General features: G+C 44.5%; 1 protein-coding gene across 1 annotated transcript; it reads right to left on the reverse strand.

The window, feature by feature from the left end:
• Nucleotides 1-41,509: 41,509 nt before the first annotated feature.
• On the reverse strand, nt 41,510-228,259 carry PRICKLE2 (prickle planar cell polarity protein 2). Its single transcript, XM_077822077.1, has 9 exons — nt 228,218-228,259; nt 227,624-227,709; nt 95,177-95,360; nt 78,528-78,641; nt 76,396-76,533; nt 74,834-75,037; nt 68,763-68,949; nt 64,567-65,430; nt 41,510-42,378 (listed from the first exon to the last, which is right to left on the reverse strand). The coding sequence occupies exons 1-9, from the start codon at nt 228,257-228,259 to the stop codon at nt 41,510-41,512; spliced, it is 2,688 nt and encodes an 895-aa protein (XP_077678203.1).
• Between the last annotated feature and the right edge of the window lie 20,941 nt (nt 228,260-249,200).

Below are 249,200 nucleotides of genomic sequence, written 5' to 3' on the forward strand. Positions count from 1 at the left end.
AAAGGATGCCTTTTAAAAGGATGCCTCTAACCAACTCTTTTACTCTGTTTTTTAGCAATGGTAGTCTTACTGTGTTTTTTTTTTTTTCCAATTTGGGCTATACATTTAATTTGAGCCTCTATTATTGTGTTTTTAGATGGTTGAAACTGCTGCAAGGAAACTGTGTTAATGTTCCTTTTAATTTTCATGTAACTACATTTCATTTTTTTTGCAGTTCCCTTTTTTGAAGTGATGCTATTGCGGTGGGTTTCTTTGGTATTTCTCCCCCTACAAGGAATTCAGCTGTAGCTCACGAAAGCTCATGCTCAAATAAATTGGTTAGTCTCTAAGGTGCCACAAGTACTCCTTTTCTTTTTGCGAATACAGACTAACACGGCTGTTACTCTGAAACCAGTTATATTATGGTTGCTATTACTGAGTGGTTCAGCTATATTCACCTCTTGGACCAAATCTGGTGGGCCATTTAGGACTAAATCAAGAATTGCCTCTCCCCTTGTGAATTCCAGGACTTGCTGCTCCAAGAAGCAGTCATTAATGGTGTCTAGAAATTTTATCTGTGCATCCCATCCTGAGGTGACATGTTCCCAGTCAATATGGGGATAGTTGAAACCTCCCATTATTATTGAGTTTTCTGGTTTTTTAGCCTCTCTAATCTCCTTGAGCATTTCACAGTCACTGTCACCATCCTGATTAGGTGGTTGGTAGTATATTGTTACTGCTATACTCTTATTATTCAAGCATAGCCTTTCTATCCATAAAAATTTTGTCATACAGTTTGATTCATTTAAGATTTTTACTATATTTGACTCTTTTTCTTTCACATATCGCACCACTCCTCCACCAGCATGACCTGTTATTACCATGTCCCATTGATTATCATCGTTCTACCAAGTCTGCGTGATGCCTATTATATCAATATCCTCATTCAATACCAGCTACTCAAGTTCACCCTGATTATTAAAAACCATCTCTAGAGTATGTGAAGAGGCAATACTGGTCATTGGATGACCCTCACATTATACCCCCATCCCGATTCCCTAGAGAAAGGAGAGTGGCATCAGCCTAGGCAGTGGAGCAGCAGTGCTCCAGTGGAAGCTAGAATGCAGGCAAAGTCCTCTTTCACCAGAAGGATGTTGAGAGAGGACAAATGGATCCTCCCAGATCTTGACTCGTGAAGGGAGTTTCACAGATACTAAATGATCAAATAGGGAGGTGAGGGTATCTTTTAAGTAGAGGGAAATAGATCAGACCAGGGAGTGGTTAAAAAAGCTAGAGATGGCACCTGCAAAGACAGCGATGCCCCCCACAAATAAAAGCTTTGACTGTTGTGGCTTTGGAGGTTTCTACAGGTTGGACGTGCTGGTTTCTCATTCTCCCCACTTCTGTCAATGTAGCTGTAATGGAATGAGTATTTCATCAAGTTGTCTGAACTACACAACTGGCTTATTTAATTCTTTCCATGTGGCTTTCAGGGACAATACAATATATCGCTGTTGTTTTCAAGAAGCAACATTTCTGAACTTTTTTTTTTTTGTATGCACAACGCTTTTTTCCTAGGCTGTGCATTGATTTCAACTTGTGTTACACAGGGTATTGCTAAGCCCTTGTGGGCAGTCTTGACATTTAAGAGGACCACTTCACATTCCAACACTGAGGCAGGTTTTACATCCTTGTATTTAATCATCAGGAACAGCAGCTTAGCTCTTTAGATTTAGGTGCCTCACTTTAGACATTTATGTCTGAAAACACTGGCTATTATCTATCTCCCTGTAGGAGACAGTGGATTTGAATTTCATTTTCACTTTGTTCCCATGTCATGCTGGCCTTGGAGCACAGCGAAGAGTGTGAAGTGACAGCAGTGATTCTATTTGCAGATCATTTGAAGTTTCTTCTTGCCTAGATTTTACTTGTTGCTCATTCCTGGCAGGGTGTTTTACACTTTAAAAAACAGCAACTGATCCCTACTTTTGGGCGAGGGGCCAAAATAGGGCACTCCCGTCTCCTGTCTTTTAACTCACAAAGGATCCCTCTCTTCCATCTACATCCCTCTTTTTAAGAGCTTTGTCTGTTGATCTGGTAGGTCTGATCCTGCACCACTGGAGTCATCGACTTCAAAACAAACAGGATCAAATCCTTTGTGTAAGTAGAGCTGGGCCAGGTCTCTTTCTATTCTCTCTCTGAGCTCGCTTCTTTTCCACTGATACATGTAAAATCAGCTGGAGTAACATCAGGACTGTGACAAAGGCAGGAAAGGGTCACAGAGCGGCAGAACATGGAAAATGTGTGGAAATTTGGTGTCGGAGCATGTGATCTAAAGGAATATTTGTGTGGTGCGTCTGCGTGCATGCGAATGAGTGGTATGGCAAATTCATCAAGAGAAATATAAACATACTTCACAGTGGCCCATGTAGCAAAAGCCAGTTTTAATAAAGTGCAGATTATTATTTCAAAAACAATGAGGAGTCCTTATGGCACCTTAGAGACTAACAAATTTATTTGGGCATAAACTTCGTGGGCTAGAACCCACTTCATCAGATGCATGGAGTGAAAATATAGGAGCAGGTATAAATACATGAATGGATGGGGGTTGCTTTACCAAGTGTGAGGTCAGTCTAACGAGATAAATCAATTAACAGCAGGATACCAAGGAAGGAAAAATAACTTTTGAAGTTGTAAGAGAGTGGCTTATTACAGACAGTTGACAAGAAGGTGTGAGTAACAGTAGGGAGAAATTAGCGTTGGGGAAATTACGTTTAGGTTTCGTTTTCTGTAGAGTCCTGAGTTTTATTTCTCCCATGGTTGGGACCCATGTGCACTACTTCAATTAAATGTTAAACAATTATAACAGCATATTAGACTCCACAGCCCAGCTTGCTGAGGAGTTCTTAGACCTTACATGAACTTATCTTTCCCACTCCTTTCCCTGCTCCATCCATTTGTGTGAAAGTGGCCTCCTTTAGTCCCATTGCTTAGCACTGCCACAGCTGGTGCAAGAACCATTTTTTACATCTTCCACCATCTGGAACAGCCTTCTTTTGCTTCTCATCTTGTGACAGTGCATCTCTTTTCAAACCCCATTGCCTTGCCTGTACCTCTTAATTTGGGTCTCACTCTATGGTGGTTTAACTCTGTGAAGTTATGTGGGAAACAATTTGTCATGAAACCGTTGTTCAAAATTGAATTGCATTGTAAACACATGTTTAAAATCATGGCTGGTGTGGAGAAAGTAAATAAGGAAGTGTTATTTACTCCTTCTCATAACGCACGAACTAGAGGTCACCAAATGAAATTAATAGGCAGCAAATTTAAAACAAACAAAGACAACGTACAGTCAACCTGGGGACCTCTTTGCCAGAGGACGTTGTGAAGGCCAAGACTATAACGGGGTTCAAAAAAGAACTAGATAAAATCATGGAGGATAGGTCCATCGATGGCTATTAGCTAGGATGGGCAGGGATGGTGTCCCTAGCCTCTGTTTGCCAAAAGCTGGGAATGGGCAACAGAGCATGGATCACTTGATGATTACCTGTTCTGTTTATTCCCTCTGAAGCACCTGGCAATGGCCACTGCTGGAAGACAGGATACTGGACTAGCTGGATATTTGCTCTGACCCAGTGTGGCCATTCTTATGTTCTTTTAAACATTGTGAGTTGTCTGTGCACCGCAGCTAGTTAAATGAAGCTATGTTCACTTGCATGTACAAAGTAAAGCTAAAAAGAATGAATTGCCACTGATCTGTTTTCTCTCTTATAGGAAGCATGATGGAGAATAAAATATATGATCATGCAAGGTATTTTCACCCCCTCCAGTGGCATCAGTAAATATCACACACATCAGATTTTTTAATATTTCTTTGGCATTTTTCTAACAGTGTGAAATTTGCTTGAAGATGTCAGAGATGCGAAAACAGGGCTCAGAATTGGAATGCAAATATGGTAACCCTAAGCCTGTAATAAGAATAGTTCACTGTTCATGATTATAGAAACAGCAGCTGACTATGAGGTGCCCCATAAAACATAAGCATCTTACGTCCCACAGGCTCTTGAAAAATTATGAAGTACCCGGATCCTCTTGAGTGCAACTGTGTGCTCATATAAAGCCCCATTGACTAAAGTGGGCCATCATGTGGTGTAAGGGTTTCCTTGTGCTTCCAGGATCAGGGCCTGAACTTCTCAGCTAGGACTGCTTTGTTATCTAAACAAAGCAGCTCAGTACCTTGTATATGAAAAATAGAATTTCAGGTGGATGTAATATATGACCTGGAAAATCCTCAGGGATTACAAAGAATGTGATCACTGATCCTCAAAAGAAAGCCAGAAGTGGAGAAGCTCCATCTCAAGAAATTGTTCACTAGGCAGCTTTTAGCCACTGTGTGAGCACAATGTTGAATCTTTGACCTAACAGTTTTTAAATCAGGTTTCTGAAACGTTTCTCTGAAATAAAGGTGAATCTTTATCCTTTTGAAAACTGCTTATCAAATTCCATCCAAATACATTTCTTGATTCGAGCTGAGCAAATGCCATGGGAAACTGTTTGAAACACCCACTTGAATAAAAATGTCAAGTTTGCCTTTTTGTGTTCACCTTGGTTGAAATCCATCCCTTGCAGTGGGCCCGCACAAAACCAGTGAATCAACCTCTCAGAAATAATCTTTGCAAATAATCAACATGTACGTGAACAGAAATGCTTGTAGAAACAGATAATTTCAGTGAATGTGAAATCTGAGCATTCGCACCAGAAACCTGAGTTGAAGAGTTATACAACCAAAAAAACAGAAGCGATATCATATAACCTATCTGTCCACTCAAAACTAACTAACTTCTCTTGAATGCTGAAGACTGAGCATGCTTGGTGGATAGCTCATAAACTATTAGCAGAACCATGGCTATTCACTAGAGCAGGATTTTAAAAAGAAGTTTTAAAGGTCAATTCTTCCCCCACACCTTTTTCCCCCCCCTTCCAAAATTTCAATAAAAATTTGGTCAGATTGTTGAAAATCAAAACATTTCAGCTAGTTCCATTAGTCACCAATGCTATCTGGTGAATAATTTTGAATAACAAATGTATTTGCCCAAATCTTGAACTAGGCAAAAAGAATAATCTATTAAATTACTTTCTAATTATTACAGGTTTCAGAGTAGCAGCCGTGTTAGTCTGTATTCACAAAAAGAAAAGGAGTACTTGTGGCACCTCAGAATAAATGTGTTAGTCTCTAAGGTGCCACAAGTACACCTTTTCTTTTTTCTAATAATTATTTGCTTGGCTCCCTAAGTTACGAAGAAGCAGATGACACTACATGCATGTATTTGAAAATATGGGGCCCGATCCAAAGCCCATTGAAGTAAATTGAAATACCCCCATTGACTTTAGTGGGCTTTGGATCAGACCTACGGTTCTGAAGTCAACTGGAGTCAAGGGCAATTGCAGGTCCCTTGCTTGTGCAATAGAGAAATGCTACTTGGAACCTTCAGTAGAAACCTTCTGATGCGATTATTTAGGTCGCTTTTGCATGAACGTCCCTTTTATTAGGCAGAACAAGTGAACTCATCTCATTTCCCACAGATACGCTTTGATAAATATACTTGATATAGCTGGGGATTGAGGAATAGGGTATGAAATGTTGTGACCTTTTGTAAGCGCCGGGTGATTTAGATTCATAGCAATAATGGCAAAAATTGTAGTGTCTGAGACAGTTCTTCTGCCTCTTGTTAATTTCCCATGCATTATACCGTCACCTATTTGGAGATGACCAAGGCAGAAACTCTATTATAACAGCTACTTGTGGATGTGCACTGGGAAACTGCAGTTTCTTATGAGTGATTATAAGTGTTGCATCTGTTCAAGTTGCTATGGTGATGCCAAGGCTGATTATAAGCTAGGTTAACCACTTCAGTGCTTTTCAATGTGCAGCCTCGTCCTGTGGATCAGTGCTCATCCATCCTCGGGAATGCATGCTGCACAGCCCATCCCTTCGGCAGGGAAAAAGTGGCCTCAAAATAGACAAATATTGCAGTTTGGCCAGGTGATGAGTGAAATCAGAGCACATATGAGTTACTGGGAACCACTGAAGAGTGTCTTAGATACCCGAGTAATAAAGCCGTTACAAGTCACAATAACAAGCCATAACACTCAGTGTTTGCAAATGGAGATGACTAAAAGAGGGGAAATCAGATACACCAAACACCTCCCCAATGCCAAATATACTGATAGATCCTTGTCTATTGAAAGTCTGCTTAGTTCCATTTGAATTGTTTGACATTCTTTATCAGTGAATGCTCCGAATTGCTGTGCATTTACAATCAAAAGGTGGTAGACGCTTCTGGGGATCTTATTGCAGCACTGAACAATCAATTGTTTCAAAATGTGGCATGTACAGTGTCACCTTAAATACAGCATTCTCATAGATTAGCTAAGAAATTTATTCTGGTGTGCAGTAAAGGTTACTGTTTGGCAGCAGGTGGTTTTCTTTTATGTAACAGCTATTCTGTCATTACTAAATAAACATATATGTGATAAAAAGGCAACAGGGTTGACACACAGCTAATCTATTCTTAGATTTGGCATTTGCTTAGGTGGGTTTCACCACATTGTATCTGACTCTCCGCATGTGCCATTTCCCAGACAAGCAGATTTTCACTGCTAATAAATTCTGATTCTCATTTAAAATTCAGAACCACTGTGCAGCCTTCCTGCATGGCACGCTGATGTAAAGCTTCCTCTCTTACCCCGCCGCTGCTGCACCGTACACTATCAGCAGCCTGTCTATGGAATGGACCCTTCTATAATTTGTACATTTAGGGGTTCCACAAAATAGTCTTTCAGGGCCCATTTTTCCCCTAGCTTTGGCCAACTTTGGCTCCAGAGATGAGGATGCTCAGCACTAGTCAGAATTAGACCTTTGGTGAGTTCTTGGAGTAGTATTAAGTCCCACTGGGCTCTTCAGTGGCTGCTACCAAACAGGCCGCATGGGTCCAGCTATTTGGAAACACTTAATCTGAAACAAAGGCTCTCTCTCTTGGATTACAAATTTAGTGCAGCTCTTCCAGATTTCAGTCATTTGACTGAAGGTCAAGAACACTCTTCTTTTTTGAGGACTGTAATGGAAACAGTGTTACTGCATATGAAAATGGGGTCAGGTGAGCTGCAGAGAGATGGGACAGAGATTCAAATGAAATTAGACAAGCTCTAATTATGGAACTGAAAATATGGACAGAAGTAGGTGAAAATCCCACAGGAGCTTGTGTCCTCTTTGAATTTCTTCAGGAAGTTTAAGCACTCTTTGTTGTTCTTGCCTGGACTATTTTTTTAAATTACACAGTTGTATCTGAAAGTGTGAGGTTGGGGGGCAAACTGCTCTAGGAAATCCATAGGTAGGAAGAGAAAAATGTAGGGGGAAAATAAGCAAATTAAGGATGCTTATGTCTAAAAACAGCTAGAAATGAATCAGCATTTCACCTCTCACCATGTCTTTAAACCCCACTCTTCAAAAGGTTAGGTGGGTGACGTTGGCAACTTAGGCCAAGGGAAAAAAGAGACTCAAAGAAACCGTAGAGGTTTCTTTTTCCCCATTTTTGCAAGATGTAGTCTGTCATTGCCATCCCAGGCTGCTCAACATGAGCTTACTTCCTGCTGTCCACCCTCCTCCTGTCCTTAGTTTAGAATTGAAATACAATACCACTGCTGCAACAGTAAATTCATCTTCAACTATTTTCTTTCCGAATGCATAACATGGGCCAGATTTTCAAAAGTAGCCTTTATATTTGCACACCTGAACTTGTGCATCCACATTTCTGCTTACGTTTTTGCCCTCCCAAACCTTAGAATTTAGGGCCAGAAGGGACTACCGGTAGTCTGACCTCCTGTCTATCACAAGCTAGCAACACCACTCAGCACCCATATACTGACTTCAGCATTGCTTGTGCCATTGGCACTCTTTTGCACAAATTGAAAACTAACCAATCAACAAACATAAATGCCATTTGCAAGGCCAAGTCAATGGTTTTGAAAGAGTGGAAAATGCGGGGTAGGAGGTCAGAATTCGGGTGAGCAAATTAGGAAACAGATTGTGGCTGCTTTGAAAAATGGTCTAATGTATTATACCCCACACTGTGGAGAAGGAACAAGAAACCAGGGGAAGGAGAGGCTATCCGTGAGGAAGGGGAATCCAAGTCTCAGTTCTCTGTCCCAGATCACTTCCGTTAAGCATCACTAATCAACTGCCTATGTCTTTATCAATCCTTCATTTTTTAAATGATTCTTTCAGGTATCTGTTCTACAAGGATATGCAAATAAAGGACCTCTACAAATGCTCCTTATAATGTTGTATGTGTGTCTGGCTGAGATGCTCCTGTTTCTTCCTAGTACACCTGTCTTACTGGCTCTTCTAGGTGCAGTGATTAACAGAAAGAGCCAGTTAGGTGTAGTATGTCAGTGGGACAGGCAGATTGGTAGCTGCCTGGGTAAGAGCCTGAAAGGAAAGTGAGGCACCCATTCTGTACCTGTATATGTCAGGGCAAAATGGGACCCCATTGTTTCATAGACTCCAAGGCCAGAAGGGAGCATTGCGGTCATCTAGTCTGGCTTCCTACGTAACACAGGCCAGAGACCTACCCCAAAATAATTCCTTTTGAACTAGAGCATATCATACTCTCTCCCCGACACCGACCCCCAAATTAAACAAAAAACATCTTGTTTCAAGAGCAGCCATTGATGGAGAATCCACCACAACCCTTGATAAATAAGATCTAGCTTTCTGGACCATGTGTTGGGTTTAGGGAAGAGGCCTGAAACCACTGACCCACCTGCTGTGCATCACTTGTAGTGTGTCTTTTCCTGCCTGTGCTCTGCAGGTAGGTGGACAGGCTTTGGATGTAATCTTCCTAGCCGTACACTGCTGCATGCCGAAAATTGGCTTCCCTTGGGCCTTAACTGAAGAAGTGGTGCTGAAGACCTTGTGAGAGCAATAGAGTCTATTCATGAGTGAATAAGCATCATAGTATGGCAATGGATCCAGTGTGGTGATCAGGGCTATTTGAAGAAGCACATCAGGTGTGGAATTAGATCCTGAGCTTTGCACTTTAGGTTAAGAAAATGGAGCTTGGGGAAGTACTTGAAGAGGAAGAACATGATTGCAAAAGCAGAGGCGATGTCACACAGTACTAGAGACTTTGCTTTTTCTAGGGCTAATTTAACCAAACCATGTTGTGGTGTATTACTTTACATTGGTCTAGGTATTACTGTGATGTCTCTCTGGGGATTAATGGGTATAGTCTTTCTAATTAAAAATATGAATTTCTTGACAATTCTTCACTTAAGATGTGGCTTGTTTTGAACGACCACTGGTGTGTGTGTACGTTTGTTAATTTGTTTAATTATTCCCCCTTCTCAGAATAATAGAGGGGGTGCTAATCCCTCCATATTTAGGGCTGGAGCTAGCTTCCTGTTTGAAACTGATTTTCATTTTGTTCTCCCTTTACGTATAAATTACAGACCATGCAAATGCCGAAAGTAAAAAGCCAATAGAGAAAAGAGAACTACAGTAGTGCCATTCAGGTCCTTAGTGTTGTTCCTCTGGCAGTAAAGGTAAAGAAAAGGCTCTCTGTTCTTCTTTGACTCAAGGCCAGTCCCCACTGGAGATGCTTGATGCTGTATCAGGCTCCCTGAGGATTTTCCCTGGTCCTACATCACCACCCGTTTCTGGCTTCCAGCATGGTGGCCAGGGAAGAGGAACCATTGGATCACTTGATGATTACCTGTTCTGTTCATTCCCTCTGAAGCACCTGACATTGGCCACTGTTGGAACACAGGATACTGGGCTAGATGGACCTTTAGTCTGACCCAGTCTGGCTGTTCTTATGGCCGTGACATTCCTATGCCCTGGCAATCTGTGTCTGATGGAATGGCCCATTGGAGCCCTGGATAAGCTGCGGGTAAATTAGAGCATCCCCAAGCCTGCACCAGTCAGTCCCAGAATCGGGGGGCATAAGGGTGGCTTAAACATACCTTCCCCACACCACCCATCCTCCAGTTGTGCGCAAGCTCAGCTCAGGTGGTCTGGGAATCAGTCTCTGCACCAGTTTGCAATACTGGTGAAAGAAATAAACCTTAATCCAAATGGGCAGCATATATACTTTTATGCCTGCAACTTCAAATACTTTCAAATCTCTGCAGTTCTTGACTGAATGCAAAACAGAAGCCCATGGTGAAGCATGTTTTCTGCTGTACATTCTGCTGAAGGAATTCAGTCTTTAACTACTTCTTCAGCTGGACAATCAATTACCAAGGCATTTCTTTAGCAAACTTTTTGGCTTCTCTGGCAATAGCAGAATGACGAATCTCCTCACTGAGAATTCTAGATGCTTTGCAAGTTATTCAACAGGGTGTTTGAATTACTAGTATTATTAAATGGAAATCCTGCTGATGACAAGGATTGCTTGATATAAGCCACACAATCAGATCTGGGATTGCTAATGAGTGCTCTCCAGCTCATGTCATACCAGGGTTGTTCTGATTGTGTAATCTTTCATGAAGATGGATCCAGGTCACACAGAAGAAAAATTGTTTCTATGGGCAACGGACCTTTTAATTTTACCATGAACAAAACCTCAGTCCTGAAGAGATTTCATGCACACAGTGACCACAGCATGGTATTCTCCATGGGTCTGGCAAATTTCCAGACAGAGGTCATAGAATCATAGAATATCAGGGTGGGACGGGACCTCAGGAGGTCATCTCGTCCAACCCCCTGCTCAAAGCAGGACTGATCCCCGACTAAATCATCCCGGCCAGGGCTTTGTCAAGCCTGACCTTAAAAACTTCTAGGGCGATTCCACCACCTACCTAGGTAACGCATTCCAGTGTTTCACCACCCTCCTAGTGAAAAAGTTTTTCCTAATATCCAACCTAAATCTCCCCCACTGCAACTTGAGACCATTACTCCTTGTTCTGTCATCTGCTACCACTTAGAACAGTCTAGAGCCATCCTCTTTGGAACCCCCTTTCAGGTAGTTGAAAGCAGCTATCAAATCCCCCCTCATTCTTCTCTTCTGAAGACTAAACATCCCCAGTTCCCTCAGCCTCTCCTCATAAATCATGTGTTCCAGACCCCTAATCATTTTTGTTGCCCTCCACTGGACTCTTTACAATTTTTCCACATCCTTCTTATAGCGTGGGGACCAAAACTGGACACAGTACTCCAGATGAGACCTCACCAATGTTGAATAGAGGGGAACGATCACGTCCCTCGATCTGCTGGCAATGCCCCTACTTATACATCCGAAAATGCCATTGGCCTTCTTGGCAACAAGGGCACACTGTTGACTCATATCCAACTTCTCGTCCACTATAACCCCTAGGTCCTTTTCTGCAGAACTGCTGCCGAGCCATTTGGTCCCTAGTCTGTAGCGGTGCATTGGATTCTTCCATCCTAAGTGCAGGACTCTGCACTTCTCCTTGTTGAATCTCATCAGATTTCTTTTGGCCCAATCCTCCAATTTGTCTAGGTCCCTCTGTATCCTATCCCTACCCTCCAGTGTATTTACCACTCCTCCCAGTGCAATCCACACCATCCTCCAGATCATTTATGAAGATATTGAACAAAACCGGCCCCAGGACCGACCGTTGGGGCACTCCGCTAGATACTGGGTGCCAACTAGACATGGAGCCATTGATTGCTACCCATTGAGCCCGACAATCTAGCCAGCTTTCTATCCACCTCATAGTGCATTCATCCAGCCCATACTTCTTTAACTTGCTGGCAAGAATACTGTGGGAGACAGTGCCAAAAGCTTTGCTAAAGTCAAGGAACAACACGTCCACTGCTTTCCCTTCATCCACAGAGCCAGTTATCTCATCATAGAAGGCAATTAGATTAGTCAGGCATGACTTGCCCTTGGTGAATCCATGCTGACTGTTCCTGATCACTTTCCTCTCCTCTAAGTGCTTCAGAATTGATTCCTTGAGGACCTGCTCCATGATTTTTCCAGGGACTGAGGTGAGGCTGACTGGCCTGTAGTTCCCCGAATCCTCCTTCTTCCCTTTTTTAAAGATGGGCACTACATTAGCCTTTTTCCAGTCATCTGGGACCTCCCCCGATCGCCATGAGTTTTCAAAGATAATGGCCAATGGCTCTGCAATCACATCCGCCAACTCCTTTAGCACTCTCGGATGCAACGCATCTGGCCCCATGGACTTGTGCTCGTCCAGCTTTTCTAAATAGTCCCAAACCACTTCTTTCTCCACAGAGGGCTGGTCACCTCCTCCCCATGCTGTGCTGCCCAGTGCAGTAGTCTGGGAGCTGACCTTGTTCGTGAAGACAGAGGCAAAAAAAGCATTGAGTACATTAGCTTTTTCCACATCCTCTGTCACGAGGTTGCCTCCCTCATTCAGTGAGGGGCCCACACTTTCCTTGACTTTCTTCTTGTTGCTGACAACCCCTTCTTGTTACTCTTAACATCTCTTGCTAGCTGAAACTCCAGGTGTGATTTGGCATTCCTGATTTCACTCCTGCAAGCCCGAGCAATATTTTTATACTCATCCCTGGTCATTTGTCCAATCTTCCACTTCTTGTAAGCTTCTTTTTTGTTTTTAAGAGCAGCAAGGATTTCACTGTTAAGCCAAGCTGGTCGCCTGCCATATTTACTATTCTTTCTACACATCAGGATGGTTTGTCCCTGTAACCTCAATAAGGATTCTTTAAAATACAGCCAGCTCTCCTGGACTCCTTTCCCCCTCATGTTATTCTCCCAGGGGATCTTGCCCATCAGTTCCCTGAGGGAGTCAAAGTCTGCTTTTCTGAAATCCAGGGTCTGTATGCTGCAGGTCTTTACAACTGGAAAGTTATCCATGGTTTATCAATTTGGCACTCACAAGAACCCTCCGTATTTCATCTCTCTGGGTTTCACTCGTTGCTTCAGAGCCTTGGCATAGGCTCCTACTTAGCTCTCTATTGTCTTTGCCTGTTCTTTAGTTAATTTCATTCTTCGTCTTAGTTTCTTGAAACTCATGTGGTTTAATCTAACAGTGCTCACCAGTGTCCATATGGCGAGTGGTATGTTGCCTTTTTCATGATGAGCGGGCAGCCATTTTCATCAGGTTGGGATTTATCATGTCATGATTTCTAAAGAATTAATTCTCTTGAGTAGTTTTACAATATTGACTCATCCAGAAATGGGAGGCAGAAGTTGGTGAGTTCAGCGATGTATTTCCCCCCCGCCCCCATTTATCATGCACCTTATGGCCAAGACCTGCCATATGTGCAGTTTGTCTGAGGACTGAATGAAACCTGAGGGGATCTCAGGAATTGGGCCCCATTGTGTTTATTACTCATTATTCAAAGTGGCAGTTATCTGACTTTGAAAAGGGGCTATTGTGTCTGTCTGCTGGATGCTTTCTTCTTTTGCACAATGTTGAAAGCATGGTATGATTATACAGAGGATCAACAACCGCATTTCTTATCCACAGTGTCAATGGAAATGTGTTCTGTACAACACACAAAATCATGCAACGCTGCTCTGTGGTGAGTTTTTCCTGAGTGAGAAGGACCTGCAGACCGTGCAAGATGTTGGAGGAAGTTTAAAAGGAAGTTTGGTTTAGAGTTATGGGGCCAGATCCTCAGCTGCTGTGAACTGGTGTAGTTTCATTGACTTCAGTGGAGCTATACTAGCTGACACCAACTGGGCATCTGGCCCATGTTCTGGAGCTGTTGTAATGACAATGATAATACCTAGCTTGTAAGTAGCCCTTTTCAGGCTTAGATTTCAAAGCACTTTACAAAAGGGGGAAAGGGTTAGGATCATTATTTCCATTTTAGACATGGGGAAACTGAGGCATGGAGTAGGGAAATGACTTGCCCAAGGTCATGAGAAGGCCAGTGGCAGAGCCAGGATTTGGAGACTGGTCTGAGTCCCAGTCCAGTGCCCTGCACACTAGGTGTAATGGTGGTGCAGTCCTCATTACAGTATAATTAGGTCATTTTTAAACGTGCTTTCCTTTTTCTTTTATTTCTTTGTACTCATTAGTTTTAAAGAATGAAATAAAGAAAAAATATCTCAAACAATGTTAACTAGACAGTGTCGCCTTTACTAAACTGAAAGCAAGCTCCCCGTACAAGTAGTTTGTTGTTATGACTCCCATCAGGTTAGTTACCTGTGATTCTGTAATTAAGCCAACATGGCAAGTGATGCTGAATGCTTCCCCTTGTTTGCTAGGCCCTCACATGCTGTATATCCAGATTCATCTCCTGTCGTACCTTTTGCAATAAATCACTACATTCATAAATATCCAGTGAATTCTTTGCTCCAAGCAAAACCCTGAGCTCTGACAAAGGGGACCGTTAGAGAGACAAGGTGGGTGAGGTCATATCTTTTATTGGACCCACTTCTGCTGAGCTCTGCTGAGCTTCCACAGAGCTCTGCTTCAGGTCTGGGACAATTAACAGGTGGTCAAGTCAGGCATAGAAATAAACTCAAGGAGGCGAAGTTATTCAAATAATTCCAATTGTGAAACAAACTACTGGGAAAATAACTTTAAGAAAAATGCAGGCTTTATATGAAGCAGCTGAACCATGCCACTGCGTTCTAAAATACTCCAGCTAGACAGTATTTCCAGAGGTGCTCAAGCAATGTGCCTTGAACCACAACCCATCAGTTCATAGCTCCGCAGCCAAGTGTGCTTCTTATTGGCCTGTCACTTGTGCTCAGGGCCTTGCACTCAGTGTTGCAGAAGGAGCAAAGGAATCTCTCAGCCACTGGGGAATGATACATTTGACTTCAGATCAAGAAAAATGAAATCACTGGTTTGAGCACAAAATATTCAGCGTTAACAGTCAGAAAAATAAGCCATTGCCGGGGCCAGATCATGTTGGGTTTTGACCACACTAGCTCTGCTCAGCTTCGTGGAAATGCAAAAGCAGTTGATTTTTTTCCCAACACACTTTTTCGCAATATTAATTTGTCTGCTGTTGGGACATATCTGGGTCAGGTGTGTGAGGTTTTACTGTCTTGCAGCTATCCAAGTGCAAGGTCCTCTTCTTGCAGGGTTTGAGGGAACCTTAGTCCAGTTTGGACTCTGAGGACATACATGTGAATACCTTTTTACCCCTCAGGAAACCTCTTTATTTACATGGCTGAGTTACAGCCATTCTCCTCTACTCCCTTCCAAAGGGGAGTGCTGGCTGCCTCTCTGGTGGACAGCAGTGCTGGCTGGCAGCAGGCACTTTTGAAGAGCTAGGTTTAATCTAACAGTGCTCACCAGTGTCTAGCTTGTTCATGTGTAAGTATAAGGCACCTTTCATTCTTCCCCACTTATGCTCCTCATGACAAGAACAGGTACATTTGCAGCACCTGTGTCCCGGGGGAGCACCAGGACTGCTTCTTCCTTGTACCTCCAGAAGCACAACCTACCCCAACGAGGGCAAGGAGCAATGTAGAGCGCTCATCAGATCCCAAGAGGGTAGCACAATGGGATCCCAGAGGGATGTAACAGCATGGCCACACTCCCTGCCTGCACACCTAGGATATCCTCTGAAGGCACCATTCCTCCCAGAACTTTCCCATGAGGCAATGCTGTACTGCACCTCCTCTTCCCTGGGGCTAGCTATCAATGAGACACTCTGGTTTTCAGGGAAGAGCTGTTCTCCTTTCCTCCGAGCGCACAGGACTGGGCCTGGAATGGCATGTCTGAGGAGTTTCCTAGGTTACACTACAATCCCCAAAATAGACCAGCTTAACTGAAAAGTTTGCAGAGATGTAAGCATAGCTTACAGCAGAGTTGGGCCCGCTGAAGATTTTGATTCAAAAGAGGATGAACCTGGGGTTTTGACTGAGCTTTGGGCTGGTTTGGTTGTAGAAACCTTGAATGCCAAGCAAACGCCGGGTAAACCAAAACTGAAGAAAATGTTCACACAAACTCTTACAAGCTGACACTACCATGTTTCACCCAGCTCTTCTCATAGCTGAGTAGTGTAATTTAACACCTGTATATGGAAAAAGCTCTCAGAGATGTCAAGTAGGTCTAGTGTTTGGGAAAATCAAAGGTGGAGTTCAGGTTCCAGTCTGATGACAATGAAATCTTGCAAGGCTTTGGCTCCAAATGATGGAAGTCTTGCAGTATCAGCAGTTCTTGCTGACTTTTGACCATTAGAGCTGGGTGAATAATGAAACATAATTTGCAAGTATTTCACTCAACATTTTCAAAACATTTTTTTTAAAAAAGGTTGTGAATTTTGTATAACTGCTTGAATATATAAAATACTCAACCAGCTGCATAAATTGGATAAATAATGAGCGGGGGGGGGAGGGAGCGGGAGGGAGGGGAAAACTTGCTGAATCCACACAAATTATGACATACATTATTTGATGGCTGTAATTTGACCAGGTGTATTTACCATCTTGGGCTAAAATCTCAAAAGGCTTCTGCCTCCGAACTAGAACTAGAAATTTTACCCCTTCAGATTTTGACTCTGAGCCAGAATGAAATTGACAGTGCATGGATGGAATCAAATTGGGGGATTTTGGATTGCTTGGGTTAGCTGCCCTCTCCCAGTGTGACACATGCTACTCCAGATGGCTTTGCTTGAAGAAAATGCTACTTCTTGGTGTTAAAATTCATAAAAGAAAAACAATTCTATGAAAAAGAGATGGTAAAAATCCATTCACCTGTGTTCAGATGACTGGTGGTTTCATAAGAAGTTGGAGCTAAATCAACCAAATGTAAGTATTTCTGAAAATGTGCATCAGTTCTTGCTCCCCCTGTGAGTTTTGTGACTGAATTAAATGAGAACAAGGGTCAGCCTTTATTTACCATGGTAGTTTGCTAATGTGTGTGCCAGAGTGTGAAGATACAGAGTTCCCTGTTAGAAATTAACAAGACATAATAAATAAACATAATAGGGCAGTATTTTAATATTCTTGCAAACAAGCTAATGAGTTCTGTTAACCGCTATGCAGCACTTTCTGGAACTCTTGTGCATTACAGATGATAAATAGTAATCAGCATTCCCAGATGTTTGGTATATGTTCCAGGCTTCATTTTTTTGCTTTGTTTTGCGTGTTGAGTTACTTGGGTACTGAAAATGTAAACACAGCAGAACCTCAGAGTTTCGAACACCAGAGTTACGAACTGACCAATCAACCACACCCCTCATTTGGAACCGGAAGTACGCAATCAGGCAGCAGCAGAGACAAAAAAAGCCAATGCAGTACAGTACTGTGTTCAACATAAACTACTAAAAAAGTAAAGGGAAAGTTTAAAAAAAAAAGATTTGTCAAGATAAGGAAACTGTTTCTGTGCTTGTTTCCTTTAAATTAAGATGGTTAAAAGCAGCATTTTTCTTCTGCATAGTAAAGTTTCAGAACTGTATTAATTCAATGTTCAGTTGTAAACATTTGAAAGAACAACCACAACGTTTTGTTCAGAGTTACGAACAACCTCCATTCCTGAGGCGTTCGTAAGTCTCAGGCTCTACTGTGATGAGCTGCAAAAATGAGTACAAAACAAAAGACAGCTAATTAAACCAAGCACCAAATAAAACAGTTTGTCCAATCCAGTGTCAGCTGCCCACAAAAGAATATTTGTGAGCTAATAACGGGAGATTAAAGGCGCTGACTTCAACGGAAAAAACCCTTTATACAGATGAACCGAGTTCTTTACGATTCTGCAGCTCCAAGTGAAGTGTATACATAAATAAATGAATGGAGCTTGAACACAAGTGTGCAATCACTGAAGTGGAAACAATAGGTGGCTCAGAGCTCAGTGCTTGCAACTGTTCTTCAACGTGCAATTCAGTGTGATGTGGATGTAGCTGAAGCCGGCTGATCCTTTCAATGGAGTGGAGAGTTGCACTGGGCTGACAGCGACCAGCTACAACAAATAAAATCCATGGGCACGGAGGAAGAGACAGACCCATGGTTCTCAGGGTACCCCCTGCATCTAGCGTGAGGGGTCTTGCCTGTGGTAACTGGGGTGTCATTTCCTTAATATCAGCCTTTCAGCATTCAAGCCCTCTCCTCTGGGCTTTGCTAGCCCCCTCTTCATCTTGTAGGTTAAAAATAGGTGCATCCCAGTTCCCCAATCCCTTTGAATCATTCCCCTGTGATATCCTGCCCCTGACTCTAGCTACTCACAGAAATCCCAGATCCTTTGTCCCCCAAAAAACAGCATACCCCAATTTATCAGTTTCACCTTAAACCTCACTCCTGTATACACACAGCACTTGTAGTGAAACCAAAGAAGGTTTATTTAAGAAAGGATAGAGATTCTACTAGAAACAAGAGGGAGTGGTGGAAACAAATGGTTGCAATACAAAACAAAACCATGAAATGTGAATCTGGGCCCACACTTATTAATAGTTACCTTTCCTATCTAACAAAGCAGTCTTTTGTCTTTAGTCATAGACAGGGTGAATCTTCATCGCCTGGAATATTCCTTTTTCACCTCCAAGTGGTTTCGATTGTTTGCAGTTGTTTCTGGTGATTTTTCCATTGATAGTCATGGGATGGAGCGTGGCTAGACCAGTGAGCTTGGCATTGCATCACCAGCTAACTAGGGAGGGTGACAGCTCCTTCGCATGTGAATGGGCCATCACCTAGCATGTGAATGGGCCCATTATTCCCTGGGGACTTTTACATCAAGACTATAAACCATACTTTCAGTATTTTTCCTTAAATATTACCTGTATATGTACCTCACAATGATGATGAGTCCCAGGAAGTTAAAAGCTTTCTGTAGATACCTTAAATGTTACCCTTCTCGGATAAATATGCTGCAAGACATGTTCAGTGTAAGGGTTGTCAGGTCTGAGATGAGAATTGTTTGCAAAGAACAGGAGACCCTTTGTAAGGCAGCCTCTATGTCATACCAATACGGCCACAGCTAGCCACACATTTGCTTCCTCTCAGCTCTCTCTCTAACACACACAGCTCATCTAGACCAGGATTTAAGCTGTGATGTTAACACAGACTAGCTAACCTGTTTTAAAAGCCTAGTCTAAACAACAGGCACTGCCTTTAATTACATGCTTTCATTGTGCTTTCAGTCACGCAGGTCTGTCTTCACTGCAGAATTAACCCAGGTTCTTACCCTGGTGCTGGCCCTAACACCCGCCTGTCCACATACAAAGTCCTCTCACATGCGTTCGATGGTGCTTTCAGTCCAGGCTAGCTGGCCACCCCCAGGGTATAGGCTAAAGCCTTCATGAGGCTTTCAATAAGGCTGTTAACCCACCCACTTCACTGTGCAGCTGCAGGCTAAATCACTCCAGTGCTGATAGGCCTCCAATATCTTCCCACAATTCCTGCCATGTGCCCAGAAAGACACAGCCATTCTCCCACAATTCCCTGGGGAAGAATCAGAGAGCAGCTAAACTTGTTACAGTGCAAAGACCCATGGGTTGTGACCCCAGAAGTCCTAGCGACGGGCACAGGGGAGCGTGGCACCAATGAGGATGCAGTCATTTGCGTGTGGCTACTCATGCCCAGGCTAGGCTAGTCCAGGTAGTCAGACATGACGGCCGCAGTGAAGAAATGGCCTGAGCCCATTCAAAGCCACATCCCCTCCCAAAGGAAGCTATTGAAGAGGAGATTTATTCAGAGGGAAGGTCTGAAGTATTGTGAGACTGCACCAAACCATGGTTGTAGGGACCAGTCACATCGTCAATGTGGCGTCAACAAAGGCATTTCCCAGTGAAGTACAGCGAGAAAACATTGGCTTGTTCCTGATCAGTCGTAACATGCTGTACAATACAGTCACTACTAGCTTTCCTGTGAAGTGACGTTTCCTTCTCAAATCTCTCTTTTTGTGTTTAACCCCACATAACCTAAGGAGCGCATTGGGGTTACATTAATTACTGGCTTGGTCAGCACTGGTACTAAGCTCTGCACTGCCATGTGACAGGTCAAGTCATTTTTGGGCAAGCACTTTTCAAATATGGGCTAGACCTTCAAGTCTGGCCAAGCTCTGCTTGGTGTAGGACCTGGGCAGCACCCTCTTTCTTTCCACCCTCTTAACTCGCTCCCTCTGCCCCTGGGGGACACCCAGGTGCCATTTCCTCTCTAGGCCAAGTTACAACAGCCCCAGGGCTTTCTCTGATTGCTACCTATAATCACCTCCAAGAAAGGCTGTTCTACCAGAAAAAGCTTGCTGGAGTACAGCATGTTCTGCCCACACCCCCTCCAAGCTCCAGTACAACTGCTATGCTAGTGAGATAGAACCACTATTCCTACTTTGAGGGTGGTGGGGGGATCGCCAGGAGCTGGAGCCACTGAAGGCTAAGGATCAGGCCCTGTTTATATAGCAAACAAAGGCTTTAGCAGTGTGGGTTTATTTATTATTTGTTCTGTGATGACGCTGTGCTGGGCGCTGTACAGAACACAGATGCAGTCAGTCTCTGTGCTGAAGAGTTAGCAGTCTCCCGGTCCCTTTACCACTGCAGAGCAAAATGCACTCTTTATTCTGGCTCTGCAGGACTCCCGGCGTCCTCAAGAGAGTTGTTAGATTGAACTTTCAGCTTTTATGCAAACGAGGGTATCCGTGTACAAGTCACCAGGCAGGTATGTGAATGCTAAACAGAACACGTGCAAGCAATAACAGTGTTCCAGAGGTGGAAAACTCCCGAATAAAAACTACAGGCCACGTAACAAGTCTGAAATATCCTGGCTATAGCCATATGACTGTAAGTAGACCTAGAGGCTCCTTCAGTTACAGTAAGGAAAAAACAGACCAGTCAGCCTTAAAGTGAGTGTGTGTGTGTGTGTGTGTGGGGGGAACGGTGATTGTCAAGAGAAAGTTAAGGCCTTAAAATACTTTTATAGCACCTATCACCCAAGAAGCTCTAAGCACCTTACAAACAGTAATTAAGCCTCATTACACCCCCGTAGGATAGAACAGTTATAAATGGGTAAACTGAGGCACAGAAAAGTTGTGTCATTCTGCCAATCAGTGGCAGAACTGGAATGCTAAGTGGTAATTATTATGTTTGATTGTTAAGCACCATCGGTGCACTCAGCTTTGTATGAGACACAGTCCCTGCCCCCCAAGGAATTTACACTGTGACTAGATTAGGACCTAGGAGTCTTGACTCCCTGTCTGCTGTCCTGACAACTGGACCATAGTCTTACATTTAAAGGATCTAGTCTTATTTCTAAGGTATCCATGATTTTTTCATAGAGGAATATTGTAATTCAAGATCACATTCAATACTTAATGCATATTTTATTTTATGAATGATGTATATGTACTGTGATACAATGCACATTCTTTCGCGTTTATTTAGATTTAATTAACTTGTTACATTTGACCTTGTTTGCTTATCAGTTTCATTTAGTCAGATGTTGCTTATGAAACTGACCGTATCCGCAGATTTAAAAAAAAAAAAGTACAGCAGATATTCTTGAAACGTTTGCCTCCACAACTTAATAACATGCCTGGGAATTCTTCAGCAATTGATTACACGGTTTTGTTTAAAGTAGGAAAGCAGGTACCCCGTCACCATTTCATTAGCAAGAAGCAATGCAACAGGCAGGCAAAGTTGTGGGAAAGATCTTTAAGTAAATTATGCTGAGTGGCCAGTGTTACATGACGGGAGCTCTAAAGTTTGAGTGGCAGCAGTCTAGACTCAAAAGCCTCCATTCCTGAGCCCCCGTGATGCGATACTGAAGTAGGTCCCTCCTGAAATCTCACCTCTTGCTCCAGTTCCACTCATCATACTGCACCGTACATTGAGGGGTGGTGCTACCTCCATTTTTAGCTGCATCTCAATTCCTCTGTCTGTAGACACAAACGTCAGAAGTGCTTTGAGCTTTGTAAAAAACATGGTATTGAGAAAGAGAATACGGCGGGCACATAGTAAATTATCGCAGTTTGAACCATGATGGAAGTGCACAGAAGTCAGCTTTCTCCTAAGGAAGACAGAGTAACGAGAGCTTGAGGCTTATGTCTTAACCAGCTGTGTTTGCTGCTTGCAGTGAAGGATGAAGAGACAATGAAGAGTGCCTCAACCCAGGAGCAGGTTTCAGTGGAAGGGACGGTTGAGTCAAGCAAGTTAAAGTTTATGGCTTCCTCTTGTGCCTGAGAGAATTCAGGCGATCTAGACCAGTTTCCTTGCATTAAACGCTAATAAGAGGATGGCCAGGTGCTGAACAAATATGTGAGCATCTGGGAATAACTGTCTGGGTTAAGGAGAAGAGAATTATTTTTTTCCACAGTGCAGAGGTAGAAAATCATTCTGTGAAAGACTAAAGCTCTTTCTTAAAAGACAATGGATCAGATTTTCAAAGGTATTTCAGTGCCTATATTTTCAGATAGCTGTCTAGTGGGATTTTCAAACCACCTAACCAGGTTGGGTGTTTACCTCCTATTGAAGTCAAGAATTAGTAAATCTTTACTAATAAACCTGCCAAGAGATTCAAATAGACAAGCTAAAGAAAGTGCCTAGAGACAAAAAAAGGGAATTTGTAAGGCACCTGGCCAATTGAACTCATGATGGTGCAAGAAACACCAACCTATCACTATAAGCCACGCTAGAGTTTGAGGGCATCTCCATTTCTTTAAAGCCAAGGCCACAAAACTCAATGGGTAAGTGGCAAGACAAGCTTTCCAACAGCAGGAACCAGTTTTCTGTTACAGTCCTCTCCATTGTCTCAGCATGATTAGACAGATACTGAAACTAAATGTTTGCAAGACAATCATCCTGTGACCCTTGGAAAAGAGTCAAAACTTCCAGCTTACTGAATTTGTTCAGGTTTTGGCACTAGCAGAGGACAGCATGCTCAGAGACAACTTCCAAAGAAAGAAGGGAAAACATGGAGCAGAGAGCCAAGCCCTTGGTAATCGTTACTGGCATCACAGGACTGAGTTGCTACTTTGGTGGCTAGATTAGTGAAGTGCCCTACAAATTCTTTATTGATTAAAAACCTCTGGAAACTAGTCGTACCGGGAGAACGTTATCATTGGGTAAGGTTTTCAAACATACCTAAGTCCCATTTTTAAAGTCATTAGGGCTTAGGCTGCTAAAGGATTTAGGTGCTTTGAAAATGGGACTTAGGGTCCTAAGTCACTAAGGTCTAGATCAGCAGGTCTCAAGCTAAGGGGCAGGCCTCTTAGGGAGGTGCAGGAATGTATCAAGGGAGGCACAAGCTGTGTGCTTGATTTTTTTTTTTTTTTTTTTGGAAGTGCTTTGGCTGTCAGCCTCGAGTGACGGCTGGGGCTTGTGCACAAGGGCCGTGCACACCTGAATGGCGGGGGTAAAGGGGACAGCTGCAGCCCTGCCACCCTTTCTGAGGCCCTCCTTCCCCTCTGCCCCCATCCCTCACTGGACGGAAGCCCAGGCTCAAGCTCTCCTTCCCTCCCGCCTCCCCCAATCCCTTGCAGCAGGGCGCCGGCTCTCAGCCACGGGGCACCAGCAGCAGCACAGAAGTTAAGGGTGGCAATCGGGCACTAAGGCTGCTGTGAAAAGTGATATTGGGGAATATCGCTCTTCACGTTTCCTCCCTTCCTTCTGCACAGCTGCTGGCATGGCGCTGCCTTCAGAGCTGGGTGCCCAGCCAGCAGTCACTGCACTGTGCTTAAATAACTACAGACACAAAGAAGGCGGCAGGGGGGCGATGAAATAAGTCTGAGAGCCATTGGTCTAGATCCTCCAAAGTCTTTAGGTGCTTAACTCTCCTTGACTTGAATGGAAGTCAGGCCCCTAAACACCTTTGAGGATCTGGCCCTTAGACACTTTGTTTCAGATGTTTAAGGAGTGGTAGTGAGTCAAATGGGAACAAAGAGGACAAATTGCCCTTCAAGCTCTATGAATCTGCTCTCAGTGACAGAATTATCCCCTGGTACTGGAGGACGTTAGTCAAACGGCTCTAACAGATATTCTCAGAGAGAATGAGGGCACCCTAGATTTCAAGAATAGCACAATTGTACAACGGCGCTGAGAAATATTTGCCTCTTCGCGACCTAAAAAAGAACAGTTTGTCAGATAATGGCAAGGTGAGCCATGGTTATCCAGGCCAGACGCAAGCTCTTCTACTAGGGGAGATAAGTGGTGTTGGATACTTTTTTTTCCTGGAGATTCAAGGAAGCATATAGCAAAAGAGTAGCCTGAACGTCTCTTTACAGTGGTCAGCATTGTACGTACAGCTGTGTTTGACAGCTGCTCCACCTGCCAGGTGCCTGACCTAGGGTAAGCTGGGAAAGAGATCCATTAGAGAGAGAGAGAGAAAATTAACTGCTCTCCTTATATTTCTCTTTTGTCATGCTGAAGCAGTGGTGCTGAATACGGATAAGGCACTATTTAGTCCAACCTCCAGGCAGTCCTTTCTGAGTATTAAATGCTGGTACCAAATGCATGACCTTTGCGAGAACTCTGTTTTCTCAGGTTTTGCAAGGACAGGGCAGGTATTTTTGTAGCCTGAGCTGGAATTTAAGAAGATTGAGTAGCTCACTTGCTGCTAGTGCCGGTGTGTTTTTGTTTTGGTTGTGATGAGTGGAGGGAAGGTGGATGGATTCTCTGGAAGGAGAGGTGCTGGAGGCTCAGGAAAAATAGGATTTGAACTAAAAGGGGGTAAATCAAAGGAGAAAACAAAAAGCAATACACAGCATCAGGCCAAACCGTGACTCAACCCCATCTCCCACGAGGTGGGTGCCAGCTGCTGGACAGGAGGGACCTGGATCCCTTGAGCAGTGTTGAATTGACTATGGCCAGGACTTGCAAGCTCAGAAGTTGAAGCACTTAAGGTGGGATTTCAGAAGTGCTCAACATTGGCCTCACTCTTCTCCCATTGAAGCCAACAGTCAGATGCCCACTGACATCCATGAGATCAAAGCTAGGTCAACCCAGAGTTCTTAAAGCCACATGGAGACACCTAAATAATTGGCTTGATTTTTCCAAGCTGCTGAGCACCTTCAACTTCCATTGAAATCGATATCTGGCCCATCGCAAGTGTGCACTGATTTATTGATTGATTTTTGGTTTGGTTTTGCTTGCTCTTGTACATTTGCTGGTGCAAGTCCACAATGCATTGCATAGGGAGACTGAAATAAACGAATTTGTTCCACTTGCAAATATGAGTTTGAGTATAACCATTTCTAGATCAATGTGCTTCTGATTATTTTAAAATAATCTTTTACTTCCTATTGCTGGCTCCTTTAACGAGTCTATGCCCATCTGATTATAATTTGTCTGGGTGAATTCACTTCTGTGTGGCTTTTGAACTCTCTGTAACTAGGACTCCAGATTTCTGGGAGTTTTCCTGGGTATTTATGGCTTCAGAGTGACAGAGAGAATTTGAAAATGTGAATCTGCCCTGGGGGTGATGTTTCTTGCTGCAAAGACCCAGAAGTACATTACAGGATTCACACATGCTTTATAGAGTAGTTTATCATTTTCAGGAAGACTGCAGCAAGTTGTTCACAACACGTGACTTTGGAGCCATCAAGCAATATCCCACAGATTCACATGGAAGAAATATTTCTGCTCACCCCCTAAAATGTTCTCTGTTCTCTTTCACTCTGCTCACAGAATTTCATCCAGGTAGCCCAGTACTGGGCCCAAGAACTTGTGTTTGACTAAAGCTCACCTTCCAGAAAGGCATCCAGTCCTGACTTGAAGACATCAAGATGGGGAATCTACGCCTTCCCTTGGTAGTTTGTTGCAATGGTTAATAAACCTCCTGCGTAAAAGGTTTTGTCTTATTTCTAATTTGTATTTGGCTGGCTTTGGTTTCCAGCCGTTGGTTCTTGTTCTGCCTTTCTCTTCTACATGAAAGAGCCCTCTAGTACCTGGTGTTTTACACTATTCTTTCAAATACGCCCATTCTTGCTTTCAAGCTGGTTAGTTACAGTGGGGCAGCACTGGAAAATAGACTGGATGGCTTTACTGGAAGCGAGATCTTTTCTAAGCCAAGTGTCGGGCTTGTTCTGAGGCCTGAGTCTACCACTCAGTTTGTTAATGACTCCAAGAAGTGGCTCAGCCAAGAAGACGGTGAGTTGTTGGGAGTCTCACAATGCACACATAGCTCTCCTGAGCCAGAACCCATCTTGAGTAGGCGATTGCTATTGCTGTTCCATAGGACAGCCGTACCAGGTTTTTGCTAGGGAATGGGACAACTATACTTTGCACACCACATTGGAGAAATTCAGGGCACTTTACACATAAATTAACTAAGACTTACAACACACCATTGAGGCAAGTTAATATTTAGTCCCATTTTACAGATGCCGAAACTGAGGTACATGCTAAAGTGACTTGTCCAAAGTCATACAGCTAGTGGAGAGTAGAACACAGCACCCTGACCTCCCCAGTGCCCCCTGCTCTAACTACTAGGAAGCACTGCTTCCCCATACAAACACTCCAGGACAGTAGGTGCATCCACTCAGTGTTGGTTTGCTGGGCAGCAGTATGCCATGAGATGAAACAATGGGCTTTAAGGGCAAGCTGCTCAAAAGAGAAAATGGTATGAGAATCCTTGGTGGACCTCAGTTTAGTCCTCGGGGACCTTGCAGGGCTGGACAAATATTGCAAAATAAATTCATGGCCATTTATAGACGGTCACACTAGATGCTCACAGTGATGGTCTCTGGCTTTGGAATTGACAAATAGCTGCAGTCGTAGCACCTCCCCATTGAGTCGCTTTGGGTAAAATGTATGCCCATACATAGGGCCAGCACATGCCCAATTCACCATGTAAGGTCCACTTATGTCCTCTAGTCAGTTGAATAGACTTTGGGGGAACAATGCAGCTGCTTGGCCAAAATGACATTGTTACCTCCAGCTGTGCCATCACCAATGTCAAGTGCCACCCCAGAAAACAGTTTTGATTTGTTTAACATAGCGGGTCTGACGACACAGGAGAGAGCCAGGGACATTAGGAGCGTGTCATGAGTTGGTTCTTCTGCCAATGATTTTACGGGCATGTGTCACTGTAATCACGCTCCTTTCAATGACACATCGTCCACATTCAAAATCAATGAGAATGCTGTGGATGCAAAAATTGTTTCCTTTGGGGATGCAACCGAAGCTTGACTTGGAAGAATAATCAGCTCATTTCAGGGCACAAACTAGTGACGAGTGGTTGTACCGTGCCTTAGAAACTATTACGTTTGATGAGGTCCCTGGGGTTTTTTCCCTCCCCCTGAACTAGTGGCTAAGTATCACTGGGAGGACTTTACATTTAATCAGGATGCTAGCTGGCTCTTGTACCCACAATTAAGCTGTGTGCTTAGTGATGGTTCTGTTCTTAGGTGCACCCCCAACCCTTTTATCTAGGAATCATGCTGACCTGGCTGCTTCTTTTCTTAACTCTACATGCCACTGGGTTCTTTCAGCTGGGCTTCCCCAGCCCCGTCCACAGCTCAGCCATGCACTTTATGGTCACTTTGGGTGGCCCTGACCAGACGAGATTCATTTTATTTATAACCAGGCCAAGAAGACAGCAGCTGAAACAACAGTTGAGACCAAAACGAAAAAATGAATCAGAACGGAAGTAATTTCCAAGCGGATGTTTAAATGAATTGTAATTAGGGCTGGAATAAAACGAAGCGGGGGAGAAGGGTGATAAAATGGGTACTAAATATGGGCTTGGACTGACTGTTTTAGCATCATATACCTGATCAGATTTTTAGCAAAAGGGACGACAGGCTAGACTAGTTCGGCTCATACAGCTGTCAACGTTTCTAAAGAACGAGATGTCTATTCTTTTGACAAAGGCAATACACTACGATTTTAATAATTTTTCATGGACATTATGGCTTTTTCGCCATAAACATTGCACCTTTTAAGGTAACCAGAGTGCTTGCATCCTTTCTTTCCTGGGGCTGTGAAATTTAGTAACTGCAAAGTGATAGCGAAGAAGATAACGCTCTAAGCGCACTGCTGTTCCCACAGAGGATCAAAGCGTCGAGCCACAGCTTGTGCAGAAGGCAAACCAGCAAGGCCTGATGGTTACAGAGCAGCAGGTTACAGGGTTGTAGCCTCATGGTCCTAGTTCAGAGGGGTTGTCAGAACCATTTAATCATGCCCCACATAGGCTAACAGAAAGCATTCATAGTTTTCTCATGTATAGTGGATGGCAGATAGCAGCCACTTCAGAGCCCATACTAACCCTGTGTTTTCACCCTGTTTTCGCGCTGAACTTTTTTATATGCTTTGTCATTTCCCAGTGGTGGATGCCTTTCAAAAACTGAAGCAAAAAATCCCTTCAGCAATGTCTGAACTCAGTGAAGGGCAAAGCGATGCGCCATGTCGCCCATTGTCATCCAGCCATCCCACGTGCTTCCTTGTGTTTGTTTGAAAACAACGCAGGCCTACCGCAAAGCTGGTTGGCATCTGAACCATGGCATGTACAGAGCCCACCCTGGGGCGAGTGTGTTTTCTTGGAGACAATGCGGCGTTTGACGTGTTGGAGCTGGGACTGCTTGAACACTGAGCAGCGAGTCGAGCCGTTCCATAAAATCGGTTCACATGTAAAGAACCCAAAGCCCATTAACCAGGGTGACCTTATGGCCTGGACAGGCCCTTTTTTAAGCCCTGTCCCGGCCATCCCAGCAAGAGCAAATGGGACAAATGCCCACATTTGCCAAAAACAGGTGCAGAGGAATGTGCGGGGGAGGCGGGGGGGGGGGGTGAGCAGCTAGGCCAACCCTGCAGGGGGGGGAGGGCAGGGTCGGGGGGGAGCAGGGCTCAGACCCTACCAGAAGTGCCATATGAAAGGAAATTGGTTTGTTGTATTCAGCACAGGAGAGGCATCCACTGGAGTACAGTGTCCAGGGGAGGTGGAGTCTTCCTAAAAGTGTGTGTGTGTGTGGGGAAACACACACACACACTTTTAGAAAGCCCCCACCCCCCCACCCCGTTGCTCACTCTGCCACCCACTGGGACTCACTGGCCACCCGCATAGTCGGGCTAGGAGGCGCTGACTCGACACCTGCTCAATGGGACACTTCCCAGAGCGAGGGGGCTGGAGAGGGGAACTCAGCCAGAGCAGGGCGGAACGGGCCCCAGAGCGAGGGGCTGGGAAAATTGGGGCACTGGGAAAGGCCCAGAGCGAGGGGGCTGGAGAGGGGAACTCAGGCAGAGCAGGGCGGAACGGGCCCCAGAGCGAGGGGCTGGGAAAATTGGGGCACTGGGAAAGGCCCAGAGCGAGGGGGCCAGGGAAATTGGGGCACAGCAGGGTGGGGGTCTGTACCTGGAGCATAGGGCTGGGAAAATCAGGGCATAGCAGGGATGGCGGGGGCAGGACCCAGAGTGAGGGGTGGGAAAATTGAGGCACGGGCAGGAATGGAGTGAGGGCCTGGGGAAATTGGGGCACAGCGGGGTGCGGATCTGTCCTGTAGCAAAGGGGGGGAACTCAGAGCAAGGGGCTGGGATAACTGGGGTACAGCAGGGTGGGGTGGGGGTGGTGTCTGTCCCTGCAGCAAAGGGCTGGGGAAATTGGGGCACAGCTGGGCAGGGGTGGGGGCATCCCGAAAGCAATTTGTGGGAAATTGGGGCACAGCAGGATGCGGGGGGGGGGCAGAGTGAGGGGCTGGGCAAATCAGGGCACAGCGGGATGGGGGTGTCTGTCCCTGGAGCAAAGGGCTGGGGAAATTGGGGCACAGCTCGGTGGGGGTGTCCCTGGAGTAATTGGCAGGGAAATCGGGGCACAGCAGGGCAGGAGGGAGGTGAGCGGAACGAGGTGCCAGGCTAATCAAGGCACAGCAGGGTGCAGGGAACCCAGAGCGAGGGGCTGGAGCACAGAGGGGTGTGTGTGGGGTGTCTGTCCCTGGAGCAAAGGCCTGGGGAAATCGGGGCACAGTGGGGTGTGGGGAGTGGTAGATAGGTTATTGCCGCTGTCCAGGAGCAGCCAGGTCTCTCCATCAGGCTGTGGGGGTGGGAAGAGCCGCAGTTGCGGCTCTTCCCTTCCTGCCAGGTGGTGGCGGTCGGTTACTGCCAGGTTCCCCTTTTCAACCGGACGTCCTGGTCGAAAACCTGGCAACCTTAGGCCCCGCCCACTTTATGGCCCTGCCCCTCCCCTTCCCCCCACGTGACCAGAGTGTAACTGAAACTGCGATGGCTGCTTGAGTCTGCAGCCAGCCTGAAACAGTGGCTTCGAGGTGTGTGAACATGCCCACGTACTTACACTCTTAAGTCTAACATCTCGTGCTACCACTGTCCGTATCATAGACTCATAGAATCGTAGAATATCAGGGTTGGAAGGTACCTGAGGAGGTCATCTAGTCCAACCCCCTGCTCAAAGCAGGACCCATCCCCAACTAAATCATCCCAGCCAGGGAATCACCATTCCCCAGTGCAGATCTTATCCGACAGGATTGGGAAGGCACTGGCTGTGACCTCCCATGGGGAGAAGGAGGAGTTCCTGGGAAGGAAATGCAGAGGGGAGAAAAGAAGAGCCACACAGAGACAGGGAAGGGGGAGAAAACCAGAGAAAGGACAGCAGGGGAAGGAAGCCAAACAAAGGGCAGAATAGCTGTGGGGCTAAAGGTGAGGTTAATTTTCTCCCTGGATGAAGGTGACTGTCACTCACCCAGCAGCCATGATGCCACGAGATCAGTGTGCAAACCTCCCTTCGGCATCTCCTCGCTCTGCTGGGAATTGACGGGGTGAAGGCCGGAGCCCCACTCTTCTGCCCCAGCCTCGGGCCCTCAATTTAAAATGGAAGTTTGACTCTCTCCCGCCACGGTTATATGGTGACTAAGCTGAGGTGGTTTTCTTTCGAAGGGCTAGTTAGCAAGCCTGGGAGATTTCACGCACCTCGGCCTGCTGCTTTCTCCCAGATGCCGGGACAGAAACTGGGCGCGGCGTCCGTGGGTTCCTCTCCGCTGCAAGTGGGAGATGTGAGTGCAGAACATGTAGCTCGCTCAGGCATTAATCGCGGGGCAGCTTGCAACCTGAGCTAGCAGCCTGCGTAGAGGCCTCCCCCGGGGGCCCTGAGTCAGTGCTCAGGTAGGTAGCCAGCCTGTGGTGCAGAACGCGCAACTGCAGCTTCACGGCTATCGGTACCAGGGCTTAGCTTGGGCAAATCCAGCTCAGGTAGGTCTACACAGGCTGCGGTCAGACCTCTGCCGCGTAGACAGACCCTGCAAATAGGCAGCTTCCTTCTACTCGACACACACAGTTGTATCAAGCCTCTGGGGGGAAGGGCCTGGTTTCTTTCACTGCAATCTTATTGAAAAGTTCCATCTGTAGGGCAGGCATCAGTAAAGCATTAGCTCCAGTTTGCAGGGCACAGAGCTCAAGCTAAAAATGTTCAAAAAGTCTCCTGGAGGCAGCCCACACAAAAGACTCCAAGCAGGGCAGGAGGAGCCAGATAGCAGCTCCGCTTCACAGCCTCGATCCCTTACAGATGGCGTTGGATGTGCTTGAAAGGAAAGCAGCTGATGGCCGGCGGGTGGGGGAAGACACAGTCCCTCAAGTTGAATTACGAATGGCCTGGTTTCTGAAAGAGCGGCTCACCCCCTAGGCTTCCATTGGCCACAGAGCTTGACTTCAATGGGAGCCATGGGTGCGCAGAGCTCTGAGAATCAGGATGAAAGAGGCGCTAAAACAGAGATTAACAATGGCAATGCTGCAACATTCTTAGGAAAGATGTAGCCTAATTCACTGAAAATTAGCGGGGGAAATGCCTTCCACTGCCAGAATCCCGGGGTGAAATTCTCTGCCTTGTGTTATGCAGAAGAGCAGCCTCGAGGATCAGGACAGTCCCTTCTGGCTTTAAAATCTCTGCTGTTTACCCTGTTAGTATAAAAGGTCCAGGGTATACATGCAGTCAGGTCAGGCCTTTATGGCCTGCTCCTGGCACCATGGAACCTAGTACAACATACCACGGGTCGGGTGCTCGGTACCTAAACCAGGAACCCCCCCACTCACTGAGTGATGGGGAGGAGGGGGGGCAGGAGGCCGGGATGCCAGATACCCACTTGAATGAAAACCAGTATCCATAAAGGAGCATCTCCCTCCGGCATTGCTGCCCTGCAGCTAGTTCTTGATCAAATAAAGGTGAGAGGTGTAAACCCTGGACCAAATGCAAGGTGGGGAAAAATGTTAGACACACAGCACTGCGACTCAGCTCTGCCCTCTGGCATCTTCTGCAGCCATGCTGGCTTCTGAATGTCTTGGCCTCCAAGACTTTGGGCCCAGTTGGTGCTGCCAAGAGTGGGGGCTTTGCTGCTTATTAGTGTCTGCCAAGGCAGACATGCCAAAGGTTTGGTTATGCTGGTTGCTCTTTTTGTACATGCACAGGAATGACCAACAAACAATCTAGAGGTGGTCAGTGATCCAAGAAAGGCCTCCATCATTGACGGAGAGCTGGAGATGCTTGATGTAGACATAGCCACTTCTCTGAAACCAGCCTAGCTGCCCCAGGTTCACTACAGGAGCTTACATCTCGTTCGACTTTGGAAAAAGCAAACAAGATTGCTGCGAACCCGAGGTGAGTTTTGCAGTCAAAACCTTATTAGAACCTGTGGTTGAATGTCCCGTTGCAACATGAATATCCTTCACCGTTTGCTTTGTCATTTTCACCCTTCCATATGGCCCAACACTTTCCTCCACCTCTGAAGAAAAGGACTTGCTCTATCAGCAACTCCGTGGTGTCATCAGTAAGTTACCAATGGGTGAGGACCTCTATCTACCAGGAGACTTCAGTGCTAGAGTTGGGTCAGATCACAAGATGTGGTCGCTATGCATTGGTCACCCTGGGATAGGAAAAATGAACGACAACGGGTAAAGAATGTTGGAGCGCTGCACCCACCGACGATTTTGCATTACCCAACACGTGCTTCCAAGGTGGTCCCCTCCAGAAGGGCTGGTGAAGACACTTCGGAGCTGGACCCTGGCACCAACTGGATTGAACTGTCACTTGTAGAAAACACCGACAGGATGTTCTCCGTACTCTCCGTTTTCCCAGTGCAGACGGTGACACAGGCCAGAAGTGTGTATGTTGCCAAAAAAAGGCTTTCTCTGTGGAAATTCCATCATACCAAAACCAGCTGTTAACATCAACAACACGAAAGACCAAGGAAGGTGTTTCCAATTTACTACAAATCTCAGGGAAGCGATGTCATTGATTGCACCTCCCCTGAATGCTAATGTAGCATGAAATGCACTCAGAATAATAGCCATGTGGCTGCAATCTTAACTTCTGGTTAAAAAAAAATCTGTATGCGATAAAGACTGGTTTGCAGCATACTCTGAAGAACTGCTTCCAGTTACTGAAGTCAGCTGTACCGCACACTTCCACCACCACATGTCCTGAGACATGTGCTAAACTCAGAGTGGCCTAGAATGCATTGCAACGAACAGCAAGGCAATGTGCCCATTCACAGCGGTTGGTATGTGCAAGAAGATGCAAACAGCCTTTGAGAATGGAGATCTAAGCAGTGTATTTGATGGAATCAAGACCACAAGAGGATCTTCACCCAAGAAGTTTGCCGCACTCAAATCTCTTAATAGAGACCTCATTGACAGAAGCAAACATATGCAAGGTTGGGTGGAATTCTATCACAAACTCTATTTGATTGAAACCACTGTTTCTGAAGCAGCACTAAATGTGATGCCCAAGGCTCCAGCCTATTAAAGCATTGCTATAGAACCATTGATGAATGAGCTTAAAATGGCAACCACCTCCCTGGCCACAGGAAATCCTACAGGAAAAAAACCTCAAATTCCAGTTGAAGTACTGAAACAAGGAGGACCGATTGTACTTAAACATCTGGCCAATGTCTTGCCTGCCTGCTGGAGGGAAGAAGGGGTACCACACGATACAAAGGATGCCAACATTATAACATATAAAAAACAAAGGAGATCATAGTGTTTGTAACAACTAAAGAGGAAGCTATCATTTTAGTGTTGCAGGCAAGGCATTCGCATGGGTCATTCTCAAAAGACTAAGGTATTGATGAATGGGTATATCCCAGCAGTCAGTGCAGCTTTTGTGTGGACAGATCAACGATCGACACAGTCGTCACACTAAGGCAATTGCAAGACAAGTATCAAGACCAAGGAAGACCTCGCTACATGGTCTTCATCGATCTTACAAAGGCTTTTGAGCTGGTCAGCACAAAGGGCCTTTTCCAATTGTAAGAGAGAATTGGTTCCCTTTTCCCCCTCCCCCCCCGCCTCCCCCACACCAAAAATCTCAATCTGATTTGATCCTTCCATGGTAGCACGAAGACTACAGTCCAAGTTCAGTATAATGATGATGAAGTAGACAGCTTTGAAATCCATAGTGCTGTCAAACCAGGAGGCGCTTTGCCACCAGTATTCTTCCCTCACTGCTTTGGCACGCTGTCTCATCTAGCCCCAAGGATGTACAGCTCCATGCAAGATCAGGTGGAAAATGCTTCACCAGTGCATGTCTAAGAGATAAAGGCAATGTCAAACACCTGCTGATACCAGAACTTTTCACTGATGCTGCAGTGTTCATTGTGCACAGTGAAGAGGAGCTCCAGCAACTTTGCTTATGATGGATTTGGACTAACCATCAGTCTAAAGAAGACCATGATGATGGCACAAGGTGGGTTGACTGCACCAGAAGTTAGAATAGCTAGTGTGCTCTGCTGGACATTGCCAACACAGTAGCTCATAGATAGCAAAACTTGTGCACAAACTTAACTCCAGATGCATAGCTTAATTCTCACATTGGCAAGATACCACATTTGACCAACTGACCAATGCATGTGTGAAAACAGGAAACTAACACTGAACAACTAGCTACAGGTCTACCAGATGTGCGTTCTAAGCCTGCTGCTGCATGGTGGCAAGACCTGGCCCACCTACAGCAGGCATGAGAGAAGGCTAAACATCTTCCACACCCATTGTCCTCACCATATTCTAAATATCAAGTCCCTGACACTGAAGTACTTGAGAAAGCAAAATTGCCAAGTCTAATCACTAGCCTCAGCTCCATTGGCTTAGTCATTTGCATGGAATGGCCAATAGGCGCATTCCAAAGGCTCTCCTGCAGGGGACCTCATGGCTGCGCCAAGGCCACTGGGCCGATGTCGGCGCAGGTTCCAGGTTCAGAGGGACTTGAACACTTTCAATATTGACATAACACGTGGGAAGAGGGAGTTAGGAACAGGCAACGCTGGAGGGCTGCACTACATCAGGGAGTCACAGAGGCTGAAGGGAGGTGGCTGAGAGAAAAGAAAGCACAGCAGGCCTCAAGACGAGTAGGCCACCATCCTGTGCCTTACACACGATTAGCTGGGGTAAGGACTGTCAGTTGAGAACTGGACGTTTTAACCATGCGTGGTGCTGTAGCGTGACACACAGTAGCTGAACTATGCTTACGCAGTCATCTTTCAAGGTGGACAGTGGCTACTCTAGTATAAAGGAGAAGCAGGTCCCAAGTATCTAGACTGCCCTAAAATACACCCAAAGCAGTGTGGCCTAACAGCAAGGTCACATCTGGTTCTACACGCTGTATGTGAAATGACCTTTGGGGCTCTCTAGCGGGAAAGCCATGTGTATGCAAGGTCTTCCCTGTGGTAGCATATCTCACAAAACTATCAATACTCCAGGTCAGAAAGATGTAACCCAGCCAGATGACAGACAAAAACATGATTAAAAATGGAGTTCCCCCCACCCCTGAAACCATGCTTATCGTTCCTGGGGCTCAAGACAGAACACCCTTTCAGCTCCTTAAAACTCTCCTCTGCCACATGCCTAAAATAATTCAACAGTGGTCAGGCAGTCCTAAGATCACCATTTCCCTCACGCTGACCCGTACTGTCTCATCGCGGCCTTGTACTTCCCACCTAGCTACGCCGTTGTCACATGCCTGATCCTTAGACTGTAAGCTCTCTGGTGCAGGGACTCTCTGTTCCTTGTGACCAGCACCAGGCAGCACTGATTCATGGCTGGAGTTGCTAGACACAAATAATTGATAAAAGCGTTATTGGTACTTTCTTTTTTTCCTGCTTTTCTTCGTCTGAAACACGGCTCTAATAGACATAACTCCACCGACGAAAAGGAATTATTTGTGTTATTATAGTGCTTAGGAGCCGCAGGCATGGCCCAGAACCCCACTGTACTAGGTGCTGTAAAATCAGATCACTTGCATAGGTCACTTGCCTAGCTATAATTTTAGGTGCCTACCATTAGCAGGCATGTTTGAAAATTTTGGCCTAGATTTCTGTGCGGTGTGCAGCAATAAGTCTGCCCAAAAGGGTCTCTCTGCCCCAAAATGTTACTTGCCTAGGTTGAGTGGGACAACAGTCCTGCATGCCTTTGCTCTTGGGTTCCCCCTTCTAGTACAGCTGTATTCTTGGAGTCATAAAATTGCATTGAGAGAGGAGGTACCTTTGGGTGTGATACAGTGCACGTGGCACCCGTGTATAGCGGAGAATGCTACAGAATCAGGCCATAAATAGGAATTAGCCTAAATATCACTGAGGATCTGGAACCCGGGGTTTGGAGTTTTAGGTGGTAATCCATGCTGTCGGGTAAATATCTTATCCTCTAAACTTTCAGCGGGTCGACCACATGGCCATAGGAACCTTCGCTGTGCTGTTGCTACACCAAAGGTTGGGCTTACTTCTCCCCCAGACTGATGGGTTCTGTCACTCTTGCTCCTTTGATTGCTAACTGCTAAACTTTTATTGCTTCCTATTTCCTATGGGGGGCCTATAATCTCAAACGTATTGTGAGAACTCATAGGCACTTTAAAGAGCTGGCATCCTCCCTTCTCCTACCTTATTGTGGGCCTTCCAAATATTCCCAAGATAGTAAACCAGCTCGCTGGCTTTCAACCGTGGCAAAGCTTACACATCCCTCAGGCAGGGAGCAGGGACTATGGCAAAGGACTTCTCTCTCTCTCTCTCTCTCTTTGTCACAGGAGAGAAGCAGGTTTCAATTGTCTATATGATGTGACTGGCCTTTATTTAATTTCGTTGCCATGGAAAATATTGGAGAGAGGGATTTAAGCAAGGGGTAGATTGTACATGGAACTTCTGAGAGATTGCTTTTTCCAAGTAGCCCTGGATGAACACATTTGCTGTTTAATGAAGACTGGAGACATCAATATAAGGAATAGTCTGGAGCCTGGAGAGGCTCATTGCTTAGCTTCTTAGCAGAAAATGAGTATTTTGTATCCACAAGCGATGTCAACAATTTTTAAAATTTCATAAATACGGAAAACAGGGAAAAACTGACACATTTTCCCGCAAATAACTACTCGCATTATTCAGCCACTTAAGAAGGGAGGGGCCACACTTTTTTTTTTTTTGAATTTTGAAATTTCAAAGAAGTTGTTTCAGTAACATGTCTGTGAAAATATTCCCCCATTTTTTGGAATTGGTGCCAGTGTCCATCTTGTGTGTTTTATACAATTGCAATTGGCCTTATTTGCCGACTGAACCTCAGTGTTAGGTGACAGAAAGACAGCTATAAGTGAACTTTGTCTGTTGGTAAGTAAGGAGTTTCTATGGCGAAATGACAATGTTGGGGAAACAGAAAAGAACAATGCAAGGATGATGGGAAATAAATTAACAGCGACCCACGGCATCTCTCGCTTATCTGCATGAAACAGCAATCCACTCCTCCTCCTGCTAAAAACCCCAAGCTTTTCTCTTTGTCCTGCGAAGGGATCGAGGAGCTCCTTGACAGGAATTAGCAAAACAAATCCTAGGGCAGTGGTCCTCGAATTGCCTCTCTTCACCTATGACACTCTCATTGATAGGGCTGCTCAGATTTTAATATATTCACTTTTACTTTACTCCATCCTTGTAGTTTTTCTTTTAAGGCAAGTGTCAACTTCAGGCTACAGCTAACCTTTCCCAAAGTGCATGGGTCCCAGATCCTCAAAATTATGGAGGTGCCTAACTCCCACTGAGCTGGGCCCTAGTCCTGACTGATGGCCTAGGTGGAGGCATCTCCCTCTGCTCAGGATTCTCAGCCATGAAGCTTCTCTTGGCGTTAAGTCCTATGGCAGCCCATGCTCTAGTAGCTGAAACCCAGACCTTGCTTGCAAAAAAAGAGAGGCCTGTCCATACAGCCAATAGTCCAAGGGTTAAGGGTTAGGGGATGACCATGTTTCAAGTCCTTGCTCTACCTGATTTGGGGCAGAGACTTGAACCAATATCTCCTACACGAGTGCCTTTACACAGTGTTTCCCAAGCAGTGGCTTCCAACGCACCAGTGGGTTGTGGGAAGGATCTAGGTTGGCCACGCATGCCCTGGAGGTGCTTCTGTGCTCACTTCCCCGGGCAGCAGCACAAAGAAAGCGCCTCTGGGACATGGGAACTGGCAGGGTGGGAACTGGCTGTGGCCTGGCATGCTTGGTAGCGCTGGCTGCTTCCTCTGCAGGGCTGCTGCTGTCTGGATCCCGTTCTTACTTCCCCAGGCAGCAGGCAGCAATAGTGTGGAGGAGGAAGAGGCCAACAGCAGCCTGGTAGGGATTGTGGCCTGGCAGCAGGAAGAGAGGGGCTGGCTTGAATGAACATGCCCAGGCACAACAATCCTTTCTTTTTAGCATGGCATTGCAACGTGGGCCATATTTTCAGCACCTATGGAATGGCCCTAGTTCTTTTCTGACTTCATTCATTAAGATTCTTATCTTCTGCAAAGCCATTCCATGTCAGTGGCCCATACCTAGAACAGCCTGGGGAACTGGGGCCTTAGAGAGGGATTATATTGTAACAAACATCTCTGATTGGTGATAAGCCTTGACCTCCTGTTTAGGTAACCGGCAAATGTAACATTATAGCCACTGATTTTATCAGAAGACTTTTCTTCCCATTTTAATGTTGGTAATGCGAAGCCACAGAGGGCAGTAACCTTGTAAATGTTGGCCAAGAAATTTATGAATTGACTATACAAGTGACAGTTAATTCTCAGGAGGTTCAGTTATGTGAAGCACTTAGATCTGAAAGACAGTGTGCGGACCTAAGAGATTAATTGTGTTTTTTAATCAGTGACAATGAGTGAAATTGTATTTTTGAGACGCAAAATTATATAAAGTACCCTGCGATTAATGTCATATTTGTCATTGAGAGAAGTAAACTGACCCTACTTACCAGAACTCTTTTGGATACCATCTAAAAAGCTGGGATTCTTAGTAAGAAAAATGATTTATAAATTACAGGTCAGAGCCTCACCTGATGAAAACTGGTGTCACTCTAGATTCCAAGAGAGCTATGCCAATTTTCATCAGTTGAGGAAATGGCCATACATGTGTAAAATGTGAATCAGAGTCACATTAACACAGCCGATTGCCAAGGAGCTCCTATATGTGGACTATGCTGATTTCTCAATAAACCATCAAAATCAAATCATATAGGGCAGTGTTTCTCAATGACCGGTCTGTGGACCGGAGCCGGTTCCTGAGATCTCCCTGACAGAGTTTAGGAAGGCAGCAAGCAGGTCCCTGGTATCAAAAAAGTTGAGAAACACTGATCTAGGGGATTTAGTTAGTTTTTGTGCTTTAATAATAGAACAGACTGAAAATAAATGAAAACGATGACTCATAACTTCACAAGTAATAGACATTCTTTAAAAAAAACCACACACACACACACATTGGTCTTTTTCCCCTTTGGATCAATATTTCCATTTATTCCAACTGGAAAAACATTTGTTGTTTTAATACTTAGTCGTGTCTCTCTCTTTTTTTTAAAAAATAATCATCATCACATTCTCCTTACAAACAACAAAAATTTCCTAGCAATAGTCTGTGGTACGGAGACCTCCATCTTCAAGATTTCCCGCATTCGCTGCTTTTGACAGGCAATAGTTTGTTCCCAGTTACAAAACACGTTACGTTTGGTCCCAATCCTGCAATGGAATCTGCCTTTGTGGCTCTAACTGCAGGAATGGGTCAGGAGCATAGAGGTCTTTCGGTGCCTAACTATGCAGACACGTGCTTTTGTAAACCCCACTAGGTGCCTAACTCCCATTGACTTTCAGTGGTGTCTGACCTGCTTAGGATCATTTGAAAATCCCACGAGCCACTTTGCTGCATCTTTAGGCACCTAAATGCCTTTGTACCTTGGCTCCTTCTGCCACTGACATCAATGGGAATTTTACCATCAACCCCAATGGGCGACTGGTTGAGCCCCCAAACCCTCCACAGTATAGTACAAAAGCTGTCGTGACCTGGCAACACCCTGGCTGGGAACATGTGAAAGAAACTGCACCCATATCACAACCCTACAGAAAATCTGCCCTCTGCACTGTCCCATGGGGGCACAGGAGGGGACACACCTTGATGTCAGGACCCAAATGGTTTAAAGCATACAGAGAAAAACTCACATCCACCACAGCACAATACATTTGAGTCCTATTTATATAACACTCTACCATGTTGATGCTTTTGTAGATTGATTCTAGCTCCAAATAATGGGCTCAATCCCACCCTTGGACTACGCATGCCAAACTCCTATTGACCTCCAAGGGAACTTGGCAGGGCATAGCTCCAAGATGGAATGAAGCCCAAAGTGATTAGTTTGTATTCATTTTATAATGATCTATGTAGTAGGCAGTGTTGAAGATTCCTTTTGGTAATGAACAGCAGTTAACATAATCCAGGAAACTAGAGCACCATAAGACAATTCTATACTCAAAACGACGTCATGCTGACATCACACAATTGCACCATTTACACTTTTATTTACTCCAAATAATAGTTCAAAATTTAGTAACATCAGCATTCTCTACAGAGATGGAAAATTCCTTCCCCAACTTTGGTTGTTAAAACTTTGCAGACATTTGGTAGTTGGTTCTATTCTATTTGACAAAAAAGTCACTTTTGCAATTGTAAAGACTCCTGTATGTCACTGATAAGAGTAACTGAAAATCGAAGGTGTGAGCAGACTCCAAAACGCCATCTAGACCTCTTTAAGATTGAACAAAGCATAAAATGTTCTTTTGATTTCCCAGGAATGAAAAGACTTAATCCTGCCCCACCCCCAAGATTTCACTGATATACTTAATACATTTGATGGCAAAATGAGAAGGAATTCTGAAGTACCATTTGTTTAGCTCTGGCTGAAAACAATTATGAATGTGCATGCCGTTTCCCAGTGACTCCTAAGATATAGAAATTCCTCTGATATTACAAAATACAAAAATATTTTCTCCAAACTCTCATTTACATTGCATTTACAACAATCATGGAAATAACTTAGACTCCAGCACTGACTGAGAGACAAATTACTTACCAAAATGGGTAATGAAAACCAAAGCGCATTAGGAGAACACGAGCTATTGATTACAGTGAACAGGGGTAACTAAACCATACGGACAAACTGGACTTAAAGGAGTAGAAGTATTTAGGAAAAAGAGGGACAATACTAGGTAAATACTCCAGGCTAAAGTGAATTGTTTTTTTCCAAAGTAAAATGTGCAAAATATATTCACCGTGCCAATGATTTATGACTACTTATAGAAGCCAATCTACAACCTTCTTACAAATCCCCAGTCTTCAGGGCTTTTTGTTACAATAAAAAGCGCATATAAGATCTAAAACAGTGCAAGGTTATGAGTTAATTTACATTCTCAGAAAGTGCCCAGGCAGTGACACTGTTACGATATGATACAGTTTTTGCTCTTTTGTCTTTTTCGGCTGTGCAACTGTCCTCTGCCACCCAATGTGGAAGACTTGGGCATGCCATACGATCCATATTTGTGCAGGAGCTCCTCGCTGGTGACGTATCGGAGATGGGCCGGTTGCGGAATTGGCTCCCCAAGGAAATAGCCTTCGTTGTCAGACTCTGAAGAGGAGGAGCAGGTAGAACACCAGTCATATTCGGCAAAATAGGGGCCCCATCTCTCCCCCAGATGGTTCTGCAAAGCAAGATCCGACACAGTCCTTGGACACTGACCATACAAGTCTCTGCGGGGGCCCTGTTCCATCGTCTCTCTGCAGCTTCTCTGATGCATGAATTGGTCATAGTCCTCTCTGGCTCGCAGCGAGGGCCTCTCTTTCAATCGACAGCACTGTTCGCTGGCCAGATGGAGGGCGTTATCTGAGCGGGAGCGTCTGGACCGCCGGGGTCTGTGCGGGCGGTAACGCCGATCGTCATCCCGGAGATTAGTTCGTCTGCGGGTGCGCTCGCTCATAGGGGGAAGCCTAGCACTATCCTGTCCAGGAATTTTGTTCCCTGGAATCCCGCTGTCATACTCAAAACTCTGATGCATCCTTCCATGCGATGGCATCTCTCTGTAACTGACGGGATTGGCAAGGTCGCGCAAGTTCGGCTCCATATCTTGGTACTGTTGCACAGACAAGAGGCTACGGACTGACTCGGCACTTCTAAACTGCACAGAGGAATTCAGCGTCCCCATGTTACTCAGCTTCTCTGAGACATTCATTCCAGAATCTTTGCTCAGATCAGGCATTGAGAATCTAGAGAGATGCTCCTGGCGCTTGGCGCCACAGTCCACAGAGAGTCCTGGTGGGGAGGAGGAGAAAAAAGGCCGTTAACATGAGAATCTTCCATTGCAACTGCACAATGCGAGGAGCTGCACTTTGCTTGGCGAAACCGATCCCAATTGTCAAAAGCAACCAAGGCCCAGAGCCTTAGAAGGTATTTAGGCACCTAACTCCCATTGGAATCACATCTGAGGATCTGGATGGAAGTGATTTTGGGTGCCTCACTTGAGACACCTGAAAGAGGCATGATTTTCACAAAGCGCTGAGCACCCCTGCTTTGGTAATCAAGGCTGCTTCAAGGTGGCGCAAGTTGCCCACCCTAACTCCCCCCACCACCAAAAAATTGGGGGTTTCCAAAATCAGTCACTTTTCAAAACCTGGACCCCGTCTCCCCTCACATTTCTATTAGGACATGACTGAAACTTTGTGAGAACAACCAGTGTTACCCCGGCAACGTTCACGCTTCTGTAGCAGTATTAGGCCTTCTGACCTATGATGGCCCATTGTCATAACCAGCGACACGATCAGACATCGTTCAGAGATGTCAGGGCTGTACCTTGTGTAATACTATTTAGCCACTAGGCGGAGACATGGCCACGAACGGTTGAGCAGACCCAAATGCCATCCAGTAGAGGACACTGGTGGCAGAGGTATTCTGGAAGGACAGAGCAATGTACTGTCACAAAGCCAAGGCCACCAGAATGTCACAGCGATCGCAGTGATAGAAGTCTGACCCTGGCTCCAGAAGCACAGGCCTCTGCCACTTGAGCTCCAAAAGACTCTCCCTTAGCTGTTAGCAATATAGGGTCTATGTGACAGCACTGTATGGTCTATGTGACCTAAAGAGGAGCAATTCTGTCATCCAGGAGAGGGCACTGGTGCAAACAGACACGAGCCAGTTCACTACAGTGGTGCACAGTGTCCCTCACACATGGGATGGGAAAGAGGGAACAGTTGCTTCCATGGCACCGTATACCTGCCCACTTTGGAGGCCTGGGGCCTGGCCAGGCTCTGGTGGAGAGGTATAGAGAGCCAGGCTAATGGCAGGCCTAGGGCCTGGCCAGGCTGTGGTGGAGAGGTATAGGGAGCCAGGCAGACACATCACCTTTCCTCCAGGGCCATGGAGCTCCCCGAGACAGTGCTGGGATTCTGCAAAGCTGCCCCAGAAGGACCACAAGGGGAGTCGGACTGCTATACAGGAGCGGGGTTTACCAGTGCAGACTGGCCCTAGCCTCCCTGGGGAACTGCCTCATTTGGGGGGAATGATCAGGGATCCTTGTGCTGATTCTCTGTCCCAGAGCCTCCTCTTGCAGGATGGGGGAGCAAGCTAATATTAGCAGCGAGACGTACAGAATGGCAACTGGGTGGGAAGTCAGTGGCTCTTAGCAGCAGTAGAGGGCTTGTTACAAGAGCACAGGTTAGCTCAACATCCCCTTGGGAACGGGAACTAGAATACAACCCACGCCCTTCACTGTTCCTCCCAGCTCTGCTCTCCCAGCCTGAGAGGCTCAGACTATCCGCCCACTGGCCTGGCAACTGGTTGTGCCCAAGGCTCATGTTGCATTCTCTAGATGCCACGTTTCAAAAGTGATTTCAGTTGCAGTCTAGTTTAGCCCAAATCCCAGGGCGAAGGGTGACTTTGGCATTTTTTGATAACCTTTCTGCGCAAACTAATTGGTAAGATCTCTGCACCATTAGCATGATGCATGCCCCTTATGCCATCGCTGAAACATTCTGACTCTGTAAATTGGTTGAAAAAAATCACAAATAAATTGCTCTGTTTTACTTAATAAAACTTTCCATTGATTAATCCACAGCCTGACTTCTTTGGCATAAGCCATTTTCTGGCAAACTTCATTTTATTAAGGCCAAATTCTGCTCTCAGTAACCATGGTTTAAATCTAGAGCACTTTGGTCAAAATCAGGATGTTACTCTGGACTTTCTGCATAATTTAGTCCCTGAAAAGCAGCTGTTACTTGACAGAAAACTTCAAAGATTGACCAGGATTATCAAATGCGCTCAGTTTTGGCTTATCCTATCCCACTGAAGCCAATGGGAGTGTTACCATTGCAACGTTGCCAACTCTTATCATGAGTCTGACGATCTCTGGTGTTTTTCGTCCAGCCCCAACTCTTGGAGTCATGTTATTATGTGAGAATCTCAGCTTTCATTTTAAACAAAGTATATTTCTAGACCTAATGGTTATAGAGAAAAGCTAAAAAATGTGACTCCTAAAGACTCAAACCCCAGAAGTCAAATAAACCAATGGTGCATTTTTATTTTTTAAGCCAATCTCATGATTGGGGGGTATGAGATTCATGATTTTGGAACATTTGGGGTTGGCCACACTGACTTTAATGGGGGCAGATTGAGGGCAACCCTGCACACTTTTGAAAATCCCGCCCATAATGTCTGTTTAGAAACAGTCCTGCCTTATGCTCGATGCCACTTTCATTTTTCCTTTCCTCATCTCCCCCCACCTCTGTCATCACTATTGATATTTTCCTGGCAAATGGATCTTTGCTGCTTGAGCAGTTATCTTCCCCTCCTCCTTGTTCCCCACTCTGTCACAGCAGTCCCTTCTCAAGCAATCAGTTTGGGGATGTCACAGACGTGAAGCTTCAAATGAGGAATAACTGGCTTTTACTAATAAGGAACAGCAGCACCACTTTGCATTTATAGTTTCAAATACCTCTGTGTATTTCCACAGCAGCAATGGATTGAGCCTCAATATCCTGTGAACCAGATACAGGGAAAGAGAGCAAATAATTTTCCTTACATACACAGCAAACCTTCCCGGATCAGACATTAGAACCCACATCTCTTGCCTCGCAGTCCCATGCTCCAACCATGAGGTTCTGTAAACACTCCGTTTCCTTTAATTCATCATCAGTAATAATAAAAATTACTGTCCAGGGAGAGTTACATACAATATGGAAGTAGATCTACAGCTGAACAATGGTTTTAAATTATCCAGGAGATAATTTAGGATCCTTAATCCCACCAAACAAGACGTGCAAAGGAAATGCATGTCACACTGGGCTCTTCTCATGTTCAAGATATGAAATTCTAAAGAGATGATCATTTATTTCAGGTAGTGCCCATGATGCGCTAGACCAGGGGTTCTCACAAGAAATTTTTTGGTGGCCTCAGAGTGCGGCCACCAACTCTTGCTGGTGGCCGCTCTGATAATTTTTCCTAAAATACTTAACCTTAGGAAAAACAAATATGCACATATCCACGTTCAAATCACTGTCATTTATTTAAGTAGGGGTTTGTGCTGACTCAATAAAAAAAAATAATGTACAATTGTCCCTTTTCTTTGCTGGACCTAAACAGAATGGAAACAAAATAAGGTGCTTTGCAAGGTCATGTCTTTTTTGTTATTTCCTTTGCTTTTTAGATTCCTTTTTTTAAAGAGTTGCTAGCTAGTAAGTCTGCTGCTGTGAAAACTGATATTTGTATGTTTGTTAATCTTCACTTTTCACAGCAGATTTACTAGCTAGCTGGGAGGCAGTGAAAAGTGATATTAACAAACACAGAAATATCGCTTTTCTACGGCAGACTTACGCAGCCCCAGCACAAACTGGGTGACAAATTAAGCCCTGGATAGAGTGGGTGGGAAGGCACCGGAGGCCGGGGCGATGTAGGGCTGAGGGAATTGGCGGGGTCCAGAGGCAATGGGGGATTGGTGAGCCTGTAGCCGGAGCTTGAAGCCCTGCAGCTGCGGGATGGAGCCCCACAGCCGGGGGATGGAGCCCCACAGCCAGAGCCTGCCGCCCGCCACCCTAGGGAGGAAGCCGGAAGCCCAAGCCCCATGGCCGCCCCTGGGAAGGTGGGGAACTCACATCGGCTGCCTGCTCCTCTGGCATTTGTGGCTCCAGACAAGGGTGGTGAGTTGTATGGGCCCATGTTTCAGCAAATTTAGGGCCCCGGGCACCTGGCTCCACTAATGTTCCCCACCTGCTGCCCCCGCACGCCTCCCCCATACCCTGGGGACCGGGCGGCTGCTCCCTGAGAAGGGAACAGTGCTGGAGGCAGGGAGGAGGTGCAGTGGCATGTCAGCCTCCCCTGCCCCGGCAGGCAACTCCTAGGGGGCTTATCCTGTCTGGACCTCCTGAGGGGTAGCCTGTGGCGTGGGTGAGTGTCGTGCCGGGGGGGAGGGGGAAGAGACGAGCTCCCGCAGATCTCACTCCTGCTGGCAGTGAGAGGGCTGTGGGGAGTCCTCTCTGGCCCCAGCCCTGGGGAGCCAGCCTTCTGCACCCAAAAGTTTGAACTCCTCATCCCCGGCCCAGCCCCACCCCAGAGTCTGCACCCCCAGCCATTGTCCTCACCACCCCCCCCCCGACCCCAACTCTCTGCTCCAGCCCTGAGCCCCCTCCTGCACTGTGAACTCCTCATCTCCAGCCTCAGTCTTTGCTTAGGAGTTGGCATTTCTTTCCTTTGTCCTTTATAAGTGGTTCTTAGGGGTGCATTGCTGTGGGTACTAGACTGTCTGGTTTGCAGGCCTTGTCTGCACTGGGTGATTTTACACCAACGTAGCTGCAATTGTACAAGCCCCTAGTGTAGACAATCCATGCCCAGTTAACCATGACTTGTGCAGGTACAGTTTATCTCAGTGTGAATCCCCAGTGTGGACAAGCCCTTAGTAAGGGGACAGCTCCACTTTATCTAAAAAAAGACCTTTATAAAAACAAACCCTTAAGATCCACAGAAAAACGTTCCCCCTGTTATGCTTTTAAATTCCATTGAAAACACTGGTTTTACAGCAAGGACAAATTTCCATCAAGTGTTCACAACCCGAGTGTTACAGCACTGAGAACTTGGAAGCACCTTAATTGATTTTCATTGTCCAAGATAAGAGATGCGCAGACCGTGAAGAGTCATAAATAGGTAGAGAAATACCTGTTTACAATATCTGGCTTTCCGGATGGCCATGTCCCCAATAATAACGTTCCGCCTTTACCTCCCTATGCACATTAATGAAGATTTACCCTTTTAGATTCCTTTCATCTTGGTTACTAGGCTGAAATATTTGTATAAGAGTTAAAACAACAAATCCAGTTAAATCAGTGTACATCCCCAGTCGTAATGCTCTGCACAGCCATGCCAGTAATCCAGTTCTGCCTGCTCTCCAGCCTGGGAGAGAAAAGGAATCTTACCCCTCACCCCCACCCCCACCCTAGAGCCCACACCCCCAGCCAGAGCCCTCACCCCAACCCTCTGCCGCAGCCCTGAGCCCCCTCCTGCACCGTGAACCTCTCAACCCCAGCCCCAACCTGCAGCCCTCACCCCCAACCCTCTGCCCTCACCCCTCCCACACCCCAAACTCCATATCCCTGGCCCCACCCCGCAGCCCTCACCCCTGCCCCCCAACCCTCTGCCCTACCCTGCGCCTCCTCCCACACTCCAAACCCCTCATCCCCAGCCCCACGCCAGAGCCCTCACGCCCAGCCAGAGCCCTCATCCCCCCCGCACCCCAACCCTCTGCCCGAGCCCCTCCTATGCCCCAACCCCCTCATCCCCAGCCTCACCCCAGAGCCCGCACCCCCCAGCAAGAGCCTCCCCCCCGCACCCCAACCGGCTGCCCCAGCCCTGAGCCCCCTCCTGCACTGTGAATGCCTCATTCCCGGCCCCACCCCACAGCCCTGACCCCTGCACCCCAACCGTCTGCCCTACCCTGAGCCTCCTCCCACACTTCAAACCCCTCGGTCCCACCCCACTGATTTTGTGTAATATCATCAACAATGGATAAATTCTTAATAAAGTTACCCAGAGGAAAAAGAACAAAAGGATAATTCATCAAGTGACGGCCTGAGTCCGACACCCAGCCTGTAACCTTAGACAGAAGAAAGATGTGGAAAATCTAAAAGATCAGAAAAGGAGCTTTCATCAGTCCTGGCTGTCAAGATTTACGTGCTTGGAGTCCAATAGCGAATTACACAGAGCTTTTTGCTTTTGGGGTGATTGATCCAAGAGTGCTTGGTTGTTTCCATATTCAAAAGAGTATTAATAAAGTTGATATTCTTAGTTAAATATATTTTTCTTACAACAGTGATATTGTGCAATATAGGGAAACTGTTAAATGCTTACTCTTTCCAGTCCATTTTTACATTATTTTAAAAAACATATATCAGTTTACAAGGCAGGTATGGGGGAGGGGGGGGGGACTTGGACCCCTTCTGGGCACCACCAAAAATTATGCAAACCTGCCCCCACTGGCTCCAGACAGGGACAGGGCCCAATCCCTGCTGGCAGCCCCAGGAGAGGGGGCCACTGCTTTGGCCCCCAGTCACTGCCCAGGAGGCTGTGACTGCAAGAAGAGCCCCTGGAGGCCACATGCGGCCATGGTGGCCACATTTGAGAAACATTGTGCTAGGCACTTTCCAAACAGAAGAGGCACAATCCCATCCCCAGGGCGTTCACAACCTGAAGACAGTCAGACAGACAGGTTTGTGGAAGGGAGTACAACATATAGACAGTTACGTTATGCTATGTGCCCTTAGCGCTGTTACCCTTTTCAAAGATGTCCAAAGGAGGAGAGGGCGGGTCATTAGGGCATTGATGATTAGGTTGAAATTTGTATTTGATGATCACGGAGTCGCCACAAGCATCAGAGGTGTGATAAGATTGCCAGTGACTGACATAAATTGAATGTCCACACAGACCTCCTTTAAAAACTTGGCTAGAGATTGAGCTGGGTGGGGCTACATCTTCAAGGAGGCCATGTCTTGAGGATGGCAACATGTTTCCACATTGTACAATTGGGTCAGAAGGAAAATAAATGGCATGTGGCTTTCTGGTTGGCTGCCACGTGGTCCTACTCTTGTATACTGGCAACCCATCAATCCATGGAACTTCAAGCCAAGAATGTCACTGCAGGTAACAACAGCTGTACTAGTGAAAAGAAACAGAACTGCAGAGGGTAAACATGGCCAAAGGTTACCTGAGAACAGAACACGCGATGACCACGCAATGCTTGCCTGTTGATGGAAAGGGACAAGAGGCACGTCGCCATAGGAACTGCAGAAAGGGGCAGACGGAGCACCAGGAGGAGGAAGAAAAGTTCTTAAGCAAAAGCTAAACGTCTGCCAAAGAGAAAGGCCCTCTCCTCTCTGATGGACTCACCAATACACTGGGCCTATATAAGACTTTCTATATAAATTACACAGTTAAAAATAGGACCAATTTTCAAAAGCTAAAGACCCCCAGAACTCCTGCAACCAAATTTCTCCCATGCTTTCTCCCTCCCATCTCCTCACAGGAAAAGTTTGGGACAAGTGACATGTCTTGTACACACTATGCATCTGCTTCATGATCTTTGCTCCGGAACAGCACTGCTACCGTAGGAATCTCTATGACCGAGGAAGGCGGGGGGCGCGGAAGGGGCAGGTTGGAGTTGGCCTTTAAGGTGCTTTGAGGTTCTCCAATAAAGGCTCTAGAGAAATGCGAAAGGAAACTCAATGGGATGTTAAGCAGATAAGCTATTTAGGCATCTAATGATGCAGAAAAGTGCCTACATTGACATCTTTAGGTGCCTAATCCCTATGGAAATCTGGCCCTGAGACAATGTGTGTGTGTATATATGTGTGTGTGTGTGTGTGACACAGTCACAAATGGTTAACCACAGCTACAGTAGTAGTTAACAGCAGATCCCCTGGCTCAACCCATTGTGCAACAGAACTACTGCGTGATTTGAAGCCTTTTGACATTACCGTTGGTCATTTGTATTGCAGTCAACTCATGGTGAACAAGGTGGCTGTGGAAGCTTTTGGTTTATACGTGACGTTTATCCACATTGCCTCAACGTACCTTTGAGCTCAGTTTGAAAGTGGCAGGTTCTAACAGGGCCCAGTACTGGGATAGTTATATGCCTAGTAACCGCTACAGGCCCCAGAGGTGCAAGGTGCCACTTTAACCAGTTCCTCAGCATATAGGGAACCCTCAGCTACGGTTGAGCTGATGTAGTTCTAAGCCGTGCCCCATCGCAGCAGATGGGCACTGGGGAGATGTGGGTGTGTCAGGAGTGCCTCTGTAGTCTGGCTAATTCCAGCTGCCAGAGCAATGCCTTGGGGCCATGGGCAGCCAGGTGTAAATTAGAGCAGCCTTTGGGTTGCTCTGATTTGTACCAGGGGCCATGTTTATACCAGGGGCTCCTGCTCGCTCCAGAATTGTCTCTCTCCCAATTGGATTCCTAGTACATTTTAATATAAATTGCGTTCACTGAATAAGGTGCAGTTGAGGAAACAGGAGCCTGAGTGTCCACTCCATTACACGGGGTGTGTAACCATTATGTGAGTGTGTCCCCACTGACATCAATGGAGATATACTAACGTAAAACGGTGTGACAGAGTTGAGGTCTAGGCTGTACTGCTCAGATCCACAAAGGTATTTAGGCTCCCAACTTCCAGTAATTTCAGTGGATCTGGGCCTAGATCTTTAATTGTGCTCAGTGCCTTCCAGACTCTTCCCCACTCACAACACACACACAGCTATTTTTCTTGAGAACTGGAAGTCACACAGGAAAATGATTTCGGAATACAGGGCAAGTGATGCAGCGTTATCCAAGAGTGGGGTTTAAGCAGCACTTCTTAGGCCCGTGGGATTTTGGGGCTCTTCACCCATGGAGCCTCATTATTAAACATACATCAAGATTTAGAAGAGTGGGGGAATTGTTGGTTACAGCCTGAACCTAGTTCTGAGAACATCTACTGTAATCACTGCTGAACAACTGCAGGGTATGCTACTGCAAACACTCTGAGAAGCCCCCAGTGCTGTTCCCGGAGGGAAGACACTCCAAAGCAAACAGGAAGTAAGTCAGCTGTCCAGCAGCTGCATATCATCATAAAGCTACTCTGACCATACCCGTGGAGTGAGGTTAGGCCCGCCATAGCTAAGGGGGAAGCCAGCTTTTCATTATCTGGCTTAACTTGACTCGAAATAACTTTGCAAAAACTAAACCAAATCCACTTGAAACTTCACAAAGACGATCTCATGCCAGCATAATTTTTTTCCTACCAAGCTTGAAGCAAACTGGAGAAGGGTGTCCGTGGAATATGAGGGGGTCCAAAAAAAAAAAAAAATGAGGTGGGCTTCACTTTAGAAGATTTCCCCTAACTTTTGCCTCCTAATCTGTCAAAAAATAACTTGGCCTAGAGACTCCAAATTTGTTTTAATCTTGTTGACCTTGGCAACGAGGAGCACGTTTCACTGGTCTGAGATTGCTGGAGGAGAAAATTAGCTCATTAATCAATGGCACTGACGCAGATATCAGGAACGCTGTGGACTCTGAAAGTGAGCAAAGCAAGGACGTGTGTTCTAGGCTATTCACAACCACAGGCTGTGGAATGTCTAAAGCACCTAAAATGCAAGTGGAACTTTGAGGGTGAGCTACAGGAGATGACTTAGTGATCCAAACACCAGGGCTGTCCCCACTGACGTCAGTTTGCCATTGATTTCAATAGGGCTACGATTTCTAAAAGTCTCCAAGAAGCTAGGTTTATACCTAGGCAATAGGTTGGCTCAAATGTCCTGATTGCTCTGGCCAAACATTAGAAAATCCATCATGCATTCAGGAAGACGACGGATTTGCCCTGGTGTCCTGTACCATCCTTCTCTTGCACCCAGTCTCACGCCGCATGCTGGCTGAAGGTACCCACCTCACCAGGCACAGCTGCAGTGAAGGGCATCATATGTATATCATTTGTAAAGTGCTTTGGGCCAAAAGGTACTTTACTGGGATATCTCCTAAGATATTAGTCACAGTGCATGGAGTTGGGCCCATGCAAAAGGCTTTTTTGCAGGATAACGGCTTTACTTTAACAATAACGAATGGTAATAACGGCTCTGCTTAAGTGTCGTATCTCCTGCTTGATCGACCAAGTGCCAGTAAGTGGGTTCTAACCAGGTGTCATCCATTTTAACTCATTACTGTGCACAAGGACTGGGCTCCCTGTTGCCTTGGAGCTTTTACAACTAATGTGACTTTGCAGCTAGGCTGTCTATGCTTTGCCTTATAAACCACAATGGCCTCGGTTCAAGGTGTCAGCAGCAACAAATGTAATACACATGTCTGCAGGGTTTGAGACGTTCTCAGTTGCTGAGGTATCCAGCAGTAGTGGGGTTTCATATTAGTTGTGATTATGGTCTCAGATGTGTATTGACCCTCCATGTAGGAATGAGGAGACATGAGGGTAATATTTAAGTAGTGCTGTGTTTCCATAATATAGACGAATGTACCATTAACTTTCCATTTTCTCTTTTTTCAGGCATTTGTTTTTTAATTACGACTACAAAATCCGGGGTGATGCCCTTAAATTACTGATATTTATTTACAGCCCCCTTCACTCCAGCTTAATGATGTGTTTTGTCTGGGAACACAGTTCATAATTTGATCAAGTGAAATGTTACCCTGGAAGAAAGAGAGAGGGACCCTGCCATGCAAAGGATATTTTTCTATTAAAGAAATTTGAGAATCTGTTTCACCAGACTATCCAGGCGAGCAGAAAACTTACGCTAGCCCATGGCTTGAGGACGTTTTTATTGTACAAATATAGTTTCCCATTTCCCCTCACATCTGCAGGACCTTCTGAAATGTCCGTTTTGATTGGGATTAAATCACCATCTCCTGATGACGCTTCAAAGCCTCAATGTTAGGAGCTGGAACAACTGTATAGCCTTGCCAAGCCTACTGCCGTGTGACTTGGCTGAAGGTAGATGGCTCCCTGGTGCTACCAGAGCGTGGCACAGTGCAAAAGGCCAAGCATCTTGTTTTGCTGATTCATGTCAAATTGTTGAATGAAAGCACCTGCCTCATCAAGACACCATGACATTAAAGGCTAGAATTATGGGGGACTGCAAATATCTCAGCACACCCTCTGAGTTTCCAATTCCAAACAAACACGAAAGCCTCAAAGCACGACTGACCCCATCTACATTTGAGAAATCTACCTACCCTCCTGCTGTCTCATTGACAGCAATTGATCTTAAGCAACACTATTTCCAGTCAACAACTATACGGTTACAGGAGTACACTCCCCCTAATGTAGTTACACTGCACAAACATCAAATGAGGCTCATGCCTTGTAACAGCATCCTTGCGTAACATCAGATTAAGCTGCTTTTGTACAAACCCCGTTTGATGTCAGTGCAGTGAATCTACATTAAGGGTTTGCAGTGATGTGACTGCACTGACATAGTTACACTTGAAAGCACAGAAAGGGCGGGCAACGTAAATGCTTCAAGGAGAATCTCAGCTCATGCTGCATATTGGTAACTTCGAAGGCCCAGCCAAGGACAGACCTGAATGGAGAGCAACTAGCGATAAAAGCTGTAAACACTTGGAGAAAGACAGATGCACAAAACAATTTAAAAAGAGCCAAATGTCATGTCAAGTCTTCAAGGAGAGGCTTTAACTTCCGATGTCACATCTGTTCGTGACCTTGCTCCTCACAGATTGGCTGTACAGCCACAAGAAAACACATGAGCTGCCACGACACCATTATCGGGTACGATGGACAGCCATGCACAGTTACACGGGTTCAAATGTCTCGGACGTAGGCAGGGCTTCAGTCAAAACCAATAACAATGACCAGTGTCCATGCTGGGCCATGGAAAACCAGACTTTAGATGAATGCACACATCATCTGGAGGTCACTCTAGACCAAGCTCAAGTTCCCCTAAAAGACTTGTGAACCTTGTGATGATGCACAAGACATGAGGTAGGTTTTGCAATGGTTTTAGGGTTTCTCTGTGAACATTTTTGCCCAACTGCAACTTAAATCCCACCCTCATGCTGTCTCATTGACAGCAACTGGTCTTAAGCGCATGCTTGATGCTTTGCTGAACTGGGCAGAAAGGAGGTTTCAGTAATGCTTGATTAGTTTATTATACCACTTGTGAATACAGCAATTCACTGCCACTCCATTTCCTTACACTCACCACAGGGAATGGAAAGCAAGTCCTCTGTGTAGCATAATAACTGAGGTCTGAAGCGTATTAAATGTGTAAAGCTGAGTGTATGTTTCCAAAATCAGCGTCTCCTGAATTGGCTTTGTTTAACTGCAGCGTACGCAGGCAGAACAGAACCGAACACTTTCACTTCTAACCTTCCCTCCCCCAAGGGCCCCCGAAGCTCTTGGATTCTGGCTGCCTCTGTAGTGCTAGGTAGGCACTTTCCTAAGAACCCACAGCCCATGAAATGGGTTTGATTTTAAATTCCACCGCAGGAATTGAAAGGAACTTAAGAGAAAGAGGAGCAGTACTGTCAGGGACTTGTTTATAGCACAGCTTCACTCCACTTCGACCCTGGGATTTGCAGAAATAAAAGGGAACAGTTATATAACCACTGGAAAAAGCTAAATGTAAACAAGGCTGGGAGAGAAAGGCAAGGAACCTTGTAATTCAGAGACAAGCGAAGTGCCTGCCAAGCCATTCACGATTCTGACACTTCGCTGTGCAGCCTGGTGCACTGTAAATCATGAAGATTTTCTAACGATTTCAGGATACCTTTCTTGTCACAAACAGCTCAGACACCCAGCGCACTGAAAACAGCCACTATGCCAATATCATCTGGGTGAGAGATTTGACTGGAAATGATTACTGCAGTATGCCTGGTTTAACCACCTCATCCGCCATGCCTCATTAGTGAAGCCTCAGTCTTTGGGGTACTCAGTGAGATAATAAGGGGAGGTTTCTACACCAGTCATTCTGCAAAGAGGACTCCCCCCCCCCATTCCTCCCTCTGTTTTGCCTGCAGCCAGAAAAGACAGCCCCCTTCTTGCAGAATCCTTCTGCTGCTCCTTTTGTCTGCCTGCTTTGCAGTGGAGGAGTTTTCCATAGGAAAGAAAGCTGTCAAAACTCTTAGATTTGCATGAGGAAGGGGCTGGTATCATTTCAATGCATCATTTTGGGGACTAATTCCAGTTTTTCTCCCAACAACTGATTTGCAGGTGAGAAAGATGAACACTGTTACAGGGCAAGCAACAGCTGAGAACGTCTGAGCAAACAAGGGAGCACCACACATTAGAGAAAGCGTCAGCAGAGCCCTCCAAGTGGCTAACGTTGGATTTTACGACTCTCCACAAAACCAACAGGATTCCATCTTGTAGAACACAACGCCCTGGGTTTGGAAGGGTGGCTGATGGGTCAGGGAAGCACAGCTATTTGATGTACAATTATTTTCTTGCCACAAAATGGGTTTCCAAGGGTCCATTTCAGGTCTCGTTTTGTTTTGCAAAGCATATGCCTCCGTGCCTTTGTCTAAAATAAAAGTCCATGCCAGCAGCCTAGTGTTTACCACCGGAGATCCAGCAACAGCAAACTAGCATATACTCACGCAAGGCAGGAGCATCTCAATATATGCACAGACTGCAGGCCAAACTTCCAGGGGAACGAAGGAATGAAAAACAAAAGAGCGCACAGAGTGTACTAATCAGAGTTAATACACCTTGATATTGTCCTTGTCAGAAGGAGACTCTCAGGCTTTGCCTGTTTGCCTGGGAAATTCAAGGGTCTCTCTCTCTCTATATTTTGAAGTTGCAACAAGTCTGCTAAGTGCTGTTGCCCTAGTGACTTGAAAGAAATGTTCCATTTTCCAGGGCTGGAAGGGAAGGGGATGGCTGAAGAGCTGGGAGACGTCTCCCTGCCAGTGAAAAAGACAGCGACAGTTCAGTGGAATTGGGAGCGGTGTGCTGATTAGCTATGTATTGGATGGTACAACACTGTTTTTTCATCCACCGCCCTGTCACGAACATCCGCATCCTCAATGGGGGCGGGAGGGGAAGAGAAAAGAATACATGAGGAGTGGGATTTTCAGCAGTGCTCAGCACTGGCCACTCTGAGCTCCCCAGCTTCCAGGGACTTCAGTGGGTTTTTGGAAACCCCCACCCACAATCTTTCATCTACCTTTACAGCAACAAAGAAAAGGGAGAGGCTAGTTTGGGCCCCCAGGTATTGCAAGTATGTCTGAACTGCAAGCAGGGCTTTCCGCTTTGAATCCCCTCCTCACCTGGAGGAAGAAAGGGAAACAGATTGAAGGCAAAGAGCCCGCCAGGTCAGTCTTACTGCCACTGTCGTCCCACTCCGTACACTGACAGACTCTCTCCACCCCTTCGCTTCTGATTCTTTGTCCGATGCAGGGAGGCAGATGGGCTTGGACGCTGCCATGAAAGGCTGGGAACAGAGCTGCTCAGTTGGGGTGAGACACTATTTTCTGAGCTTCCTATCACAGTGGTCGAGTCTTGCCAAATATGGCTGACTTGGCACAGGGAGATGACCTTTTTAAAAAGGTTTTTCCGTCATAAAAGATCCTGAGCTTCAATGCCAGCATGAAACAACTTCTATTGTGATGGTCTCTCTTCCCTTTTTGCACGTGAAGCTATAGTTTGCAGAACATACTTGAGGGGAGCAGAGATGGTAATTCTCTCCCTCTCTGTTTACAGGCGGTCTGAGTTGCTATAAAGCTCAGCTGGAATTTCCACTTTAATTCCAGAACTGGGTCTTTGTTAGACACTGCAGTCTTCTTTTATGCATACCGCGTTCATTTTACGACCACCGTCTTTACTCTGCTAACGCCCATTTGTCTGTGTCTTCCACCAGCCTGCAACCTTAGACTGGAAATTCTTTTGGGCAGAGACTACCTTTTACACCTGGTTGGTCAGTTTTTAGAAGAACCTAATTGGGGTCTCTAGGTGTTTCGTGATATAAATAACTCCAGTAGATACCTGCCCTATACCTGTTAAACCCAATTCTGCCCTGATTGACACCCCATGGAATCCCACTGACTTCACAGTAGTTACTCCAGATTTCCACCTATGTCAAATGAGGGCAGGATTTGACTCTATGTTGTTAACCTACATTGAGCTGGTTTTCTGGTTAAAATTTGTTTCTCCTTTTGAGCACTCCAACAGTGTCATCATTCAATGTGGGCCTGACCTCTGATACCTCCCCAAGTTGTCTGCAAACAAAGAGACTGTTATTTGACATTGAAATTTTGCTTGCCAGTACTTCTTAAAGGGGGCTCTTAGACCGACTGGTGTTTTGCTAAAACCATTGCTCGGAATCAGCAGAGAGAAGCTTTTATTTATAATTTGGTCGCTAAGTATGCGCAACGCTTTGCATCAACTTTGACAAGGTTATGAAACACCCATTGGAATTAACATGACAATAGCAACAAGACAACTATTGGGCTCAAGATCAATTCAATAAGGGACTGAACGCCTTCCAGGTTGTGCTTAATTTCTGGCAGGATCAGCTCGTTCTCATGAGATAAGGATCACAAACGCCAGAACACCAGCATCCTGCCAGTTTAATGAATGAGACAGAGGCTTTGGTGTAAACCTTTTTACAATGGTAGAATCTACTGTTGCTAATTTTGTGATGTTGGTAACTTCCATTTAATGGAGATTCCCAAAGTTGGCTGGCCAAAGGAAACTGAATATGATAGGCAGGGGAAAAGTAGCTGCCCTTCAAAGAGTGAGCTGCAAATCTATTAACATCTCAGCTTCTAAACTGGGTGACCCATCGCAGAGCAACTCGGAATGCTGAGTTTACTGGAATTGCAGCTGTGAGAATGCTAAAATGCTGATTACTCCCCCTAGTGGCTCCATTCTTGTTGGCCAACAAATAACTGAAAATGAAGAGTTCCATGAAGTTCTCTGAAGAACTCGAAAGCACAAATGTTTTAAGATTTCAGCACCCTGTCTGTTCACAAGAGTAAAGCCAGCAAAGAGGCTAGAAAGATGGCACAGCTGGGAATTTAAGAATGTTGCGGCACTCTCTTTTGGAGGCCAAATGTTGGACCTGCCAATTAGGTTCTCTTATGAACCTCTGTTGGGAGTGGGACTTCTGTAAAGTTGCCCATCTGATCTCAGTAGGAGGATGCTCTCTGACTTTCTCATAGAGCTCCACTGAGACCAGGCTGGCTCCAGGCTGCATTGGAAAACTAATGTATTTCTTCTCCTGCCCCTACGTCCGATTCTGTTTCTCATACATTTAGACAGATTAGTCTAATCTCAATGAAGGCACCATAGCAATTCAGATTGTCTCATAGATTACGATTGATACTGAGGCCAAGGAAACGTTTAAACAAATCACAATTAAAAAATGAAAGGGAAATGAGTTGCCTAAAATTAGGAGTCTATTTTCCTTAGCTGGTGTGTGTGGTTACGTCCCATAATTGTTAATGGAGATTAGACATGCCCAGCTAGGGGAGAACAGAGCGCTAGGGACCTAATTTAAACGCACAAACAGAAAGGAAATGCAGAGTTATGGCTAGCACTGAAAATTCAGTGGTCTAGCTGAATCCCAAGATATTAGTATACACGGTGTGACGACAGAGAACGTCTAGACACTCAGGGTGAGTGGTCAGTAGGTTTTCTCTTAACATTAGTGTTACTTAACTATCCCGTTAGGAATTGGCTCTAAAGGGTTTAACTAGAATCTGCTTAGAAAGAATCCCACAGGATTTCATGTCATTCTCATGGGTGTAAAGTCCGGCTTACAAAGTCACCAGTGGGGCACACTTATCCAGTGCTTATTGTCCATCCGGTGCAACCATTTACTAGGTAGGACCATGAGGAAAGGAAGATCCGCTTGATGCCCAGGCACTGGACTGAGAGTCAGGAGATCTGTGTTCAATTCCCACCCGTGGCCTGTGTGACCTCAGGCAAGTTATTTAGAAGAGCCTTCTTGGGCAAAGCACTTACGCGTGTGTGTGTGTACCTCAAAGTTTGTCAGGACCCTGTTGACTTAAATGGGATTACTCATGTGCTTTGCTGAATCTCTCTGTGCCTGCATTTTCCATCTGTATAATGGGCACAATGCTACTTTGTTTTTCTAACCTTTGTCTGTCATTTAATTAGACAATAACTCTTGGAGGGGGGGTTCTTCCTGTGTGTTTGTACAGCACCTAGATCTCAGTTGGGGTGTCTAGGTACTATTGACAGCAATGCAGATATAACAGTCACAATAACTTTTCACAGGTGGAAGACACAGGTAGCTTTTTACCCATAGAAAATGGACTTTAGCCACACACCTGGTTTGTTATCTGCTTTCCCTGGCACCTCCAGCTAATTACTGGCTGAGCTGTAATAGAAACATCACAGCAGAATTTCCTGCCAGGATGGAGTCAGTCAGATTGTAACATGTGCTGTGCAGGTCAGAGACTGTTTGCCCTTCAGCTCTATATAAAATAAAAATGTTTTCAGTGATGTCATAAAAATATTGGACAGATTCAGAATGAATCACTCCACACAGTGTATTTTACAAGGTGGAGCAACTGTGTGGAGAGAGAATTTTAAAGGGACTTTCTCAGTGTTTTAGTACAAAGGGAAACGCTGGAGCATTTTGCAAAAAAAACGCACTCGAGCTTTCTTGGTGGGAGTCGCAAATCGCATGGATAGAGTGACCCTGTGTGTTTACTTTGCTTCATTTAGGAGACCTGCAGTTTAGCGATGTGTCAAGGAATGCTCCGGAGCAAGAGGCACCGTAGGCTGTTTCTGATTTGTGACATATTTACTGTGGCGTTTCCTTTGCAGGGGGTCTGTACTGAGTGCTTTCCAAAAGCCAGGCCGAGCCATCATGAAAAGCAAAACACCATGTCTGAGCTGCACGTTGGGTCACGGGCTGAGCAACAGCAGCGGTAAGAGTGGGTGGGAGGAAGGAGCCCTGCATCTGAGTGGAGAGGGCAGCTAAACAAGGTAGCACGTGAAGTACTTTGTTTTCTCTTCCACAACTCTACTGAACATAGCCTAGCTGGCTTCAATTCCCAGCTCTGCTACCCATCTCCTGCATGACCTTGGGCAAGTCACTTAAACTCTCTGTGCCTGAGTTGGCTATTTATTAAATGGGGATAATAATCCTTTCTTTCTTCTCCCAGGGAAAAGACAAGTCAGCCTTGTCTCTTCAGATAGTGAACAATTTGGGGCCGGGATTGCCTCTTATTCTATTTGTTCTGTGCCTAGCACAATGGAGCCCTGATCTCAGACGGGGTCTCTAGGCACCATTGTTATACAAATTACCACTGAAAACTATGATCATCATCTGGATTTCATAAGTACTTGTTTGACACCTTCAACGCAAGCCTCAGCATTCTGAGCTACTTCTCCAGTAGAGAAAACTAAGCAGGAAGGAACAGATTAATTAATATACATTAATAGAGCAAGTGTTTGGAAGGACAGTTTGATTTTAAGGGCAGATTTTCAAAGGTGCAACCGGGAGTTGAGTGCCATTGAAAACCTCCCCATAATGCTTCAAAAAGGGATGTCCTAAGATTAAATATAGAGATATTTTGCATCATAATAATTAAAACCCTTTTTTAAGCTTGCCTGTTGACCTGTGCCCAGATAACTTGTTACATGTGAGCGCCAAACTACAAAATCATTATTTAAATAGCTGTACATTGCTTGCATGCTGCAAATCCAGCAACAGACCTCAGTGCGGCTCAAGTTTATTTATGCTAACAAAGTTTCCATATCGGGAGTATGAAGGGTGTGGGTCTGAGGCTCTCTCAGATTGCTTTCACCTACACTCATGCTTACACTGATTTCTGAAAGCGATTTATTTTGCCTTCTCTGTCCCCGATTTCAGATTCCCTTTTGGAACTGTATATAGGGCGGGAAGACCGCCTTCTTCTTATGTCCTATTCTGAACTTAATTTATGGAAGTTGAGCGAGGATATGGCCGGAAACAGATTATTTCAACTCCAGGTAGGGTGCTGGCACACTTCCAAGACAAACACACCAGAACCCATAAACTTGTCCTGGGGGCACCGGAGTAACAAAAGAGTCCTGTCATTTCAGGCTGAGGAAATTCATAACCCTTCTAAAATTCACTCAGTCTCCACTAACCCCTCTCCGCTCTTAAAGCCGGATGCTACAAAGGGGCTTCAGAGACACCTACAGACTTGTCCCTATTGCATTTCCTGAGCGGGGTTGGTATGCTCTGAGCTCTCAAGGGCTGGACAGGGCCTCGCATCCGTTTGCCCAGTGCCAAGCATACTGCCAGCACCTTGCAAAGAACAACAATACCAGCCCATGCAACTGGACTCTGAACCATTTCTAGGCAGCTAGTTAGGAGGTGAAAGCATGAGAGGTAGATCAGATTTTCAGGGGGGAGGGGACTGTACATGGCTGAATCCAAACAAAGCTTGGCCGAAAAGAAAAAAGCCCTGGGGGGGGGGGGGGGAGAAGCGAAGGGGAATAGGGGGAGGGAGAGGAAAGAAAAAGCAAAGTAAATATCTGTGGCTAACAAACTACACTTGGTATTTTCTTTTCAAGGAGGTTTCATGCTTTAGGGACTCCTGAGGAAAGGCGGTTGGCTGTGCCAGATTCGCATGGTCATCTGATAACGTAAACTACTGTCGACTAAAGAAAAACTCCATTGCACTGGGGTCTGAATCAAACATAAAGCCTGTTTGCAGACTAATGTGTTATATCTCCTAAGCCCCAACAGGCTTATTCCACACACACGCTTTGCTGGGCCAAGGAATGAAAAGCAAATGTAGTCAGACCAAGCGAATACTGAATATTTCATTTGGATACATTTACAGTCATGGGAAGCCAGCATCATCTCTGTTTTTGTGACTAGTTATTACAATACAATGAAAAGACAGGAGGGGAAAGAGTGGTGTATATAAAAAGGAAAGACTAGTAAACCACTAAGCACCATAATGTTCTACTTAAAAAAAACACTACACAAAAGGGGGCTTATTGTGGGCCTGTCATGGGTTATATTTCAAAGTATTCTGAAATAATTTTTGCCCCCAGCTGTTGCTTAGGAGAGCTCCTTGGGCTCTTGAGGCTAAAATCCGTCTCTTCTCCAGCAGCTGGCATTAATGATTTTCCTTCTTTTAAAGGAAGGATTAAAGAGCAGCAATGGGTTTGTTTTGAAACACACTAAAAGCCCCCCCACCCCGCACCCCAAAATAATTATATTTAGTAAACAAATAAGAGAAATCAAAGTGAGGTGAATTCAAGGTCTTGCAATGCTCGACTGTCTTATTAAACCTGCAAATTCTGGGATTTCCACAGTTAAAGCAGACACTCCATTACTTGCATGCACCCTTGTTTTACAGACTATACGGTACTTTCTCGGTTCCAGGGAGGTTGTACTGCTGGCTGTCATATACTGTGTTCTCACTCTGATCTCTGCTCGGTATCTATGCTTCTGTAGAGCTAGACCAGAAGAGGAGCACAAGCTGTCTTCTTTCCTCTCTTTGCTATTCTGTAGACACAATAGGGCATGTACCTCACTTGTCCTCCACCATGCCCTTCTGTCCCAGTCCTGATCAACTCGCATTTACATTCTGAAGACATCTCTCAAATAGACGCATGGTGCATGAGATCAGCTAAGATGCTCTGGCCACTGGCCCCCATGGAGAGAGACATGGTGGCAGGCTGGTCTCTTGAACTTGTTTCCCCATCTAGGTCTGACAGCACTCAAGCCTACTGACCTTCAGGGCACACTGCAGAGCTTGCCATATCCTCAAGGGTTCTGCGAAGGGGCTGAGTCAAAAGGGAGGGCGGTTAACGGAGTGAGAGGGAAGAGTGATTTCTGAATGAAGCTGAACCAGTGAGGAGTATGTAACTTCTTCTCTTAAGCAAAGTAAGCTGTCATGGGATAAGAGGGAAGGTCCTCTCATGGATCAGTAACTGGTTAAAAGATAGGAAACAAAGGGTAGGAATAAATGGTCGGTTCCCAGAAGGGAGAGAGGTAAATAGTGGTGTCCCCAGGGGTGTGTTCTGGGACCAGTCCGATTCAACATATTCATAAATGATCTGGAAAAGGGGGTAAACAGTGAGGTGGCAAAATTTGCAGATGATACAAAACTATTTAATATAGTTAAGGCTCAGGCAGACTGCAAAGAGCTACAAAAGGATCTCACAAAACTGGGTGACTGGGCAACAAAATGGCAGATGAAATTCAATGTTGATAAAGCAAAGTAATGCACATTGGAAAACATAATCCCAACTATACATATACAATGTTGGGGTCTAAATTAGCTGTGACCACTCAAGAAAGAGATCTTGGAGTCATTGTGGATAGTTCTCTGAAAACATCCACTCAATGTGCAGCGGCAGTCAAAAAAGCAAACAGGATTCTGGGAATCATTAGAAAAGGGATAGATAATAAGACAGAAAATATCATATTGCCTCTATATAAATCCATGGTGCACCCACACTTTGAATACTGCGTGAAGATGTGGTCGCCTCATCTCAAAAAAAGGTATATTGGACTTGGAAAAGACTCAGAAAAGGGCAACAAAAATGATGAGGGGTATGGAACAGCTTCCATATGAGGAGAGATTAGTAAGACTTGGACTTTTCAGCTTGGAAAAGAGACGACTAAGGGGGGATATGACAGAGGTCTATAAAACCATAACTGGTGTGGAGAAAGTAAATAAGGAAGTGTTATTTACTTCTTCTCATAACACATGAACTAGGGGCCACCAAATGAAATTAATAGGCATCAGCTTTAAAACAAACAAAAGAAAGTATTTTTTTCACACAACGCACAGTCAATCTGTAGAACTTCTTGCCAAAGGATGTTGTGAAGGCCAAGACTATAACAGGGTTCAAAAAAGAACTAGATAAATTCATGGAGGATAGGTCCATCAATGGCTATTAGCCAGGAGGGGCAGGGATGGTATCCCTAGCCTCTGATTGCCAGAAGCTGGGAATGGGTGACAGGGAATGGATCACTTGATGATTAACTGTTCTGTTCATTCCCTCTGGGGCACCTGGCATTGGCCACTGTAGGAAGACAGGATGCTGGGCTGGATGGACCTTTGGTCTGACCCAATCTGGCCGTTCTTATGTTCTTATGTTTGATCCAGTTATTTAGGAATTTTATGTGTATGTATACCTAGCACAACGGACAGTCAAATCGGAAAACAAAGTAACCATGGAGGTGCCCTCTGGATTCAAAAGCAAGTCACCGGCTCTGCTGCTGCTTGGCTCCACCACACAGCCACAGGGCTTCAGACTCTGATTTTTGCATTGCAAAAATCTATTAAGATTGTCAAACCCTGGAGGCATCCCTACCTTTTCATCATCACCCACATGCATTCCCTATGCTGCTGCAGAGCTCTGCAATTCTTCCTCCACACAGCAAACCATAATTTTGTTTTAATAGGTGGATTCACCTACCTTTCTGTCTGGCTGCAGGATTAACAACAGAACATTGTGCTAGCCGGTAGTGTCTTACCTGTGGCATTTGAAAGGGCGAGGGACTCCATTGAGCCCCGTGGCGTTTGCTCGGTGGGTGTTAGGGCCTCAGTGAATTTAAGTGCATTGATTGGATGCCTTGTTCGACACTGTTGGGTAGACATCCCGCCTTCTTCCTCTTCATCATATTCTGGAACTTTGATGCTTCCTCTGGTTTCATTAAAACTCTGGTTAGACATATCGCTGTAGCTTTCTTGTGACCTAAGCCTTCCTGAGTAATAATCTTCTCTGCACTCCTGGATGAAGCTTCCACTATGCCCCTTCATTGCTATAGATGAACTTCTCTTTGGATTGCTGAAATGTTTGGCCCATAAATCTGGTTGAGTGCCTGGGACCTGTCCTGGGTTATAGGAAGTCCTTATATTACACTGGCTGAGAAGTTGCAAGGGGCTTTGGGATTGACTTTGCTCCATTTGATTTCCATAGTGATAGAGTTCATCTCTACTCCTCCATATGTGCTCTCTGTTTAGGCTAGGAGTCTGACTAGACAAACTCAGCAAATCCATCTGTAGCGACAGTGGGTCCACATCTGCAGAAAGTCTATTTGAGGTCACTTGCAGTTGACTGCACTGATTTAACATGTTTTCCTCCACTTTCCCTTTGTTCTTGCCAATTTTGGCACTGCGGCGGGACTCCTTTGCTCTTGCGTTCTGAAATGCCGAATCTGACGAATCCGAGCCGTTAGGATCATCGCCCACGCTGCATGCCCTCGAACAGAATATCTGCCCTTGTTTTGGTAGGAAAGGTCGACCAAGTAGGGATTTCTTGCACTGAGCACAGCAAAAACAGGTTTCTGTAGCATGCCAGTGTTGGCCGTCATAAGTCATCTGGCCCTGGTCAATACCTTGGGGGAGGGGGGGAGAAAAACGTATAGAAAGTGTAAGAGCTATGTCATGAATTGGAAGTTACTCCCCAGAAATTTCAGTGGTTTCATTTTCTAACAATTCATGAAAGATGAATCAAGAATGAAAACACAGAAGGCCCTGATTCTACAACCTTTCCTCATGTTGAGGAGCAAGCCCATAAAAATAATCCACATATAGGTCCCAATCCTTTGGTAACTTCAATGGGACTACTAAATTGTGTAAAGTTAAGTATAAGTCTTCACAGGTTCAAGGCCTAACCAAAGGACTTACTTAACGTTAGAAACGGTGGCACAGCTGAGTCAGGGGTTATTGAATTTTAAATACTTATTTCATATTTTAAATGGTAGGAACATGAAAGTTTCTTCACAAAGTTGTTGAAGTCAACGCAATAAAACCACTAGCTACTTAAAAAAAACCCACAAAAACCAACAACCCAGAAGAGGAATTTGTGCTGCTTTCCCAGGTTTGAGATGCAGCTAAATATAAACCCATCCCTGCCCTTGACTGCTCTATTCCCTGTAGATTTTAAGACCCAAACTTCTTTTAACTATTCTAGCCTCTTCTCTAAAGAGGAGAGGTAAAGAGACTACATGAACAATCACCTTGGATTGCTTTATACTCAAATCCATTAGGTAGCAGCCATACAGAGGATCAAGTTTGCCTTCACTCAGCCCTGCCTGGCTTACTGAGGGAATTAAATTCATTGTAGGCCTAACAATGAGAATCTGTTCTGAACAAGCAGACGCACGAGGCTTACCAGTCATAGGTTACACCAGCTGTAACTTCAATTGATCACCACCATATTTACCCAAGAATTATCCCTGCCAGGTTAGCTCTTCTTTGTACTCACAATGGGAAGCTGGCTTTAAATCATTTGTATTCCCTGAAATCCTCTTTACTAACTGGTGTTAAAGGCTTCACTGCAGACTAATGTGCTGTATCTCCACTCCCCCACACCAAAATTCAGTTTTTTAAAAATGGGGTAGCCAATGGGAGAGTGGGCAAAGGGCAGTCTATCCGTCAGCACTTAACCCACACAACCACTAAACCGAAACACAGTCATTACATTGTCACTCCAACCTCCTGGGAATCCTGTGGGGAAGATTCAAAATGCGTTTTCATTAACCCTCCCTACCCAAATGTGTACTGCAAGCAGAGAGCAGTTAGTCTGTATTTATAAACAGAAGAGCCTAACACCAAAAGAAATTACAACAGACTGGCTCAAAGAGAGGCAGACAAAGAATGTGTGTAGTACATACGTGGTAATCCTTTTTTTGGTCAAAGATATAAATATTTTCCAGGGGGGTGAAAACAGCATCTGAAGACACAATTATAATTCATATTTTTATATGTCTGGTTACATTGCAGTTCTCGGGAAAAAGTAATTACCTTAGTAACGGCTGCATGATATACAGAATGCTCAGGGCATAAAGAACATTATGAAGAACTCAACTATATGTGTGTGCAACACAAGTTTGCACATAGAGAGTACATTTGACTAATTTTATATATATAAATTTTCCCATTAACCCATTATAATATACCCATTAGCACATTCTATTCCGAGCTAGAACTGTTTTCAGTGTAACTCTTTTCTCCAGTGTAACAAGCAAACCACTTATATTGCATTTGAATGCCAAAGGGAGAGAAAGCAGTGGGTAGAACATCAGCTTTTTATTCAGCCAGATAGCATCCTCTCTCCTGAAGTTACCTCCAGGAGAAGCATGAGGTTTCTTTCTCATTTAGAGGCCCTGCTATACACCCCAGTTCTGCAAAGATCTTAAGCTCGTGCTTAGTTTTAACTGATATGGCGCTTAAGCTCATGTTTGCATTATTATTATTATTAATAATAATAATTTGTATTGTGGTAGCACCTAGAGGCCCAAGCCCTGCTGTGCCAGGCATTGCACAAACTTATGGTAAAATACATTCACTCCCTTGGAGAGCTTACAATCTCAGTAGAAGACAAGGGACAGACAGGTAGACAGCACAAAGTAACAGTGAGACAAGTGTGATAAGCATAGCAGCTGCTTCTCCAGGGTTGAGTGTTCTGAAGGCATCACAGCAGACATCAATTTTAAGGAGGGACGTGATGGAGGACAAAGTTAAGCACGTCCTTAAGTGCTTTGCTGAAATTTTTATTCCTCCGTTGACTGTTGGGCCATTTCATGTGAGAAAAAGGGTTCCCCACCCCCACCGTGCAGTACTGCATAAAAATGTGCACTTACCTATGGGTACAAATAAAAGCCTGTCTGTGCATCCATCCGTGTAAACAGATTTTTTTTTTTTTACAACGCACAGCAAAACAGCCAGGCAGATTCCAGAATGTAGTAACATTAGCTGCCAAGCTCATGTTAACCATTGTGATTGGTACTAGCTTAAGGAATGTTAATGTATCAGTGCTTAGGAATGAAATGAGCTAGCACCCAGTGTACAAATGTATTTTTAGAGCAGCAAAATATCAGCACCAGAAATCTAGATTAAGTCTGCAGTTGTTGTTAGTTTTCTTTTTCTTTTCCTCTCTCTCTCTTTCTCTCTCTCTCTCTCTCTCACTCTTTTTTTGCTGAGCATATCGCATCTATTTGTGGATTAAAAACGCAAATTGAAATGTTAATGATTTCTAATGAACACACATTTCCCCTTGGAACAGCTCATTAACCCATATGCCCCCTTTGAGAGCTGGAGTGAGGAGGATCAGCTACAACAAGTGCAAGAGTATTTAAAAGAAAATGTTAAAATGGACAGTAAATGAGTCAGTGAAATCTTTGCTTTTGGTAGTTTTATTATCTCCTGAGACTGCTTTCCAATGTTCTTCCTGTTTCAAGAAACCCTCTCTAGCACAAAAGGGGATATGATCAGCCTCTCTTTTGCCTCCCTGTAAAAGCAGTCATTTAAACAAATAAATTACCTTTCTTGATTCTCCAGGAAAAGTCAGATGTTTGCATCTATAGTGATTTCCGCAGGGCAGGGACATGGCTGGAGGCAGCTGTGCATAGATTTTCCTCGCACAGCGGAAATGCGGCGGTATTGACTGAAGTCCCATACAGACTCCTGCACTGCCAAATGGTTTCCGAAGGATTTATTGAAACAAGTAACAGTGCCAGAAATGTCCTTTCAAGTAAAAGTCATTTCAACAGGTTGCCTCAGGTGTGTTCCGCTCAAAATATTACCAAACCAATGAAATAAAAGCAACAGCACAATAAAGCACTATATCACCGTCTTAAATGAACCCACATCAAAAGGTGCATGACTTCATTCCCCCCCCTTGTGCGCTCTCCTGTTGACAGCCGGCAGGGAATTTTGCCCTTACCTATGTGTTGTGCACAGGTGTCGCAGAACTCCGCATACAAGGACTCAAAGCAGTTGCAGCAGTACGGCCTGCCTTCCTTCATGATGTACCTCTGCCCCCCCAGCACCGTTTCGCATTCAAAACAGCAGAAGTGCTTCATGTGCCAGTGTCTCCCTTCGGCCTCGGTGCATTCGTCTGCAAAAATGATCTGGGAAAAGCCAGAGAAGGAAATGAGCCAACCAGGATTGCAGACGGACAGAGAGAGGGCTTAGAACGTGGAGATTTGTGTTACGCCGGCCACGCCGCTCACCTCCACCGCCTTTGTCAGTTTCCCTCTCCTGTTGTGTACTGTCCAACATGTGGACTGGGAGCTCCCTGGAGGAAGGGAGTGTCATCTTTGTTATTTGTCTCTATGGCACCTAGCACAATGAAGCCCTGAGCCCTGATCAGGATTTGGAAGTAAAAGAGCTGCCTTGGTTTTATTTATAGCCAGGGGGATTGATTTTAATTATGATTTAAATCAGCAAGCAGGAAACCTTGATTTAAAACGTCCATTTTAACCGTGCTCTGCATTTCTACTTCTTAGTTATTTTCTTAAAGAAATGTTGATTCGCATTGATTGGTAATCTCTAAAATGCGTTGAATTGCACCTAAATCTTGGCACTAAATTTGGTGCTTCTGTTTGATATGCAAGAGGCTACGTTCTAGCTATACACCTTTATTTAAACCAGTGGTTCCCACACGTGTTCCACCGTTTGTGCAGGGAAAGCCCCTTGCGGGCCAGGCCGGTTTGTGTACCTGCCGCATCTGCAGGTTTGACCGATCGCGGCTCCTGGTGGCCACGGTTCACTGATCCAGGCCAATGGGAGCTGCTGAAAGCAGCGTGGGCCGAGGGAAGTACTGGCTGCCACTTCCAGCAGCTCCCACTGGCCTGGAGCAGCGAACCGCGGCCACTGGCAGCCGCAATTGGCCGAACCTGTGGACGCGGCAGGTAAACAAACCGGTCCGGCCCGCCAGGGGCTTTCCCTGCACAAGCAGCAGAACAAGTTTGGGAACCACTGATTTAAACAATTATTTGGTTTAACTGAGAGGTCCCCAAACATTTTACTCATGACCCACCAACTGCAATTTGTCTTTCTTGGGGACCTAACGTTGTCCCTGTTCTTCCACCTCTCCATACCTGCTCCCCTCCCCTTCTCAGCCCCGCAATCACCTGCTCCCCTCCCTTCTCAGCCCAAGCCTCCTGCTCAACTCCCTCCAGCCCTCTGGTTCTCGCTTTCCCAGCCCCGTCCCCTTCTGCAACCCTAGCCGGTCTCTGTCCCCCTGTGACCAGATTGTGATTGCTGACTGTCTGCTTGCTGGCTCCGGACACTTCCTCTGAGCCGCTGCTGCCTAGAACCCGTTCTCCATGTCACTGCCTGCTGCCCAGAGAGCGTGTCCATGTGCGGATCCCTCCCAAGACCCACTGGTGAGCTGGGACCCACCATTTGGGAAACACTGGTATAATTTACCTTTATTCAGATTCTTAACTTTTCCTTTTTTTATGTTAGAAAAAAAATGAATTATGCATTTCTGATTTAGTAGATGATGATTCATTTCGTACTTATGATTTGTGCCAAGCTCCATTTGGATGGAAAGTCAACTTCCATTAAAAATGCACAAAAACAGATTTTTTTAAAAAAAAAGAATAAAACTACCCTGGATACATAAGAAAATAAAAGTTGACCAAACTGTTGATCAAAACAGATTTTTACTTTCAAACAAACTGATTTATTTAGAAAAAGTAAAGAATATCTGTAGTTAGTGAGCTGAACTGATTGTTTCTGGCCTCCATGCCCTTCAAAGTTTTAGAACCTGTAGATCTCATCCTCTCAAACCATGGCTGTATCCAGAGATTGGAAGAGGAAAACAGGCTTTCCCGCTCTTTCAACTCCTAATTGGTTTCTTTATTTTGAAAGAACTAGTCATTGAACTGAACTAGTGGAATAAACTGAACTGAAAAAAATATTCTCTTTGCATCTTCTGAAAGCGGCTACTGCTGTCAAAAGCTGACTTAGCCTTTTGACAGATTCTGGTTCCAGGTGCTTAGCCAGTGGCTTCCACAAGTTCAGTGGTTTAACTCTTTAAAACTTGGCAGCAAACATGTATGGCTGAATATTTATTTTTGCATTCAATTTAAATGATTTTAATACATTATAAAATGTTTAGCTTTTAACATAACTTGTCAATTTCAAAATTTAATTTTAAATAGGTTTATTTTTGAAAAAACAAATCTGGATTTAATTTAAATAAAAAAATCCAATTTGAATAAAAAACTGGTTTTTCTTTTTTACTTTAAAAAATGATCACATTTTATCCACCCCGTTTATAGCACAATATTGCAGGCAGGCACAGCACTTCACAGGAAAACAAAAAGTTTAGATCCTCTAACCGGGATCTTACTGTACTAATTAGGATCACTGCACGAATTACAGTGCAAACAGAGTCACTGTTTATATTAAGGTTATATTAAGGTACCTGGTGTCTGAAGGGTTAATGAACGACTCATTGATGCTATAAACATGTTACAGACACGAGTAGTGTGAGTTATAGATGATTCTGAGCACATCAGTGGATGATGTGAAGTCAAAGTAATAAGCAACTTCTTGACCTGTGGGACTCTGGATTAATAACTGATTAACCTTTTTTAAAACCCCTATTAATCATTGATGAACCATTTATAAAGGGAACCTTAATATAAAGAGTGACTGAAACACAACAAAAACAATAACCTATCGGGGTGAGGAGCGAGACCGCAACAGTAATGCGTAGCATCCCGACAATGCTTTTCATCCACAGACGGCCAAAAACGAGAAGGAATCAGCATCCCCATTTTATTGATGAGGAAACTGAGGCCTGGAGACGTTAGCTGAGTTATTTGAGGTTACACTGAGTGAACAGCTGAGTTGCAAATAGAGTCTCGGCCTCTCAACTTCTAACAACACTCCTATGCAGTGAACTACTTGGCCTCCGTGACATAGGCTAGGACCAGCACAGTATATTCCGCCGAGCAGGTGAATAGGAAGCTTTGTTTTGCAGTTATTTCATATTATTTGTGATTATTTTTGGACGTAGAAGAAGTGTTTTAAAGAGGGAATTGAACAAGGTATTTGTATTAGAATTTGTAACAGGACTTTGCAAGGATAAAAGTACATGAAAAAAAGTTACTCCGCTTAAAAGAACCAGAAACAGGGCCATTTCAATGGTTAGGAGTTTGTTTTTTACTGGGAACATTACAAATATAATTGGATACATAAGTCAATGCTCTTTATACTTCATGTGGATATACAGTGGGATTTTTATTGGACACTTGCACAGAAGGGATTTAGGATTTTTATAATACTTATGGTTTTCCACACTTCCACACTATCCAAGCCAGAACAATTTCCTTCACCAGCCTTTAAACTGAGATTGACACTTGAGAAACATCCAGAATCAGCCTCGAAGGTTTTTTTGTATATTTGTTCTGCTTCTCATATCCCTTTAATCTCCTCTATGAAGGTCTATTTCAATACAATGTAGAGTCAAACTCCACATATCATAAGATATAGAACGCTCTCTCCTCAAATGTGCAAATGTGAGGTTTCTGCTGGTAGACCTGGGTACAGTGGAGGCACCATCATCCATGGCTGGGATGAAATTGCACCACTTGGTATGTCATTACAGGAAAGTTACTGAAAAGTTCTCCAAGGCCCTGACCCTGTGAGTAAACCTAGACCTCGGTTAGCATGACCCTGGGCTGATTTGAACCTGAAACCTCCCAGTGCGAATCTCCTGGGGTGCAAACTTGAAATCAAAGGGAAAAATATTCATGAACCCTAACAAACTGAAACCACCAAATTTTATATGGCTTTGTGTGTTTTCTCTACCACTTAGTGTAGAAGTTGAGCTATATCAGCTCTACACACACACACACCAGGTGCTGCAGGTCTATCCACAAAACTCAGAACATTGCAGTGTCAGTTTATTTTAATGTTAGTGGCTGCATGCAGAGAGTATCCAACATCAGCAATCCCACAATATGGTGATTATTTTTCTAAAGGAAGAACCTATCTACAGGCAAGATTTGACTTTCGCCAAGCCCTAGTAGCTCAGCAGGCCTGACATCATTTTTCTGTTTAGCATTTTTAGTCTGAGCATAAAAATCTTTGCCTTTTATAAGTAACCAATCACAGTCCATGTTAGAGCTGAGTTAATAATTCCTAACAAATTATTTACTTTACGAATCAGCCCATTTTGTTTGGTCTGCGAACATATTGCGATTCTCTCCAATTTATTCATTATTTAACATTAGTCACATTTTTGCACAAAGTTAGTTTTGAGCTCGGAAATCAAAGTAGCATTGCATAGTTTTCAGAGTAACAGCCGTGTTAGTCTGTATTCGCAAAAAGAAAAGGAGGACTTGTGGCACCTTAGAGATTAACCAATTTATTTGGTGAGCTGTAGCTCACGAAAGCTCATGCTCAGATAAATTGGTTAGTCTCTAAGGTGCCACAAGTCCTCCTTTTCTCATTGCATAGTTGTGCTTGTCCTATAAGCTGGACAATACTGGTTCTGCTCCACGACTGGATGAGCTTAAACGCTGACAATCAGGTTTCTGGTGCAAATTATTGTGGAAAGAGAATTTCAGCTTCACTGTGAGGATTCGAATATTTCCACAACCCTTGGTGCTACTAAAACACAGTCCCACAAATGTTCATGGAAAGTGAATGTCCTTTAAAAATTGAACAGGGAATGTTCTGCAGTATTTGCTAAGCTCATGACATTATAGAAGAGGGGAAATGGTTGGCAGTCAATGCAAATTTGCAGCTTTCAGCTACCTTGAACACAAAGGTACCATGAGGCTCTCTCCATCCAAAAGTCTCTACAACCATACTGTTCATGCAAGGCCTACCAGGAGGCAGAAGCGGACTGTTCAGTGGACAGCCTAGTCAGAGGACAGATGAGCTCCTGAGAATCCCCCACAGTACAGAGTTGCTGAACTGGTAAATTAGCTTCCCTCACCTACACAACACAGGCTCTTATCATGGGCCTGGACTCTGCTTCTCCTGTCATCCCCATGGAGTACACAGTGGTTTCTACAGCCCTCCAGCTGTGAGAATCCCCTTGCAAATGTCCCTAAGGAGAAGCCGAGACATGGGTCCGGTTTGGCCTATGGACTGTTCAAGACTAATATTACCTGCCTGAGCAGCGGCTCCATTCTCCACCTCCCAGTCCTAGGAGAGACATGGTGCTGGCTGGAGAGGGAGTTGGAACCTACCTACATTGCTAAGGAGCTGGGGGGTCTGTAGGGACCTGAAGAATTCAGTCTGATAAGCCCCTCTATAGCCCTCCCGGACCAAGTTCTGATTTAGGGCTCAGCCATCTCCAGGCTGCGTTGCCGCTTTAAAATTTCTTCCATGGCTGATGGTCACTCAGAGTAACAAGCCCATTATTCATGTCTCTCTGGTGCCCCTCATTTTATGGGGACATCACTCAGTGAAGTCCCAAAATCAACGGAGTTCCATGCAAATGTGGTGTCTTCCCGTTCCCTTTTACTGATGAAAACGACTGATGGCAGCATGAAAGCAACATGGGGCAGAGATGACCAAGAGGGACACGTGCTGCAGGAACGGAACCCCACAGCGCTACTTTCCTGCAAGAATAATTTGCTGGTCCCCCTCATTTTGACCCACATGGCTCCCCGCAGTTGGACTCTGGCGGTAGTTGGAGAGGCAGGACCCTCTCGGTTAGGATGGCGAGTCTCCCAGTGTCATGGCCAATGGGCTGAGCACAGGCCGTAATTAGGAGAATGGTAGACTTGAATGGCCACAGGATGCCCCAAATCAGTATCTCATGGCGAAACAGGCAGTGCGGCTAGAAGCTAGGCGACTCCCACGGTCCAGTAGTTTCACATATTCCATGGGCCAGTTGCCACGGCGGCAAATTTGGGATGGATGAGCTGAGTTTTTGAAGAGGTGGCTCAGTGCCAGTCACTGCGATCAGAACTGTCTATGTAGTAACCCAAAATAGCATAACACAAGCACCGAACACAAAGCGGAGCTTGTTCTTACCTCGTCACACGCGGCACATCGAGGCTTCAGGCATTCCGCATGGTGTCTGCCACAGTAAATCTTCCCCTCTTGATAAAAGTAGATCAGATCAACCAGCAGCTCATTACAGACCGTGCATATGAAGCAGGGTGGGTGCCAACAAACGCCGTGGCCTGCTCTGGAGGCAAATACAGCGATGTCGCCTCCACTGATTTGGCCCCCACACTGGCAGAAGAACAACAAACAGGAAGAGGGCTTGGTTTGACACTAGTCCGAAGGGGCACACCACGTTTCAGAAGGTGACTTATACAAGGTGATAAAGCAGGAGCTTTTTCCCCCCACCCCCTCCGGCTGACAGTGTTTGGACCCATCCAATGAAACCTGGTTTTGGTGTCACCATCTCTTTGATCCTAGACTGCGGTTTAGGGCAGCCCAAAAGGACCCTATGCGCTACAGCTGTCTCTCTCTGGATGCTAAAGGCAGCAAATCTACACAGTTTCTCCGGACAACAAACAGAGAGGATTCTTGGGACGCTAGTCGGTTACAATTACTACTGTGTCCCAAAGCTGGCTTGACTCTGGCTACCTTCTGCCGCACCCAGCTCTGTGGCACTGTCTTCGCAGGCTAGCCAGTCAGATCCTATGGGCAAGCGTGGTGCCTTCAGGGAGCATTTCCTCCATAGGCCTGTAAGGGGGGAAATGGCCTTCCTGGCATGGCTGAGTTTCTGCTGGTTGGGGAACTCTATGGAAAAGCCAAATGGAGTAACCGCCTTGGCCAGCTGGTCACTTATAACTGCACTGAAAAGCCAAATGCTTCTGAAGATGTCAGATGTAACAATACTCCCCTTTCACTTACAGCTTCCTGAACTGAACACCAGGGGCCCCATTCGTCCTTCCTCCATCATCTGGCTCCTCCCTCTTCCAGCAGTCGCCCTTCCCACAACCCACTCTCTAAATATCCCAAAACCAACCTCCCCTACCGATCTGGGCTTATTCCTCAACTCTCCCCTCTTTCCCGCACTGGGCTGCTTCCCTGTTGTTTTCCCACTCTGGCTTCCAGCCAGTTCCCTCACTGACACTCTGGGCTTGAGCTCAATCAAACTGCCTCAACCCTGTTTTGGGGTCAAGAACCAGTGTTTCAGGAGTGGTTCCTGTGGGGAGTACAGGCTGGAGATTAATCAGGACTATTTCCAGCCGTGAGGGAGGCAGGATGGGTTGGGATGCCTGCCCGGACCGAGTTGTGCATGAAATTGACACCACTGCCTGCTACCTGACCTGGGAAACCCCTAAAAACACCCAGCTTGTTCCCACTTGGGAGCTAGCCAGTTACCTAAGGGTTAATTCAGCCTTCTGGCGGTAGAACTTGGACGCAGAGGTAGAGAGATTGCAGTGCATGTGTGAGAGTATCGGATGCATGCATTCCCTCTACATAGGCACAGGGGGATCAGACTTCCCAGTGCCCGAGACAGGGACAGAATGGCTTGCTCTCATTTAAAACAACCCAAGCTAATGTATAGAAAGCCCCATGTGAATCAAAGGAAGCCACTGGGCAGAATAATAACGTGTCCCGTAATTGGCACTTACCTGTTCGCAAATGGCTCCGGTCATGGTGACGGGGAATGGTCGAACATTGCCTCTCCCTAGATTCTCCCTTTTCCTTTGATTGCTGAAGAGTTTGAGCTCCCTCTTCTCTTCCTCATCCAGTGAATTACAATAGCGGACCTAATAGGCAAGCAGTGATATTTTGCTTTACCATGAACAGAACCACAAACATACTTGTTGTAACTGTGCCTTCTATTTTCAAAGCTTGGTTGAGTTACCACCAAGTGAGAACTAATCACTTGAGACTCGGCAGGGATGATCTGGAGCAAATGCAGTTATGCTGATTCAGCTGGCTGAGGATCTGGCCCAAGTAAGGAAAGGCTGAGACCATGAATGCTCTTTATAATCCAGTAAAGGATAGTCATTTATTTCCTTCAGTCTTTTCATGCTGGAGGTATTAGAGCAGCCCTGTAATGGTTCAGCAACAAGCTCTCCTGTGACACCCACTCTTCATAAGTTTATGATGTGGTACTAATTATTTGCTATGCGATGAAGACTCTATGCCCAGCTGCAGCTAAGGATTTATTAGAAATTCCAGATTTTGGGGGGGGGGGGGGAGGGCAGGGGTGGGAAAGGGGACGATGTAAACAACAAATTCATAATCTCACCGAAAGTTCAGAGAACGAGAGGTTTCCACAGTTCAAATATTATTTTTGTGCTTACAGATTTGATCTGATTCTAATTTGAACCCAATGGAATTGGGTTATGGCATTTGGGGAGAAATGTTACTGCCATGAGCAGTAACAGGGCCAATCCCACATTCCTTACTCACATGAGCAGAGTCATCGAATTAACTGAGTTTCAATGGGAAATGGATGCCTAACTCCCTCCCTGTTTGCAGAAAAATTCCAGGATGAGGACCCGAACTTGTAATAGCCAATTACGTATTTATTTATTGTCAGGCACTGCAGATTCTCAGGGAGCTGCTGAAGCTTAAGCCCTATGGGATTGGGCCCTGAAGAATTTGACTTTGTCCTCACTGGTGTTCAGAATTCTCCTTGATTCTGATAATACTGCATTGTATTTATATGGCATCTTGCCAGGCACAGACAAGCACATTAAAATATGACCTAGATAAAACAAGTTACGGACATGTCTTTCACAGAAGAGCAATGTGAGGATCATTGTTTACGCAATGGAACTTCATGAGATATTCAAGTTCAACGTCCGCACACATAAGAAAAGAATTTAAAAGATGGGGCCCTTTTTTGCCGTCTCATAAACAACACAGGATTTAATAATTATCTGAATACACCTTCCATTGCTGTAAATGGTTTTGACTGGAAACTCAGAGTTGAGGTTCAACGTCTATAAAATCACAGATCTTAACTCGTCCTCTAGCTGTTCAGCGCAAATACAAAATCACTCCCTGTTTAGACACATTTGCAAGCCCTAGGTGAGACAAAACAGGATTTTGTATAGACTTTGGAGTTAATTTTAAACCAAGCTCTAGTTGATTTAACTGGAACCTTAATACAATTGTAACAAAGTTTTTGCCTTTGAGTGTAGAAAGGTTTCTTTGTTTTGCACACACCCGATTTTAGGAAGATGAATTAAAAAAATTAAAATTAAAGCTAAAACTTGACCTTTAAAAACAAAACAAGAGCTTCTAAATGAATAATGTAGCTATCACCTTAATAGGGATTTAACGAGTAGGGATCTCAAGAAATTAATGTTCTATAGAAATTTATTTACAAATATGCAGAGAAAGATCTCCTCTGTCTACAGCTTTTTTAAACCATCCTAGAAAATGTAATAAAGAATTGGATACTTGCTATCGAATGCTGTAGGTTGGTTTAAAAGGTTAGGCTTTTAAATTCTGGAGGAGTTTTGCATAAGGGAGCTTACAGCAATCCGTGACAGTGAAAGGCACCTGGCCATACCATTTTCATAGCACAATATTCCAGACAGATGATAGAAAACATAAAAGTTTATTGGTTCTTTTTAAAATGAAATCAAGAAAACTCCAACTGAAAGCTGCAGTAATGTAGGCAAGATTCTTACAGTGGATCGGCTAATCATGACACCAACGCTAAATCAAAAAGGTGCATTCCCCTCAACACCAAATATGATATATTGCAATGTTTAAATTACGGTATTTTTAAACCACTCACCTCATTGTCATGCGGCGGCAGTTGGTGCAAAAGCTGCTTAATGCGCAATTTCTCTCCAGGACTGTTCACGTAGGGCACTTTGTCTTCCGGGAGGCAACTGTAGTACTGATGAACCTAAACATTAAAGAAGGTACTGCAGTACAATGCCTTGATTGGCTTTGACACATTCTCCTCAACTGACAGAACAAAACACTCGGAGAGCAAGTGGTCACTAAAAATGAAAGGTGCAAATGGACAAAAAATGCTTTTAAAGTTAAACCATCTGCTCTTCTATATATGGAAACAAAGCAACTCAGTTTGTTTTTAAAAAGAGAGATAAAGAGGAGACAGCAGGAGTTCCATGTCTAACCTAACTCTCAGGGGTTGTTCTTTACCGTTTTCTCTGTTAACGTCCATACTGTTAGCATGTTTCCCTTGGCCGGGAGAATGTGTTAGCATCTGCCTTTGCAACAGAGGTTAACAATGCTACTCCCTGGCACCCAATGTGTTAATGGGTACTTTAGCCTCCACCTACTCTGAAACCCTCAAGGTCTTTTCTGTAACAATTTGTGAAAATAATCAGCAGATAGAACCTGTTGGAAGGCTTGTTTTTCTCTCCAGTCTCCGAGTATATAATTAAAACAATTATTTAAAGTACAGCACGGTGGAGCGCAACGTGCCCGCCTCCTAGGAGATTGTGCCCGCCTCCTTGGAGATCCTCTGTGTGTGTGTGTGTGTGTGAAATACACGCACAACTCCAGCTCATCAGTTGTCTGGCTGATACTGGGGCTTGGGTGAGGGCTTGCTGGCTGAGGCTCAACTCATTGGAGCCTGTGGTGATGTTTGAAGGCTTGGGAAGAGCACCCAGAAGGTTTGACAGAAATTAAATTGTCCCCCTTTAGCCAAGGGAGCGCGCCCACTGGTCAGCTCTGAAAATTGCAAAGAATCAGCTGTAGGTAGATGCTCTGATGGCAGATGGCTCTCTTTAATCTGTGCTTGGCTACAAGGGTGTGGATCTCAGCACGGCTCCTCGTGGCTTCACCACCTGGAGGTTACTCTCCCGCTGTGCATCTCTACTTTACGATACCGTAGAAATTTAATCGAGAGCAAGATGTAGCTGCCTGCTAATTTAGCAGGGCTTCGCTCAGACAGTGGCTTCCCACCAGGTCCCCTGTGGAATTTAAGACGGGTTTGGCCTATGAAATACCAAGGGATCTGACCTTCCTGAGACAGTACCTCTCCCCTGGTGCCAGCCCACTGCAACAGCAACTAGGGCTGCGGTGCCCCAGCTAACAAGATCTTTCAAAGGACAGAAACTAGGGAGAGGGTCCTTCACCCTGGAACTCTCTATCCCACTGGTGCTTTCAGGTGGCTGCTGCCCGACTTACCTCTTCTCCTGGGGGCCTTTTCCCAAAGGGTGAGTGAGGAATGTGGAATGCACGGCCAGTGGAGTCCAATTTATATTTTTAGAGTAGGAGAGGTTTGAGGAAGATTTTTCACCCTTCAGGTGGCCTGCCTTCCTCTAGCCCCTAAAGCACTTATGGACACCCCACATCCCAATCACCGAAAGGGGGCAGATGGCAGGAGCCATAGCATGTTAAGGGGGAAAACTGGCCAGCATACCTAAGGGACTGACCTCCAATGAGGGTTGTGCTTCTGAGGGCTCGTTCACACATGGTTCACACATGGAATAGCTACTGTACTTTAAGGTCACACCCTATCTTAATCTGAAACAACTTTCAAAAGTCACTTTTGAAAATCTCCCTCAGCCTGTTTTATTCCGGAGTCCTTATCTGAAACAAGCCTAATCCTCCAATCCTCCCATCATTGCTTTCATACTGATGGTGAGTTTTTTACATGCTTCCATATGTATTTTTGCCCTGCTGATGGCAAGGGGCTTACATGCAGTATGGACTGCTGGATTCCGAGAACCCATTGGGCAATATGCAATGATCCAAACAGATGGCACAGAATTCATTTCACTAATGCAACAGACAGATAGACAACCTTCTAGTGTGGAAACCAGAAAAGAAATTGAAAGTTCCAAATAACTCTTATTTAAAAATAATAAATCAAATACTAAATACAATAATACTTACTTTGCATTTATAGAGCATCCTTCATCCAAGGATATCCAAGTACCTTACAAACAATTAAGCCTTACAACACTGTGCCGGGTAGCAAATACAACCCCTTTAGGAAGGACTAACTGAAGCGTAGAGATGTTAACTGATTTATCCAGGGTCACGTAGCTAGTCGGTAGCAGAGTTACTTATACATTCCAGCAGGAGCTCTGACTGCCAGACCTTTCATCTAAATGCTGGGCTATACCACCCTCCATATTACTGAGGTCTGCTGATTTCCAATCAAGTGTCTGTACCGATAGCTTAGCCTCTTTGCTCTATATCACCTGGGCTCAGATTGTTGTAAATGAAGATCTTATGCACAATTTGTCCTTGAAGTTGAAGGAGTCCAGAAATAATTTCTTCTTGACTAGCTGCCAAATTACATTATGTTGTTCAGGTCCCCCAAGTAATGAGCTGTAAGACACATTGTACGTAAAGGAGCTACGGATCTAATGCAGGTCTGCACTCCGGTATCTGGTAACTAGGTGTTTGTTTCCTGGCCATCAGACAGACAGCTGTGTGCATATGGCCATTAGTGTTTCCTCTGGGAATTTTTCCATTTCGTCTCAGGAGGCCCGCTGGAGCCAGCTCCCATAAACTTAGCAAAATATTTCTGTAGGGATGGGCAAATTAATTTGGAAAACAAAACAAAATAAAACAAAAATAGCAGGCCCAGACCTGCGCGGCATTGCCTAAAATGAACCTGAAACATTTTGTCATCTTCAGATCAGCTTCGGCAGGCCTTCCACGTGGTATCTGTCAATTTGCAGAGTCAGCGGAAGGACTGTCCTCACGAAGACATCTGTCTGTTCCCTATGAGTACTGACCCTCCTCCCTGGTAATGCCTTGGGACCGCCCTATGATCCATCATGTGGGATTTTGCACAGTCATATTTCCCCTGGCTGGTGTTTTTGCTTGTATTTGCCCAAAGGACCAAATCCTTGCCCCTAATGAATGCACTCTAACAATGGAAAAACAGAGCGATTGTTATATATTGATGCTGTTAGTGGCCACAATGCGCTAGGTGCTTTCTAGACATTCAAGAAGGGATGGTCCCTTTCCCAAGGAGCTCATGGGTTAGGGACACAGAGGCAAGTTGGGGGAAAGGGAACAATTAAGGTTATTTTTTTAAAAAGTTTGCTTGATTCTCAGGAGGTAGCATAGCAGGAATGAGTCTTTAACCATGGTCAGCACCTGCATTCTGCCCTCCCTGCACATCTCCCATGCTAATGACTGACGCCTGGAAGAGAAATGGATGAAGTGGGGAAAACATGAATAGAGGCCATGGGAAGATTGGGCCATGGCAAGGGTTCCACACCAAGACACATGGACATCGTCCTGCCCTGGAACACCAGGAGGGTCTCTGGAAAGTCAGCTTCCTGAGTTCGGGGAAAATCTGGATACTCACAACCTGTCTTATAATTGCTGATTTTGTGAGTGTGTGTGTAAGAACCAAGCCAGAATCCAGCCCTTGGATGCCTTTTGTCTACTGTTTTTTTTTTTAAAAGGAAAAATATAATTTGTTTATGGCTTCTGTAGCAAGGAAATGGAGCTGCTTTTTACCTTGTGCATTTATACAAGGGCCGGTCTACACTACCGCAGTCAATCGATCTAACTTACGCAATTTCAGTGACATGAATAATGTGACTGAAGTCGACGCAATTAGATCCACTTACCGCGGGGGCTACACTGTGCTGTGTCGACGGGAGAGCATCTCCCGTCAACTTCCCTTACGTTTCTCGGAGAGGTGGCATACACAAATCGAAGGGAGAGCGCTCTCCCATCGATTTAGTGTGTCTTCACCAGACCTGCTAAATCGACACTCACTGCACAGGTTGCAGCACTGCGGATCTACCAGTAAGTGTAGACCAGCCTTAAGTGAAGGGTCCCAGCTAGGTATTAAGGGGGGAATCCTTCCCCGGCTTCCAAGGGCAGGGAGGGCGCCCTGACAGTGGACCTGGTGCGTGAGGTTCCACTGGGGGTCCTCCATTGAGAAGGTTGTGCAGGCGATGGACTCTGGCTCTCTGCACACATGGAGTACAGCTCTGTGCCCCAATGCAAAGGAGAAGTTGCATCGGAGCTAGGAATATTTCCTATGCAAATCCCACCCACCCCCATCTTCCTTGCTGTGGTGGGGACTTAATACACATGCAAAACTGTAGGTTGCCGCAGCAACTGTGGAAGTGGCGGAAGAAAGATTCCTTCCCCAATGCACCCCTCAGCGATCTGACGTGGGCACAGGACTGAATTCTCTTCCCTAGGATTGGGACAATCACTGAGCCATGGAGCATTCATGGCTGTGTAGAACAGGTGCTGTCTGTTTCTGTCCTACACAAGTTTTTTGCAGATCATATAGTGTTTAACACAGAGATTGAAGTCCCTTTATCTGAGGAATTATTGAGTAGATCTGGGCAATATTTTGTGTGCGCGCCACGTAATTGGCTGAAAAATGCAGCTGAGGGACGACCAAAAGTGTTCATGAATTCGGATTGAATTTGGTGAATAGTTTTGGCTGCAAAAAATGGGGGGAAAAAATCAAAATAGTCAAAACATTTTGACTTTTCATTCCAAAATGATATTTTGTTTAGAAATTGAGCTAGATTTAACTTAAAAAAGCGGGGGGGGGGAGAAACTCCTGAAAATGAAACAAAACGTTTCATTTTGGGTTGGAAAAATTTTTGTTTTTATTTCAGAGAGAAACATTTTTAAATGGTCATTTTGGATTGACCTGAAGCAATTCCCCCCATCTGGATTTTCTTGGTGTGGCCACTGAACCAACATATCCGTTATTTGCCCAGTTCTATTACCGATATGTTGGCCTTGCTGGGTCCTGACAGACTGCTCCAAGATTCAGCCAGGTTGCAGCTGGAGAGCATAAAGCATTGTCTCACCAAGCCTGAGACAAATTCACGTGTGTGAAAGAGAATCTCACCTTTGATGGCAATTCTCTCTCCATACAGAAGGTTCACACAGTGGTAGGGGGAAAAAAATAGTTTGGAAATAAATGGGTTTTCAACTTAGAGCAAATGTGCCAGGAAATGAAAGTTTATACCAAAGAATATGACAAATCCTTGGTGTTGACCAACTTCAGAAGCTGTCGCAGTTCTCTATGTTTAGTCTATTGTTTAGCTGTTTACTGTACCCTTAATGGGTGCTATCTATCAATTCACAGCTGGATAGGGAGTCTAATTTAATGGTTACAGGGACTGTGAGGCAGGAATCACGTGTTCTATTCTTGGTTCTGCCACACGAAAGTGAAGAGTTTCAACAACATCCATTAATTTGGGGGGGGGGCCTGATTTTCAGAAGCGCAGCAGTCTCGTTGAAAACTTTGTTTTTCTGGAAAAATGGCATTTTTGATTAAACAAAAAAATCTTTCAGGGAAAGCTTCTGCTTTCTGTGGAAAACTTCAACTTTTAATTGAAAAACCTAAAACATGTCGGTTTTCTTTTTCTTTCTGACAAAACGTCAGAATTATCCACAGACTCTCCCCTGGCCCATTTTCCAAACAGCTCTAGTGCAAAACACCCGCAAGTCTGTGATGTCAATGAGAACAGCGAGTATTCAGCGCTTCTGAAAAGCAGGCCCTAAGGTAATACTAATAAATACTAATAATAATGAAGGAGAATTCAAGATGGGTATCCCAAATAAGTAGAGATGTCTGAAAAATTTGTTCTTTCCAAGTCTCAGTCTGCTTAACTGTGAAATGGGTATAATGTCATTTGTCGGCACACAGTGAATCATTATACTTTTAATTCATCGTGTGTAAAATACAGATGGAAGATGCTATGTAAGGACCTAATTCAAAACCCACAGAAATGAATGGGAGTCTTTCCACTGACTTTTGCAGGCTCTGGAGGAGCCCGAAATGCATATAAGATTTGATTACACCACAGAATCATGTTGTAGCGTAACCCAAATAATTTTTTTTATTGTTAACTATTTTTAATTACTACACTATTCAGTACTTTTGCCACATACAACACAAAAATTCAGTTTTGTGTTATTTCTCTTTGTAACAACCTCCTTCATCTGTAGCTATTTTAGCAAGCACTGTTATAATTCATAGTCTCTCGAGGAGGCTAAATTAGATTTCACTCTGAATTAATCTGTGTTCATCTCTCCTCCGTGACTTGTGTCCAATTTGAATTAGATTTACTGTGAAGGAATTTACAAGATCTCAGGCCAAATCCTAATAAAAGTTAACCCACGTCACAGACCCCAAGATACAGCCTGGACCAGTAACATGACCGTAATGGAATAGAAAGGCATTGTAGGGTGGGACTCAGGAATACCGGCAAGGCAAGGGGAGTAGCTCCAACGGGTCTGGTCTTGCTTTTAAGGAGGTCTCTCTCTCTCAAATTCACAAAACAAGCGAGGAAAACAAGACAAAATGAAAGATATTGGTCTTTATACTCATCGTTCTTTTCCCAAAGTATTTGAGTCTCATCTTCCCCCATCCACCTCAAAAAGTAGATCAAACAATATACATTTTAAAGAAGATATTTACTAGCAAAAAAGCTAATAAGTATTTTGGAAATTAACAGCTCCTTCAAGAGAAAAAAAAATCCTTGTAAAATGAAATTAGGAAAAAATTCTTTAAAGTTGAGCCAACTCTATTCAATTAATTGAAGGAAATAATTACATTAGTACACAAATGCTTGTATGTTTTCCAGTCTTATTAGTTCTGGGGGTGTTTTCAGTTTAATTCCTCAGTTTAGAAGTTTAACCTTCAAACTCTGAATAAATGATAACTTCAGATTCCTTTGGTGAATGTATTTACTTCTAGTGACTAAGTATGCAGAACCTCTTTTCGAAAGAAAAGGTTGCACACACTGCAGGGATTCAGTTGTTTGTTTGACAAAGACATTCCATGGGCAAGGAATTGGGAGCAGCATCGGCTGTCCTTTTGCCTTGAGCTGCTGCAGCAAAGTGGGGCTCAGCCATTATTTTCCGCCCATGACAAACTCTGGATGGTATCTGAAAATCTGAGGTTGCGTGTTTAGAACTATAATCTGCATCAGCTGTTCTAAAAAATAATCGCTCTCATGTTTCTCCAGCCACATTCCAGTGAGACCCTCTTATTTACTTATTTCTCATTAAAATGTCAGTCTGGGATCTGATTACTCAAATTGCCAAAATAAAGCCCTTTTTACAGTTCAGACTATTCCTCTGCTTCGGTTTCATTGGGAGCATTGTAGCAACAACCATCCGAAATACAATTCCACAACATAAATAACTTTTTAATATTTAAAAGCTTTATTGCTCTTAAAACATAACACAGGGATACTGATCTCCCTCTTTGTTTTCCATCCAGATAGCTGCATGGTCTTCATTACTGCAATATCCGAGCCTTCAATACCAAAACCACAACTCTCTAACTCAGGGGCTACAGGAGAACTTGTTGAGCTGTGAGAAAGTAACAATATTCTAGTATCAGGACAACACAACTAAAAGAGATGTGATCACGTGGGTAGTGTGTTACATAGTTGGTATTTCCAACATCTCAGCTTCAACCCAGCCAGTCCCTAATGCCTTTCTTAGTATGTGATGCATGTTGCCAAAGCTGCAAGATCATTAGTGCAAGAAGCTTAAGTATCTGGGTTTGGTTGATATCAACACTGAACATGGGTTTTAAACAGCTCCCAGGCTTCTCTTTTGAAGGTGTTGTGCAGGTTTCCTTTGAGGACAAGGACTGAGAGACCAGATTTGGAGCGATCGCTTTGTGAAAAGTGGTAACTCATGGACAATAGGGTGTTTTTGTCATTTATCATTTTTCTGTGTGAGTTCATTCGAGAGCATAGTGTTTTTCTGGTTTCACCCACATAGTTGTTGTTGGGGCATTTAGCGCACTGGATGAGATACACCACAGGTTGTGATTGGCATGCATAGGAACTGTGGATCTTGAAAGATCTGTTGTGGGGGGTATTGATCATCGTACCAGTGGAAAGATTATGTCTGCATGTTTTGCATCTGTTGTTCTGGCAGGGTCTGGTACCACTTTGCTTTGGTGTGTCCCAGTCTGTGGGGAGCTTGCTTCTGATGGTGAGGTTCACTCATGTGCTTAAAGTCAAACACATGCTCAAGTGCTTCCTTGGATCATGGCCAGCGCACTCAGAACTTTGCAGGATCTAGCCCTATGCAAACTAAAAGCATTAGGTATATAACTGGGTGTGGATCTGCAGCATATTGTTCCATCAGGAGTTACTGAGAGGCACATATTTATATCCCGCACAGAGCTCTGTGCAAAATCCATGAATGTCAGCAGTCAGTCAGGGAGTAGGATGCATTGAAGTCCACCAGTGACAGCGGGATGATGAGTCAGGTCTTACCTGTGAGTAATCAGGGACCAGGAGGGGACTCATGAGAGAGCTAGCATTGTTGCAGGATTTGCTTATGCAGCAGAGAGCTCCTGGTTCTACAGTCCTATCTGGGAACATAGGAAATTCTTATCCCTCCTCACTGTAAGTGAATGGATCATGTCGGCATGCAGAGCTGTTTACATAATGAGGTGCGGGGCCGTTTCTGCTGGTACATGTGTGTGTATGTGAAATCCACTTGTGGCCTCATCTCATGACCCTCTGTGTGAGAGCTTGAAAACGAACATTGGCTTAAGTGGGAAGAATGCAGCAAACAGTTTAAACAAGTCTGCACTGGCTTGAACTAGCAGAGCTGCTTCTGCAACTCATCTGGCAGAGCACTTAAAACTCGGGGATCCAGGTTCTAGTCCCTCTCTGACTTCTCCCTGAAGACTAGCTTATTAAATGGCCTTTTTACAAGATGGTTCATGGACTTTAATAGTGCGTGTTTAAAACGGACATACCTCTAAAGAAATGAACACTGTTTTCTTGCTGTAGTTGGTGTTTATATTTATATGATTCAGACTGGGCTAAATTAAAAAAAAATACCTCCAGAATTTTGCATGTGCCCTTATTTACATGTCCATGGAACAGAATTCTACAACTTCGATACATGAAAATTACAGCATCTGCAAACTTAGAGGAAGGGTTAAAATCTCTCTGAAAATTTGGCCCATCATGTATCATATAATATTCATGGGGAAACAATATATTTCGACAAACAACCTTTGTATTAAGTCAACACATATACAGCTAGTCAGATACCACAGACAGATGACTAGTACTTACTATTCGTAGTAGTCGTACTACAGTAATGTCTAGGTTCCCCTCCGTGAGATCGAGGCCCATGTGCTAGGCACTGTACATACACATAGTAAGAGAGAGACCCTGCCCTGAAGGGCTAACAAGCTCAACAGACAAGACAGAAAGGAGGTATTTATATCCTCCATTTTACAGATGAAGAGCTAAGGAGCAGAGTTTAAATGACTGGTTTACGATCACACAGAAAGTCTGTGTCAGAGTCAGGAGTTGAACCCAGATCTCAACTCCCCGATCCAATGGCTTAACCAGAAGACCATCCCTTCCCTTACCTGATTTCTGTCCAGGGCTGGGGCTGGGGCTGGACACTATAATTAAATCCAAACTAGGAAGGCAAAACATTTTGTGAGTGCAATTATTTTTCTAGTTTAATACATGAAGACTGGATTTTGGCGTGAGCCTCTGGAATCTCTCCACTTAATTTCCTCCCTAAACATTCCATACTGGGCTGAACCATTGTTTCGGCTCAGAGAGACAGAGTGTGTATGTGGGGGGTAAGAGGACATGCACAGGGGGGTGAACTAGATTTGGCTAACAAGTGTGGAAATGGACCTAGCGATAAACACACAGAGAACAAATAAAAACTCATATAAAATTGGGGAGCGACCACAAACAATCTGACTAGCTAATGGAGCCTAGCGGCGATCACGCAGGAAGAATTAATAAATCTCTTTGGCAGGAAAGAAATTATATTAAAAGAATCCTTGTATGTTTGTTAGTATTTAAAACCACATTAATCCATATTATAATTGAGGAACACCAAGGTGTGCATATAATCCCATGCCTCCGGCGCTGGAAATCATTCTGTCTTTGATTTTAAGCCTCACGGTACAAGACAGGTGTACTCGTGTAAGGTGTATCGTAGATGAAAATCCTAGGTGGGATGAGAACGTCATCACCCTATAAGTCTAGATGCACCCTCAAGGGCCCTTAGAAACCAGGGCTTTAAAATTCTGGAGGTCTAATGGCAAAGCACAGGTAGATCTGAATTGTCTGGATGTACATCACGGGCCAGATTCTCAGCTACTGTAAAATCAGAGGCCCTTTCTCCCCCCTCAAGACACCCAGGACTGCAGAGAAGGTGGCTTAGGAGCAAATGGGGACCCCTCAATATACCAATTTATACTAGCTGAGGATCTGGCTCTTTTTATGGGGATTGCTCAGAACTCTTGTTGGCAAATCAGAATTCTGCCACATTTCTTAGTCAATCATTATCCGGCGATGTTCCTGTTGTCTTTCCAGTCATATGTAAAGGGACAGAGACAGGTGAAAAAAATTAGAGTTAAAAAATCCCTTTGTTACCAATGACCCCAAACACTTTTAGCTGGTTTTACTTCTTCAACGTCTCTTGGCATGGATGGCAGCCGTCGATGAGTCAGTTTCAATGGTGTTCTACTCACAATCACACTCAGTTTCTCATGCTCTAGTAGAGCTCTGCAAGGCTTGGTTTGCAAACATTCTTTAAGCAAGCTGACTTCATTGGAATTGCAGAAAAAGAATGAAAGTGGGGAAAAATATCTACTAAGGTTAGCTGTTGTAAAAGCCTGGGAGGGAGACAAGAAGGGGACAAAACCTCAATGTAGCCTTACAATGACCCTTTAAGATCACTTGTAAAAACGATTAGCAGTTGTTTTATGCTGGGATCTACCAACTCACTGCATCAAAACCTCTCCTAACAGCGCTAAAATCCCAGGAGCCACCAAGAATTGGGATAATCATTTACTGCAGGTACCGTAATTGGCATGTTTAGAAATCCACCGGAGAGCACCAACTGAGAATTCGTTTGTATTTACAGTACATGCAGTAGCATATAACACTTGGAGCCACACTGTAACATGCAAAGCTAGCAGATGTTGCATGCTGAAATAAAGCTCTGGTACAACGTTAGACTGAACACTGTGGGATGTGACAATTTTAATTTCCCTGTCCTTGATATTCCCCTGCTTCTTCCTCTGCTGTCCAGTACACATACACTTCCAGTTTCAAAACATGTGAACTGCTTCAGATTAAGTTTAAAGAAGAGAAAAATAAATGGAGAACTATTAGCATCTGGTTTCTGATGTAATAGTTTATACAAACAAGCTGATTAACTCTGTGATAGTACAAGTCAGGGAAGGGAACTTCCACAAGAATCAAGCTGCACCAGCCATTTCCATCAGCTAAAGAGAATCAAATCGATCCCACTGAACAATGGGTCGGATTCTCTGCCTTATCATGATTACATTCAGCGAAGCAGAGAGAGGCAGGCACCATGAACAGGGTTACTGGTCCCTGATTCCCAGCACAGCCCCACAGCAGGTTAGAGGATGAGACAATAAAACATATAGAGACAATAAAACATATTCCAAGTAAAACAAATGGTGTTGTGAGGCTACTCTAATCTGTGCCAGCTGGCAAAGGGCCCTGAGGGAACATCTGTCAGAACACAGCATGCCCTGGCCACTTCTATTGTCTGCCACTAACACATCCGCTGCATCAGGGGCTGTAGCGAGGGTGACCTGGTTACACTGGCCTTTTCTCCGTTGGGAACACCCCAACAATGTGCAATCTTCAGCTAGGGGGATGGGGTCTGTTCCTTTTGCACTACCTGAGCAATGCACAGGTAGCAAAGCAAGGCAGAGCATCTAAAAATACATTTTCCTTCTCCTGTATGCAAAGCTGCAATAGCTGACAAGTTTAATTTAGTGGGTAAGTCTGTGAATTTGACTAAAGCTATAGGAGACCCTTGGCTGTTCTTTGCCCTACCGTTTAACGGCTAGACTAGCTACTGCTGTAGCTTGAGGGTATTATAAACTAGGCCTCCTTCGTATACGTCGAGCCAAAGATACAGAACAGAAGCCACTGAATGTATTAACTATTGAATAGATTCTCTGTGACAGCTGCTCATTTCACACCACGTTGCAATGCTCTCAAGGCCAAGATTGCAGTGTTCGTTGTAGAAGAAATTGGTCTCATGACCCTTCACACTATTAATATTACCGTAGATCATATTTTTATAACTTTTAAGGGACTTGTCCTGAGCAATTGTACTATCAACAAAAGAGATTACATTATTTTGCTATATAAAGGGGGTTTGAGTCTGGGAATGACAGGAAACCCAATTGGAGGTTATGGGGCAGTTGAAAGAGAGGACCACTAACTACTATCATTTGTTCAACTTACAGAACATGCCCATCACACCCCCTTATCTCATATTATTGAGGCACAGTACAGATGCCATCATTAAGACGGTGTAAAGCTTTTGGCTTTGACGGGGCTTTTAAATATCTCTGTAGCTCAGTCTACACAACATTTCTGAAAAATATGAACCACCACTGACGCCGCTTTGAATTTCAAAAGCCATTGGGAGAGCAAACAAGCTATAAACCCGCAAAAATCCCTCCTAGTCAAAAATGAAGTCGGGATGTTAAACCTTGCTCTAAATTTCTCTAGCTAGCAAACCACAGCCCCTGGGAACTCCAACCCTCCCACTCTTCCCCCATAGTGTCCAACAATATAGAAACTACACATTTACAAGTTTAAATGTATGCCCTTAATCGGACATACCCGCAGGGAGCCATGCGAAGGTTTAGCTAGCAGAGCACCAGCTCCAGCCAAGACTTTGGCTGCTGACACTGTCTCCCACGTTTCCTGAGTCAGCAGAGAGCGCTGGTCTGTAATTCCAATTTACTCGTCTCTATTGGCTTTTTAATACTGAGATGCAAAACACATACAAAAGTAACGAACTATGGATGAGCCTTCCCTAAAATGGTCTGTCCCTAACAATTCCACATACCCCTCACAGGCATGTGTGTGTTTTCCTTCACCTAAGAGATAAATTCCTTTCCAAGAAAAAAGACATTTTCAGATAATCTTATAAATCAGATGCTCATAGAGGCCTTGATCCATTGAAGTCAAATGGGCTTTGGATCAGGTCCATGAAGCAATTTCTTCCATGCCAATGTTCCAGTCTTTTGAAATTGGGACTTAAGAGCCTTTCTGTCATCTGAGATCAATCTTTTTCCACAGCTGAGGCCAAAGGATAGCCATTTTGTACAAGACTTTGTAGTCCCATGCATTGAACACCATCATTTAGCTAATATGGTTTTAACCCAGCTGATGAACACAATTCTTATAGCATTATTTATAAAATCCTTGACCTCAAATTTCTATTACTGTTAAATAATGTGTGTCAAGTTACCAACTTGATTCTTACATGGTCAGCACGCATCATTTTCAAATTGACCATATTTGAACAACTGGGCAAGAAGCCAACCCATTTTTGTCTGACTGCACTGACTCTCCTTTAGCTATACTTGTGGCACCTTAGAGATGCATCCGATGAAGTGAGCTGTAGCTCACGAAAGCTTATGCTCAGATAAATTGGTTAGTCTCTAAGGTGCCACAAGTCCTCCTTTTCTTTTTGCGAAGACAGACTAACACAGCTGCTACTCTGAAACTTAGCTATACTTAAACCTCTAGTTATAGACTTTTTGGACTATCAGAATTCTGTAATGATATATTGAAGCTGTCAAAACCCGCTACTGTATTTGTGGACAAAGGATTTCTGAATTGGTTATACATGGGGATGTGACCTCATATTCATTCATAATTTCATCTACTGATGCCAAAGGAAAATGGAAACACTTTTTTTCTTGTAGACCTTAGATCTACTGTGGGAACTAAACAGAAAAAGGAAACATGGACAGAAGCAGCAGTTTAAACTAATTGGTCATCAATGATGGATATTGGCCACCTTCTCCTCTGATAGCCTTCAAAGACTCTTAGTAAATTATTGTGTCTTACTGAGATGGAAGCTCTGTCTTCCATGCATATCAAGAAACATATCCCCCTAGTCTTCCAGGGGATTATTTCCTAATGTACTCAGACTTTTTTTTTTAAAAAAGAGATTTTAATAGAGTTGAAAATGGAAGAAAAACTCCCTCCAGCAGCACATCAGAGAAGTGCTATAGAAAAGTAACAAAAAACATGGAAACAGTCACTGTCTGCAAATCCATATTTCAGTAGATTTACTCCAGATTCACAGAAGTGAATCCAGACCAGAATGTGGCCCAATAGCCAGTTTAATGGCTGCCTTAGGCCTATGCAGTTGCATAAGACATAGTGCTTCCAGGGACTCCACATCATGTACACACACCTGACTTATCAGCCAGGAAGCCATGTGGCTGGCTGCAATTATGTATGACTCCCGTACCAGTGAGTTGCTGCAGAGACTGAATCTTCTCACTGAGCAACCCCAGTTCTGCCTGTTGGTAATTGTGCTTCACTCGACCTCCTGATCTATTTAGGGGGAATCGCCCAACGGTTTGGAACTTCACGAATGGACTGGGGCCAGAAGTGGGAGTCAGGGCCCAGCAGACAGGAGGCTGCAGGATGGGGGAAGCAACGGGTATCATGTGTGTGGACTTAATTATGGCAGCAGGCCAGGGTCCCACTTGTTGCTTTTCCTAGGGAGACTGCAAAGTCTAGTACTGGCCTAGTTTTTCCACAGTATAGATGAGTCAGACCATAAGGCTGTGCCCTTAGAGGCCCATCGGAAATAGGATGGGTCCCAAAATGGCTCCTGGCTAAGATCAGCAGAAAATCTTTAAGCATCCATCTTAGCAACAGTGATTTAGGTTCACAGCACTAGACTTTGTTCGTTCACAGTACTTATGCTGTCTGTGTCATCTCCGTGGTGATTACAGCCAGACCTAGAGTTGCACATTTGTTCGTCTGAAGATCAAATAAGGTGGACCGAGAACCGTAACTAGAAAGTTAATATTCATGTCAAGGAGCAAAGTGACCTCAGAGAGAAGCATAAGCTAGAAACTAATGAATTAAAATGGATTAACCTGGGCGGTAATTCAGACTTTCAACATCCCCGGCAGCATTTTTACATTACTCGCTTTAAAAGATCCTAAACCAATGCTCCATGCACATGCGTTATTTCTCAGGATGTGCCTGCAGTCAAAGCATCTTGGAAATACAACAAGCATCCACGCAAGGGGCTGACCTCCATGTTCTTTTGGAGTATGTGCCACCATTATATTGGAATTTGGGTTCTTTTGACTCTAAATGTGTGTCCTCCGAATCTCGGGGAAGGCACAAAGGAAATCTCTCACTGTGAAAGCTGAAAGAAAGGAATGTTAAATCTGAACTAGCCCAGCTAGAAGAAAGAAAAGGAGGACTTGTGGCACCTTAGAGACTAACCCATTTATTTGAGCATAAGCTTTCGTGAGCTACAGCTCACTTCATCGGATGTACTCCTTTTCTTTTTGCGAATACAGACTAACACGGCTGCTAGCCCAGCTAGATGGCAATAGATGAAATGTAAGGTGCCAAGGAGTTTAAAGCAGGGATTGAGCATTGCTGTAATGCTCGCAGAGACAAGAAGGAAAAATGCAACTGGATTTTCTCCAGTCTGACAGATAATATTTACAGCCTGTGGGTGCCAAAATATTTCAGGAAATGCCGAAGACTTTCAGAATAAAGCTAGGGAAAACAGAATTTTTAAAGACAGCTAATACAAGACTAAGAATATAGGCTTCCCACCCTATTTCAGCCTCCTTACATGATTTCAAAACGATCACCATAGCAATTATCAAGGCTAACCTCATTTCACAATCTCCTCTGGAAATTAAGCTTTAAGTCTAAAATGTAAAAGCTCAGCATAAAGGCTAAACAAATCAAGTAAACTGCAAGTAATCGAAATAAATGAACATTTTACACTGACAACATCCTGGGATAAATCCACCCTATTAATTTCCTATCTAGAAATATGCAACCTTCATTTTAGTCATTTGAGTGACTTTACCCGGTGAGTTATAGATAGTACCCCTGAGAAACCAAACCCATATGGGGAAAGTATGAGCATTTGTCCAGATCTTTAGAAGTGCTGGGTACTCGCACGTTCCTTTGGTCTTAATGCAGGAAGTCACACGATTACTTTGGTTCCTTATGTGTCATGATATATAGACTCCGTTTTTCTTAAAGAGGAGACATTAGAGAAAACAGCTACAATGACACCCCCCTCCGCCACACCAAAAAGGGCAGGTTCCACATAGGGTGACCAAATAGGAAGTGTAAAAAATCGGGACGAGGGTGGGGGATAATAGGTGCCTATATAAGAAAAAGCCTCCAAAATTGGGACTGTCCCTATAAAATCGGGACTTCTGGTCACCCTAGTTCCACACAGCACAAGTCCCAGCTTTGTCTCACTTGTTTACCTAGGCCACAAGTATCTGGAACACTATACAGCACACAGAGACATCTAGTGGCTGAATAACATACTGCAAGTAAACATCTCCCACTCAACACCCCTGAATATCAGGCTAATTGTTTCTAAAGGAGAGTTTTAAAGCACATTTTAAAGCAAAGGTTTTACCTGTTCTGGTTTCAGCCCTGGAGGCACCCATGCATACTCTTCCAAGGCACAGCCTGAGTCATCATCAGATGTGGAATTCCTCTGAAAGTCAAACATGAGCTTGGTCACAGTCTTCTCCATCTCCAGAGGCATAACTGTTACAAAGTGCTCTTCTTGTGGGCACTTACAGTGAAGGCAAATCTTCCTGCAAATTGTGAAGAAACAAATCCAACTGTGAGTTTCATTTTGAAGAAGAAACAATCTGAGTGATTGCTGCCAATCAGCAAAGCTCAGATCCCAAACTATAAACACACACTCATTGGCAGCATGCCCCTGGCAATAAGCCAATTCATCCAGAGCAGTTTTCTAATTCAGTATTTATGTCTTTCCTGGGGGAAAAAAGTCCAGACTTGCTAAAACAACCCCAGAGAGTCAAGGACTGTATCAGATTGTTAAAGGTAGTGGGAGACAGAATTGTTTCCTCCTTTATGCTGAGAAATAAACTTCCACAGGGCTAATAAATAGGTGTAGAGACAGATTCTCAGCTAGTTTACACTGGCAGACCTGCAGTGACTTCAGATTGACACCAGCTGAGGATCTGGCCTGTCCTATTAAATATGTAAAATGTCAGGTGAAATGGAAAGATGGGAATGAAAAGTTCCTTTACCATTCTAACAGCATAAATTAGCTTTAAAATGGCATAAAACATATTATAATCTAAGCACGTTAAATGAAAGGATGCTATGAAACACAATCCCACTGCAGTAGTCTCTCTTTCAATTACTTAGATTGTAAAGTCTTCAGGGCAAGAATCATGTTATATGCGTTTACACAATGGGGCTCCAATCCCTGACTGAGACCACCAGGTGCTACTGCAATACAAATAACTAGTCACATAACAACCTAACAGTTGCCATTCAGACACACACTAGTTTAATTCATCATGAGTGTCACCTTTTTTTAGCTCAGTAAGCCTGATTTCGCATCAGTAAAGTCAAGGAGAGATTTTCCATGGTCTTGAATGGGAGCAGCAGGAAGCGCTAGGGAAAGGCCAAGAAGATACATAGTACAACCCCGTTTACCTGAACTGCTTCAAGGACATGAATCACATTCAGTGAATGGAGTGATGGGAGACTGTGTAACCAGGGAGGTTGCTGGGTATGATTCACACTGGGGGACTGGAATTTGGAGAAGAGGGAGCGGAGCTGGGATAAACTGGGTTGTTATGGGCGGTATGGGAAGATACAATGCTTTTCTGTAACGTGGCCTATCAGTGTGTGCTTTACGTTTAATGTGTAAGACTCTGTGCTCACTTGCACTATTGACTTCAGCTATGATTTACACTACTGCAGCAGAGGGCAGATTCAAGCCTGCTATCTGTTACTCAGAAAACGATGAGGCAATACAGAAAACAAGGGAAGGAATGGGTTTACAGATTGCTGGTTTCTTTTGCTAGAATTTACAGCCAAGGAAAACCCGAAAGCAGGAACAGGTAGACTCTGTGGCCTTTTCATCCCAAACTTCCTTATTTCATTTTAGCCTTTGCTTCAAAGACAGCTAAGAATATTAGCAGTCTGATCCAATTTTAGTCTAAATTTCCACTGAGCCCTTCCATAACACAAAAAATGCACTCTAGCAAAAGTCAAGAGGCTCCGTTAAGTCAAGCCAGGGAGATCTGCCAGATTTTCCCATTTCCTACTTTTCATCAAATCTAAAATACACACCGACCAAATGCACAGAATGCATCTGGCTTGCATCCAGTCCATCAAAGGGGCTCAGTACAGCCTGTGGCTGTTACCTTAAAAAGTAATCAAGGCACAATTTTTTGTGAATACTTTAATTAATCAGCTACTGTGGAAAAACAGAGCAGTTGGTTTCACAACTGTTTCCATCACATTTTATGATATGATTAGAAGCAGCTCAACATGCAACAATGTGGTGGGAATAAATAATGTTTTTAAAGGCTAAGACTTAGCATTTCAGAATTTGATATGTATTCTAGCAGGGTTTAGTTCTGTTTTACAAAATTTAATTATCAGGATAGCAATCACGTTCTTCCAGCCAGCCAACACCACAATATTTAAAGCATTGGGAACGAACAAAATAAACTCCAATATCAGGGGCAAAATGAAGACAATGGTGAAGGCAGAGAAGAGAACCAGAACATATAGCCAGGTTTCAGAGTAACAGCCGTGTTAGTCTGTATTCGCAAAAAGAAAAGGAGTACTTGTGGCACCTTAGAGACTAACGAATTTATTTGAGCATGAGCTTTCGTGAGCTACAGCATATAGCATATATATAGCAGCTCTCTCATTGACTGAATTCCTGTAGGTATCTCTCAACAGAAGAGCAGTTAAAAGGAAAGAGCTTGTATTATAATCAGCAGATATTAAAGTAGCAGTAAAGTAAGCACAATGGAAATGGGCTTTACAATCTCTCCCCATACTGCTCATGTCATAAACATTGTCACTGTTCAGCCAATTGGTTATTACTAGTAATAGGCTCTGATGCTACTTTTAATATTTTATATTCTTCCAGTTTACGTGTCATGGTCACCTCTCACCAGGGGCCTGATCCTACTCCCACTGAAATCAACAGCAATGCTCCCCCCATACACGTCAGTGGGAGTCGGCGCAGGCCCCAGTGTGAATGTTTAGACTGTTTTTCACTGTGGGCTTCTAATCACATCCATTCCGGAGGAACTGGAGTAGCTCACCCTGAAACCAGAACACTGTCATAGATCGGTCCGCCTTTTACACAAGGCACAGGATCGTGTAATTGTGACATCGTACGGACAGCAAGATGTTTGAAAGTACAAACATTGTAACATTAAAAAAAAAACCCAATCTATGTTCACCCCAGTCCAGCGATAGGGACACAATATTGAATGGTACTTAACTGCCAAGAACGTGACTAAAGTTTTCAGTTGTTATTAAATGAGGTAAACTGGGCATTGATGATGATTGTTTTAAAAAAATGAGAGGCGGCAGCACAAAAAAATAAATGGTCAGTCAGAATCCTTGCTTTATCCTACCTTGGGTCTCATCACATCACTGATACCATGTCTATATACAACTCGGCTTGTGAGGAAAAAATCCAGGAAGCTTGTTCATACATAGCCTTGCTTCCTACAAATTTCAGGTATTAATTATTATTATGATATTTGTATTACTCGAGCACTCAGAAGCCCTAGTGCCGGACCCGCACCCCATTGTGCTAAGTGCTGCACAAACGCAGAACAAAAGGATGGTCCCCACTGCTGTTACCATACGTGTACATGTTCACCCATTAAGGGATCCCGGCCGCAGACCTTCACTCTTACGGAGAGGACTCAGTTTATCCTGGGTGCAACTACACTAGATGAATTTGTCCCTTCCCTTAGGGATGCTGTTCATTTCACACTGTAGTCTGTGTATTAAAAATAATCTATGAAGGGAGGATGTTTGGTCTCCCAATTACTGTGGGTCTGTGCAATCTCCTAGCAGGAAAACATCTGTATGTATAAAGAATGGTTCATATAATCAGAGGAGTTGGAGAGGCAAAGATTAAATAGCTTATCTAGTTCATCTCCCCAGCCATGTGGAATTGTTCTGGACACTGAGCCGTCTAAGGCTTTGTCCATCTCAGTGTTGAATGTCTGAGAGGATGGGACCTCTATCACTTCTCTGGGAAGATTTTACAGATGTCAAGATCTTGCCATCAGGGAGCTGAAGTTTCTACCTTTCCTCTCATTACACCATCCTAAACAACCCCACTCTCCAGTCTCTGACTCACTAGCATCTTGTCAACCAGTACACAATGATCAGTCAGACTGGGCTGCAGCCCTATCATTTTGTACAGAATGCCCTTGGGTCTGGTATCGCTGAACCATTACAATTTATTGTGTGACCATTTAATTGAAAGCTGAGAAAATAATATTTCTGAAAACTTTATTTTATGAATGTTGGGATCTGATGTTTCATGATGGCGAAACGCAACACCTTATGGGTACCTTTCTTTACTAAAATATAACCCCCATTTGTTCTCTATATAGGTAGACATATTTATCATTGTTTTATGAGTTTCTAGCCCAATTCAATTAAAAAATAATCTCCCTTAATGCAAATCTGATAGAAATGTGAAGATTCCAAACTTCACCTCTGAGAGATGAAACTGATGGGGCAAAGGCATATCAATGATTGGTGCAATAAGCAGGTACACCTATGTATTGTAGGTGTATCTAATTATGCAGAAAGATGACGAAAATGACAAGACAGTGCCAGTATTATATTTGAAAGGCAAAAGGGACCCGATTCTGACTCTGGTTTCACACTGGTGTAATTCCAGTGACATCAATGGAGTTAGTTCTCATTTGATCAGAGTCTGGCCCCATGAATGCTCACCTCTGTATACAGTATCACTAACACCATGTCCTTGCAAACCAAAGCAATTGGAACACTCATTGACAGTAGCAAAGATGGTATTTAGCCAGTTGTACATATGAGGTAAGAATATGAGAGTCTGGACAAGCTCGAGGTTCTTAGCTAGCATGCCAAATACATTACCATATAAAGAGTAAGCCAGAGCAGGTATAGCCACATATTTCACTGCGGGGTAAACCCATTAACTTCATTTTGTCCAGCCGGCAGCACTGACTTAACGATAGTGATGTTTTGATTAAGAAAGACTTTTATCTTTAAAGTTCTGGGCAGAGCATAACTTTTCCACATATGCAGAGGAACCCAAGGCTGTCTGAGAAAACAGTTCGTGCATTTGCTAAGGAGAAGAAAATTAAGCCAATCACTCAGCATCTTTCTAGAAATCTCATCTTCATTCCAAAGCAAGCCTTTTTGGTGTCAGTCTTTTAATAGTAGGGGTCTAATTCTGCCCTGGAATACACACATACAATCCCCACTGATGGCAGTGGGGGGAGGGGTTGCCAAATTGTGTTAGGGAAATGCTTGCCCTATGGTAATTTATATGATGTTAGAAGCTCATAAGTAGCTATTCTAACATGCTTTTTGATTTCAGAGATGCCTTTGGGAGACAAGTTCAACATGGCCAACCTCAAGCATTCAGAAACCATGAGTCAGCCCCCCCAAATCATGAGATTACCTTAGAAATCATGCGAGTTTTTAAAAAATAATAATTTGGGGTTCTTTTTATTTACTTTCTGTTTGGGTTTTTTTGAGCCTTTCAGTTTCACCTTTTCAGGTTTTTCTGCACAACCCTGAGGACTAGAACTTTTTTTCTTCAAATGATAGCAGAGATCCTCATGGAAACACCTGACTCCAAGAAGTGGGGCTTTAAGAGAAAGATATCATAAGACTTGCAATAAAATCATGGGTGTTGGCAGTGCTGCGAATTCAAGAATGGGTGTGGGACCAACTGATGCAGGGGATTCGGGGAAATCTCAGGGTTTGAAAAATATTAATAGCTTGTGAAAGGGGAATAAAGAAAAGAGGAAGCAGGATGCCGACTGCTCAGCTACTGAAGCTTGAGCTACAGAACAGCCTTGGTGTTGCTATTCTATAAGGAGCTACACACTTGTTTGCCTTGCAGCAGGCCCAGGAAGGAGGGAGGTAAATAGGAAGAAAATACCATTTCCCGCTTTCATATTTTGTTGGAAAGAAGCCCTTGTTGAATTGACTTCACATGGTACCAAGATGTAACCTCCCTAAACGCATTGAAAAATTTGTTCTACCCGGGGTCAACAATTCATTTGACGAAGTTACAGGATGGAGGCATTTTATTTTCAACATCTGTCTTTCTGTTGTTTTCCTGGTGTAACTGCTGCTGCACTCTGCAGAGATGGGACTAAACTTTGTTCTCAGTTACATCAACACTCTCTCCACTGGCCACAATGGAATAGCTGAATAGAATCTGACCCGTGGGCTTCAAATTAAAGGGGACCTACTTGCCTCTCAGAAAAATAATCAACATTCATACAGTTACTGACTGCAAGAATAGCTCAGACTGGCCTGTGGAGAACAAAGGCTCAGTGCAAGCTCTCTTGATAAGCCACGTTAACCCCACCACATTGTTGTACAGCTCGGCTGCCCCACGAAGATTACTGCAACAGTGAGCTGATGAGAACAAGAAGAGTAGAATTCGTAGCAACGATGGGCCCAATCCACAGAGTTTGGGAGCTGGATCCAAGCTCAAGGTTTGCAGCCAGGTTCCCAGTTTCTGGCACATCTGTGTTTCTCAGTGGCTTCACTGATCTTTTGTTATATGTTTGTACAGCATTTTGCACAATGAGGCAGGCCTCCATCTCCATTGGAGCCTTTGAGGGCAGTGTTCTAATAGCAGCAGGGGAAAGATAATATAGGTGGAAGGTGCTTATCAGTACTAGGGAGTTATTAAGAGGATTGTAAACAGGCATGGTGCTTCATACAACATACGGTGAGACAGGATCTTTGCTCCCAAGAACCTGCAATGCCTTTTAATTGGATGAGCATAGGGCAGCACCTGCCACTCAAATGACAGAGGGGCAGAGAAGAGATTCATGAAAGGGGTAAGCTTGAAGGTGGGATGTGAAGAAGAGGCCACTTTACAAAACCCCTCCTAACTCACGCACTAGAGTCTGCCAGTGTGACTTCTCCCTGTGCAAATGTCGAGGGAAACCTGGCGGTGAAAATGAATCACCTGGTTGTGCCAAATTCTGTACTGCGCAGCTCAGGGCAACAGGATTTTATACCTCTTCCCAGCCTGTCATTATAGCAACCCTAGTAGCTCCTGCTGTGCTGAAAACCTTCTATTCTGCCCTGTCCTGGTTTAAAACCTTAATTTCCTGGCCAAAGTTATTTTCAAGGCACCATCCACCAGTTTTGTCATTTCTGGTAGCCTACTGCATAGTCACTGAATCACTACTAGCTCCAGTGGTAGCTTCTTTCATTTCTTTAGCGTTATTACAGAGATGGTGAGCAACTGAGTCTGGGAGTGAAAAATGTCTAAAAGGGAAGTATTCCCAGATCTGGTATCTTTGATATTTCATTAACGTGAGCTGCAAAACAAAGACTGAGGTAAGCCCAGATTTATGGGCCAGATGATCCTACCAACCAGGCTGATGCATTCTGGGATATGTCCAATAACCAAATGGCAGCTAGAGGGTTTTGGAGATGGGGAAACTAATTTTGACCATTTATGTTAAAATTGATTTCTGTATTGGATTCCTTCCTGTCTCCAACACACAGCCTCTGATCACTAGAGGCATTCAGCTTAGAAATCTGTCCTTAACTCTGGTTTCTCTTTGCAGGTCACCTTTAATGAAATATCAGAGATCCCAGCTGTGGAACGTGCCACTCTCTTTAGGTCTTTTTCACTCCTGTATTCTGCTGTTTACCATCTTTAATTAAGAAACAGCTGTGAATGTGTAATGATTGCAAGCAGGCCCCCGCTAGCCACGTTTTTCCATCTCCTGCATTATCGTAATGACATGTTGCAACGATTCTGCAGCCATAAATCAATAAAGCTACACAACACCCCGGTGAACAGATCTGAGATTATCCTACGTGTGCCATGATTAGCTGCTGGGGTCAATGGAGATCGACCCTTGTCCTGTAACCCTTGCCAGCACTCCTGTGTGTCAGACCCTTATTACAATACCCATTCTGCAGACTGCTAAACTGAGACCTGAATGATAAAGCATGTGACTTGCTTAAGGCAATATCAGTCCAAGCCAGGAATAAAAGTCAGGGTCCCTCTGTTCTAGCCATTATGGGGGACCGCAAACCTCCTCACGGTTGTTACATTTCTGCAAGTGGAATCCTGTTGTACTTCACAAAGCAGAGGAGAGGTGTGGGGGCAGCAGGCTGACACCTAGTGGATACAGTAGGGCATAAGCATTCTATATTTTGACTCCAGCCTTCAGTAAATCCTACCGCACTGGATCACCCTATGCATGGAATGTATGAGTCTGATCTTGTCTAAAATGGAAGCAGCAGCAACAATCAAGGCAAGATTTATTGTCAAGGCAGAGATGCTAACATCAGTCAGGCTGGAAAAGGGACAGATCAGGAACACTCAGCATTCCTGGCATTACTTCTCCTTCCTCTGTTGTCTCTTGTGGGACTGAATTCAGTAAATCGTATCAGACAGAAACTTCATTACCAGGAGAACGTGCAACAATTTCCTGACTCGTAGCACAAGCTACCGGCTTTGCTCCTATTTGATTCATAGTGTAAGGAGAAGAGACGGTTGTGCCATCTGTTTAATAAAGGATCTGCATACATTTGTGTGCATATTAATATGTGAGATTTCGTAATCCCTTTAAAGCCAATTCTCTGGTTTCTGAACAAAAATTACAGCTGAGTTCCAATCAACTACATTTTGCAAAATTAGTGGGGTGCTTTTTTGCGTCTAGGCTGCTTGACATATGCATGAGTTCATGATCTTTTGCAATATTGGACAATGATTTTGATTGTCAGGAAACTCTGAGCCATGTTACATTAGTCAGTGTACCATGAAAGATTACTGGAAAGCTGCCTGATCCAATGCACATTTCTCAGGCATGGTTTCTTAGGGTCCAGTTCTGTTACCCCTCCTGCTGAACACGATTATGGAACCATTAGGGGAGCTAATCAGGAATTAGGAGGGATGGTGTCCTCAGCATGTGTCCGTCTCTTCTGACCCTGCCAGGAGAAGGAATAATTCACTGAGGCTAAAAAATTAACATAATTAGCTGTTGTATAGCACTTGCAGCCACAGCATTTTACAAAGCAGAGTAATCATCACTCTCTCCTTTTCCACATGGGGAAACTGAGGCACAGAGAAGGACCGTGACTTCCCCAAGGTCACACAGCACACCAGTGACAGAGCAAGAAAGAGCAACCCTGTTTCCTGACTCCCACTCCTAGACCATGCTGCTCTAAAGTATGGATGATTGCGACACAGATGAGGACTAAGTGGCTAAGACAAGTCTGAAATGTTGTGTTGGGGCGGATAATACAGCTGGGAGAAACATCCATGTTTATGTCCACACCCCAGCTATCTCTGCAGATCCTGGTAGCAGCAGTTGCAGTCCTTGGCACAAAGTTGAATTCTTTTTTTCCTGATGTGGCCCTCGCTGTGGTTACCCATGTCTTTGTCACCTTGAGATTGGGTTACCACAACGAGCCTTCCTGGAGGCTATGCCTTCAAGCTATTCAGAAATCACGGCCAATTATAGAATGCGGCAGTCCGCTGGCTAAGGAGCCTTTCAGCAGACAGCACATTACACTGGCTACCGCTTGATTTCCAAGGGAAGTTTAAGGTGTTGGTTTGAACTGAAGAGCTCTAAATGGCTCTGCTTTAGAGGCTGCCTCTCTCCCTGTGTGAAACTATGGTAGTTGCCTTCCTCCAAGGTGCTGTGATGTCCCGGGTCTTGAACCCAGGCCTAGGAAGTCCCAGACAGCTGCCACAGCCTGGCATCCACACAATGGCTACTGAAACCAGATGACCTGGAAAGCTACCAGGGCTATAGCCCCAACCACGGGTGCTCTGATTGGAGGATCACCCAGCTCCCCCAACTGGTCCAACTATGCTATTTAAGCCAGGAGGAGGAACAGGAAGTTTGTCTGAGTAACTGGGTGGTTTCCTGTTGTGGCTGCATTGGACCCTGCTTGTGCCTGATTACTGCTCCCAACCCTGTTCCTGGTTCCTGCTCGGTTCCTGCCTTACCCCCGCCTTTGCTCCTGTTCCCACCACGCTCCTGCTCCATGCTTGATCCTTGCCTCCAATCCTCAGTGACCAGTCCTGGCTCTAACCCTGGTGTCCAACTACTGACCCTTGACTCTGGCTTGACCCTTGGCTCCGACCCTTAGCTTTGTTTCCTGGTTCCGACTCTTGGCTTGAGCCCTGGCTCTAGTAACTGGCAGTTGACTCTGGGGCTGACCCTTGGCTTCGTTCCTCACCCTGGATGCCTGTTCCACCCACTAGACCTGACTCCTGCTCTGACCAGTAGACAAGACTACCTACATCCTAGTCCCTAACAGATGCTCCAGCTACTAGCCCTCCTGAATTAAATGAGAGAGGGCGGAGGGCAAAGTCGTTGGGCTTTGGAACTCACATCTCTTTGTAGGTCCAGTGCTGGATATGGCGCATGCTGCAAGCCCTGTCTGTGGTTTCTGAGCTGCAGCTGGTTCTGTTCTAATGTCCTTTTCGACAAGGATTTTATTATTGTCTGTGCTTGTAACATTGCACCCGGATATTGACAGGAGCAACCGAGAAACCTCTAAATAAACCGATGTAAGGGATGTTCTGCTGGGGTTAGTACCTCACTCCATATGTCTTTGTTTAAGCAACTTGAGTAATATTAAAAAACAACCACCACCCTTTGGGTTGTGCCCAGTGAAATTTCCTGTCTGTAGCCTGGCCTGGCTGCATAGAAATGATCTGTCAAATATGGAGGTCTAAAGTTGCAACAGTTTATGGCAGAGAGACTGAGGAAGATTCATACATAAGACCCACCAGGAGAGCAAAACAAAAATCAATGTATGGCATTTAAGAGATTAGCATAGCCAACCTGAGGCCAGATCCCACACTGTGGTCACCATAAAGTACAAAGGTGCTCCTCAGTACCCTTCTGGAACGAAAGATTCTGAAGTATCAGGGACTGACACAGAAATGCCAAGAAAGGAGCTGGGGGGTGGCAGGTTGCCCAGTGGAAACACAGTGCCAAGAATTACCATTGCAGTTGCTCTTGACACTGCAGACAGAGGGATTTTGAATATTGCTGCATTAACCCTGCAGTTGTGGATGGCAACAGGTTTCACAACTGAACCTGGCAGTTCAATCCACAGAGCTGAAAGCAAACCATCCCCTGGATATTGACACAGAATCATACAATATCAGGGTTGGAAGGGACCTCAGAAGGTCATCTAGTTCAACCCCCTGCTCAAAGTAGGACTTAATCCACAACTAAATCATCCCAGCCAGGCTTTGTTAAGCCTGACCTTAAAAACCTCTAAGGAAGGAGATTCTACCACTTCCCTAGGTAACGCATTCCAGTGCTTCACCACCCTCCTAGTGAAAAAGTTTTTCCTAATATCCAACCTAAACCTCCCACACTGCAACTTGAGACCATTACTCCTTGTTCTATCAAATAGAGTAATTACCCTTGGAAATCAAGTGGTAAATAGAGGCTGGGTGTTCAAACTCCAGCATGCCATCAACTTCAAGTCTATGAAAGGCCATGGCATTGCCCTAATGCACCTTCAGGTTCACCTGTGTCAATCCAGGATACTTCCAACTTCACCGCTCTAAAATTCAGCTACATCAAAGCCCAGAGAGATTATTTTGCTCTGAACAGTTGCAGTTTGGGTCCCTGAATAACATTTTATGTGAGCGAATTGTATGATCTCTCTAATGAGCACAAACTCTTTCTGTATGTCTTTATAGGCACTTTTGCAGTGGTTCCTATAGTGATCTGGTACAAAATATGTGCTGCATTGTTAAAGAGCAAAGACTGAAATAGGATTTTTAAATGGCTGAACAATATAATCTGCCTCGGAGTATCATGTGAGAGATCAAAAGAAGAGCTGCCAGCTTGAACCATGCATTGACCCGGAGTCCTGCCGACCAGAAATGTTGGATCCCTCCTGATCCCCCACTCCAATCTTTTCCAACTGTATTCTGACACTGTACTTTGTACCAAACTCTCAACTCTTACCCACCACTCTGCTGGGAGCTCCAAAGTGACCACAGACTTCAGCTACAAAGCAGGTCGTTTTTGTACAAAACATTTCTTTGACTTCACACATCCTTCAGTTGCTCATTAGTATGACACTATCTCTCAGTAGAAGAAAGAGCTAACAAACATGTACCATTGTTCATTTGTATAACTGGGCTGTAAATGGTATAGAGCAAGAGTATTTTTCTGCAAAGTATCTTAAGTCTTCCCGAACAAGGAAGCAGAAGGAAAGCTGCCACTCCTCTGCTTTAGGAAATTCGAGTTGCAGAAGCAGCCAGCAAGCTGTGGTTTTCATAGCACTGAGTGCTCATGAAACAAGGAATTTGATTTAGGGGGAAAAATGGGCAAACACTTCCCGTGCCAAACCACCCTGCAGCCCCTCAAAACACACATATTCAGACATGATCATTTTTGAATTACCCAATAACCGCTGAAGGCAGTTGAACGAGCTTTTTCGGTTTGCTCAGGCAGAGTGACAGAGGACAGTGTGAAATATGCAGCATGGAACCATTTTGAAGCCTGGTAACAATCAGTACAATTGTCATGCAGCGTGCAGCTTGTTGGTTACAAACAGACTCCTGCAGACACTACTTGGCAGAGTGTTTGCTTACCACTGTGAGGACTCCCAATGAAGTCCAGAGGACACCTTATGATTGCAACCACTGTGTCCTCTAACGAGTTTTGCATGGCTGAGGCCTTAAATGGTAACCCTTCACAGTGGGGTTCATTTTGCTTTGGTGGCCACCATGATGCATGCACACTGATTGCCATCATGAAAAGCAAGCTCAAAAATCTGGTACCAGCACAACAGAAATATGCAACAAAGGGTGGTGAAGCACTGGACTGCGTCACCTAGGGAGGTGGTGGAATCTCCATCCTGAGAGGTTTTTAAGGCCTGGCTTGACAAAACCTTGGCTGGGATGATTTAGTTGGTGTTGGTCCTGCTTTGAGCATGGGATTGGACTAGATGACCTCCTGAGGTCTCTTCCAACCCTAATCTTCTATGATTCTATTATTCTAAGACAATCAGCTATGGCAGAGGAGCACCCAGGGCAGCTTAGGACATGGGGGTACCAGGATGTTCTAAGCAACCTTTACACTCAGCTGGTCCTGGGCCAGCTGTGCACTAGGCCAGCCCCTGAAGTTATAACTTGCACCAGCCACTGACAAGGGGCCAGTGTGGCAGCTGGGCATTATCTGTGGGCTGGAGCACTAAAGCCTTAATTCCCTACATCAGAAGCCAGGGGTGGTGAGATTGCCTTCATGCTGCGACATTCACTCTGTGCCCCCTACTGTGGAGTGATGGATGTTGTAGGTCCAGAATTTGATGGCAAAGCAACTGCAGTGCACCACAGGGAAGTTATGCCGTTAGCCTTACAGATGAAAAGCACCATCATCTATATATTAAAATACTAACAGAAGGAAAAAGCATCCCGGTAATATGAATAATTGTAGTGGCTACCATAGATCATGCGTAGCTGCACATCCCAAGATAGGATTTGCATTTCATGGGGTGCCCTTCTCTTCCTAGGAAAAACAAAGCAGGATGACAAGTGACAGGCTGTATTTTCACTGTAAACTTTAAATGTCCTTGGTTTGGGGATGTAAGACATACCCTTCATGTTCCCTGGATTTAATTCCCTGGGATTTTTATAGGGGCAACAGCAGCTTATGTTATAGCTGAGCTTATGTGAAGTCTTTCATTATAACTAGACTGTACGATTTTTATTGGTAAATGTTGGGAAACATCAATTTCATCGTACACACACAAACCAAGGAAAAAAATATTTCCATCGACAATAACCGCCGTTTACAGGTAGGCAACGAAAGAAAAGTGCTGTTTGAGACCTTATTAGCATTTACAGGTATTTACTTTGTATGTTTTGACATGCGATGTTGACAATTTGTGTTTTAATGGTTATTAAGGGTTAACGTTTGAATCTCATCATCTATGATGCCCCTCAATATTTCCCGCAACTGGGAAAATTGAAATGGATACAAAGAGAAAAAAAAATGCTTAAACCCCATAATTTTGCGCAACTGTGAAAATGTAAATCTGTAAAAATAAAAAAAGGTTTAAATAGAAACATTGATAGTAGTTGTCAACATTATAAAAATAAAAATTGAATTTTGCCAAGATTAATTATAACTTCCTTTCGAGGTATTGATAACTCTCTGAAAAATTCCCCTTTCTGGCTGAAATTCTCCTTGCTTGGTCTCAGACCACAAATTATTATTTAAAAAAAAGAAAAAGATTCAGTAAAATTCCTTCACCTGTGATTTATTTTATGGAAAGGAGAAAAAATAAATTGTCCCCCTTTTAAATCAATGTTAATGGCTGAAACTGACAATGTGAAATGATGTTCCAGTTAGCTTGTCCTCACTGTGAATTAGGCCTTTCAATTCATGCAAAGGATGAAAGAGACGGGAGTCCCTCACTGCTCTACTCCTCAGCTGAGCACTAGAACAGAGAAGGCTGGGGGCAAAGTTATCTTTAAACTACCATTGTGCTCCCCTGGATTCTAAAACTTACTGGGGGACTGCACAGTCCCTGGCACATATTAAAGCAGCCTCAAGGCTGCCTTGATTTATGTTCTGCTACTTACAGTCTCCCTAGCCAAGAACAGTTGGAGCACAGAGTCTGGGGAAGCCCTTTATGTACTGGGACCATTTGTGCCTTGTTTACAGCCTCTCCTACGCTACTGGAGCAGAACCAAGAATAAAACCCATGAATGTACGAAAGCTCAAGACCTGATTCTGCAGGACCCCGGACCTTGTGTAATCTTGTACACCACTGCAGAGTGAGTTCCGAATAGGAATGTTCTGATTTGTTCTTACACCCAGGAGTCAAATTGTGACAATAAGTATGAAGTATATGCTGGATAATGATGAGGAACTTGTAATAATGATAAATATGTAGCTTTTACAGAGCACTTTTCATCCATAGACCTCAAAACAACTTGCAAAGGACATTACATAACCCTGTCTCTCATTTACAGGTAGGGAAACTCAGGCACGGGGAGGCAAACTGATGTATGCAAAGTCACTCAAAAAGAAAAGGAATACTTGTGGCACCTTAGAGACTAACCAATTTATTTGAGCATAAGCTTTTGTGAGCTACAGCTCACTTCATCGGATGCATCCGACGAAGTGAGCTGTAGCTCACGAAAGCTTATGCTCAAATAAATTGGTTAGTCTCTAAGGTGCCACAAGTACTCCTTTTCTTTTTGCGAATACAGACTAACACGGCTGTTACTCTGAAAAAAGTCACTCAGCAGGCCAGAGGCAGAGACAAGAATAGAACCCAGGTTTCCTGAATCCCAGTCCAGCCAGTCCAGAAGACACATGGTTTGTGGGGGCCCGTCCTTTCTCATGGAAAAAAAAATATATAAACTACCACAGCAGAGGCAGGTTGTCAACTCACAATTTTAGCACTAATCTCATACCATTTAGTGTTTTCTTAAAGCCCCAGCTTCTGGAATCAGGTGATTACATGACAACCATTTTTTAGCCCTCAAATTGTGGAGAAAAGCTTGAAAATGTGATCCTGAAAGGCTCAAATCCAGAAGGCGAATACCCCCGCACCGCACTTCCCAAGAAAATCATGGTCTGAAATCCTAGTCCTGGTGAAATCAATGGCAAAACTCCCACTGACTTCAACGGAGCCAAGATTTCACCCACTACCGGTATTATTATTGTTTAAATCTCATGATTTTTCAGGGGCCTGACTCATGAGTTTTGAACACTTGTGATTGGCAACACTCCTGAAGCTTCCCCTATGGCAGCAAAAACACGATTCCTAACCTTTTCATGAACTGAACAGACCCTTTCAAACGCATAATGGCAACTCCAAACACACCATTGTCTGGGTTCTACAAACATCATTCCAAGTGCACTGTGAGAACCAGACTTGCATAATGAAGACTCAGCGAAATCCTTTACTAAACGCCCATTCTCGTTTTAATTCCGCAGCCCTCTGCCCAAGAGAGCTCTCAGTTGTTAAAACATCAGTGTCCCTTGAAAAGCTTGCACTGTACCGTAGGTTATCTTTTGACATTTTTAATTACACCATTCTGTTGCTTTCCAGCTCAGCAAGATACAGCGCTGTAGACCAGTCTCAAAGGATTTCTTTATATCTCCTAAATAAGGGAGAAGATTGCTTCACAGCGTTTGATTCTACCAGGGTTTATACTTTAATTTCTAACTGGACACAGCTCTTACTGAGCTCCAGACAGACAACTGTGGCCTTGGTAGCATATGCAGTCCTTTATTTGTAAATTTACAGAACAATTGACCTCTCCACAGTTATTTCATTGTGTACCTTGTGTACCATCACATTCTAGGTTTCATTTTTTATAATGAACTCTGTCGATTCTATTTTAAATTAAAGCTGTTTCACTATGACGTCTTCATGGTGCTATTTTTGCTTTAAAAGGATATTTACAGCCTTTGATGTGTAGCAGTAGACAGTAAACATGGTTCCCTTTTAACATATCCTGGACAAAATACTCAGACAAAATACTCAGAAATATTATAAGCAATGTCACACTTGGAAATATCATAATTATTTCAAAGTTGAGGCTTACCAGAATTACTGACCCATCTGTGAATGCCGTCACCAGCAGAATGGTTTTTGTGCATGTTGGTTAACACTGGCAAATACTGTACTGTCTGAAGGAAACAAGCTAAGCCATTTCATTTTGTTCAGTACAATAAAGTTGTTTAAAACAAACTACAGGAGAAGATTGAAACACGAAGCAAAATATAATCTTGTTAACTGCAGACAGTTTACTGAATAAATCTTCGCCACAGATTCAAGTCAGTACCCTTATAAATAGAACACACTGAGGTCAGACATTTAAGCACTCACACAGTAGGTGAAAGTAATCACTGAATAAAAATGGGTAGGGTAAGGTACAAGGCAACAGAGCTAAAAACTAAAAGAATGACACTGCATCTGGTGTGAATAATTATTCTGGCATTATTCTGTCCAACGTTAATCCTCAATGGTTCATAAAGGTTCAATCAGTCTTTAGTATAGCCCAGGAATCATGGCAACAAAACAAAGAGTAACTGGATTAAAATCTTTACATGGTCACAGGTCACGTCTATGTCACATATGGCCGCTCAAAGGAATATAAAGAAGAATCCACTAAAAGAAAATTCCATTAGAAAATATAACTTCTTGGTGTAAGGGCTAGCTCAAACTACAGAGTAGGTACTCTGGCAGTATAACAAAGGTGCAGTATGATTAATATTTGAAAACTGTTTTCAAAATTATGTCAGTAAAATAATAAAACAAATAACCCTAATTGTAATGTCATCATCTAGAAACCTGTACTGTATACAATTTGCTTAAAATACCCAATGGTTCCAGACTTCCTGAAGCTGAATTTACCAATGAGAGATCAGCATGTATTTCTATTTAAAACCTTTCATAATTATTTTTAAAATAAAAAACATGTTATGGAAGCTGAAGCATTTATCTTTGACTTCCTGCAGCTGTAAACTTCAATTTAACAATTAACCTTTTTCATTCACAAACAGCAAGAACAGCAAGGTTTAAAAAAATTCTCTAACGGGTACCAATAACAGTAAATCAGCAAAGTTATCACATCACTACATGTACACACAGCATAGGTGCCTATCCCCTCTGCCCCCCAGCACAGGCTTCAGCTTCTCTCAAAAAATACATAACAAAATACAAGTTGCTAATAAAAGGTCATTTCTTACCTAATCTCACCAATGATTATGCCAGTCTGGTGGTGGTGGGGGGAGAGGGGAGAGGAGGGGGGGTGGAAATCCGCTCAATTGTTCTGCTATATTAGTTTTCACAGTTTACTTTCCTGGGGTATGCTGCTACCAAGAACACAGACAGCACTGCAGTGTGATAAAACATCTTGTTTTCGTTCTCAAAACTGCATGGCACACACTGGTAGGAGCCTTCTTGAAATGAGCAGCAGGCTTTTGTGGAAGCCTTTTAGAAGAGACACACACAAAACACACTGTTGCTTGAACGAAAATGTGCTGTAGGAACCATTAGCGGGGAAAAGTGTGATTTTTGCCCTGTGTCTGGATGGGCTTTGTAGCTTACATTGCCTTCCTCAGAATTCCAGCTTGGTCGTTTTGGTTTTCCCCTACCATCTCCTCTTCCAGCCATCCAAATGCTTTCAGCAGACCCCACAATGTTGGCTTTGGTAAATGACCCTTAGAGGCAGCCAGAGTATATTCCATTTGCTCTCCAAAGCACAAGACATTAACAAGGAAATATGTAGCCCATCGAGAATAATTGCCAGCTTGGTAGCGGAGCCTGAATCTTTACTGTTGCAGTGCTCTCATCTCCTGCATGCTAATGAAGCAGTGATGTCAGCAAGTCAAAGTCATTGCATCTGGACAGTTCAAATTGTCATTGGCCAGTGTCTATAATTTATTTACATGTAAATCAGGCTGTTCTTACCAATCAATAATCCCTGCAGGCTGTTTAGAAAAAGACAAGAAAATCCTTTTATCTGGCTCACGTGTATATTACAAACTGTTGTCTAGCTACCCACAATCAAAACTGAATGGTTTGAAGATACCAATTATCCTTCTAGACCTATGATCTTATTTGTTGCTGACCAAATCTCAATTTACTATCCAACTTGAGTCACTGCATCCCATTTAAGCTGTTCTACCCCATTATCTAATATTACAGCAGGCTATTAAAGAGACCAATTTTACAGTTCATAACAATTTATTTTTCTCCTAACTTTCAATGCCCTCTTAATTTTATTCCCCACTAATTTCCTGTGATGCCCCACTAATCTTAGACACAGCATATATGCACGAGCAGAGCTAAATATTCTGAGTAATACACGTTATTATTAAGGTGGCATTTTATTTAGTGCATATTTTATGACCTGTACTTATCTGGCCCAGAGAGTCATGTGATTTTCATCTTTTGTGTATATCCCAGGTACATATTCTGGACCACAGGAATAAGCTCACATAGTCAATGTAGAAAGAGCATCCCCATCACACACCATGGTTTTAAAAGAAGAGAAACCATACAGAGTAAACAGTGTGGTCAACGCTTGGGCTTTCATCACAAGACTGACAATATTTGGTGTTTTCCTTAAAGCCCAGCTCCTGGAGTCATGTGATTACATCAGAATCTGAGGTTCAATTGAGGAAAAAGGGTGTTTCTAGCCCTCATATGTGAAGACAAAAGCTTGAAACTGTGGCCCTTATAGGCAAAAAACAGAAGGCAAATAAAAAAGAATCCAAAATGTATTACTTTTGGACCAATCTCATGATTTTGGGGGGCCTGACTCAGGATTTTGGAGTACTTGCTATTGGCAATGGTGAGTAAGTTAGCGATGAGTTTCCAATGTCATATACGATGGATTTTATTATGTGATATAAATTTGGTTTCATTATGTGGGATTATACTCAATGTACCAAGGGCCAGATCCTCAGCTGGCCTAAATCAACATAACTCCACTGACTTCAGGAGAGATCCTTTGGGCCAGACCTTACTGAAATAAATATTTATGGAATTAGCAATTTTTTCAAAAGAAAACATCATTTTATGTAAATTACTGGTTCAAACACATGGCCCTACATAGTAAGTTATATACTCTAAAGCAAGGAGTCAGGCTCTGATCCTGCAGTTGCATTCACAGAGGCAGAACCCAGAGGCTGCTCCAAACTGACCCCTGGCTCTCCCGAGGGGTGTATGTATGTAAATGGGGGATGAGAAACACAAAGTTGTCTTTAAGCCATTTTTGTCTCCTCTGCCAGGTCCTCTGCTGAGCTCAGCTCAGCAAGACTCAAGGAACTGAAACCCTTTGTTTATTACAGTTCTCCACACAATTCTATTAAAGAATAACAGTATCAAATGCTTTACTAAGGATACACTAGGGATTTGGGTAGGTTTCTATCCCCTCCTCAAATTACACAATTCAACAGAGTATGTAGGAGAGAAAACAACCTCCCCTGACACACACTTCCACTAAATAGCCACATTTTGTCTGTTCCTGCTTTCATCACTGTATAGGCAGGCTGGCTGTAAACTCAATCCTGAATGGTTAATGTGGATATAGCACAAGCATTTGGTAAAGCTCTGAACAGTCTGCCTGCCAAGGCCCCCAAGTGACGTATTTTATCTTTAATGCAGGATATGTTAATTCAAATATGTAGTAAATGAGACAAAACTCCACCGGGCAAAGAGCAAAATGAAGTTTGTTTACAGACTGATAATTTAAAGCAGAAACAAATTATACTTGTTTACTGTAACAATTTTCCTTGGAAATTCTTTTAAAACCACATTACATGCAGGTAAAAATGGGCTTCATAAAATGACAGAAGATTAGGGTCAGAAGAGACCTCAGGAGGTCATCTAGTCCAACCCCTGCTCAAAGCAGGACTAAATCATCCCACTAAACCACTAAATCATCCCAGCCAGGCCTTTGTCAAGTCAGGCCTTAAAACCCTCCTAGGATGGAGATTCCACCACCTCCCTAGGTAACCTATTCCAGTGCTTCACCACCCTCCTTGTGAAACAATGTTTCCTAATATCCAACCTAGACCTCCCCTACTGCAACTTGAGACCATTGCTTCTTGTTCTGTCATCTGCCACCACTGAGAACAGCCGAGCTCCATCCTCTTTGGAACCCCGCTTCAGGTAGCTGAAGGCTGCTATCAAATCCCCCCTCATTCTTCTCTTCTGCAGACTAAATAAGCCCAGTTCTCTCAGCTTCTTCTCATAAGTCATGAGCCCCAGCCCCCTAATCATTTTCCTTGCCCTCTGCTGGACTCTCTCCAATTTGTCCACATCCCTTCTGTAGCGGAGACCCCAAAACTGGACACAATATTCCAGATGTGGCCTCACCAGTGCTGAATAGAGGGGAATAATTACTTCCCGTGATCTGCTGGCAATGCTCCTCCTAATGCAGCCCAGTATGCTGTTAGCCTTCTTGGCAACAAAGGCACATTGTTGACTCATATCCAGCTTCTCGTTCACTGTAAACCCCAGGTCCTTTTCTGCTGAACTGCCGCTTAGCCAGTCGGTCCCCAGCCTGTAGTGGTGCATGGAATTCTTCTATCCTCAGTGCAGGACTCTGCACTTATCCTTGTTGAACCTCATCAGATTTCTTTTGGCCCAATCCTCCAATTTGTTTAGGGCACCCTGGACCCTATCCCTACCCTCCAGCGTATTTACCTATCCCCCAGTTTGGTATCATCTGCAAACTTGCTAATGGTGCGATCCATCCCATCATCCAGATCATTAATGAAGATGTTGAACAAAACCAGCCCCAGGACCAACCCCCGGGGCACTCCGTTTGATACCGGCTGCCAACTAGACATTGACTCATTAAACACCACCCGTTAAGCCTGACGACTTAACCAGTTTTCTATCCATCTTATAGTCCATTCATCCAATCCACACTTCTTTAACTTGCCGACAAGAATATTGCGGGAGACTGTATCAAAAGCTTTGCTAAAGTCAAGCTATATCACGTCCACCACTTTCCCCATATCCACAGAACCAGTTATCTCATCATAGCAGGCAATCAGGTTGGTCAGGCATGACTTGTCTTTGGTGAATCCATGTTGACGGTTCCTGATCACCTTCCTCTCCTCCAGGGGCTTCAAAATGGATTCCTTGAGGACCTTGCCAGGACCTTGCCAGGGACTGAAGTGAGGCTGACCGGTCTGTAGTTCCCCAGGTTCTCCTTCTTCCTTTTTTTAAAGATGGGCACTATATTTGCCTTTCTCCAATCGTCCGGGACCTCCCCCTATCGCCATGAATTTTCAAAGATAATGGCCAATGGCTCTGGAATCACATCAGCCAACTCCCACAGCACCCTCGGATGCATTAAACTAGCCCCATGGACTTGTGCATGTCCAGCTTTTCTAAATAGTCCTTAACCTGTTCTTTCACCACTGAGGGCTGCTCACCTCCTCCCCATATTGCATTGCCCAGTGCAGCAGTCTGGGAACTGACCTTGTCTGCAAAAAAATCATTGATTACTGGAGCTTTTCCTACATCATCCGTTACTAAGTTGCCTCCCTCATTCAGTAAGGGTCCCACACTTTCCCTGACCACCTTCTGGTTGCTAACGTACCTGTAGAAACCCTACTTGTTACTCTTCACATCCCTTGCTAACTGTAATTCCAATTGTGTTTTGGCCTTCCTGATTACACCCCTGCATGCTTGAGCAATATTTTTATACTCCTCCCTAGTCATCTGTCCAAGTTTCCACTTCTTGTAAGCTTCCTTTTTGTGTTTAAGTTCACCGAAGATTTCTCTGTTCAGCCAAGCTGGTTGCCTGCCATATTTGCTATTCTTTCTGTGCATCAGAATGGTTTGTTCTTGTGCCTTCAATAAGATTTCTTTAAAATAGAGCCAGCTCTCCTGGACTCTTTTCCCCATCATACTAGCCTCTCAGGGGATCCTGCCAATCAGTTCCCTGAGGGAGCCAAAGTCTGCTTTTCTGAAGTCCTGGGTCCGTATTCTGCTGCTCTCCTTTCATCCTTTTGTCAGGATCTTGAACTCGACCATCTCATGGTCACTGCTCCCCAGGTTGCCACCCACTTTTACTTCCCCTACCAATTCTTCCCTGTTTGTGAGCAGCAGGTCAAGAGGAGCACGGCCCCAATTTGGTTCCTCCAGCACTTGCACCAGGAAGATGTCCCCGACACTCTCCAAAAACTTCCTGGATTGTCTCTCCCAGCAGATGTCAGGGACTCTTCAGTTCAAAGATTAAATGCCTTTTGTATGAGAGCTCCTGGTGAGCACTAATTTTCATTAAACAGATTAGTAAAAGGCTTGTCGTTTTTCTGTATTTACTATTGAGGAGCTGGGGACACTAAATGCACACACTTCTGAATGGAGTGACTCGTGGTAATGAGCATTGCACTCCATACAAGTGTTGGCAGGAGATTTTAGCTCTGCCCCTAAGTGTATGCACCCAGCCTCACGCATGCACCTGATCCTAGGGTGACCCTACATCTGGGTTTTCCTGGACATGACCTCTTTTTTCTCCTCTGTCTGGGAGGATTTTTCTGCTCCAGCCATTGAAGCTCAGAAGGGGCCATCTCTGCATCTGGATTGGTCTTTCCCCTGCAGCTGCCGGATCCCGCCTGCCCTGGCCCAGCCCAACAGGTAAGCGGAGCTGCCAAGCGCCTCTTGGCCGGTCTGCTTGCCCCGCCACGGGGCCTCAGAGCCTGGCCGGGAGGGGTGACAGGGCTAAGCCCCTGCTCCCTGCCCTGGGGAGGGGAGAGGCCTGCAGGGAGGCAGTGACAGGTTAGCTCTGCGTCCCGGGCCTGTGCTAGCCACCCTGCCACCGTGACAGGGAACATGACACTGCCCCCCAGCTCGAGTGTGAGGCTGCAGGTACCCTGTCCAGCACCCCCCAAATACCCCTCTCTGTACACACAGACCCATCCAGCACCCCAAATACTCCCTCCAGCACCTCCCCAATTGTACTCCCTCCCCAGCTCCCCCTCCCCCCAGCAGTGTCCTCTATTTGGGAACTTGAAATATGGTAACCCTAATCCTGCAGGTATTTTTCATGCATAGGAATCACTGCCATTTCCATTGCAAATCAGGTGGTAGAGCGAGCAGATATGATCCACCTGAACTAACGGTCTTTTATTGTGCTCAGAATGGTCACACCCCCGGTTTGTTTTGTTTTGAAGGCAGCATCAGCTGCTCCCACAAAAGTGGCTTTGCATAATCAGAAGCTGGGGCTGACAATTTAGCTCCCACAGTCAGCCTGTTCTAGTCCTGCCACTCCTCAAGTCTAACTTCTGTGGCCTATTTGTTTGACTATTTATGTTGGTAAGTAAATACTGCTGGAAATAGCAATTACATGCAGAATTCCAAGATTTTAGGTGCTAGTTGACACACAATGTTACAATGAAGGTGCAGGTCGTGACCTCATGTAACAGCCCCATAAAACAAATGTTTATAGCCATGCAGCTAACCTAGGGGTTAGCTTAGAAGAAGAAACCTTTGCATCATAGAAGGGCATATATTTCTCCTCACTCCTGGCAGATTTCCTCCTCCAGTACTTGAGAGACAAAGTATTCTCCAAGTACAATAATTATTGTACAAGAAGTACTATTAGTCTGAGACAAACCAGATGAGATTGTTCAAGTTTTGGTTCCAAATTTCTCATGAAAATGTACTTTTCTCTTCTGGAAAGGTGCTGAATGGGTTTGTAATCATCACTTTCATATTAACTGCTCTACTGCCTGTGAAAACATCACACATGTTCAAGTAACTCCAGAGGGCAAATTGTGTTTCTTATGACCGAAACTGTGCATTTTAAAGGGGTGTTTCATTAAGGAGAAAGGTGCTGGCCAAGCAAACGGAGCTTGTTTCATAAAGGTCACTTGAATGACTTTTACAACTATGGAGATGGATCTTGCCAACACTCAGATGAGATTATTGCTCCGAGCTACCATTTTGTTCAGAGAAGAACTTTGGGACGGGATTCGGAAATTAAAAAAAGAGAAATTATTATCATCAGAACTTCGAATCCCATTCCCAAATTAGGCAGTGCAAGGGCAATAATTATGCCAAAGAAATGTGACATCCTTTTTTGCTGTTTTTAAGGCAGAAAAACTGACTATAATGGTCACTAATTTGTACAAATTCATCCCCACAGCTGCAGGAACTGTCATTTTAAAAGTACACAAGCTTTTTTCAACAGCTCAGTTTACTGATTACTGATTTACTTAATTAATTAGCCTCTTACAGTTTGTATGGCAACTTCCACCTTCTCTGTATGTATATATATACATATATATATATCTTTTTACTGTATGTTCCATTCTATGCATCCGATGAAGTGGGCTGTAGCTCACGAAAGCTTATGCTCTAATAAATTTGTTAGTCTCTAAGGTGCCACAAGTCCTCCTGTTCTTTTTGTCAATCAATAGGGATTCATGTTACATTGTTTATTCTTTGACTGCAAAAAATAATACACTACACAGGGAGTGGTAGCAGTGGCAGGTAATCATCAGTGAGGTCACCAGGCTCCTAAACCAGATGGATGTCAGATCAAGTTGCCTTTCTGAATTATTTAGTGAACATCCTCTAAAGAGGCTGACCAAGCTTGTCAAGGCAGCCTGCTACGGAAAGAATGTGGTCGCTTGCGGATGACTCACGGGCTAGGAGCTGCCTCTGAGGCTCCCTTACATGGCACTCGGTGAATATGCAGCACAAAGAAGCAAATCCTGCTTTGGAACTTGATTGCTGGCACTCTCTTTAGCCAGAGTAAAACTGCAGCTGGCCAACGATCCCATGAAGCTCAGAGAATCAGAGGAAGGTACATCAGTGAGAGAATGCAAAAAGGAAACACTGTTAGATAAAAGCAGCAGTGACCTACTTACAGCACATTTCAGAAGGGACATTACCCCCTTTGGATAGGAAAAAAACCATCTAGCTCCCAATGCATGTATCTTCAGAGGAGATATAGGCTGAGGAATCTACAAATACCGGGTGCCAGGTTGTAAAAAACCTTGCCCTAAACACACAGTGCTAAGCAACGCTCCCGATTTAAAGCTACAAAACAATACATTTGTTCAACAGCATGTACTGGCTGGAATTCTTCTTGCAATTGTGGTGCTGATTGTTGGTGGCGATGGTGGATTATTTTGTTGCTGTTGTGGTTCGTGTCACAGTACTCCATCACGGATCCTTTGTTTGCTCACAATAAGCCTCTCAAACTTCAGATACACACAACAAAAGCTCACTTGCTCCACGTTATTTTACCCACAAAAATGCAGAATTGGTTGTTTTACAGTCATTTTTTCTGCCCCCTCCACCCCTTCTGCCCCCACCCTTTGCGGTTTGCACAGAAAATCTGATACATCTGATCATAAGAATGCCACAATAACTAACTTACATTGCAGAAGCACATGGTGCAGTGATAAGACACTAGATTGGGAATCCAGAGCTGTCGGTTCTAGTCCTGGCTCTGCCACTGAACTGCTGGGTGGCCTTGGGCAAGTCACTTCCCCTCTCAGTGCCTTTGTGTTCCCTCCCATCATCTGTCTGTGTTATATGTTCGTCAGGGCAGGGACAATCTCTCCCAGTGTGTTTGTACAGTTTGCAGGAGGGGGCCCTGATCTCAGTTGAGGCTACTGTAATACAGATTCATCATCATCAGCCAGCCTTATTCATCAGAGCCACAAGTCATTCTGTAGCATGGCTAGTAAATAAATACTCTCTTGTTTTGCATATTCCTTGCCTGCACTACACCCACCGTGTTCCTTCCTAAAGGATCTTTAGCACGCTCAGGGGATGTGTTATTTCCTCATTAATATGGACTAAAAAATGCAGCAAGTTGGTTATTGAGTGGTTTTCATAATGAGTCACTTTCTTTTCATTTCCTGACCATTTGCAGGTACAGTCTGTCAACTGGTAGGGTCAGAAGAGCATGACCATCCACAGGCGACAGCTAAGGTGGGTAGGATCAGAGGTTGGAGAGAGACAGGCTGCTGTTGGCGAAAGCCGAAGGAGAAACAATGTGATGAAGCAACTTCCAAATGCCATCAACATCCTCAGAGACTAGTCGGCAGTGTGCTAGTCTGAACGATAACCTCAGCTCCTGGATATGACTGTGCAAGGAAATGAAGACATGAATACGCCTCTGGATTCTCGGAATGAAAATCCCCAGCTGAAGGAGAGAAAAGTGAGCAGTTGGTAGACGGAGAAGGACTGATGGCCTCAGAGGAGAAAACCTCCCACTTAGAACTAACATGGGTTGGAATGATGAAAGCTAGGTTAGAGGGGGAAAAAAGCTAACCACAGAAAAATGAAGACTTGCAGCCTTTCATATAAAGTTGGATCAAAACTGGCATGAATAGTGGCCACTGGAAGCCCTAGAGATCAGATCCTTCCCTCTCCAGGATGCCTGAACGAAGGGATTTGCCTCCCAGTTTAAAAACAAAATGTTGCTGAGTCGGCAAAGAGGCTGCACCCTCCTGATTTCCTTCCAGTTTGCTGGCAGCTGCAAAGAGCGGATACAAGCTGCAAGAAGGAGCAGTGAGATCGAACAGGAGGGTGCTTTGACCTCATTTCCTCCTGATTATACCCCTGTCTTTGTCAGGAGAAGTCAACCGTTTTGGGGACATGAAAAGTTATTTGGAAGACATGGGCTATGAATACACTCTTCCATTTTCAAACAGACTAGGGTTTTTTCGGGGGGTGGGGAGGCATGTTGTCACAGACATTCCCAATTTCAGTGCCAGAGGGAGTTTTGGCCTTTTGGATGAATGCATTAAAGAAATTGCAAAAGTAAATGGGGGGGGGGAGAGGGAGAAGGGGGGACAAAATTCAGATGGTGACAGTGTATTCTGAAAACTTGGACTTTTTATATTTTTGCTTCGGTTTGCCTAGGACTCAGGCTTTTATCTGTATGTTGGTTAATCCCTGGCTTTACATGTTACTCCTGTGCTTATAATTGCTACTTTTGATTCGAAACGCAGAGACATGCGTACAAGAGAAGTGGATGGTTGATTTTCTAGATGTTAACGTGTAACACTGGTTGCAGGTTTAAAATAGTATACAGTTTGGCAGCAGGCTGTATGAGAGGGGCCTCCATGTACTCCATGTCCTCTGCTTTCATATCTGTAATTTTATGTGTAGAAATAATTATTTACATATATTAATAAATTATCCAGTAATGTATGCTTAGTCCTGCAAAGCCCTAAGCACCCTCAACACCTATTGGTTATGGGTGAAATATACCCATTGGTCCAGCAAAAGGCCTATAAAGCACTGAAGTCCTAATTAACTTCTCAGAATAGAGTTTAAGTGGTAAATAGGCCTAATGCTGTACTGGGAATAATTTCTCCCTATATTAGTAACAGATTAGTAATACTGTAGATCAGGGGTTCCCAAACTTCATTGCATCACAACCCCCTTCTGACACTGCGCAATGCAGAACCATTGCGCAATGCAGAATTTTGCAGAAATTAATGTTAGGTGGGCAGAATTTCCTTCCCCCCCACAAAAATGAGCTGCAGAGATGTCCGCCACCACTAGGGATCGCTGGACCCAGCAGAGCCCAGCTCACAAATAGAAGACAAGGCCAGAGGGAGGGGGAGGGAACTGGAGGGTTCCCAGCAGGGGCAGTTCCCAGCGCACCCTGAAGGAAGGAGGCAGCATGGCACAGGAAACTCTGCGCAAGCCCAGGACTCAGCATCAGGCTTTCTCTCCCTCTGCATCCCTGGGCTCTAAGAGGGTAGGGTCTGTGAGTGTCTGGGCTGCGGCTGGGCTCTGGGGGGGGGAGGGGGGAGGGTAAGGGGTGAGAATGTCTGGGCCTCAGCTGGGCTTGGGGGAGAGGGTGTGTGTCTTGGCAGGGGAGGGCCCTGCAGCTGGCCTCTGATGGGTAGGGGGTGAGTGTCTGGGCCAGGGGTGGCACAGATGGGCTCTGGGGGTGTAGGGGGTGAATGTCTGCCCCCCCCCCCCCCGGCTAGGCTCTGGGTGGGGCAGAGAAGCAGGAACTGGGTTGTCATAGGTTTCTTTAACACTCTATTCCTGGGGGAATTTTTGTGTGTGTCTGTATTGTTACAGATATGCTGGCTGACAGGTATTTTGAAATAAATTACCCAAATAAATGAAACTGGCATCGTTATATAGTGTTATTTTGACAAATAAAATTTGCAGAATTTTAACATACTGTGAGCAGAATTTTTGGTGCAGAATTCCCCCAGGGAAGACAATATAAATAATCTCTACTCCCAAAAATTGATAGAGTGTTATTTAACCCAACTTTTTGGGGGGAAAGCGGAGGAGGAAAACAAGCCAGAATGCCAAAGTTAGGCCCTCATCTTGAAAGCTAGTCTTCACGGCCACTGAATGAAGCAGCTTGCAGTACTGGGGCCTTAAAATAGCCAAATTACAGCTCACACTTAAAGTGCACAGAGAGATGAATTGCACAGGAGATGCTGGCATTTACTTGCAGTAGGTCTGAGTCCGCTGGCTCAAGTCAGAGCTATCAATTTCTCTTTCATTCACATCACAATTCTTCACTGTTTACAAGAAAAAGAAAACAGCACATGAGGAGTATAATATGGTTACTCCATTTTTAACCCATCATGCTATACAAGCTACTGCAGCGGGCTTGAGATACTGGCAGATCTTACATGTCACGTACACTGCTGAGACACAATGGAGCAAGATACAGACTGAATTTCAATCACTGTATCTTCTTTTTTTATAATCACCTTAATGCTAGACGCGTAGAGCACTTAACAGAAATAAGCCTTCTTCATCGCCTCCAGCCATAACTATGCATGATTATATTTTTTGCTTTTGTATTTTGGTCAGATTTTAAACAATGGTGGTGTCTGTTTTTTCCCCTCTGTCTTTCTTTTAGCTTGACAGTATTCTCATTTTAGGAGGAAAAGATGGTCCCTTTAACAATATCTCCAAAGGTTGAGTTAAAGCATGTATCTGAATTTAAGCTAAATAAACTTAACATTGGTGTTTTTTTAAATTAAATATTTTTCTTGGGGGCTTTCCATGGCCAATAAAACTTTCTCCAAAAACATGCGATGAAGGAAATTCATAAATCTTCTGCTTATCTTGTGGGATGTTTTCCAAAAGATCTAAACCTTTGATCAGTTACACAAATTAATTTTCTATTTACATAAAATTACAAATTTACAATAAAACTGACTCGCCTTGAAAGTCTGTTTTGACATATATCCCGGCAGCAGCTTTCATTTATTTCATTCTAGCTGTTTTTACTATCTGATGTTGTCTGGGTCAATGTCATGTTAGCCATTTTTGGTTTGAAACATACCCACTGGGGTATTTAGGGGCAGTGCTTGTGCCTTGAGAACTTCCCATCTTCCTCCATCTATCTTCTGTCCCCTTTACTGCGGCCCCATCCTTCTGGTGGGTAAGGCCAGGAGATGACGCCTTCTGGAGTCCATCAACCTACGTCCTTAATCAGCAGGCAGGAGTGCTCTTGAGTGGCTTTCCACGTTGTAGGCCGTCACAGGATGGTGGCAGTTCACTGGCCCAAGAGCAAAAGACTGTTCTGAAGATTCCGATTAGCTTTCCTGAAGAACAGCGCACAGTCCCGCTAACTTAGATTGGCCAAGGTCGGCATTATTGTACAACTCCACAGAGGCGTGCTGCAGAACGGCAAGACGACAGACCTAATTTTCAGTTTTCAGTGGCATGCATTTGTCCCTCTGTCTCCTGTGGAGACATTCTCCCAACTCTCTCTCTTTTCGCTTTCTCCCTTCTGCTCTTCTGTATGTTCAAATGGGTTCTTATTGTTATGTTGTCTGCACTGACTTACCCAACCTATATGAGAAAATGTTTTTCCTATACATTTTGCCTGGACATGCATGAGCCTCCGCTACTAGAAAAAATATATTTTTGGTCCATTAAGTCCACACAACAGAAATGAGAGCAATGCCATAAGACTCTCCTTCAGAGAAGCAGGAATCTCAGCAAAGGCCAAACTATACCATGGATAAGAAAAGCTACATGGTGATCATATGGAGAAACAGCAAAAGAACAAAACCGACTCCCATAAGCATATAGCGATGCAAACCAGGGAGTTTTCCTCATATGTTTGCCACATGCCCCCACATGAAACAAAAATCCGTCGCTGCTGACAGTACCATGATTGCAGAGAGAGCCCTCATTTGCAGTGCTTGACGCTGGTACAATAGCTTCCAGATCACTGCCTCCATCTGTCTCCTCAGCAAGGTGTGAATATTTCAGTAATGATGCGCATTCATTTGCACGTGCGCACCTGAGCGGCTCCATGCTGACAGATGAATCTCTGGCCATTCTGGATGACAGAACGATTGTGCAATTTCCTGAAGTTCTTTTTAGAATTAATCTACTGGAGCTAGGTTACACCTCTTACCCAATGCCAGGGAGGATGACGGCCCTGATCCAAAGCCCCTTGAAGTCAACAGAAATTGGCGTCAGTTGGCATTGGATTGGGCCCAGTATCCTCCATGGAGGTTGCAGAACCAACTTGATACTCTTGACTGGCAAATATCTCTTGTGACCAGAACACAGGCAGAGCTGCTTGCATGCACAGACAGGTGACCACACTAATGCTCAGTAATTGCATCTGCAGAGGCTTCTGGGTAGTAGCTAATGCATCTAGGAGGAAGAGATTTCCTGGATGACAGTCTTAATTTTCACAATTTCTGTGACATGAGTGTGCCAGACTGACAATACTCTGTCATATCCTGAGCTGCCCTTATAAAACTTCACTGAAGTAAGTCAAACCTTATTGAATTAAGGTTAATACTTCGGGGAGGGAGCGGTGTACACTGTATTAAAAATGCAATTGTGCAATTTTGTACCAGTCTCTAGTAGGGAGAGGGGATGCTAATTTCTTTCCTCTGTATCAGCCTTTGATGCTTCCCTCCCCGGAGAGAGATGCATATACTAGTTCCAACTAGATTCTCCAACAGACAAAGAAAATACTTTTGGATAAAAGCCTAGGTTTTCAATGGACTCACAGCCTTCTTCCTGATCCAGCACACAGACAGGACCCCTGGGCCATGGAGGGCCCCAGTCCTTAGGGGAGCATTGGAAGGACTTAGCCTACCCATAAGACCATGTGCTTCCTCTGAGCTGAAGCTCCGATGATTTGTAACCACAAAGAAACCCTGACGATGGGGTGATGCCTGGTAAGCTTATTAGCAAACATGTAGGTTCTTTTATTGGTTTTGTTTTCTCTGTAATGCTTTTTACCTTAAGAATAAAGTAGGCTTACTGAGATCGAATTGCGTGGTAGCAGTCACTGTGTTGTCAGTCTCTGCAAAGAAAGCAAGCAGGCCTGGGTAGGCAGACTGCCTGTGCTGGGAAATGCACAGTGAAGAGAGGGAACTGTGCAGTCTGGGAATACCACGGATAGAAGGGAGAGAGAGAGAGGCGGGTTTCCACCCAGAAAGGCAACGGCTGGCTATCTGGAAGCTGAGAACGGGTGCCCTTGCACAAACACGGAGGGGGATATGCAGGTGCAGTTGCCTTGAACTGTGACAATGAGAATCTGCATCAGTGATTCAGTGGCCTAAAAATGCAGCTTTTGCCTCCTTTTAGAGGTAGACTGGGGCTGATATTGATGCCAGAGACAGAATGTGGAAGTCACTATTTAAAGCATAATGCTCCCATTTCCACACTGAAACCAACATGAACCACTTATCAGCCTCTTTCCTCAGATCTGCTGCATAGATAAAGTCATGCGGTAAAACCCTGGCCCTTTTCTTCTCCAGGCAGTCAGCTTTCACCATAAAGCCCTATTTTTGCCCCCTCTATAATTTAGACTTGAACATTTCATTCTGACTGCAAGTTGCCAAATTCACTCAGATTGCTCAGAAGGCAAAGCTTGAAGAAGACATTTTATGAACACTTATTCTCAGTTATTAAAATTTTACACTGACTGGAATGCACGGAGATGTGGCGATGAGGTCCTGATTATAGGACCAGCTGCACCTTTGACTTTTCTCTGGTCTCACTGAATGCACCCCTCTCAGGGGTTAGCCCACTTGCCTTCACCTGTCCTGGGATGGAATCCCACCATTCTCCCACTAGAATGTCTTGAGCTACTGCCCCCGTGTGCCACCTGGAACTTCTCAGCAGGCCTCGCAGAGCTCAGCACCTGCAAATCTGCCCTTCAGGAGCTTTCTTACAGCAAAGTATTGTTTAATCTTAACAGTAGATTCCTAAATTCATCAATTCCGGGACCAGAAGGGACACTGTGACCATCTAGTCTGTCCTCCTGTATAACACAGGCCAGAGAACTTCCCCAAAATCATTCCTAGATCAGGTCTTTTAGAAAAACACTGAATCTTAATTTGAAAATGGCCAGTGAAGAGAGAATCAACCACCACCACCCTGGGTAAGTTGTTCCAAACACAGCACTGGACTTTTAGAACAATAAAATAGTCTACAAGCATATCTGTCTTCCCTGAGGCTTTCCATCCCCTGGCAATTAGTGATCCTCAAAGGCTTCAGACTCTCTCTGAAGGACCTATCGGTGTGTCTCTCTGTGTCAACCTGTTCTACCATGAACAGCTCACTGACCACTCCCTCCCTCCCCACATTGTCCCTTTCTAATTGTTTAGTTTCCTTGAGCTGTTAGTTTCCAGCCTTGGCAAAAAAAAGGAACTTACCTAGTGCTTGTAAATAGCATCTTCCCAGTTTAATAGCCCAGGTATTTTCCCTTAGCCTTCTTAAAATGATTAGCAGGGAATCACTCATCTAGGGCCAATGTATAGCCTTCCTGTTACTTTCCCAACAGCCCTACTATTAAACTAAATCAAAACATGCACACAGCAAACATTCCAACCCAATATAGCTAAAACAACTCTTCAAGAACCAGGTCACATCCAGCATTCATCAATTATTACAGATCAGCAGCAAGAACTTCACATGCAGTATAAGAACCTATATAGAAAGGAACAGAAATAGAATTTGAACTTTTCATCTAATATTTCTTCGTCTCCTACTAGCTCAAGCCACTTTTATTATTTGTGCTATTACCAGTCATCTTTTCACAGAGTTAAATCTCCTTGAAAGCTTTTTCACCAGCTTTATTTGAAGAAAATAAGTCATCATGAAGCAAAGTGCCTCTCTGATTTTTGCTTAGGGACTCTATCCCACTTCCACTGATGTTACTGAGAATGTGTCACATTTTAAAGACTTTTTCTGCAAAATAAAAAAAGCTTGTTTCAGACTCTAGTTACTATTACTAGATGGAAACAGTGTATTTGCCTATCACAGCAAATACATAACCAAGCACGTAAAAACAATGACTAGCTTAGAACATCTCAATTCTTATCCTACCCACATAAGAAAAATGTATGCAGCTTGTTTAATGCCAACTACAAAGAAAGATACTTTTTTGGGGGGTTACTATAGGTCTTTGGGAGAGGGCCTATGAGTACAGGAACAAACACATAATGCACTGTGCCCTTTGGACGAAAAATGAAAAGCTTGTTCAGGATTATAAATAAGAGTGGATTCACACTATGCTTTTTATACCCTTTTGGGGTGGGGGGGTGTACACATGCATGGGCTTATGAAGACGAGGGACTGAGAATACTGCTTAAATCCAAGCATCCTGCTCTACGCTTCAGCTAAGAGTTTAGAAAGATGAGTGCCTACTGTTAAGTTCCTAAGCCCTTATTTGGGCTCCCAAATAGGTGACCTAATTTTCAAAAGTGCTGAGCATTTCCATGGAAGGCGCCGAGTCCACAACACTTTTGAGAACCAGGCCACTTATTCAGTGGTTTAAAAATGGACTTCGATGCCTAACTTTAGGCACCCAGGTTTTGAAAGGCTTTTCCTGCATTCCTATCCCATTTACTGATGGACCTCACTGCTAACCTACATCTGCTGTAACCTGTGGTAGGGCCTTCACACTACAACGTGTGCAAAGCGGGTCAATGGATTTGGTGGCATTGTGATGCAGACAGCTGTTCAACTTCGCCCAGCATTCTGGGCACGCTTGTGAATAAGGCTGAATGAACTCGGGTGTCTATCAGGTAGAGGCCAGTATGGTGTATTAATCACATTTGATGCCTGCTATTTCCTCCTTCCCCCACTGTTTTAATTAGAAATAACATTGCTATCATAGCTTGAGTTTTTTTTCATACTTAGGAATAAACTGCTTTATAGAATGATATGTTGAGATTTCCTTGTGCTTTCTGTGTTTGTATTAGAGTTTCCTAGCTAAGAACAAACCATGAAATTCACCACTCCGGCCACAAGTGACCTATGAAATATACCACCCAGACTGTGATTTATATGGCATCTGACTCATGGAAATTAAAAGGCTTTAATATTTCCTCTAAGACCTTACAGAACTGAAATTTTACACAGCTGAATTTATAAAAAAATTTGGGGGCACAAACTATTTCATTGTTTTATTTGCCTCAGAGGTACGAATATTAAACTCGGGATAAAAATAATTTGCTCAATATTAACTAATTTGAGTGTATAATTTGAACAGCCTTCTTGATAATATGCTTTCTAGTCTGCAAGCTATTTCATTTGCTTCTTTTCCAACAATTTGGATATTATGTAGAGGAATATTTTTAACAACAACTTCTTCAGGGGTAATTTACTGCTAATTAGGCAAAACATATTCTGGCTGAAATAAAGTAATCTGCCTTGTAACATTTAATAGGAGGAGGACAGTCCCTCATAATCTATAGGCCTTTCCCAAAACCACACCAGGAACGTCCACCAAATACAATACATAATAGCCAGCTGCATCAAAATCATTAAAAAAGCCCCATGTGCCACTGCAAAGAGGTCACCATGTCAGCTGTCAAATCTATATGGTTGAAATACAGATCAATCCCAAATCCACATCAAAGGGGACTAAGGTGAAGTCAATCAAACTGCTCAGTTTGAAAGCTGAATCCCTTTGGTATTATAAACTCATCCCTTTTCAAACTCTGCTAAACCAGTTTCCGTATTACAAATCGCAACAAAACTCTTCTCATATCATGATCTATGGGGAAAGTAATCAGCACAGTAAGGGAAGATTATGATTTGGGGTGGAGTAGGACTACATTGGGTCTGAGTCCACCAAAAGTTTGGACACTACTTTCAACACACTCCTCCCCGCACTTGCTCCTTCTCTGGAGAGTTAGCCATGTGGTCATTAGATCATCCAGTCTGACCTCCTGTCTATCATAGGCCACCAACACCCACAAACTAAACCCAACAACTAGGGTGGCCAGGTGCCCAGTTTTCAACCGGAAAGTCTGGTCGAAAAGGGGACCTGACAGTGTCCAATCAGATCTCCTGACCAGACACCCAAAGTCTGATTACTGTGAGCGTGGGAGGCGCTGGGTCATCACTCGCTCCAGCCCCTACTCAGCCAGGGCCGCCTCCTACCTTTGTCGGGCAGCTTCAGCTCCCAGCCTCGGCTCCACAGGCAAGTCCCTCCTGATCCGGGCAGCGGGAGGGGAAAAGCAGCAAGCGATGAGAAGTGAGAAGGGGGAAGAGGAGTGGATGGGGGCGGGGCCTCAGGGGAAGAGGTGGGGCAGGGGCGAGACATTGGGGGAATAGGCAGGGCAGTGGGGGGGCCTCAGGGGAAGAGTGGGGTAGGGGAGGTTCCAGCGCTCCTGCTAGAGTGCCTGGTTTTTAAATATTGCCAAGTTGACAATCCTACCAACAACCAAAATGAGATCGATGTTTTACAACCCACTCCGCCTGCTCTTCCCCACTCCCCTCACTTCCCTAGCTGATACAGGAGATACGGCCCTCTGAAGACAATGCAAAGACTTCTCTTGAAGCCAATCGATCAGGGTCTTGGTGTATTTCCTCCAGCTTCTGCCCTGTGCCAGAGAATGGCTGAGCAGCACCAATTAGCTACATGCTGTGTTGCCGGCTGCTCGTTGACTCACTTCCAACCACGGGGCCCAGATCTCAAAGATCCCGCTTTGCAATTATCCCTCTCCCTGAGACCACGAGGGCATATTGACCATTGCGAAGTGAGCTAACAGTAAGCACAAGAAGGGTTTGTGAAATCAAATTGCCCAGCATAAAATCACGACTTGTATTTAACATTAGGGGAAAAGTCATTATTTAATATTACCGCTGCAATGAGCCATTATTCGTTAAGCATGCTGAAAAACCACAGGCCATTTCTTCGTATTTTTCCTCACCCCACTGTGCTGCATGCAGCATTATCTTCAAAGGGTGAAACAAACATGTTTGCTAAACATTAGCAGACTAAATTCGTCAGCCTTCTAAAAATAATGGTTGCTGCCAGAGATTCTGTTGATCTCGCTGTTTGGTGGCTCAGAAAGTATTTTGCCGACTGCTCTAGAACGGATTGTTCTTCACAGGGACATCTTTGTGACAATGAACAAAACGTTTTTCTAAAAAGCAGTAAAAAACAGGTGGCGATCAGAAGGAATCTTTTTCTTTGCGGGGATTCAGCTTTGCCACCCAATCAGTAACACAACCCTTTGGGCTGAAATGAAAAATCACAGGTACTGCAAATTAGCTTTACAACGGCACTACATGCTGCCATGTTAAGGTATGCACACGATGCCCCCTTATTTTAAGGGCTTATACTTGAATTATAAAAAGTCCTTCTATGCAGAAAACGGTTATCTCTTTATTTATATTGCAATAGCAGACAAGAGACTCAAATTAGGGATTAGGGCCCCCACTGTCCTAGGTACTACACGTGCACCACAAAAAGACAGTGCCTATCTCAAAGAGGAAAGACAACAGGTGGCTAAAACAGACAGATCGGAGGAGCTCAAGGTATCAGCAAGACCGTGATAATTAGCATAGTGAGCCGCAATCACAGCCACCTCGCCACGGCTGAGTCTCCGCAACGCTTGGCAAACAAGCAGTATTTTTATCACTAAATTTCTAACAAACCTATTTGGCTGGTTTGACAGTTATTCTAGAGCAGGGGCAGGCAAACATTTTGGCCTGAGGGCCACATCGGGTTTCCAAAATTGTATGGAGGGCTGGTTAGGGGAGGTTGTGCCTCCCCAAACAGCCAGGCGTGGCCTGGCCCCCGACTCCTATCTGATCCCCCCTGCTTCTCGCCCCCTAACGGCCCCCCCCCCGGGACTCCTACCCCATCCAACTCCCCCTGTTCCCTGACGGCCCCCCCAGGGCTCCTACCCCATCCAACTCCCCCTGTTCCCTGTCCCCTGATGGCCCACCCGGGACTCCTGCTCCATCTACCACCCCCTGCTCCCTGTCCCCTGACCACCCTCTTGAACTCCCCTGCCCTCTATCCAACCCCCGCTACCCCCTTACCGCGCTGCCTGCAGCTCTGGTGGCTGGTGGTATTACAGCCACGCACTGCGCAGCACAGAGACCGGGTCAGGCCGGGCTCTGAGGCTGCCCTCCCCCAGGAGCTCGCAGCCCCCCCCGGCCCAGAGCATGGTGCCGGCGGCGAGGTGAGGCTGCGGGGGAAGGGGGGACACTGGGGGAGGGGCCGGGAGTTAGCCTCCCCGGCCAGGAGTTCAGGGGCCAGGCCGGAGGGTCCCGTGGACCGGATGTGGCCCACGGGCCATAGTTTGCCCACCTCTGGTCTAGAGTGACACATGCAGAGGCTGCAGATTACAGATGCCTTCATGCAGTTATAGAACTCAAAGAATTTGTCTGAGGAAGTATCACCTAGTGCTTAGAGTAGAGGTTTAGAATGAAGAGGACCTGGGCTCTGTTCTCAGTTGTGCGACTGACACCTGGTTTGATCCTGGAGTAGCCACTTCACCCCTCTGGGCTTCAGTTTTCCCCTCTGCAAAATGGGGATAATCCTATTACCCATCTTCATAACGTGCTTTGAGCATTTCAGATGAAAGGCTCTATAGAAAAGTGCAAAGTCTTATTAAATTGTTCATCACAGAGATAGTTGGTCACTCATTTCTGAAGTGGCTGGGTGTACTGTGCATGGCTGGCATTCAGGCACGGACAATTCCCATGTAATACTCTGACATTTGTTCCTGTCTTGCCCCCGATCACAACTTCAGAAAGTAAGTGATGAGGATAACATAAGAACGTAAGAACATAAGAAAGGCCGTACTGGATCAGACCAATGGCCCATCTAGCCCAGTCGCCTGTCTTCACACAGTGGCCAAAGGCAGGTGCCCCAGAGGGAATGACCAGAACAGGTAATCATCAAGTGATTCATCCCCGGTCACCCATTCCCAGCTTCTGGCAAACAGAGGCTAGAGACCATCCTGGCCAATAGCCATTGACAGCAGGGGAAGTGGATCTGGAACTCATTTTAAAAAGCCTGGCCAAACAGGTGAAATCTTAAACACAATCAAGCTCAGATGCATATCTGACAGTTTCGAGTTCCAGAGGCAGATGTAATTGTTTTTATCAAAAATGTGGTATTCCTTTATAATAAGGCTTAATTATTTTGGGAAATTTGGAAAAAGATCATTGAGAATGGGGAGGGGAGGAGAGGGGACGGAGGGTGTTTAGGGACAGAAATTAATTCCATCATGGGGTCATGGAACTAACAGCAACACACCAGATTACACATAGATATCCCTTTCATTTGATTTGATGTCGAAAGGCACTTCCTCTGCTTACTGTAATTGGGGCAACATTTTGTTGTGGGGGAGATCTGCCAATCTCTGCTCAGAACGAGGGGAAAAAAGGAATTCATTTCAATCCTTCCCTGCTAGCAATGGAAATGCTGTTGGGTAGTGCGGGTTGTGAAAAACGGCTTCCCCATCTACTCTGCAGAAACACTTGGTAATATGCAACTCATAGCTACACCCATAACTATGGTAGGTTGAAGCATATATTTTTGGACAATGCTACAGTATGGGGCTAGCTGCAGATTGAACACTGGCCATGTGTATGAAACTCATGTAGCTAATCATAGAGGGTCAGATTCCTCCTCGGTTAAACCTATGCACTTCCACTGATGCCAAAGAATTTGGCCTGGAGAAGAGAATTCCTACAGGAGAAGGAAGTGGTAGATTCTCCATCGGTTGGTCTTGAACTGAGATTCCGTCTTTCTGAAAAGCAAGCTTCTAGTTCAACAAGAAGTTAAGGAATTAGTGGGTGAAATTCTAAGCCCTGCGTTATGCCTGAGGTCAGGCTACATCATCGTAATGCCAACTTCTAGCCACAAAATCTATGTACTGTATTCCACTCTGATACAATGGATGCAGTTTCCACTGACTTCAGTATGGGTTATACTTACACAACAGAGCAGACTTTCACTCAGAATGGTCTCCTCCATCCATTTTTGAAGTGTGAATTTACACAACGTCCTCCACCTCACACAAACCACCATTATATCTGAGCTGGCAGACTGGCATCACAATAGAGAATCCAAAGATTCCCTCAATCCCAGAAGTCTTTGCCAAGAGTTCACATATCCACTAAGATTGCACAGTGTTTGTGCTAGGCCCTTTACACTTACCAAGATGCTGAGTTCCAGTATGTGTGAGCCATACGAACAAAGGGAAAGGCACATTGCATCTGCTCATCAGCTGGGCCATGCAGCCTGTGCTGTGTGGCTACTAGGTTGTGGTGTGGCCATAGATGAAAGAGCAAATGTTTGACATGCCTTTCACTTTGCTTCCAATTTGTGCCATGTGCCACAAAATTCTGATACATGCTCTCACATCTAAGGTAGCCAATGCTTAAACAAAAACCGGCTAACAGACAGGTCTCAAAATAAAATAGTCAACAGGGAATCATCATTGAGTGGGTGTGTTTCCACTGGGGTCCTACAGGCATCAGTTCTTGGCCCTATGCTATTTAACATTTTTGTCAATGATCTGGAAGAAAACATAAAACCATCACTGGTAAAAGTTTGCAAATTACACAAAAATTGGGGGCGTGGTAAATAACGAAGAGGACAGGTCACTGATTCAGAGCAATCTGGATTGCGTAAACTAGGCTGGGAGAATAATTAACCCGGGGAACAGTTTACGAAGGGACATGGTGGATTCTCCATCACTGAAAATTTTAAAATCAAGATTAGATGTTTTTTTAAAGGATCTGCTCTAGGAATTATTTCGGGGGGCAGTTCTCTGGCCTGTGTTCTACAGGAGGCCAGACTAAATGATCACAATGGTCCCTTCCAGCCTTGGAATCTATGAATATAATTCTGTGCTAGTCTTTCAGAAAGCAAGCTGTACTCCATTTGCTCATCCCAGAAATTGGAAATGTCAACAGATAATGACAGTTTACTTTTAGGGAGTAGGATGGATGTAGACCAGGATGGTCCTGTAGTTAAGGCCCTGGACTGGCACTCTTGAGAGCAGAGCTCAATTCCAGGTTCTGTCACAACCTTCCTGGGTAACTTTGGGCAAATCACCTAGTCCCTTTGGGCCATGCACAAAATAGTGAAAATGATACTTCCTTTCCATTACCTCTTTCTCTGTCTATTTACGCTGTAAGCTCCTTGAGGCAGGGAATGTCTCTATCTATGTGTATGTACAGTGCTTAGGGGCCTCTGAGTGCTACTATAATACAAATATTAATAATAAAATAAGGTTAACAGGCTGTATATATTTAGTCTGAAACTGCATTGCATAGGACAGTTTCATTAGCGAGTGCATACTGGTGGTGAAATAATGGAATTATGATGCCAATGAACTCTACATGAAAGACTGAAAAAATAAATCTTTGCATTTGAAGCCAGAACAAAGATTCCTCAAATGTTCTAGCACAAGAAAATAAATGTGTATTTGAATGACAAACTGCATGTTTAGAAAAACGAGATGGGAAAAGCATTACAGCTTTGATCATCGTTAGACCAATTCTGAGTCATCCAAAAGAAAATCCGGACTATTTCAAACAAGCGACATCCACTAACTTGCAAATTCAGTAAGTGTTCTGCAATCATCACTGCCAACGATCCACACAAATGTTAGGAATCAGTTATTCAGCGGTGGGATAGAAGGCAGGTTAATCAAACACGTCTAAGCATTGTGTTACACTGCATCAGTTTACATGAAATGACAAAACATGACACAACAGAAGTTGACGCATAGTGAGAAATTCTCAGCTCTGTGAGAGAAGAATGAGCCATGCAATTTTCATTAATGTTACTGGGAACTGTAAGGTTCATTTCTCATGCACTGCAGGAAAAAATAAATGAGACCTTTGGAAATTACAGGTATATTCATGTCTGTTACTTGCAGTGTTTGACTCCGCAGTTCTGTTCTGGTAAGAATCCAACAGAAATTAATGGGAACACATACGGATGGCAAAATCAGCCCCATCATGTCTTTCAACTTCCTGGCTACAATAAGCACACGTTTCCCCTATATCTTTTCACTATTTGTTCTTGGTACCTCACTTTCTGCAACTGTCAAATTAAACAGCACACTTGCATTTTGTTTCCAAAATTATCCTGAATGCTGCAAAGCCGCTGTCAAGATGAGTTTAATATTAACCTCAGTCTTTTCTCTCTCCTCAGAAATGTTTCATCTTTCTATTAGTTTCCAACTGCTTCAGACACTTTCACTTATTACTGAGGGTTACATATTGACACATGCCAGTATGCTAAAATTAATTATACTGTCACAAATAGTCAAATACACTTCAAATACTAGCTAGCTTAACTATTCCAAGTGTACAATGTGATTTAACACACAGTAATTTAATGTTTTATAACTTGTGATTTCATAACAATTACCAGATCAGTAAGAGTGTTTGTACCACACTAACCCCATATCTAATTTTGAGGGCATAATTGAGAACTCCAAAATAATACTGTTCATAATTTTGCACCTACAATGGGTTATGGTTATTGGCCTTGAATCAACAAGGTGGTTTTCAGAATCAAGGAGAACTCAAACTCTGAAAAATCCGGCCCCTTTAACATGTCTCCAAGTTGAGCATTCTGAAAACCCCCAAATCACTAGTCACTTGCAAATTTAGGCCTATCTGCCTAACTACCTGTCCCGTCCATGAATCAGGAAGTGTGATGTCCAAGTGTTACTAATTGTGCCTGAAAAATGTGAAGCCAAGTTGGTGCCAGTCAGAAAATCAGGTCCAAAATATTTATCATAAACATTCCCATAATGACAGGTTTCAGAGTAGTTTCAGAGTAATTTACACTTCTGACATAGTGCCATTGTTGTTCATCCAAAGTACGATTAAGGTACAAGGACTATATTAGTATAACAGTGTAAGAATTCATAAGCTTTCTGGACTAAAACTCTTTCCAGTTATTTCACTACATGACACAGGTTTGAATTCTCAGGAGAGCTTTGTTGTCCAGTGTCAGCACAGTGAAAATGTTAATGAATACAATCCTATAAATATTTAATGGGTACCTCCCTTTCAGTCCTGATGTCATTAAGCAGCAACCTCATTACCAGTCTACCTTTCTCCTTCACTTTTATCCCTTCACAACACAGTATGAGCTGGAAATATGGACATATAATGAAATATTGGAAACATCAGTCCATAGTCCAAAGCAGGAGGAGAAAATCCAAACCCAAAGTGTCAGGCCACATAACAGAATTCAAATAGCAATCACCTCGCTCCACCTTACAACCAAAGTTTGTGCAGAAAGGCTGAAGAGACAAGCCAGCAACAGGAGTTTATGGATAAACCTTGGGGCCAAATTATTATCATTATCATTTATTTATCTTCTGGTAGCCCTCAAACAAGACCAGGCCTCATTGTGCTTAGCTGCAGTGCATACTCATAGCAAGAGACAGTCCCTACCCCAAAGAGCTTATGATTTAAATAGACAGACAGAGTCTGTGTGAAAGGCAGCGTTATTAATCCCGATTCAAAGGTGGGCAATTGAAAGGCAGAAAGGTCAAGTGAGTTGCCCAAGGTTACCCAGAGATCTGTGGCAGAGCCAGGAACTGAATCCAAAACTCCTGAGGCTCAGCCCAGTGTCTTAACCACAGACCCATCCTTTCTTTCTATTCAGTTCTGGCTTCATGTACACCTGTGCAATTCCATTAAGCTCAGTGAGACTGCATGGGTCTAAGGGACGGGAGAACTGAGCGCCAGGGACTCCATTTCATATATGATAATCTGCCTCTAAAATGTAAACAGTAAGAACATTCCATAACCACAGCTCACTTATCCACCCAGACAACCTCTATTGCACAAACCCACTATGGGAGTATCCAACCTGGCACACAGCAGCATCTTACACCTACAGTACAATACTTCCAATCAAGCTGTCAGCATTAACTCAATGTCTCCCCAGTGATATCTGAGCTAGAAGCATAAAAAAGGGAGGTAATTTCAGAGGCTGCTATATGCTAACTGTGGGAAAATGTTGATTTTTTAACCATATTCACTGTTCCTTTCTCCAACTTTAATTTTTTCCCATTGAAACTACATGTATACATACAAAAAGGGTAAGAAATGAGTGCAAAAGATAGACCAAATATTCTTCAGATGCAGTATTGCCAACCCCAAGCATGCAAAAATCATGAATCAGGACCTCAATATCATGAGATTGTCTTAAAATCATGAGATCAATCAATAATAATAAGAGGTTCTTTTTATTTGCCTTCTAGATATTGAGCCTTTAGAGTTCATGCTTTCAAATATTTCTCTGCAACTATTAGGGCACGCAGCTTAGTTAAAAAAAAGGAAAGCTGAGATTCTCACGTGGTCACTTGATTCCAGGACCTGCGGCTTCAAGAAGAACACCAAATGTGTAAAGGCTAGTGATAAAATCACAAGAGTTGGCAACACTAAAATATGGTATTCTATAGCTGGTGAAACCAACTTGTATTGACTGCCAGATCTGACCCATGGGATTTTTAGGACAGCCGTGTGCGCGTTTTCCAGCTGGAGCACTCTGACTCTTGCAGAGGTACAAGGTCTGATTTCCCACTGCATCACTCCAGTGTTACACCAGTGTAATCCCACTGATTTTGGGGTATTACCCCAGGGTGAAATTGGAGTTCTGCACCAGAGAATCTGACCTGTCATGTTTCTGGTCTAAAGTTCCTTAAGAAAGAGAAGAGTGTGGTATATTTAAAATTTAGTCAGTGCTAAAAATAAAATAAAAAAGCACAGAGTAAATCCTGCATATTTTACAACTCTTGATAATCCATCCAGAATATATAACTTTTTTGGCAGAGATGTTAAGATTTATCGGAAGGTCACAAAGCAACCCTTCAGTTTTGTTTTACTTGGGACAGCCCCAATTTGTGTCTCTTTTGGCTTGCATTTTAAATATGGAATCAGCCTCATTCTACATGGTACATTTCAGCAAGTCCTGCATAACTTAACAGGGTTGGCGAGGAAGTATTAACGGGCTATTTCAGAGTAACAGGATGCAACTAGGAGCAGAAAAAATTAGGCTTAATGTCAGGACTGTGAATTGTCATCTTGTACATCATCAGTGAACTTCAGAGCTAAGAACATGAGCCTCTACAGCTTGGACTAAGAGACTTTGACTCCTAAATGAGCGCTCGTGCAGAGTTCGATGCACCAGGCACAGAAGAAGAATGCATAAGCACATACTGAGCAGAGATTAACTTAGAGGGATTCTCAAACATTTACAGAGTGGATCATCCCTTGATGTAACCTCATGGACATTTCTCCTACCACAGGTGATCAAATAACACCCCTTGGGCAGCCACAATTGCTTACATGGTCAAGTCAGGTTAAAAATACATTAGATACTTCCCTAATTTCTCTTAATGTGAAGAGAGCCAACAACAGAGCAACAACTGCTCTCTACAGATAACCAGCAAATGCTCTGTGGACCAATGGAGGTCCAAGGACCTCTGTTTGGGAACCACTGTATCAGAGAGTTGAACGTTCTCCAAGACTAGTAATGGAAGGCCCATTGCACGGCATGGGTAAAATAGGATGTCAAAGTACCGGAAAATATCCCGCATAGAATAACCCAATGGTAGGTCCTAAGGCAGGGGTGGGTAAACTTTTTGGCCCGAGGGCCACATTGGGGTGAGAAACTGTATGGAGGGCTGGGTAGGGAAGGATGTGCCTCCCCAAACAGCCTGGTTCCCGCCCCCTGTCTGCCCCCTCCCACTTCCTGCCCCCGACTGCCCCCCTCACAACCCCCGACGCATCCAACCCCCCTTGCTCCTTGTCCCCTGACCACCCCCTCCTGGTATCTCCCACCCCTAACCACCCCCCCAGGACCCCACCCCCTATCCAACCCCCCCCCGGTCCCTGTCCCCTGACTGCCCCGACCCCTATCCACACCCCGCCCCCCCAACAGGCCCCCCCGGGACTCCCACGCCCTATTCAACCCCCCCACCCCCCATTCCCCGACCCCTGACCGCCCTAGAACCTCCACCCCATCCAACCACTCCCTGTCCCCTGACTGCCCCCCGGAACCCCTGCCCAGACTTTCACCGCCGTATGCACGCTGCCGCCACCCCCGTTACCATGCCGCTTAGAGCGGCAGGAGCTCGCAGCCCCACTGCCCGCACGGCAGCATAACTGAGGGAGAGGGGAGCCAGCAGGGGAGGGGTCGGGGGCTAGCCTCCCTGGCCGGGAGCTCAAGGCTCGGGCAGCATGGTCCTGCGGGCCGGATGTGGCCCGCGGGCCGTAGTTTGCTCATCTCTGCCCTAAGGGATGAGCCAAGTGATCTACTACATGGGCTCTCAACCTATACCCCTTTCAGAAGGCTGATTTGTCTTGCATACCCCCAAGTTTCACCTCACTTAAAAACTACTTGCTTACAAAAATCAGATAAAAACACAAAAATGTCCCATTTCAGGTATTCCTAAAAAGTAGCCGACTTTCATTTTTACCATCAAATTATAAAATAAATCAACTGAACTATAAATATTGTACTTCCATTTCAGTGTGTAGCCTATAGAGCAGTATAAACAAGTCATTGTTTGTGTGAAATTTTAGTTTGTACCCACTCCGCTACTGCTTTTTATGTAGCGTGTTGTAAAACTAGGCAAACATCATTATGAGTTGAGTACTCCCTGGAAGACCTCTGTGTACCCCCGGGGTATGCGTACCCCTGGTTGAGAATCACTGCTCTCATAACCAATTCTGATTTCCTGTTAAAAGGCCTCACATGTCAGTCAAGCCCTTGGTAGCCAAAATGTCAACATTTTGAAACAGAAAATCCTTGCAGCCTCAGAGGGGTATATGATGTTATATTGCAAGAAATTTCCCAGATACCTCTATGAAATATGCTGGTTTGCTTGATGACAAGGATAGGAAGGATGGTCTTGTGGTTAAAAGCTCTGGGCTAGGACCCAGGAGATCTGTGTTCAGTTCCTGTCTCTGCCACAATCTTCCTTAGATAGCCACTTACTCTCTGGGTGCCTCAGTTCCTCATCTGTAAAATGGGGATACTAATCCTTCCTTTGTCTATTTAGACTGTAAGCTCTTTGGGGCATGCGTATGGATTGTGCCTACCACAATGGGGCTCCAATACTGATTGGCGCTTCTTAGTGACAGACAGGCCCCCGGCTATGATGCTATTTTTTAAAATAGGGAGATGTTTCAATATTGATAGCTAACTGAAATTTGTGCGTCAGAGTCCGCTGTCCCCTCCCCTCCCTCAATGGATGAACACAAACACAACTGACCCTGCACTAAGCAACACTAATGCCTACTCTGGTGTATTCATTATTACAGACATAGTACATCTTCAGTGGGTTTTTCCACAGGATGTTATCAAAAGTTTTCCCATCGGCTCAGCCGAATGTGCTAATTTGACAGTAACATGCGATTTCCTACAAAAGCCACTAGGAGTGCGCCTTCTAGCAGTGGACTGGAAAGACACCCAGTGCTGTGCTCTGAATTGGAGGAGGGAAGGTGTTTTATTATCTGGAAGGTATGTGCTCCGTGACTCGGCTGGGTGCGCTTCCTCAGAGCAAAGGACCCGAAAAGGCATTTGAAGATTAAACACTGTGTATAATTTCCAAAGACACTGTTAATGAATTGGCCCAGGAGCTCTGACAACTCCCTGGCACTCCTGCAATACTGGACGGTGTGACAGTAATGCATGACTTCATTCCACGCATGCACTTTCCCCCTTGCCAACGGCGACCATCTAAATACCGTTGTTAGCACAAGCCGAGTGCAGCGCCCCTCCCACGTCAGCCTCCAACACTCTACCAGATAGGAGGGTGGTGAAACACTGGAATGCGTTACCTAGGGAGGTGGTAGAATCTCCTTCCTTAGAAATTGTTAAGGTCAGGCTTGACAAAGCCCTGGCTGGGATGATTTAATTGGGGATTGGTCCTGCTTTGAGCAGGGGGTTGGACGAGATGACCTCCTGAGGTCCCTTCCAACCCTGATATTCTACGATTCTATGATTCTACACGATACAAAGATCTGTACCTACATTTTGGGCTGCGTCATCCCTGGCCTTTGCACATGAGCAGAGTGGAAATGGGTGCAAATAATCCTTCCCCTCTCTCCCCTGCATCTTGTGTAAGGCCCAGTGAATACTCCATCCTCGCATCAACAGATTGCTCCTACAAGGCACAGAGCCGGCCCTGCTCATTGGGAAGAGAAGGATGCACCTTCCAAAAGGATAGTACAGACAGTGCATTTCTCCCGCATGCTGGAGAATTTAGGAAGGTCCAAGGACACAACCCCTTCCCCAAGCTGTCCCACAGATAGTGCATGTCTACATACACCCCTCTTGTGGCCTTGTGCTCAAACACCTCAGCTAGCCTACTTGTACTGCATATCGTTTTAAAATATTTTCTCTGGTTGGGTTGGAGACAGCAACCACCCTTCCATTATTGTATATAATTAACATATTTAACATGCCCATTTCTAAAACACACTTCGTAAATGCTGTTAAATCCTCTCTCTGTTTGAGAACAACTGCCACCAACAGATACAAATGGCTGGTCTGTTTTTCAGTGACACATCAAACAATGCTGGGTAGCTGTCACCCCTTCTCAGATTTGAAATGTCTGGGTGCATATTTAGGTAGCCTTCCATCAGCGCTGTGCCCTCTGGTCTCGTTAAAATCCACCAAAGAATCTTACAGAAATATTTTAAGCACATAGGCATCTTCTCTGGAGAGAGGCATTCTAAAAGCCATACTCTCTCCCTGACTGGGATCCTCTGTAGTTTTGAATCATCACTGACAAAAGATAAAGTCCCAAAGAGATGCCATTTTGCTTCGCCTCACTGGGAGCAGCTCAGGGCTGTTACACAAGACTGTATTTTCAGTTTCCTGCTCTCCCTGACATCTTTCCTCCTTTTCTGTTCATGAATGATGCGCTCACTGGTAGCCCAGGCAGCTTTAACAATGCCGTCCTTATTTCCCACTCCCCAGCCCTGCAATACAAATGCCATAAACAATCGAACAGGACTGTTATGTGTTGGCTCGGTAGTGGTACAGCCCTTCAATTTAAGCTCTATGTTACCTAACAAGGAGAGAGTCACCTCTGCAAAAATTCATATAGACTCTAATCACTAGAAGAGCAAAGAAAATAAACTCATTGAAGGTATAAGTAGATCCAGCAGCTAATTAAGGAAATAAGTGATAACTTAATCAAGATCATTAGCGAAATCAGCATGTTGCTCCGATTACTTAAATGGTAATGTAACAAAAATACTCTTGCGTAACCAGAGCTTTGAAAGGCTCAGGGAGGCCTGCTCTGTCAATAGGCAGCGCAACACAGAAAGATTGCCCTGTAACAGTACTTTCTTGTATTACACCAAAAACTGTGTCCCATCTGAGGCTGATTCAGGAAAATACTCAAATCCCCTGGTAATTTCCTGCAGACAGAACATTTAATCATCTCCAAGCCTCCACCACAAAAATCCAAAGTAAATGATTCACACTTTCAGAGGAATTTGCCTTAAGAACAAGTACAGTCTTCTGCTCCAGGATGGATCAACTATTTGTTAGTGCAAAAATATTTTATTTCCCTTTCTCTCAACAGAAATAAAGTCAAGTAAGCCTGGCCATAGCATTTCTCTTTTACTTTTTTTACATCAGCCAACTGCTCCTACGATTGGGATTATGCGCAGGTCTGTGGGTGTAGGATGTGCACTGACTCTTCAGATTCATAATATTGGATCATTTTTATTTTTTTTTATCCCCACGAAGGGGCCGTTTGTAATATGATGAACAGAATTAGAAACTTATAAGGTTTTCACTGCTCCAGCTCACTTGACACCTTCACTTGTCCGGCACTATGTTCTCAAGTTTTTGCCACTGATTATTTTAAGAATTGTCCTAATCCACTCCCTCCCAAGTGGATATTTGCTCTGTCTGTATACACAGATCACTATGTCTGCCTCTCCAATTACTCCACCAGTTGTGCAGATAAACACATCTGCTTGAAGAAAGCAGGAATCCCAAAGCATACAAATGATTTAAACTGGCTAAACGAATGCAAATACTGGAGGAGGTTAAACATATCTATAGCAGCCAATAGCCAAAGTAACTTAATGCAGACCAGCATTCTGTAGACGGCGTACTAGTTTGTATTTGCGAGAAGTATCTTTTTTCCACTCAAAAGTGTCATTTATGACTAACCAATGAACATGTGAAATGTGACTTGCTAGTTGCTTATTTGCAAAAGTATTCAAAAGCCAGTAAGTTTTATTACTTAAAAAAATCTTTCTTTTACTTGAAAGAAAAAAAGTGCTTTACTTTTCATCAGAGAAAGTCTACATTCCCTTTAGAATTCGTGCTAATATTTTTAATATAAAAAGTCAACATCCAAGAGTTAAAAACAACATTTTAGCCTGTATTAAACACAGCTGTCAAAAGGTTCAAGATTTGCATTTTGTCATTCCACACAAATCCCCACAGCAGCTGAGATGACATACGCTACATTCTGAAACTAAGAGCTAAAGATAAGCTCCAGATCCCACAGTGTTTTACATTTTAGACTCTTAACGCACTAAATAACTACCAGTGGTTTTGAAGTTGGTAAGAGAAGCTGTGCAAAGCCACGGTTCTATCAATTTTACAACTTCCCTAGGTAACAAAACAAAACAAAACCCCACTTGAAGTACAGATATTATTATCCTATATTAGTTAAATCAAGTCTCTGAACTGTAATTTAGCAGCAGTAATTAAATGAGACCAAAACTCTCTCCAACATTTGAGCTAGTTAGCTCAGTTTTCCTGCCTAATTGCAAAAGCAACCCTGAGTTTACAGCTGGATACAGAATATTACAACTGAAAACAACTTTCCAAGTGTAAATATTAGTCTCAGATTAAATGGCTTATGCTTTCCTATGTTACAAACTGAAGATGATTACTTACCCGACTAAGCAGGCATTTATTTCGTGTGCACAAAAACCACTGCGTCAGTGGGAAGGAGAAAGGAAAGGGAGAAAGATGGACAGGAAAAAAAAGAGACGTCTCTTCAATGTCTTCCTAATGAGAAAAGTGTGGTGGCTGAAGGAAAGAGCAAAATGCTTACTGAGGCCCTCTGGGGTACTCAGCGAGAGGTGGAGAAGCGTTCTTACACAGCCTGACTAAACCACTGCCGTGTGGAGTGGCTCTGCTCTTCGGAGCTGCAAGTCAGTCAGGCCCTTTGGGGAGTTAAAGCACTCAGGCTGTTTCCAGGGACGCCCACCGAAGTTTTAGCTTATTGGCGAAAATCAGGAGGCTCAACCCAACCCTGTCCCTCGAACCAAATTCCGATCTCAGGAGCCAGCATCCCTTACAGCTTTAACGAACAGAGCGCAGGAAAAGTCGCTTTGCCCCACAAAGCTCATGGCTGTACGCCAGTAGAAAAAAGGGTTATAAGCAGCACGTAGTTCTAAAAGTAATAACGAGTCTCACAGTTAACTCTCAGCCGTAAAAGACGCCGGGAAAATAACCCGAATACTATTCACATTTGTTCTTTTCGATAGAACCTAGCTGTAAAAGAGGCTCAGTTCTTTTCACTGCATACAGATCGACATGCTTGATCACGGTGATAACTTTTGATACTTATACTAAACGAGGGGCTACTCATAAAATTATAAACTGCCGAGCTACAACGTGTGCCATGTCCTACAGGAGGCACAGTGACCTAGAAACTTTCTGTTCATTCCCAAACAACAGGTCAGCATGGAAGAAGCTGCAGGCCTTTTATGCTCACGTGATAAATGTTGATCTTTTACAGTTGTGTAATCCTGGAGAGAGTCCGCTGACATATTGTACCTGCAGAATTTAGTCGAAAGATGCATTCGGAATAAATCTGAAGTTATGTTGTAGTTATGGTGGTAGTTTTCAACCTGGGATCCGCAGACCCCTGGGGATCCACAGACTGTGTTTCAGGGATCCGCAAATGTTGACTATGAAAATAAAAGTTTCAGATCCCAGAAATGGCATTCCATTTTTCTGATCAATCAGAAGTATGCGAATACCCCCACCTAACAGGTCAAAACCTGGAAGTGGTGTTATGACCATAGAAGCCCACAGTTTAGCGCCCTTTCTCATCAAATGCTGGGCAGAGCACACGCAACATTTATAGTTGAATTCTGTTCAGTCAGTTTTCAGTTTTAGACTTCTATGGTTGGGGTCCGCGGACCACAGGTTGAATTTCCACACCTGCTTTCGACATTTTTTTAGGGATCCGCAAATGAAACAAGGTTGAAAACCATGGCCCTATAGTGTATACTCAAGAATATTGAATTGATGTAAGGACTGCAGAAACCAGCCTTAAAGTAGTTTTTTCCAGCTTGGCACAGGCATGTGGATAAAGCCAATGAAGACTACATGGAAGCAAAGGAGTGAGTCTAGAGAAATCATTTAGCTGTGGTATTCCCAGATTAACTTTAATGGACTGTTTTGCATTTCAAAAGTATTACCTTGCAGATGCAAAATACACATTCTAAATATAGAAAAGGAACTCCAAATAAAAGTTCCAGAATAACCAAAACACAGGCAAGAAAAAAGGTATGTCTTTAAAACTTCAGCGAGATCACAAGGAGCGAGAGTAGGAAAGCAAATTTCACTTCCATTAATTTTTGCGATGATGGAGAAAAATCAAGGAATGGAAGATCAGAAGAATGCTTGCAAGAATAACCATGACTATCTCAGCAAGCAGGCTTCCAGAAACTCACTCTTTTTGATTGTTAAAAGCACCCCATTTTCCTGCAGCCAGCTCTCGCCAAAATTAAATGTGTCGAAAAGAGTCTAGCAACTTCAGCCCCAGAAAAAACACATTTCACCAATGATCTTCCAGAGCATCAGAATTTGGGGCAGGCTATTATTACCATAGAAGGCTAATGGGTGTGCTTGGTACTTTATAATCAAATGTCCCTTTACCAAGGAGTTTACAACCTAGGTGTGATACATAAAATACTAGTCAAAGTACAAGAACACATTCAGACACCACCAGTGCATCACTATACATTGGAAGACTTCACAGACTAAGTAGGTTCTAAGGAGGAGTTTGGAGGTTATCCTGCTCATTCAGGAGACTACTCAGAGCAACCAATAAGAGAGTCAACTTGTGTCTGATAAAATCCCCAAATCCGTTTTTACCCGGCCCTCAGTTATACCATACGACTGGGCTTTACTGAGGCTGTTGTTTTAATTATGTGAATTGTAGCGCTCATCATAACATGACAGCAGTGGAAACTGATGTCTTCAGGGGTATCCACAGAATCAACAGAACTGCAAGGCAGCCCTCAACACATTGTTCTCCCTCCATCTAGAGAGAGCACAGCAGAGTGCAAAAGGAGGGAGTTTGGTCTCCTTGCATGTTCAGTCCTCGGTTTCTTTGTTGAGGCTCCCAACAAGAAAGGCACTATTTACAAGAGGCATGTCCGCCCTCTGAAAGTGGAAACCTGTCTGCCCACCAACAGAAGCAGCTGCCCCTCCACTGGATGGAAAGGTCTTTCAAACGCTATCGACCTGAGCTGCAACCAAATGGAAGAGAACTGTTTTATATCCATTTACCAAGCCCCAGAACAAAAGTCTACCACCTGAAGCCGAGAGGAGAATCTGCCAGCTTCTGATTCTGTTTCACTTGTTTTGTAAGCTGCTTTTTGGTTGTACTCCTCCTCCGCTTGAAGAACCTATTCAGCTTGTCCCCCATAACATTTCGTCTGGCCCATCGCAGGATGCTAAGGTCCAAGAGGATCTGCTTCAGGTCCAGGTATTTGGCTCAGTTTGCTTACACGGCAGGATCTCCTTCAGAGATTGGGTAGCACAGTCCTTCCTCTTCAGCCTCTCTGTTACCCAGATACACTCCATGTGCCAGCAACATCACCTGAGCCAGCAACCACAGTCTAGGCTCAGCAGGGATAAAAAAAACCCTCCACACTGCAATACAGCAACTTAAAACTCCAGCCTGGCAACTTCTTCTTTCACTAAACCCACATTAGGAACGTCCACAGGAGCTGATTTCACTAGAAGATGTCACGAATATTTATGCATGATTTTTGTTTAGCGGTGTGTATTATAGAGCTGGGCTGCCCCACCCCCCCAAGCCACAGTGTTACTACAGCCTAGACGTGCGTTTGTTTGCGTGTCTCATAAGGTACGCCAGAGCAAAGGTGGGGCCCTGCAGTGTGATTTTCAGTTCTCCCATGCATTTACTGAGGGGGGATAGCATTGCTGCACTGAAAATGCCAGATGCTTTTCTGCAGCCCAGCCCCTTTGCAGCACTGGTAGAAGCAGGAAAGCCACCGTATCTTCCCACCTTAGGATTCCGCTGGCACAGCCAGCTCTTAAGCCTCCCCCCACCCCCGCCCCCAGAAGGCATGGAGGGGGGAGGGGGCATGGCCAGGGCCCTCTTGCTGTCTGGCTACTTTTGGCTGGTGTTATAACCTGTTGGGGCACAGCTAGCTGGGAAAGTTTGGAGCCACACCAACGCTCCTCTACCCTGTAGAGCCAGCCACAGAATCGGAGCCACAACTAATTCCACCACTGCATCCAGCACATACAGGGCCCAGCTACAAATATGTGTTTCCAAGCATGTTGGTGCGGCTGAATCTCACGAACGTAGCCGCTCTCTCTTGGAGCTTGGTATTGGGTTGGGTGGGAAGGTTGCCTTACTTGAGGGTTTTCTTCCTCTTTAATGTTTGAGTTGCTGTGAGGAAATAGGTTAGAGCAACTTTAGCTCAAAATTAACAAAGTTATTTTTTGTCCAGAGATGTTCAAACACATCAGCCATATCAATTTGTTATCCTGAAGGCTGTGGGATGCGATTTCTCTCCAGGAGGCAGCAGGACTCCAAAGCTAGAATTTATCAGCTTATGAATACTTTCCTATCCAACCTCTTTCACTGCTCTATAAATCATCTTCTCATTGTCTATACAGTTCTCCCCCCCACCCCCCCAATATTGGATTAGCCTGAAAACCAATAAACATACTTTTAAAAAGATCCTCAGCTACACATGTGGAATGGATTAAATGATATTCTATTTTCCATTTGCTAGTGCTAAAGAAAATCTGTTCCTTGAACCATTTTTATTTTGCACCTATAAGCAATTTATTCCTATTTTATAAAACTATTTCCCTTCTAGCCAGTACTCCAAACATCCATCTATAAATTCATTTTGAATGTGCCCAAGACAGAACTATTTAAGTGCAATTTACCAAACTATGATTCAAAAACATCATGTTCAAAAATCTCTCTCTCTTTGAGATGGGTGTTCAGGCACTCCAGACACACGCAAGCCAAGTTTTTGGTATTTCAGACAAGCTAATCAGTCCTTTCTTTTAGCCTCACCAACATAAAAGCATGTTTACGGACTCTGTGGGTCCTCTGCACTGATAAGATATTTTATCTCTACAGTCAAAATGGATCCATGGCATTTTAAAGACAACCTCTGAAAAGATGAATGAGAACTGCTTTGTGAACAGAAAAGGAGGACTTGTGGCACCTTAGAGACGAACCAATTTATTTGAGCATCCGATGAAGTGAGCTGTAGCTCACGAAAGCTTATGCTCAAATAAATTGGTTCGTCTCTAAGGTGCCACAAGTCCTCCTTTTCTTTTTGCGAATACAGACTGACACGGCTGCTACTCTGAAACCTGCTTTGTGAAGTATCTACACAAACTCACAGTGCTATTTGGCAATTACCTGCCAGATCTGCAGGTGTCGTAACTCTGAATGGATGCTTTGATGTCACTTCACTTCAACTGTGATGTTCCAATTCACACCCCGTGAGGATCTGGCCGCTAAAGTCTATGGGGACAGTAACAATGGAATTGATTTGGCCTGTCTTGCTGAAGCACTTCTCTTTCTAGAACCACCATACTCTTGCAAAGTATGCATTTTCTTCTTTTTTTTAAACCCAGGAGTCTGGTTTCTGCATGTTGCTGACCTGTTTTCAATGGGGGCTTGAGAGGGCCCAGCACCTCCCAAGATCTGGCTCTTAACCTCTTACTTACACTCCTCCAGTTTTATTTCTTGTCTCCCGCCCCAAGTACCTCAGTAACTGACATTGGGCCACTTTATCTACAGCCGTAAGGGCAACACATGCTGCTTCACTTTTCGATTCCCCTTTGAAGCTGCTCTCTGAGCACTTCAGAGACCACTGTCTCGACGACTGAAAATTTCCATTAATTTTTGGTTATGATTAGCAGGTCAGTCCTCGCAACTCCAATAACAGCAGAGTTGATAAGTGCAACTATATTAAAATTATCTATGCATAAGGGAGAATAATTAGGGGAGCAAATTCTTGCCAACACTTATCAGCTGTATGCTGGCTGCTTGCTTTTGTACTGGTAAAGGCTTCAGAGAGCCAGGAAGGCTGCACTGTGCCCTAAACTTCATTGCTCCTCAACACAGTGTCTCCAGGAAGACAAATCTCTCCTCTGTTGTGGGCGAGATGTTGATTGCAAAACCGTGGAGGCAATCCCTCTGGGAGGCCGGAGCACAGAGAAATTAGAGGAACATTTTCCTCTCGGTGCATCTGCGCCACTTCCATTTACACAGATGGAAATTATGCACGCAGATCAAGTAGGTGACTAGGTTTAGAAAATTCTGCTCTGGCCTCAGGAACACGAGGCGTGGGGGGAGGGATAGCGAGGAAAGAAACACGTCTGCTGAAAACATGAAAAGCCATAGCTGCTTGTAACCACAGGAACTCCTGCAAATGTTCCATTCTGTACCTGCCAGCAGGCGTCATTAGTCACTATGGCAAAACTGATCAAGATAAAAGGTGGTTGAGACAGTCATAAAAGACTTGTAAAAATGTTTAAGATCTCAGCTCCTTTGAAGCCATCTAGAGCTCTGCTAAATTGCTTCTTTTATTTGTTTTCTGGTAGGGGTTAGCTTAGTTTTCAAACTAACAATATTTATTTGAATACACCACATATCTTGGTCTGTAGGTCAAAGCCACGACAGACATGCACAATTATTTAGTGTAATTCCCAAGCTATGAAATTAAGCCCAGCACTGGGGAATGCCAACTTCTACTCTCTGAAATTAGAGTGGGGTTGTAGGAGCTAGGGCATGGTCTACGTTGCAATCACACGGTTTTGCCATTGACTTCATGGGAGCAGATACATTCCATGTATCTGGAAGAGTCTGTTCTGTTTGCAAATGTTCTGAAGAGCTCCAACAAAGTTCTGAACTGTGAAAAATGGATAACACTGATGAACATCACAGGCTAGATTAGGGTGACCAGACAGCAGGTGTGAAAAATTGGGATGGGGTGGGGAGGGGGTAATAGGAGTCTATATAAGAAAAAGACCCAAAAATCAGGACTGTCCCAATAAAATCGGGACATCTGCTCACCTTAGGCCAGATCCTCAGCTGGTGTGAACTGTAGAAGTCAACAGCGCGAGGCAATTTACACCTGCTGACGATCTAACCTATTGTTTTTAAAACTCCCTTTCTCAGAGTGCTTTTTATTCTTTTCATTCTGTCACAGTTGTTTCATTATTTGCATTGGAATAACAGAAGAAACATGCCTTGACATGATCTCTCCATTTCTTAAAATAGGCAACTGTAGTGGAAGGTTGGAATAATGACCAGAGGTACAGCTCAGAGCTTCATTGCTAGAACTGTTCAGCTTTACAGTCCTGACCCCCAAACTACTGATTAGAAGGCACTATAAGAAGTAGCCATAAGACCTATGAATGTAGCTTGTAAAGCTCGTGTGTTCAACTAGTTAAATCACTCAAGGGATCGGTCTGTGGATGTTTCTGAAAATGCCCTCTCAGGGAATGGAATGGCTATTGCAGTGAGGAACTGTTCAGCTGTTTCCAGCACGAGTATGTTGTGTGCAACATATTCTGAGGGGGCTTTCAAATACCATAAATTAATTTGGGCAGTGGGGCCTGTCTCTTTCCCTTTAGCGCAGGCGTGCTAGAACGGTTCCACTTTGCAACGCAGTCCAGGCCACCCGCCCTGTATGCATCCGATGAAGTGAGCTGTAGCTCACGAAAGCTCATGCTCAAATAAATTGGTTAGTCTCTAAGGTGCCACAAGTCCTCCTTTTCTTTTTGCGAATACAGACTAACACGGCTGTTACTCTGAAACCTGTTTATTTTGTATTTCCAGAGTAGCTCACAAGGCATCACTCCAGGGCACGTGTTAACATACAGAAGAACGTACAACAGTACAAATACACAGAAGTGCAAATTAGACACCTAAAACGCTTCCAAACAGAACTAGAAATTTACATTTTTAATGTGTCAAATCATGAAAAATAAGAGCCTTCACTTCCTTGTGTTGAGGACACCTTACTTCTCTCTCCCTCTGCCATTTCTTTGGCTGCACTGGACCCTACAATGACAGGGATTGTTTCTTGAATTAGGGAAATGAAATCTAATTGGGCTCCATTGGTAGCAGTTACGGGAATTCTCTTCCTGAGCATTCTAATTCTGACTTAACTGTCATCATGTCCCATTACATTAAAACACGCCCATGACAGAAAGACTACAGGGCCAACTTTTACAAAGCAAGCCATTTTATTTTATTTTTTTTAACCACCATGCTTGAGGACCAGATTTTCACACACAAACTCTGTACAAGCAATTACTGCAGCTGCCCATGCAAATGGCCGGTTGGGTATTCTGCATGTGCACTCCCTACAGTTTGCTGATGCTTATATCATCATAGCAGCATGCGTGAGTTATTCACACGTGTTTCTATACACTCCCCTCCAAATGTCGTCATCATCATGGTATGAGGAATCACAACTCTTTTCAAACAGGAGGCATTTTATTAAATAAAGCAGCTACCCCTACCAAAACAAGCTAACAGGCTTCCAAAGAGCTCGAGTTCCCATTTTGTCTCTCTTGTTCACCAGGGAGCCCATCCTCTCAGAATTCTATACAGCACACAGAGACACCTAGTGGCTGGATGATAGTCTGTATACAAAAATATCAGTATTGATACTGTAGGACCCTTTATTTCATTCTCCTTTGTTACACCAAACTATGTAAATGCTGTATCCCTTTATAAAATACTGTTGAGGATTGTAAGTTCTTTTCCCTGAAGACGACCCGAACCACTCCCTGTTTCAATGTTAGTGCCACTCAGCTTTGGTGTTTAGGTTCCTCTCTCCTGGTGCTCGCAAAGACTCTGCCCACCCCTTATCAGGGTGCACAGTCGGGGAGGAGGAGAACACAAGCAGCCTGCCTTCCATAACCGTGGCCTGGACCAGGGCCAGGCACAGTCCTAGTCATTGTGCTGATGGATTGGTCTGTCCTTCCATCCCTATTTGCTGGGCATGCTCAGTGCCCAAAAAGAGGCTTGGGAGGGCTAGGGCGCCCCTCCCCACTTATACGCTAGAGGGTGAAGCTGGCTGGCCACCTGGGGGGTTGGGGGGGGGGAGAGTAGTGAGCTGCACTCTGAAGGGGAGCAGCAGCATAGGTGCTGACTCTGTGGGTGCTCCGGGGCTGGAGGCATTTTTCCATGGGGACAAATTAGTGGGTACTCTGCACCCACTGGCAGCCAAGCTCCCCTCACCCCCCGCCCCACCTCAACTCCTCCCCATACACCCTGCCGCCATTCCACGCCATGGGCAACAATATCAGGGACATCAGATCCGCACCATCAATGAATACATTTCACTCGTGCAGGATTTTTAGAAAACTAAAAGGGAAACAAAAATTTGCCGGTGTAGATTAATCTCATGAACAATGCCCACAACAGCTTTTTTTCTGGATTCGATTAGAGAATGTAACATACCAAAAACATTTTTCCCCTTTACGATAAACTCTGTATTCTAAAATTAAACCCAGCAGGGTAAGCAAGATCCTGTATAGATTTCAAAAGATACTGCACTCTTTCTGTCTTTCTGCCTGCACTGTAGACACACATTGCGAAAATGCTTGAGTACCTCTGGCACCAAACATAAACACTACGAGAGCTAAAATCATGTACTGTTTTTATCTTGATAGTCTACACCACAGAGCACAGCTGCGGTTCGCCATTTCAGGATAAACCACTCTCGGCTTTAGATCATTTTTAGTGTGTAACTGTGGATGCGAAAGCAAGATGGTATCAAAAAGTGACAAAAAGAGAGGGAGAGGGAACAACCAAAGAAATGTGGGAATTAAATGACAGACTTTTTTAAAACACATTTCTTAGACATCAGAGTTAGCGTTTCCCTTAAAGACAACTGAACCCTTTCGTGAGTATATAATAAACCCTAAAGAAATTCTGGATCTTTTGTAAATAGCAGGCTCCTATATGTATTTTTCAATTGAGATGACTGTAGCTGGGTCTCTGCTTTAATAATCCCAAGGATTACTTACATCTTCCGTAGTTATTTCTACTGCAATGGATAACTGGTGCTTATTAGAAGAAAGGAGTAAACCTTTCACTTTTTTTTTTTAATAACACTCTCCTACACATAATAGTGGTAAGTAGGCTATAAGATCAAAACAATGTAAGAGCACTGTCTAGTGGCTTAATGAAATCGCATAGAAAGGAATTATCTCTATCCCTGTAATCTCAGAGAGAAAGAAAAGCCCGGAAAAGTGAAGTAAGTGCTCAGTAGTGCCAGCTCGCACACTTTTAGTGAGAGTCTTGCAATATTTGGTGTTTCTTTTGAAGCCCCAGCTTCTGGAGTTGGGTGATTATGAGAGAATCTTAATTTTAAAAAGTAATTTCTTTGTCCTCCTGGTAATGGAGAAAAGCTTGAAAATACGGCCAAACGCCACTGACTTGAATGGGGCTAGGATTTCACCCATAAGCTATACAGGCTCAAAAACCAGAAGGAAAGTGAAAAGAACCCACATTTTCTCTCTCTCTATTTATTTATTTATTTTTTTATAAACTAAGTCTCCTGATTTTTAAGCCCATTTCCTGATTTTGGGTGGCCTGCCTGATGATTGTTGAGCATTTGGGGTTGGCAACATTGGACGCTTGAGTGGCGGAACTCCTGCAGAGATGGAATGCTTCAAAACTAGCATGTAGACTTTGCTTTCTGTTTGAGTCAATAACAACAGTTTCCAGTTACACAGGCTCCCCTCATTTCTCATCTTTCCTTAATTACGGCTCCCCTGGAAGAATACACAAATGGCTACTTACAGCGGAAGAAAGCAGTTAAATACTCTTGAACAGTAGGAGCTGCAATTGGCACGTTAATGAGATTATTGATTTTTAATGTACTTGTTTAAAAATAAAATTGCATGCATTTGTACAGACCTAGTAGCTTCCCAATGCACGGGAAACCATCTTAATGCACGTTACCCCAGCGCTGCCTTGAATAAAAACTGATTTCTCCAGTGCCTTCCAGCTGTTTGTCACATTTCCAGAAAAATGGCACCTGACTGGAAGTGTGTACAGTGTTTGGACCTAAACTAAAAAGCGTGGAGTCATTTCAGCTACCATTGAGGTCAGTGGAAAGTTAGGACATTTTGCACCGTGACTTTGCAGAATCAAGTACCATATTCAACTCAGGTTCTTATATCTTCCTATATTTTCACGCATTTCATTGACCTTTCACATATAGCTTATGACCATGTAGGGCAGCCACCATTTCTCCTGACATCAAAGATCTGCGCTGGAAACCTCGTGAGCTAAATCCACGGGTCTCTTCATCTCAACCTGAACCAACACTTTGAAGCTGGAGGCGGTAACAGACTCATGCACTCTTTGGATCAGACCCAGAGATGGACATATAACAGACCAATGGGCAAAGTTAAAGGAAAAGTCAAAGTGAAATTGCGACCTCCTGAAATTGCAAGTCCTTATGGAGCAAGAAAGCTTCATCAAGGCATCTTTAACTTATTTCTCATAGAGAATGGGGCTTCAATGGGATTACAAGTGCCTAAAGTTAAGCACATGCTTAAGCGTTTTGCTGGATTAGGGCCTAAAACCCATTTTATTAAATGGTCATGCAACTCAGGCCGTAGAGGTTCATGCTTTCAGAACCAGAAGTCCCAGACTCAATCCCCACTAACAACAACCCACCCATGGGTGCAGCATTACATGTGCCCATATAGGGCAGGTGCGAAGAGTCAACCGAATGCATGAAGGAACAGGAAGAAGGAAGTATTTATACCATGAGTTCCACAGCACTGGGTAACATTACAAGGCCCATTGTAATCTCTACAGCTGTATAATGCCATGTAGCCTGTGATAAAGGACAATATGTGCTGCCGTAGTTTTGAGGAGCTCCCTGACTTACCACAGGGTCACTCCATAGCAATCGGGGGGCATTTTGAGGGTCATTCCTCGAAGCGCTGCCCCCTGGAAAACAGGGCTTTTGTGAATTATGTCACACCATGAGCCGATGCCTTACGCTGTGATGCGATACTTAGAAGCACTGTGTCTGTGGCAAGATGGTGGAACTCTCTCTGGTTTAGAGGTTCAAGAGATAAAATTCTCAAGTTCTCCAGTGTTAGGAGGTATCTGTATCCAGGTATCCCAAACTAAGCGAGGTCATCTTAAATCTGAAATGTTCTAGTTTCTTTGAGGAAAGGTTAGATTATAATCCATCAACATTGTTTTACAGCTTTTAACAGATATCTGACCAATGGACATACTGTATTTATTTATTTTTCTAAAACGGAACACAAACAGAGGCTCCTGTGTACTGAAATTGGTAGGAAACTTAGCATTTTCTTGGCTTTTACGGAATCATAGAAATGGCGGTCTGGAAGGGGCCTCGAGAGATCATCCAGTCTGTCCCCTGCACTGAGGCAGGACTAAATATTTCTGTAAGCACTTTCGTGAATTAAACTGCCTTCAGCAAGGAACCCTGCAGTACTATCTAATTCATGATGATCAAAAGCAGCAAGCAGCCGTTCAGAAGAGAGGAAATGATCCTTGCAAGACAGTGATCTATTAGTAGGGATCTACTATTCCAAACGGATCCCAGTTTCACCTCGCAGCTACCCTCTGAAAGGGTATACCAGCGCAGCTTCTTGTTCAGAATCAACACAGTTGTTTGCGTTGCATTCTTCTCTTTCTTACATGTCTCACTCAGCTCCTTTCCTGTATCCGTAGAGTATTACATGATTGTTAGTGTTGAATGCTTGTTCTCTAGTCATAATTCCTTTAGCCACACTAACACTGGAGACTGATCAAAACCCTGGACTCTCCATTCTGAAACACAGTCACGAGGCAGCTTTCACAAACTCCACCTCAGATGCAGATATTCATCTGCAGCAAAAACGTGGGAAGCTAAAGGGTCAGCTGAGCACTGGCAATAACCTTAGGAGAATATGAGCAACCACTCAAGGTACAGTGGCTTCATTTGCATCATGTCAAAATCCAGTGGTCACAAAATGAAACCAGTAATGCCAAGGCACTTCACTTAGGCCTTCCCTCACTACCTTTGCTTTGCATTAATGAAAGGGTTGACCCTCATATCCAAGTAAATTAAGGGTTAAATTGTCATAGTTCAGCCACTACCCACAGCAGGATGTAAGTGAAAATGTGGGAGCTCTCAGAGATAGACCCAACGCCTCCACCGTTGTAGACTGGGCTCATGCGGTTCCTTTACATTCCAAACAGGCCTTGATAACATACGGCTCATCTCCAGGAGTGAAATCAGTGTGTAATATCGACTTCCAACCTAGCAGAAAATAATTCTAACATTATGCAAGGGCAACACTGACAAGAGAAGCCCATCGAAACTTAATTGTTGTGGGTCACACAGAGTCAATCAAACAGTCGTTGGAACTCAGATTGTGGACACATGTAGCATGTTACCAGTTATAATGCCGCCTCTGAGTTTTCATACCCAGGAAGCAGCATTTCTGATGCAATATTTTTGAAAAATCCAGAATCAGTGAATAAACACAGAGAAAGGCACAGCTTCCAAAACCACAAGGCAAAAAGTTAATTTCCGCAATCTTTGCCCTTCTTGTACAGCGTTCATTATACACTGAAGTACTCAACAATTCAAAATGGACTCCACAATTCAGTTTTACCCTCCTGGTTACTTATCAAGGGACAATGTCATGTAATATTTCTGTTAGAATAGTGAATCTTCCTAGATCTTTGGAAAAATAATCCAATTACATTTAACATTATTAAGTCATTTGTTACATGAAACAAAGCTATGGATAATACTCTGATTATTCCCTAATAAATATCTATACAACTCAGGAGGAAATCGATTAAAATGCATTTTACTAGAAACCAGAGATAGAAGAAATATTCACGGTCTTGATTATATAAATAGAGAAAATGCATTACTATTTAACTCCCAGTCTACAAGGAGATTATTGGTTTATCTCAATCAAAACTAAATATATTCAGCTATTAAAATATTGCATACTTTCTCACTTTATACAACCTTCAAAAGAAGGCAATCATCAAATCTTTATACAGCCTCCAAAATACATTAAATTACTTAAATGTAACATATGGAAACCAATAGAATGTTTTGTATCATATGTAGGAATAAAATAATTTAGAGTCAGAACTAAATTTCAAAGATTGATTTAAACTAAGGAACAAAAAGTTCAAGTCCTCAAAATCAGCCTCATATATTCAGACCTGATTTTTGTTTTTGGATATTAACAAAATTACATAAAGCATATCTGATACCAACAAATCTATGTTTCAATAATACTGGTGATTCAATTAATCCCAAATTCTTTGAGCGTCAAACCCACTTTAGATATTGGGAGAAAAAAAACGAATTGATTTAATAGACATTACTGTTGAAAGTTGATTTTCACTTGTCATTCTGAAGTCACTCTCCCTGAGTAATCTAGCTGGTATTAAAACAAAACACAAAACCCATTGCCAGATACTGTTATTCTTATACTGAAGACAAGGAGAGACACTTAGAACTCTCTTTTAACTAATGGGCACCCTCCCGATTGGAAACAAACGTGTGAAAGACATTCAGAAAATCAAAATGGTTCAACTAATTTATAACCCATTTGGCATCCTGTTAAAAGAATGATGGAAGAATCATTTAGGAAGCTCATACCTGCCTGACCAAAATCTTTTCTTCTCCTTTTTAATTTCTTTCCCTGTAATTGTATTATTTACTATTTGAAGATATACATGTTTATATAAAGCTGGAGTTTGCAATGGAGCTTTAACTGAACACCCAGTGATTTGGGTACCTAACTCCCTTAGGCTATTTTAAAAATCCCAACTTAAATCCAGTGGAAGTTCTGATCCAAACAATAACAACAAACAATCCCTCCCCAGGACAGAAAAAAGCAGCTCCCATCATATTCTGCTTATTCTTTGTTGTACAGGATGAATAGACCGCTGCCTAAATACCCTTTAAGAATTTGTAGGTATCATTGTTTCAGGCTTACTATGTTTGTTTTAAAAGGTGCTGCAGCCAGACAGGTTAAAGCTGTAGTGTTCCAGCGATGCGTTACGGTGTGAAATGCAGTGACTTCTCCAGATCCAGCTTTGCTCAAAGTCTTATTCAGGAGACACAGTCAAATATTAAAATACAACAGCTGGGGAAGAGGGAAGGGGTAAAACATGTGGAGTTTTAACCAAATAACTCCCATGGGAAACACTTCTGCCATGCTGAGACTCACAGACATTTAAATCTGAGAGTGGCAGGGGGTGGGGAAAGGGATTATTTTATATCTTTTTTTAAAAAAGTAAGCAATTTTTGAGCTCCTAAAAGCAAAACCAGAATGTTAGCAGGACCTAGTCCTATACCCTTTTTCATTTTTTTTTTATCTGCAGAATCTGATCCTGAGATCTGCTAAGCTCGTCCTGCAGGATGCGGAGTGCATTCAGCTGTCACTGAGAGCAGAGGGCACCAGGCACCCTGCAGGTGGTGCTATGCAGCTCACTGGATAAGGCTCTCGAGCAAAGTTGTCTAGTGGTGGCAAAGGTTCTAATTTCACAGCTCTCCTACAAACGACAGACACTATTTCAACATGTGATGCCCCAGGAGAGCTTTATTTTATGCACACACTATGCATGCATACACGTATACAGACCTGCGCGTGTGTCTCCCAGTTCAAAGCTCTGCAAATCCAGCTAATGGAGAATTCCCCCTACCTACAGAGCCAGAGCCTACTTCTCCTCGGACACAGGGGCATGACTGTGGAAAGGGGTGCCGGCTGGGGTGTCCCAGTGCCCCAGTGATATGTGGCTGTTGGCAGCTTGGTCAGATGCTTATCTTCCCTGGGAGACTGGAAAGGTGTAAATGTGACCTACAACTGCCTTTGTCTTTCCCTTCTCTTCCTGGTCTTGCACTGAGCACTGCTTAGCCAGGCTGGAAAATCTGGCCCATACACACCCATCTGTACACACATGCTTCAGAGACAATGATCTGCCCAGCTCCCACTGCTGAGACTTATAAAATAAAATGCTCCTTGGCCAAGAGTCAGAACTGCATTGCTTGATCTTTTACACCAAGACTGCAGATCTCCACATCAACAAATGAGCATTGATTGCGTAGGGAAACTGGATCTGTTATCACTTCAGAGCCTGCTGTAAAGGTCAGCTGCTGCAAAAAGGCTACACGGGTTATTGTAAGAGGTTATCATCAAATGTGAAAGTGTTCATGGTGAAAGATCTTTGTGCATACAGACCAGACAGTGAATAGCCATCCTCTGCTAGGCAGGTGATTGTTTTTTCGGGGGGGGAGGGATAGCTCAGTGGTTTGAGCATTGGCCTGCTAAACCCAGGGTTGTGAGTTCAATCCTTGAAGGGGCCAGTTAGGGATCTGGGGCAAAACTTGGGGATTGGTCCTGCTTTGAGCAGGGGGTTGGACTAGACCTCCTGAGGTCCCTTCCAACCCTGTGATTCCGTGAATGGCTATGCAAGAGCTTCCAAATATGCAATCCCAAAATGGAAACTCTGCAGAGTTTTTATTAATCTTCATTGAAAAACTTTTGTAGTCAAAACTCCAGAATATTCCTAGCCACAACTATGAAGACAAAAAAGCCCCACCCCAACATCATGCAATTAATCAAGTTATAAGTACCCCACAATCCGCCTTCACAGCTATAGAGGCTTAGGACACCTGAAAGTGGGAAAGTAGAACTGAGTGATAAAGCCTGGCTCAGTGCCAGTTTACAGCACTGGGCAAAGATCATGAAGTGTCTGACTCAAAACAGATTAGGCAAAAGTCCTCCCTTGATGACACTTGCCTGTGAAATGGTTTCTTTCTGGCTACCTATAAAGTGGTGGGTTGATAAGAAGTCTCTGATGACTTTTGACTCTCTCTGATAACCGAGGGACCTGACTCGACATTAGTTATTCTTGGCTATTAAGGTCAGGCTTGACAAAGCCCTGGCTGGGATGATTTAGTTGGGGGATTGGTCCTGCTTTGAGCAGGGGGTTGGACTAGATGACCTCCTGAGGTCCCTTCCAACCCTGATATTCTATGATTCCTTGATTATCTAGGACCCCGATTCACTATTGCATTGATGCATGTGCTTAACTTTCATCCAACCCCCATAGTCGGTAAAACTTCAAACACATTCTTAACTCGTGGCAAACGCATAAGCCCCATTGCAGCCAATGGCATGTAAGCTAGTGCTTAAGGGCTTTGCCGAATCAAGGCCCATGCTATGACACCATCAACATTTTAGGGATTGTACCATTGTGCTTTTAAATTAAAGGGCAATCCAGCCTTTGTTGTAGTATCGGTCATATACTCCTGGAGCAAATCACCACAAACTCTCTCTCCCTGCATCTTAAAAAAGGCTGAAAACTATTTAATTTACATATTTTAGGTATTTTCTATTTTAACCACTACCAGGCCTCCCTTTGGAATCATGCGACTTTGCTTGCTTTTTTAGTGCTTTATTTGCTTAATTTGCTCTGAGTTTACACTCACGTGGTCTTAAATAGATGGGTTCATCAGCTGATAGTACAAAAATTTGGCATTGTTTCCTGATGTATAAATTCCATGCTTTGTTCTCTATTGACTATGACCTCTGTAGTCATGGGCAAGGAGAGAGTACAATGGGCATACAATGCAAATCAAAATGGTTGCATTTTACAGCCACTTTAATTACTCTGGGGATGGTCAATGTCTGCACATGGCCCAAGGTCATGAAGAATGAAGCCCAATATTATTATTGTTATAATGTATTTGAGCTCTGACAGAACACTCCAGTCCTTTGAGGGAACAGAGTGTTTACAAATGGACAGCGGAAGAAGAGATGTTTGAGAGAGAGAGAATTCCTTTATAAAGGTAAATATTTCTATTTACGCAAATCGCTCAACAAGATGGTTGTCTTTTAAAATCAGGCAAACACAAAAGTATTAACACCCAACACATGGCTGTAAACTATTCTAAGATTCTTATTTTATTCTTTTAAATATAAGGAGTTTCTGGTGAGGTCTTCCATACACTTATGTTGCTGTAACCATTTAATAATATCAGAAGACAGAAATCATTTGGGAAAGTATTTTGAAAATCCTCCAATAAACAATCCTACGTGGCACAATCTCAGTGTTAAACACGAATTAGAAATAGTTTTAATCAAATTTACCTGTGACAGGTCAGATTATCTTGATCTGTGGCTGAACCTCTGATGCCTAATTGGCTTTGGAAGTGCCTGGCTTTGAGTGACAAGAACCAGAAACCCGTATTGTTCAGATGCCAATTTCAGCAGGAGTGTGAAAACTGTACAGTAATTGCTGAACTGCTCTTCCTGCCAACTGAAGAAACAAGTTGTTCCAGTCACCTTGCTGGAGAACAACATTGGCATGGTTACCTGGATACCTGTTGCTGAGGGATTCGTACACTGCAGTGGAATCTTGGCAAGTTAAAATGCCTGATGTGTCACCTAAAATGAAAACCCATTCGAAAATTTTACTTGGGTGAAACAAATGCTGTGACCCAAGACTTTTGAAAGTGAGCGGTGATTTGGGGGTACTTCAATTTCTGAGTGGCCAAACTGAGGGTAACGTCTAGACTGCCATCACAAGGTACAACTGCAGATCACGTAGATATAAACAAAGTAGTTGTAATCTAGCAGTACAAACCCACCCAGGAGCTTGGATAATTACTCACGGGGCTAGACCGTGCTGAAGCACGAGCTGCTGCATCTTCATTACTCCAGGACTTGAGCTAGCTAAATTAAAGCTAGCATGGGTTTGTCTACTCAAACTGCAACCACACCCCATGACTGCAGTACAGACACACATCCTAAAGGGGCCTGACTTTCAGGGATGGGCATTCTGAACTTTCTGAACCGTCCCTGATATAGGATTAAGCAGTCAATAAGGATTTAATGATTTTGGCAAAAGTGTGTTGGTGGAAGTGGGGTTTTCAAGAAGAAAAGCAGCTGACAATCCCAATTTTAAAGGGAAGGGCACTGGATTTGCAGAAATATTAAAGGTATTACATGACATTAGAAGTGTAGCTTTCTTGAATAGTCCCAGTAGGACCTTGTAGATTCATAGATTTTCAGACCAGAAGGGGCCACATTTAGTCTGACCTCCTACATAATAGAGGTAACAGAATTTCACTCAGTAATCCTTGCAGGGGAAGAGATTCTTGCAGATGAACTGGTGTGTAAGAAATGCCTGCACTGTGAAGAATAAAGAGAAAAAAACATAGGTAAGAAGAATCAAATACTAAACCAGAAATGACAGGCACTATTGGCAAGGTGCCCCACATATGAAGCTCTTCCACTGGCTGAAAGTTCTGTAGAAAATGTTCCCACAGTAATACAGAATTGGCAGAACAATTCCCAAATAATATTTCTAATGGGAAAGAGCAAGAGAAAATGATTGTGCTCAGCCATTTACTACTGTTTTTTAACAGGATTGCTTGGTAGCTAAAAATAAAAAACAGCATATATGGATTTAATATAGCAACTCAGGATGGCTCGTTAATGTGGAAAGTGAAGAATGTGTGTTTTACTGGTATTGTCAAGAGTGCTCATGTCAGCAACAGAGCAAGAATGAGTGTAATCGATCCTAGTTATTTAACAGAAATTGAGTTAGATTTCACCACTTGGGAGGAGGGGTTGCTTCTACAAGGGTGGAAAACCTGACACAAAATCAAGCTTTCCAAAAACCACAGATGCAACTGGGGAAGACTAAAACCCCAACACAATACTGCATCAGCAATATGTTTGTGCAGGATTTTAACATATGTGTGTATCTGCTACTGTGCATCTGAAAGAGGTTGATGCTAAGTAGCACTTACAAGCTCTAAGAAAGTTTATTTTAAAAAATACAAACAAACAATTGTTAAAAAAAAGTCAAAGGACTAACCATTGTATTAGTGTTGCACTTGAAATTGCTTGAAATTGCCTATTGATTACACATATCGCTTCAAAATTCTAACTGCAACCATTCATATCGGTCATTTCCCTTAATCTATAGTTTCTCTTGTTTAATTTTTCCCAGCAATATTCTTTAGTTGTAATTGCATGCCCTGGTATAGTTATGGGCATAAGTATGAACAACTGTGTTCATTATGCCATCAAAGGCTTAAAGTCCCAAAGCCACATCTCTCGGGACTTTTAAAACAAGACTAAGCTATTTCCCAATTAGTCAAGGATGGGGGCTCTTTGTCTCTTTTCTAAAAGTAAAGAAACAATATGACCTGCCACCCTCAGCAGAGTGGCCGAATCCTGTTTGGATAGGGACCGAATGGCTAGGCAGCAGTTCTGCAGAAAAGGACCTAGGGGTTACAGTAGTCGAGAAGCTGGATATGAGTCAACAGTGTGCCCTTGTTGCCAAGAAGGCCAATGGCATTTTCGGATGTATAAGTAGGGGCATTGCCAGCAGATCGAGGGACGTGATCGTTCCCCTCTATTCGACATTGGTGAGGCCTCATCTGGAGTACTGTGTCCAGTTTTGGGCCCCACACTACAAGAAGGATGTGGATAAATTGGAGAGAGTCCAGCGAAGGGCAACAAAAATGATTAGGGGTCTAGAACACATGACTTATGAGGAGAGGCTGAGGGAGCTGGGATTGTTTAGCCTGCAGAAGAGAAGAATGAGGGGGGATTTGATAGCTGCTTTCAACTACCGGAAAGGGGGTTCCAAAGAGGATGGCTCTAGACTGTTCTCAATGGTAGCAGATGACAGAACGAGGAGTAATGGTCTCAAGTTGCAGTGGGGGAGGTTTAGATTGGATATTAGGAAAAACTTTTTCACTAAGAGGGTGGTGAAACACTGGAATGCATTACCTAGGGAGGTGGTAGAATCTCCTTCCTTAGAGGTTTTTAAGGTCAGGCTTGACAAAGCCCTGGCTGGGATGATTTAACTGGGAATTGGTCCTGCTTCGAGCAGGGGGTTGGACTAGATGACCTTCAGGGGTCCCTTCCAACCCTGATATTCTATGATTCTATGATTAAAATGCAAAATGATCTGGACAAACTGGAGAAACAGTCTGAAGTAAATAGGGTGAAATTTAATAAGGACAAATGCAAAGTACTCCATTTAGGAAGGAACAATCAGTTGCACACATACAAAATGGGAAATGACTGCCTAGGAAGGAGTATTGCGGAAAGTGATGGGGGGGGATGGGGGGTCATAGTGGATCACAAGCTAAATATGAGTTAACAGTGTAACACTGTTGCAAAAAAAGCGAACATCATTGTGGGATGTATTAGCAGAAGTGTTGTAAGCAAGACCTGAGAAGTAATTCTTCTGCTCTCCTCTGTGCTGATACGGCCTCAGCTGGAGTACTGTGTCCAGTTCTGGGAGCCACATCTCAGGAAGAATGTGGACAAATTGGAGAGAGTCCAGAGAAGAGCAAAAAAAAAAAAAAAAAATGATTAGAAAACATGACCTATGAGGGAAGATTGAAAAAACTGGTTTGATTAGTCTGGAAAAGAGAAGACTGAGAGGGGACATGATCACAGTTTTCAAGTATGTAAAAGGTTGTTACAAGGAGGAGGGAGAAAAATTGTTTTTCTTAACCTCTGAGGATAGGACAAGAAGCAATGGGCTTAAATTACAGCAAGGGAGGTTTAGGTTGGACATTAGGAAAAACTTCCTGTCAGGGTGGTTAAGCACTGGAATAAATTGCCTAGGGACGTTGCAGAATCTCCATCATTGGCGATTTTTAAAAGCAGATTAGACAAACTGTCAGGGATGGTCTAGATAATACTTAGTCCTGCCATGAGTGCAGTGGACGGGACTAGACGACCTCTCGAGGTCCCTTCCAGTCCTATGAGTCTATATTATCTCTGTAAAATATTGTCTGATTTTATACGGTCTGTCCTGTGAAGCTTTGACAAGTTGTAAATTGGTGCAATTGCATAATTTTATTGGATAGCCTGTCAAACGTGCGGTATTTGGTACCATACACAAGCTGGAAGTCATTTATCTTTCTGTATTTTTCACTCTTTGTTTCTTTATGAAAACTAATAAAATAATTAATCACAAACAAAAATAAGATGAGGCTAAACATTAAGGGCAAAATTCTGGTCCCATTGAAATGAATGGGAATTTTATCATCGACTTCAGAGAGGCCAGGACTTTGCCCTAAAAATGTACTGTAGGGAGTTGTCCTTCACAGATGGGGACGTGTGTTTTCTATCTCTGACTGCCATAATTCTATGGAAGCAACATCATGTTTTACTGTATGGGCCAAATTTGCCACAGAAGTTGCTCCACTAAATATGAGTCAACAGTGAAATGCTGTTGCAAAAAAAAAAGCGAACATCCTTCTGGGATGTATTAGCAGGAGTGTTGTAAGCAAGACACAAGTAATTCTTCCGCTCTCCTCCGCGCTGACTAGGCCTCAACTAGAGTATTGTGTCCAGTTCTGGGAGCCACATTTCGGGAAGATGTGGACAAATTGGAGAAAAGTCCAGAGAAGCGCAACAAAAATGATTAAAGGTCTAGAAAATGTGAGCTATGAGGGAAAATTGAAAAAACTGGGTTTGTTTAGTCTGGAGAAGAGAAGACTGAGGGGGGACATGAGAACAGTTTCCAAGTACATAAAAGAGGGAGAAAAATTGTTCTCCTTAAGGATAGGACAAGAAGCAATGGGCTTAAATTGCAGCAAGGGAGGTTTAGGTTGGACATTAGGAAAAACTTCTTAACTGTCAGGGTGGTTAAGCACTGGAATAAATTGCCCAGGGAGGCTGTGGCATCTTCACCATTGGAAATTTTTAAGAGCAGATTAGACAAACCGTCAGGGATGGTCTAGATAATACTTAGTCCTGCCATGAGTGCAAGAGACTGGACTGGATGACCTCTCGAGGTCCCTTCTAGCTCTGATTCTAAAGCCACAAGGGTTATATTCAGGGATGAAAAAGATGTCCTCTCTCTGAAAGCTTTAATCACAGTTAAAACCAATATGAAAATACTATTGAGCTACAGAATCCCAGGTGTCTCAACTTGGTGTTAAAATGACATACCAAAGTTTATAGCTCCTTTGTGGTAATCCTACTGAGTAGCACCACTTTGTAAATATTTCATTAAATATTAAAATCAATGCAGACAATTCCCTCTGTAACCCCAGGCAAGTCCCCAAAGATTCCTCAGAAGATACTCTCTGTTAAGGCAACTGCAATCTAAGACACACAATCTTGCTATCGTGCTTCTATGATAGCCTGTGGGCTAGAATATGTAAAATGGATGATTTCAGTTCAGTTCTTGGAACTGAGAAAATAGATCAGCTAGCAAAGTTGAATCTGCTTGTGAAGGTAAATGTTCACACAACAACATTCTCCCTGCAAGCAAGATAGAGGCATGCTAGATTAGCTGTGTTTATCAAATCAATGTACTATCAGTAATAGATGCAAGAGTTCAGACACATTCAGAACTAACCACTGTGGCCACTCTGGAAAAGCCGTGGACATCTTTATCATCAACCCAACCCTGGTCCATGCACAGCAGTGATTTGAAACTGCAAACAAAATATTAGAGTGCAGAGGAGTGGGATAGGAAATACGGAAACTATTACAGTGCCATTCTGCAAATCAGTCATCGCTACAAACATGGAGGTCAAGAGCTTAATAAAGATTAGACATTTATATGGATAATGAGGATCTGTGCAGTTACATTACACAGGATACAAACATTATTTCTGGTTTTTACAAGGGCTATAAATCCTCATGCTTCAGGGTACAAACCAACCAATAGTTAATGTCGGTTAGGAAGAAAAACTTCCCCTGTGAGCTTGTTATTCCATAGTTTTCCATTACAGGGTTTCTTACACCTTCCTCTCAAGCATCTAGCATTGGGCTCTCTGAGTGTATCCTGGACTAGGTGGACCACTGGCTCTCCTATGCTCCTAAGGAAAGAACAAGCTGCAGCATTCATCCCCTGAAAAGGGCTAAATCTAAAAAGAGACCATAGTTCTGCAACTGGACCTACTGCTGGTTGATGCAAGCCATGTGGAGCCCCAGCCCCTTCTAGATGGCTGGTACTGGTAGTGTGCTCTGCGTACCAGGAGCTCAGAGGTAAATTAAGTACTCCCAGGACTAGGCCCCACATGTGCAGCCCTCGGAGGATTCCATAAATAGTCACATATTCTGAGTAAATGAGGAGGTTTGCTAGAGCTCCCAGAAATTAAGAAGTACTCATGCCCTCGCCACGATGATTTTAAATTACAATGGAAGATCCATCCAATGGTTTCTAGCTCAGCCCCTGGGGACAATCCACGTATGGGGGCGTAACCATAACAGAGTTTTACTGGGGTCTCCTCTGTGCTTCCCCTTTGCTGAGCATGTGCAGTCATCCCCACGCCGACTGCTTCCAGACCACTGCATCCTCCTGCCTCTGCTACTGCTGGCCCCCTGCCGGCACCAGGCTGCCTGTTACCTGGCCTTGCCTCCGCAGCCAGCTCCCAGGATTATGGAGCCCTCTCCTGGTTAGAACAGAATTTGAACTGGGAAACAGAGCCCTCCACTAGCTGGGGGTGCAGGGAAGCTACCAACACAGTAGGGATCCAGAAAGGGAACCTCAGATGAGGCAGGAGGTAACAGACACCCATCTCCCTGTCTGGCCATTTGGGCACTGTATGCCTCCCAAGGTATGCCTATGTGCATACCGAGCCTCAGGTAAAAGAAGAGATGGCGAAAGGAAATCTACTAGATGAAACAAACAGCAAAGGGTGGTGGTCCTGGTTATGAATAAAGACAAAGGATTGTGCTGGTATATCTTGGGGTGCAAGGGATCACATGGGATCCTTCAGCTAGGGTCAAGCTGAGAGCACATCTTTCTCATGTAAGGAGGGTCACAGCCAACCTGACTGCAAAGATTTTGGGTGAGCAATACTGAAGAAGAAAGGAGTTTATCTCCAGAAAGTGTAATTTCATATGCACTCATTTGTCGTCAATACTTCTCCTGGTTATCACTTGAATCTCTATGCTTTGTAAAATACATTTATACTTAATTTCACTCTGAGCATAAGTAAGGGTCGTGTGTGTTAAGCGGAGCAGGGATCTGAGGTGGAACCGGTAAGCTGGGGTGTACTGTGACGTTGGAAGCAGCGAATCTGTGAACACTGAGCAGCCAGTGAAGCAGGGGCTGGACACTCCCGGGAGATGCTCAGAGGGCTTGAGCATTGGGATGTGCCTATCGCTAACCTACAGAGTAACAGGAAGGCTTGCGAGGCCAGTAGCAGGTGGAGCTGACGCATGGCAGGCCTGACAGACAAGGCTTCCTTATGCCAAAGGCAGCTGGTAGTGAGGGGTCTCACAGACCTGGGTACCTTGGGTAGCATCACAGGTGCGTCTCCTCTGTGTGTTACTTGTGTTTGCAATCTGGGAGTCTGGTTAGATTCTCAACCATTGCTGGATTGTCAACCTTCAGCAGTATCTGAAACGGCCATCTATCACTGGTGTATGGCTGGAACACGGTGACGTCTTCTCTCTGACGTGGAGGCATCATCACCCCAATTCAAGTCTTTGTAACCAGACGATCAGACTGCTGTGATGTGCTCTACACATTGCTATGCCTCAAATCATTCAGAAATGGAAGCATGCTCATAATGCAGTATCTCACTTGATCAGTCCATATTAAACCACTGCTCCAGGATGTACTGACTGCCTGTGGGTTTCCAGGTGGAGTTTAAAGGCATACTGACCTATAAAGCTAAAAAACGAAGAGTTTCAATTTGGAAATGGTGCCACAGTGCACCATGGGGGTTGTAGTTCAGATGCTCATGTCCCCATTCTCCTGTATGGGCTGGACTCCTATAATGCACCATGGTCTCCCTTGTTTCTGAGCCAGAGTGGTGCATCATGGGAGTCCCTGGCCACAGTGCATTCTGGGAGGCATAGTTCGGGTGGAGTACCCAGCCCACAGAACAGAATGGGGGCATGAGGCACATAATGCAAAACCTTGGCAGTGACCCCAGCAGTGTTAAGGCAAAATAACTTCCCAAATGCACAGAATGCGTGAGTCAGCTGTGCAGCTCTGCTGACGTAATTGCTATACAAGCTTAAGGTTTTGCATTTGAGTACAAGTCTGATGAAGTGTGAGTATGAGGGGGTTGTGAGAATCTGATTTGGATGAGTATGCATCGCTTAAGGGTATCTGCTGGAGATGGAAGTAGAAACCTTATGTAGCAAAGGAGTCTGGGCAATATGAAGGTAGAAGGGGACGCATGAATCCTTCTCCTTAATTTATGTCCATGTTTTTAAGATGTTGGATGGATGTGGTGTGCCATGCTGCAACCTTAATCACCACTAAATACAGTAAAAGCTTTGTTATCCAGCATGGTGGGGGAAACAAAGAGTTATATTTACCAGTGGAGGCAGGGAGTTTGCGTGCGGGAGCAGGTTCAGGGCAGAGGGTTGGGATGCAGGAGGGGTATCGGGATGCCGGATACGGGCGGCGCTCACCTTCGGCAGCATCCCTCAAGCGGTGACATGTCCCTGCTGCTCCTAGGCAGAGGGGCGGCCAAGTGGCTCTATGTGTTGTCTCTGTCCACAGGCACCGCCCCCGCAGCTCCCATTGGCTGCAGTCCCTGGCCAATGGTAGCTGCGGAGCCGGTGCTTGGGGTGGGGCAGGGGCAGCGCATGGAACCTCCATGGCCATGCTCCACCTAGGAGCAGCAGGGACATGTCACCGCTTGGGGGGAGCTGCCCAAGGTGAGCGCCGCGTGGAACCGGCGCCCCGAAATGCTGATTTCTAGAGCTTTTCGGATAACACAGCATTTACTGTATAGTCTTTGTTTGCTAATTAGATCAATGTCTCATCTGGAACAGTGATAAGCAAAATCTCTATCAACAAAATGCTTCTTAAGACCAAGCCAGAAAGAACATTTCACTTTATCTACACTCCTTCAAGCAGATTTGCCTTCTCAGTGTTGTTGTTGTTGTAGAGAATGTTAACCTTTATATAGTACTGGGCTTTGAAGTGGATTCTATTTTTTTTTTAAAAAAGATGAACAATGATATTTTTGGTAACTTATATTTCAATTAAAAGATTCCCACTCCATGAATAAACCCTGCATAAGAGCATATTATCACTTCCCAGAAAACAAATGTTCCACACAGTAGGAAGGCGGTGAAAGCACCATCAAATCAGAGGGGGGAAATCCCAACCGCATTTATGTAGCCTACTGGGTTTTTTTAGTGCAGGAACACGAAGCTTTTACCTTGTCAGATGCTACAAGCATTTGACATTGTGAATGCAATCCAATAATCCAGAACACAAAAAGCAACATTCCAGGTCTCCAAAGGGATAAAATTATATGCTATTTATATACAATAATGTGTGTGTATTTTTTTCCCAAGCAGTTCATGTTTCTTTTAACAAGCTGCCTAACATAATTGTCTAAAGAAATTTAAATAGAAACTGAAAATTCCCCCAAAGGGCTTAAACTACACTGTCCAATTTGTAAATATCCTGGGTTCTATGGAAGGTAGATAGTGTTAACATAGGAAACCTCACTAATATGGACAGAAAGTTCTCATTATGGAGTTTTCTTGAAATGACAATGCTCAGATCACAAAATAACCACCAAAGTCTGCTTTGGATTAGAGGAAACTGTTTAGTGTTACCACTATGATTTGCTGTTTCTATGGTTCTAGGGTTGTGTGCAATACTTTACAGACAAATGTAAAGATAACGGCTGAAATCCTGGCTCCACTGAAATCAGTGGCAACATTTCCACTGACTTCAATGGGGCCAAGATTTCATGCAAAGTCATTGCCCTGGTTAGTTTACAAAGAGCCTCATTCTACAAGCACTCATGCATGTGAGTAATTTTACTTCCGTGAGCAGTCCCCAGCAAGGGGAAGGAGACTGGGATTCAGGTATCAGGCAAATGCTGATATATGGTTTTACCAGTGTTGCTTTTTGTGAATCCCGGTCGAGCCGATCAGTTTTATTTTATTTTATTTGGGGAGGGGTGGCATTGAAAAAACCACAAAAAGGTTTATTTGGTTTGAAATGTCTCCCTCCCCTTACCCCCCATGAAAAACTTCACAATGAAATCTTTTGAAATGAAATCATTTGCATGTCCGTTTGGGGGAAAAATTGTTTTGAATTTGGGGACGTCATGGAAGTCAGTTGAGCTTCACCCATGTACACCAGCTGAGAATCTGGTCCGTATCACTGACTGTTCCAGCCTGACCATTCAGCTCTCTGCAGTGAGCAGGCTCACACTGTAACTTCAGTGTGAATGTTGGACAACACGAAAAGTGAGATACCATAGACCAGGGGGTCTCAACCTTTCTCTTTCTGAGCCCTCCCCCAAACACGCGATAAAAACTCCACAGCCCACCTGTGCCCCAACAACTGGTTTTCTGCATATAAAAGCCAGGGCCCGCATTAGAGGGTAGCAAACAGGGCAGTTGCCTGGGGCCCCCACGCCACGTTGGGGGGCCCCCCACGAAGCTACATTGCTCAGGCTTCGGCTTCAACCCTGAGCGACGGGGTTCAGGGCCCTGGGCTTCAGACCCATGCGGTGGGGCTTCGGCTTTCCGCCCTGGGCCCCAGTGAGTCTCACACTGGCCTTGCTTGAAGGATGCTTGCGAACCCCCAGGGGGCCCTGGTTGAGAACATCTGTCATAGACGAACAAAGCCATTTTCAGCCACCATTCTTGGAAATCTCTGTGAGTGTTTTAATCAACATATTTTGACTAAAAATGCAATCAATTGGGTCAGTATTTTAGAAAATTTCGTCCAAATCTACGTGGGAGATGATAGTCAATAGTCCCATAAAAATGTGCATGTCTAGTTTACTAACCCAAACCATTTGGCATGCATTTCTTTTTGCTACAAGGGATGACACTCAACCACACAAAAGAGACGTACCCTTCCAAGCCAGTTTGTGCAGTATTAATGAGACAATATAGATGATAAGAAATAGATCCAGTGTCTGGATATAATGTATGCTCTGGGGAACAAAAGTCATACTAAACTGGAAAATAACAATCTATTGTGTATAGGATGTATGTTTGAATGAATGATTTCCAGATGGGACTTCGCCACTCAGAGATTGCAATTGTAGAAGGCTACTTTTAAGATCTGTGTTCATGTTGTAGCTTTTGTTCTTTCAAAAACAATTCATAAGGAGAATTTGTAGCAGCTTAATTGTAATTAAGAATTGAATGTTCACTGAGCAAATATTTAGATCTGTAATTTTCAGTTAGTTGGTTTTTTTTGGCAGGGGAGGGCTGGTTGCAGCTCTGTGTAGAACAGGTTTTTTAACTCAGATGAGGGGAGTTTAAAGGAGCATTACCAAACCTGGTTGTATAAACTGCCAGATCCGATAACTCTCTAGACAGCAAAGATGCATTCACAGACTGGTGCTCAGACGCTCTCTGTCTGAATCCTGGAATTTCTTAGTTTTATGGCATTCCTATATGCATCTATGAATATACCCAGTGTCACCAAAATCATCACTGAGCATGAGCAAAAATAATCCAGTGTGCACGGATTTAAATAAATGCATCAAGCTATCAGAATATGAAAGTTATTTGCACAGTGCAATCAAACTCCTAAAATTACTGAAAGGTCATTTAATAAGGCCACATGGAAAGATCTTTACTAACAAATCATGCTAGAAGATTATAGTAGCAAAGAGCAGTACATGTGTTTTGGAGAGACTGGTAACTGGAGACAAACGCCATTCTAAAACTTGATAGAGAGGTTATTAAAAAGCTGATTAGTTTACTGTGCACAGTGCTGTTGAAAGTTTCCCTGCTTGCCAATGAATTTTAAAGCAATTTTCAGCAAGGTTTGGAGTTACTACTGAAAGTCATATAGGCCATGTCTTCATTGTGGAGTGAACCCGGGTGACTGGCACCTCAGACTGAACACCAGGGTTTGTCCTCGCCCCGGTGCAAGCATTCCGACTGCAAAGCTCTACCCATGTTACAGCATCCTCACTGTTTCTGCACTTGGCCATGTGTGTTTGGGGGCATACCCCATGGATTTTTTTGCTGAGATGCTTTAGGATTCTTTCCCAATCAACCATGGGAGAATTTGTCTGCCCTTTGGCCGGGAGGGGGGGGGGGGGGAAGGGAGGGAATTATGGGAAGGCTTTGGAGGACTATCAGCACTTGGGTGATTTAGATGGTCCCCTCACTGTCAAGCTTGTAGGTTCCCACCCAAATTAAAGCAGAGCCAGTCAGGCCAGCTCGCCCAGGTTTAAAGCTCCTCCATGCAGAGGTTTTTCTATGCGGATGATAGTGGGTGGGCTGGGCTAACACTCTGGGTTATCTCTGCAGTGAAGATTACACCCTTAGGGCTCAAACCTGCATTGAATGAAATCAACTGGAGTGCTGCCATTCTTAACTTCAATGGATACAGGATCAACCCTTTCAGAGAACTCCACGAAATAAACAGACTCTGATTTTGCTAGTTGAGGTTAACAAGCCTAACATTTGACCTACCTTCTTTTTCTTGTGTCCATTTGCACAGCCCAGATATTTATGTATTTTAATTAAAAAATATATATATTTTCCCCACAAAGAATGTCAGCAGTTTGGCACTTCTGAGTAAGGCTGCGAGTCCGTCAGAGGTCATGGATTCCATGACTTCCGAGATCTCAGTGACTTCTGCATCGGCCAGTGCGGCTGGCCTTGGACAGCCCATGCGCCAGCCATTGCTGGGGCAGTCTCAGGCCATCACACACACACACACACACACACACCCTGCAGCAGCGGGGGTCCCAGGCCGTTGCGCCCCCCAATCACCAGCGGGGGTCTCAGGTTGCCGTGCCCCCACCACACCCCCAGCAGCAGTGGGGGTCCTGGGCCACACCCTGCTACCCGCCCCCCGCCCCCCCCCAGCAGCAGCAGGGGCCCCTGGTCACACACCGCTGCCCACCCGCCTGCCCTCCCACTTGCACCAGTGGGGTCCCGGGCCGTGAGCTGCGCCCCCGGCCAGAGCACCCAAGATTTCGTCAGGGGTATATAATACAAGTTCTGGACAGCTCATGGGCTGTGAATTTTTGTTTACTGCCCATGACCCGTTCACGCCTTTTACTAAAAATACCCATGACTAAAACATAGCCTTACTTATGAGCTACCCTACAATAACCAACCACCAGAACCTCTTACTGATGTTCTGGCTTCACTTCTCCTCACACCTCCTCATCTTGGCACACACTAGGGTTGCCAGGTGTCCGGTTTTCAACTGGAACGCCCAGTCAAAAAGGGACCCTGGCGGCTCTGGTTAGCACCACGACCGGCCCATTAAAAGTCCGGTTGGCAGTGCTGTGGTGCTAAGACAGGCTAGTCCCACCCTGTCCTAGCTCTGCGCTGTGCCCCGGACACAGCCAGCATGTCCGGCTCCTGGGCAGGGGGCCAGGGAGCTCCATGCACTGCCCCTGCCCCGAGCACCGGCTCTGCACTCCCATTGGCCGGGAACCGCAACCAATGGGAGCTGTAGGGGCAGTGCCTGCGGGCGAGAGTAGCGCGCAGAGCCTCCTGGCCCCCTGCCTAGGAGCCAGACCTGCTGGCTGCTTCCTGGGCACAGCACGAAGCCAGGACAGGTAGGGACTAGCTTGTCTTAGCCTCACTGTGCTGCTGACCAGGAGCCGTCTGAGGTAAGCCCATGCACCAACCCCCTACCCCAGCCTGAGTCCCCCAAACCCAGAGCCCCCCGCCTGCACCTCAAGCCCCTCATCCCTGGCCCCACTCCAGAGCCTGCATCCACAGCCTAGAGCCTGTACCCCCTCCCACACCCCAACCGCCTACCTCAACTGCAGCCCCCTCCCACACTCCGAATCCCTTGACCACACCCCCAGCCTGGACCTCTCTTCTTCACCCCGAGCCCCTCACCCCAGAGTCTGCACCCCAGCCAGAGCCCTCACCCCTCCCACATCCCAATCCCCTTCCCCAGCTCAGAGCTCCCTCCTTCACCCTGAACCCCTCATTTCTGGACCTACCCCAGAGCCTGCACCCCCAGTTAGAGACCTCACCCCTCCCGCACCCAACCCCCTACCCCAGCCCACTGAAAGTGAATGGGGGGGGCGGGGAAGAGTGAGCCACTGAAGGAGGGGGAATGTAGTGAGCGAGGGGTGGGGCCTCAGGGAAGGGGCGGGCCAGGGGAAGGGGCTGGGCTAGAGTGTTCGGTTTTGTGCGAGTAGAAAGTTGGCAACCCTAGCACACACTGATGGGACCGCCTCGTCAACCTTCTTCTGGTGTTGGTCAAGATGGCCATTCACCATACCAGGAGGAGGAAGTTCTATGGGGGTTGGAAGGCCGTTCTGTGACTGTGGGGCCTATTTCCATTTCCTTGTGCAGTCACACCTCCAAACACCTCCTCTGGGTGGTGTCCACTGACTGCTTAGACACTTTGGGGGAGCAATGGGTGCTGTCAGTGGTTCTCTGCTTGGTGTCCCCTTCTGGTTCTCTGATTTTCACCCTATGACCTTCACTCCCATCCATTTTTTCATTTGTTGTCACCAGTATTTAGTTGCAGCCTGGGTCCTCTGGTGCCGCTCCCCCTAACTAAGGGGGTGTACCTTTCACTATGGGTGGTTCTTGGCCTGCCATCTCCCGGTACCCACTACTGGTACAATAACCAACCATTCATGGTACACAAGTTGGCATATTTTTGTCTTTTATCAATATAATTTAGTACCTGACAACACAATGTGTTTTGACAACTGTCTGAGGATTGGTATGCATTTTGACATGTGCTTTGTGAAAACAAGACACTGAAAAATTTCAGAAGAGCTGATTCTGATCTCATTTATACCAATATAAATCAGAAATAATTTCCCCAGTGGCCAATGGACTTGTATCAGTGAAAAGGTGGTGAAAAATCAGACCCCATTTCAGCCCCCAAAGCGAGTAGAACTAATGTAAGTTCTATTAGGTTCTTAAAAGACCACATGTTGAAGCAAAATCCCAGTACAAAGAGCTCTGGGTGATGCTATGCAAGGTGTCAAGTGCCAAAAGAAAAAGCCAATGCCCGGTGGCAGATATTTACTGTTTTGCCTCAGATTCTGAGATACCTGTTCAGAGACTGTTCTCAGCAAAGGATAGCGCGGCGAAATGACAGCAAAGATGTGATATTAGTGCCCAGTTCTGCAACAAATGTGTGTTACTGATAAGTTGCCTTGTAAAAAAAAAGAAGAAAAGTATTCCCCTCCCATCATCGGACAGGTAATTAAAATGTGGGTTTGTGGTTTTAAAAACATTTCATAGGGAAAAGTTTTTTTTTAAACTCTGAATAACCTGGGTTTTACATTGGTAACCACACTGGTAACCGTGCTACTCGTTTATGTAACTGTTTCTTTGGTTACCAACGTTTTCAAACATTTTAAATTATTTGTCAGAAAACTACTAACTAAAGGAGATTTTTCTTTTTAAAAAGACAATATCTGGTGGCCGCTTTCATTAAATCACAATACCTCCTTATTGCCCGGAAAGATCGATTCAAAACAGAGCTGGGCTAGTGAAGGTCTGTCTTACAAAGAGGAGAAAAATCTGATCTTTTCCTGAAGATTCCTGACACTGGCACAAAATATCTCACTTTTACAAAATATGAACTACAAGGCTTCCTCTGAATAAGGCTTTCTTCTCTATCTCAGGTATAAGAGCTTGGTTCCCACATCCACTTAAGTCTAATATAGACTCTCCAGGCTTGGTTCCGGTTTCTTTTAGACTGGTTTCTACAGAAGAGTTAAAAAGATTAGAAGCACACCCAGCTGGTACTGTAATTTGTTACACTGAATGATTCCAGCAATAGCAGAGGACAACCAACCTATGGGAAATTTGGGTTTCAAAATTTAAACACTGATTACAATTTGCTTCTTTTTTGTCTTCTATGCAAACTGGCTGAGAACTCAGAAACTAATTTAAACCCATTCTCTACCAGCCTCTGGGCAACACCCGCAGTGGCTGATGAAACTCCATGGATAAACATGCCATGAATTCCTTTGTTACTAAGGCGAGGTTCACTCTATGGGACTATACCAGCATTGCTATGGCACTGTAGCTATGCCAGCATACCATTTAGCACAGACAAAGCCTATCCTGACAGAAGGGGTTTTCCATCAGTGTAGGAAGACCACCTCACCAAATGATGGTAGCTACACAGACAGACGCACTCGGCCATCAACATAACTGTGTCTCCTCGAGGAGTTAGCTCAGCACAACTGCTTTGGTCAGACGGGTGGGTTTTTCATACCCCGACCAACGTAGCTTTGTTGACCTAAATTTTACATGTACACCAGGCCTTAGTCTGAGCCCAAGCTAGTTAGCTGACTGGATTCATTCCTCTGTACTGTTTACTTAGTGCAAAAGGCAGTTACAACATTCATTTATTACAAATTCATGAGTCAGAATCAGCAAACATGATGTAATTATAAAAAATAAGCTGACTTGGAAAATCCACTTTAAAAAAGCATCCTTGAGGGAAAACACACTTCTTGATAAAAATGCTTCAAAAAAAAAAAATTACTTAAAAGCATCTTGACAACACAGTAAACAACCTAGAAAGGAATTTAATTTCATATTGTGCAATTGATACTCCAGGCAGCTCAAATTGCATTACACAGCAATACTGTGTGTTAAGAGCACAGCAACAAAGGACCAGGTCCTGCAGTGAGCCACATGCATGTAGCCTCCTTCCATTTTAGGCTCAGCAACAGCTCACCTATCGCTATTAGAATCTATTGTGAAGCATGACAGAATGGCTATCACTCTCCGCTTCGCAGGGAACGCTAGGGGATCTTCAACTTCCACTTGTTCAGCCTCTAGAGACAAGGCAGAAGAGACCTTTGTTTAACATCTCATCCAAAGCATGGCAGCTTCTTTTCATATGCTCGAATGGTGTCTAGTCAAAACGCAACCAATGCACTTTCTAACCCTAATTTTTAGAAAGCCGCCCAGCATTGTGGGCACTTCAGAATGGTGATGCTAAACCAGAGGGAATCCAGAAAAGCACAACAAAATTATTGGGGGATATAGGAAGGAAGATTAAATGCTAGGAATATATATTGCTTGACCATGTGGCGGGGGAAATTAAACATTTAAATACTGCATTTAACCTCGCAGTATTCGAGAAGTTCAAACAAATAATGGAAATGAATTACTTTGAGTGGCACAAGTGCATAACTCACAACATGAAACTGACCACGGGAAAATTTCGATTGAATATCAGGAAATAATTTCCTAAACAGAGAGATCTGTTAGACTGTGGAATAGCAAGCATGGAAAGTGGTAGAAGGCTTGAGTCATTTAATACCAGACTGGACAACGAAACAACTGCTTGAGTCATTTTCAACTAGGCTAGACAAAACATTTGAGAACACACAGTTGTTAGGAAGTTGAACAAGATGAACTAATAGTTCTATTCCAGCTCTAGTTTAAGATTATTTTTTATTCCACAAGGTTTCTTTTAGTTTTTATTGAGCATGTAACAAGCTAATCATCCTAAAATTACATTTTAATTGTCCTAAACTCCAGTTACTGAGATCCAGAACATTTGTTAATTTCCCTTTTATCATTAGTTGTCATCTAGCCATAACCAAGGCTCGAAATAGCTGTATTTATTTGAACTGAACATAGCTGACTTTTTTAATACACAGTGTCACCCTCAGTTTTCCTTTTTCCATTTGCAACAGGATTTCCATGCAAGGGATAATAAAACCAACAAGAAAAGCTTTGCACAACATGTGCACCTTCACATGGTCAGGCTATTATATTAGATCTCCCAGCAGCTCACAAGAGCACCAACCACCAGGTTTACTGACTTGCCCACAGGGCCTGTGGACAAGGCTATTCTTCTGTGGCTCCTTTTCTTTATTTCCAAGAAGCCTTAAAGGGTGTTGCTGGGCAACTGCTAATCTACTCTGAGGGCACCACGGAGTCATGGCCTCTTGTTCAAAGTGGGGGTCACTTGAGGAGACAGGGAAGTATTTTGAGTTGCAGAAATATCAGCTTAGTCATGCCACTTAACTCCACTTCTCCGATATGTCAGAGCCAACAGCTTTCTTTTGTTTCTGACAGCTTGCAAACACGGAAGCCAGGATGATACCTGAGATGGCGCTGGATAAGGCTGAAGCCAGCTTATTTGTACGACAATAGTGCCTAGTAATTCTAGTTATGGATCAGAGCCTCACTGCACTAGGCACTGAACAAGCACATGGCATGGATCCAACCCCTGCCCCATGAAACCAGGATGATTCTAGCTGGCAGGGAAAAGCAACTGGAGAAACTCAAGAGGCGCCTTTGCTCAGAAGCTCTCAGGATGGGTCTGGCTTCCTCTCCTGTGTGCGTTGGCTCCCTTTTAAACTCCTGGCCCAGCTGCAGAAGGCTCTGCATGGGCAGAGTTACCCCGGCCCAGAACTGCTCCTTAATGCTTACTGTCCCAGTGCGGGGTTTATATACCCCATCAGAGGCCCCTAGCATTACCTGGCTGAATTTAATCTCTCTACACACCTGAATAACATTCTGTGATTTTCCAGAGAGTGTCTATGGAAACATGCACAAATAAATAGATTAAGTTGGGCACCATGGGATCTTACTCGCTTTCAACATGATTCCCTTTTACTTTTCTTTTCCTTGTACTAATTGCTGCTCCTCACTCAGTTCAGAAAAGATGACGCTGAATCTCTTGCCAGTTCCCAGCCTTTGTATTTTCCATCGGGTCCCCTCCTATCAAAGAGAAGCAGGTCATTTTTGCCTTCCACTGGACCAGCAGAGCAATTGTTGCAGGTCTCCATGTGTGGTCTGTATTTAAGCACCATCTGTCTTGAGTTTAGCACAACAACACTGCAGTATAAGCAATTAAAACAAGCTGCTCAAGTTAAATCCTACATGAATGCAAAGTTAAGTAAATGATCAGAGGTAAAAATAAATAGAACTAGAATTCTGGAGTGACAGAATGTATCATACAACCAACAGGAATGGGCTAACACAGCTGAGAAATATTTTGGCTACCTTCCATTATGAGGGTACTTGCAACGCTGCCTCTTGAAATATGTCGCAGATTGACACCACAAAACCCCACACCAGTGCTTCCAAGAAAGTGGCTGAGATTGAGCTGTAGACTTGGAGAAGGCGTTTTTATAAAAGCACGTATGATAGACAAGCTGTACATGTAAGTATGCAGATTAAAAACAAAAAGATGTCAAAACCCCCCTCTGGCTGCAAGAGCTCAGATCTTTCTGAAGGTTAGCTGCCCGTTCACATCCCAGATTTCAACAGATGTTGGTTTGCCAGAAAGTGACAATCGCTTATCTTAAAAAATACTGAACAGAAAACAAAACTTTACAATGGACTTGGAGTGATTCCAAGATAATAACTAGGAGATCCTCTAATCAGAGGCTAGTAAAACACTGAAAAGCCCAGGACATCCAAGACTCAAGGGACTTGATTCCCTTTACACTTATGCCACTTTATAAACCATTTGGTTCAGCTGAGCTTATTCCTGATTTAATACCAGAGTGAGAGAAGATCCAAACCCTACATTTCTACAGGACTGAGGAATAATGACAAGGATGAAAAGACAAGCCACATTCCAAACACTCTTGAAAATCCCCAAAGTAGAACAATTCCGGGCACATCCCTTTTCCCATCCCAGCCATTCATGTTCCAAGATCCCAGTGAAGTCAGGAGATTGGCTTTAAAATAAAATTGTAGATCTAACCAGTACACTGACTCCTTTTCTTTTTCTCGCAGCACGAGCATTAGTTAAAGGCGGGAGGACGAGCATGAGACATCACTCTTGAAAAGGCAACTGACTGGCAAAGCCCAGTGTTCGTGGAAAACGGCAGAGAAAATCTAAAGCCTGGGTTTACCATCGAGGGCTAAGCCCATCCGTTAAAAGGAGGCGCAGGTTTAACTGATGGAATTCCAGATTCCTCAAGGGGCAGCTAGGTTTTGGCCATATTTCCCCCCATTTTTGACAAGGAAAAGAGCAGGAAAAAAGGAGCGGGGGGGGAGGCTAGAAGTGCATCACTGGCCTTCTGAGGCATCAGCAGGTGGCCAGAGTGATACAGTATGAAATCCACATACACAATGAACCAACCATTTGTATTGGTTTGGAATATGAACATTGCTGAGTCAAGCTCATCTCTGGACTCATGTTACCACTTGATGTGGTTTCCACGAAACCTTTAGTTACATCCATGGCTACAGCTAACCTCTAATAGTTTTTTCTTGCATATTCTGCTTTAAAAAAAAAAGGCGGGGGGTCTATTCCACAGTTTTAGGAAGTTATGTATAGAAAAGTAAAGTAAGCGGAGGATGGGTCAGGTTTACACAGGTCAGAGATTACACAGGGCATTAACTGTCCATTACAGCACATTCCAGGCTGCCAGCTCTGACTGACTTTGTCCAACTCCTTCAAGCTGTCATCTGGAAACATGAACCACTGTGCGTTAAAGGGCTTGAAAAAGACCACACTTAATTCAATATGCTGCGGGAGATGTAACGTCAGCTACCTCATGGCTTACTCGCCGTGCCTTGGATTCCCTGTGTCCTACAATGGTGTTAATAAAACTTTTCTGGTATGGGAGGGTGATTACAGACACACACACCCTACCTTTAAACACTGCTTAAACTTGCTGAACAAAGGCCTTCCTGTGTACTGCAAGAAGCAGAGCACTTGGAAATATATCTATCGTTGTGAATAGTTCACAAACTCTGCAAGGAATGAAAAATCCTGAACCAGCAGCAGGAAAGGAACAAACTTGCTGAAACATAAAGGGAGCAGTTCCAGATTGCTGTAGCTGAACTAACTATGGGACATGTTCTAGTCTTTTCTTGAGCAAAACGCCCACTGAGACCAACGCTGGGAACCGATGGAGTTCTGGGGAAGGGCTGAGAAAAGGCTGTTGGAGTCATGCTGCAAAGGTTGGAGGAACAAAAAACGAAGATAAACCAACTACATTGCCAAAATGCCTCACAAAAGTAGCTAATGGGTTGTCTTCCCTTCTGCCCACTAGAATCCTGTCACTTAACTTTCTGTGGCTATTGGATTTCTCAGCAGACGAAGGCTGGCGTGGGGAAATGACCCTAGCTGAAACTAATCTGTTCGAGGGTTTTTAATATGGACTAAAAATGTTTGGACTGTGGATCAGCTCTTGCCTTTTGTTTCTTGTAATTATTTCTCAGCCCCGCCCCCTATTCCCAGGTGTACATCACTAGGATTTCGAACCTTTTGATCCTATTTATTTCGTTTCTGTAGTTCAGGCAGCAAACAGATGGGAGCCACCACTGCAGTCACACTGACAGAAGCATATGGCTCAAGTGTCTTCATAAATACATAATCTGAAGTGTGTGCACCTGTGTCTGTGAGGAAAAGGTTGAGGCCATAGCTTCAAAGCTATCCTTCCCATCGCAGAACTGGTGGAATGGTTTAGAGGAAGTGACACTGCTCAGTGCACGCATTCAGGACCAAGTTAACACCACTATTTCCATGCTATGGATGCGGATTGTTGAAAGAATGATTTATATCTCAAGTCCTGGAGGTTTTGCATTTCTCTGCCTGCTCTCAAAATAGACGAGCTTCTGGGGATTTTAGGAGATGCAAAAGTGACTTGTGAAAGAGAGGGAGGCCCAGTGACACTATTAGACCATTAGCCATTCACAAAAACGGTTATGTGTGTGTCTGCCTTATCCTAGGGCTCACTGCCATCACCCCAAAATGCATCAGGATTAGCCAGACAACCTGCCTTGCTTTAAACCAGTGGGGGAAATGTTTCTACGTTGAAAGACGCACAATAGATTACAAGGATGTAGCAAGTCACTTGGGAGTGTATACACAAACAGATCAGCTAAGCCATGTATCCTATTCACAGGATACTTAGAATTTCCTAACTTAGACAACCCACTGCACCCAGTGGCCCAGATTGCTGTACTCTTCCTGAAGAGTACCTGAACTCCACAAACTGTCCCTTTGACTTCAGTGGAATGACTCGTAGTGCAAGGTACTGTTTAGCATCAGTGAGGATGTCACAGCCTGGCCAATGTGATCATTAACGGCCTGATTCTGTTTTCATGGAAGACAAAGGGATTATGCCATTGATTTCAGTGGCAACAGGAGTCAACCCTAATGCAGCAGGTGCATAGATCTCGCAGAGGGCCAATCAGGGGCCAGATTATAGCTGTGTGGTAGCATCCCGATAGTTAAGGTTGAGACTAGCTTACTGTTCATCAGCTGATGTTTCTAAGTGCTCTGAAATCCACATCCTTACTCGGATTGTACCTGGCGGAACACATTCCTCCTTTTCAAGATCAAGAGCCCTCCACCCCACCTGTGGGCCCAAGCTAAATCTAATGGGAGTCTTACCACTGACTTCTGTGGGCTTTGGATCCGGCCACTTTTGCATAAGATCCACTGGTTCCATTTTGTTGGCTTAGGAATTGCAGGTGTGAGCTAAGTTTCCACCTTAGGAAACTTAGTCAGCCAAACTTTGGTCACCTGTATCCTACATTATATGGTCTGTAAACATAATATACAATATCCCAGTGCTGATTTCTGGGCAGTAATGTATCTGCTTGTATTTACCACCCACATGCTATTTTATTCAGACATAATCAGCCTCAAACGAGAACGGCTGCCATTGGTGAAGTTTATTTTAACATATGGTTGACTCAGCCTAAGAAAACCATGTAAAATACATTTTAAACCTGTTATTCTTGCCTAATGGTTTTTATAATATTCTTTTGCCCAATATACACATTCCAAACATGAGGGGTAGGTAAAAAAAATATTCTCTCAGTCATAGGGTTACTTGCTAAGTGAAAAAGTACTGGATTACCTTTGCATTAGTCCAAAAATGCCTGTGCTGTTTTAATTTTCAATATACGAAGGGTAATTTGTGGTTTCATAAATTCTGTTCACAACATCATAATTCTTACATGGTAACAGCTGGCAGAGGTAGATATGGTTCACTACGGCTAAGAACCTTCAAGCCAGAGATGAATCGCTCATAGAGCTCACGAAGAATGTAAAATGTAGCGAAATGATTCCAGTTTAGAAAAGGCCCAGATGAACTCCTATTCAGGATTAGTCACCAAAATCACAATTCAGCGAGGCATGTAAGTACCTGCCTAATGTTAAGCATGAGAGTAATTTCATTGATTTTGGTTGGTCTAGTCACAGGCTTAAAGCTATGCACATGACTAAATACTTTGCTGTATAATCACTGATTGGGCCACAACTAACTGGCCATCAGCTGCAGAGTTATTGTCTCTTAAGAAATGTCCTCCCAGCAGCATCTTTTCCCGGGGCTGTAATCTCACTTGCACAAGTACTGGAGGTAACACCTGTAGGAATGACACATTACTTTCCAAACCTGGGGGGCGAAGCGATCACAAATCATCAGCCTGATTCAAAGCTGCCGAACGCTCCAGTGCTAGAGAAAATTATCGTTTCCCAAACTGCTTTCCGGCAGCTAATTACTATCCCCAAAGTGTTTGACATGACGTTAGACAAAATGAATAGCCCTCCTAGTTTCACTGCTAACCACCCGTAAAAAATTATGCTTGCTAATTCTGTGCAGCTATGAAAAAACTATAGTTCGCCATTCTTGGCCAACTGCAGAATAACACTGGAATTGTCCATGTGCTTGCAGTGCATTTTGTTTTGTTTTTAAGATCCTTGCCACATTTTGACAGCGTGGGCTGATACGGGTCTAACATTTATCACCTTCAGCTGTTCATTCAGAGACTCCTTGTTAAACAAACTTGCCGGTTGTGTCCCAGCAATAGCCCTGAAAAGACACAGGAAAAATTGTCTTGTGGTTAACACACTGAACTGGGACTCGGCAGATCTGCGTTCAGTTCCCTGCTTCATCACAGGTTTGTGTGATCCTGGGCAAACCACAATCTCTCTGTGCCTTAGTTCCCTATCTGTAAAATGGGGATAGTACTTCCTAGTCTCAAAGGGGTATCGTGAGACATTCAAACACTGCCCATTGCTGTAGCATCTGGGTGCCATACAAACCACCACCACACCAACTGTTCCCAATAGCCAGATGGAGTATAAAATCCTTTCCCATAACCAACTCCACCTATTATTGGAAAAATTCCTAGTTGCAAGGGGCTGATCATGCATAACTTATCATAACCCATAGAGCTGCCTACATAGGCCTTCTAAACGTTGCTTGCTTTTCAGGCTGTCAGAAAGCAAACTTTATAGGCATAATCCTTACATTAAAGCCCACAGTGCATTATTTAATGGAATGTATTTTAAAATATCAACTTTTGTTTCTTGACAGATAAACCAGAAAATAACTCTCTCTTATATGTATATTTGAAATAGGGATTGAACTAAGGATTCAGTAGTTATTTAATACATTCCCCTCTGAATCTAAGGTTCCAGCCCAGGATTTAAATATTCACGTTATGAGATGAATTTGCAAGACATGTTTTAAACTGCAGTAAGCACATTCTAAAAAAGGAATCAAATAATCAATTCCATGTGCAAATCTCTGGCTTCCCAGTAACCTCAATGACCCAAAGAAGACTGACACCATGACTAGTTAAAGTCGTTTAACCCTCTGCCAGCTCATTGCCTGAAGAAAGTAAGCTAAGAGGTCAAGATAAAAACATTTCCCAATTTTGTAGGTTTCTGTTAAGACTCATCAGAAAACAGATGGCAGGACTAGCTGGAAAGTTGAACTTGGAGGACACTTGAGTCATCTGCTTTATGCATACACTGCATACCTCTGTGCATTATTTACGTTCTGATTCACATCCTGTTTTGATCTAGTCACAATGCTACTTAACGGCTGTTCGGCTGTTCGCAAATTTGGCAAGTTCTAAGGCTGATCCATCAAAGCCCTTAAGCCTGTGCTTACCTTCAAGCATATGAGTAGCCCCTTTGAAGTCAAGGGGGCAGCTCAGGTGCTTAAAGCTACGCACACGCCTCATTGTTTTGCTGGATTTGCTATAGGGCCCAATCCTGTAAGGTGCTGAGCACCCTCACCTTACTAAGAGTTCTGAGTTCCTTGCAGGAACCAAGCTCGTAAGAAGACATTTAAAACTGTGCTCGGTTAACGCTCCGATCAGTCACACTAAGTTATGCTATGCTGCTACACACGATGCAGTGACAGAACAGTCAAATCGACATTCTTAGTACATAATCAGTTTGATCTGGTTTAGGGTATCCATGTGGAAACAGCTACGCCACAGTACAAGGGACAGAGCTCGAAAGGCAGCCAGCGTTGGCTGCATCTCAGAGAAGCCCACCACCACTGATCACTCACTAAGGGGGTGGTCTCTTCTCATGCAATGCTATCTGCATCATCCAATTACACCCTATTCTCATGGGAAGCTCTCAAGATTGATCCCGTGCCAGCTCTGGGTTGTCATTTTTGTGACCCGGCTCTGTTGCTTTTTTTTTTTTTTAATAGAAAGAAGAATTATGGCTTTCTACATCCAGTGAATCACACTCCTTATAATTAAGGTTGCTGGTTTCTATGGCAACAAGGAGCCAACTCTGTTTTATGTGAAATAAAAAAAAATAAAAAAAAAAGAATAGCAACGCTACAGCGGTTGGTGTGGTCTGGGCATTGAAAGCCAGTAAAAAGATTTCATTGCTCGTTCGGTACAGCCAGACAGTATTTAAGTCAAATACATCCTGTCTCTGGGGTCAAGGTGCTGAAAAAACTCAGCCCAAACTCAACTTTTTTATTTGACAGCCATTGGAGTTCAGGTTCCTTATGCTTCCTTTTTCCTCTCCAGGCTGGGCTTGCTGGTTGAACTAGAGCTCCCATGACACATCACCGTCTCCACTCTTGGAAAGTGGATCATGGGAGTCCCTGGTCATGGAAGATATAGTCTAGCTGGGGAGCCAGGCCCATAGGGGAGAATGGGGACAGGAGGAAATCAAACGACTCTCATGAGACATTGCCAAATTGAAATACTGCCATTTTTGGATCCGATGAAGTGAGCAGTAGCTCACAAAAGCTTATGCTCAAATAAATGTGTTAGTCTCTAAGGTGCCACAAGTACTCCTTTTCTTTTTGCGAATACAGACTAACACGGCTGCGACTCTGAAACCTACCATTTTTGGACATTGTTTTTTTGACAAAATTACACTGTGCATGGAAAGCAGACATGGTTTGTGGGGGAAAAAGTCATTTAGCTGAAAACCCAAGTTTCAGTTGAAAGACAGTGGTGACCTGACACAAAAGTTGGCAAGCCCATTTCCAATTATACATAGAGAAGGGTGCACATAGGTCCAGTCATGAAGTGTCTCTCTTCCAGATGTCACGTTAAAATTATATTTTATATGCATATTTCTTTTTAAAAGAGCCTAGTTATGTTTACTATGGTATGAAAGTTCTTAAATACAAAGTATTCTTGCTATTTGCACAGAAGTTAGAGAAATGGTTTTGTATTTTTGCTGAAGGATTCCTTTAACTTTTGATGGACTTTTAAAAAACAGCGTTTTCATTAATTTTGCCCTTCACCATATCCAAGCCCAATGACTTTTCCTGTTACCATGATAAATATCACAGTCCTAACTATGATAAGAGTATGTACATTGATCAAAAAAAGTCACGTAGTTTGTATGAGAAACACTAACAAGCAGGTTAACCTCAAATATCTGATGGTCTCTATAACTGGACACATACGTCAAGTGTTTGCACTGCTAACTGCCCAATTTGAATATGTAAATATTAATTTGTGCAAAAATTTGTATATACCAATGGATTAGTCTTTAAACTCCACAAGTGCATTTTAGGAGGCTATTACATATTTAACCTTCTAAGGTTAAAGCAAAATGTCTAGAGTAAGCTGGTATTTTTTATGAAAAAAACTCACATTATTTCACTGTTATAGAGATTATCCCTGGTGAGACTATAAATGTTACACCAGAAGAATCAATATACATTCCCTTTGCTTCATGCAGTCTAAACAGATTTTATTTTTTCCCCAAGTTTTAGCAGGTTACATACACCAAGGCCAGGAACATTTTTTCATTTTAAGACTAACATTAAATAATTATTGAATTCCTGGGGCACTCCTTGAACGAATCCAGTGGGGGAAAATAATGTGTGATAGGTTTACAAAATTCACTTGGTAATTACACAGAGGTGCAAGCTCTCTAAGATAGCCAGCCTGGTCAAAACAAAAACTCTAAGGTGCCACAAGTACTCCTTTTCTTTAAATTTTTTTCAAAGTTACCAATTTTTTTTTTATCAAGAAGGAGGAGAAATTTTTAGTAAGTTTTCAGGAGAAACTATATTGTCTTGTTGCTTTGACAGCTAAAAGAAAACTTCACATACAACTAATAGCATTGCTGAACCCTTCATTAGAAGCAACATTTCTGGCTCTCTGTGCTTATAATCTGACATGGATTTAAAGAACTCAGTTGCAAACTGGAAACTCACATCATACAATCTATGCAGTCTATAAGTATCTACCTGGGGAACAAATACTTAATAATGGGCTTTCCAATCTAGTAGAGAAAGGCATAACATGATCCAATGGCTGGAAGCTGAAGCTAGACAAATTCAGTCTGGAAATAAAGCATTAATTTTTAATGATGAGAGTAATTAACCATTGGAACAATTTACCAAGGGACGTGGTAGATTCTCCATCACTGACAATTTTGAAATTAAGGTTGGATGTTTTTCTGAAAGCTCTGCTCTAGGAATTATTTTTGGAAAGTTCTCTGGCCTGTGTTCTACAGGAGGTCAAATTAGATTATCACAATAGTCCCTTCTGTCTTTGGAAACTAGGAATCCCTGGTACAACCAAGTGTCATTGAGGAACAGAAGCAGTCGAATCTACAACTTGAGCAGCTGAAATCAAGCTAAAGGTGTTGGCTTGAATCTATGCTAGGGGGAAAAAAAAGTAGGGTTTATGTTGGATTTAGCTAACATGGATTAGCTAAACCCAAAGTAAATTCAACTATCTTTCCTTGTGAAGACAAATGCTAATTCAAACAGATATGATACAAAGGAGAGGGTGGAGAGGAACACCTTTAAACCGCTAGATTAGAAATTATTCAAGAAAACAGGTCTCTCTTCCGAAAGGAGTGGGAAATGGTTTTCAGAGTTGTAAGAAACTAACCTTAGTAGCATTAGAAAAGATGAGAAAAAAGAAGTTCCGTTAATTTCTGGAATGGATGCCTTGGGACATCTGCTGAACGAAACAGGGAATACAGCTAAAACTTATAGCCCTGGTGAATAAGGGGCCTGATCCAGAGCCCTCTTAAGTGAATAGATTTTTTCCCATTGGCTTTAATAGGCATTGGATCAAGCCCTAGATGAAAAACAACTGCCATGAATGATAATGGAAGTTGCACCTCTAAGCCAACATGCATAATGTTGAAAAAATTATATCCGTTAAACATCAGTAAATATGGCAAAGTTCCCCAAAAGGCCTAAAAGTGTAATCATTTTTTTCTGACACTCCCCCTCCCATGGCTATCGGCCTTCCAATACTAAAGCAGTGCCCAGATAAAAAAAATCTTCTTTCCCTTAGCAACAGTGCAGAGTAGGCTTTTTAAAAAAATAAACAAGTCGCAAGCTAACACAGATGATTTCAACGGCAATAAATATAGTACGTGGGCGTAATCAAAATCACTGAAACACAAATCACACTTTTTAGCCTGGATTATTTTAAAGCATGAGCAGAATTGCTAGTGATCTGCAAAAGAAAAAAGACGGGGCGGGGAGGGGGCTGGGAGGAGAGATCTTATTAGTATGGAACGATATTTTACATTCTTCTTAACTAAATCTCAATCCTTTATTGTTGATGAGATGCTGGATATTTGTCTTCAGCACTCGGTACTTTCTCAAATTTCAGCAACATATTTCTCTGCCTACACGTTGCAAAGGTCAAGTACAGTCAAAATCTGTTAAATGCATAACCTTGGTGCACAGCAAATGTATTCTTTTCACAGCTCTATTCCTTTAACAGGTCACTTAAGAGAGCTGTATTGCGTTTTTCCATTTGGTGTTGGGAAAATGTTTTCTTTCACTTGGCTTTGAGCCCAATTCAACAGAGAGATTAAAAAAAGCCCTTCTAGTTTCCATGGGGTTCCACAGTGCGGAAGCCGGACACATTTTTGCTTTAATTTGGTCCACTTCAGTCTTTTGTCAGGTATTTGTTTAGCCCTCTTTTCTTTAGCCGTTCTCTTCCCCTTGCCACTGAGTGGATGATTGAACCCTTTGTTGTTCAAAGTCCACCTTTACCAATGGTAACAGCAAGTGCAAAATTCCTCATGCTGCTTTTCTTGCTCCAAGTGTTGGAAATCTTAGGGTCTGCTTCCAATCACACTTCCACTAATTTGACACCTCCGGAACTGCATCGATTGCAGTGGAGTTATTCCTGATTTACACCATAGCATAACTGAACAGAATCAGGGTTGGAATCCTGGCTCAACTGAAGCCAACAGAAGCTTTGCCATTGACTTTAATGGGGCTAGGATTTAACCCCAGATCCAAACAGTCAAATGGCCTTATCCAATTTGTACTAAAGTCAATTTAAGATTTTCTGGTGCTCAAAAACATCTTGCACGGCACATCTCTGATTATATGAAGGCTCTCACAAATGGCTCCTACATTTCTACTGCTAACACCAAAACAGAACCCTGGTTTTGGGGGGGGGGGAGATTGTAAATAGAATCTCTGTTTCTCTTTCTTGTTTGACACACTCACACAAGTCTAAATTCCCACCCCACCCCACAGCGAGACCACATAACCTAGCATGGTTTCTAACCCAGAACTACACAAAGTTAAATACCACTGTTTGTGACACAATGTCACAACATGGTCTGTCATAACATGTAAACACTGGCCTTTAAACATGGTCATTCACACAACCAGCACTGACAAACCACGGCCCTATGAATAGCCCGGAGCCTGTACCTTTCCTCATTCAACCCAATGGGGCTTTGTGCAGGTGAAAGGATCTGGAATGGAGTCATTTGCAGGATCGGGTCATCAACAGGAAACATGTGAGCAAATATGACCTGGACCCATGCAGAAATCTTTGGAGAACTCCGTGTTTCTAAGCTGGTAACGCAGTTTGAAGGGCAAATTAAATAAATAAATAAACAAACAGTACTTTAGATATGTTCTCCATGGTTTTTGATCACATCATGCTCCTATTGATTGTGAAACTAACATACAGAGAGCTTTCCTGAATTCTCAATCAGTTACAAAAGGTGAACCAATTATCACTGTCATCTTATAATTATTCCACCCAGAAAACAATTCCTGTTGTGTTGTATTAGTGAAGCTATGTGCAAGACCCTGTGCATTCTGCGGTAAACTGAGCCCCAGTCCCTGACACTCTCATGTGGCAGATGAGGGACTCCTCAGTCTTTGGGCAGCAGCCTTGAAATTAAAAAGTTGGGGATTTTTTATTAAATGAATAATGCAATCAGCACAAGGCCCAGCACTCATTGCTATATTTTCTGTCTTCCATGTGAGAAAGATTGCAGCACTGAGAACACACAGCTGCAGCAAAGAAGTTGTCAAGGGGAAACCAGAGGCTTTGGTGATCAGATAGAAGGACAGTTGAGGTTTCTGGCACTCGGGAATGCATTTGGGACTGTAGGATAAACTATAACAGGGAAGATCACAACACTTGGAGCTTTCGTTTCAGGTTCTCTTCAGACTCAGGAAGACAACAACAGATCCAATTTACACTCAATCCCTGAATTTAAAAAGTTTTCTAGCAATCATTAGGGAAACAAAAATTGCTTTAGTTTTTGGCTCCTCTGACTGAAAGAGCATGCTAAAAGCTTGCCTGCCTGAAAACTTCTCTTCCCTCTTAGTCTCATAAACACAATTTACCAGGTGCTTTTGTTTAAAAAACTGCCAGCTTTGAGGAAAGTCCTTGACAGAAGCTTGGCACCATAGCATGGATTAACTAAAAGCTAATTCTCATCACATCCGGACATGATTAATCTCTCTGAGGTCCCGTATGTTGCAAGACCACAATATATATATGTGTGTGTGTTTCTATATCTATCTACTTCAGTAGAGCTATGCTGATTTACACCAGCTGAGGATTGGGCCCTTTTATGTTTACTTATAATACGTATATATGAAATTCCTAAACCTGAAGTAAAATGGTTTGAAAGCTCCAACTATAAAAGACAGATTTGCTCCCAAATCCTCATCATTTTCAATCTTAGTCTCCCATATTTTTCCTACATTCAGTGGACCCTTAAGGGGGGGATTAGGTGGCACGTGATTATGTCTTATCTTCTTTATGTTCATAGTGACTTGTTTCCAAACCTTCACCAACTTTAATTAAAACTACAGTACCAATTTGCGTAGAATGGAGAGAGAGTCACAGTGAAAATCATTTCTCAAACCAAATTTACATTTCTAAAGCACCCTTGCACGCGAGCACCTCGGGACAATTGCATAAAATCAGCTTAAAGATAGAGCAGTATGAAAATCGAAGCACTCATAATATTAAACTTACAGAGATCAGCAGACGTCTGAGATCCCTACATTCAGAGAAGAGGGGAAAAAATCGTATCTGACCAAAAAACCAAACAAACAATAAAAAATCCTCAAAAAGTAGCAATTTGTAAAGTAAGAATGTCAGTCAAACTCAGTAAGCTACACATGTATGTATAGAACCACAAACTATCCCACTGAAGAAGTGTTAAGAGTTTGCCTTAAAATGACAGAAGCCTGGAAATTCAGAGTTAAGGCTCGGTTCTACCCCACCAGGCTGTTTTTAAGTACTGCAATACCTGAGAGGATATAGATCCTCTCAAGATACCACTATAACTCCCATTAAAGTTAATGGAACTGAAGTGTGCAAAGTACAAGATGGATACACATTACTGTATGCAAGATTATACCACTACAGAAACCCTTGCACTAGCTAAGCACAAGAGAGTGAATGAATGAATAATCAGTCTGAGCTCCAAAGTAAACATCCTCCAAAGTGAGCTTGGAGAGCTGCTGGAATTGTAAGTTTAATGTGATTTATTTAAAACGGGATCTGATACAAAAAAAAAAAATCAGCATCAGGTCATGTCCCCCTTACTGACACTGTGCTTCAGCCCGGACAGACTTTTTGCAGCTGGGTTCACTGGTCTATTACAGAAATATTAAGAGAAATGTAACTGGTGCCAGTGACTGCAGCTATAATACGAATATTGTTGTTTATAGAAACTATGCGTGAGTAGTGGCCATCCCAAACACCGGCCAATAAAAATATTATACCACAATCATCATCATGGTTATATTTTAGAGGTAGGAGGACAATGCCAAAGCTTTGACTGTGAACCCCTTCAAAATTCAGGGATGAGGTTTTGGACCTGAAGCGCTCAGGCCCAAACCCGTGTCTTCAGTTCTGGTTCAAGGCTGGATCTGAAGTTGGAAGGGTCTAAAACCAAAGGTAGCAGCAGGGGCACTGGAACAATTTTTATGGGGGGGTGGAGAGGGGTGGAGAGGGTGGCTGAGGGCCATTGAACCAAACTGCAAACCCTGTATCTAATGGAATCCATTTCAAGCCAGGGGGTCCGGCAGCACCCCCTGCACACACACCCCCTTAGTTCCAGCACCTATGGCAGGTATCAGTTACCAAATTCAAGTCCAATCTGTAGCCTGAACATTACCTCTGCAGTCCATCAAACCAAAACTAAAACAATCCTTGTTAGAAGAACGTTAAGGATTCATGGTCAAGACCTCAGAAGTCAGGTGACATCCAGATTAGGGTTGCACACACTCTTCATTCATGCAAGGGGAGCGTGACCATCCTTAACTGTGTATCTTAGGTGAAATCCACGCATGTGAAGAAGGGACAGTGCTATTCAGCCTTGTCCCAATGAAGTTTTTAAACTAGGGCTTTGGTAGAATTTAAATCATGCATGGCCTTTGGGCTTGCCCTCTGTGCAGTGGTGAATTCACTAAAATGTATTGTGCATACACTGTCCTCAAAATGTCAAAGTAATATGGGTCAGCCAAATCAAAAGTAGTTTTCCCTGGAACACACCAAGGCACTTCCCAGGAAGGGCAATTTCATGCCGAATTTTAGCTTTCTATCCCCCGGTCATTGCTGCTGAAGAGCTTCCAAAAGTAGTGAGGTTTTCTTTATCAGAAATCATGGAGAGGTCTTTTAAATCCTCATTATGCTCCAAAATACTCAAATTTGTCAAAAATAAATTATCTTCAGGCAACAACCAAGGATGAAATCCAGGTCCCATTTCAGTGAGTGGCAGAACTCCTATTGACTTCAGTGGGGGCAGGATCTCCTATCAAGCCTGGACTATTTCAGGACAAAAAGAGTAAACAGTTAAACTCAGTTCAGTGAGTGACTGAAAAGAGGAATTAGAACAAAAAACATTATGTAACGGTTGCCAGCACCCTGATAAATTGTACATTGTATGACCCGAAGGTTAGGGAATCCACTTTTTTCTTTATGCAATATTGTGTAAAGGGTCTGCTCCATGAATCTATGAGCAACACGGGAATGTTTCATTGGCCCCTTTATCTACTTTGGGGGTTTTTGCAAGTTCCATCATCCAGAAAAAACCTGAAAGAACAGAAAATCAGCTTAAAATAAATTAAGTGATAAATCTTGGCGGGAAGATTATCTATTACAAAGGTTTTGGCTGCCACATATAAAAACATAGTAATGAAAAAAAAATGTGATAGACTATATAGCTGGACTTCATTGCACAAAGAAAACAGCGCAGCATTTCCTTAACCTTGTCACTGGGACACTGGGGTGCTGAAGGTGTGAATTTGGTTCACAGAGAGGAAACTCATGTGGGCTCTTTGCATGTATGAAGTACGCTTGGCAGCACTCGACTGGTTAATGCTGTGAGGTTTTAAAAGCCTTTTGTATGTCTTGCATGAGGGTCCTTTAAATGATTATAGTTAAACAGTAATCATGCATGGAGGTCCACACATTAATATAAGAAAATATTTTAACTGTGTATTTAAGTAGTTTCACGGCTATTGACATTGGCAAAGGTGAGTCTTTAGACTAGAAGGTCTTAGAACAAAGCAGGGATGCCATTAGCACAGTCATTCTAATGATGTGTTAATAAATACACATGAATGCTAAAAAAACCCTATGAAACTATCATAAATCCTAACCTCTTGACTGGTCAATATTCTGAAGCACTCTTATTTTGCTGCATGTGGCGTCTCATGCAGCTCCCACAATGGCGGGGAAGCCTGAATGGCAGGAGAGGAGACAACCAGAGAGTGTATTTTTGTTCTGTGTTTGTACAGCACTTAGCAAAATGGGGACCTGGCCCATGACTGGGGCTCCTACACGCTACTAACATCATCTTCTAGGGTAAGGAAATCTCTCGCAGAACTACACAAACAAAAATACAGACACTACTGAGTTCACATATGGACAAATGTTTCTACGCAGCATGGATTTCTCCTGTTGTAGTGTTGGAGGTGAAATACTGTTGTAAGTGGTAGAAGATATCAAGGCCTATCAAGTCATCCTCCTGTTGGAGGTGAAATCAGTGATATGGAATCAGGGTATATTCTCAGTTCAGCTTGGCTTAGACTATATTCCTTAGTCCTGGAACAGATGTGGTTACAAACAGCATGCAAGCAATCCCCTGTGTGGCAGAGCTCCGACTTTGTCCCTGTGGGTCCCGTGCTTCCAGGTGGTTTATGCCAGCTTCAGAGGCTCACTGCAACCCTCCACATAGCCCTTCTCTCTCTAGGGCCAGGGATACAGTCTACTGAGCCCTTTTCATCATAAACGAGCAATGGAGGTTGGTGAAAGAATTCCCATGGTCTCTGTTGCTCCTACGGCCTGATGCCAAAACAGTTTAGCCTCCTGTCCTGACACGGGCTTGTTTTCCCCTCCCAAGAGTGTTTCTGTAGTGGTGGGTTGGGGAGGAACCTGTGCCCACCCTCTACTCCTGGTTCCGGCCCAGGGACCCTAAGGTAGCAGCTGTTGTCAGCCAACCTTTTACTGCCAGAATAGCTACATTTCCCTGGGCCACTTCCCCACAGCTCTCCTGCTTCACCCTTACCTTAGGGCTCCCTTACCAATGACTTGAGAGTGTCTTCATTAACCAGCCCTACAGCCGCACTTCCTCTCCTCTGGCTCCTCTCAGCCTGACTGGAGTGAGCCTTTTTATATTATCAGAGGGGCCTTAATTAGAGTCAGGTGGTCACATTAGCTTAACGGCCTCACCTGACTCTTTGCAGGTTAATTGGAGTCAGGTGTTCTCATTAGCCTAGAGCAGCCCTTTGCACTGGTCAGTCAGGGAACAGAAAACTGTTAACCCAGTGGCCAGTATATCTGCCTTCTGCTACTCTGCTATACGTCTGGGCCGAGTCTTTGCAGAGCGGGGTCCTCCCTCTTTCGTGCAGGCGAGCTGTGCTCGCCTTATTGCCAAAGAAGGGGGACCTCCGCGATTTACAAAATTGGCATCCTGTCTCGCTCCTCAGCACGGACTACAAGGTCGTAGCGAAAGCCATCTCGCTGCGGCTAGGGTCCATGCTAGCGGACGTGATCCACCCAGACCAGACCTACACAGTCCCAGGCCACACCATATTCGACAACTTGTATCTGGTCCAGGACCTCTTGGAACTCGGGTGTAGGGATGGTCTGTCATTCACCCTCCTGTCCCTGGATCAGGAGAAGGCGTTCGACAGGGTGGATCACGGGTATCTCCTGAGCACTCTGCGAGCGTTTGGCTTCAGACCCCAGTTTGTGGGTCTTCTCCAGGCGCTGTACGCCTCCGCAGAGTGTCTGGTCAGACTCAACTGGACCCTGACCGAACCAGTCAGCTTCGGGCGAGAAGTACGGCAGGGGTGCCCCCTCTCGGGCCAGCTGTATGCTCTGGCTATTGAGCCCTTCCTCTGTCTCCTCCGCAGGAGCTGCGGCTGATCCTGTCGGCATACGCCGACGATGTGCTACTCATGGTCCAGGACCCGGGCGACTTGGCGCGGGTGGAGGCTTGCCAGGCCGTCTACTCTGCAACCTCCTCCGCCCAGGTCAACTGGGTCAAGAGCTCTGGCTTGGTGGTAGGGGACTGGCGGCAGGCGAGCTCCCTCCCACCCGTGCTTCAGGCCATCCGGTGGAGCGCGGGTCCGCTGCTCTATCTCGGCGTTTACCTTTCTGCCACGCATCCATCTCCGCCGGAGAACTGGCACGGTGGTAGAGCGGCTCCAGAGATGAACAGGACTGCTCTGGTGTCTGTCCCTTCGAGGGAGGGCACTGGTGCTTAATCAACTAGTCCTGTTCATGCTCTGGTACCGGCTCAACACCCTGGTCCCGGCCCCAGATTTCCTGGCCAACCTCCGGACGTTGATTCTGGAGTTCTTCTGGTCAGGACTGCACTGGGTCTCTGCAGGGGTTCTCCATCTGCCCCTGGAGGAGGGAGGGCAGGGCCTGAAGTGTCTCCACACTCAGGTCCATGTCTTCCGCCTCCAGGCCCTGCAGAGGCTCCTTTATGGTGCAGGTAGTCTGGCGTGGAGCGTACTGGAGCCTTCCTGTGCCGATTCTGAGGGCTCTGATATGACCGGCAGCTCCTTTACGTCCATCCGAGGGGTCTTCCGCGAGATCTCTCCGTGCTGCCGGTCTTCTACCAGGACCTCCTCCGGACCTGGAAACTGTTCACAGCGACCAGGTCTGTGGCGGCCTCCATGGCGGAAGATCTCCTCGCGGAGCCCTTGCTACACAACCCCCAGCTCCATGTGCAGGTGGTGGAGTCCCCCTCGGTGCGCCAGAGGTTGGTCCTGGCAGAAGTTACCAGAGTCGGAGACCTCCTGGACTACGACCAGGGAGACTGGCTGGATCCCTGACGCTCGCTCAACGCATGAGGCTCTCCAGACCTCGTAGTCCCCTGTGCGTACTTCAGGAGGTGAGGGCCGCTTTGCCGCCCGCTGCTTGGGTTTACCCCGACCGGGTCCTGTGAGAGGGCGCACCCCGCCCACCCTCCACCCCAGACCCTCCGGACATTTTCATTGGGCCCTGGCCCCGTGGACCCAACCGACCCCCCCGTCCCTTCACCGCGAGCCGGCTACACTAGCTGCAGCCGGTCCGTTTCCAGACCGCGCCAAGGAAACATCTCTACACGTTCGTGCTCCACACCCTTCACGTCCTCACCCTCGCGTCCCGCCCTGACACGAAGTGGCGGGACCTCCTGCCACCTCTAGAGGGTGAGGAACCTCGGTGGGCCAGCCTCTATTCCACCTTAGTCCTGAGGCCCGCCGGGGATATCAGTTGGCGGCTCCTTCACGGGGCCATGAGTACGGGCATGTACTTGGCGCGGTTCACCCCAATCCCGGACACCTGCCCCTTTTGCGGCGTGAGGGAAACCCTGGCGCACGTCTACCTGGAGTGTGCCAGGCTGCAGCCTCTATTCCGGCTCCTCACGAATATTTTGTTAAGATTTTGGTTGCACTTTTCCCCTCACCTCCTTATCTATGCACTCCCTGTCCGTGGCCCCGCTAAGTCGCAGGACCTCCTGGTCAACCTCCTCCTGGCCCTGGCTAAAGTAGCCATCTATCAAACCAGGGTGAGGAGGTTGGCCAATGGAGTCTCCTGCGACTGTGGGGCCTATTTCCGATCCTCTGTCCGTTCACGCCTCCAGGCAGAGTTCCTCTGGGCGGCATTCACTGACTCCCTTGACGCCTTTGAGGAGCAGTGGATGCTGTCCGGGGTCCTCTGCTCGGTGTCCCCGTCCGGTTCCCTTCGTTTGACCCTTTGACCGCACCTCTGTCCCTGTTATTTCATTAGTTGTCCCCCGTAATTACTTGGTTTTCCAGGTCCTGTGGACCCCCCCCCTTAGGCTGGATCCTGGATCACTTTCTGGATCCCGGATCACTTCCTGGATCCCAAAAAGGCTACACCCAACTGGCCTGGGTCTATCACACCTGCTATAGGAATTTCAGGCAAATAACCAACACCCAGTTCCCAGGGAGCAACTCTGGCTCCAGAACTGACCGAACTGGGCAGAAAAATTTAGGCAGAGAGCAATTCCTTTATTCATGCCACAGCTCCAACCCAAAACATGCTGCCTCGCAAAAGTAACCCGATAAACATTTCCTAAAAGACTGAACAGCGCTCATGTTAAGATGAAGAACTTGTTTAAAAAAAAAATAGAGAGAGACCTATCTGTAACAGCACCGTCTGGTGACTGCTCCCATAACACCACTCAGACCTCCATAACAGGATAATTGTTAGCATATAAAAGACGTTCCAGCATGGAGTGTGCTGTGCAAGGTTTACTATACTGTTACTATTTCAAATATTTTGAATAGAAGGTATTTTCAAATGTCAAATATCCATATTTGAAACATGCGCAATAGGAACCCCCCCCCAATTAAAACTGATTCTTCATCTGCTCCTTGCTATGTATCAGCAAGCGGGGAAATGAGCCACAGAACTCGTTTTCGCTTCTGCATCCCAGCTGCTGTTGCGGGCACTGGTTTCCTGTTGTTATAGTTAATTCCTTCCAGCACATCACTGGTAACTCAGCTCTCGCCTCCAAGATTCCAGAAGAAAAAAAAAATAATCTTTTGTCACAACCGCAGGTGTGGCCTGTTATCTCAACTACACAAAACTGGAACACAGGAATTGCCCCACAGGATCAGAACAGTGGGCCAGCTGGTCCAGGATCCAACATTTCCAACAGCGGCTAGTACTAAATGATGCAGTGAAAGTTCCAAGAAACCCTTAAGTGGGCAATTAGGTCTCAGTCTAGTAAAGCACTTAAGCGTCTTCATGTCTTTCGACCTGCGAGCAGCCCTATTAAAGCATATGGGACAACTCATGTCCTTCAAGTTACGGTTTGAAAGTGTCCTTCAAGTTACGGTCCGTACTAAAATGATTTACTGCATCAGGACCTTACCAAATAATCTGCCTACGGAGAAAGTCTCTAACACACTCACAGGTTGTTTTAAGCCCAAAGGCCTGAAGGTTTGTATCCCTTCCAAACTCTGAGGGTTTTTTAACTCCTTACTAATATAACTCCGCATGATTCTGATACCATATCATTCCAGTTGATCTTTAATCATAGAATCATAGGACTGGAAAAGCTCAAGAGGTCCTCTAGTCCAGGACGAAGTATTATCTAAACCATCACTGACAGGTGTTTGTCTAACCTGCTCTTAAAAATCTCCAATGATGGAGATTCCAAAACCTCCCTAGGCAATTTATTCCAGTGCTTAATCACCCTGATAGTTAGGAATTTTTTCCTAATGTCCAGCCTAAACCACCCTTGCTACAATTTAAGCCCATTGCTTCTTGTCCTATCCTCAAAGGTTAAGGAGAACAATTTTTCTCCCTCCTCCTTGTAACAACCTTTTATCTACTTGAAAACTGTTATCACGCCCACCCCCACCCCGCCCCGGTCTTCTCTTTTCAGACTAAACAAACCCAGTTTTTTCAATCTTCCCTCATAGCTCATGTTTTCTAGACCTTTAATCATTTTTGTTGCACTTCTCTGGACTTTCTCCAATTTGTCCACATCTTTCCTGAAATGTGGCTCCCAGAACTGGACACAATACTCTAGCTGAGGCCCAGTCAGCGCAGAGGAGAGCGGAAGAATTACTTGTGTCTTGCTTACAACACTCCTGCTAATACATCCCAGAAGGATGTTCACTTTTTTTTGCAACAGTGTTACACTCTTGTTTCATATTTAGCTTGTGATCCACTATGAGCCCCAGATTCCATTCCACAGTATTCCTTCCTAGGCAGCCATTTCCCATTTTATGTTTGTACAACTGATTGTTCCTTCCTAAGTGGAGTACTTTTGCATTTGTCTTTATTGAATTTCATCCTATTAACTTCAGACCATCTCTCCAGTTTGTCCAGATCATTTTGAATTTTAATCCTATCCTCCAAAGCACTTGCAACCCCTCCCAGCTTGGTATCGCCCGCAAACTTTATAAGTGTACTGTCTATGCTGGAGAGTGGTGCGCACTACCGTAAAACCTCTCCAACATTTCCATGTTTCCCTAACTGTTCTTTACACTCCACAGACATTCAGTAACAACATTTACATAGCTTGAAATTGTGGTTATCTTTGACTACAAGGACTATTGCTATAGTTACCAGACCCCCTGTTCAATACAATGATGTTCATACTTTCTGCACTCTGTCGGTGTAAAGCCTTTCGAGACTGCATTGACTCTGCACAATTTGAATAGAAAAGGGGTGGTTGCCAAGGGAGAATGTTGAAATCCTGTTAGATAAATGGCAAATTCTAAAATTCGGTATGGAATTCTATGGGTCTGCCTTAAAGTACATGGGCCAAAGTGTAATATCAGAAATGCAGCTGTATTGAATATTTAAATATGCCATAGTGAAGTAAAACAATTTAAAGTTTAAATTGAACACAGGCTTGGCATTTTCAAAATCATACAACTGCTTGCTGAACAAATGCCAACACATCTCACTTCTTCAACAAATGCGCAATATGAAATACAGAACATTTGAGCAGGGGTTTTTCCCCTCCTTAGGGTGACCAGATGTCCTGATTTTAAAGGGACAGTCCCGATTTTGGGGTCTTTTTCTTATATAGACTCCTATTATCCCACACTCCTGTCCCGATTTTTCACACTTGCTGTCTGGTCACCCTCCCCCGCAAAAGAATCACTTAATATACACAAAGTAGTTCAATGAGAAACGGTGTCAGTGTTGGATTTACTATTTAAAATGGTGTGTTTCTGTATATGGCACTGCATTGAGCAGCCTACAGCCTCGATTTTTACTTCAGCAGGAATACTCAGTGTGCATAATGAATCACTTGCCTAGGATTTTTGCAGGATTGGGGACTTAACTAACATGTTTGGGGTTTGATGAATTTGCATGTGTGAGTAACTTTACTAACAGAAAGAGCCCCATTGACTTCAGAGAGACTACACATGTGAGCAAGTAAACATCTTAATTAAGGCCCAATCCCGCTACCCTTATTCACAAGTAAGATTCTACCTACCAGGAGTGCCCCTGAAATCAATGGGGGTATTGGTAGAGTATGGCACTTTCCCGACGAGAAAGGTGGCAAAGTCTGGACATTGGATTGTAAGGTCTTCTTGTGCAGGACCGTGTCTCCCTTTTCTGCTGTGAAGCACTTCTGACACTTTTGGATGAAATACATATCATCTAATATTGCCTAGCTACTGTTCAAGAAATCTCTGATTTGTAACAGTGCCCACAGCTATACCAACTGGTAGGGAAAGACTCCTTCAGACATACCTCTACTATGCTGACATCTTTCATCGTTACTCCTCTGTGTCTCTCAAAATGTATCTTCCTTATCCGTAAACCCCTGAAGCTCGGTGTACCAACAGGCTGAACACTAATCAATATGACAAGCTACTGAACCAGCTTCAGTGGTGGCCAAATATATGATATATACAGCCGCACTGTCATTAATTTCTAAAAAATATGATTCAAGCAGTTTTTTCCCTTTATACAGATATTAAACAGCAAAATACTCAGCTAAGCATTATATGGTGCCCTCTGCTGTACATTGATACAAATGCTCCTTTATTTAAAATGAAGAACCAATGAGCAATTTTAATATTCATAATTTTACTTTGGATTAAATGTTTAATAAAGTTAAATGTTGTGCAACTGAGATGCTGAGCATAATGCTAATGCCTGGAGATGTCTCCCATCAGACACTTGCAAATATTCATGTTTCATATGCCACAGTTGCATCACCTTTGCAGAAAATAAATACAGTCTCTCCTGGAACTTTGGGATGTGCAGTTTGGACATGTTTTATTTATATCTCTGAAAATAACAAGGGAAAATAAGAGCAAACAATGTGGCTTCTTTATTCCGGAATTAATCAGATCGTTTGCATACTTTGCCGAATTTCACATCTGTTACAGGTACAAGCTAAATCCATCACATGACAATATGAAACCATTTTTGTTCTGCAAGAACAGCATTATTCCTGGTATTAGGAAGAAAAATCACCATAATAAAAACAAATTCAAACGCATCTATTTAAAGCCTTAAATGCTCCATGTTACAACTCTGTACAAACTGCAACGAACAATATTAACTTTTATTGTATTCACGTTTCTCCACCCTCCTTAAATCTGACATTTAAAGGCGATACAGTTCCAGCACATTATCTTTATGGCACAAAATACAGATTTAATACAGCAGGAACGCAGCTTTGTTATAAATGTTACAATTCGTTCTGCATGTGAGAAGAGAAAGCAATTCTGTGTCTCACATTGTTCTCGACTGATTGCCTGTTCTTTAATAGTCATGTATTTTAAGCAAAAGCCTGACTTTTCTATAGTTGTGGGGTTTTAGAGCTACAGTGATTAAATAATCTGTAGAAAGTAAAAGCATGGTTGTCAGGACTCAAGTCTATTGGGGTCTGGTAAAGCTGGCCTATTTTCATCTCCAGGCACACGATGCAAACGCCATCTAATATGTGCCTTCTCTGTAGAAGACAAACAATAGTTACGAACTTGGTGAAATGGAACGCAACGGGCAAGAGAGATTCCTTTCAGCGCAGGCAAGAAAAGTCCTTCAGTCTTTGTAACCTGACACGTTGCCCTTCAAATGGCACTTTGCTCAAATAGGTTCATTGCCATAAACAATTAGTGGTGTTTATGATTTGTTAAGAACTAAGGATATGTTCAGCACAGTACGTATACACAAAATTACAACCGTCTGTGGCCCAAGGAGCTATGCCCATTGCTCCATTTTCCCAGCGTTCATGAGTCTATTATAGATTCCCTTCCACCGTGCATAGCTGACAACAAAAGTGCACGGCTACTCAACCATAGCCAGATTTAGTCTGCTGAAGTTTCACAGCACCCAGGTTTTACTTTGAGTTTCAGGTTTAGGCAAACCTAAAATTTGTCATAACAAAACAGGGGACTCATCTATTTAATTAGGAAATCAACTACATTCTCCCATATTCTCTTCACACAAACATTCCAAAAATGCCCCGATATCTCTTATTCCCTCACTCCCAACTGATGCAATCTTCTGGGGAAAATGCACATGATAGCATTAGTCAGAAAATTAGAATTTTTTCCTGCAAAAAATTTAGATGAAAACCAAAAGAATCATTTTTTGTCCAAACTTTCTATGGAAAATTTAAATTTTTGGTGCAAATTCAAAACCCCAAAATATTTCAGTATAGAAATGCCACCACAGTGCCCCATGGAAGTTGTAGTTTGGGTGCCTTGTGGTCCCATTCTTTTCTATAGGATGGGGCTCAGAGATGAGACCTCTCCCGATGCACCATAGTCCCCCACTTGGACAGGGGAGGTGGTACATCATGGGAATCTCTGACCACATGCATCATGAGAGATACAGTCCAGGCAAGGAGTCTGGCCTAGGGTTGCCAACCCTCCAGGATTGTCCTGGAATCTCCAGGAATTAAAGAATAATCTTTAATTAAAGATGATGTCACATGATGAAATCTCCAGGAATCTGTCCAACCAAATACAAGAAAATACAACTCCCATGAGGCACTGTGGTGGAATATCCAAATCTAAATATTTCCAGAAAAAAAGTTTTGAGGGAAGTTTTTGACCAGCCCTAATTGCTTCTCCATTCCAAGAGTCAAAAAGGGACCAGAGCAAGGGCCTTCACATTACTAGACACCCTCTCGTCAGAGGCTAATATGAAACTGTACAAGGTCTAGGGCAGAGGTGGGAAAACTCCGGCCCGCGGGACCGTCCTGCCCAGCCCCTGAGCTCCTGGCCGGGGAAGCTAGCCCCCAGCCCCTCCCCTGCTGTCTCCCTTCCCCGCAACCACACCGCCACACGGGCAGTGGGGCTGGTTCCATCAGGGCAGCAGGGCTGAGAGCTCCTGCTGCTCTGAGCAGCATGGTAAGTTTGCCCACCCCTGGTCTAGGGGCAGCTCCCTCATAGAAATCCCAGCTACTGGAGTTGATGAAGGCTGCCCCATTGCCTTACAGACAGGGGTCTACATACTCTCATCTTGTAGTCTGGAATGGTCACTGTGACAGAGTGGGATGTGTCTGGGTCAAATTGTGAACTCCGTGTTGTATTGTAACCTCCATTTTGTGTTACATGCTGAACTCACATCTAACCTGGCCCAAAGCAATGTTATCACTCCGTGTATTTCAGTCAGCAGCCTTACTCCAAAGAGGTGTTTGACACCTTGTGGAAGGACTCTCCTGGGGAAGCCATCACAGAGCAGATCTGAAGCCATCAACTTTGATGGCTGCTAAACTGCTGGCCCAACCCCATGGAACAATGGACTCTCTGTAAAGGAGCCTAGAGCGGGGAAGGGACAAACATGGCACATGGCAAAAGAAGACAGAGACTGTATTCAAGGGTGAGTGCTTCTCTGTGGAGGGGGGTCTGACCATCGCCACAGGGAAGCAGGGGAGGAGAGGGAGGGTGGGGTGGGGAGGATCTGTTCAGTCTGAAACACTGACAAGACTTTGGACCCACAGACATTGTCAGATCAGACTTCTGTTAGTTTTCAAAGATCTGTAACTCTCAAGTGCTTTTAAAAGTTAAATGACTATGTGTAAGGGGACTGTTGCCCCCTTACTAACATTCAGTGGGGATGTTTTAGTTGCTAGCTCCCAGTACTAAAAGGGAAAGGGTCTATGGGAAACCAGGACCCTGAGACTGATAGTCCCCAGGAACAATGGGGAGAGGCCAGTGCTCCAGGTCAGCCTGAATGACAGGGCGAGCAGGCTAATCAGAGAGTCAGGAGGCCAGGGAGGTCCCGTCCTCTGTGTGAGCTGGATTTGCCTGGGTCAGACAGAGTGGGGCCGAGCTAAGGAGAAAGCAGGGGCCCGAGCTAAGCCGGGGAGCAGAGCTGGGCCAGATCCAGAGGGACAAGAAAAGCAGCCCAGAGAGAGCAGACCCTGTCCTGGGAGCAGAGCTGCAGCCCCAAAGCCAGAGGCACAGCCCAGAGAGAGCAGACTTGCCCTGGGAGCAGAGCTGCAGCAACCAGAGCCAGAGGGGCCAGAAAAGCAGCCCAGGAAGCAGGTCAGTGCTGGGAGCAGAGTCCCAGAAGCAGCCTGCAGAGCAGACCTGTCCTGGGAGCAGAGCTGCCGCAACCAGAGCCAGAGGGGCCAAAGAAGCAGCCCAGGGAGCTGGAGGCAGAGCAGCAGAGACAGAGTGCTGCAGCTGGGACTGGAGCCGTCCGGAGCTGGGTGCGGTGAGCAGCTGGGGAGAGCGAGGGGGACCCTGGGCAGCGGGCCCAGCACAGGGAGACGCCTCAGCCAAGAGGCTCTGCAGGCCAGGCTTGGATTGTAACCCCGACAGGGCGGGGGCGACACTGGGCAGAAGGGTCCTACCACTTAGAGCCTGAGAGCGTGTGGCCACCACCAGAGCAAGTGTTCAACCCCCAGCATCCCTGCAGCATAGCCAGGGCCTGAGCAGGAGGCCTGGGATTTACAAGAAACAGACTGTGAACCGCCCGGATGTTCCAGAGACACTGTTTGTGATGTTCCCTGCCACCGAGCGGGGTGATGTGTTTCCTTTAACCTTTCCCATTTCCCCTTATTCTTTTTAAAATTAATTGTTGATGAAATAACTTGCATTTGCTTTAACTTGTATGTAATGGTCAGTGGGTCAGAGAAGTGCCCAGTGCAGAGAGAGTACCCCGGAGTGGGGACACCCTAGCCCCTGTCCTAGGTGACCACAGCAGGGTTGCGGGTTGAGCCCCCCAGGAATCCTGGGCCCAGCCTTGTTGGGGTTACGAGGACTCTGCCAGACAGGGGAGTGGAAGGGGAGTCCTCAAGGGCAGGGAAGCCACTGGGTAAAGGAAGTGGGAGCGAGGACTCAGATCCTTTCGCTAGCCCACTTCACCAGGGTAGTGCAGAAGCCAGGAAAGTTCCCCACAAGAGAGGGACTATTCCCCTGCTTACATATGGTTAAGAAATTCCTTTGCTAAGCCTGTATCCCTTGCTTTCCTGACACACTGTTCCTAAAGGAGTTAAACTAGAAGCCAGAATGCCCACATCCTTGTTGGAGCTTTAGGGTTGTATATGTAAGCAACTGAGGGCCTCGGGAGGTCTGACAACTGATTTCAGGATCTAGGGCAGCTGGATTGCAGAGCCACATCCCAAGGAAGGATGTCAGACAGAAGGCCTGAGCCTGGAAACGTGCCCTGTGGATCCAGAGCTAGAAACAAGCTAGACTCAGCCCAGACCCAGTTAGTTTACAACCACATGGGACCCAGCGATTGGGTCTACTTACAACAGATGGGGACCCTACAGAATGGCACTGGGCCAGGGTGTCATAGTCACACCATGGAAAAGTAGAATTTCCCATCAAATGCAAAATGACAGTTCCACATAATTATCATCATCATCTCACCAGCAGCAAGCAGGATGAACTGTCAAACTGCCCTGCTGAAGCAGAAGTTGAATTTCTCCCTTCCCCCGCAAATCTCAAAAAAAGCTTGGTCCAGCTGTGTTTACCCCCCCACCCCCCGTGGAGCAGCAATGACTGATGGTGCCTTAATATTTGTGCCAGCGTACACTGAGATGACAGGGAAAGATGATGACAAGTGAAGACCCCTCCTCCAACCTCACCAAGTTCTCTAGTCTATGCATGCTTCTCTCCACACATCGATCTTCTGCACAGCGGCCCATGTGTGGAATTACCAGCACGAAGGCTGTCCCTGCAATGGCCAAGGTACAAACTGAACAGTGGTTTGTGAAACAGCAGATGGAAGGAGGAAAGAGCAGACCCGTTTGCTTGTCATTGAGGCAATATATATTTACAGAGACTGTAAGCTCCTTGCAGCAGGGGCTGTCTGTTCTGTGTGTCCACAGCACCTAGCACAAGGGATTCTGAGCTATGGTTGGGCCCTTTAGGTGCTACCAGAATACAAATAAATTATAAATAATAATAAATAATAATAATAATATATGTTTTTGGGGTTGGGAGGGAGTGAAAGGATTTGTATTTCTGCCCTGTATGGAATAATATTAATTTTACGAATCATTAATGGAATCTTCCCCTCCTCCTCACCTGGCTAACGGTGATACCAAAACATAAGTGCCTGTTCCCCTCCCCATAATGTTCATGCCCAGAGCTGGGCTAAGTATTTTTTATTTTTGCAAACAATTGCCCTTTTTCCAGTGCCAGGATTGTCCATGAACGACCTGTCTAACTCTAGCTCTAATTCCCACTTGCACCAATGGTTTCCAATTCATTATGAGGATTGATTTAAAAGCTTCATTTCCAGCACTAGATTTGCTTTTCACTTCAAGTTTCCTCCATGCAGCAGTACACACGGTCCCAGAGAATAGGTCCCAGAGAAACATTCCCTGTTTCGATTTCCTGATAAAACTTTCAACAGAATGTCTATTTTCAACGAAACACGTTAATGGCATTTTCACATTTTTTTCTTTAAATCAAGATTCTCCATCCTTGCTAAAGGGTGAACGTTCCATCTCTTTTGCCCACCCTGGGTGACTGTCAGCTCTCCAGGGACTGTGTTACTCTGTATTTGTACAGCTCCTAGCACAATAGGGCCCTGTTCTTGGGTGGGCTCTAAGCACCACAGTAATACACAATAATAATTACAGTAGTTACAAACACCAGAGTTACAAACTAACCAGTCAATCACACACCTCATTTGGAACCGGAATTGCACAATCAGGCAGCAGCAGAGACCAAAAAGAAAAGCAAATACAGTATATTACTGTGTTAAACGGAAACTACTAAAAAAAAGGGGGGGGCAGCATTTTTCTTCTACATAGTAAAGTTTCAAAGCTGTACTTTAAGTCAATGTTCAGCTGTAAACTTTTGAAAGAACCACCATCATGAGTTGTTGAATTACGAACATTTCAGAGTTCCGAACAATCTCCATTCCCGAGATGTTTGTAACTCTGAGGTTCTACCGTATAGTACGTCCTCGCTGTACCAGAAACACAACATCTTTCTAAAATAGTATCAGAAAAGAACAGAGAAAGATAGCAAAAGGGAATGAGGTACTGGGAGCCAGCTCTCTTTTCTTTCGTGAGCAATTAGCATCCAACGTACAATGTCCTCTGCACCCTTTGAGTGCGCACAGGAGTCAGACGATAGCTATGAAACTTCATTTCTTCTAACAGATCCTCCTACAAAAGGTTTTCTGGCCAGCTAAAGAGAATTAGTCACCACATCTTGGTTCCCCAACCCCCAAGCTGTGCAAAAACATTCCAGTACACTTGAAGGAATGGCAGACTTGAGGTGCTCATCAGCCAAGGGGCACAGCAAATATTCTCGGCCCTTTGCACGGTTACAATGTGCACAAGACACCAAGGATACTCACTGTTCCGTTTGCAGAGTACACAGTTAAAATAAAGGAGCCAGGAACCAAACAAGACACATTCAGAAGGTTTCCTATGGTTACTGCTGCCATGGAAATCATTTTCATCAGTATGGTCTCAGAAATATCTGGCTACAGAACTAGAAAACATGCTCCTGTCCCGGTTAAAAAAAAAAAGTGGGACCTACAAGAAGAAATGGAAAATAAAGAAAAATATGCTTGAAGCTTGAGTCTGGTCTACACTGAGGGTTTTAGCCACCAGCATAATTGCAGTGATGCAAGCCCGTAACACAGACATGACAAACACCACCACAACGCAATGGGCACTGGGCGACTTCTCCTGGTTCCTATCCAGGGGTGAGCTAAAGTGGTACAAATCACATCCGTGCAGATTTGCGCTAGTTCAGCTACCCCAGGGCTAAAATGCCTTCTGTGGAAAAGGCTTTAGAAATGAACTTGTAAGTTTTTTTGAGACCTTGGCAGCTCTGGGTAATTGGGTGCAACTCCCAATAGCGAATGAAGAGGCTGAATTTGTTCCTGTGGGTAAGACCAACAGCCCTTTGTAAACTTGTTAGCCACAGTGGCTAATGCAACTGCAATTCACTAACTACACACGATTTGCTCAAAACTCTAATATTCTCACTCCCCAACTTGCTAGGGGCTTCCCTTTTTTCACTCATGAGTTCCAGCAGGTTGGTGACAAGAAATAGGAGGAGGAAAGGTGGTGGTGGTGGGGTGGGTAGCTAATTGCTCGCAGCTGTGACCAGACAGCTCCAATTTAGTATGCCAGAAGCTGCAACCGGCTGGAAAGCGTGCTGCGGCGAGTGGTTAGCATGCTGGTTAGGTGGAGTTTCATCCCTTCTCTAGGGCATAGCAAAGTGCCCCAGGAGCTTCCCTTGCAGATATAGAGGCAGAGGGACTCATCTATCTACAGGCTTCCCACCCCACCTCCACAGAGGGACTTCAATAATTATATTTATATAGCTTCCTTATCTCCAAGAGCAGCCATTACGTCTTTTATCATTATAGCAGCAGCTACAAGGGCAACTGGTACCGAATGAAATATTTGCCGTGATGACTGAGTACGAAGCATCACCCTCCTTAGTTGTAATAATAATAATAGCGATTCTGAGCACTTCAAGCACCAAGCTTTGGAGTCAGATCACTGCGGAGCATAAGAACGATACATAGAGGAAGAAATAGCCAGGCTCTTTCTGCTTAATGCAAGAGCGCACTGTGATTTTTGCAGATCCAGCCTAACTTCCGCAGTTACTGCTCTCTTACGCCCCGATCCTGGTTGGTGCTCAATTTTAATGGACCTCTCTGTGCCTAGACAGAGCATCACTGACTTCAGTGAAACTCCATGTAGGTGCAGAGCTCTGTGAGAATGAGGGCTTGGAGTCCAAATTTACACAATGTCCTCAGCTCCCTTTGAAGATAGGGATTGGACCGTCATAGGAGGTGGTCGGCGCCTTGCAGAATCTGGCTGTATGCAGTGGAGCATCCCAGGGAGCATGGATGGGAGTACAAGTGAACAACAAAGTGAGTGATTTCCAGCTGAGAGATCATTTCCCTTACACGGCTCTAAACGAGGATCAGCTCCACTGAAACTAATGGAAGACTAGATTGGTGTAAAAAAGGTACAATAGACCCATAAACAGCCACAGCATTTTAAGGCACATGCAGTGTACACCTAGACATACCAAAACTTAATTGGAAAGTCTGTCTATGTAGCAACAGCCATGCCTGTATGGCTTACCCAGAAATTTGTTTTCTTTATAATCAGACAAATTACAAATAGCATTTCAAATTCCTTAAATATTAGCTAATGACCACAAATCAGCGTCATGTCGGGTGCACTGCTTACAGAACCTTCACCCCTGATTTCCTGTGTGATAACAGCCTGGTTATTCATGGCAGAAAAATTAAATGTACAGTTGAAATTCATAAACAAGCTATTATGAGACCATCAGGCAAAAATCTGAGTTGATGCTATCTGCCGATACTTAAGCTTTTCCATATACTTAGAGGACCAAGATTTCTATAAGGAGATTGTGGTCAATTAGAATGTAATAGATTATTAAAACAGTGATTCACTGATACAATCATTAATGGATTACAAAACTGAAAGAATGGGGAAAGATTTTTAAAGATAAACAGTAGAATAGGGAAGAGAATCTCTGGAAAGAAGTGAGAACAATTATCTGTAACGGGGAACAAATCAAAGACAAGAGCCTGACTTCCGCTGATGGAGCTCAGCATAGATACTGCACTAGTTTACAGCAGGATCTGGCTGCAGAAATGTTTATGTCTTAAGAAAACGAATCCCGACTCTGAATGAAAGGCTGCAAAGTGAAATACTGGCCAGGAAAAAAGTGATCTTTTTTAGACTAGCACATTTCGGTTTTTAAAGTCCCTTCTCTCTGAGACTATAAGCCCTCTATTGAAGGTGTAGGAGTTTCTCTTAAAGCGTAAATGCCCATTCGTTCTATAATCCCCACCCATGGTGGAGATAATGATACTAATACTGAGCCCTTTTGATTGGGCCTTACGCATTAGAGCACTGCACAAAAACATTCATTACCTCCCTCAACGTCTCACAGAGAAATATTACTATCCCCATTTTACTGGGTGGGGAAACATATATATATAGGGCAGCATTGTAGCTTTCCCAGCTTCAGCCATGCTCCAGGGGTTCCCAGAAGTATTCTCCCTGCAGGACCTGAGAAGTAGAAAGTAGGAAGGGGGAAACCAAGTGAGAACACCTGGGAGGACACTCTTGAAAGGGTCCAATGTACACTCCCTCCCACAATGGTCCCAGAGCCACAACCCAACCCAGCTAACAGGCTCCCGTTTGGGCTCACAAAGCACAAGGTATGGGATTCTTGAAGTGAGCTCTAGTTCACGAAAGCTTATGCTCAAATAAATTGGTTAGTCTCTAAGGTGCCACAAGTCCTCCTTTTCTTTTTGCGAATACAGACTAACACGGCTGTTACTCTGAAACTTGGAGGCTGACAGTGAGTCAAGTAGAATTAGAATCCATGAGTTCCCTGCTCCCAGTCCTGTGCTGATTCCACTAGACCACAGGGCTTCCCAGGATAGGTCTACACCGCAAATGAAGTCTGACTGCAGCGTGGGTAGGCATATCCCCCGCTAGCTTTCATCTAGATAGCATGGGCAACAATAGCAGAGAAGACAAGAGAGTGCAGAACCTGGAGCAGGCCAAAAACCCAAGTACTTACGGTCCCCAGAGGGCTTGGAATGGGGCAGCTAGCATGCACCAAAGCCTGCATGGGCCACATCCTCACCACCACTGCTACCCACGCCAACTGGACGAAAGCTGGCTCAATCATGCACTGCAATCATAGAATCACAGAATATCAGGGTTGGAAGGGACCTCAGGAGGTCATCTAGTCCAACCCCCTGCTCAAAGCAGGACCAATCCCCAGTTAAATCATCCCAGCCAGGGCTTTGTCAAGCCTGACCTTAAAAACTTCTAAGGAAGGAGATTCTACCACCTCCCTAGGTAACGCATTCCAGTGTTTCACCACCCTCCTAGTGAAAAAGTTTTTCCTAATATCCAACCTAAACCTCCCCCACTGCAACTTGAGACCATTACTCCTTGTCCTGTCTTCTTCTACCACTGAGAACAGTCTAGAACCATCCTCTCTGAAACCACCTCTCAGGTAGTTGAAAGCAGCTATCAAATCCCCCCTCATTCTTCTCTTCCGCAGACTAAACAATCCCAGTTCCCTCAGCCTCTCCTCATAAGTCATGTGTTCCAGACCCCTAATCATTTTTGTTGCTCTTCGCTGGACTCTCTCCAATTTATCCACATCCTTCTTGTAGTGTGGGTCCCAAAACTGGACACAGTACTCCAGATGAGGCCTCACCAATGTCGAATAGAGGGGAACGATCACGTCCCTCGATCTGCTCGCTATGCCCCTACTTATACATCCCAAAATGCCATTGGCCTTCTTGGCAACAAGGGCACACTGCTGACTCATATCCAGCTTCTCGTCCACTGTCACCCCTAGGTCCTTTTCCGCAGAACTGCTGCCTAGCCATTCGGTCCCTAGTCTGTAGCTGTGCATTGGGTGCTTCCGTCCTAAGTGCAGGACCCTGCACTTATCCTTATTGAACCTCATCAGATTCCTTTTGGCCCAATCCTCCAATTTGTCTAGGTCCCTCTGTATCCTATCCCTGCCCTCCAGCGTATCTACCACTCCTCCCAGTTTAGTATCATCCACAAATTTGCTGAGAGTGCAATCCACACCATCCTCCAGATCATTTATGAAGATATTGAACAAAACCGGCCCCAGGACCGACCCCTGGGGCACTCCACTTGACACCGGCTGCCAACTAGACATGGAGCCATTGATCACTACCCGTTGAGCCCGAAAAATCTAGCCAACTTTCTACCCACCTTATAGTGCATTCATCCAGCCCATACTTCTTTAACTTGCTGACAAGAATACTGTGGGAGACTGTCAAAAGCTTTGCTAAAGTCAAGAAACAATACATCCACTGCTTTCCCTTCATCCACAGAACCAGTAATCTCATCATAGAAGGTGATTAGATTAGTCAGGCATGACTTTGTGCCTCAGGGTGTGTCTACACCACAAAGGCAATCACACCCACCTTTGTGGTGTAGACACACCCTGAGGCACAAAGTCGATTTACAGAATAAGAAAATTTAAATAAACAATTAAAAAAACCACAACGTGCTCACCTATAGATGGCAATAAACCACAGTTGCACTACCATGAGCCACAAAGCCAAATGACAACTGCAACAATCAAGCCCTTAAGCTGGTGTAATTAAGGCCAACTAAAAGCCTAACATAATGTGTACGCCTTACCAGTTTAAGGACAACCACACCAGGACTCCGTCAGAATTCTAGAGGAAGTTATTAATTATTATAGCATTACAGACAATTACCTAGAGACTTATTGTGCTTGGCACTGTATGTGTGTGTACACCCACCCACACGTGCAAAGATGTGGTTCCTTTCCCAAAGAGCTTGCAAAGTGAAGAGAAAACAGTGGGAGAAAGGAAGTATTATTATCCCCATTCTCCAGATGGGAAATTGAAGCATTATAGAAGAGATCTGGAATTTAATCCAGACCACCCCACTACCAGCCCTGTGGCTTAACCACAAGATCATCCTTCTTTTATGGAAGAATGTGCCACACTGAAGGACCTTCAAGTCTAAGGAAAAAGACCTTATCCTGGAAAATTCACTCCTGGGAATTGGCAGCAAAAACACCTGAGACAATCTCAACTGCTTCTACTAGCCAGGAGAGAATCAGGATCCAACTCTGCTCTGAGTGACACCAGTTTTACACCAGCCACATCCCATCTCTTGTGACCTCACAGGAATAATTCCCAATTTACAGCAGCATAAGTCGGAGGAGAATCAAATCTTCAATCACTTATATCAGAGGCCTTCAAACATCTTTGCAACATGGACCATATCTTAATACAGAGAAAAGTTGTCTCGTGGATATCTCCCACTGACAATGCCACAGACACCCTCTCCTTCCTATTTGTTATCCCATAATGTCCTGGTGGCAACTACAGCCATTATTTCCAGTGAAAAGTAATACTGGGGAAATACTGTACGTATTTTTAGTTGACTTTGTCACAATGTGGCACCTAGAAACAAAAAATTGCCAGCATCATGTGGGCTGACAGCTCTCCAGGGCTCTCCACCGAGTGCTGGGAGGGCCACCAGTGGACCACAGTCTGAGAAACACTGTTTCAGTAAATCACATCCTTTAGACGTCTTTGTACACCCTTTTAATTTTTAGCTGTGTTTCTCTTCTCTGTACCTAGGTATTTTTCTCACCAACCCACTAGTATTACTCTGAATCTTTTCATTGGGGGGGGATCTTGAATTGTTAGTTTAAAAAACACTCTGCTATCCTAGAGCAGTGGTTCTCAAACTGTGGGGCACGACCCCATTTTAATGGGGTTGCCAGGGCTGGCTTAGACTTGCTGAGGCCCAGGGCCAAAGCCAAAGCCCAAGCCTGAGGGCTTCAGTCCTGGGCATTGAGGCGAAGGTTATAGGCCTCTTGCCTGGGGCTGAAGCCCTTGGGCTTCAGCATTGGCCCCCCCGCCTGGGGCAATGGGGCTTTGCCCCCGCCCCCACCCCCACCCGGGGTGGCAGGGCTTGGGTGGGCTCAGGCTTTGGTCCCCCTTCCTGGGGTGCTGTAGTAATTTTTGTTGTCAGAAGAGGGTTGCAGTGCAATGAAGTTTGAGAACCGCTATCCTAGAGGAACAGCTCCCTTGACAAAACACCTCTCTTCTCAATAGGCTACAAATGTCGCTGTAAGAAACCTTCCAGAAAAGGATCAGCTGTGAAAACCATCAAACCATGAGAATATGAACCGTTAAATAAATAGGGTCAGCTACAGCCAATGTTCAAGTGATCTGAATGAATGAAGGGCTATTCGATCACACAAGTATTTGGTCAGTGATGGCTGTACTAACTTCCACCATCCAGGATGGCTCTCTGCTTCTGAAACATTGGATGCTTCTCAAGAGATTGCTCCCACTGAGGGTACTCAGCCCCTTCCATGATTAATCTTTCATCTCTCATTGAGCCATGGGGCACGTGAAGTGCTGATGATAAATACGAGGCCCAGGCCCTGTCAGGAAATAAATGGTAGCAGGTAGCCAACTACACATTGTTACTATGCAAATCAGAAACCTGACTTGAAAATTAGAACAATATCTGAAACAGAGCTACAGAAGGGAGCTTTGCTAGAGAGCACTGGGACTTCACCAAAGACTTCTTATGAGGAAATATGTGAGATGCCTTCAAATCCATCTACCAGCTGAATCCCCTCAACAAGTGCACAATAGAATATTGTAGAATTCAGATCAAACTTTGATCAAAGCAACCACCCTCCCCAAACAAAATTCTCCCACTTCACAAGTTCGCCAACTGCTGCTGATCAGTTCCTTTCATACCAAGCATTACTTCGTTTACATGCACCTAGGACAAAACAGCCCTGATTCCTGATTGTGGATTCTAAGCAATACAAATTAATATCACCCGAAGGGGTAAAACATGTCTTCTCAATTACTTGTAGGAGACAATGCCTACTCAGCACAGCAAGAACCCTTCATCTTCAGGGGGTAGAAGAAATAAGAAAATTGACTGCCTTCCCTCCAGCCCCCTTGAGAACTTGGTCCAGTAGGCAGACTATCTGAAGCATCAACATCGTTGCTGCAGGAGAACTGCATGAAACAAAATGTAATTGTTTCCTCCTGGCACCCCAGAAAGGAGAGAGGCCAGGAGTCAAGGCTATGAGATCCTTGGGGAAAAGGTGCAATATTGAAAAACAAGCCATGCTAACAGGCAGAGCCACTGAAACCTCATCCAGTTCCACAAAGGCCTTATGAGAAGGTAGGCACTGATTTATACCTGGTAATCAAAGAATTATTTAATAGTCACAGATTCTTGTTCTTGGCATCCAGAAATTTGCACACTGCACAGTACTAAGAGTAAGTCTTCTCCAGACATGGAATTCCAGGTGATGTCTTTCGCAATAATGGGCCCCAATTTTCCAGTGCGGATTTTAGGCAATTTGCCACAGATGGAGATTTTCATCTCAAAAATTCAAGTCCAAATTACCACCAATCAAATGGACTTGTGCAAAGGTCTAAATGGAAAGTAAAGAACTTTACGAAGAAAACTTTTGACAGTGGGGGTGACTTGTATAAACTTTACTGGTTTACTGAAGTACACCTCTGGAGAATGGCTTTTCTCCAGCTCAGCAGTTAATGGAAAGAAGGATCCCATCTAATTCACCAGCTTCCTGAAATCTCATCACAATGAAGCCGTCCGGAAGACGAAAGAAAATCAGAAGTGGAAGCAGAAAGACTGTTTTGACAAAAGAGCCCATGATCTTCCATCTCTTAATCATCTACAGAAGGGAGCTTTGCTACAGAGCACTGGGACGTCACCAAAGGTAGGTTCTTATGAGGAAATATGTGAGATGCCTTCAAATCCATCTACTCCTCAACAACCCAGGAGATAGATTATGCCTCAGGAATCACACCTCTCTTACTTCCCTACCTCACAGGGTGCTGTAAGGACTCACACATTAAAAATTGTGAGGTGCACAGAGGCCCATGTAAGTATCATAGAGAGATCAATCATATTAACACTGTTTTTTCCGATGAAAGTCATAAAATAATAAATTAGGTCCCAATACTACAAACACGTCTACACATGCTTAACCTAACATATGTAAGTAAATGGGACCATTGAACTCACATGCTTAAAGTTACATGCGTGCACAAGTATCTTGCTAAATCAGCGTTTTTGTCCGTATTGCTCAAGAGCACCACAATTTAGTTTCTAGTTTGTGTCTCAGAACAGAAGGCTGAAGAAGAACTTCAGCTTTGGCAAGAAAGTTATTTTCCCCTTTTTAGGGCTTAGCAGTTGATAGATCAGTTTTACAATAACTGAAGACAAAAGTATGTTAAAAGTAAATGTTTTTCTTAGAAGCATTTTATAGTGTTCAATAAAAATACATTAATTTAGATTTGGTCAGTCATTTGAGTTGGACACGACTACTACTGTATGTCAGGTTTTGAAGTGGTAGCCATGTTAGTCTGTATCAGCAAAAATAACGAGGAGTCCTTACGGCACCTTAGAGATAGATTTGTTAGTCTCTAAGGTGTCACAAGGACTCCTCGTTATGTTTATTGTATGTCAGGGCATTAGTTTTCTTCCAGGGCTTTATAATACATACACACAGTTAAAAAAGAAACAAACAAATATAAATTCTCACAGGTATGTGGAGATAAAATTAACCCCAATGGGACAATTTAAGTCCTGGCGTAAAGTCAATGGGCTAAAGCAGCAATTCCAATGTATCCATAGTATGTCTACACTGCAATTAGACACTTGTGGCTGGCCAATGCCAGCTGACTCAAGCTTATGGGACTCTGGCTATGAGACTGTTTAATTGCAGTGAAGACTTCCGGGCTTGGGTTGCAGCCTGAGTTCTGGGAGCCTCCCACCTTGCAGGGTCCGAGAGCCTGGGCTTCCAAGGCATTTAACGGTGTAGAGCAAGAACATGCAGAAATTAATGCTGATAGACTCAACATTAACTGCAGAGGATATAATATCACGTAGAACAACGTTCCATGAGATAGACCCTTTTTTACTCACTCCTGTAGAACCCCCGAACACATGATAAGTCCAAGGAATGGCTTCTGGAGATGAGAATGGAAGGGTATTCACAGTCATTAGGTTCAATATTCTTCCCACCGGTACAGTTTTGTCTATTTCAGCAACCCACCACAAAAACTGAATAAGATAACATGGCCTTGAGTTACTGCAATGGAAGTGATACGAACAGAAGCTCATACAGGATAAGATTGTGTAGGGTATGCTCATGGTCTCCAAACTAAAAGCCGAAGAAATAAAAATGCAAGGATGTGTAGAATATCTGAATTCTAAAGGAGACAGAGATGCAAAGCATGTTATTCATGAAAGGAAACAATTGCAAGCAGTGTAAAAAGGCTGAAAACATATGGAAGCAATAATCTGTATTTTCTTTCTCTTTTTTTTCTTTTTGAAACCAGAGACAAATGCTTCAGAATTCACGGTTATTCATTCATGTGCTACACTGAAAACATTGTTGTTTCTGCCCTGTGGAAGCTGCACCAGTAATCAAACTGAAGACCAAAAGCCGGCCAGGGAAGCGTACATTTCCAGGGAAGAATGTGACTCCAATATATGCAGATTTGGGTTATGCACAAATATAGAATTACTAGTTATTTTATTAATTATTAATGGTATGTTAGTCCCTAGGACAGTGGTTCTCAATCAGGGGTACATGTACCCCGGGGTACACGGGTACATCACCTCATCTCGATATTTGCCTAGTTTTACAACAGGCTACATTAAAAAACACTAGCGAAGTCAGTACAAACTAAAAATGCATACGACGACTTGTTTATACTGCTCAATATGCTGTACAATATTTCTATTCCAATTGATTTATTTTATAATTATATGGTAAAAATGAGAACTACGCAATTTTTCAGTACTCATGTGCTGTGACACTTCTGTATCTTTATGTCTGATTTTGTAAACAAGTAGCTTTTTAGTGAGGTGAAACTTCGGTACACAAGACAAATCAGATGCCTGAAAGGGGTACAGTTGTCTGGAAAGGTTTACAGCCACTGCCCTAGAGGACTCAGCTGAGATCAAGGACAAGGCACTGTACAAACACACAGTAAGAGACAGTCCCTACCCACAAAGAATTTACCATCCAAGTAAAGCAGACAAAGGTTGGGCCTGTCACCACACAGAGCCTAGGTGATTTCCCTGAGATCACACAGCAACTAGGTGTCTTGACTCCCAATCCAGTACTCTGTCCACTAAATCATGCCACCTTTATATAAATCTAGGGTCCTCTTTCCTTGAGGCATTGTACGCTTTATAAGCACAGTGAATGCTTTCAACAGTTCTCTCCACAGGATTTCATTCATTAATGTTAAATATTACCAAACTGAGAAACAAATGGTTTCCCTTCTTTTAAAGATTCTGCTTTATAGTGTCTTTTTAAGTACTGGGCAATGCTTGTTACATAAACATAAGCCAAAGTTATAGAGACTGTAAAACAGTTTTAACAGACTCCTTGAAGAGAAGCGGAACTCTTGACCATCAAACTATGACTTAGGGGGGAAAATGTCACCACATGTTACAGGGACAAGAATTCAATAAACAACACAAATGTGATTTCACAGTGGCAGTCAAAAACTAAAAGCATTAGCATCATTTTTATGGCACATTTATTACTACTATTTAAAGCTCTTACAAATGAAAAGCATAACTATGGCAACAAAGATTTTCTGCAAGAGTTTGGCTAATTTTAAAAATACTATCTATCTTAGGGTTTTATACTGCCACCTGTCAGCACGGTGTCTGGGCGCCTACCATGTAAAATCAATAGCAATAACGAAGTCTCTAGTGGACTTAATGGAGTCTCTGGCACTTCTCCATTTAAGAACATAAGAGTGGTCATACTGGATTAGACCAATGGTCCATCTAGCCCAGTATCCTGTTTTATGACAGTGGCCAGTGCCAGATGCTTCAAAAGCAATGAACAAAACAGGACAATTCTGTCCGGTCATCCCGTCATCCACTCCCAGATTCTGACAGTCAGAGGCTTAGGGACACCCAGAGCATGGGATTGTGTCCCTGACCATCTTGGCTAGTAGTCACTGATGGACCTCTCCTCCATGAGCTTATCTAGTTATTTTTTAACCCAGTTATAATTTGGCCTTCACAACATCTCCTGGCAACGAGTTCCATAGGCTGACAGCGCATTGTGTGAAGTATTTCCCTATGTTTATTTTAAAGCTGTTGCTTATTAATTTTGTTGGGTGACCCCTAGTTTGAAAGTAAATGACAGTTTAAAGAGGTAAATAACACTTGCCTATTCTCTTTCAATCATGATTTTATAGACCTCTATCGAATCGCCTCTTTTGTCTCTTTTCCAATCTGAACAGTCCCAGTCTTTGAATCTCTCCTAATATGAAAGCTGTTTCATAACCCTAAACATTTTTGTCTCCCTTTTCTGTACCAGTACTAATATCTCTTTTTTGAGATGGGAGTGACCAGAACTGCACGTAGGAGTCAAGGTGTGAACATACCATGGATTTATACAGAGGCATTATGATATTTTCTGTCTTATTATCTATCCCTTTTCTAATGGTTTCCTACCATTCTGTTGGTTTATTTGACTGTCAATGCACACTGAGTGGATGTTTTCAGAGAACTATCCATAATGATGCCAAGATCTCTGTCTTGACGGGTAACAACTAAATTAGATCCCATCAGTTCTTTACTGGATCAGGCCTATGGTAAGATGAATATGCATGGAGAAATTATGAGGTTAAAACTCTGCTTGGAGTAGGGGTTTTTTGTGTGTGTGGGGGGGAAGACTGGGTGGGGGGGCTGGAAATAAAAGGGGTGTTTGAATTGTGAGGGTCACTGACGGTGAAAAGACTCTCTGAAAGGGGAAACATCTAAACAATACAGGGCTGTAGATGATACACCAAAATCAGGCAACGTGTGGCAGTATGCATGATTGTATTCAACAGTATATTTTAAAAGCGGTACGAAAAGCAATTTCAAGTATAACTTTCTCCAATGTCCATGTGAAAGGACTATCAAAAACTTCAGGGTGGCAAAAGCAGCATGATCCGTTGTCCTGATTGGTACCCATTTGTCACCTTTAAGGTTTGCATATTCATACTAATTGTATTAGGAATAGGCGATAAATTCCCTTCCCTTTTCTCTCCTCTGACCACCTCTTTTGCAGGCTTTTCTTCAGCCAGACATTATGCACAAGACACTTCTAATGGCTATTCATTCACTCAACTCCAGAGACAGCTTTATTTAATGCAAAGCTTGTTAACAAGTTGAATGGCAAGTAGTTTAATGTAATGCAGATCTGATTAGGAAACAGCAACCAGAATCCTAAGGAGTTGGAGATTTTATTGAATAAGATTTCACTTTCTCACACAACGCCACCTTTCAAGTACCAGCCTATATTAAATACTGAATGAGTAATCTGTTGTTTACATTACTGGTAATTTTCAGGAACATGGCCATACACAAATATTTGTCTTTTTATATCTTTAGTACACAGTCTACTGTAATTAAAAAAATCATGTTATTAAAGTAAAAAGTCACTTTGCTGTTCAAGACCACTGAGAAATTGCAGGTTACAGTAGCTACTGTTTGATAGTCATGTCTTTGGAGGACTGCAGTGCAGAACTGATGTCTAGTGATGACTAAATTCAGTCTTGATTCTTTTAAATAAAATAGTCTATTTTTCTTGTGGCACCTTCGAGACTGACAAATTTATTTGAGCTTAAGTCTCTAAGGTGCCACAAGTCCTCCTTTTCTTTTTGCGGATACAGACTAACACGGCTGCAACTCTGAAACCTGTTTTTCTTCTCTTTTTGCGAAATCACTGCAAACTGAAAATTTAAATTCTCAGTTTACGTGGGGGATCAGTGACGCACAAACTTCTATGGGCTTCATATGGGTATTGTGCATATATAAGGACCCAAATTTAAAGAATATGTTGCATATGATTTATTCTAACTTGGATCCATTGAAATACATATTAAAAATGCTGGCACATTAACAGAGAAAATTCACAAGCTTCCATGAATGTGACATTGTAATGTAAAGATACGATTACAACAATTCATTCATCATGATAAATCAAGATTTTTTTGAAAACCCCTTTCCTTTTAAATTATTATTTCACTTCCTTTAAATTAGACATGGCGGTCTTATTCGGAAGGCAGAAATAGTTTGGAAGAATAGGATTTATTTATGAATGGTTTCCTTCAAACAGGAAACATGCATATGCTTCCAAGAATGATCATTTCAATCAATAATCAAAATCAACTCCATACCTGAAAAAAGTGACTTTCCAATGAATGTAAAAGCATAAAAATCTCTGAGATCTGACAAGACACAACTTTGCTTGCTTGTTAACATGGACATATAGATCATGCCCCAAACTGCAGTTAATTAGAAAACACACAATTCCACATAATTATCTATAAAACACAAAGCTTGCCTCAGCAACTGAGATGAATTCCACTTTCAGTGTCTGCATGCTTATAACTTCCTCTCTCCCTGATCTATGCTGTAAATTCCCATCTTTGAAGCCCAAGTCCAATTTACATTTATCAGCAAAAGTACACTGTTAAAGGATTACAAAAAGGCTTACGAACCTCTAGTGGTTAATTGATATGGGCTTGTATCCTTAATCCGTACATCCCCTTGAAAACTATTGTTTCTTTCAATTTCAGCCAGCGGTTTAATATGTTCATGAACATCCCCAGTACTAGTTAAATATACTTTTTTCCATATTCAGCAGATCTATTCTCCCGTGAGTGTGTGACCTACAAAAGTAACTGTTATTAATATTTGCCTACTTATAAGTCCTAGGCACTAATGGGAGAACAGACCTCTAAAAGTAAAATTGAATGTATGTCCACTGTATATATTTATTTAAGTAGGCAAATTAGCTGGCTTCATTTTACTTGATTATATATTCATACATTTAGGCAATTCAAAATAATTATATGGGAGCTGGTACAGTCACCAGTATAACAAAACAGCTAAAAGAGGTTCTAACTTATGCACATGGGCTATTAACATAAGAATATAAAAACGCCCAGACTGGGTCAGACCAAAGGTCCATCTAGCCCAGTCTCCTGTCTTCCGGCAGTGGCCAATGCCAAGTGCCCCAGAGGGAATGAACAGAACAGGTAATCATCAAGTGATGTCACCCATTCCCAGCTTCTGGTAAACAGAGGCCAGGGACACCATCCTGGCTAATAGCCATTGATGGACCTATCCGCCGTGTACTCATCAGGTTCTTTTTTGACCTTGAACTTATCTAGTTCTTATTCCAGCAGCCAGGGACAGCCAGAGTGCGCAGTACAATTGCCACACACCCCATGTCCTTGGGAACATCCCTGCACTGGCTGGAATAGAGGCAATGCGGAAGCTCCAATGTGAAACAAGGTAGCCAACTGCCTTGCATTGCTAGAGCATTAGAAAGCAGCTGGAGCAGGAGTCAGAATCTGGCCCACTGATTTCAATGGATTTACTCCTGACATTCACTGGTGAAAGAGAGATCAGAATCAGGCCTTCCGTTAGGATGCAGGAGATAACTCCCTCCACTGATATGGCAGCCTTTCCTTTAGAGCCAACACCATCTCACTCCCAGTCTGCCAGAAACCCTCCGTCAGGCTTGGAAATTTTGAGAGAGGGCGGCTGCTGCCATGTTAGTGCAAGCTGATGGCAAACCATTCATCCACCGAGATGAGTGCAATTCCATTGGTGGTGGCAAACAGCATCACCAGGTTGTGACATTTTTATTAGGGAAAAAATGGCCTGCCAAGATGTTGAGAAGTAGCTGCAGATTTTTACATAATGAAAACCAAACCTGGACCCCGCACAGCGATTTGTGATGGTTAGAGACGGTAACCTTGAGAGGTGCCTCCATCTTCATGTAACATATTTATAAGGTCTCCCTGCCTCTTTCTGACATTATGAAGCACCTTGCAAGCTTCTGGGACAATACCAAGTACCACAAACCTGAGATCTGAAGATGCCTTTGACAGCTAACAAAAGCCTGTATAACCCCTGGAAAAAGATGCACGGGGTGACTGTACAAATATATTATGACGCAAATGTGGCGGATGCAGAGTATGGGAAAAGCAGCAGGACACGGCAGCTGCCTCAAGAGAACAAGAGCAAGCGCTGGGCACACTGCTTCCGCCAAAGGTTGGGGCGTGCAGCCAGGAGAGCAGTCACCATGGGAAAAGGCTGCCCATAGCCCTCAAACCTGCCGTACGGGACAGACATTGGGACGTGGGGCATAATTGCTCATTTCTACATTGAGAAACGCCCAGTAAGGGGCAGGCTGGAGTGGAAGAGAGGAAATATTCTGCCTGATGTTTAGTATGCTGCCTCAGTTTGGACCCAGATTTGCCTCCGTCCTACCCAGATCTTGCAGCTTTCACTATTGTCAGTAGGATATAAACACAGGATTAAACTGAGGATATAGAATCACAGAATCATAGTGGAAGGGACTTTGAGGGGTCATCTAGTCCAGTCCCCTGCACTCAGGGCAGGACTAAGTATTATTTAGACCACCTCTGACAGGTGTATGTCTAACCTGCTCTTAAAAACCTCCAATGATGGAGATTCCACAACCTTCCTAGATAATTTATTCCAGGCATCGTTCATGCCAAATAAATTAACCCAGCTACTTCCAGCATCATGTCGTTCATGTCCCTCATTCTGAGTCTGCAGTTCCATCTGATGAGGGACACCCAACTGTCAGGGGGATGGCAGAAGCCACAAAGATGAGTTGGGCATGTAGCAAGCAGTGGCAGCTGAGCGGGCAATTCAGAAACAAGCAGCCAGGATGATTCTAGCACAGGATGGGGGAGGGAAGAAGTGCTTAGAAATGTTGGTGTTCCTCTTGCTCTGGGTGTAGGATGGATTTCAGTGCTTTACAATCCCAATGCCTAATATCACAAATCCACCTGTGCCCCAGGGAGGGAAGCAACTTGTTTATGAAGAAGACCAATCCGCCAAACATGACAGGTAAGGGAGCTAGGGTCACAATTCAACATTCACAGCTGATTTATATAAATTAAAAAAAAAAAAAAACCCACGGTGACATTTTCAAACTGGAGATGAACTGTAAAAGTTCTGAAGCACTGTCTCAGTGAAAGGAGAATGAAACCCCAGCCAGAGGACACTGAGCTAAGCATGGCTGTTCAAACATGGGAAAGGAAGCTCCCAGGGCCACAAGCCTCACTGAATGGCGCACCCGCTGCTGCAGCTCCTCTTTGAGCCTTCAGGTGGAAAAAAAAAGTGAGGAAATTCACCCACACAAATCACCCCCTTTTGCATCCCTTCAGTGAACTTTGTGGCCTGCCGTTGTTTCAGTTAACTAGGAAACTAAACCATTCAGGGGTTCCTACCTCCACTTATGCAAGGCAAACCCCGGGCACTGGTCACCACATGCGTTGCAAGGCTGTCCTCTCTCCGGCTCGCCCAAGGCAGTCAGCTTTAAAAAACAACAACACCAAACAAGAAAGCAAAGCAACGTGTTTCCCCCTCCAACCCTAAACCCGAGTCTTTCCACCCCACCTCCCCCGGCTGCTGGCCAGGGCTGCGATCGGAGCGCTTTGCTCCCACCCAGGGGACACTAAGGCAGGTGGGTTTGGGAGGTGCCCCGGCGAAACGAACGGGCCAGGCGGCGCCTCCGGGCGGCTCGCCCCGGACAAAGGCGAGCGAGCCCCGCTGGATGCGGCTCTGGGTCCGTGCCTGGGAGCCTCCTTCTGCGGCACCTGCAGCGCGCGTAGCGGGGGCGGACTCCGGGCAGCGGCCGGGATCCGGAGGGGCAGCGTGGGGGGCGGCCCGGGCTCGCCGCAGCCCGCACCGCGGCGGGGCCAGGGAGGGCGGCTGCCCCGGGGCCAGCGCGGGGCGCTCCCCGCCAGCAGGTGCCGGACCCCGAGCCCTGGCTGCAGCGGAGCCCGGGGAGCCGGCCGGGGGCGCGGGCAGGGCGCACTCACCGATCTGCCGGAGAGCCGCTTCCGAGAGCCCCGGCTGAACATGGCAGCGCCCGGCCCCCGGGGCTGCGGCTCCCCGCCGCCCGTGTGCGAGAGATCGCGGCCGGCACAGCCCTGCGCCCGCAGCCCGGCGAGCCAGCGCTCCGCCTGCCTCCCACTCCTTCCCCGGCTCCCTCCCCGCCTCCCCGGGCTCCTAGCCCGGCCCGCCCCGCCTCTGGCCTGCCCCTCGTCCGCTCCCTGCCCCTCGCCTGCCCCCTTTCCGCTGCCCCCGCCCCGTCCTGCCCCTCGTCCGCTCCCTGCCTGCCCCCTTCCACTGCCCCTTTCCACTCCCTCCTGCCCCTCGTCCGCTCCCTGCCTGCCCCCTTCCGCTGCCCCTCGCCTGCCCCTTTCCATTCCCTCCTGCTCCTGCCCCTCGTCCGCTCCCGGCCTGCCCCTGCCCCTCGCCTGCCCCCTTTCCGCTGCCCCCGCCCCGTCCTGCCCCCCGTCCGCTCCCTGCCTGCCCCCTTCCACTGCCCCTCGCCTGCCCCTGCCTGCTCCCTGCCCCCTTCCACTGCCCCTCGCCTGCCCCTGCCCCTCGTCCGCTCCCTGCCTGCCCCCTTCCACTGCCCCTTTCCACTCCCTCCTGCCCCTCCTCCGCTCCCTGCCTGCCCCCTTCCACTGCCCCTCACATGCCCCTGCCCCTCGTCCGCTCCCTGCCTGCCCCCTTCCACTGCCCCTCGCATGCCCCTGCCCCTCTTCCGCTCCCTGCCTGCCTCCTTCCACTGCCCCTCGCCTGCCCCTGCCTGCTCCCTGCCCCCTTCCACTGCCCCTCACCTGCCCCTGCTCGCTCGCTCCTGCTCCTGCCCCTCGTCCGCTCCCTGCCCCCTTCTGCTGCCCCTCCTCCGCTCCCTGCCTGCACCCTTCCACTGCCCCTCGCCTGCCCCTTTCCATTCCCTCCTGCTCCTGCCCCTCGTCCGCTCCCTGCCTGCCCCCTTCCATTGCCCCTCGCCTGCCCCTGCCCGCTCCCTCCTGCACCTGCCCTGCCCCTCGTCTGCTCCCTGCCCCCTTCCACTGCCTCTCGCCTGCCCCTGCCCACTCCCTCCTGCACCTGTCCTGCCCCTTGTCTGCTCCCTGCCACTGCCCCTCACCTATCCCTACCCGCTCCCTCCTTCCACTGCCCCTCACCTGTCCCTGCCCACTCCCTCCTGCACCTGCCCTGCCTCTTGTCCGCTCCCTCCCTACCCCCTTCCACTACCCCTCCTCGCTCCCCCAGCTCCCTGTCCTGACCCCTTCCCGCTCCCTCCTGCACCTGCCCCGCCCCCTCCCCTTCCTCTTCCATTGCCCCCTGCCCGCTCCTGCCACTGCTTCTCACCTGCCCCTTCCACTGCCCCTGCCCGCTACCTTCCAATGCTGCCCTCTTCCTGCCCCCTTTCACTTCTCCTCGCCTGTCCCTGCCCGCTTCCTCCCACCCACTGCCCCATCCCGCCCCATGCCCCCTCCCTCCTGCACCTGCCCTGCCCCAGTCCCTGTCCTGACCGCTCCCTCCCTGCACTGCCCCATCCCGCCCCTGCCCCACTCCCTTCCTGATCCCTCCTGGCCCAGTTCCACTGCCCTAACTGCTCCTGCCATTGCCCCTCACCTGCCCCATTCCAACTCCCCCTTCCCTGCCCCTGTCCTTTCCTTCCAGCTCCCTTCGCTGCCCCCCATGGTGCTGGAACAATTGTTATAGTGGGCTGAAGGCAGAAACCATGTATTTGGGTTGTTGTTGCTCTTTCACACCAGGGGGTGCAGCAGCACCTCTAGTTCCAACACCTACATCTGCCCCCTTATAACTCCCCCTCCTCTGCCCCTGCTCCCCCCGACCACTGCCCCTACCTGCTCCCCCACCTCCTCTGTCCAGCTCACCTCAGTGCCCTGCCCGCTCATCCAGCTCACTTCCCTGCCACTGCCCCTCCCCACTCTCCCTGCCTGCTGCCTCCTCCTTCCAGCTCACTCCCCTGCCACTGTCCCTGCCCATTCCCCCTGTCCCCAACTCACTCCTTCAGCACCTTCCTTCAGCTCTCTTTCCACTGCCCCTGCTCCCCCTGCCTCCTGTCCCACACTCTACTTCCTGAACGGCCAGTGGATCTCTGCCCAGCTGATGGGGTCCCCTGCCGCTTCTCAGACCTTTGTCAAGCCTGTGTGCTGAGCTGCAAGCTGGACCTAATCCCTGCAACAAGGCCCCTCTAGTCTACAGTACTTGGGTGGAAATTGCAGCAGCTTCCGTTAAAATTGTTGGCTTTTTAAGTGAGTATTTTATTGAACTCAATATGAGAATAAATAATGTACTCAGTAACATAGCCCTTGGTATGTTGTTCAATTTATTTTACGCTGTCCTCACAGTTCCAGTTGTCAGTAAACTACAGCATGGTGTCATTAAGTTTCAAAGTTAACAGCATATTTATTAACCTATTCTTATTGTTTATACAGTGTAATCAAATAGGTGCAGCAGACCAAACACCAGCACCTGACCTAAGGCCTTTGCAATCTGGCACAATCCTGAACAAAACACGGAGAACGTTGTGGGGCAAGAACATTTCATAAAACGGGATTCTATAGACATGCTTAGGGACAGAGAATCAGGAGGAGCTGATCTCCAGCCCAGATGGTGGAGCAGCATCTCCATTATTATTTCGTAGGTTCACCGTAGCGTTTCTTGTCCCTCACACTGTCATCTCATCTCCCTCCTTTCCTTCGTGTTTGTTCTCTTCTCCGCCTATCTCACTCACTTTGGGACCCCTGTCTCAGAGTTAGTCAAAAATCTGTTCATCAGTTTCATAGTTTTCAATAAAAAAAATGGAACTTTTTTGCTGGAATTGTAAAATAAAAATCATGTTTAATGTTGGTCCAAATGTCCAGTGAGCATTTGTTGAGGTTTTGGTGAAGGAAATGAAACAGAAAACCTTATTTCCTTTTTTTTATGTATTAGTTTGAGTTAAAATGTTCAGTTTTCCAGGTCAGATGGTTGATTTTCAAAGCCCAGTAACTGAACAATGTTTACCCGAAAAGTTTCTGTAGAAGTTATGGAAAAGCCACAACATTTTTTCTCAAAAACAAAATTTTTGCACAAAATTACATTTCAATGGAAAATGTTGACCACCGCGTTCCTTTTCTCCCCTTCTATGCTTCCTTTGCCCTGCTACTTCCCATTCCCCAACCTTCCTCTCTCCCTTAGTCATTGTTTTCTGGCTTTCTCCCTCTTTCTCTTTGTCCTCCTGGATTTTTTCTCATCCTGTTAGCTGTGGGAGGTGACTTATGTACACACTGTAAGTTGTTTGCGGGGCAGGGCCTGTCTTTTGAATATGTGGATGTACAATGGGGCTCTGATCTCTGCATAAGCTTCCAGTTGATATTATGGTACAAATAATAATTAATAATGGGACATGGTAAATAAACTAGTAATGAGCACTCTCATCTCTAGGCAAAGCCAGGGGCATTTCATATCACGAGGTACCTTGCAAGACCAGGCCCTAACTTTATGGCATTTTGGTGCCCTGTATGAGGTACTGTACAGAATACCTCAAATGTCAATTTAAACCTGTCAAAAGAAAATAAGCACCAGAAAAATGATTTAAAACCAGAATCAATGTGCTATGGGAGATGCTTTCCAGGTTACCTGCAAATCTTTTTTGGTTTAATTGCTTTTGCGATAAGGGTTTGAGTGCCCTCAATGGTCTGGCTGGTCAGGTCAGGTGTAGTAGGTTTAAAACATTTTTTTTTAAAGTAATCCAGACTTCTAGGGCTAAATCCCCTGCTGGCGTAGCTGCACTGAAATCAGTGAAGTTGGTCCCGCTTAAGCAAGGGCGAATTTAGTCCTAATGTACAGGCCGTCCCGCTTGGCTCAGTTACTGGGAGCATATGGCAGGAATTGCTACAGATGGTTCAGTTTTTTATAAATTGTGCAGTTCACGCTTAATTTAAAAGGGTATGGGTCCAGATTCTCCACTGCACCTCACTGGGACAGCTGAACAGGGGAGCAACGACGGCTTCATGATCTTCTGCTCTAGCCCCAGCCCGGAGGCTGCTCTAACTTGTCCCAGCTTGTTATGGTCTCCAAAGATCCCTGTGTCAGTTGGGGATCATCAGAGCAGACTGTGCTGAAGGTGTGCTCCCTTCCCAGCCAGCACACCCCTTCCTGCCACCAACACACCCGCTGCACAGGGGGTGTGTACAAGGATGGAGGTGTACAAGCTTGCTGCAGAGTCCTCTGTGACTGGCGAATCCCCACAGGGGACTTGTGGGTGGCTTCCCCAGCCTTTACAGTGTCTGTGTGGCACAAAGCACATTGGAGGGCTGGCTTAGAACTCAAAACAACCTTGGCAAATTAGAAAATTGGTCTGAATTCAATAAGATGAATTTCAGTAAAGACAAGTACAAAGTACTTCACCTAGGAAAGAAAAATCAAACGCACTGCTACGAACTGGGGAGTAACTGGCTAGGCAGTAATGCTGCTGAAGCGAGTATTTGGGGTTCTAGTGAATCACAAATTGAAGGTGAGCCAACAATGTGATGCAGTTGCTAAGGAGGAGAGCAACAAAAGTTATAAAAGGTTTAGAAAACCTGACCTCTGAGGAAAGGTTACAAAAACTGGGCATGTTTAGTCTGGAGTAAATAAGACTGAGTGGGGACCTGATAACAGCCTGCATGTACGTTTTGTAAGTGTGGTGATCAGTTGTTCTCCATGTCCACTGAAGGTAGGGCAAGAAGTAATGGGCTTAGTCTGCAGTTAGGGAGGTTTAGGTTAGATATTTGGAAAAACTTTCGAACTGTAAGGGTAGTTAAGCGTTAGGGTTAGGAGGTTTAAATGAACAGGTCGGACAAACATCTGTCAGGGCTGGTCTAGGTTAACTCGGTCCTGCCTCAGTGCATGGGGCTGGACCAGATGCCCTCTTGCTGTCCCTTCCAGCCCGACATGTCTATGGTTCTATGAAAGGGAATTGAACAGGACAGAGAACCTGCCCCATGGTCCTAATGACCTGCTTACAGGCCAAATTCATAACCCGTGGAACTCCACTAGTAACTCCAATGAGGTCGGCAGCTGGGGCATTCTACAAAGCTGGATTCTTCAACTGACCCAGCACACTGAGCTTGTTCTTACAAATTGCTGAGCCCCCTCAACTCCTAGTGCCTTCAGTGGGTTCTCTGCACCACACAAGGATCAGGCCCATCATAATCCAAGCACAAGACTGGGATCCAGGAATCCTGGGGTTTTTTAACTGGGTCCTATCCCTGACTTCTTGTGCAACAGTGGGCAAGTGATGCAACTTTACTAGCCTTCTTTTTCCCCACCTGTAAAGAGGGGACATTTATCCCTGCTTTCCTCACGTGGTCTTAAATGATTAGTGTTAGTGAGATCTGAAGAAGAACTCCTTGTAAGCTCAGAAGCTGGTCTCTCTCACCAACAGATGTTGGGCTAATAAAAGATATCCTCACCCACCTTGTCTCTCTAATATCCTGGGACCAGCACGGCTACACCACCACAAACAGTAGTGTTTCCCAAGCATTTGGGGCTCCTAAAATGAAAGGAGCTAGAGAAATATAGATTGTATGTTACATTCATGGCTATATTGCCAGCTCCCTTCTGCAACAAAAATCACATTGTGGCTACTTCCATTTGCACTAGGGTAATATTTCCCATCCTCTGGGGCCTGCCCCCTGAGCCATAGGAAGGGGGCATGGACCTACCTTTTAATTGTTCACCACTCTCAGCTTTCATTAAGATAAAGTCAGTCTCTAACTGTTATGGTTGCAAAGACAAGCTTCCAAATGTGACCTGAGTGTAGCCAGTGCAGAGGTGTCTGCCTGCCTTTGCAGAGAGCCTGTGCGCTGCCTTGTTCATTTCACTGGGTGCTAACTCAGATGCTTCAAACATTATATATTTTGTAGCTCAAAGCATATAAGAAAAGAGAGGAAAGTGTATAGTATGAAGATTTACAACAGCGTGTCCCAAAAAGTGGAGCTTGCACCCCTTGGGCATGACAGATTAGCTTGGAGGGTGTGGGGGGCAGGAACATCTAGAAATTAAAATCTGAGTTTGATTCTTGGCTTTGCCACAATGTTCCTGTGTGAGCCTGGGCACGTCATTTAATCGGTTTGCCTCAGTTTCCCCTCAAGAGAATGGAGGTGGCCATCCTTCCTTACCTCAAAGCCCTCCTTTGAGGAGGCATTCATTAATGTTGGTGAGATGCTCGGATACTTCAGTGCTAAGGGACCTCATAAATCGAGAGACGGGCCAGGAGAACATCTGTGAGATCATTGCAATTTGGGAGCGCTATGCGTTTTGGGAGGAAGAGGGAACCAGGAGGCAGTCCCTCATCAAACCTGCCCCCAAGGAAATCCACTGGGAGTTAACACTTCTCAGGGCATGGTTTCTACCACTTTGAAAGCGGGGTGATGCACAGCTCCCATCCTGCCGTGGTTTTGTGGGGGTGAAACCAGGGAGCAGAACTGATTTTTCTGGCTGTTTATCCCCACATGTTCCCAAGCCTCCATTTTAATAAGAAGGCCACCACCCCATACCCCTATAAACACCCTCCTTCCAGAGGGAAATGCGCTGGAGCTACGTACAGAAGTGTCATCCTTCTGCGGGTTATTCTGCAGAAGGCAATGAAATTCAGATGTGGTATTATTTTTTGGTGAGACAGACACCTCCAGCAATAGGCTCAGTAGGATAATATCTGTCAGAGGCAATATATTTGACACATTGTTGACTTTCGGTTATTTAAATTGTTCAACACATTTTGCCCCACATCACTCCACCAGCCCTGTGCAAAGCTGTCCATTCTAATTGCTGCCCTTTTCCTTTTTAAGGCTAATCCCGTTTTTCCACAGCGAGCAGAGCTCTTGCTTCCTTCTGATGTTTCAACCTGCTGGGTTGAGCAAAGTGGGAGGAAAGTTCATTTGACCCCTTCGCTATTGTACCTGGTACATGCAATCAATGAGCTCCAGGGAAGGTTGAGGACAGTTCCTGCCTAAACTTCAGTTACCAGGCTGAATGGCTTCCAGTTACACTGCAAACATTACTTCTGTGTACAAATACTGCAGTATGCACTATACCTTACTAGCTTTTCCAAGGGTAAACTGGAATTTATTCAGGAGTTTTTTCTCCTATGGACTGAGCAATTTATGACATGTTTCTTAATTCTGATTGGTCAGATATGTCATGGGGTATTGTTCCTATGCCCTGACTAGCTGAGCACACTTCTTGCATGAAGTTTTGCAGAGCACATTTAAAATTCTGTCTCTGCAAACCTTTCTGGCAGCAAAAGTCAATGGCGTGAAGGTGCTTGGAAAGCAGACACACACACGGGGCGGGGGAGTGGTTTTCACACAACTAATTTGTTTGGGGCTCGATTGTGCACGGACTTGGGCCCAGCACTCAAGCCATGTTTCCCGGCCTCAGACACATTGTCCCCCGTGCTCTGGTGGAGCATGCATGACATTACACCCATATGGATGCTGTTCAGCATGTGTGTGTGGGAGGGATGCTGGCAGAACCATGGCTCTGCCTACTCAGTGCCTTTCCATTCCCCTTTTAGGACAGCTGGCAACACAGGGGAATAGCTAGAGTGCCATCTCTGAACTCCCCTCAGGTGGGCACTGGAATTCTGTCTGACCTTTGAGGGCCAGCCTTAGGGGAAATGACACCCTGGGTGAACTTGTATTTTGGTACCCCCGGTTCCTGCTGCCTCCCTGGGCTCCCCACAGCCCTGCACTCATTCCCTCAGGCTCTTACTGCACCCCTGGGCCCTGCTGCCTCCCCACCATTGCTCCAAACACCCTTCTGTGGCCTCGCACCCCAGGCTCACCCCACTCCTTGCCTGTTTAGACCATGGTGCCCTACCACAGTGACCTGGGCGGTTGCCCACCCATAAGACTGGTCCTGCCTTTACAGGGCAATGCAAGGAATGGGAGGTTCCTAATTCCCTTCTGCTGCCCACCCCGTACCATACTTGTAAAATATAGACTATAACCCTTCAAATTTAGACAAATGTTCCTGGAAAATTTCTAGTGTTATTCACCCAGCTCTTCCAATACTTGTCCCCAGGTGCTGTGCAGAGCTAATTCATGTCCACCTGCATCCTGCCAGCAGCCCCACTGAAGTCAAATACATTGCATGAGCAAGGCAAGCAGAATGTGGCCTTTCTAGAGAACATTTTAACATCAGCTGCTGACAGGGATAAATTACAAGGCAGCAGACCAGATCCTCAGCTGGAGTAAAAATCATCATAACCCCTTTGTACTCACTGGATCAACACTGGTTTACGCCAGCTGAAGATCTGACCCCCACGACAATAGTTTACATCACAAATGACGCTGGATGTTTATATATTGCTCAGTCAGCCCTCTTGTGGCTCTTGACACGGAGAGCTTCAGCTCAGGTGAATTACAGCCCTTTATTAATTCTGCAGCCATCTACTATCTCATTGATAATAACCCTCTGGTTACTATTGTCTAAGCCCTTTCAATAACAAAAAGAGAGTTAGAAAACCAAGTAAGTGTCTCTAAATGCCATGCTGCTGAAGGACTGGACTATAAAACATGGATCTATTTTACAGCACCGTCTTCTGCTTATTCACCAAACCCTTTCTTTGTGGCTAAATGCGCCCTCACTTGGGTCCTTTATTAGGGAGGCAATGTGATGGCCTGAAGACCTTTCGGTTATTGAAAATAGAGATGATTATGCATCAAGACCAGGATGGGGAATTTCAAGCTGTGCCAGGCAGAACAGCAACTCAAAACAAGATGAATCGTGCCATATTGCTTAGTTTACTTTCATGTATTTATTTATTGCACTGTGTAGCTTTTCTGCTGCATAGTCCATTAGCATTCTCATCCTGGTAAAATGTATGTGGAATATTCACTGCACAGTTATTCTGTGACACACACACTTTGAACGTCTGAAACAGCAGCAAAGTAAGCCTAGAGAGAGTCACCGAGAGCACTCTGTGTTCCATCCTTTACGTGGAATGCCATAGAGGCTTGTTGTGCTCATTATCACAGCCCTCTGACTAACACATGAGCGTTGCTTTCGCACTTGTGTCACATTGCTGGGGTATTTGGATCGAAACCGCTTTGAATAATTTTACAGCAGTTCCCTGCCTTGATCGATACAATAATTTGTAATGATCACATGAATTTTCTTTGTCCTCCCACCCAGAAATGTAAAACTGGGCATTATGTACACACCAAGGTATTTCTAAATAAGCCCCCTCCTTTCAACCTTTGCATTTTAGTGGGTTAGTTGCTAAGTAACTGACTAAGATTTATAGTCATCTATTGTTAATTTCAGAGGCTGTCTTCAGCTTCACCATAAATAGTATTTGGGAGTCAACTTCACAACAGAGCGTAAGAAAACCTACCAGCCAGTTTTTACCATGTGGAGACAAACACACTCTATGCAGGTCAGAGCCAAGCAAAACCAGAAAAACTGCACCCCCATCCCAAGGATTTGCATGGCCCCTCTGAACAGATCCCATAATATACCTACATTAGATCAAATCTTCAGTGCCCTCTGGCACCAACTCACAGAAGTCCTTGTATAGCTTAGCAGCCAGGGTGCACTCAGTCTGACTGCATCCTGTTTACCACTTTGCTGGTACCTCACCTCCCACATAAATACCCACCACTTGTTTTTACATTTCCTTGTCCTTTTAAGCTATTACTCACTAATTAGCAGAAATGACAGGGAACAGCTCCTCTGAGAATTGCATTCCTCTGCCATAAAGAATAGGATATTCTGAATATAGCTAAATTTTGCATACGTTTCTTTGTGGGGTATGCTATTCAATGCATTTGTTTTAATTAGAGATTTAAAGCAAAGGTTAAATAAACATACAGAGATGGGTCAGAAAAGGGGCCTTCTCTAGCCATATGTTGGGAGTAATAAAAGGAAATGCAGTGTACATAATTCTCTCCCTTCCCTGCAGTGACCTCTAGTGTGACCTAGCAGGACTACTTACTCGTCAATCTCCTCCCATACTACCTTCGTTTTGGATCTTAACTGAAGCAGAAATCTGAGATTTGGGGAAATCCATAGAGATGGAAGGAAAGGACATTAAACTATTTAGAGCAGAGTTATTCTGATGTTCACTTGGGAGTGCAATGGAAGCGCCAAAGTCACTTTATTCAGTGTCTCAAATTAATCGTGCATTGCAGTCCCACAGGTGGAAAGGTCCATCTTTTAAAAAAATCCTCTTAGCTGTTCGCCCCGTGCCCCCACCACCTGCCTATTAGGAATAAAACACAGTATGTTTTTCAAGGCAGTAACCAAATGTACTTAGCATACAGACTGTTCTTCCCGGTTTTTTGGAAAATGTGGGCGTAACAGAAGGTAATACATTACTCTAAGGAAGAGCTGTATTTCAGAAACCTTTTTTCCTTTTATACATGTGACAAAGTGGAAATTTTTTGTCATAGTTTTGTGAATCCTACTCGTGCCTCAGTTTCCCTATATAATTTGAATCGCCATCCAGTGGGGGATTCAAGGGTTAAGTCTGCTTTGGGGGGCAGTGCAGGACCTAAGAGGTGGGTGTCGCCTTGCTGTCTGGCTGCAATGAATGAGTTGTTAAGGAACCAGATGGAACCTTCTGAAAACAACCGGTATCAATGCAGAAAAGAGACCACAGCTGGCCTCAATGACCAGAACATTAACACCAAGGGAAGAAAGTTTCCCCTTGACCTCTCTGCTGGGAAGCTGTCCAGAGACTAGCTCCAGAACAAAGGACTGAGAGGTGACACGCAGAGGACAAAGAGTATGCCTGGGACTGCCAAAGAAGTCAGAAAAGAGACAGAGCCTGAAATGTTGGCTGGTGGAGTGCTCTGGGTTGGCCAGATGGCCTTCCTCTTAATGCCAATTCCTCTGTGCTAACCAAAGGACTTCCGACCTCATGTGACGGTTGACTCATCACTCCTACTGTTTTGCAAACCCTGCCTCTTGTCACTGTAAACACTTGCTGCAGCGCATCAGTCCCTGGAGAGCGCAGTCTCGAACCAGGCGTCTATTTCAACTGGATTCGCTGGGCTGAGCTCATGGCGTGAAGGAGTGCTGAAGCCAGGGGCTTGGTCGTGGAAGCATAAGGCTGCATGGCCTACCATGCAGGAAGAGTGCGACTCCTTGGGGATCCAGCACACTAGGGTGCTTAAATAAGGGCCTCTGGTCTAACTTCAGGCACCCAGTTTGGAAGCTCTTGGCCTATATTTATATATTGGGGGGCAGGGGAAGGGATAACTCGGTGGTTTGAGCATTGGCCTGCTAAACCCAGGGTTGTGAGTTCAATCCTTGAGGGGGCCATTTAGGGATCTGGGGCAAAAATTGGGGATTGGTCCTGCTTTGAGCAGGGGGTTGGACTAGCTGACCTCCTGAGGTCCCTTCCAACCCTGATATTCTATGATTCTATATTTTGTTGATGTGCAGTGCATTGCCGGGTTTTCAATCTATAATTTTTGTGAGACAACTAGGATAAGTTTAGGTCACCTATATTCAGAAATGCAAAATATAAAGAATCAGAGGTGGGTTAGCTTGGAATTTGGTCTTTACTGGGCTGTGAATTGAAACCTATTAACCAGTAAGCCGAAACATACAGTTCAAAGAATAAGTTCATAATGCAATAGTCGTTAGATCCTGGTCACTATGATTACGTTACATGAGCACGTAGAGGCCCTAACGTGCTAGGTGCTGTATATACACATAGCAAGAGATTCTCTCTTCCCCAAAGACTTTACTGTCTAACTTGATGAGCCAGCCAAAGGGTGGGAGGGGAAAGAGACTTACACAACTCAAGTGACTGACCCAGAACACACAAGAATTCAGAGGCATTGGTGGGACTAGCCCCATCATCTCCTGACGTTCACGCCGGTGCCTTATCCACTAGCCCAGTGGTTCTCATCCTTTCCAGACGACTATACCCTTTCTCTTGCGTACCCCAAATGTTACCTCACTTAAAAACGACTTGCTTACAAAATCAGACATAACAATACACAAGTGATACCGCACACTAGTACTGACAAATTGCTTGCTTTCTCATTTTTGCCATATCATTATAAAATAAATCACGCCTTCCCGCCAGGTTAAGAAACATTCATATAATATAGAGAGCAGTATAAACGAGTCATTGTCTGTATGAAATTTTAGTTTGTACTGACTTCGCTAGTGCTTTTTCTGTAGCCTGTTGTAAAACTAGGCAAGTATCTAGATGAGTTGACGTATCCCCAGGAAGACTTCTGCGTACCCTCAGGGGTACACGTACCCCTGGTTGAGAAGCACTGCACTAGACCATATATAAAAGACATGGAAAACTCATTCTGTCAAATGAAAAAACAAATCATGAAATCAAAGTGCCCCAATTTATGTCACACATCTTCCCCAGTACAGGAATAAACTCATTAAGGAGAAGGCAATTATCAGCCTAGCAAGGTCACATAATTAAGGGGCCCTCCACTGTGCTAGCATGCATTCTTATTAATTTCAGTTATGCCAACAACCATGGAAATGAACTAGCTCTGGAAAAACCTGTAGTTTGTTTTCTATTACACAGCACAAATCCATGGACGCTGATAGGGGTTGTTGGAAGCACTTTTCTAAGATGATTGAAAGGGACTGGTACAATTTGATCAGCAGAGTTTACAAATGCGAGTGTCATTTCAAAGGAAGGTATCAGAAACAAGTGCATACTGGCCTAATAATGAGCTAAATTTTCATCTTCATTGGAAGAGGAAAAGTTACTTGGCTTGGAAGCCAGCAGTACGGTGTGTCATGACATGGCTTGATCCTGTTGTACAGCTTTTATTGTTCTGTACGAAGTTTGTGTTTACAGAGATATGATAGACGGGGAAATCCATGAAGAAGGAAGAGTCAGCACACCAGGCAAGAGGGAATGAAGGTAAAGCTAAGACTTTCCCTGGAGGTAGAGTTGGGGGAGTCCCATACATGGGAAATATCGTGGATGTAGTGGCAGATGTATTAATTGTGTTATAGTAACACCAGGAGGCTCTGTGGGAGCTGAAAGTTGTAGAAAAAGGACACTGTAGTCTCCACTCTTGTAGAGAAAAGTTCCAATTTACTTTCTTCTTCTCTGCTGGCATATTGAAACCAATGGATTTGCACCCATTTACACCTGCAGAGAATTTGGGGCATAGCACACTTGGCTTATTACTTGTGAGTTCAGTTAAGCATTTGCAAGTTCAGCAACATTTCATTTGCATCTGAATTTATGTCACATAGGCCCATATTTTCAAAGTCTGTCCCACGTAGCTGTGTACATGCAGCTATATACGTCTAATGCACAGCCATACCTGGTTGAATGGCCACAATGGGTAGATGTGCATGGAAGCCAGGTATGTGCAAATGAATGTGCTCAGCTGCATGCTCCAGACGTTGAAAATCTGACCCAGGCTGTAAAGGTCTGGCATAACGTGAAGACTGTAGTACAAGAGACCTGACATGCATATATGATGGCCACCATCTTGGCCAACACCTTGGAATGAAGCAGAGCGCTCCCGAAAAGCATGAAGTGCTTTTAGCCTCCAAGTCCTGGCACTGCCCCTGCCTTGGGATCTCTCGGCACACTTTCGGGGTGCAGGACCTCTAGCATGCTTTCCATCCTGACAACTGAGACCTCCACAGTCCAACAACCTCAACCCTGGTACCAGTGCTGACTCCCAGATTTCCCCATTGCTTAAACACACCCAATCCCAGAACTCTAGCCATGTGGGTCTACAGATCAACTCTTCAAGGGCTGTAAGATAGCTGGAGTGCGCACACACAGAGACAGACTTTGCACAGGATTCTAAAGCACCATTGCTCTTTACTTAAGACCTAAAGCACAACAGAGACCAGATCATTTAGAAAACAACAAACACCCTGCACACAGTGACCCTCACTCTAGCTCACCCTTCCCTTGGGACCATCTGAGTTCAGGTCGGCAGGGTCCCCCACAGCTTCATGCCTCTACTTTGAGCTGGCAAAAATGACAAAAGATCTCAACTAGAGAAGCCTTCCATTTTATAACCTTGGTCAGGTGACTTCAGATCACCTTCCTCAGCTGATCACAGCCCCCGACCAGGTGACTTCACTGCTGGGCTAGCTCTCCCCTGACAAACTGTTTCTCTTTGGCGTGAGCCAGGTTGTTTGTATTTGAGTCTCTAGGTTGTTTGTATTTGACTAGAGGAGCATTCCAATGTAACGGCCCTCTGGTGTCAGCTTTGTATCACCGCCTCTTGGAATTTCAGCCCAACACAGAAGTGAAAGGACAAGAGAGAATTTGCAGCTTGGTAAAGACAGTGCTTAAATTATGGGAAAAAGTGGCTCGCTTTAATTTAAACAGTAGTGGGAAGTAAGGGGCTCACAAGACAGAAGTGAGGTAGTCCCTAAAAGAAGGGAGCCCGCCCCCTTATCCCCACCCCCAGTGAGAGTAATTAACCAGTGGAACAATTGACCAAGGAACATTGTGGATTCTCTATCACTGGCAATTTTTAAATCTAGTTTGGATGTTTTTCGAAAGATCTGCTCTAGGACTTATTCTGAGGCAGTTCGCTGGCCTGTGTTCTACAGGAGGTCAGAAGAGATGATCACAGAGGTTCCTTCTGGCCTTGGGTTCTATGAAAATTCACTCCCACCCCCACTAATTCAAGCATCGCATACAGAAAGTTCAAAATCTCACACAGTATTTGTAAACTGTCCCCAAATTGTTACACCAGTATACTTGACTTTTACCATTAAAAGGTGTAATCTGCACTTGTGTTTCTGCATTTAAAAATATTTCTGGAGACCGGGACAATCTCCAGTACTGAGAAACGTTGGTGACGAATCTGTGCAATTACTAAGGTTTTCCCCCTCAGACATCCTTGCAAAATAGAGAACATTGGCAATGTGTTCCCATGAAGTCAACCATCATTCTCTGCTACACCGCAGTTAATGAGTTTTAGTTAAAATATTCCCTTCTGTGTAGTGCGAAAAAACCCAGCAGCGAACAGCTTCAAAGAAGGTCAGCAGCTAGCAAGCCTGGATTAATATGGGACAATGAGGCAAAAACCTGATTAATTTAATTGTTCATCAGAAGTGTAGTTAAAGATTATAGAAGGATGATGAAAATGATCAACATATGAATGGAGCCAAGCAATCATTTTTATTTAAGGAAGAATACATATGTAACCCTACCCACAGACACACACACACACACACGGACTTTGCACTCAGGGATTACTCTTTAGATATCTGGGTTTTGTCCGTAGCTTTCTTGTCAAAGATGAATATTTTTATACACCAATCACTAACTAGCTGCAGTTGGATATCGTTGTAGGCTCTGATTCAGCAAGGTACTTAAAGCCAGGCATGGTCTTGAGCAAGTGAATGCTGAAGGTTAGGCACATGCATAAGTGCCTTGCTAACACCAGGACCTTAATGGTGAAAATGGACAATCTTAAGTCATAGCTTGCCACTTGCCTAATCAATGCTTCCGTATGTGCACTGTACCCCATCTAGATTTTGTCTTAAAGGAACAGCTACTGGATACAAGAATCAATTTTTACATTAGAGAGAGGTAAACATTTAAACAGATTCGGTACATGCTTATATATGATTTATTTTGTCTTTTAAGATGTAACCTGGAAAGAAATCTTGTGCACATTCATTCTATCGTATGTCCAAACATTTTAGAAATGAGATGTCCAAGCCAAGCTGTGTGGGAACCAGAATTTCTGTTTCATGGGACATTCTGCAATTTTGAAATTTGAAACCAAAGAAATTGGAAATTTCTTGCAAAATTTCATTTCAGGCCAAGCAAAGTGTTGTTTTGATAGATTAACAGTGTATGTTTTCTGATTTTGACTTTTAAAAATTGTATTTGATAATTTATTATGTAATCTGAAATGAAATAGATTTCTAAAACAAGAGACAAGGTGGGTTAGGGTAATATCTTTTATTGGTCCAACTTTTGCTGGTGAAAGGGACAAGCTTTTGAGCTACACAGAACTCTCCTTCTCTGTGTAGCTCGAAATCTGGTCTAGTTCACCAACAGAAGTTGGTCCAATGAAAGATATTACCTCCCCCACTTTGCCTCTCTGATACCTTGGGACCAAGACAGCTGCTGTAACACTGCAAACAATTTAGAAACAAAATCATTTCAAAATGAAAAGGTGAAATATTTCATCCCCACAGGGTCAACATGCCCTTATCACAATACCTCATTTCAACTTCTTTTACATGACATTTCACCAAAATCAACATGTTCCTGCAGAAAGTTTCAGTTCAACAAAACAACATTTCTGATGGAAAAATGTTGTTGGAAATTTTTCAACTGACGATGCTATGGGCATACCACGGTTTAAAATTAGCTCTAATATGACTCAACTTATGCAAAAATGCAGAAGTTGGTCCAATAAAATATATTACCTCACCCACCTTGTCACTCTCAGGAAAAATGGGGCCATTTTCAGAGACTGTTATGGCTGTGACAATTTCCTGCAATAGCCTGGACCAGCCTCATTGAATTAAATTAAACCTTACTGAATTAAGTTACAGTATCGTAGGCGTTCTCTATTAAAAAGGCAAATATTTGTGTAGTATTGTGGGATTGTATGTAACATCTCTAGGGAGGAGAGCAAACTAATGTAAACTCTGGGAAGTTATAAGCTTTTAGCGGTAAGTCGGTTTCCTAGGAAATGCTTGGAAGGGAGTGTGGAAGTGCAAATTTCCCACCTCTGGACTGAGCCCTTTGAAGTATCACCCTGAGGAGGGGCCCTTTTGTCTGCTGACCAAAGGAGGAGGGATCAAAGACCCAAACAGTATAAAGAAGTGACTGAGGGCCAGTCTCCCTTACAGAGGCTAGTGGCACAGCTTCAGTGCTTCAGCTACATGGCTGTAGTGTAGACACTTGCTACAGCAGCCGAATAGGAGAGGTTCTTCCAGCACTGCAGTAAATCCACCCCTCTTAGAGGTGGTAGCTAGGTTGATGGAAGAATTCTTCTGTCAACCTAGTGCTGTCTACACCGGGGCTTTGGTTGGCTTAACTAAACCTCTCGGGCGGGAGTGGGGCGGGGGGGGGGGGGGGGAGTTTTTCCCACCTTTAAGCAACTTAGCCAGATTGGCCTAAGTTTCAGGTGTAGAGCAGGGCCTCACAGATTCATGGGTGTGCTTGTTCTGACCCAAGAAAGTTTTGAGCTTGTAACCACAGGAAAAAAACACTCAGTGGGGTTTGGAGGATTGTCAGCTGCCAGAGCCCTTGTTGACGCTGGGGTGATCTCAGAAAAACATACTGGCATTTGTGTAGGTTCTTTTATTGTATCCATCTGTTTTCTCTGTAATGCTTTCACCTTAAGAATAAACGTGCTTGCTTAGAAAAGGCTATGTGGTACCTTTACAGAAGGCAAAGCAGGCCTGCTGAGGTAGATTACCTTATTGGGGTTATCACAGTATAGGCCAGGAGCTGTGCAGCCTGGAAATACCCAGACAGGATGCAGGGAGACACGTGTCTCTGCCCAAGAGAGGTGATGGCCAGGTAGCCAGAAGCCTGCGAGTGGGTGCCCTTGCTGGACCACAAGAGGGAAATACAGGTACCGTTGCTCTAGTTTGAGTTCCTGCGTAGCACAGGCCAGAGAGTCTCACCTAGGAATTTCTGCAATGGAGAGACTCATTGTCCCACACAACATAGGTAAACACTCTTGAGTCCAACAACATTTGGATGGACAAGAGTGTATCTTTTAGCCGGGGCAGCTCTGGGGAGAATCTTGCAGGGGCTATAGCCACCCCAAAATTTGCCTTAGCCCCCCTGTAGCAGCTGCTGATCTCTGGCCGCCCAACTCTAAAGGCATAGCAGAGAGAGCAGCAGCTGCTGGCCTGGTGCCCAGTTCCAGTAGCAGCAGAGAAGTAAGCCCAGGTAGGGGTGCCCGAGAGCAGCCCCTGGCCCATGTTCCCACCCACTGGGGCACACCGTCCAGGTCAGGTTGAGGGTCTGGGGCTCCCCACAGCAGCCTGGACTGACCCACTCCAGCCCAGGCTCCTGGGCCCTGCTCCCTGAGTGCCAAGAGGGGCTCAGCCTCATAAGGGGGGGCTAAGGCCCACCTCAGCCACTCCCCCCCACACACACACACCAGGAAGAGGCTGGCACCACCCCTGCCTTCTAGACAGACATTCAGTCTTGATGTAACAACTCCAACTGATGGAGAATTTACTACATCCCTTGGGGAGTCATCCCAATTGTTAATTACCTTCACTGTTAACAAGTCGTCGTATTTCCAGTTTGAATTTGTCTGCTAGATGAAAGGGCCTTCTTATGTCAGATATCTTCTCCCAGCCAGAGATTCCAGCCAAAGCAGGGACGGCTGCATTGGGTGGAGGGGGGAAGGTGGGGCCCAGACAGAGCCTTCCCTCCCCCTGCACTGCTGTGAGTCCCCCACAACACTCACACATACCCACACAATCTGGAGGCAGTAGGACCCAGGAGGTGCTTTCCCTCTGCTCCCTCTGGCCTTGGGATAAAATTGCAAAGAGGCCAGCTAGATTCTTCGGGGCAGAGACAGTGTGTTACTGCGTCTGCACAGGGCCTAGGACAATGGGACCCCACTCTTGGTTGTCCCTGAGACACTACTATAATAAACATAAATAATAATATTAATAAGCTTAATCGGTTTGGCTCCTTAAGTCTTGCCCTATAGCATAGATCTACCCAACCTCAAATCACTCTTGCAACTCTTTGACCTCTCTCCAATTGTCCAAAGTGTGCACGCCACACCTGACCACAGGATTCCAAGCAGTGATTTCCCTGATCTATAGAATATACTCCTCTCATTTAAAAGCAGGAGAAAAAAAGCATTCCTGCAGGATGTGAACAGATGCAAAGTAGCTCTTTTACACAAGAGATCAATGAAATCCTGGCATGGATGAAATATTTAGGTCGAACACACGAGCATGGAAGTCATGCAGGAGACATCCTGCTTGTCGACAAATCTTTAGCTGTGCTCCAATTCTGTGATAGCAGATCACAGATGATTTTGGGCGGTGTAAGATCTGGGGGTGAAATCCTGGCCCCACTGAAGTCAATGGCAAAACTCCAATTGACTTCAGCTGGGACGGTACTTCCTCTCGGTGTCTCCATGGCCCCACTGAAGTAAATGGCAATGGCTCCTCCCTCCTCTGTGAAGGCAGCTTGCAGCCAGCCTTTTGTGGCAGGGCTTTTCCTTTTCTTTGCAGAGTCTATTAACCCTTTCTTCCCCTTGCTGAGGAAGGGGGCAGGGTACATCCACCCCATCAAAGGCAGTTCTGTGATTAATTATTAGTAGTAGTATTTGCATTATCATAGCATCCTGGAGCACCAGTCATGAACCAAGGCCCCATGGTGCCAGACGCTGTGCAAACATATAACCAAAAGACAGTGCCTGTCTCACAGACCTTACAGTCTAAATAAGCTTTGTCTCACTCTTATCCCCTGCCGCCACATGCCAACCAGCTCCCAACCCAAACTGCTCTCAAGATGACTCTGCAAGAGATGGGACAGTCCAGAAGCAAGAGCTCGATCCTGCAAGGTGCTGAGCACCGCAGCCCCGCATCCAGCCAACCACTGAAGCACGCTGGCTTTCCAGTTCTGAAACCAATATGCCAAATTCAGCCCTCAGGCCTACTGTGCTGTCTTAATGGGTTTACTTACTGGTGGCTACTGATAACAAAACTCAGCTCACAAGCCCATCACTTTGGAGAACTTATGGAAAAAATAAGTGATGCAGTGAAAAGCATGAGGGGCAATACGCATGGCACTGAACTGTCTGGGTGATTTTAACACTTCCAATCCCTTGTCATGGACTGCACCAGAAGCATTTGAACAAATAGGTGGACCCAGAAATGTATTTCACTCTTGTTCACCAGAGTATTTGATAGAGAGAGGTTTTCTGTTGGAATTGTCTTGGGTTATGTGCATTTTTTTTTTACTTTCATAACTGATGCAGCAAGCCCACAGGTGCCAGGGCTATGAACTGCCAAGCCTAGAGGTGCCGGGGCTCAGCCCTGGCACAAATTAAGCACAGTGTGCACTGAATGGTACGATACTATCTGCTGTAGATGGTTGCAGCTATGGCTACATCAACACGATGAGTTAGGGGCTCGGGCCCCTGCTTGCGTGTACATATGCTACCTTGCAAGTATAAATAGCAGCATAGCTGTGGTAGAACAGCTAGCATACTCCTGCAGAATTCTGCACGAAAACATTAAAAATTCTGCACCAAAAATTAAAAATTCTACACACAATATTTTAAAATTCTGCAAAATTCTGCAAATTTTATTTGTCCAAATAACGTAATATAATCACTCTGGTTTCAATTATTTAGGTAATTTATTTAAACTACAATACAATGGATGGAGAATGGCAGTGGGGAGCATTGGGGGAAATCCACAAACCCCCTTGCCTAATAGTAATGGAGCTAGGTTTGACCCTTTATTTCTAGTTATTAGTCAACAAATATATGCAGCCATATGCTCAGTGTTACATCATAGGTAACTGAAGAGCAAGTGAGGGCTGGGGACTCAAACTCACAATTTGTATTGGCTACTGACCATCTCCAAAAAGGTCAGTAGCAAACAGTTCATGTAGCACATTTTGATAGAAAATTTTCTCAGTCCAAATATTTAGACCAGTTCTAATCATGAAAGCACCATAAGCATTTATAAGGCCACACTGCCCTTTACACCGCTCTGGCAATGTGAAGGAGCCTTAAAACTTTTGCACCTGTTTTATACTCCTGTGGGAAATCACAAAGACAATGGGAACAATTCACTAAGCAGGCAGGCTGCTTCATTCTGCTCTGCCTGAGGGGAGAGAGCCTACCCCATGCCTATCTCCTCAGAAACACCCTGAAGCCCTGCCCCTCCATGCTGAGCTTGTTGCAATAGCTTGCATGATTGCCCAGCTCACCACCTCCTGGTGGTGATTTAAGTCTCTACCAGCTGCTCCGGGCACCCGAGCCAACCTGCCTGTGCTGCCAG

The sequence above is a fragment of the Eretmochelys imbricata genome, chromosome 7 (genome assembly GCF_965152235.1).
Source record: "Eretmochelys imbricata isolate rEreImb1 chromosome 7, rEreImb1.hap1, whole genome shotgun sequence".
Classification (NCBI taxonomy): domain Eukaryota; kingdom Metazoa; phylum Chordata; order Testudines; family Cheloniidae; genus Eretmochelys; species Eretmochelys imbricata.

Bases quoted from the DNA above. Each gene is read 5' to 3' on its own strand.
- PRICKLE2 (XM_077822077.1), bottom strand. From the start codon at position 228,259: ATGTTCAGCCGGGGCTCTCGGAAGCGGCTCTCCGGCAGATCG. The intron at 95,361-227,623 runs GTAGGAACCCCT...CACAATTTGCAG, and splicing joins TTTGCCTTGCATAAGTGGAG to GAAGATTTGCCTTCACTGTA. The intron at 65,431-68,762 runs GTAAGGGCAAAA...CCCTCCCCCAAG, and splicing joins CACCTGTGCACAACACATAG to GTATTGACCAGGGCCAGATG.